Source organism: Sphaerodactylus townsendi, linkage group LG06, assembly GCF_021028975.2.
Source record: "Sphaerodactylus townsendi isolate TG3544 linkage group LG06, MPM_Stown_v2.3, whole genome shotgun sequence".
Lineage (NCBI taxonomy): Eukaryota > Metazoa > Chordata > Lepidosauria > Squamata > Sphaerodactylidae > Sphaerodactylus > Sphaerodactylus townsendi.
This window is the reverse complement of record NC_059430.1, coordinates 36,257,454-36,501,246: the sequence shown is the minus strand read 5'-3', so window position 1 is coordinate 36,501,246 and position 243,793 is coordinate 36,257,454. Positions and strand designations below refer to the sequence as shown.

The 243,793-nt window shown below is 42.0% G+C and overlaps 3 protein-coding genes across 4 annotated transcripts; 2 read left to right on the top strand and 1 right to left on the bottom strand.

Annotated features, from left to right (window-relative positions):
• Positions 1-19,090: 19,090 nt before the first annotated feature.
• Positions 19,091-113,697, top strand: LOC125435337 (RNA binding protein fox-1 homolog 2). The gene is made up of 12 exons (XM_048501527.1): positions 19,091-19,135; positions 55,036-55,182; positions 71,238-71,291; positions 78,454-78,546; positions 81,225-81,285; positions 88,508-88,561; positions 88,685-88,777; positions 89,907-90,039; positions 96,717-96,759; positions 103,727-103,815; positions 104,805-104,877; positions 109,068-113,697. Exons 1-12 carry the CDS (start codon positions 19,091-19,093, stop codon positions 109,110-109,112), a joined length of 930 nt encoding a protein of 309 aa, XP_048357484.1. The 3' UTR covers positions 109,113-113,697.
• Positions 113,698-141,547: 27,850 nt separating this feature from the next.
• MB (myoglobin) lies at positions 141,548-161,423 on the top strand. Of its 2 annotated transcripts, none has more exons than XM_048501981.1 (3): positions 141,548-141,677; positions 143,958-144,180; positions 161,272-161,423. In XM_048501981.1, the coding sequence occupies exons 1-3, from the start codon at positions 141,583-141,585 to the stop codon at positions 161,350-161,352; spliced, it is 399 nt and encodes a 132-aa protein (XP_048357938.1). In that variant the 5' UTR covers positions 141,548-141,582; the 3' UTR covers positions 161,353-161,423. The 2 variants fall into 2 exon arrangements, with proteins under 2 accessions (XP_048357938.1, XP_048357936.1); XM_048501979.1 differs by lacking the exon at positions 161,272-161,423 and adding an exon at positions 149,687-149,998.
• A 34,054-nt stretch (positions 161,424-195,477) lies between these two features.
• RASD2 (RASD family member 2) lies at positions 195,478-208,752 on the bottom strand. Its single transcript, XM_048502142.1, has 3 exons — positions 208,089-208,752; positions 201,466-201,745; positions 195,478-198,171 (listed from the first exon to the last, which is right to left on the bottom strand). Exons 2-3 carry the CDS (start codon positions 201,734-201,736, stop codon positions 197,642-197,644), a joined length of 801 nt encoding a protein of 266 aa, XP_048358099.1. The 5' UTR covers positions 201,737-201,745; positions 208,089-208,752; the 3' UTR covers positions 195,478-197,641.
• Positions 208,753-243,793: the final 35,041 nt, after the last annotated feature.

Genomic DNA, 243,793 nt, shown 5'->3' with positions numbered 1-243,793 from the left:
CACATGCGGAAGGAGAGGGATTGTGTTTACTTCTGACCCCACCCTGCCTTGTCTGTAGCAAGAATCTGAAGCAGGGATTGTGCTTTTGGAAGTAGAATGACACAGAGAAATTCCCTAGAGGCAAAGGCAGAGTGTGAGCTCTACACGCCAGTACAGACACACCGGGTTGGGAACTCCCAGAGAGGGATAGAGTGAGAAGAGCCAAGCAGAGCAGGAGGTGGAGCAGGGAGAACGCTCTGCTTAAATAGCAACAGAATCGACTTTGATCCAGAAGTGAGCCGTTTGGGTTTTTTTCCCCCTCCCAAAAACTCTGGTGTCCACATTTTTATTGAAATCCCATTTGCATTCTGGGATCAGCTGAACTGCTGGGTAGATATTGCCCAGCCTGACATGATGTACCTTTGGGTGAGTAGAGATCTGTGTGAGAGCTGACACGCTTTGCACATATAAGGAGTGGAAAGCTGAAAATCCTTTGCTAGTATGTTCAGCCTCCCTTTTTGGACTTCAGTCTTTGCAGTCTTTCCTCAAGCTGGGGATTAGTGTTCCCCTTTTAAAATGCTTCTTAATCTAGCTAGGTAACTGAATTTTAGGGGACTGCATTTCTTTTGCGATTTGAGTGCTTTTGATGTTGTTGGGAACTGCCAGAGAGAAAGAGAACTTGGTTGTGGAACTGTCATTTCCTGACACCTATAGGTAAGAAAAGTAGTTTTCTTGTCCTCACAGGTGTCAGGCAATAATACAGATTCTTCTAAGACGAGTTCTGGTGTGAATGAGGGATGTTGCTGGTGATGAAGGGGGTGACTTGACAGCTCATGTTATATGATGATTGAATGCCAGCCAAGGAGGAAATATTCAAAGATACTTTGTAATTGTAGCATGTGCGGCCAGAAACAGGGTGCAAGAACACCATGCCTGCTGTGCTTGTATTTCCAGAGTTGGGACTCGAAGTGTTGTGTAAACTTTCCCCCATGTTTATAAAGGCCAAGTTGTTTTGTAATGTGGAAGTTTTTAGCTGTTTGGTTACAATAGGTGAGTCATTTGCAAATAAATAATTTGATAGGCACTGTTCCCGCAACTCTGAGATAATATGCAATTTAGAGGCTTGATGATAAACCTCCAGATGATTTGTGTGCAGCAGTCGGTGCTTTGTTTCATGGAAATTATGCTGAAATTCTCATTATACCATTTCAGAAGAAATGATGGAAACTTAATAGTTTCTCCTTTGCCACACTTTAAACTTTGCCCAGTTGATTATGAAGAGAAAGAATTAAAAGAAACCTGTGTATTTTGCTGATCCTGAAGTAAACTATTCCGGATAGATATAACTGCACAAAGATATAGTACAATTCTAATATCAGTATTTCAGTGTGGTTGGATTTTGTTACAAAGGAGAATATATGGAAGGGCCTAGAGACCTGGAACAAGGGGAACATCTTGTAGTCAGCAAGGCAGTAAAACTCTTTTCCACTGGAGGTTTTTTTCTGATGGCCCTTGCGTCATTTGCCAGTGTTTTTTTAACTTATTTTGAGCTGGAGACTTGAACAGGTGATAATGTTTTCTCTCCATGCTGTGAAAAGCTTCTCTTGCTGATTTCTGCAGACAGAGCTGCTGTTTCTGCTAAAACCACAGAGACAGACGTGGGGTCATGCTTTCTCCCTGTTTATCCCCAGTGGGGACCCAAAGCAACTAACATCATTCTCTTCACTTTACATGTTATCCTCACAGGGTAGGCCAGGCTGTGAGCAACCCAGTGTCACCTAGCAAGCTTGCATGGCAAAGTAGGGATTCAAATCTGGGTCTCCCAGATTTCCACAGAACACTCCACTCGCTGCAGCATGATGACGTTCTTCTGGTTTGTTTGCAACTCTTCTGCCAGTATGTTTTCTGACAGGACTCTGTAACTACAAGGGCACAGATAATTGCTATTGTAAAAATAAATTGGAGATTCTCCACATTCTGCAATAAACAGTGTGAAATTCATTATTTGTATAAGTGCAGAAAGCTTCCAGCCCTGGACTTTATGGTGGTTCATTGTTGTTTGCTCACTGAGTAATATTACTGGCAGAAATGCCAGTTACTGTAGTGATGGCCACAAACATAGATGGATTTCACAGGTCACTAGACAGATTCACGGAGGAGATCTGTCCATGATGGCTAAGATAAGCATAAGCATAAGCATAAGCATTTTATTGTCATTGTGCACGCACAACGAAATTTACAGCAGCATTCCTCGATGCACACAATTTCAGACTCATACAATTTCAGACTCATGCAATTTCAGACTCATACATCATCATCCTCCACCCATCCCTACATAGCCCCAAATACATCAATATGAAGCAGCGGAGTTTAGCATAGCCACAGCTCTAGAGTAGAAGCTGTCTCTAAGCCTCTTTGTCCTAGTTCTGAGGGCCCTGTATCGTCTGCCAGATGGTAGCAGTTTAAAAAGAGAGTGTGCTTCCACATCTTCCACATCTAGAGTTGGTAAACTTCCAGGTTGCAGGACTAGGTGGACCACTAGTATGAGTTGACAGAATACCCTTGTGTTCTTCAGAAAGACAAAAAAGCCCTTGTGTTGTCCAAAAATACCCTTGTGTTCTTCAGAAAGACAAAAAAGTCTTCAGAAAGACAAAAAAGGAAAGTGTGAGGAAGACTACTTTTCTGCTGTATTAGACTTACTATGCCACTGTTCTGTATTTTTGTACACATGCATATACAACAGTGGCATAGCAAGTCTAATAATAATAAATAAAAATTAGTAATATTTTATAAATTAATATTGAGTTTTGCCTCCGCTGCCCACTGTTGAATTTTATAAGTGCCTTGGGAGATGGGACTGTCTCTTACACTTACTTTGCTCTGAAAAGTATCATGTACTTTAATGGCAAAATCTAAGTAATGATGAGTTAGACCAGTGGTCCATCTGGTGTAACATTCTGCTGTCAATTCTAGCCTCAGAACTTTTGCAAATTTCTTTGTCTGTAGCATCTGATTTTCATACATAGCTTCTCTTTAAGCATGATGGTTGATCTGCTTGTTTTTGTGACTAGTATGAACCTGCATGACAATTCTGATCCTCCCAGTAGGTATTTCTTTTTGCTCCTTTGGAGTTATGAGCACCTACTGCCTGGTCACAGGAGTTTATGGTAGTGGCCCCATCCCATGAGACAGTGCCAGAAAGTGGCAGAAGGGATGCTTCTCCTCTCATGTTATTGAGGAAAGTATGACAGTGAATTATTTATGAGAACGGTGGAAGGTGGTGAAGGGCAGCAATGGCAGTGAAACTGTCTTTACAGATCTGGCATATTTTTGTTATTATGTAAGATGTGGTTGGTAGCAGTTGTGTGGATTTAGTGTAATTTGTATGCTTTTTGCTACTTGCTCTGAGCCCCTTTTGGGAGCAGCAGTACTGGAATGAAGGGGTAAACATGTTTTAATGACTAAATGTAAACAAATAAGTAAGGGATGTAAGTTTGAATCCGTTCGAATACGTAGGTTCATACAAGAGTGTTATTCTAGCCCAGTGGAATGGTTGACTTTTTAACCTTTGGACAATAAACTTTTGTAGAAAATTGAAAACTGTTTCTGAAAAAGCAGTCTGCCATGTGGCACGCTTGAGAACAAAGTTTGAATCCCAACTGCTATCGCAGAAATCACTTTATGATCTATTTAGGTCCAGTCTTTTATGCACCTTCCTAGTCTTATGGGGCAAGAGCCATCCCACTCAATGGTCTTTGAATCATCGTTTTTCAGCATTGGGGAGAAGTGTCTTTGCCATCTTTTTAAAAGTCCTTTGGCCCTTCTTTCTCTAATTATAGTATACTTTTTTTCTTGTTAGTGCTTTCATTACTTTAATTTTGTCCATCCTCTCACCCTCCTATAGAGACACTGGACCTCTTAAAAAGTGCTTTGGCTGTGGTGGCAAATGGCCCTCTACTGATGAACACAATTGATGTCTTTTATATTTAGGAGAAGAACATGTGCGCCCCCAAAAAACTGACATTGTAAGAACAAGTCTCAAAATTAAATCCATGGGTCTTTGGTACCAGCTGGAAATGGACAAGGGAGAAATCATGCAGGTGATCTACATTCCTCTCATATACCATCTCCAATATTTGCTTCTGTGTTCACTCTTTGTGGCCACATTACCATCTGAGCAGAGTTCTACATTGTTGCATGTTCAATTCAGTGCCGGCTATTCCTATGTATATTTTTCAGACTATTTCTTTGGTTCCCAGCTCAGGCACAGCCATTTAACATGAGCTGATGCTTTGACGAGCTGCAGCGCCTTCTCATTGTCCAAAGGACAAAGGCAGAGTAGTTCATCCCGCTTTTGCAGAAGGAACATTGAAGACGTCACATCCTTGACTCCCCAGAACTGTTCTTCCTTTGCTTAACCTCAACCTTTGCACTGTTCTCGCCTTTGGCTGATGATCACCAGATCTCCCTGTGCTTGGGATCAACATATGTGAGAGGCTAATAGTCATCATTCTGCTTGGGATCACATGGAAGGATTGCAGGCTGTCTTCTTTGTCAAGAGCAGTGGTTCTCAACCTGGGGGTTGGGACCCCTTTGAGGGTCGAACTTCCCTTTCACAGGGGTCGCCTAAGACTCTCTGCATCAGTGTTCTCCATCTGTAAAATGGATAAATGTTAGGGTTGGGGGTCACCATAACATGAAGAACTGTATTAAAGGGTCGCGGCATTAGGAAGGTTGAGAACCACTGGTCAAGAGCTATAGGCCCTTCCACTTCTCGCTAACATCCTCCAGGAATTGGTGGGGTGACCACAAGCTATGGCCACGATTGTAACGGATATTTTAATGTGGCGAAGGATGATTTATCCATCCCATGAGAGGTATATGTTGTATAGGCTGCTGCTGCTTTCAGTATCTTACCAGCACTCTTTATTCTGACGGTTGCCAGATCTTGGCCTTCTTAGGCTATGTGGGTAAAACCTATGAGAATAAGGCCTGTGAATGTGATGCACTCCACAGGTTTAAAGAGGTGCAGGGAATCAAAGTGGCAAGGAAAAGGTTAACTCTTCCTACTCCTGTGTGGGGGTACCAGGACAGGAGAGACAAGTGTGGAAGAGACATTTATGTGGGGCCGGAGGCTGGTGATGTAGGACATTTCTTCTACCTTCTGTTAATGATAAAAGTTTTAAAACTGGTCCGCTCAGAGACTAGTATTCTTCTGGTTTTACTTGGATTTTCTTAAGATTCAATCAGTTCTTCTGGTTCAAAGGATGTTTATAGGGTACTAAAGGATGACTGCAGTTTTTTGTACCAGCGGCTTGTCCCAAATTCTGTTATGGAAGCCTCTCGGGTAACGACAGGTGGAAACCGCCTGCTGTCCATCAAGGAGAACAATGAATTAGACATTACAAGGGAAAGATTTTATTCTGTGGCTGGTCTTTTCATTTGGCAGACTGGTTCTAAGGCCATAGATGGGTCCATTTTCGTTGTGTTGTGCTTGGCATTGGTCAGCTGCCTTGTTTACAGAAAACAGCCATTATATAGATTTGCTGGTTTGATGGTGAAGGTTTTTAAAGCACCTGTGTCAGTGAACTTCTCACAGAGTAATTTGTGAACTTTGGGTTCTAATCACTTTGGCTGTGTGAGAAATTTTCATACTTTTACACCTCTAGGAGTTTACTATGGGATTCTGACTGCTGTTCCTATTGTAAGAGATAGCCAAAGATCAGTTGAAGAGGTTCTTGCATCACAGATTCTTTGAGGTTCATGCTGTTTTAATTGTATTGAAGAAATGTTCATGTCTCAATCGTATTCAATTGGGAGATCGCCAGTTATGTAATTTCCAAATTCAACACAGGATCCTTAGTCAGCTTCCTTTAAGGCATGGCTTTGGTTTGCATCTATAGATCTGATGGACCCTCACACAGTTTCATACATGTACATGACTGCGGTATTAAAAAAAAAACTTCTATGCAGACTGTCTGTCTCCAGAAGAGAATTCTACCTTTGGAGCTTTGTTAAAGCACTCCAAAAATGTTCATAGTGTGAAGGCTCATTGTGTCCAATTGTCTCCATTGTCTCAGCATGGCTGTCTTCCCATATAAAGATAATTGACTCCTACTTGGACTCTTGGTTTGTGAGTTCCCAACAATCTGAAAAGACCTTTGCCTGTTGCCATATTTAGATGTTTACAGCAGCCTAGTCGAATTGTGTTTCCATCCTCAAAGAGCTCAGTTCATTGTAGTGGTTTTCAGCTGTAGGCTCAAACCTTCCTGTCTTGTGACAGGGACTTTTGCCATCTGTATGATTTGTTTGTCTTCATTTCAGTGCAAATATCACATCAGATTCAGCATATTCCTGACCTCAGTAGCCACTGCGTCTCTTTCCTTGTGTTTAAACAAGATCCCTAGCTATTTCAGTTGAAGATCAAAACTGAATATTGTGAATATTCATACAATGGAGGTTTGTTAATATTATTCAAGAATTGCCAAGTAGATATGCAACTTGTTTTCATCACAAATTGCACCATCAAACTGCAGCAAGTTTGATGTACCTGAAGATACCAGGTATCAGTCGTTTTTAGTGTTACCTGAGCATAGTTGCTTTGCATTGCAACATCTGTGTTTCGTTGCAACATCATGAACTCTTCCTGTGGCTTGTGATGGAGCAGGCCTTGATGTGGATAGCCCAGCATAGCTGGTTTTCTTCAGATCTCAGAAACTAAGCAGGATCATCCCTGGTTGGTATTTGGATGGGAGACCACCAAGGAATACCAGGATTACTATGCAGAGGAATGGCAAATAACACAAGTACTACACAGTAAAGTTAGTCTCACAGACCAATTGAAGATTCCTTGTAGCAGCCATATAAGCCAAACATTGCTGCCTTGTGATGGTATGGCTCTTTTATTAAACAGTTGTTCCAGTGGTGGGATTCAGCAGGTTCGCACCATTTTGGCAGAACCGGTTGTTAAAATGGTGCTTATAAACAACCACTTGTTAAATTATTTGAATCCCACCACTGAGTTGTGCAACATGAAATACTATCCTTTGGCAAACATTCCATAGCAAATGTTCTTCCCTGTATTCATTCAAGGGGAATATTGTACAGTTATCAAGAATGCTGTAGCCCAGGGGTCTCAACAACTGCATCCTGCCTCCATCTTCAAATCAAATCAAAGACCTTTAATGGCATTTTACAAATAATATAAAAATCCATGTGTAGATTAAAAGATCGTTTGCAACAAGGGAGCAACTTATATCTTTGGCTTGATGGTAGAATAGGTGTAGTGGGATCTGTCAGCCATTATGGTAGATAGAAAATAAGCCACCGAAGAGGTTGTTTCCTTCCTGTCCATCAACAGAAGCTTCACTCGATCCTTGTCCAAGAGACCATTCTGATTTTCAAGCAGTTGTCCGAGGATAGATGTTCAGACTTCTTTATGAAAGGGGCAGTGAAGAATAATATAGATGAGAGTATATATAATACAAATATAGATGAGAGTATCCGGTTTGTTAGCCTCACAAGAACACAATCGGGCAGAATATGGAGTTTGTAAAAATCTCCCTACGGTGACTGCAGAAGGGAAGACATTTAGTCTTGCTCGGGAGAGCGCTCTGCGATGTATTGGATCGTTTAGTGTCGTCAGATATTTTGCACTTGCGTCTACCGGGGAAGCTGTTCCGAATATTCCTGGGGAGCTGCCTCCGTCTTTAAACTTATATTTTGAATTAAACATTTTTTCCACTGTATCAAAAATATACCAGGGCGTAGCAAGCCATTTCAAAACTTGTGAAAGAATAAACCTGTTTTCTTGAATTAAAAAAAATGGTATTATATGTTTATTTTGGAGCCGAGAGCTGGAGATGACCCAGGTTCAAATTGCTGTTCAGCCGTACAGTTTCCTGGCTGACGTTAAGCCAGTCACTTACCTCTCAGCTTTCCTTTCTTCTCAGGATTGCTGTGAGGTCTAGTAAGAGAAGTGGAAAACCATGGATGCTATTATGAGCTTCCTGAAAGAAGAGCGGGACGAAAATAATGGGGGATTTGAATTTTCACAATGCTGCAGCTTGAGGGAAAGAGACAGATGTAAAGAAAGCACTGAGGTGATAAGTGGAAACGGTGCAGTCATTTAACCAATGAAAATGTGACTCTGTTTCTTGTGTTTTGCTGCCGAACTTTACTGTTGCTTGAGTACAGTGAATGGGACAGTGTAATGGTCCTGAGCAGCTCAGCAGCTGGAATATAGCTGTATGGATTTTCTTCAGTCCTGCCGCAGTCTTGGATGCTGGAACGTGAAAGTGATTTCAGACTTCATGTTTTATTTACTTATTTATTGAATTTATATCCCTCTCTCCCTGATAGAGCAGGCTCAGCAGATTCACCTAGCGACTGATTTCTTATGAAAGTGGTGTGGGCTAGAGTGCTGAATTAAGACCAAGGAGACTTGGGAACAAATCCCCATTGTGCTGTACTGGTTACTGAGGGATGTTGGACCAGCTGTTGTCTTCTCGGCCTTACCTACTTCATTTGGGCCTCATGGGCACTGTGTGTCACCCAGAATTATTTTTATTATTATTATTTATTTAATTTGTATACCGCCCGATCCCCGAAGGGCTCCGGGCGGTGAACAACATTCACTACAACATCAACAGGAGCGGTCGTACAAATATAAACACATAGGCTCCATCCCATAAAATAGCTTAAAACTCATAAAACAGCAAAAAACCATAATACATAATAAAAGGCGTCCGACCCCAATTTAAAACCTACCCCCATGGGGGGGGATGGCAGGACCCCTCAATATGAGGGGACCCTGATGTAACTGCCCTAGGGGGTTCTGCCCTAGGAATCCTTTGGAGGAAGGGGGTGCATAAAAGAAAATCTGAAATCTGAAGTGAGGCGCTATCGCACCATTAGGATTTTTTGGCCACTAATTATTTTTGTAGTCTCAAAGAGCCATGACTAATGCTTCAAGATTTCCGCTTACAGACATTACAAAATGTGTGGTTTTTGAATTCTTTATTGCTGGATGGATGCTTGAAACGTTCCAGGATACCGCATCTGTACAGAAGTGTTTGGCAAGCTAGCATCATGTTAAAATAAATGGTATTATTGAAATATCACTGCTTTTCCTTGAGGGAAACGTGATGCCTGAAAACGGATAATTGGAATACCAAAGAGAATGGGCAAATGACCAAAAAAGGTTGGCATAGGAAACTGTGTTACCAATGGTTCATTGAAAAAGCACTGAACTTTCCCTTGTTTCAAGGATGTCCTTGCAAATGATAGAAATGCCGCCTCTTTCAGAGTTCTACTCAAGACACCTTACAATTAAAACAGTGGAACAATTAGAAAAATGCCACTGGGAATGAACAGCATAAAATCTAACCCATAATGCAGAAGATACCATTTTAAAAGCAGGTAAGGTAAAACCTCTAATTTTAGAAGCCTGAGTAAAAAAGATGTGATTGTCCTGGTGCCTAAAAGGAAGTGGAGTAGGCACCAGATGAGCCTTAAGGGGGAGGACATTCCGGAGGCAAGAGGCCACCACAAAAAATGTCCTGTCTGTAATTGCCACCTGCTTCACCTCTGAAGGCAGAATCACAGAGAACAGGGCTTGAGATCTTAACTTGCAGGCTGGATAATATAGGAGCAGACAGGCACCCTGGCTGGCCATAGGTTATTCACAGCATTACTGAACTAACACTTTGAATTTTGCCCAGAAAGGGATTGGTAACCAGTGCAGATTCTTTTGGTATAGGGGTAATTTCACTCAATAATAAATGCATAAATAAATGGGTTTTTAATGTTCACTCTGTACTTATGTTTCTAAATAGCCATTAAAACAAAAATCCATGTAATTTTCATTCCACTATGAGCTGCGATTTAAAAGTCTTAATGTGGAATATCTGCTAAATCTATTTCCTTATGGCCTAGGTCAGATAACAAAATGCAGAGAAATTAAGGGGTGGGGAGTATTCTTCCCACATCTTTTTTTGAACTGGACTCTATTTTTAAAACTATCGGTAAATATTGTTTGTACAACTTCTCAGCTTTTTGTCTCACCTGGATCTATACGGCTGGGTGTTCCTCGAGGAATTTGCTGCATGTCAGCTAAGACAACCACTTTCTCTCGGTCTCTGTGAAAACACAGCCTTAACTTCAACCTTCCGACTCGCGCTATAAGCACGGACGGTGTCAACCTTTCATGAAACGTCTGCTTTGCTCTACTGTAACCTTTTCATTTACAATATCTTGTACAAGAGGCAAGCTCAATTTCGAGCTGCTTTGGACGGAGTAGGGTATTTTCTGTCTCACTCCCTTCAGTCTCTGAGCTCATCAGCACTGCCACCCTGGGGACCGGGAAGTCAAGTCTGCTGCCAAACCTGGATCTTAGCAACATGTTCTTACTCATGATGCTTCTTCATTTGCCCTTCTGTGGAAGGTGCTGTTAGTAAAATGAATAATGATTACAGGGAGAGTTTTACAAAGTACAGCAAGTAGACACATCTGTGCCTTTGAACTTTGTACAGACTACTTAGGGGACGGTAGCTCTGAAAACAGGATGGATGTTAGAAGTGATGCTGTACCTTAGTTGGTCAGGCGATGAGACAGCTCCCCTGAATTGTCATTATTCACTGAAATGGTCATCAGAAGTCCTTGTTCGAAAGAGGCGTTTTAATTGGCCTTTCAAAACAAGGTTGGATAATAGTGTGCATGGTATAATTTTTTTTAAAAAATCAGATGAACAGTTGTATGCAACTAATGATGAGTTGAGAAAGGTTGCATCATGGGTTATGTGGATAAACTATGAAAGGTGTGGTGTATTAAACATTGAGCCCGGTTTTTCCTTGCAGCTATAATTCCCACGGGATCTTATTTGTATGCTGTGTTCAGTTCCAGTTTCTCTCCTTGCTTCCGTTTCTGCATGAGCTCTTAGAATGGGGTTCCCAAACCGTGGAAGTACATGTGGAATTCTGACAGAGCATGGCAAACTCAACAACAACATGGCTGCCTCGGGAGGCAGAACCAACCAGAAAAAGATTGCCACAACTTAACTGCAATAGCACAGTTTAGATCCCTGTGCTGTGGTGGCAGCTTCTACCAACATTTTTTTTTAAAAAAAAATCTGCACAATCAGAAGCCCTGCTGGGCAAAGGCCATACAAATCCTTACCCACTTCCCAAAAACACTTGGTGGGCACCAGGGAAGGTGTTGGAGGGTGCCATGCTGCCCATGGGTACCACATTGTAGACCCCTGAGCTAGAAGGGCATAGGCTGCTGGTCACTTTCATCTTGATTTTTTGCAAAGAATTAGGCTGGAGCCTTGCTTCTGTAGCCACCCTCTCCCTTTTGTGATCAGCCTGCATCCTGGGCTTGCATAGTTTTCACAGCCGTATGCCTGCATGACTGGAGTATTACTAAGTGTTGCCCCTGTAAATTTTGCTCTTGTCCCTGATATATGTTGACCTCTTCCTAATCAACAAATGCATCTTATGTTTTTCTTAAATCACTATATCTTGCTAACCCTCCTTTCCCCCTTTTGTTCTACCTCAACTTCCCTTGGTTCCAAGCATTGTGCTGGTAGTTGTAGAAGGTACCATCAAATCACAGCTGACTTATGGTGGACCTGTAGAGTTTTCAAGGCAAGAGGCGTTTGGAGGTGGTTTGCCATTGTTTGCCTCTGGGTATTCCTTGCAGGTCTCCCATCCAAATACTAGGCAGGACCACTCCTGCCTAGCTTCTGAGATCTGGTGAGATTGGGCTAGCCTGGACTATCCAGGTCAGGCTCCCAAATGCTGCATGCTTTTGTATTTCCTTTGACCTCCCAGACCACCTACTTGAAATAGATTTCCACCTGTCTCCTAGACCAAGAGTTTGCCATCTCCTTGTCAGCTTGACATTTTTTTTGCTGATGAAGCTGTTACAAATTGAAAACTTTTTTTCAAGGTTATCCAACTGAAAAGATTGAAAAGTATAAACCTCTTCTTTAGATGTTGTGTAGCTTTCCCACATTCAGAACTGCCCTGCATGTAGGTGTGTGTCATGTTAGTTCCCTGGATACAGCTAGTTTGTGCCCTTGGGTCTTCTGCTCTTAAAAAATGATTTTAAAAAATGCATATCAGTAAAAGGAGAAAATATTTGTGAGACTGATACAGATGCTTACTATCCTGCTCTATTATGCTGTCTTTGCTTTCCGTTCTTTAAAAACTAGCTCAGTTTAACTGCCACTCTGCAAAAAAGTCAAGCATAAAAGAAAACTGGCCAGGCTTTGTTAAGCTTGTTAACGGCACTTTTTAAATGTAAACTTAAAAAAAAGTGTTAGTGTATTAGTGAAATCTATGAGAATTTAGTGAAATCCATGAGAATTTGTTGGAAATATTCTGGTTATATACAAGATTTTTCTGTATATTGTTTCTAAGAATTCTGTGGTTCAGTAGCAGCTGCCACTAGCCAGTAGCCTTCACTTCCCATCATAGCTGTGAATGCTGTGTGTCCACTCCGTCCCATTTATTATAAAGAAAGTTTCTCAAACTTGCTGTAAGATAAATGTGTGACTTGCTAAGACTGGCTTTCTTAAAACCCTCCTTCTGTTTAGAAGTTTGGCCATCCTGTTATATGCCATGTCACACTTCAGTTACTCTCTGTGAATTTTGTTTTATAGTGTTTTCTACTGGAGCATGACTGTAGCGGGTTATGTTATGTCACAAATCTCATCCTGTTACTGTGGAACTCTGCAACTGCAGCGGTGGTAGTACAGATGCTATGGATTCAGATACAGAGACAAAGCTGCTCTAGATTTAATCCCATTACGTGATGTTGATCCTCGGGACCACTGCACTCTTAGTAGGAAACTGGCTTTAATCCTGTAAAGATCAATCTTGCCCGCTACTCTCTCTATCCTGATTTTAAATCCCCCTTTAATCTTGTTAATTGCAGCAAGCTGTTTTCGCTAGCCTAACTGTACTGTTCCTTCACGCTTTTGTCTCTGATTTGCTTTTGCACTTGCAGATGTGGGGAATTGGGGTTTTACTGAGGCTGCTTTTTAGGACAGTAGCATCCTAGTGAACAGCTCATGATTTCCTGTTTATTTCTAGTACATGCGCTATTGCAGTTAATTTAGGTACTAGAAGAATCCATTCATTCAAGAATCTACTCATTCACTTTGTTGAAAGATGGGTGTATTACCTGGATTGTTTATCTGATAGGAAAAGACAAGAATCTTATAATTTTGGCTCTGCTGAAGAAAACAGTGTCCAGAAAGAAGCACACTTCAGGTTGGTTAAGTTCAAGGAGAGATAATCACTCTGTTATCCGGTAGAACTGAGTTCCCATAAGGGTATTGCTGAAATGCCAGGATGTCACACCCCAAAAGTCAGGCAAAATTTCAGTTCTTAAACTCACATCTTTATCTGGTCCATTCAGCAACTTGAGGTAACACTGAGAAGAAGAACAGAATGATGTTCACCCAGATTTATGGTTCTTTATTTTTCCGTCTTGTCTTGGTCTTTGAGGCCAAGAAAGTTTGTGCTCCTTTCTATGTATTAATGCACAAGGCTACATTTTCACTAAGAGAGATGAGCTTCTGACACAAATTAAACCAAGATGAGATTTAACATATTCATTAGAATATTCCACAAACTGCTGCCTTATAAAATGTCATCTGTTTATAAGTATGTTGGTGGGTTTGTGCTACTGTGTGCATAAAGAGGACAGATGTAGATAAAACACCTTTTATCAAATTATACATGCTCTAGATAAGAAACAGTAGATGAGCTCGAAAACTGTTCTGTATTGGCACCTGTAATATCAAGCTCCATCCTCTATCTAGAAACCTACTTTCTTTATAGTTCTCTTTTCGTATTGCTACATGCCATATCAGAGGGATGTAATCCCCTACTACCGTAAGTAATACTGTCTGCAGTATTCGAGGACAGAGCAATATTGTGTTTAATTAAAGGGGAGAACATTTGGGGAGGATTGTAATATTTGTTGTTGCTTCGTCAGTGTTTCCTTTCATGCCACACCTTTCGAAAGTAGAAGCAGTTCTTTGGAGAAAGATTATCTGCATCTGCATTCCCTGGTCCCAGCAATTCTTGGGTTAAGGGAATTGGGGCAACATGGTGACTGTTGCCAGTAGCAAGAAGGGGGGAAACTTTGATTTCTAATCCGCTTTAGAGGAAGCTCCATATCAGGGCCTCACAGAAACACCCAGTCAAGCAGCTCCTTTATCATAAAGGGGATTTTAATTAAAACTGTTCTCGCATCATGAGCGGAGGGAACGTCAGCGCCAGCCAGCCCAGTATTGGCCATTTATCTCCTTCAAACCACATTACTAATAATTGCTACGTTAAATCAAAGTCAGGGAGATTAGAGGTCTGCATTGGGCAGTAGTCTGGTACCAGACCAGGGAGTTCCATATTGCTGAGTTGCTGATATGGAGGGTGGGGGGTGGGGTGGTCTTCTTCACTGGTGTGAAGATGACGATGCTGCAGATTCTTGGTGAATGTCTCGTTTGTAGGACACACAATTATACTACAACCCAGAAATTATGAATAGCCACGAGTCTGGAGGATCATAAATGTCTGGCTCTTCTTATTAGCTCCATCTTCTCTCATCTATTTTGCATATGCTTCAGTTGTACTGTTTTCTTGTCCCTGCTTCTGATAAGTAGTAATTTCCCCCTAGTTTTGCTTGTTAGAAGTGCACTCTAAAAGGTTGTTAGCAGCACTTCTAGCTCCTGGTTGTTAAATCTGTGAGGGGAGAATGGATAACACACATTCTGTGTTGTGCATAGTCTGTTATTTCACAGGGCACACTGTTAAGGGATATTTTGAACTGTTGATAACCTATTACAAGGCTGTTACATTTTCTAATAGTTCTTTAGTGCAAAGGGCAAGCACCCACTTGGATTTTAAGTGGGTGGAGTACACGCTGTTGCAAACACAAATGAAAACAGCAGTGTGTGTCCTAGTGGGGAGTTCTTTGGTGGGCAGACTTCAATCATATCCCCCCTCAGACGTCTCCTCTCCAAACTAAAGAGTCCCAAACGTTGCAGCCTCTCCTCATAAGGAAGGTGCTCCAATTCCTCAATCATCCTCGTTGCCCTTCTCTGCGCTTAGTTACATAGTTAACGAGTGACATTTTTTACTGCACCCCAATTACTCTTGCGTATGTTTCCCAAATTTCTAGAGTTGATAATATAATGCTTATATGAATAAAGATACTTATTGTGAGTTCCCCTTCATGCAATCAAGGTCTTAAGATGCAATGCAACCCTTATGCTCTAGGTTTCCACCCCACAAGTTACCTTGGCCAGCTTGGTGTCGTGGTTAAAAGTGGCAGACTCTAATCTGGAGAGCCCAGTTTGATTCCCTGCTGTTCCACAAGAAGCCTGCTTGGTGACCTTGGGCCAGTCAATTCTCTGAGAATTTTCTCAGCTTCACCTTCCTTTCAAGATGTTTGTTGTGGGAAGAGGAAGGGAAGGAGTTTGTAAGCAGCTGTGAGACTCCTTGTGGTTGGAAAAAGCAGGGTATAAATCCAAATGACTACTCTTCCTCATTCTGGAATCCTGGCCTCTATTTAGGTAAACTTCATTCCTAAGGTCTTAATGGTTGGGTGCAGGAATTACTAATTTTCTGATTTTCCTGTGACTTGCTAAGTCATAACAAGACGTGCCAAATTTTCAGCTTTCCAAGTGTCATGGGAGTTACTTTGGAAAATCAGGCCTTAGAGTCTTTTCCATCTTCTTCTTCCCTCATCAGTCTCCTGTGATCTCTGAAAAGCAGACATTGATGGTCAGGGAGCCTTGTGGATAATATGGGGCATGGAGCACTGAAGTATGGCTTGGTAATTGGCTGGAATTAGCCCCACCTCCTTTCTCAGCATCACTGGAGAATATTGGAAGAATGGATGATCTACTTGTATGAGCACGCTACCATTCATGGTTCCACTGAATGTGGCTTCCTTAGCTAACTATGTCTGTTCAGAGAGAAAAAAAGCTGTACTTTCTGAGTAGTATTTTTGTTGTTTTAGAACATTTTCCTTTGTTTATTTCTTAATATGTGATCCTTGCAATATGGCTGGTCATTTCAGAGCCCCTTTCTTGGAAAGGAGAACTCTGTTTTGAGTTGTTTTCCCATCGCACTGCAGAGAGTAAGTATGCACTAGTAAGCACCCTCTGAGATTTGATTTATACCTATAAATAAAAGCATGTAAGCTGGGGAGGAGGAACAACAATAGAAAAATTGTAAATATTGGGAAGCACTGAAACTAATGTGAATTTGTTTTTCTTTCTTAAGACAAGGTTTTCCTCAGAATTATCATGGACAGTTTTATGTAAGACAGTTTGTAGCATTAGATCATTCCTGTGTGTAGTGCAGACAAAAACATTATGTTTTCAAATATATTTATTCTTTACATGTGACTGATTTAGTCCACAATTAATCTATAATTGATGGCAACAGGTGTAAATAACTCATCAAAAAATAAAGCCAGGAGTCTCAACTTTGGCCACCAGCTTCAGAATGAGCATGGAACTCTAGTTCCTTTATTGCATAAGTTGTGTGTTTCTATTTTCAAATGAGCTGTAAACAATGCATTTTATGTTAAAGCAGCAAAACAAGTTTAGACTTGATAAAATCAGTATTAAGTGTATTCCGAAGTTATGGTTTTTTCATGGCTTCAAATTTTCTGGAAATTTTTTCCTTTCATATTATTTTAGTAATATCAACTTCCCCCTAAAGCATATGGGTATGAATTAGATTTATTAGATGTTCCTGGACAGATCAGTTTAGGGCATCTCTTCTGATACTGTGTGGTTGGTCCCAGTAGGATGACAAAAAAAACAGCACAATGGGGCCATACGCATACAAGTTAGGGGGCTCTGCCAGTCTGGCAGTGGAAGAGGGCATCCGTGTGTTCAGGAAGATGTGGTTTTGCAAAGGAAGCTAAGAACCTCTCCAGAACTGTTCAGTGAGAAGTAAAAATGCTTCAGGAGAGACAGAGCATCCAGAGCACTTGAAGGGAGGAGGAGAATGTAGCCTCCTCAAGCTCCAAAGAGAGAGTTGTAGAGGGGAAGAATTTTGGGGCTGGGATTTCCGGTCCCCCCTCCCCCTTCAATTCCTTGCAGTTCTCCTGTTCATAAATACTGTGGGTTCAGAACTCTTCTGATTGCTTTAGAGTCCTGAGAGAAGAGGTAAATGTGTTCCGTAAGAATCGAAGATTGAAATATAACTTTTTATTTGTTTTTAAAAAATTAAGGTTCCTTTCCGGAAATGTAAATATGTAAACAATTGCAAGATAAGTCAGAAAGTATTTATATGATGACTCACATACATCATTAGTATGAGCTGTTCTTCATGTGTGATGATATGGTATGAAGGCTACAACCTTTATGTAACAACATTTCATTAATTAGTCTGAATATACAAGATTCCTGAAAGCAACTTTATATATTAAACCGTTGCTTAACATTTCAGCATATAAACATATGTAGCAGAATACTGTGGTTTCAGATGAGCGCTAAACAAGGAAAGTAGCTTTGAAATAACCAAAAGTACAGTCGATTTAGCAGTGGGTATGGAATTTGTTGAAGGAGCATACAGGCAAATATGAGGTCAAGATAAAAGGTCACCTTATATTGTAATATCATCAATGGACAGTGAATGTTAGGTAACATAATCAAGGCTGTGTGTTTAGTGCTTTAAAAAAAGTTGAACGTTCTTCATAAATTGTGTAAAAGAAGCAAATAAGCAAATATTTGATTTTTGTGTAATTTATTATAACATGGGTTGCCATGAAGAGGGCAAAGGATCAGACTGGGATTGAAAAAGCTTGTCCTCTGATGACTGGGAATTTTATTTAGCTCTCCCATTTGGTTTCAGAGATTTTAGGAATCCTGGTCAACCAGGCGTTCGAACAATAGAAGCATTGAGTTGTTTTTGGAGACTGCAGTACTTTGCTGTTGAAGGTATACTGTCTGTATCCGGCTTTTCCCTTCAGGCCACTTTCAGCCTTCTAAGAATTACTGGTCCAGTCTCCGGTTACAAGTAACACACATGGCATTTGCGGCTCCAAAAGTAACTTCTGAACCTGCTGGTCTTTATCAGATTAGCTTAGCATCTGTCCCTGTCGGTTAGGTCTCCAACATCCTCTTGTAGGAATGTGTGCTTTCGGTAGGGGACAGGGAAGTTTTCTAAAACGGGAAGAGCAGCTGGTTTTTCCAAACCTAGCCCCCTTCCCTGCTCTCTTTTATCCCATTTGCTGACCGCCAGAATTAATCCTCACAAGTTTGACTGGAACAGCTGAGAGCAGGCAGCCTGCATAGCTCAAGGCCTCTCGGAGGCTTCAGATTGCTTTCTTCCTTTCTCCCTCCCTTCCCCACTTCAGTACTGATTCAAGCAGCTGTCTCTGTCTGGGTTAAATGCGGAGAGGGAGGTGTTAAATGATACGATCATATATTTGGTTATGTTTTTTTTAAAAAAAGAAACAACACCAAACCTCTTCATTGCAGATATCAGTGTGGCGTCTCTCTTTTCCCTCCCTCTGCATCGTCAAAAGGATTTGCTATGCTAATCCCAGCACCTGTCTCTGCTTGGGACAGTGAAAAAAAAAAAGGTCTAGGGGTGGAGGGTGAACCAGTCCCAAATGCTTTTTTACCGTCCTAGTTTGAGAGTGTTCCCTCTGACGCACCTAGAGCCCAGAACATTTATCCTTTTGGCTCTATGTGCTCGCTTGCTTCCTCTCTCCTTTGTCCACTGCTGCATTCCCTTCTTCCTGGCTGTCATTCTGTTTGCTTCTGGGAATTGCAGGGGGGTTGTTCGTTTTCAGTTTTGGGATTGTAATTGTGAGGCTTCTGGCACTCCCTTGCACACCTCAGTTTAGTGGTGCTGGATTCCACTGGGCAAGCTGGGGGGGGGGGGGGGATCTGAACCCAGTCAGGCAGTTCCTGTATTTTCAGCTGAGCTAATATCAACCTGAGTTGATATTCAGCTGAGCCAAGTATTGCACAGCACTGCCAGAGTCCTGTGCACAAGACTGCAAGAGGGGGAGACGCAGGCTCGGAGTTTCCAGTTCTTTGTCTGCTATATAGCTGGAGAATCCTTTGGCTATGTATGGTGTATATTGTATGGATTACCAGTACCCTGTTGTCCAGGTAAGTACAGGAAAGATCACACCAGGCGTCTTCTTCATGTTGTGCATGTTTCCCACTGTACAGTATCAGCGTACCAGGCTGCCTTTAGAAAGGGTGATATATATTATTTTTTTCCAAGCTCAGCTGTTTGGTGTGTTACAAACTGCACTTTCTTAAGAGATCTTTTACTGAAGTCAGATCTGAGCTGAAAGTTTGAGAATCAAGGCTGTTCTGGGGGAATATGCATTTCCTTAACAAAATTATTCCTGATGTAGATTCCAGAGGTTTTTTGTGCATTTTCTCGAATGAGAAATGTCTTTCTTACGTTAGAATCCAGCATATGGTATTTACTCGGAGCTCCTCATTGGTTGATGGGTGCTGCATCACTATAGGGCATGTGACTCTTCAATACCTCCTTTCTAGCTGTAGCAACCAGAAAACTACCATTTCCATATTGACTCCACTCCTGCCAATCTGATGCATCACAAATTTTGTAATCTGCTCTTGCCTTTCATGTGCAGGATTGGTGTCCTGATGGGAACACAGTAAAATGCTTGTGTTGTCTCTTGCAGTTGCTTCTGGCATTTCTAAGAATGAGTACTATCGTATTTATATAGAGTCCTGGGTAATGATGTTGTTCATTTCTTCTTTATGGCCTTGGTGCTTACTGAAGTGGGAATCCCATGTTCAAATCTTCTTTCTGTCAGAAGGGTCCTCCACTGTTATTTAGGAACATCTTGATTACAGGGCAAGTCTGAAGAACGGAAGCTTTTTGTGATTTATTTAACAGGGATGAATTTAGCGAAATGAGTTTTCTGGAAACAAGTTCTGATTGATATCTAATTCAGCATGTTGATCTTAACATATTTAGCAAACAAGACTTTAAAAACATGCAATTTGCAGTGTTATGAGTATATTAAAAGTTTTTTTTCCAGTAGCCCGAAGTAGAAAGTTGAATCAAACTACGTGATTTGTGATAAACTGAACAATGTCACTTAAATGTATTCAGACAAAGTTAGACCTTTACTTGAAAATTATTTTATTGCAATATTTGTAAATATATTGAAATGTAACTCAGTAGTGTACACTTTCTTTTCATAGCTTAAACATTAAGGATAAAAATTAAGACCCTGAGCTACCCTGTTTTCCCAAAAATAAGACAGTGTCTTATATTAATTTTTGCTCCCAAAGATGCGCTATGTCTTATTTTCAGGGGATGTCTTATTTTTCCGCTCCACAGCTGCATGCTCTGGTTGACGGGCATGCTTTCAAACAAAAACTTTGCTACGTCTTACTTTCGGGGGATGCTTTATATTTAGCACTTCAGCAAAACCTCTACTATGTCTTATTTTCAGGGGATGTCTTATTTTCTGAGAAACAGGGTATCAGCTTTAGCACACACACAAAAAATAGTAAATGGTATGCCACTGTTGTCCACCAATTAAGCTTAACTTTCTGTGAAGGACTTTAGTTTAATTGTCCATAGAAGAACTTGTACTACTAGTTAGTTGCAGTATAGGTTAAGGTAAAGCTGATTTCTAAGTTCTCTATGGCTGATTCCGCATGGGCCAAAAACAGCAGTGTGAAAACAGTGTGAAAATGGTGTAAAAGGGTTTAAAACGGTGTAAAAGGGTTTATACTGTTTTCATACCGTTTTCACACCACTGTTTTTGGCCCATGCAGAATCAGCCTAAGATTCTCTGATTCTCCTTGTAGTCTTTGAGCGACTAATGCATTATGTTCTTATATGGTAGTTGCACTTCATAATGATATTCTCCTGAAAAATAACTTTGCAACTTTAAATTTGCTTATTTTTCCTGTATAGTGCCATTTAATATATGAAAAAAGAAAATAAATCCAACAGAAAGTTGAAAAACATCTGGAAAATATTCCATTATAGAATACCCCCCCCCCCACACACTGCTGAAAACAGCATGTATATGGTCTCAAGTTTTGCTTCAAACTACTTGCAACTGTTGTAGCTCACATTAAAATGAGTGAGCTGTATGAATTATCTCAAATTTTTAAACATACTTTATTTGCAAGGCTAGAGTATGGCATTTAGGGTTTTTTTTAAAAAAAAGTTGCTTATTTCAATGTCACATGTGAAGGATATTATAATTACTATTATAGTTACTGTTTAATAATTTTGTAATGAATTAATATATTTGCGTGTCACTTTTTGGTCACAAAATACTGCCCGAGCGGCTTACAAAATAGTACATAATTAAATTTTATATGCGATCAAAATTAATAAACATTATAAAATATTAAAAGATGTAAAAACATTCAACACTAAAGCCAGCAAAATAAAACTTAGGAAGCACAAGGGAATGTAGTAAAGAAAAATAACAAAATATTTTATAGTGGTAGTGCTAAGAAAACAATAATCAGATTTAGTTAATTAAATTAAACACCTTCATGAATAAAGGAGTCTTTACAGGTGTTCGGAATTAATGGTGATTGTGCCAATTGTTCCCCATGGGAGAGGGAATTCCATAGCATCAACACTGCAGCTGAAAAGGCTTATCTTGAATAGCCATATGTTGTGATGAGACCTTACCATATGGATATGCTCATGTTGGGGAGGATGGCCTTTCAAATACCATGACCCAAACCATTTTGGACTTTTAAGAGTCACTGCCAGCACTTTGAGTTAAACCTGGAAATCAACTGAGAGCCACCAAGATTCAACAAAGTAAGTATAATATTATCAAGTCATCTAACCCCTGGTAACTGCTGGGCATTCTGAACGTGTTTGAAATTTCCAAGAACTGTTCCAAGACAGCCCATGTAGAGTGCATTACAAAAGCAAAGTCTGGAAATCCCCAGTGCATATAGAACTGGCCAAGTAAGGTTTCGCCAGGTATATCAGCCTGAGCAGGTAAAAACATCTCTTGTCCACAGCATTCACTCCTCATCCGAGATCAAAGCCAGGGGCAAGAGGACACCTACCTTTCACATCTTCGTCTTAAGGAGAGTGCAGTGTCATCTTAACAGAAGTTGTATACCACTTCCAGGATGGTCTTCAAAAATTGTTTTCCAGAATCATGACTGTCTGTTTAAAAAATTTTTTCCGGTTATAAAGTTATAGAGATCGCTTTATCGCAGTACAGGTTGTAATCATCATTCCCAAACACTGTGCTCATTTGACTGACTATGTCTGTACAAAGGAAGCAGTTCAGAACTTGTTAGCTGGTACTGCAGTTTTGACTGTGAATGATATTCGTAGTCCAGGTGAAAAGAAATTCTGTATTGAGCAACCTGCTATTACCCCTCCTGTTTCTGTCTTTACATCTTCTACAAATTGTCTCCATCTGCAGTCATAGGTTTTATTAGTTATTGGTTAGCCGTTACAATCCTAAATAGCAGTGACAAAACCTTTCATTTCTGTTTGAAGTCACCCTGCTCTTATCCACTTTGTAGATGAGACTGCATCCACATTTCGCCTGTCGAGGCTTTCTGGGTATTTCCCATACCGGGCTATGACTTTCCATGTTTCAATTCTTTCTTTGATTGATAGCGAAGGCTGGCTGGAATGATCTGTCACTGAGGTTTAGAGCAGTAAAGTTTTGATCAGCCTTAATCACTCCTTGAAGTGATCAGATATCCTGAAGTAGGTTCAGAGTTTTGAGGCTTGATTCCCTCTTACCCAAGAGCCTGTATTATTATTATTATTATTATTATTATTATTATTATTATTATTATTATTCTGACATGTTCCTGTCACCAATTCTCTGATATCCCTTTTCTGTTCCTCAAAATGTACTATCTGCTGAGACTCAGAAGAATTTCTGTCCTTCACAGTGGTTTGGTTGTGATTCCACTCATTCTTGGAAGGCTTGGTGGTTTCAGTTCAGTAGCATGCTTAGTGTAGTCATTGAGTTCCACCATTTTCAGGGATGCAAAGGGTTCATTGAGCTTTAGGGCTACAGCTCAGGTTGATGAGCTCTAGGGCTACAGTTCAGGAATTCGCATAGGGTTATGGAAAACATTTTCTTGGGTTTTTGTGGTGGGAGTATTGATTAGCCTATGTAACGAAGAAAAAAAGAGTAGAAGAAAAGTTTGGATTTATACCCCGCTCCTGTGAAGAGTCTCATGATGGCTTACAACATCCTTTTCCCTTCCTCTCCCCACAACAGACACCTTGAGAGAACTGTGACTTTCCCAAGATCATCTAGCAGGCTTCATGTGAATGAGTGGGGAAACAAATTCAGTTCACCAGATAAGAGTCCACCGTTCACGTAGAGGAGTGGGGAATCAGACCCTTTTCTCCAGATCAGAGTTCACCTGTGCTTAACCACTACATCATGCTGATGAGCACCAGTCATCCAAAAAAAATGGCCTGGGATTCTGTTCACTTTTTCAAGTGATAAACAAGTAGCTAGAATGTAGACTACTTTGTACTTCAGTTAATACGAGTCTACGTTTAAGTATCTCTGTGTTGTTAACATCTATCCTGACAAATGTGGTTCGTTACATTTGATTCTTATTTCCAGGCACGGATCCAGATTTCAGGTTTGTTTGATCTCTTCTTGAGCTAGTGCAGAAATGTAAATTAAAATGTAGGTCATGTCCTTTCTCTGAGGGTATAAAATAAAAACCTTTTTTGAATCTGGTAAGAAAATGGGGTGGTGTCAAGAATAGTACCCAAAATAGTAATAACATTCATTTAGTCAATCTGGAAACTCTGGCTGGCACAGGATGCTGCAGCTCAGATACTGCTCTTCAGAATATGCATATCAAACCCATTCTGCAGTCACTCTACTGGCTATCTGTCAGTTACCAGGTTTGAATGAAGGTACTGGTTATCACAACACCACCTTTCACGCTCAAACCCTCATATCTGGAGGGCTGCCTCTCCTCCTGTGCTCGCACATGACTACTTTGTTCCTCTGAGCAAAGCCTTCTGAAGATGCTGCCCTTCAGACGGGTGAGATCGATAGCTGCCTGTATACGTGCATTTTCTGTTGTGACCCCCATCTTGTGGAATGGCCTGCCTGAGGAGGTCAGGAAGGTTCCCCCCGGCTTCTGTCATTTCTCAAACAGTGTAAAAGAATTGTTCAGAAGGGCATTTTTATAAAGGTAACAGGACTGCAATATAACAGAATGGTTCAGGTAGGTATTTTATAAAGGGGACAGGAATGTAACCTGTGGCATGGTATAGGGTATGCATTATCTGTTTTTATTGTATTATCATTCTCTTAGTGCTTTGTTTTCTACTTTTGCAATTCCATTTTCTAATTTTTGTAATTTTAATCATATTCTGTGTGGGGTTTTTTTTTGCCACCTCAAGCTATTTGACTGTATTTTTATGCTGTGTAATTATTCTTGAGTCTTGAGAAAGGTGGCCTATAAATTAAGGAAATTATAATTAGTTACAACGCCTCCGGACAGTTGTACTATGTCTGTATGGATTAAAAAAAACTCAATTGAAGACTTCTCTGGTGGCTTTAGCTTCCCACAGTTATACAATAACCTCTATGACTACCCCCTTCTCTCAAGAGGGGATATTCATACAAGAACAGAAAGAAAAGCTTGGAAAGTGCACTGTGATCCCCCTTTGGGGGTGGGCGGTATATTAAATCTAATAAATTCATATAAATATAAACATATTATCAGCCAATTATTGTTTAAAAAAACCCTTCTGCCAAGACTTTTGCTTACTTTCAAGTAGATTTAGAAAAAGTTAGCAAATGGAGAATTTTTAGACACAATACACGAGGCAGCCTTATTGCTCAATTTATTACTGGGCTAGAATCTCTCTGTCCAAAAGCCCATCTAGATATAAAAATACTGTCCAGCCTTCTAGCCTATTTGTTTTTTTTATTCCACTTGTATTTGTTTTTTATTCCATTTTTATTCCGCCCTTCCTCCAGGGAGCTCAGAGCAGCATACATGGTTGTTCCAGGGCCTCCTGTATTTTATCCTCACAACAACCCTGTGAAGTAAATTAAGTGGAGACGGAATGACTGGCCCAGTCACCCAGTTATTTCCATGCATTTTCATGCATCTGAACCTCGGAGTCTGTTTTTCAAGTCAACATGCAAACCACTGCACTATACTTGGTTATAAAGGACCGTGTCATTAATTATACATCAGAGTCAGGTGGACTTTTTACGTCAACGGAAGGGAATGGGTCACATTTAGTTATGACTCAGATTTATTGCATTAGATGACACGGTCCCTGCTATCATAAACAGAGTACCATTCTTCTGCTGGCAGAACTTTTGAACGACACTAGTTCATTTAATAGAATAGTGACGGGTAAATCTCCTCTTTCTGTGCTGGTGTGCAAACTTTGTTATGAACCCCAGTTGCCTCCTTGGGGTATTTATTGGCCATAGGGGTCCACCAGAAACAGAGAAACAGATCCTCTGGGCTGTGCTGCTGCCAAAATGCAAAGTGTTGAGTGTTTAGAATGTTAGCCTTTCACCATCTCATATATACGGTGTTGTTTACAAAGTGCTGCATGGAGTTTTGAATATCCATTTCACAGTATTTCCCTCCCTAGCCCCCATATTTCAAGCTGTTATTAGAAAGCCATGTGGAGCCACTCAAAGCTTAGTTGTCAGGAAGGCCACAATATTTACAGATTGGATTAAAATAGCAAATAAGGTCCTATATGTAAGATTTGTTACCCATTGTTGATTGGACCTGTTCCATTTCATGTGGTACACTAGAAATTGGTGGTGTTCCCTCTTATCTCTGATCTTTTATATCTTTTAATATATATCTTTTGTATCTTTTAATTATTTATCTTTTATACCTTTTAATAAATATCTTTTATATTTTTAAAAGTAAGAGTTAATATCTAATTTTTTCTATATACCGGTAGGTTTTTATTGTATTGATGATTTTTTATTACATTATTGGATTTTTATTTTTCTAGGCTGCCAAGTCTTTGAGAAAGGTAGACTTCAAATGAAATTTGGAGACAGAAGCTTTTCCACCTTGATACTGTTGAAATGCAGTTAGAATTGGCATAAAGATAGAAGCTTCATGTTTGCTATCAGAGTCTGAAACTGCTGTTCAGACTGTTGTTCAGACTGGCAGAGTTTAGCACAGTGGTTCTCAACCGGGGGGTGGGGCCCCCTTTGGGGGTCGAATGACCCTTTCACAGGGGTCGCCTAAGACTCTCTGCATCAGTGTTCTCCATCTGTAAAATGGATAAATGTTAGGGTTGGGATTCACCACAACAGGAGGAACTGTATTAAAGGGTCGCGGAATTAGGAAGATTGAGAACCGCTGGTTTAGCAAATTCTTTTAGGACATTCTCAGCTCTTTTGTGTCAACTAGGATAAGTCTGATGCCGTGGATCTTTTTCAACAATGAAAATCTTAGTGAATGACTCTTTCATGGATGACCGAAACATATTAAACATTTTTTTAAATGTTCCCATAGAAATCAACATGAAATGGATGTATCTCAAATGACTTTAACAAATGGACTGCTTTTACTTTGAGCACGTAATGGGAAATCAAAATGTTTAATATTACTCCACAAATCATGCATACTGTAATGTATTGTCGAAGGCTTTCACGGCTGGAATCACTGGGGTGCTGTGTGGTTTCCGGGCCGTTCTAGAACACAGCCATACAGCCCGGAAACCACACAGCACCCCATGTATACTTTAGCTACAGTACCATTCCACATAATGTGCATTCATTTTAAAAAAACCCTCTCACCTTCATATATTTATATGTGGCCCAGCAAGAATTGCCCTTAAAAATTATTCAATGTAAGCTTTCCAGTGTACAAGTGTAAATATAGTTCACAGAATCATAAAATTGGAAGAGACCCCAAGGGCCATCAAGTTCAGCCCCCTGTAATGCAGGAAAACACATTCAAAGCACTCCTGTCAGATGGCCATCCAGCCTCTCTTTAAAAACCTCCAAAGAAGGAGACTCCACCACACTCAGAGGTGAAACCCCTTGCATGAAGAGGTGGCCATTCAGTCCCTGACATCACTAGTGTTAAACGCATCTCAGGTAAGAAATCTGGAGAAAGCCTGTATAGGAAACCCTGGGGATCCACACTGAAGTCAGTAGCTGCATTTGACCTAGATAAACCAGAAGTTTGATTCACTAAAAGGCAGCCTCACATGTTCAACCAAATTTTAATATGAAAAGCTATTTGTTATATATCAGCTATCAATTCTTCCAGGCAGTGCGGCACAGTTGACAACTTTGCTCTGATTTGACATGTTTTCTCATGAGATCGCAACACTTAGTTGATAAATAAATTCTATTACATCAATTATAAAACATTTTAATTGATTAGAAAGGTGCCCTTGTTGGATCAGGTAGCAGATTTTTTTAAAGGCAGCTTTAAAACAGGTACTTGTAAAACTGCAGATGGCAGTTATTGCGTTAGAAAAGACATTCCTCCTTCTGTCCCATACAGCAGGGCCTCCTCTGAGAATCTAGAAAAACCTACAAATGGAGCAGTCCTATATATTTTTCCCCTTTTAATTTAAGCATATTTAAAAGATTAATCAGTTTAATCAACTAAAATGCTCACAGTTAATCAAATAAGATGTCGTTAATTGGATGAAAGCCCTGTTTCTCACACTGTGGTTTTTCATTGGGGAAGCTGGTAAGCAAGGCTCTAATGTGGGCAGAGAAGGGTTTTAACTATTACAGCAAATTCTATCTAATGAATTGATCTGTGCCAAGCTACAAACTGAGCATCTTCGCATTACCCCATATGTCCCTTCCAGGCCTCTGCGTTCGGCAGAGGCCAATTTGCTGCTAGTCCCCGGCCCCTCTATGATGCGGCTGGCCTCCACCCGGGCCAGGGCTTTTACGGCCCTGGCCCCTGCCTGGTGGAACACTCTCCTTCCAGCTGTCCGGGCCCTGCGGGATCTTGGTGAGTTCCGCAGGGCCTGTAAGACAGAGTTGTTCTGCCGGGCTTTTGGAGTGTCCGGCCGCTGATGTGTGCCCCCCTCCCTCCCCCCTTCTACTCTAGTTCTTGTTCTAGGGTCCCTCCACCATCTATGGGACCCCTCCCCCCTCCTTTGCGGAGGTTTTAAAATTGGATTTTGTTGCTGACGCTGTTTTATATGTTTTATATGTTTAAACGCTGTATCTATTTTAAATCGACTTGATTGTATGTTTTAAACTGTTGTTCACCGCCCAGAGCCCTTCGGGGGTAGGGCGGTATAAAAAACTCAAAATAAATAAATAAATAAAAATAAATCGCTTGAAATTGCAGCTAGAAAAGTGGATACCTACAACCATGTGAGTGGTTAGGATCGAAGTTTGGGTTCCTCAACTTTTGGATCGATGCCTTGTGCAAATGTCCTATATGTTATCTAATGTACCCAAGCAAAGGTGAACCATATATATGCAGCAGAGAATACATTTTCAGTACTTTACTGGGGAAACAAGGCATTGTCCTCTAGTGAAATGTTACTTAGAACTTCATATACTGTGTGACTGAACAGAAAGCATTTTCTGGTTACCAGCCAAATTCTAGCAGTTGAGGTTTGTATTGCATTGCAAGATTTTTCCATTTGGTTATTCAACATTCTAATATATCCCCTCTTACAGCTTTTAATTTCACATGCACAGTTTAATTTTCAGTTGTGTTCTGATACTCTGGTTACTTTCAGAGCTTCAACAGCTTGGGTCTTTCTAGTTACCTTATTGAGAATTGCTTTCCAGCATGAAACAAAGATTGTAGATCAGTGAAGCCCAACTTAGGAGGCCAAGCTCCTAGTGAAATGTTTGCAGTAGGCTGATTGTGTCCCTGCCCCACACTAGATTTGGTCCTTGAGTTTTATCAGAAACCACCAATAAATTAAGAATAAGTATTCTGTTGATGGGGCGCTGTTGTGATACCCTTGGGTGGCAGTAGAGGTGATGAAGATGGCAGACAGTAACTTATGTAAAATATTCTTAATTACACTAATTGCAGTGTTGTGGAACTGGGGCGGGGGGCGGGAGCTGTGCTTGAAGGCCGGATATATTGGCACTATCCTCTTGTGTTACTAAAGTATTTTCTCTGAAAAAATCAAAAAGGAGAAGATCGAGAACATTTCAGAGCTGCTTGTTTAATAACATCTTCCGAGGGGAGGGCTATTACTCCATCCCACTGGTACATTTGGTAGACTCCCAGGAGAGACTCTTCTCGGTGGTGGCGCCTAGGCTTGGGAATGCTGTTCCTACAAAAGCCTGGTGCATTCCTTTCTTCCTATTCTTCTGTCACCAGATGAAGACATTTTTATTTGGGCAGTATTTAACATATAGACTTGAGCAAGCAGAAATTTAGGTTTTGTAGGTGGATTCTTAGTGTAGTCTTGATTTTTATGGTAGTATGTGATTTTATTGTATTGGGGATTTATTGTTATTGGATTAGACTGTATTTTGTGAGCTGTTTTGAATATGTACCATAAAAAGGTGAGGTATAAATACTTTTAATAAATAATAATAATAATTAATAACTAATACTAGCTAGCTTATTTTCCATATCTGGAAATGTTAGAATAATAATCTAATTTGAACTAAATGGGCACTATTGTGCAACATGGCCGTTGCTTTTTAAATTTGTTCTGCACGGCCTAGAAAATTGTATTAGAGGGTATGTGAGAAACTCTACAGTCTTGGCTGTTTTTCTTTCTGTCTTTGTGTTCTATTTGAGCAGATGCCTAATCTAAAACTAAGCAGTTAATGTAGTTGCACAATATGTACCAAGATGAAATGAAATAGAAGCTGGGGCACACAGCATTGTGAAGGTTCCATAGAATAATGAGGTATAACTGCCTGGCCTGCAATTCAACAATACATTTATTCTAAGATACTAACTACCATATAGACTGGTATGGGAGACTGGTACTTCAGTCCCCATTCAGACACATCCAGCCAGAAGTCTTTCCATTGTGATAGTCCTCTTCTAGCTCCTGGAGTAATTTCTTCACTCCTGTCTTCTTCCTTTGTTGTCTGTTGTTGCCCTTGTTACTCCACTAGCCTTCTCTCAGTCTTTTCACTTTCCTCTAATCTAAAGATGTAAAAGTTCTGGAAATGTTGATGCTAACCCCACCAGTTTTTTATCCTGAGAAAAAGTAGCGATTTGGGAAGAAGTGTGAAAGATATATATTATTACTTTCCTATCAAACCTAAGTTTATTTTGCTGCTTTAACTATGAAAATGCATCATTTGTAACTTGATTAACAAATACAAATGTGCTAATGGGAATATTTATGAAACATTAACTTATGAATGTCTTTGTTTTCTACAAGTAAATCTGTGACATACCCATTACTTGACAGAGAGAGGTTCAAACTACTGCCCCCTGTGCTGCTTTATTACATGTAATTTTTGCTGTCTGATTGGTAGGGTAAGATAAAGGTTCAAATTTGAAAACAAATTCTGTAATAAAGAAAAGAATGTTGTTTGGACAGAAGCAGCCTCGTGCAATTGTTGTAGGTAGGACTACCACCCTATTTGGATATCAAGTTAAGCTTTACAGCATTTCAAACACTGAATTCTGTAATAATTTATTGTCCAACACATTGTAACATATTAATTGGTGTCAAAATTGTTCATATTTACCAGTACATTTCCTTGAAAATATTTTATGTGTCTACAGAATACCTAGGATTTATCATTAGCTAAGGCTGTAGATTGGCGGCGCACATTTTTTTTATGCTATGCCTTTTGAGTGATATATTGTTTTAATAAGCTTTTCATTAATTCCAAATGGAAAATATATTGTCGAAGGCTTTCCTGGCCGAATTCAACTGGTTGTGGTGGGTTTTCCGGTCTGTGTGGCCGTGGTCTGGTAGATCTTGTTCCTACCGTTGCGCCTGCATCCGTGGCTGGCATCTTCAGAGGTGTATCACAGAGAAAAGACTTCCCTGTGTGATACACCTCTGAAGATGCCAGCCACAGATGCAGGTGAAATGTTAGGAACAAGATCTACCAGACCACGGCCACACAGACCGGAAAACCCACCAGAACCAGTCCAAATGGAAAATTTCACAGCACTTTTTCCACAGTACTCTCCCAGAGTTCCCAGTTTTTCCATGGAAAAATGGAAAGTCCCCACCCCCACCCCGGTCCCCTGTTTTTTCCTCCAGGTCCTCACATCTCTATTCTTGCCCTCTTTCTCTCCTCTTTCCACCCTTTCCTTGTTCTCAGCATTTGGGCTACTGTGCTCACCGTGCCCCTTCTCCCTCCCTCCCTCTCTTTGGACCAGCTGGCTGGTCAGTGGAGTGACAGCCAGTGCTGCCTAATTTTCAGGGCTTACACCTGCCTCTTTTCCCCCAGCAATTCCCTTCTGCTGTACCTGTGCAGGGCCTTCCAGTTCCCCTGTCCCCAGAGTGAAGTGCCTGCTCCCTCTACTGGGGACCATGAAACAGAACTTGGCTGGATCATCACTCACATCCAGAGGCCAGGACTTTGGGAGGCTCATGGTCAGGCCTTGCTCTTTGTGGTGGTGGTGGTGTTTTTTTTGCAGATTGAAAAAAGCATGGTCTTGGAAAAATCAACATTCCCACATTAGAGTGGGAAGTTAAAGTTCCTTTTTTAAAGCAGTGCATAATAAATGACACGGTACTGTGCCTGTGCTTATTTTGATGATGAGTATGTATGCTTGTGAACAGGACTCATCCTTTTAAAATATGCTTTTTGCACTAAAAATAATTTGTGGCTGTTGGTGTTTCACCCATGTTTAAATTGTGTGTATGTTTGTGACCTAGAATACAAAATCTGCTTCCATCTTCTTTGTTTTGTTCTTGTGAACTGTCTAGTTGACTGATAAAAGTTGCTGTAGATTTATGTGCCTTGACAGAATAAGCACACAAATCAAGATGATGTACTGCCTTTTCTTCAGGATGTGTATGCTGTTCATCTTTTGAACCAGGGAAGGGAGAGCTGTGAAGTGTAAATTTTTTCCATAGGAAGCAAGTATCTGTAGAGACAATGTGAATTTCAGTCCCCACTCTGTGATACATAAATGGCTTTACATGTGTTGGATGAGCTCTGTCATTCTCTCAAGGTGTTGTCTGTGATTAGCAATGGTGCAGCATGTTGCAGCACACTCTTATTACTGTAATTTTTGCTACAGTTATCTGTGATTTCAGAATGGAATAAAGTCTATGGACTTGCCTGTTAATATTATTGTCAAATTGGTATAGACCCGTGGTGGCGAACCTTTGGCACTCCAGATGTTATGGACTACAATTCCCATCAGCCCCTGCCAGCATGGCCAATTTCGCCACCACTGGTATAGACTCTGACTATGTGTCCTTGTTAGACAAGGCTGATTTGTATCTCTAGTGTTGCATTTGAACTTTAAATGTAGCACCTGGTTCCCTGGGTATTTTAGGAGCAATCTGAACTCAAGAAAACATCAGTGGTTTCATTTAAGCTAACAAAGAGATTATTTCTCTTCTCAAAGTTATTTTGAATGGCCAGAGATTTTTGTTCTAGGGTTACCTTGCTCTTGGCAATGTGGCTAGCAGTAGGATGTACACCGTAATAGACTCTTTTGAGCCTGGCATTCCTTCTCTAACACAGCACACTTAACTGTTCAAAGGGGAAACAATAAGTATGTTCATGCAGTTGCTCAGGGTGCATTTTGTATTGGTGTTAACTTGATTTGTTCTTGCTTTATAATCCCAGATAGGTAGATGTGTTAATCTCCAGCAGCAAAATAAAACAGGGTTTCAGTGCTACCTTAGAGACTGAAAAAATTTATTCCAGCATAAGCTTTCATGAGTCAGAGCTCACTTTATCAGATGCACTGGGAGGGTTGTTACAAAGTAAGGCTGGTTTAAAGCAAGGTGCAATAAAAAGAGTAGTAATCAGTTCATTCCTATCTGACTAGTTGGTAGTGGCCTTCACCCCCTCTGAGTTAACTACTCTCTTAATTGGATATGGTTCTAAACCTGCCTCTGCCTTTCTGTCATGGTTATAAAGCTTTGACCTAGTGCAGCGGTGGCGAACTATGGTACGGGTGCCAAAGGTGGCACTCAGAGCCCTTTCTGTGGGCACGCGTGCACAGAGTTCATCATATGGCAGGGGCATAAAATCACCCCCCCCCACACACACACACACACCCCTAGGCTGGCCTGGGCATGATCCTTTACCTGGGAGTAAGCTCGGTTGCTGGCAGTGGTGCTTGCTTCTGAGTAAACCCTCCTAGGGTTCTGATTCACCCATTCAAAGCGTTTCACGGTTGCTTCACCAAGCTTACTCCCGAGTAATATGAGCCTCAGAGCCAACTGTTTTTCCTAAACTAAAACCTCAGTATTCAGGTTAAATTGCTGTGTTGGCACTTTGCGATAAATAAGTGGGTTTTGGGTTGCAATTTGGGCACTCTGTCTCGAAAAGGTTCGCCATCACTGACCTAGTGGATGTACATTTCAGCGCATCTTATTAAGTGAGCTCTGACTCATGACAGCTTATGAATTTTGTAACTGTTTAAAGTGCCACTGGTCTCCTGTTCTGTCTTGCCTTGCAAGAAAGCACATTTCTGGTTCCCTGTAGCAAGTATGAGTTGTTTCTTGCTAACCAAGTGCATCTCTCATGTTCTTGGAGATACACAGTGGCAGGATTCAGCAGGTTCGCACCACTTCGGCAGAACCGGTGGTTAAAAATGGTGCTTGTAAACAACCAGTTGTTAAATTATTTGAATCCCACCACTGGAGATACAGCTACATATTCAGCCCCAATCGTACTCCTGGATATTTATGCAAACTGTGCTGCATTAGCTGCATATGTGGGAGTATTCCTCTCTTCTAGCTTAAAGAACTGTTGCTTCTCTAAGGTTAGAAAGGAATAGAGAGCAGCATCCACAGCACTGATTGATGCATACCGTTCTCTTGCCATCCTTTCCTGTTCTGTGAAATGTCTATGGAAGTTCTATGAAACTTTTTGTTTCTTTTGCAGTAAGCAAAATGATTTTAAGATATGGCTCATTATGGTTAGTAGTACTCACTCCACAGCTTATGGCGAGCCACTTTCACAATGGCCATCAACTAAAGGAGTCACGTGACTACTGCATGCCCACCAAACACACGCACACACCACAAATGACTTTTTAATTACCAGAGGAGCCTTGAGCACATAGTGCTGTCTGTCCCCAGTGCTGCTAAACCTTAGTCAGCCCTTGTGCACCTGGAGTGAGGGAAAGAGAGCAAGGAGGTAGAGGGGAAAGTAAAGGCCACTCAGATTTTTCCCTGCTGGGGCCTGCTTGGGTCAGGCCATGAGTGTTCCAAAGAGAGGCTTGAAGGCAGCACTTCAGGCTGGCCAAGCAAGGTTCTACAGTGTGAAGCCTATGAATCATTTACTTCCCTTTCCGTCTTCTGGCATGAGGGTCACAGATGCCTATGGCTAATGCCCAGGAGAGAACAAGAACGCAGTGAGGGAAGTAAAGGGTGCTCAGGCTTCCCACTGGAGAAGGCTACTCTGAACCAGGCAGCAACACTGTGAAGCCTCTCTTTGCAAGAAGCCTGGGCACACTTGCCTCCACTCTCTGCCTTCCTGCTCTCTCTTCATCACAAGGCACAGCAGTATAGGTAAGACGGTGAGATTGCCAAGAGCAGAGAAGGCTGGCTGTGGAGAAAAAGCCCTCCCCCCCCCACCTTGCTACAGCCAGCTTGCTCTCCTCCTGGCAGCCATGTATATGCTGGGATGAAAATACAAGGGCATGGAGAAGAATGGGTGTTGTTGGAGAAGAAGTGCCCTTTACTTCCATCCTTGGCACAAGGCCTGCCTCTTAGGGAGCATCGTAGCTTAGTCATTATTCAGACCCTCCATCAGTGAGTGGGAACCACCTGCCACCTGCAAACCTTGCCAGACCCTGGCCTTGACCAGTTTCTTGGATCACAGGGGACAGTGGTTCTCAGAAGAGCCACAGGTGGCTCCTGAGCTGCTGAGTGAATCTCACTGATCTGAGACAAAAAGAAGATTGAGTCAGGTGGGCATCTTTCCTAGTGCTACCCTGTCTTCAGCCAGACAAAGCTATTGAATCTTAGTCTAGAAAGCGGGATAAAAGAACCATGTGTGCGCATAACTGCTATAACCTTGCTTTGTGTTAAAACTGTGCTACATAAATACGGAGATGTGCCTGTTTTCTGTTCTGTTCTTCCTGCCAAGTATCAATAAGAGGTGGAGAGAGCCAGTCTGTCAGCTCAGACTTCTGTTTGTAAAATAATCTTAGTGTGTGACTTCAGATGTGAAGATCCTGCTGCAAGTTTCTGGTTTGTTTATTCTATTTAACAGGGTCATATAAATGATTTAATGCAAGAAATCCTACAGTATGTAATGATGATTCTTGTGTATGTTAGTAGACGTACACAGTATTTTCAAGACTATGTCATTCACATGTGACTAATTTTGTCCATAGTCAGTTTGTTATAATGAATATGAGTACCCATTAAAATTATCGATAATAAAACAATCCTAAAGCATAAATACCATACGATAATATTCAGCAGCCTATGATAAGAGCAGCTAAAATCTGGAACTGTTTTTAGTTAAGAGCTTGAGTAAACACAAATGTTTTGGCCTGATGTCTGAATTGGCACATTGGACTGTATAAGAGTTTAGGAGGAGACGGTCTTTCAAGAACTCTGCCCAAGCAATTGAGGGCCTTTAAGTTGAGAACCAGGACCTGGAATTGATCCTGGAAACAATGAACCATCATAGGAGGAGCTCCCTCAAAAACAGCGTTGTCCACTGGAAACAATTCACAACTCAAAACGTGAGTCATTAGTTGATAAGACAGTATGTGGAGTGATGGGACTATGCATGTTGTGAATCATTTCTTTATCAAATTGCAGAAGTTGGTTCTTCTGCAGCAGAGGTGTCTTCACATAGACAGGTATAATTCTTTTTTAAGTCCGCTGTACTTCAAAGGGTGTGAATGTGCTTAGGATTGCGCTGTAAGTGAGCACGTTCCTTTGCTTTCTTGCTGTTGCAATTCAGGACTCAGGGATGATGACCATCCTGATAAGCCTAACAGCTACATAACATGAACATGTTAGTGCGAAGGAGAGAAGGAATGGGTAGGATTACTACATGGTGAGTGTTATTGAGATATACAAAGCCACATTGTACCTTTGCAAGGGAGAAGGATTTTGAAGAGATTTGGTAGCTTTGACATTTCTCTTCTGGCAACAGAATTCTTCTAGTTTCCAGATGATATACCACTACATGTGATACTACACTTACCATTAATCTTTTCTACATGTAGCCCAATCGTCCTCTTTTGTTAGAAGAGCTCAATATGCTACGGGCAGAGCTCTGATAATAAACAGCTGTCTGATACACAGCACCTTGAATAGTTAGGTCTTGTTTGATCTGAGGAAGGAAAACTATTGAGGTGGTTGAACCTATCAACAGGGATACGTTCAGAAATTCTGCATTTACTAGTGGTCAGAGGTGATTTCAGGTGCACAGTGGTCGATTTTTCAGGGAATGCTTACCTCAGGACTCTTCCCTGCACAGTGGGCTTGCAGAGCTCTCCTTGCATTTCTCTGCTTACATGAGAGGAGCCAGCCTGATGCCTCCCATGCAGGTGCTTCCTGAAATATCAACCCTCTCCTTTTGCTGCTCTTCTTAATTCCACCCATAAACAGCCTTAAAGGCACAGATCTCACTAATATTCTCTTCCCCTCCCTTCCTTTACACATTAACACTCCCACTCATTCTCTCTTACTGCTGCTGCTGCTGCAAGAGAGGCTTGGTTTTAAAATAGAAGCTTGTCTGAAAGAAAGTTTTAAAAATGCCCACCTGGTCATCAGGGAAGAGAGAAGCAGAGTGGGGGGATGTGGGGTGAAGCCAGAAAGTTACCCTACTTGATATTGATGTATCAGTACACGCATTTAGAGAAGTGGGAAGGAGTCAGCAACAGGGAGGAGGGAGAGGGGGAAGTGTGCAGAGCACCATGAGGGAGGGGGTGGGTGAGACTAGGCGTGCTGGCTATGTGTGAAGAGAAGAGGTCCAGGACTGCAAAACAAAATTAAATTTATGCAGGAAGTGATCTTACTTGCCACAGGGAGAATGGAAAATGAAAGCAGAGCTTGAGTAAATATGTCCGTACAAAAAATCTTGCAGCAATGCACATTTGCCCCCATCGCACAACAGATGCCTTGTTCGTAATCAGCCAGTGTCTTCAGCCCTGTTCTGTGTATATTCTAATGGGTACCTGTGCTGCATGCCCTTAGTATTCTAAGGACATGTACCCCCCAATCTCAATTCATGTGCCAATTGTTTTCTTTCCATAAATTCTTGCTTAGTATTCCTCAGTTTTATGGAATGATCTGCTAGAGAGAGTTGGGGACTGCATAATAATCATAATTTTTTAAGGGTTTAAAGTTGTATTGTTGTAGTTGTACCATTTCAGCAGGATTTTAATCCTTGATGGAATATTTATGTATTTATGTTTTTAAAACATTTGCATGCTATCTTTTCTATCTGGTGTTGTGAGTCACCTTGTCTCTTTTTGGGAAAGACAGGATTTTTTTAAAAAATAGGTAAGAATTCTAGTGGATTCTATATTGTCTTGAATTAGGCAAACACCAATGGAATTAATGTTTGGTATATAGAAAAGAGTGAAACTATTGACTCCCCAACACTACATTCATGACTTCACACCTGTAAGGAATTCCATAGAAGCAGAAATAAAAGGCTCTTTGGTGTAAAAGACCGTTTATTCAGACATCTTAGAAAGCTCAAGTACACGCAGTGGCAGGAATAAGATCTCCCGCCAGAAACACAGGTTATAACTCTGTCCATCCCCATCCCCCTCCCGGATTCCCATGGGAACGGAGGTCTCATCTCCCTCGCAGAGATAAGGTCTCCGCCGGAGAAGCTGGCCCTTCGCCCGGGCTGTGGAATGTACTCAAGGCCAGGCGGCTGCCCTTCTCATCAACACCGTTGAATCCTTTACAACACCCCTCCCTCCGGACACTTTTAACATGAAATTGGGGTAAGCTCTGCTCATGGATCTGTTGAGTCATGTGTAAATTGGCTCTAAGGATTGGGTGTTATTGCATAGTTTTGATGATGTGCACTGTTATTTTTTATTTTTATTTATTTATCATTATACTTCATTAACCTCTCAACCCCCGGAGGGCTCTGAGCGGTGTACAGGGCCCATAAACAAGGCTGATAAAACAATATAAACATAAATATTAACATTAAAACCGTTAAATTTCCATAGCAGCATCTACATAAAATTGAATTGAAGGTACATTATTTACTTATACATGTAGATTATCTATGGTAATTGCAGCGCTTTGATTAGGGGAGAGGAGCTAGGCTTATGGGTAGAACTTTTCATTTACATGCAGAGGATTCCAGGTTCAGCCTTCAGTTATAGGGTCAGGCTGTAGGGGATATGAAAGACGTCTTCCTGAGAAGCTGCTGCCACTCTCAGTTGACAACAGTGACGTTGATTGATTGTTAGGTCTGAAACCTTGAATCAGTAAACAAACTCTGTATTGTTGATCATCAGCATTTATTATTAGGCAACGAAGCACCCAGCATCCTATCCCCTTTATCCAGAAATTGACCCCCCCCTTTTTCCCAAAGAATGTGAGAGTTATTTCAGAGCTTAGACATCCCAAAGTTAGCAACAGATAGAGATAAAGCCACATGGCCTCTTGCCCCCACAGAGCAATGGAAACATCCCGTTTCCTATGGGATTAGAAGTGTCAGGGGTAAGCCTAGTTATCTACTCAGCGTGTGAAGCCATAAAGTAAAGATCAAGGAAAGAATGTCCCATTAAAGCAGTGGTAACATATAATGGCAGGCTGGTTACATTTATTTTGTAGCGATTTCATTGAGGTAGGAAAGCATCTCAATCAACTAGATACAATCACGGCCAGTATATTTTGTAACAACTGCATTGAGCTAGGAATGCCTCTCAATCAACTAGGTGCAATCTCTGACATTGATTAAACTTCATTTGTCCCTATGTTCTCCGTGCTGTAGTAGTTAAAAGCATTGGACTCTAAACTGGAGAACCGGGTTTGATTCCCCAGTCCTCCACAAGAGTGGCAGACATTAAACTTGCTGGGTGATCTTGGGCTAGTCCAGGGGTAGGGAACCTGCAGCTCTCCAGATGTTCAGGAACTACAATTCCCATCAGCCCCTACCAGCATGGCCAATTGGCCATGCTGACAGAGGCTGATGGGAATTGTAGTTCCTGAACATCTGGAGAGCCGCAGGTTCCCTACCCCTGGGCTAGTCAGAGTTCTCTCAGAACCCTCTCAGCCCGACCTACCTCACAGGGTATCTGTTGTAGGTAGCGGAAGAGAAAGGAATTTGTAAGCTGCTTTGACTCTCCTTACAGGAGAGAAAGGCGGGGTATAAATCCAAACTCTCTTCTTCTTCCCACAGCAGACACCTTGTGAGGTAGGTGTGGCTGAGAGAGTTTTGAGGGAACTGTGACTAGGCAAGGGCACCCAGCAGGTTTCATATGCTGGAGTGAGCAAACAAATCTGATTCACCAGATAAGAGTCCACTGCTCATGCGGTAGACCGGGGAATCAAACCCTGTTCTTCAGATTAGAGTCCACCTGCTCTTAACCACTATGCATGCTGGCTCTTTTCATAGAGAGCAGTGTTGTCTGTATCGAACCAGCTAGTACAACACTGGGTGACATCTTTTCCATGGAAATGAATGAGGTCTGCATTGTCCAAATCATTTATTTACGGTCAACGACCAGAACAACAAAATGAAAATACACAATTCAGCAACAATAAAACACAGGTCAGAGAGAATACATATCTATATTGCTGACAGAGAGGATGTTCGTGGGAATTAAATAATTTATTGCATTGTGATAGTGGAAAAAATAAGTTTTGGGAATGAAATCTGGATCATCTTTATGGAAGCGCAGAACTGCCTGTGTGTGTGTTTATGTGGGCTTCATCTTTGTTCTGACATGTTATTTAATAAGCAGGGTCGGGGATGAATAACATGAGCTGTGACCGTAGTCACCAGCTGCTGCAGGCCTCCCATTCCTCTTCCATATTAGGAGCCTTCTCCACTGTACTGCAGAAGAGTACTGCATTTCCCCCGCTAATGCAATCGCGCAGAAAGCTGATGAGAACAGGAGCTTACGCATAGTAGCCAGTGAACTGAGGTTGTTAGATTAGTCCCCTAAAAAAGACATAACGATGCCATGTGTATTTTGGCAGACTACTGGCATGAGGTTTGTGAGAGCTTTGCAGTGTAAAAGCAAAATGCTGCTGGAGGGCTGGGGTTGTATCTCTGAGAGTAAAACTGGACAAGGATCTCCACACAAAAGAAAAAAAAGGATGCAATTTCTGTTCAAAGATCCTGTCAGATACAAAGATGCAGACATATCCGAGCCAGGCAAAAGTGGTGATAGTCTCCTGTTTTCTTCTCTTGCTTTTCAGGGCTTTCCCCCAGCTTTTCTTCTTCTACTCTATTCTCTTCTTTTTCCCTGTCTTTTGCATCCTTTTCTTTCCAATTCTTTTCAGGGCTTTCCCCCAGCTTTTCAGGGCTTTCCCCCAGCTTTTCTTCTTTTACTCTATTCTCTTCTTTTTCCCTGTCTTTTGCATCCTTTTCTTTCCAATTCTCTTTTTTTGGTGTATTTGGTTTTCCTTGCCTGAAAATCCAACAGCTGTTTCTTATTTTCTTTAAAAAGTTTTTGTACATATACATGATTTACAGGCCAATCCAACCTGTAAACCCAGCCCTGTCCAAAGGGCTTTCCTGTGGTTCAGGAAACCCAAAAAGTCAAACAAACAAATAAAAACATTCCCTGAAGTCTCCCATAAGGGAGAATAGAGATATGCTACAAAATCGTGGTGTATTTCCACCAGCGGCTTTGCTGGTGCATGGGTGCCGATTGGGCAGCAGGGACTGGGCTAAGGTTGGCCCCACCCTACCCCCAGAATGCACCCAGCCACACTGGTGCAGTGTTTTGCTCTGATGGGTCTGAGTGACAGAGGATGCTTCCAGGTTAGGCACTGTGGAGCCGCACGCCACCCAGCCAAGTTTCCCCTCCGCTGGTGCATTTGCTTCTTGCTCCAGTGGAATGGGTACTCATGCTGGCACAGGGGTATGCCAGTTCCAGGGCAGGGGATTCCCCCCACTTTGGATTGGGCTGCTGGTCTGTAATAAAATTCTATTCTTAGGTTGCATACAGTTACTTAAACAGATTAACCAGCAGGAACAAGTTTCACCAATTCTCCTTGCCTGCTGCAAACTAAAAAGAGGGGAGCAGCATTTTGGGCAGTTGCAGTGAGAGAGGGAGGTAGGAAAACTCCATTCCACTCATCGAAATGCTGTCCATTAGTATTTATTTATTTATTTATTTATTTATTTATTTATTTATTTTATTAGACTTTTATTAGACTTTTATACCGCCCCATCCCCGAAGGGCTCGATAGTAGAGATTATCATTGGGATCCCACCCTCTTACACCTATAAACATGGCTTTAAAGAGTTGGGGAAATCACCATTTTAACACTCTTTACTAATATGAAATTGTAAATTAGTTCCTTGGAACACTACTGCATTGAGCGATAATAAATATGCCTAACTTTAGAGGGTGGGTTTCTCACTCAGCCCTTGAAAGTGAAGAGGAGGTGCAACAAACATTTGCAGTTGCACAGTGCAGTTTCCAAAAAACATGCTAAATGGTATTATTTCTGTTATTTTATTTGTAGCCAGTGCAGTGCACTATGCGGACGGGCAAAGAATTGAAGTAGGGCTCTATTCAAAAGACCATTATACATGGTTGCATTGTTTATTACCTTTTAAGGGCTTTCCCACACACTGTTTCTCCTAAGTGTGGTTTAATCACTGGAACGGTAAACCAGGAGTAGAAACAAGCGGGTCACTTATTTGTAAGCAGCCTGTATTACTCATGCTGGTCCTACTTATCATCCTCTCAGAGATTAGTACAGATCCCCCATTTGTCTTGTGGCTGATATTCCTGATGCTTGGGGGGGAGGGGGGGGAACCCTGCTGGAAACACCATAACTGTTCCCAACAGTTAGCCAGATTGAATTTCTTGGCAGTTCCGTGTTTCATGATTCCATTGGCACTGCTCATATTTAAGGCATGTAGGGGAACCTATTCCTATTGGTCGAGGTTTTGAATAGCCACATCACAAATACTTTGTGGTGTCACAAACGTTTTTGTTGTGTGTCATATCTGTCCCAAGACTTGCCCTACATCTTTCCTCTTTAAAAAAAGGAAAAGATTTTTTAAAGTTTTTGTAGCACCACTGCAAGGCAGTATTGCATGCAGAACCTCAAATCCTTAAGAGAGTGTTTAAACATTTATTTATTTTATTTATTTTATTTTTTGAGCTTATATACCGCCCCATCCCCGGGGGGCTCTGGGCGGTGTACAACATAGAAGAAGGCAATATAAGCAATTAAAACATTTAAAAGCAGCGAGAACCATAAAAATTTCTAGTAATATAATAAGTTACAGTAAAAATAAGAATAGATGGCGTTCAGCAATCTGCTTATTATAATTCCATCCCTTCCCCTAAGGGGGGGGGGGGAGAAACAGCATCCCACGTTCTAATCTAAGAATTCCCTCCCCCTTCCAAAAGGGAGGAGTGGCGAGTCTGAGATGACAGCTGACCCCGGTATCAGGGCCGGGGAAGGGGGCACCATCAACGGCTGGTTCCACTCCAAAAGGCCGGGGTCGTTAGCTCCGTGCCAGGCCCTGCGGAACTCACCAAGGTCCCATAGGAACCGGATAGTTGGAGGGAGAGCGTTCCACCAGGCGAGGGCCAGAGCTGTAAGAGCTCTGGCCCGGTGTGGAAACCAACCCGTATCGGCGAGGGCAGAAGGGACCACCAGTAGGTTGGCTTCCACTGATCCGAGAGGCCGTGCAGGGACATATGGGGTGATCACGGTCCCGAAAGAATCTGACGGTCCCAAAGCAGCGTGGGCCTTAAAGGTCGAATACCAGCACCAGCGAAGATGATCCGGAATTCCACCGGGAGCCAATGCAGCTGGCGCAATATTGGCTGGATATTATTGCCCCGGAATTGGCGCTGCCTGTAAGCAGGCGCGCTGCTGCATCACTGGACCAGTTTTAATCTCCGGATCAAGCGCAAGGGAAGGCCAGCGTAGAAGCGAGTTACAATAGTCTAATCTGGAGGTGACCGTTGCATGGACCACAGTGGCTAAGTCCTAAGCTTGGGAGAGGAAGAGGAAGCCAGCCGTCGAGACTGACGAAGGTGGAAAAGCAGCCCGGGTTGTATGGGCCCACCTGGGCTCCGTTCCATTGATAGAGAACAAATCCAGGTGGACTCCCCAGGCTGGCGTAGGCGGAGGGGTCGGGCGCCAAAGTGACCCCCTCCCACACCGGCAGCTGGAAAGACCCTCCCCCCCCTTCACGGCCAAGCCAGAGGATCTCCGTCTTCGATGGATTCAGTTTTAACCTGCTCTGCTGCAACCAACCAGCGACCGCCTCCAAACAGTGCTGTAGAGCCACAGGGGCGGCGATTGCTCCCCCCTCCATCAACAGAACGAGCTGTGTGTCATCTGCATACTGATGACAAATCAGCCCGAAACTCCGTACCAGCTGAGCAAGAGGTCGCATATAGATATTAAATAGCAGCGGGGATAAAAGTGCCCCCTGGGGTACACCGCATTGAAGCGGGCACTTCCGGGAGGCTTGATCCCCGCACCTCACTTGCTGACTCTGGCCCCGGAGAAACGAGACAATCCATTGAAGGACAGTGCCTCGCACTCCAGAGGCAGCCAGGCGGTGGGTCAAAAGGTCGTGATCGACCACATCAAACGCTGCGGTGAGATCTAACAACATTATAGCGATCTGCTTGGGAAAATACATTTGACTTGAAACTTGTGCCACGTGAAAGCTTTTGTTATGTTCATGTAAATTCTGAGAACTCTTAGGATTACCTAAACAAAGCATAAACCATCAAGCCTTTTGTCTCCAATTAGAAATGTAAAGGGCTGTAGAGGGTGTGTGTGTTCGTGTTCGTGTTCAGGAGTCCCTTTTTTTCCTAATGTTTAGCAAAATTCCAATTTTGGGAGAGCACCAGGAAAAAAAACCTATGCAATATTTTCTCTCTTAGGCCCCTTCCACACATGCAAAATAATGCGTTTTCAATCCACTTTCACAACTGTTTGCAAGTGGATTTTGCTATTCCGCACAGCTTCAAAGAGCATTGAAAGCAGTTTGAAAGTGCATTATTCTGCATGTGCAGAAGGAGCCTTAGAGTCAATGAGATGGTTTTGAAGATAAGTTTTTACTCCCTCAGAATGTATAGCATGAAGATTTTATGTAACAAAATAGATAACGTATTGTCAAAGGCTTTCACGGCTGGAATCACTGGGGTGCTGTGTGGTTTCCGGGCTGTATGGCTGTGTTCTAGCAGCATTCTCTCCTGACGTTTCGCCTGCATCTGTGGCTGGCATCAGATCCTTTGAAGATGCCAGCCACAGATGCAGGCGAAACATCAGGAAAGAATGCTGCTAGAACACGGCCATACTGCCCGGAAAACACACAGCACCCCAAAATAGATAACATTTTTTGTGTATATTGTAGATATGTGTACTGTTTGGTTGTGACTATATGAAACTGTTTCTGTCCAAATACAATTCCTTTTGCTTACTGCAAAATTTGTGTTATCTATTTTTAACTTCTCCGGCTCCTTCTCAAATGGCAAAAATAAGGTAACTGGGGGCACTTTCGCACATGCAGAATAATGCACTTTCAATCCACTTTCAGCGCACTTTACAGCTGGATTTTACTGTGAGTAATACCAACGTCCACTTGCAAACAATCACTAAAGTACACTGAAAGTGCATTATTCTGTATGTGCAAAAGTGCCCTGAGGGTAGCTTGTAGAGCTGTTTATCTCTGTAGTATTTGGTAGATCACCAGTTTTTCTTATAGTAAACTGAAGAAGCTTTTATACCCTTTAGGTTTTACAAATATGCCAGCTAGTATAATTTTATGTTATAAAATGTGTTTTGTTTGGTTAAAGCAGTAAACAATTTTTTTTAGGTTCAATGAGAAAGTATTTTCCTCCAAAATTTTATTTGTTTCTGGAAAATTCATGGAAGGGCGTTTCTTCCTGCCCGTAACTTCAGACTTTCCAGAAGCTTGCCATCTTTATTCCTGATAGCTAAAGGACACTAAACAGAAAAAGTCTGCATGTTCCTTTTGTAACACTGTCACCATGCAACTGTAACTTCTGTATTTGTGCCAGTCGTTTGCTCTCTGTGTGGAACTACATGTTCAGCAGACACAGGAAACTTGGGTCTCTGATGAATATGTTGTTCTGCCTTCAGTTGTGCTATTTGTAAAGACTGGCACTAGCTGTAGAGTTTGACTCCAACATTTTAAAAAACCTGCCCAAACATTTACTAACCAGTAACTGTATCTTTTTTTTCATCACAAAAGGTATCGTTGGTATCCTTTTGCACCTGCTACTTGAAACTTGAAATCCTTGGATAAAATTTTAAATTCCTCATCAAGAAATCCTCTCAAAATGGTTTTCACATTCCCCATAACTTGGTATTACCACAAGTCATGTATCGGTGGTCTTAAAGCTTTCGCAAAGATATTCATCATGCCCCCCTGACAAGCATCCAGAAACACACATCGGCCCCAAACTGACATTGTTGCCGAGTTTTGTATATTTCAATAGAGAACACTCGATCCTTTCTTCTGTGTTTATACATCCTTGTAGTTCAGACATGGAATATATATTTTAATGGCAGTTCACATACCAGCAATATTGAAGAGCCAGGTGGTGCTACGGTGTTTTTCTGCATCACCTGTTTTAAGTGCAACACTCTTTCCCTTATACTTTCTCTGTCATCCTCACACATAACTAAAGGAAGTTCTGTCCATATTGGGGAATTGGGCAGAATGCAGTTTATCTTAATTCCTTTTTTTCCGCATACCATACCTGCCTTAATTTAGAATATTAGATGCATGTCTTATACAAAATCACCACGTACCATCATCTTTTTTACATACATCACCAATAGTATTCGTGTATCAATAGCCACCTTTTATGTCAAATTCCTATTTCATTATAAATCTACCAGTAATAGTTTGTTTCTGTATGTTCCTTGGATACGTAGAATTTAAAGGAGAGTCAGTCCTACTGTGCAAAACAAATATTTTAGCTTATCCAAGAATATCCTTTACTAGGGATTGATGACTTTCCCCAATGTTAGGTAAACACGGTGTTAATTATATTTAGCTTTGATTGGAACATCACAGCAAACTATGATACTGATTAACTATGGTTTTAACAAACAGCAGATAGGAATCAGGTCCATGCAAGCCCCAGGTACTTTTCCAGTCTCCAAACCATGATTCGAAGGTAGTTTTTTGTCACATCCGAATTGAGCTATTGACCTCAGAGAAGTTCAAGGAAATCTTGCCGCGGAAATCTCTTGTTTTCTGTTCTCAACTGTTTCAGTCTATTATGTGGATAATTTTCCCCTTAATAATTCTCCACCTTCAGCTGCCTGTGATTGAAACTCCTCAATTAGGCTGATTTATGTGTGTCCCTGTAATTTGACAGATATTATCTCAGGAGTACAGGAGCTGGCAAGGACTGAGGTGGATGACAGCGGTATTTGAAATAGACTCCTGTAGGTTTCTTAGGATTATGAATTGTGCGGGTGTCCTGAAAACACCTGATCCAACTCTGTCATCTGTGTTTCATTCTTTTTCTCCAAAGGCATCAATAGTGCTCTGCCATGTTGTTTTGCCTTCTAAAAGCAAAAGTTAGTAGTAGGCTAACATTTAATTTTTACTTACTCAGCTACATACCTTGTCTTGTCTTCAGACTGCCTATGTCATTCCTGACATGTACAGTTCTAGATTTCTAGAGATACATTCTGAGATACAAACTGAGATACATTCTAGATTTTTTTCACTTAATAGATTCACTAAATAGATTTCACTTAATTCTAGATTTATTTTTCAATTAAAAAATGCTGGTCAAACTGTGTGAGGGAGTTATGATATATGATAGAATCATTATCTAACAGGAATGTGCCAAGTTTACTGACTTTGCCTTTTTTGCCTTCCACTCATTTTAAATATGTCTGTTATGATGTGACTGTGCTGTAGAGGTGAAAATAAAGGTAACATGTGAAACAGCCTTCATATCAATAGCAGACTGAAATTTAGCTGTAGTGAAAGATTGTAGTGATAAATATGTGTGTGTGTGTGTGTGTGTGTTGCATTGTGTATGTTTAGAGTTGATTTGTCTTCCAATTCTTGGTTCCTGTGTTACCTGAATTAGTCTGTTCTGTTTCCCATTTGACTGGGTAATTAACTAGGGACAGACGTGTATTGCAAGAGGTCGGGTGGGATCTTCACCAGTTTTATACAGAAGTCGCTCCCTTTAGAAATCCACCCAAAAAGCAGAATTAAATAGAAGGTTTACACATTTATTAAAGGATTTAAAATAAAAGTAAATGTGCCAGTTGCAAAAACACACACAGAGTTTTGAGGAACCTAGAATGTAAAGAGGGGTGATCAACAGATGGAATAGAAGAAGGTGCTGGGGGTGGGGGTGTGATATTGACTGATCTAGAAGAAGTCCAAGTTAACCAGCTCTGTTCATAGGGAAACGATTTTGGGCACAATAGGACAAAATCCAAGGGCTATTTGCCCTTGTTTGGGAGATCTAGTTATAGGAAAAGTTAACTTTCTGGCTATAAGAGGGGTGATTTACCAGAAACAAAGCAAAGTTCTGTTCCCATGCCTGAACAATGCTATGCGAAAAGGCGTGATTAGAATAAGACCTGGGATTTCCCAATGAAATTAAGACCAGGGGCATTCCACATCTGGATGAGGCTGGACTATTGAAACAAAGAAACTTCAGAAAGTTGATGGCTCTTTAATATTTGGACAGAATGTTTGAGATTAAATTTATGTTTGGGAGAAAGGGTTCAGGCAATCTAGCTGGTTTGTTGATAGAGTGAGGGTGTGGGGCATTTACAAGTTCTTTGTGAGGGTAAAAACAGTTGTGCCTACTCAAGGCTGCGCTGCTGTTAACCAGATTTGAGGGGCTGAGCCTTCAGGTAAGGCATTGTTTGCTTTTACGCATCCTGAGTTGGGAGGGGGGAAGCATGTGTCAGGCACACCCCTCTTGGTATCAAAGTCCATGTACTAAGATTGGTATCCATCTTAAGTCTGGACTGTCTGTGATACCAGTACATAATTGGTAGGGCATTAGAAATGCCCCTGTACCCGTCTTGCTGTAGGCATCTTGCCAACACTTGCATTCATAATAACTTTTGGGTCATAAAGTATATCAGGCATCAGAAGGAAGTAGGAGATGAGGAAAGGTATAAATTCTGCACTCCTGCCTGATGGTGATGAATAAAAGCATAGTAAATGGTTCTGCTGGCGATGCAAGTATATTTCTAGAGCAATCAGCGCTCTAGAAATATGCTTGCGTTTCCAGAACAATCATGTGGTGTATTATTTTTCAGTGCTCTAAAGCAAGAATGCAGTTTTTCTTTTCTTGAGGAATTTAGAAGTCAATTAAATTATCAAAGATTCTGGTTGGAGGGGAGAGTTGGGAAACTAGTTTACCAGTGAGGAGCGCATCATGCCAACTGGGAAAAAGAATACAACTGTTCATTTCTGCTCTTTCGTCTGACTTGCAACTCTGATAGTGAAGATATCTCTGGAAAAAAAACTAACACATCCTTCAGGTACCCATGCTGGTCAATTGCAAGCCAGTCTAGTTGCATGGGTCACCATAGTGCTTCCATAGTGGCTTCCCCAGCTGGATGCCTCAGGCAATGGGGTGGTGGTGCTCCCTACTCCCTTGCCTGCCCACGACTCTGTCACAACAATTACAGAAGGCAACAGAGAGTGCTTTTGACCCTCATTCTCCTTACAAACGGGAGTGCCACTGCTACTACCTTGGCAGCTTCGGGTAGGGCGGTAGGCAATGGATCCTGCATCTCCACCCCCGCCTGCCTCTAGTGCCAGAGTCTTGGGGGGGGGGGGGCAGCAGTAATGCCTGCTGATCCTTCTCCTGCCTACCTCCAATGTGACTTACAGTGTAGTAACTTCATGAGACAGGGAGTGTATGGCTGGTCCTGCACCTCTTCCCCTACCCTCCTCCTCCTCCTTGTGCACCTGCCTGTTCCAGGAGAACCGTTCTCTTCACTTGTGCCATCAACAGTTCTCTGTTTGGGGCTTTTAAACACTCCTTTTTAGTTTCAGGATCTTTTGGCATATCTGAGTATTCCCCCACATTCTTAGAACAGTATATTTTGAGTTTGCATGATACTGGTCTACAAATTTAAGCATCAGAAGATTGGGGTGCTGAGAATTAGATCTATTTTATTGTTTTATTTATTGTTTGGGCTTCTATACCACCCCATCCCCGAAGGGGAAGATGGGAAGAAAGCTTTACTCAACCTTAGCCCTGATCATGCTGATTTCTAACTGTAAAGTGTGCATGGCTAGTTATCAATACTTTTAAAACTGATTTTTCTCTTTAGCATTAGCAGCAAACAAGAAAATTCTTGCCTGTGTGCTCCAGTAAAAAGCATTTCATCTTGTGAAGTAATAGTTAAATACTGCTTGTCATAGTGCAAACTTTGCTGTGGCTGACATGGTTTCTCTCAGACTACAGGCATGGGTCAAATCTACTCCACTGCTGCCAGAAGGTAAAGCTCTTATAGAGGATCTAACCTTTGATGATGAAGGCCTCTTCAGTTTGAAGACCCTCTGAATGTTTACAGAAAATAAAGACAATAGCACCAGCTTCGTATTTTAGCTTTCTTGACACTCCAAAAGTGGACTCTGGTTTTGTCCAAGCAGCATTTCTACTTACAAGTACATATCTGTTCACTTCCCTGCCAGCATTATAAGTGAAGCTTGTTTGCATAGGACAGTGGTGGCGAACCTATGGCTCTCCAGATGTTCACGGACATCTGGAGTGCCATAGGTTCGCCACCATGGGCATAGGAGATACAAAAACTTTTTTTTACTAAGAAGCAAAGAACTTCCAGGCTATATATAGCCCAATATGCCCATGAATTGAACAGACAGAATGTGGGCTGAATGCTGGGAAGGGGCAAATACAAATGTAAAAAGAAAGACAACATACAGTGATCAGTAGACCCAAATGTGTGCAGTGTATGCGCTATAAGCACATTGTTTGTGTTGATAGACCATTTTGGCATACTTTATGGAAGTTCTGTTGAGCCGGAGTTTTTGGGTGTAGTGCCCTAGGCAAAAAAAAAGTCAAAAACTGAGATCATGGAGAGGGTTTGTGTTAAATGCGCTGCAGAATTATTTGCTAGGAACCAGAATAGGAGTGGTTTGGGTTTTTTAATTATATTTTCAAAGAGAGGATTCCGTACAGGTTTTTCCTGTGTTGTCGCTTCTTATCTTGGTGAGGTGTCTGTTCTTTAGCTCCAACTTTTGAGTTGTGGTTTCTGTTTGCTCGGTAGGTTCAGACAGACTGTTTTCTGAATGCAAAATTGTCACTTTTCAGTGTGCATCTCTTTAATTTAAAAAAGTTGATTTGTAGTCGAAATAAATTTGTAGTCCAAGGGAAAAAAGTAAATTTGTTGCCGAGAAGATTTTGAAAATCTGCAGTTAACTTTCTTTGAAGGCTTAGAAACAGATGGACCTTGGGAGAATGTTCTGCAGGGGTCAGGTGCTGGGGATTCTGTGTCTTAGAGCCCTTGGATCATCCTTTCTTCCAGTAAAAATAACTGGCAGCTGGATTAGAACATGCAAAATGAACTTGTACATCCAGGGTCACTAACTTAGTATGCCTGGATTTTTGAATGGATTGGACAGATTGATGGAGGATAGAATTATAAGTTATAAAAAGATGGAATCTCAATGGTCAGAGGAAGTATGCTTCTAAATACCAGGTCCTGAAACAAGCTTTTAATGTTGGATACCACGTTCAAGTTGTATTTTTTTCCAGATTCATCTGATTGGCTGCTATAAGAACAATAGTACTCCTTCAGTGGCTCAAGAGCCAGATGTGGCTCTTTGACATGCCACCTGTGGTTCTACTGAGCACCATTCTCTAATATGGCATGTAAGTTGCCAAAACCCTTTCCCAGTAGGAGTTGTGATTGACACGTGGATTCCATTTTGGAATAACCATATCCAGAAGAATAGGCGAGCAGTTGGCCTCCATGAGGTGCAGTCCTCACAGAGAATGCAATTATTACAACCAGAGAAAATACTTGAAGTAAGCCGCTTTTCAGATTTATTCTGAGAACAATTTATCTCATTGCAAAGTATAGTATGACTAGTTTTATTCTGGGAGAAGAAAGAACAGCATCTCATAATGAGGCACTGACAGAAAGCTAGCCTGAAGAAGCTGAGATTCAGTAGGGGAAGATGAGTTGTTTTCTGAAATACACAAATTCATCAGTCACACTCAAGGTGGTTTTCTTCGGCCACCATGTAAACCATCTTCAAAGTAGATTGGATGACAGGGCCCATTATATTAATCTGTTACCTAGAGTATATTGCTAAAATGAAATTAAGATATAGAGGTAGAATTCTGTTTTGCAATAAGGCAGTTTTGTGATAGCTGATATTTTATAGTAGCATAGTGACCACTCAAAGTAAATTGCATCCTGGCAACTGCAATGTGATTTTTAATCTTTTGACTTCACCCTTAGGGCCTTAGAAGTCAGAAGTGAAAAGTACCTTTTAGAACCATTATTCTGTATTGGATTAATTCTTTAGAATATGTTCTGAGGAATGAATCTGAAAATATGTACTTCCATTTTCCCCATTTCAAAGCATCCATCCTTTAAATAAATGACATTTCAATGAAAATCCTGCTGTCAACATCACCACTGGTGGAAGCTTCATTTTCGTTAGACAGCCGTACTGTCTGTAAATAGCACAACGGTGTACGAATCACTGTAGAAACATTTCAGTTTTACTGAAGACAAATTTAAGGTTCTAAGATCTGTTCAGAAGCTTATGTTTCCATTGGATTAATGCTTCTAGAGCTACATTCCTGCAGAAGAGTTGTAACAAAGAAACTTTGACTGCAAGACAAGGAGGTCTGGCAGTGTGGACCCATGGGATTCTTTAGGTCCTGAAAAGTGAGTCTCGGAGAAGCAATTTTGTCTCAAAGGATAAAAGTTTTTTTCCAGTTCCTCCCAAGTTTTAGCCATCAGGATTGGTTAGTGGTAAAATGGTTCTCTGACACCTAATGCAATAAAAGGTGTTCATTGAAAAAAGTCTGAAAGTAGCTGGCATATTTCTGGCAACCCTAGAAAGGACTGTTACATTCTTTGAGTACCACCAGTTTAGACACGTTCCCATTTTCTCCACTCTGTCTGCACTGTTTGTGCCTGCACTGTTTGTGACCAAGAGTGAGAATGATGGGCAGAATGTCTGTGGCCATCTGGAGGGCTATGATGATTTGCCAATTTCACCATCTGTTCTAAGAAGCTCAGAATTTGGAAATTTGCATTAGCAGTGCTCCAGACTGTGAATAAAAAACAATTTGAAGAGCAGTCCCTTGGACCATGGGCGTTAAATGATATTTGAGAGTTGTTTGGGGAGAGGCTCTTCCCTAGTCATTGTCTACCGGGATGATGGATGAGATACATCATGGGTTCTGTCCTTCTCCTTGGACAGTTTAGCCCTGGGGAGTAGAGGGCTCTGACGAAGTCATAAAAATAAAACTGCCAAACAGCATGGTGTGATTTAATCACAAGCCAGCCACATTGATTCTCCCCTCAGGATGCGCCATCCATTTGTTTGGAGATAATTTTGTCAGTGTAGTGAGGAGTGAAGTGGAAGCAGCTGTAAATAGTATCTTTGTGATGCGATCAGGTGGACCTTTGTCATTCTGCTTGTGTGTGTCTGATATTTGGGGCTGGTTGAAATTGATTCTTGGTTGAATGAAATTAGTTTGTCCCAGCTGTTAGGGTGTCTTGTTTTGCATTCTGTGGCTAAAGATGCTCAGGCAGAGCTTGTGTCGCACTCATGGCTTGATTGAAGCAAAAGCTGAAAGCTGCACTTGCTTTGTTCAGCACATTGCTTTGCTAGCAGTTGCCTTTAATACGCTTTTGTTTGTTCTGTAGAACTATTGAAATCCAAGGTCATATCTGGAAGAGAGGGAGTGTCTGACAAGAGATCTTTTCTACTTCTTGAGACACCCTTCTTTCATTGCTTTTGGATAATCCCTAGTTCACCTCACCTGTCTCATGTGCTTAGCTAAATTACATTAAAAATACTCTCTTGCTGTTTCTGTGGACAGAATTTTTAATATGTGGACTTGATAAGAGATCAAGTCTTTTCTATAAGAGATCAAGTCTTATTGTGTCTGATCTGCACCCTTTCACCTATTTTTAAGTTAGGTACTGTCCAAATAAGAGATGGTAATAAACATGGACTTTTCATATTTCTTTAGTATGTCACTATCCCACCTTTTTTCCAAGGAGTTTAGGATGCCCTCCTGCCAGTAGCCTTGATAGGTAGACAAGGGTCTGGATCCAGACTAAAATAAGCAATATTTCACGGTAGGCCCCTGTCATGTCATCCCTCTGGCTACCCTATATATCCCCCACCCCTGCCCCCAAAACAGCTCTTTGTGGAGATCAGTGCAGGAGGGGAGGAGGCAGAAAAATTTCGTTTTGCTACTGGATCCAACAGTGGGCCTAAATTATCCAAAGATTTTCATGGTTGAGGCAAGGACATGAACTCTGCTTAAAATCCAGAACTGTTTCTATCCAGCACTTATCCAAGTGAGTAAACACTGCTTTCACCTTTCTAGTTACCAGTTAGCTAGCCAGCCTTTTCCTCAACAAGTTTGGACTTATTGTACCAGAACTGTATTTTCATCTGTTGACTTTCTCAAAGAAGTACCACTTCCACATCTATGCAGAGCAACCATTTGGGTTGCCACATCAGTTTTCATTTCCAATTATATTGTTGATGTTGGTTTGGATTGGATTTGATTTTTAATTTCTATACCACCCTCCCCCGAAGGAGCTGGTTCAGCATTTAGCCAGGCTGTTCGAAAATCCCTTTTCTCCTGGTGGAATGCACAACTGCCTTAGGTTAGGTCCTTAATCCTGGTCATTGCTCTATGTCACTGCGTGGAGACTGCAAAGTATTTAACCTTTTGCTGCTATTCTGTAAGTGGTCTTCTATGTCACCGCATAACCTCCCCCCCCCCCCCCCCTGCTGGATCTTGTCTTTAGGCACATGCAGGAGCAACTTATGGCATTCTTAAGGAACGGATTAAGAAGGCATGTGCCCATCTTCTCAGTACATATGGTGGGGCTCTCTTGTGGGAGGGGATTTGCATGTCAAGTCCTTGGCTAGACTTCGTGAACATTTCAGAGTTGCTTCTGTGGAGGGACATACCGGTTATCCACATATGAACATTTGGACAATAAAAATTACTGGTGGGAAACCTGTTCTGATGTGACAATGGTAACTTTTAATGTTGACATGTTTTAAGCTAAAAGACAGTAACCAGTGTCAGAATTTAAGAAACTGGGAAACGATTAATGACATGAATATATGTGAGCTGACACAGGCTGATGTAATGTCTCAACAAATGGTCAGTTTAGAAGTAAAAAATTAGCCACTTGTTTTGCAATAAATATTATTGGCACAGTCACATGCTTTCTTTTACCTGTATTAGTTTGATTCCGCACTTTACCTTACTCTGCGTGTAGTTGGTCGCCTAATACTGAGTTCTATAGAGATCTTGTTACTGTTTGTTCAGAAAAAAGATGGTGCTGGAGAGGGAAGGAAGAGAACAAAAGATTGTTGTTAGACTTGGCTGTTTTTTGTCAGCCTAACTCGAAAGTGCTCAGCCACCAGGTGAATAAGAATGGCACAGACACCTGAGGCATGGGCTGGTAGAGCTGAATATTAAATGGATTTGTTTCTGATCTTCTCTTTACCTTTTAAAAAATATTGCAGCAGACAGAAGGAGGAGCACAGACGGATGGCCAGCAGTCACAGACACAGAGCAGTGAGAATACTGAGAGCAAATCTACTCCAAAGCGGCTGCACGTCTCCAATATTCCCTTCCGCTTTCGGGATCCTGACCTCCGGCAGATGTTTGGGGTATGTTACCTGTGTCCTTTTTGTGTAGCATTGTAATACAGATCTGGGTATTTGTTTATGTTTATATCCCACCCAGTTGGGAGGGCTAAGAACGAGCAACGCTTCAAACCATAAAGCACAGAAACATTCACTATTCTTAGGCGTGTCCTACGGCAGGTGCATGACGGTCACAATCTCCAGGGCTGCTGATCTTTTGCTGAACTCTCTGTGGCCGAGATGAAATGAACCAAGTGCATCTGTGCCTCAGGTGTGTTCATTTGATAACTGGCAGTTACCTGGATGCACATGTACTTGCTCCAGCTCAGGGCTACAGATAATTTTCCCTAAGGCCAAACAAGGAGGAGGCAGATGCTGCTCATGTGTCAACAGGAGTTAGTCACTGCAATGTTTTCAGTACTTTCTGAAACTTAAGTTTCTCTTTAAGATCCCTTTCTTCAGTTCTACTTAAACGTGAGTGTGCTCCCTTCTTGTGTTTTCTGTCACCATGGCTTCAAGCATGTTCCAGTCATATTTGCTTTAAGTTGCCCTCTGAACTTGGTGGTTGTTGTCCCAGCCAAGTGGGTGGAAAACATGGCTAAGAATAGAACTGTTTGGCATTGTCACAGCCCTGGGCGCCCTAACCCTGGGGGAGAAGGGGTAGAGCAGGGACATAGCCCTAAGGAAGGCAGCAGTTCATTTGCAGAGCCAAGGAAAGCTAGTTGGGTCTGTAAGAGCAGGCAGGAGGAAGGCCAACTAGTATTTGGAGCAGAGGTCTCCTCTGGGGTAAAAGCCTTTTTGAGAGAAAGGGCCTGCTGAGGAGTAGGAGCAAGGAAGCAGGAACTAGGAGCGACAGGACAATAGAGGGAGAAATGAAGGGTATAAAAGCTGTAGGCAGCCAGGCAGGGTTATAGCCTTTGCATGCTACGGAGTGCTGAACTTCCTGGATATTCAGAAGGTGACATTTCTGGCCCAGAAGAAACTTTTCCCTTGTGAAACAGGCAGACTGACTTCCTCCTGGCTTAACTTTGAAGAAAAGGTGCAGCTGCCGGGAAAGGGGATTAAGGTACTAGGTTTGTAAAGGAGCAAAGTAATTTAAAGTGCCACTGCTACATTTCAGGCATGTTGATGTGTCTTTGGCACTGTGGGAAGAAGACAGCATCTCTGCAGGGGCATGCAGCCCTGGATCTGGGAGCTTCATGGGCATCTAAATGAGCATGCCATGAAGCATTCTTTGAGGGTACGGATCTGAAATGACAAACAAACATCAAGAATATCTGGATTATTCCTCCAATAGGGTAGAGCAAACAATGAGACCACAGAAAGATCAGTTTTGAGACTCCATAATGGGTGACTGGGTGAGAGAACAGTAAAATTCGGATTCGGCTTTATTCGGGTGTAAAATTATGTGTGTGCCCGAATAAGCTGAATTTCATATTCGGTATATGCAAATATATTTGGGTATCCGGAATAATTCGGGTCTGTTTGATTTTTTTGTATTTTTTTTGTATTTTTGGTTTTTAGCATGTAGGGGGCACATTTTTAAAGCTAGCGGCACCAAGATTTCAGGGTATCTTCAGGAGACTCTCCTGATGATACCACCCAGGTTTGGTGATGTTTAGTTTGGGGGGGGGAGCAAGGTTATGGACCCCTAAAGGGTGGGGTTCCTCCATCCCCCATTGTTTTCAATGAGAGCTTATACGAGATGGGAGCTACCCCTTTAAGGGTCCATAACATTGAACCTCCTGAACCAGACCTCACCAGATTTGGGAGGTGTCATCAGGGGTGTCTCCTGAAGGTAAGTATTAGGGGGATTGTCTGGGGGGTGGATTCTTTGTTTTTCTTTCTTTGTTCAAAATCTTGGGGAAGGGGGGAATGTCTAGTTCACTATTTTCTCACTCTTTAAGCATTGTTTCAAGGGATTTTTCACTCCCTTGAAAGAATGCTTAAAGAGTCAGAAAACAACAAACTACAGATTCAACCTTTTTTGTCCTAGTGTTGATCCAGAAGTCTGTCTGTCAGCAGTAGCCACCTCTGTGTCACAGAAGCTCATAAACAAAACAAGATGAGTAATACTCAGCCTCTTGTTCTTAATTCCCAACCCCTCATAGTGAGTGGTATACTTTCTCTGAATGTGAAAGTCACACTTTTGATTTTAACTAATGACCATGAATGAACCTAAAAATACTCTTCCTATGGTGGTGGTAATTATTGTGGCATTGAGTTTCATAGGTTAAATATGTCTCATAACTTTGATAAACTCAAGATGAAGTGTTGCCAGATCACATGATGAGATTCCTATGAAGTTGTGCCTTTTTTTGTGTAACCTTGTGTCACCACTTGAAGAATCTGTAAATTGATGGATTTATCAGTTGGGGGCAGAATGTAGCCTTCCTTTCATATGTCTGTTCTGCTTGCTTAATATGCTGACCTAAGAGTCACCCCAGAGGTTATTGCTCTCCCAAGTAGGAGGAACTGATTTCAGATCTGATTTCTCTGGCTCCTTCATGTGAGTCTATGCACCAAAAGTAAGGACTTTCACATATCGGTACAGAGGTTTGGAGGTATGCCCTTCTAAAATAAGGTGGTGGTGCTATCAACTTAGATAGGAAATGAGATTCTTGAAGGGGTGGTGGTGAGAGAGCAGGTCTACTCAGGTCTGCTTAGGTCTATAACTGAAATTGTACTGAATTGGTACAGTATATTTCTTTGTGCAAGTGTTTTTTCCCTGTGGATTTCTGCATTCCAGGATTCAGCGCAGTTAATCTTTTGTGAGATAATACAAACAAACGGTCAGGTGAAATGTTGAGGCAATAGTGGCACAGAATGTGAATTTCTGGAAACATCTGCTTCTAGTCTTCGTGATTATTGAGACTCAACTTAAAACATGTAAGCAATGCTTGTAGAGAGCATATATTGCATATGTCCCTTCTTGCTAGAGATGTAAAATTTCCAGAAAATTTGAATTGAAATATATGCAGTACTTGCTTTCCTGTCAAGCCTAAACTGCTTTCTAGCCTAAACAACTTGGTTTTACTGATTTAACATAAAATGGAATATTTATGGAATTAGAAAATATAAATTTCTTTGTTAAGCAAAGTTGCAAGCAGCAAATCTTTATTTTCTGAGAGGAGAAAAAAGCTGAAGGTAGAAATCATTTTGTAGTAAACAAAAGGTGCATTATTTAGACAGAAACTCTCTTGTGGAGTCTTAATTAGTAGACTCCAAGCATATTTGCCTATTGAACTAATTTGAGCTCTTTAATAATATATTATTTTCAAAATTATATTTAAACATGCTATATATTTTGAGTGTTCAAAAACGTTCCCTTAAGAAGTATTGTACTCATACTAAAAGACAAGAAATATTTTGTAGAGGTATTTTTCCAGTGCTCCCTCAATTTTTTTTGAAAAAAATATATTGGAATAAAGGAGGAGAAGTCCTCGGGCTGGGGGGAATGAGGTTTTTTCCTCTACAGGTTTTCCAATTTTTTTTATAGGCCTTCACAACTCTACTCCTGGTCTCAAGATTATATAGTATAATGTTTCCCAGACTCTTGACTGTAGGTGCATGCAATAAAATTTGAAATTGCATTTTATTCTTTCCCCCCAAAAGGTATGTATTTTTATCTCTGTCAGCTCCCAGGACAATGGGCTGGTGGCATCCTTGAAACTGTGGTAAAATTTCATCCCAATTGATGTTGTTTTCTGGCATCACACCCTCCTCTTCATTACAGTGTCCACTCTCAATATGATTCCATAGTTTGGCAATGGTGATGCTTCAGGGATTCTCCTGAATCCCTCATCTGTAGCTCAAATTATCCCAAGGAATCCCTATTTCTTTTCTTGGACTGCTGCCAGTGGACATGTATTGGTATATATTGGCAAAGGGTTCAAAGCTGCATGGGACGTCCAACAGGCGTGGAGTTTGTGATGCATCCAACTAACTTGGCTGCTTAGTTTTTCAAAGCAAGCCTTAGCATCTCTTGTGACATTGCAGTGCATACAGCACACGATTTGGAACGATTAATCTTGCATTTTCAATATTCAGGTCTTGTCTTGAAGCAGTTCTGATAAATATTTTGATGCTTTGTGGAGTTTCTCTTCAGTGGCACATTAACTATCTAATTCCCAGATCCGGAAAAATCAGCTCTAAACTAAAGTTCAAACCATGCTAGATTGCACAGAAATGGAACATTTTTTGTAATTTCCAGTCTCCACCAAATTACTGGTTACTTTACTGTCATTTTACTTAAAATAAATGTTATGTCTGGAGGATTCTTTTTAGTGGCTTAGATGGAAAATGGGAAGTACATGTGAACTCTGGGTTCTGTTGCCTCTGGGGTTTAGTCTTTTGCTTTTACTTAATGAGAAGTTCTGGCTTTCTTGGCTCCGACACAAGTCATAGGACTGAAGTCTGCCAGAAGTACTTTTACTTTTTGGGTGCGCATGCAAGAGCATGTGCCATTTTGCTGCTTGAGGTAGCTCTGCAATTGGAGCAGAAAAGCAGTCGATAATATAGTCCTTTTTCTTGCCTGTACAGCATTTCTGAACATCATAAATAGAGCCTGGAACTATAAAATCGGATACTGAAACATTTTTGCCCCACTCCCTGTAATTTTTTTTTTTTTTTTGCAGTAAGAAGGCTCTTGGGTGAATCATGCTGAAAGTCAACCCTTTTTCCTGCAGGGGACCGAGAGTTGTTAGCAGCTTCTGTTGTGCGTGGCTGAGTACCCTCTCTCCCCCTCTCCAGTGTCAGATATGATTGTTTCAGTGTCGTCTGTGAAAGACCTAAGGGGCTTTGCCTGGAGTGGATTTCCAAAAATACCATAAACAAGGGGAAATTGTATAGATTGCAGGAAAATGAGCCAGAAGAGAATGTTATGATGTGGGAGGATTGAAGGAACCCTGGAGTCAACTTGGAGGTCGGCTTTATCCTGGAACATAGAGCATCAATCCATATTATTGTTCAGTCTAGAAGAGTTTAGTGGCATGACCGAGCATTACCTCCTTCTGTTGTCATTAAGGAAACTGAGGAATGGAAGAATATGTTGGGCCCCAGCAAGCTTGAATATAAAGGGCTACTGTGTACCGCACACCTAAGAGACTGACCCATCCCTGCTGCTTGCTAAATCCTCAGGACTTGATGACTTTACAGGTCTTAATGTTTTGAGGTACCTTTCTGCCCAGTTCCCTAAAATAGATGGTCTAATTAAAAATCTGTGATATTTTTACTTGGGTTGCATCTTGGACTGAGTCTTTTCCAGTAGTTGAATATGGCCAAAAAATTATATTGTAATTATTCCATTCTTAAATAGAGGAATTGGAGACTTCCAGCCATACTATCTATCCTCAACAAGCTGGTTTTAGAAGGAGCCAAAGCACTATTGATCATTGTCAAACTTTATACCATCTTCTAGCATCTCAAAAATATCAGAGGCCCTTCTGGACAGTAATGTGCTACAATTCCCATCAGTCCTTGTGACTTGAAGAACCAAGGCTGCCAGTTCTGGCAGTTTGTTTACAAACAGGAGGGGGTGCCATTGCCAACAGATTTACAGTATTGCTATCCACAATTTGATTGAACTATGTCCCCTTTCTCCCCCCAAGTGATGCTATTATTATAGGCTACATTGCTCCAGAATCATCATTGAACTCCTGAAGGGCAAAGGGAGTAGACAAAGCCAGGTGAAGTCAGCTGGAGAAGCTTCTGCTTTGCCCCACCATGAGGGGAGTGGGAGAGGCCTGGGGACAGACCCACACTGAGGAGGGTTGTGTCACTGAATCTCTTGGTGTTGTCAGTTTCAATTTCACTACCTCCTGTCTGCAGGAAAAAATCAAATGGCTGAGCACTCTACCCTATCCTTGGTCTTTTGGTTATATCTTCCCTTTTTTAAAACAACCAGGGCCAATCCACATCAGCCCAGCAGAAAGAAGGCCACTTTGCCAAGTGCCACAAAAGCCTGTGACAATTGCCTCCTCCCCCTCCGTTCTGTTCCCTGGTTTAAAACCAATCCTTCAGGGGGGTTTCTGCTGCTATCTGGAAATTTTACATAAAACACACGCACACACAAAACACACACACATATATATATATGGTCCGGCTGTAGTGCTGTATGCGTCAGAATGCTGGCCCGCAACGAAAGTGGCTGAGAAACGACTTCATGTCATGGAAATGCGTATGACTTGCTGGACACTGGGTGTATCCCTTCTCAACCGCATCACCAACAACATGGTCTGAAAACAATTTGGCATCAAAATTGACATGGTCCAAAAACAATTTGACATTGAGACAAAAATGAGAGAGAGGCTCCTGTGCTGGTTTGGCCATGTCCAAAGAGCAGCCCTGGATACTGTCGCCAGCATCACCTATCACATTGATGTTATTGGTCAGTGTCTACATGGATGGCCAAAGCAACGATGACAAGATACCATCAATGTGTATCTGAAAGTTACATGCCTGCAACCAGACATTGCGCTCGATCGAGAGAAGTGGCATTTAAAAATCCGAGTAGCGGACCCTGCATTAGCGGGACAATGCTAGGAACAAGAAGATCCATCCATCCATCCATCCATCCATCCATCCATCCATCCATCCATCCATCCATCCATCCATCCATCCATCCATCCATCCATCCATCCATCCATCCATCCATCCATCCATCCATCCCATTGCTCCACATGTGTATTCCTGCCAACATTTCTGGCCCATTTAATAATGACAGACTTTACAACCTCATCTTCCGTATCCCATGTCAATAACATCTTATACATCTTGGCAGTCAGTTTCTCATCATTTGTACATACATTACTTGCAAATGTCATTTGTGTATCAAAATCCATATTCCTTTGGTCAGTTTTAAATGTCTTCAGTAATTGGTAATAATGGAACCAGAGCTTTTCCTTTTCCATGTCAATGCCAATGCATTATGGTCTGAAAACATTTTAGGACATGCATGCATCTTAGCCCCAAAGGATTACTAGTCCAGACCATATCTATTCTTGAATGTGATTTATGTTTTTCAGAATAGAAGGTACGTTCTTTACCGCTACCGTATTTAAGCCTTTCCATAAATCTTGCAACCAAATCAGAAAAGCTTTTAGAGAACTTGCCTTCCATAACTCTAGTAGTACTTTCTGATTTTCTATCCAAAAGGATAGAAGTTACTCCATTAAAATCTCCCATCAATATTATATTTTCACAACAGAGATTTAAAAGTCTTTGTTCTGCTTCTTTATAAAACAGTAATGTATTTTCATTTGGGACAGACATGCTAACTAAAACAGTTTTAAGTCCTGCAATTGTGAACTCCACCACCACCAACCTTCCTGTTTCATCTTTAAATATCAATTTTGGTTCAAATTTGTTTTTATGTAGAACATCACTCCTCTTAGCATCAGCAAAATTTGTTCATCAAATATTTTCTCTCTTCTTTTCTCATACGAGTTTCTTCTAAACATACTATATCTAATTTTTTTAAAAATGAGAAATCTTCCTTCTTTTGGCCAACCCATTGAGTCCATTAACATTCCAAGATAAAATTTTATAATCCATCATGATTATTTTCTTGATGTAGTCCTTTTTGTATTTGCGAAGAAATCCCTCTTCTTTCAAAATTTTCAAAATGCTGAATTTTTTTACCTTTAAAGGTAAAAGACACCCTTTCAGGAATTTCCCATCTAAATAGTATACCTCTTTTTTTCAGCCAGGATTCTGTAATCCCTTATTTTCTTTAGAAGTCTGGATGGGATTTCTTTTAATATTGTAATCTGTTTTCCTTCAATTGTCACGTTCTGCATAGTGGGCCTACAAGATGATCTTGAATAGATGTGGATTTAAACTGGACGAGACAATCTCTTGGAATTTTTTTTTGTCTGGCATATGCAGAATTTATGTGGAAGGTTTTATCAGTCTCACCCTCCATTATTTCTTTTTTAACTCTTTCTAGTTGAGCTAGCTCTGTACTGAAAAGTTGCTTGATATTTTCACCCTCACACTCAGGTATTGATCTAAAGCATAAGAAATCTTCCCTTTGACTGATCTTGATATTTCTCATTGTCTTCTTCAAGACATTGTACCTTGTAGCTTATTTTTCATCTCCTTAAAGACCTCAGTTAGCTTTTTTGTTGCAGCATCGATAGCACCAGTCTTATTAGTTTTCTTGTCTACTTTTTAAAAGATTGCTGTGTTGGTCTCTGTTATCTTTCTCTAATGCACCTCCTCTAAAGTAGATAGAAGTTTACTTCGCATCTGTACCAGGTGTGCTAGGGTAGGTCACCTCCTTTTTGAGCATTAGATGAGGAGGGTTGTGTCACTGAATCTCTTGGTGTTGTCAGTTTCAATTTCACTACCTCCTTTTTATTAACCATGATTTAAAACTGTCTCCAAATCTTCTTTAATCCACAAATACAACCCCCCCCCCCCACACACACACACAGATTTTCCCCCTCTCAATTTCGTAGATGTTGTACCTCTGGTCTGTGTTTCTTCAACTGACAACCCTTTCCTAAGGCTTTAACATAAATCAGTTCCCCAGTCTTTTTCTGTCTCTGCTTTGTATTTCCTTGTTGTCTCAGAGTTTTTATGTCATGGGGCCAAAGTTTTTCTTCCTTCCACTCTGTCTTTTTGAATCCCTTTCTTCTTGGAGCAACTCAGATTTCACAATGTACAGTTCTAAAGTTCCTCCTCTTTCTCAAGTCCTCTGTCTACCCATCTTATCTTCTCCAGCCTTGCTTTTTGCAAATATTTTGCCATAACAGTGAGTTAGATCTAGTTCCAGCACAAATTTATTTCTCTTTTATCTTCTCACAGAATAAATTCAGGAATAGATGTATAATTTTTAAATCCAATATTTCTTGCTAGAAGCCTTTTACTTTATTTTTAGAATTCTAAAATTATTCATTCACAGTTAAAGCATGGATCTTCTTACAACTCTGATTCCTCCAAACAGAGAACTGCTTGCACTTCTTGGCCACATTAAGTTATTAGATAGCTCCTTTTTAGATCTTTTAAAAGTCAGATAGTTCAAGGATATGAAATCTGACTTGGAGTAGCTTTAATATTCTTAAAGATTCCTCAGCACGGTTTAGCAAAGATGGCAATCCTGGGGCTTCAACCCTAGGACACGGAAAAGAGCACTCCAGCTCTTCTTCCTGAGGAAACCCCTCCTTTAGAAATGTAGGTGATCTTGAGTCCTCTCTTTAATCTGGAGGTGACAAGTCGGGCCTGAGGTAGCTACCAGACCTGAAAATCCCCTGCTGGGTTCCTCTGTTCTCACAGGGGACCTTCAGCTAGTCCAAAACCTAGACTGGAAGATCCAATAGAGTTTTTAAATGCACAAACACAACCAGGAATGCCTCTTTATCAATTAAACTTAAAGGTTGGAGCTTGGATCATGTTTCTGAGAAACTACAATACAGAACAAGGTCTGTGCAGTGGAACAAGGTTAAACCCAATTTGATTATCACGAAAGTATTAACCAGTTCATCAAGTTCCATGAACTGAGCTTGCGCCTACTAATACTGACCTTCCATTTACCTTTAAAAGACGACAGTTTCCTCTAAAGCTTGCCTTTGCTATGACCATTAATAAATCTCAAGGTCAAACACTGTAGAAAGTATCTACTTTCCTGAACCAGTCTTCAGCCATGGACAATTATATTTTGCATTGTCAGGAGTCTGATGCTTTGCAGATGTAAAAGTTCAAATTGTCTGTGGACCAGAACAAGGCAAATTACTTCCCAGTTCTGACAAATCTTTACCAAAAAACATAGTATACAATTTTTCCAACATGGATGACTGATTTGGAGAGATCCTGGCTTCCTACTGTGCATGCCACCAACAGTTTTCTAGAGTCTGTTGTATTGTTTTGCACAGTGTGCTTTATTGCTAGTTGACAAATATAACTCCTTCAAATTCCTGGGGAATGATCTTTAATTAAACCTTAAGCAGAGAAACACATTTGGCAGTCGCGAAATCTGTAGCCTTGAGAACATCTGAGGCAATCCTGAAATTTGATTACTCCAAAGGTGGATTTCTAGTAGACCCACCAGTGAAATTGTACTTGAGGAAGGCTGGCCCTTAACATCTATACAGAGTAGAAGCATGTTGTTAGGACGATAATTTGATTGTGAGCTTAGAATCCAATCAAAATATTTTTATTCAAAATGTCCTGTCCCTGTCCAAAGAGACTTCTGTTGCCCTGAGGTGGTCTGAAACGTTCTTCCAGAGAGAAAACCCTCTACTTCCTCATGTGAGAAAAAACTCTTTGGGTGCTGTTCTCTCTGAAATTTTCTCCATTTTGTCCTATGCATAAATTGCCTCCCTATAGAGGGCAGTGTTTTCCAACAGAACCCCACTGTGCAGGGAAAAACTAACAAACATTTTAATACTTAATAAAATATTAAAGCTTACACTTTCTAAAGGTCATGATACCAATTATTCTCTCCCCCTCCCCCCTCCAATTCAAAAGCCACATTATAGAGAACTATACCAAATGGGACAAATCGTATTTAACTCCCCTGTAGTCAATAAATTGTGAAGTTCTTGCTACTTGTGGGAGGATTTTTATTTTAAATAACACAGAGAGATGCTTAATTAAAATTTCAGATTCTTCTCTGTAATAAAAACAAGACCATAAAAATGTATGACAAGTAGTAAAAAAAGTTACTTAAGGTAAAAAATTGTAATTACATTGGATTTTATTTTTAAAGTTTGTTTTTCACTTGAAACAAGCAAATGTTGCCGTCAGTCCGTTTGTACAATATTTTTGAACAATCCATTACCCTCTGTCAGACTCTTTAATAACAAAAAAGCTAACGTGGCATTGTAGGTCAAAGTCTTCAAGTCCCTGTTCAGATATCACCTCTGCCATGAACGTACTAATTGGCCTTAGCTCTACATCCACAATATGGGGATGCCTACTTACAGAGCTGTCGTGTGGATTAAAAATGTGTGAGGTGTAAAATGCTTTGACTGTTTTAAAGTGCCAATCCGATTCTTCATGTGATGGTCAAGCATCAGCAAAAATATCTGATATGAAGATTGTGTTTATTATTGTGTAAATGTTGAATATTTTAGACTGTTGGCCACAGAAACACTGCAACGATTAACTACCAGCCCTTTTTTCTGAAAAGGTCTGATAATTTGAGACTTTTTAAAAAGCTGTTAATTAGTACCCTTGCATATCTACAGAGAAAATCAAGCATATTGTTATTTTCACAGTTGCCATCCTCTTTCTAATCAAATATAAACTCTAATACGTTAGGTAAGATGGATACATATAAGCTTTGTATTATAATTTTTGGTAGTACAAACACTCTATTTTTTTAAAAAAATCCATGTTATACCTTTTATTAAGACTGATCAAAATAAGGCAAGAATGTGCAAACTATCAAGTTCTGTAGAGCTCATTGTCAGGCTGAATGCTGCATAAAACGGGATGAGGACAGAAATACAGCTTTCCTGCTATGATTCTAAGGTCTCCGTAGCCAGGTGTTATCAGATTGTGCTGCTGTTATGCTGGGATAATGCAGCAAACAGCAGTTCATCAAATAACTCTCAGATACCAAATGGAATGAAGGTTGAGAACCAAAGAAAAATGTAGAGATACCTATGTTAGCAATGCTGAAGAAAGTTTTTAATTGGTGTATTAAAAACTGTCGCTAGAAGCTATATTGTGGTAGCATTATCCAGTGAAGTTTCCCAGATTTTCCCCCCTCTCCGGTTGAAATGTTTCTTTCCCTGAAGTCTAGTATTCGCAAAAAAGCTTGTAGCTATGTCCATAACAAAATCCAAAAACAAAACGTGTTTTGTTAACACCAACTTTATTAACCCAGCACATTGTACAAGCTTTTGAATTCTTCCGGACTCTAGGTATTAAATGTATTTTGGTTTTTGACCATCTTTGTGTGTGTGTGCGCGCACGCGCGTGTGTTCTGTCAGCTGACTTATGTGATCCTGAGAAGATTTAAAGGCAAGAGACATTGGACAGTGGTTTGGTGTTGGCTGCCTCTGAGTGGGTGAAGAGGGTTCTGAGAGAACTGTGGCTGATCCAAGGTCACCCAGCAAATTTCATGTGCAGGACTGAGGAATCACATCCAGTTCTCCAGATTAGAGCCCACCATTCTTAACAACACTCTTGCTTCCTTTAACAAGCTCTGTTTAGTTATAGAGGAATAGATTTGTAATTTTACAGTACCCAGTTAGAATGTTCTTTTGTTCATGGAATATGTGAATTACAAAATGGATAAACTCTTTTATTACTACTTTTTCTTATTTGTATTTTAAATACAATATTTTAAAATATGTTGTAAAATGTAAATATGTTCAATATTTAAATAAATATATTGTAAATTTTAAATATGTTCAATATTTAAATATTTTATTTAATATTTTAAACAAAATGTTAAATAATATGTTATTTGTATTTTAAATACAGTATTTAAAATATATTGTACATTTTAAATATGCCCAATATTTAAATATTTTATTTAATATTTTAAATAAAATATTAAATAATATTTTATTTGTATTTTAAAACAATTATTTGTATTTTTAAAACAGTTAATTACATTGTTTTGATTTTACTGTTATCATTCTTGAGAGGCTTTTGACTTCGGAGATACAAAAGTTCTGACAAAATGTGCTGACCTAAAGAAAAGCGCTCTGTCACTTCGCGCCTCTGCTGCCAGACGTGTCACGTGATCGCCTTGGTGCCATCGCTTCCGCAGAGAGCCCTGGTCACGTGCTGAGATGAGGGTGGAAGCTCGTTGCTCTTAAAGCGACAGCCCTCCAACCCTTCTTTGGCACACATGAAAGCTCCAAATAGGGGAGCGTGTTGTGGCACCTCTAAGAATTGGTAGTTGCGGTGACTGTACGGGGTTCACTTAATCTGATGCATGAAGTGCATTGACAGCTGGAATCTGGGCATAGAGAAGAAAGTGGTGTACCATAGGCTCAGTAGGGATTTAAATGGAAGAGGTGCAGACTTTGACGTTTATATGCCAGACCTTTAAAAGCATACAGATCGTTCACCACGGGAAGTGACGATAACACAATTGATCAAGCGTACATGAATGGGATCAAAGTTGCTTATGAACCCCAGTACAACTGTTTTAACACTTACGTTACTATTTCACGTCGAGAGTGTGTGTGTGTCTTGAGGTCTGCAGCACAGTGCTAGTTTATTTATATTCTATTGGATACCCCGCCCTCCCTAGCCAAAGCATGGTTCACGGTGGCTAACATACAAAATTTTACAACACATAAACAAACAAACAAACAAACAAACAAACAAAGGATGGATGCATACATACATACATACATACATACATACATACATACATACATACATACATACATACATACATACATACATACAAACAAACGCATTAGGAAGATGAACATGGAGCCCCCAATGGGACAAATAATGTGCCACCCACTGCACTGGGATCCTGATCTGTGAGTCCCCCTCGTGGACTTGCATATGCTGTAATTTATAATTTGGCTGTCAGTGTTGGAACCTACCTGTGGAGTCCTAATCCCCATGAAGTTTGCTTTCTTTTAGGTGCCAGGCCAAAATATTTAACATTTAATCAGGCTTTTAACTGTGAGGTTCCATCTGTGCCAGTTTTTATGGCCTGCTTCTAGCCTGAGGACTATGTTACAAATAGCTTTTTAGGCGCCTGAGTGGAAATTCTATGGTTTGCTTCTTTGGCTTCATTTTCTTCTTTTGGTCTTTTGATTTTATTGGACGTGTGTTTGTAACCTTGTGAACCACTAAGGGCAGGTCTCTGAAAAAAGGACACAAGTTTTCCAAACACGGTAAATAAATCAGTATTCTGAATAAATTGTACAAATCAAAGGAAATGAAAATGATTTTAGTTTGTTGTAGAAAGTTCTTGCCTGAAAGTAACAGGGAAAAGAATATTTATTACCCAGCTCCTCAGTGAGACCATGCCGGAAATATACTTGACAGGACATACTCAAAAGTTGTTTTCTGCTCAGGGCAGGAAACTCTGATTGTGAAGAACTCACTGTAGTTCTTTTGTCCTTGAGAAAACACAGATAAAGAGTTTAGAATTGCGGATAGTCTAATAGAGCAAGAGACCAATTTGAATGGTCCTTAGGAAATATTGATGGTTCTCAGAGATTTTCTGGCTGAAGTAGTTGATAATTCTGTTGAACCCTTTTTTGATCTCTGGAGTGGAGTGGCAGCCTGTGACATTGACGTGATCACCCTTAAGTGTCCTCTTATTTTAGTTAGAACCTGATGAGCATCTTGGTTTCACCAAGAACCTGCAGCAATGAAATGGAAGGAACAGTGGCTAGACAACAATAGTAGAAGATTTGGTATTAATCTTCATAACCATGGGATAATGATGAATTTTTGGAGCAGTATTGTGGTGGAAATAGCATCAAAGAGAACGATTTGTTTCTCTTACCATTGCATTGGTAATTATGCAACCCAGCCAAGTATTTCTGAGTGATGGCTAGACCTGCTACATACAGAAGAAGATGCAGGAACCCAGTAGCACAGCAATTTGCTGACAAGGAGGGGATCTGTCCAAATCTATACAAGTGATTTTATGATAGCTATACATTTTGCTCTCCCTTGGACTTCTTCCACATGTTTTCTTCTGTTGGATACTTTTTACAGGCTGATAATGGGGGCAAGAACTTTGGACAAGCTTACTGTTTGCATGCTAAAACCTTGGCATTACTAACTAATTAGATTTGTCAGGAAGCAGGTGCCTTTTTGGGTAGGAGTTGTAAATTTTTTGAGGGGAAAGATGGTGTTTTTAGCCTTGAAAACTGTGGCTGAAGCTGCCCCTGTAAGCAGGGAACATATGATCCCACCAACTTCGATAAATTCACCAATTTGACAAATTTCTCCAATGTCAGTCACCAGTTTTATATTCTTGAGCAAGATGCATGCACATGCAGTGGTGGCACAATTTCTGAGATTCTTGAGTAACATCTTCAGTTCATTTTTACTTCAGCCTGAACTGCCTTAGTTACTGTTATGTATAATCCTCATTAAGAGATGACCAAGGAAGTACATCCCTGTTTCCCCTTTTTGGGTTTTGTACCCTTGCCCATGATCTCCTTCTAAACCACTTTACTGGATTGGGTCCAGGGCATATTGTTTGTTCAGGTCCTTTTGGAAATTTCAGATTTGGCACAAGAGAGCTGCTCTTTTGCTGCATGCTTTTGTATTGCATTCTATCAAGTTCATTCTTGTTTCCCAAGTTATTTACTTGGGTGAGATCTGAGCCATTAATATAGGGGCATCACTGTCTCTTCTCTATCACATCCTGGGAAAGCAGTGTAAATTCTGGACCAATATCTTACATCAGTGATTGGATGGGGTTGAGCAAACGTAAGCTTCGTCTCAATGAGATGGAAGTGCTGTTGTCTGAAAATATGACTGATCCAACTATAGACATTTTACATGGATGTATTTGCATGCATCCTTAGCAGCCGGGCGACGTCTGCCACTTCACTCCTGCCTCAGATTCCTTGCCTCTCTTCAGTCCCCTTTCTCCTTCTTGTTCCATTTTTCTTTCCTTCTTCTCACCAACCCCCGCTTTCCTCCTTGCCTTGCCTGTCTTCCTTTCCCCAACATACCTGCAATGTCAAAGTGAAACTGCTGCAGCAGCCATTTTGATTACCAGAATTGTCTAGGCAATCTGAAATGGCTGCTGAGATCTTTACATAGTGGTTTTTTTAAAAAAAATTCTCCCTCCCCCATAATCGTTTTACAATTGTAAGATATATATTTTTTACAACATGGGGGTCTTATCAAGTTTTGAAGAGACCCTTCTGCTGTCTGTGCTTGGCCCCATTGTGTGGACTTTTGTGATCCTCATTCTGGAGCCATGGTTCAGAATACTGATAGTTTCTTTTACAACTTGGAAACTTCACCAGCTCTATTCATGTGTTCTGGATTGGGAGGGTGGGAATGGAAACCTCGGTTTGAGAGATGGGGAATGTGATGTTTAAACCAGTGGATTACATATTTTAAAGGATAAATAAAAAGACGAGGGGTAACTTTTTTCTTCTGTTTTGGCTTTACAGCAATTTGGCAAAATCCTTGATGTAGAGATAATCTTTAATGAACGTGGCTCCAAGGTAAGCTTTTTATTTCTATGTCTAGTTTCTCACTCCCCCCTCCCCCTGCCCCTTCATTTGGCATGACAAGGCAACATTTTGCCCAGAGAATATATTTTCCAGTAAGATCTGGAACCAGGCAACATATATGACAACGTTATCTGTTCATGTTGCCTTTCCCTATAATTATGAGTGCTGTGTGCTCTAATGCTCCCATAATGTTCCCTTTGAAAAATCAGGATCCTAAAAGATTAAGATCATTTAAGAGTGAAAGGGAATATCAAAGTTATTGGGGAATTTTTTCTCTCCAGAATTTGGAGTAATGCTTGGGAAAGATGATTCTTACAGTGAGTTTCCCATTAAGGAACCTTTTAAAAAGTTGAATGGGATCGTGTAAAAGAAAGTTCTTCACCCCCTTGATAGCATAATGGGCCCTTCAGCATTGCCAAAAGCTTGGTCTTTCAAAAGCAATCTGTATAAACTTCTAGATTTCTAGAATAGCTCTGTGTAGCTGCTCGTGATATGATAGAAAGGTAGTTTTGTTGAAGGTTAATGCCAGTTGAACTCTCTGAAGAAAAGATTTCAGTCTTTGGGGTCACGAGTAAAGTGATTTTGAGTGATACTTTCCTAACTGGTTCTCATCACAAAATCGATGTCCCTTCACTGAAGTATTGATGTGATTCTCTCTCTGCCCAGTAGGTCCAGCACTGGAATAGCAGGGAGTGTTGCAGGTCAGGAGCAAGGTGCATTGGCAGAGCTCTGTGGGGGAAGCTTGCACAGTGCATGTCTATTACTATGCTTGACTTAATCAATGCTGAGTTTTCCACTTTTAATTAAAAATGAACATCTGTCCCCCCCACCCCATCACATGACAGTTTAAAAGTGCAACTTGGCTTGTACTTTATTTTTTTTAACCTCTCTCATCACAGTCTTGAGGTTCGTAGCCCTGCATAGTACAACCCCTGCTGGATTTCTGTCTTCGAGTTTAAGTTCCCGTCCATATTTAGCATGTTGAAATTCCTCTGCCTGTGTTATCTGAAAACCAGAAAAGGGACAATTTCATACACGAAACTGCCTATCTTATATCTCCAGTAAATTCTGAAATGGGCTTTTTTGTTGTTGTTACTGTTGTTCTTTCAGGACAAGTGAGTCTCTCTATGGGATTATGATATGAAATAGACACAATGCTGCCTCTGCTAAGAATGCTGTTCTTTTAGAGAGCAGCAGGATGGCAGTGGGCTGCAGCTGGGGAACAGAAGGGATGCTGTGCTTGACGACCATCGTTCAGCCAGTTTGTAGGTGCTGTGTGGGAGGAAGCCAGCAGGTCATATGAAAGGCTGCTGAGGAAAGTAGCGGACTGGGCAGAGTCCCAAAGGCAGGCCATCTGAGTTATGCAGCCCTCGTCAAACTGAGTGTCTCTTCTTTGTAACCTATCAGAAGCAAGCCACTTTATCTGGAGACCCAGGTTTGATATTAGCGGACCAACACTTTATGTGGATTAGATTTGCTACAATCATTGCTGTCACGGTTGAGGAAACGTATATGCAGTCCCTTCTCTTTAGAGTGTGCCATAAGGATGCAAAAATAACAGACCTGTCAAAAACCATGATGTACTTAAATCAAGTCTTTACCATTATGTACTTTTGGTCCTTCACATCACATGCCCCGTCTCCCCAATTTTATGCACAAATACACCTACCTTTTTTTGTTCAGAATCTTCCATAAATTGCAAAATTTTGACTCAGGCTAAACAAACCCAAGACTTCTGGTTTTCAGTTAAAACAAGACCTATTTTCTGTGAATTATGTTACAGGCATCTACCCCCACTTGTTTCATTGAGTCAATATTTAGTCCAAATAGTTGTTCATCAGGTATCAGAATTTCTAACTCCCGCCTGTCAAATTCACAGCAGTTTATCGCTGGCTTCGAAACTGAGGCTTGCTGTTTCAGAGATGATAAACAACATCAGTGGGGCTTAAGATGCTCCCCAAAATCTGTGTGGGTTACATCATGGAATATCAAGCAGGACATCTGGGATTTGTAGTTCTTTGTAAAGCGATAGTTTAACCATCTCGATGAAGAAACACAAATCATTTTAGGAACCCCTTCACTTGTCACCCCCCCTTTCTTTTGCAAAAGAGTATGCCAAAACTTGAATGCCTTTCTCCTACCCTGTGGTCTCTGTTCTAACCTAACGATATGGAACCTCTTTTCTCCTCTCTCTTGGGAATTGGAAAGCAGATGCTCCTGCTGCCTGCCTTGTGCTGTGTTCTCAATATTACCCCTTCCCTCCCTGGGTTTCTAAAGGGTGTATTCTTGGATGTATATTTGATAAATGAATGTTTAAAAGGTGAAAATGTAATACACAAAAAACAAATAGTCCTGGATTTGTCCCCTACTGGTATTTGGGAAGCTCCCCCATAGACTGAGTTAATCTGCAACCCTTCATATCTGGCAAAGGCCCTCATAATTGTTTTCCCACGTTAAGAAATCTGGGAATTCCTGAAAACTTTTGCATCTTAACCCATTCTTCCATCTGAGATGAAATGGTAACTGAAATTAGAGGGAAAATTAAGTGTTTTTCATGTTTGCCACATTTTAAAATGTTGATACTTCATAAGAGCACCACAGCTTTTAAGGGGGGGTGTTGTAATTTTCCTAGAAAACGTGAAGGAGAATTGATTGAATGGGAACTAAGACGAAACTTCAGTTTATACCTATTTTAATGCAAGCCTCCTTTCTATTTGGCCCCAAAAGGTACCTTGTATGCTAAGTACTTTTCATATATCCTTTTTAGTCTTCCACGGGCAATGTCCTGATGGAATGCCTAATGAAAGCAAAGGGGTTTTTTTAAGCTGTAAGTTCTTCCAGTTTCCCTGTGGAATGACTTAATTTGCCCATTGGTTTCCATGGAAACTAGTTTGAGTCTCTTCCATGTACTCTAGGGTTTTGATTAATGCAAATTTCTTTAGATTAGGGGCACTCAGGGTTTACCACAGTGGGCCTACCTGAATCAAGGAAGCAATTATTTGAACCAGACATTCACTATATAGCCCACCTGTATTTGATTGAATGGGAAGAAGTGTGTTGATGATATTCTGTTTGGCCCAGTGAAGATGGAAGCTGGCGTTGTTCAGTAAGGGCTTGCACCTCCAGATAAGCAGCACATAGAATAAATGTCCTGCCTTTGGAGAATTTCCCCTGTAGCTCAACTGGTTCTTGTGCTATATGTTGCTTAAAATGTGCATTACAAATGCAAAAGTCAGTCTTAGCACCTGAGAAGCATACATTGTAAACTATTTATGACTTGGATATAGGTTGGACCAAACCAAAACTTTAATTATAAATGTAAGGTGTATGACAAATTTGATTGTAATCAGATTTGAACTGCTCTGAATAGTCATGATGCAGCCAGCCATTGTAGCATATGCAGTATAGGCATAATAAAAATTATGCTAAATTAAAATACAACAAATTTGTTCTTTGTTTCTTGTATAACTGCAATGAATAAAAGTCCATACCTCTTTTACATTGCATTTTAATTTAGTCAGTTAGAGTTCTGAACTCAGTCCAAATAACAAAAATACCTTTATTCAATTTTGAGCTGTTCATAAATTATCTTCTTTCTTAAACTACAGCTATCACCTTTTTTTTATCATTTTTAACTTGACACAAGAACTCTGAAGAAGCTAAGCAGCTCCTAGTTTGGTCAATACCTGGAAAGGAGACCACCTGGGGACAAATCCAATATATGCTGCCTTGAGTTCTGTGGAATAAAGGCAGAATATAAGCAGAACAACAATACAGTTCCTCCAACAATACAGTTCCACACATTAACACCTTGAAACAATCCCTATTGCTCATCTCAGATGGGTTATGAAGGATGGCAAAAGATGCATATAAGCTTTTGAAGCAAGTAACCCCAACCCTGGGATTTATTTATCATTAATGCAGGTTTCTGGATGTTGATTGAGTCTTTAAAGTTTGTATGTGTGTATATATATAGATATATTTTAAAAAGAGAAATTATTTAAAAAAATCTTCCAGCACCGTAAGATAAAGATGCTGCTTCTGAAGTGAATGTTCTAAACACAGTGGAAAAAAAATCAAGGGTTAACAATGCATGGATCTCAAGGGGCTCTGTTTTAGTTTCCTTTGGTTTTTGTTGGTTTTTTCCTTTTTTTTCTTGATTTCTGTGTTCTGGCCACACCCAGGAGAATCGTCTGCTTTTGATTTCTCCCTTTACGGTCACATGGTAAATTTTCTTTCTCAATCTTCAGAGATGGAAACATTTTATAAACTCTGTATAATTTATTATTTTTACACTGCTCATCCTGTTGCTTGTCATTTATTGCAGAATCTGAGGCCAGACTAAAAGGGTGATGGTTATTCGGTCTCTTCGGGGCCCTTGAATAGCTCCTGAAAGAAAAAAATGGGGTGCCGTTGGGCTGCAGATTGCTTTCAATTATAGCCAAATCAACCCTGGCAGTCAGTGGGGTGACAGAAGTCTCAGCCAGATTGCATTCACATCCATTTCCGATTATAGGAGAAGTGCCTTTAAGAGTCAGTGGGTTATATAGGCAGATCAGCTCATGTTCTCAACTTGAAGGCTCCTATTGGAAGATCAGACAGCTTAATGTCACAATCAGCAAAAAGGCCTCTCTTCATCGGGCCCTTTTCATAATATGGACAATTTTTCCAGCAGTGTAAATTCAGGAATGGCAAACGTCACTTGGATATAATAAGGGTAATTTAGAACAGCTAGATGTGAGTCCAGTAGGACCTTAGAGACCAACAAAAAATGTTGGGTTAAGCTTTCAGAAGTCAAAGCTCCCTTTGCCAGATTCAAAGAGAGATTTGATTCTTAAAAGCTTATACCTTGAAAATCTCACTGATCTCTATGCTGCCACTGAACTTGAATCTAGCTGTTCTTCTGCAGACCAACACGGCTACCCTCTGAAACTAGCCATAAATTAGGAGTGCCAAAAGATTGTATATGTTATTTATAATTCTTGCTGCTTTTTGCAAGTTTTACACGTTTCCTTCGGTTTGTATGAATTTTTAAGGAGGCACACAAAACTTAAAATGAGTGCAGCGAAATAATTTTGCGACTGTACACACTTGTCTATCATCTTTGCATCTTGCCCCTGTTTCAAGAAGCTCAGGCAAATGTGCTTATTATATCCTACAAGCAAACCTCTGGCGAAGACTAGGCTGAGGATTAGTGACTGGTCCAAACAGGAACAGTTGCCCTACATTTCTTTTTTCTTGTTTGACTTTTGGTTGCAATGGTGACATCAGAATCAAGATCCATGAAGACGCATCTTCATAGCTTACTCCAGTTTGAAGCCAGTCTTTCTACTGCAGGACGTAATGTGCTTTAACTGTGTAGAAGCAAGCGATGCTGGACTGCTTTACATGAAAAGATGCTTTGAAAGGCTTGCATGCCTGACAAAAAGAATCCTTTTGGAAAAACAAACTTAAATTCTTGGAGGCACAGTATTTTAAGGGCTGTAGAATTTGTTATCTGCATTTTTAAAAGTGCTTTATCTGTTCTTTCGAGTACTCTTTCCCTTGAGCTGTATATGGCAGCTTATGACTGGAAACCCAACTATGAAGTAGAAAATCCAGGTAGCAAAATTATGAGCCAAGCAGGTTTTCATAACACCTATGAGAATATTTTAAAATGCTGATTTTTCCTGATGGAAAATGAAGAATGTGAGGATGTCTCCATAGCTGAGTTTTCCATAAATTACAACCATAGACTTATAATGCCATCCTAAAAAGAATGCCCCCCCCCCCCCCCCGCTCTAAGCCCACTGAAAGTCAGTGGCCTTAGAATAGTCCAACTCTGCTTAGAATTCAACTTAGAACTTCACCTTTATGCCATTGTAAGCCACCCTGAGCCCTTTGGGGATAGGGTGGAGTTTAAATATAAAAATAAAAAAAATAAACTCCACTGTTAGTGACCAAGTTTAATGTCAGTAGTTTAGTATTAGTTGTTTAATATTAATAGTTTCCATAACACAAAACTTCGTTTCCCCTCCTGGAAAAGAAGCTAGTAAAACCCCAGGCTTAGCCAGCGCATGAATGGGAGACCATTCCTAGTCTTCATGTTCATATAAGTTGGTTGGGCTTCCTAAAGAAAGATAATAAAATAAATAAAATAATAAAATAAATACATTTTACAGTCATGTTAGAATGCATTTTTTTACAGTTCCAATTTTAATTGATTAGGCTGTCAAAGCCTGCCTCCTAAGAAAGTGAAGCCTATTTTTATAGATCCTAACATGTTTATAGAGCATGGTAAACAGCAGCAGACTGTAATCTGGAGAACTGAGTTTGATTCCCTCCTTTATCACATGAAGTCTGCTGCGTGACCTTGGGCTCCCATCATACTTCTTTCAGAACTCTGTCTGCCCATGTGGATAGAGGCAATAGCAAACCACCTCTAAACATCTCTGTCCTTGAAAACTGTATGGGGTCGCTATAAGTAAGATGTGACTTGACGGCACACACAACATATTTATAGGTGTACTGTACGAAGCATTGTACAAACCAAGAGATGTTTATGAATATAGAGTAGTATTTTTGCATAAACCTCACACATTTCTCTAAGTTGTGTAGACAATAGGTGATCAAATATAAAAGGTGATAAAAATGAGCCAGAATATTGATGTTCTCAGAGCTGAAGGAGGGGGGCTCTGTTATCTAGGATTAAAATGTGGGCATTTTTGGAGTGCCGCTCCCCCTTTCTTGGCACAACTTGTTCAAAAGACTTGTCTGTTTCTGGCCTTGTTATCTTTTGACAGTATTGTAAAAGTAGACATGGAATGGCTCTGTATGTAAAAAGGATTTCTATCCAGGGTTTAACAAATTGCTGACCAACAAGCAAGGAGCCAGATTACTTTCCAAAAATTTGTCTCGAATAACTTTGTACTACTTTTGGCCTGGCCTCAATTGCTTTATGTTTTATTATTATTTTAATTTGATTACTTCTCCTTTTTTTAAATTGAATTTCTTTCATGAAACATGCATGAACCAAAAATGTGACTCTAGGAGAGTATTGCTAAGTTGTGCTGATGTTAATTTCATACTGTGATATTTTTTTTCTCTATCTAGATTATCAGTATTTCAATATATAACGATGTGCATGTTTTCCCCCTTCTCCCGCTGCATGCAGGGATTCGGGTTCGTAACTTTCGAGAATAGTGCTGATGCAGACAGGGCCAGGGAGAAATTACACGGCACCGTGGTAGAGGGCCGTAAAATCGAGGTGCATGTCTTCAGTAATTCAATTTCTTCTTTATATTTATTCTTTTGTTTTCTTTTTTTGTGTCTTGCCTCACTTATTTCACATTTGGATTCCTGTCTTGTGTGCGTGTGCGTGTGTATGGCGTGTGTTTGTATCTCTGTTTTTTCACTTCCTCCCCCTGCACTGATGTATATAAAATAACACCCCCACTCAAATATCTATATCTATATATGTTTTGTTACTTTATAGGTATTTTTCTTTTCCCCCCCCCCTTTCTGTTGAGTTTGTTTCCAACCCACTCCAAATTTTTGCCCTTCTGCTGTCTTGATTTTCCTTTGTTTCGAATTGAGGCTCCAGCTTCTCTTGCCAAGCCTTATCAGAACTAACTAAAAGAAAACACTGTCCAATTTCTAACTTGGTGTCTTAACAAAAAGGGGGCAGCCCTTTCCTCAGAGGCCAGTTCTCTTCCATATGAGTGTGAAATTATGCTAAAGGTGAACAGGGATGGAAAGAGCAGTAGGAAGCTTACTGGGGTCATTAGAGTAATTCAGTTGATATGATTTCAGTAAAGCAGTATACCCTCAAAATTAACTCTTGCAGTGAACACTGTTGACTGATAATTGAGGTTAGGCAATGTCACCTATATAGGAGGAAATTACTTAGTGGCTAATTTTATGTTCCCTCATATTGAAGGGTAACTGGCCCCTCTTCTCCCGTTCTCTTTTTAAGGAAAAAAAAGTACTAAATGTAGGAGGAAAAAAACATAAAAGTAGCCATTTTGAGTAAGATGTTTGCATATTTTGCTTTTTTTGTTTTTTGTTTTTGTTTTGTTGTTTTATTTCCCTTTTTCAATGGTTTAGTGTTTAGGGCCCTTCACTTGACTCACTCTTTCCATGGTAACTATACACAATGCTGGCGATGGTACGAGTTGGCGGTAAGTGAAACCAAAGCGCTAGAGGAGAATCTTATTTCTTTTCTTTTCTTTTTTTTAAAATGCAAAACAAAGTTAAGAAAGAAAAAAAATCCATCTGCCATTTCACATTAACACTACAGAATGTGATTTGACTTGTTGTCCCACCCTTTCCTATTTCTCCACCCCCCTCCCCTTTTATTTTCAATGCTGTTGAGTAATGCCCGCCTGGACTTTGGATGTACATCTACTGTTTTGTATCAGTCTGAGCTGTTTGATTACTGACTTCCTGGTGACTTCCCTTGCACATCTTACTCAGAGTTACTGAGCTCCAGTTTGGCTGTGTTTATTAATGCACCCATACCCTTCCTCTATTTCTCTCTTTTCTCTTCACCCACCTACCCACCCCCTTTTTCTTTCTTGCTCTGCCTCTTCTCTGAGCCTCCATTATGCTCCCTTTCCCAATTTTGGTTCCTTTTCACTCAGTTAAATGCAGCTGTTGGTCTCTCTTTGCTGACTGGTGGTTTTTGATTGGTTTTGGCCATTTTTTTTCCTTTCAGTTCTTGTGTTGCACTCTGCTGTAGCGGTTGATTTTAGGCACTTGCTCCATCTTAATGACTGTCTGTGAAACCTTCTCCCTCTTCCCCCTCCCTCTAGCCCCATTAATCAATTGTTGTTGTTGTTGTTGTTGTTGTTGTTGTTGTTGTTGTTGTTGTTGTTGTTTTCTTTTTTATGTGTATTGTAACAGCATGCCCTCCGTCTCATCATTGTTGTTTCCCATTCTTTCTTTTTAAATGTGTAATGTTTTATATTGTATGAGGGCCAAAAACCAGAGTAATGAGATTCCAGGCTCCCTTCTCTCCTGCCAGAGCTTACTTTTCCATTAAGCAAAGGGCATTGGAATCTTCTCTCTTTGGAAAACTTTTTGTGAAATTGGCATTGTGGCATGTTCCTTCTGTTAGGATTTTGGAAAGTCACTGATTCTAGCTTTTTACCCTCCTTGCAAGAGCTCAACGGCTATGTCTGGCACAGGGCTGCATTAATTTGGCTTTGCCCACTCCCTGCCCCCCACCAATATTTTACCAGCAATATCCCTTTTCTAACTCTCACTTGCTGTACTGTTCGGAATGCTTGGAGCTTTAAAGAGCTTCTGTAATGAGGGTGGAAGACACTAGGAAATCAGGAGATGCCTTGTTAAGTTTCCAGAGGGTAGCATTAGAGCCCCCCCCCCCCCAATAGCATTTGGGATTAGATCCTTCAATAAGTCAAGATCCCCTGAAACTGAGATGCAGGCCAGCCAGCCTTGCCTAGAAATCCAAAGCTCCTTAGGAGCAGAGGGAATGAATCCAAGGCACCTGGGTTCCATGCTATTCTCCTCCTGCCCAAATACCTGTTCCCTCGGTAATATTAGGAGGCCACTGCAGGTTAGTGAAAATCAACTAAAATGTGATAACAGAGTTGTCTTTGTTCACCACTTTATACCTGTCAAGCTGGGCAAGAAGGGAGCAACAAGGGAGGCTTTGCCCTTTGGATCAGTGAGCTGCAGATATTCAAGTCAAAGGTAGCAGGGATGCCTGAGAAGATCTGCTCTTTTTTGCCTTCATTACATAATTAAAAATGCCGCAATTAGACCTGTTACAATTTTAATATTTTTAATGATAACTTATAAAAGTAAATTTAAATGTTTCCTTTTGAAACGTACTTTTTTTGTTCTCAAAAAACAGAAACCATTTCCTCTAAAATGCTGTGCTTCCTTCCCTCTCCTCCATATCCCGTTTTTCACTTGTAGGTTAATAATGCTACAGCACGAGTGATGACTAATAAGAAGATGGTTACACCGTATGCAAATGGTAAGAGGAATGCCAGTGCTAATAATGAATGAGAGAGATTTTGGGGGAGAAATTATAATTGTATGGGTTACGTTCTCACTTTCCCCTGGATTTTCAGTATAACGAGAAGCTTCACAGAGAATGGGCTTCAAAGCTTTTTGAGCATAGGAACCTTAAAGTAAGTTGGTTGATTCCAAGTAGCCCCTGTTTAGCTGTATTGGAAGTTGCTAGAAAAAACATAAGCCTATCTCAGAGGTTAAATAGACTAATAAGTTTGTCTTTACATTGTTAAATTAGTGAGAATTAATCCATATAGAAGCTTCCACTTCTGATGGGCAGAGACTACTGGGTGCTGTGTAGACACACATTATTAAGAAGAGGAGGAAAAGTTGATTTTTAAACCCTACCTTTCTCCCCTAAGGAGTCTCAAAGTGGCTTTGCCATCACAATCCCTTCCTGTCTCCACAACAGGCACCTTTTGAGGTAGGTGGAGTAGAGAGAGTTCTGAGAAAACTGAGTGGCCCAGAAGGCTTTGTGTGGAGAAGTGGGATATTAAACCTGGTTCTTCAGATGGGAGTTCATTGCTCTTAAACACCGCGCTAGCTCTCTTACGGGTGTGCATGAAGTTTATTGTATAATTTTCTGTTCACAGACTTTCTTCCCCAGATTTCCAAACAGCTTAAATGTGAAAGGGCTTAAAAAGTAGCCCAAAGGTTCAATGTAGGAAGATTCAGAAGTAATAGTAGTAGACCATGGTACTGTCTAGTTGCTGTGCTGAATCAGTCTCCCTTTTTAAAAAATGTTTTCCATAAGGCTTTGGCAAAATCACAGTAATCAAAGCTGGAAGTCAAAAAAGCCAGTTACCATAAGGTTTATGGCGCTTAATAATGAGTGAGGAATTCTCTTCACTGGCTGCCATTCTTTGTCATGGCTCACATGTAAGGGCAAGCCAAAGTTCGCTGCTACAGTGGTAAGCCTGGGGGGCGGGGAGTCTTCAGGCTTGCACATTCCCGCTTCTGCTCCCCTTCTGTTGGGCAAACAATATTTTTCTGTAATAGCCATATCATCACAAAAATAACTGACAGGTGAGTAAGCGTGAGTGGGAAAGCATACGCCAGAAGATCCTTTAGGCTTGTTCACAGAACAGTAAACAATATTTTGCTGTTGTGTCTGAATGTGTTATTGTTAGCCTTACAGCCTAGGATGAATGCTCTTGTTTGGTGGCATGTGTGCTATGTTGCCCGTGTTGCATCTGAGCATGTAATGACGGCAGCCCTCATATTTCAGTATTTGTCATTTAGCTATACTGGGTTCTTGAACAGTTTGACTTTTGATCTCACTTAAAATACAGTAAAAGGAGTGGTGTTGACTTGAAAGCCCACCATACCCCTGCTAGTGCAAAAATACTATTGTGGACCTAAATAATGCTGGAGACATAAGGTATGAGTTTTGAGTCCTGCTTTGTGTCCTGAGAGTATTGCTTGTTACCATGGACAAATCACGTAATCTGATGTGTTTGTCATTCAGTTTATTAAACTAAGCAAGATCAAGACTTTTCTCTAACAAATGAAAAAAAAATGGAAAATTTTTGAAATAGTTTAAAAATCTAAAATGCAAAGCAGGATACAAGTGGAAGGTGAAAGATGCTGTTTACCAGTTTGGATTTAAAATTGTAGTATCTTTTAAACCAAGTTAATTGAAAAGGGTATATGTTTGCTGAAGTCATATGCTGTTTGCTTGGATGGGAGCAGGATGTGGAGAGTAGCTATATTTTATTCAGGATTGTAAAAACTTGCAGAGGAATTGTATCATTGTCTGTCCAGTTTCTTGTGCTGAATCTTCTCGGTTTTCTGTGCTCAAAACACATAACCATTGTTCCAAATGTGTGCTTATATATGATATATTATATCCATCAAAAATATTAAAGATGTATAACTTTACACCACTGCTGCTAATAAATGTCCTGAGTCTCCAAGGCTCAAGTAAGAAAGTATAAAGTAACGTTATTAAGCAATGCAACAAAATTGGATGTTTGTAAAAACTGCAATGCAGTGAAAAATCTGAAGGTTTGACCTTGTTACTAAAAGAAAAGACATTTGGGAATATATGTAACAGATAAATAACTGTTTCTTCAAAGATAATTATCAAACAGTTTGACCAAATTTCAACGATGGGAAAAATTAAGTATTTCCTTGTTAGGAAGCATTTCGGCATTCAAAATGAATATACCTTACCTATTATCAAATTTGATTTTTGTTCCAAATGTTGCAATTTATATAGATGAAATGACTTTTTAAAATGGCAGAAAACAATAAGCAAATTTAATATGGTGTGAAAAGAAGCCAAGAATAAGTTTTAAAATATTACAAGATGAAAAAAGGGAAAGTTTAGCAGTCCCAAAATAGTACCGTCAAGCTGCCGCACTAGTCTGGGTATCAGACTGGATTATCAGTCCAAATCAAAGGAATGTGAAGCTGGACATAGTTGACACTAAAGTAGGAACATGTAACTATCTATGGATTAAGAAGTAATTAAGAGCAATTCAAACTCAAGATGGAAGAAAAATGGTTTCAATGCAGAAGTCGAATAAGCCTGCCCGCTTTATTATCAACATCTCCAGCTGATAACAGCACAAAGAAGAAAATTGATTATACAACTAAAAGAATATGATGGACAAACTAGGAAAAATAATACTCTATCAATCCGTCAAAGATGAAGGAAAGAATATTCTACAGTTATTATAGCATCAAATGGTATCAAAATTGAGAGAACGAATAGCCAAAGAATGTATTTAGTTAAGAAGAAAGATGACTTTCATACAATCACTGGAAACTCAAGATGTTTATTAGGAAAAAAATGTAAAATGTTATTGCAGTATGATACTGAAACAGCAAGTAAAAGATGCATGCTAAAATGGATGCAAAATTTTGGAGAAAATATACACGAGTCTGTGGGGAAATCTTTGGACTAAAGAAATTAAGTTTACAGAATGTCAAGTATTAAGAGAGAATTAGTATAAAATGTTCTTCAGATGGTATGTCACACCTAAAGATACAGCTAAAACTGAGACAAATTATAATGGGAGGTGTTGGGAATGTCAGAACACAAATGCAGAATTCTATCATATGTGGTGGGCATGTAAGAAAACAAGAAAATACTGGCTAGAGGTTCATGATGAAATGCCAAAGATGTTAAAACTTAAGTTTGAGATTAATCTGAAAAATATGCTATTAAATATTGTCTCAAGTAACATTCCAAAGTATATAGTGAAATATTCAAGTTCATGGTGAAGCAGCAAGAGTAACTTTTGCAGCAAAATGGAATGCAGAGAAATATCAAAATTTGACAGATTGTGTGAGTAAATTAACTGAATATGCAGTTATGGCAAAACTAACATCTTAGTACCTAATAGATCAATTTCAGAATTTCAAGAAAAATTGAATATCTTTTTAATTATAAATTTGAAAATTAAGAATAATGTTAAATCAAGTTAAACCAAAATAGAAGAAACATTTAGGCAATATGTGTTTTACAATAAATATGTTATTAGCTATGAAGATACATTGAAAATATTGAGATGCAATTCAAAAAAATGTAAATTTAGATAGCAAGGTCCATCCAAATTGAATGAATATGAATGTCTATGTCATGTCTGTGTTTGTTTTGGGTATTGAAAAATGTTTAAAATTGAAAAAAGAGAAATGGTACAACATATATCTGTGTATGAAGCTCCAATGGCACACTGTAGGTGTAAGAATATATAGGCCTTCTATGTGCCACTTTTTATAAAGACTGCCATTTCTACTACAATAACAAAAGTGTTTGCAGTGCTTGCACTGAGAGCCAGCGTGGTGTAATGGTTGAGACTGGTGAACTCTAATCTGGAAAACTGAGTTTGACAGCCCCACTTCTTCACATGAGCGGTGGACTCTTATCTAGTGAGCTGAATTTGTTTCCTTGCTCCTCCAAATGAAGCCTGTTGGATGACCTTGGGCTAGTCACAGTTGTATCAGAACTCTCCCAGGCCCACCTACCTCACAAGGTGTCTGTTGTGAGAAGAGGAAGGGAAGGAGTTTGCAAACCACTTTGAGACTCCTTATGGTAGAGGAAAGTGGGATATAAATCCAAACTCCTCTTCTCATTCTTTATCTAATACCCAGGTATGTCTGGAGGTGTAGTCATATTAGTCCAGGTTACTGTACACACAGAGGGGACTTGGCTTTCTTGCCCCCTGAACCCTCCAAAAGGCCAATCTTGAATTGCAGAGAGCGGTGTTGGGAAAGACAAGGAAAGTGATACACAGTGGAAAGTGAGATCGTTGGTGAAAATTGTCCCCTCGCCTGACTTATGTGCATATGGAGCAGGAGTTCATGCAGCCGTGAGGGGGAGGGAGTGTACCCCCTCCTTCTCACTGCATTCTTCCTGTGGTGCAACCAGGGGCAGCTATTTGGAGGTCTCAGTATCTTTTCAGTTTTCAGTGCTTAATTTCAATGATACATCTTTGAAAATAAAATTTTCCAGTTACACAGTTAGGTGAAGCCATTTTTATCCCAAAATTACAGAAATCTGTATAGAATTCTTTAAGAAATACAATTCTATCAGCATTATATATACTGAAATGAATTATTTGCATGATGTGTGGAATTTAATTTTTTCATTCGCTTTATTTAATCAAAGTATAATACATCTTTTTTTACATATTCTTTGGACTGTATGCTCCCAGTAATGAGGAGAGCTGTGTTAGGCCTAGAGGTAGAACACACCTAATGTAGATGTATGTTCAAAACATAATGGATTACAAAATCGGCTTTTGAGATTCACAATGAGACCTTAATGATTCTTGTAGGCAGAGTGCATCTTGCTTTATAGCAACAAGAATAAACTTACGTTTTACAAGAAATGGGATTTTTGAACACGTTTTCCAGAGGGATATGGGATGGCCCTACCCACATGGCAGATTTTTAAAATAATTGACAGTAGACAGATTTCAGCACATACAGGGACTGAAAAATTCCAACAGAATATATGTTTTCTTGATTTTGAAAAAAAAGTGCCACACTTACAACTTGAGCTAGTATAGTTCCTTCGGCTTCCTTAGGAAGACTGCCTCAAACTTTATGACTCTCAAGCAGTACTTTTGTCCACTCTGCATTAAAACCTATAATAATTATACTTAACATTTTTGTGTTTAAAGCACACATTATCTTGCGATCCTTACAACAGTGGTGGGAGGTAGGCCAGTGCCGTTCCCTTAATATTGCATATGGGCTGAAGCTGGGAGAGGGCCTGCCCCGTGATTTAATTGCAGAGGTTAAATTTGAACCCAGATCACAGGACTTTTTTTAGATTTCAGTAATTTTTTTGCTTAAAGTAATAGTATTGGAAGGAGCCAAATGTTGTTTTGTCGGGCTATTTTATACTGAACCGAACTCTTTGTCTAGCTTCATCAAGTAGCTTCTCTCCGAAGTTCTTAATACAAGTTTGTTCCAATTGTGCTAGCTGATATCCTTTAATTGGAGATGCCAAGAACGGGTCATAAAGTCATGCCCTCTTGAAACTAAGGTATGGCTCTTCCTCACAAGGATGTACAAGGATTCACTTTATTCAGAGTTATTCCTTAGTCATCTAGCGTAGCACTATCCATTCGGGTTGGCATCAGGTTTCCAGGATCTTTGGCAAAGGTGTCTGCTATGACTTGGATATGATAGGGGATTGAGGCTTGGCCATAAATGCTCCCTAGCAATTAGTTTCTGCTTCTCATTGGGAGCAGCCAGTGGCAACGTAAAATATGGGAGCTGCCTTCCTGACCTCTGGAAATCCTGCATAATCCCTTCTAATTTAGCATTTTGTCTCCAACCAGTTGTCAGCCACATCCCCATTTTTGTTCGTATTCTGCCCATGAGACTCTCCGGTCTCAGCTAAATTTAGATTTGCTAGGGATGTACCCATGACCAGACCACCAACTCAACTGTGCCACATTTTGTAGCATTTTTGTTTGATTTTCTGTTTCCTGTGGGATACATATTTTAAAATGATATTGCAAAGAACTTTTTTCAGGCAAGAGTGCCTTTTCCCCACAAGAGTGCAAGAAACATTTCCACCCTTTCAAGATGAAGGATATCTAATAGTTTCTTAGAAGTGTGTTTCTGCATTCTGGGCTTTGTAACAGTCTTATCAGCACACTTGCATTCCAGCTTTCTGTAAATTCTCAGTCAGCTGGTTTCTTTGAGCGGTAAAAGACAGGAGCTCTTATGAGCCCATTTGGGCCTTTTCACAACTCCTGTTACTGTGTTAGGGAAGTTATTTTGAAACAGGGTTTTTCTTGTTTAGCAAAAGGAAATGCACTAGACCAGTTCAGAAACCTAGATTATCCAAGGAGTATTTGCAAGATAATATGTGGAATGCACTGTTCAGAGTGTATTTGACTGGTTGTTTGGGAAGACACTCTCATTCCTATTGCCAAATGCTATCAGTACTGGGGCAACACATCCCTATGATGTGCTCTGAAGATCTCAAGCACCAATTTCATTACTTTCAAGTTCTTACTGTAATACATATCACAGGGCTAGTTTTTATCATGACGTGACAAACTGTTGATTTGTTTCCTTATTCCCACTGTAGCTTTCTTAAATAATAATGATGATAAAACCAAGGCGATGTAGTGATTAGAATATTGGACTAGGCTCTGGAAAACCCAGGTTCAAAACCCCCCTCTGCTGTGGAAGCTTGCTGGGTGACCTCGGGCCGCAAACACTTAGCCCAGCACACCTCACACGCAGTGGTGGGATTCAAATAATTTAACAACCAGTTCTGGTGGTTGGATTCAAATAATTTAACAACTGGTTGTGTACAAGCACCATTTTAACAACCTGTTCTGCCAAAGTGGTGCGAACCTTCTGAATCCCACCACTGCTCACACGGTTGTTGTTGTGAGAATAAAATTGTGGGTGGAAGAGTGGTGTTGCAGGGCATTTCGAGTGCCTGTTGGGAAGAAAAGCAGGGTTGGAAGTAACAGTAATTTGTCCTTTTTAAATCAGGAAGTAATTTGTCCTTTTTAAATCAGGAAAATAATCAGGTACTTCTTTGTTTCCTTTGTCCCTCCATGCTGTGAACATGAGAGATCAGGAGAACACAGATCTTATAACCAGGAGCATCCTGCCTGGATGCAAGACAAAGAGAGGCTGCACATTTGTCTCTCCCCTGATACTGACCTTGGCACTCACCCTTGTCTTTGTTGTTTTAGGATGGAAGCTAAGCCCTGTGGTTGGAGCAGTGTACGGTCCTGAATTATACGCAGGTAGACCCTAATGCGGATTCTTCCGTTTCTGCCATTTAACTGCAGTGGTGTTTGTTTGTGTTCTCAACCTGCTGTTTCTTTATAACCTTTTTACATTTTTTATTCTTTTTAAAACTAAATTAGCATCCAGTTTTCAAGCAGATGTCTCGCTGGGCAATGACGCTGCAGTGCCCCTGTCAGGAAGGGGGGGTATTAACACTTACATTCCTTTAATCAGTAAGTAGCCCCTATTGGCCCCTGTATTGTTACTGTGCTTGAGTAAACAGTGATCTGTTAGCCCTCTTCTTTTCAGTCTGTATAATATGTACTTGAAAGGATGGGCCTGGGTAGAATAACATGCCCACGTCTCTGGGCAGTGGCTAACCCTTTCCAAATGTGAAGAGTATTTGCATGCTTGCTTGCAGCTGGGGCTTGCCCACCTGATGAGAATGTAGCATAAATCCATAAGGGCGCAAGTGCATGGAAGGCCCAATTGCCTTAGCTTCAGAAGTAAGAACATGGAACAGGCTGCACTCCAAAGTACATATTATTCAAGCTACTAAACTGAGAGTCCACTGGAGGCTCCCTTGCGGCATGCGCCTGGAAGCACCTTGGGTTGGAGGTTGAGCCTTGTGAGTGACTGGCGCCTTCTGGGTACGTTATTGCATTGTGTTGCCAGCTGCCTTCTGAGATTTGGACATGGTTTTGCCCTGAGCCAGTTTACTCCAGCATGAACTGTAATAAAACAGGGCCCAATATACAGTGGAACCACTTAATGGTCACCTAATGCCAGAAGGTGGGCTCTTGGTAAACTGGCACTTTATGATTAATTTTAGCTGCCTTCATAGCGGGTTTCTGTATCTCTTCTGAGTTAACAGTAAAGATTGGTGGGCAGGAGTAGGTGGTGAGGAGAAGGGAGACCAAAAAAAAAGTCTTACCTGTTGCCAGCTGACCAGCATAAGGGCCTCATGACAAAGTCCCCCCTCCCCCACCCAATATGGAAGAGTCACCTGCCTTTATTAGTAGCAACTCTCTGTGCTTCTCGGAGTCTTTCTAACCAGACTGCATGGCATTATCAAACTGGGGTGGAGGAAGAAGGGAGGACTGTTTGCAGTTTGTGATGAATGAGGCATGACACAGCATTTAACCCCTTGCATGCCAGGCCTCTCTGCAACCCTACCTCCCCTCAGGGCTCCTCAGTGTAGCAAGAGGTATGCGATGTCATCAAAGCTCTAAGCATGCTCCTTTGCAGGACTGATGCGGCACATTCCACAGCTCTGGAGCTGCGTATCGTTCTAGGTAACATTTTGTGAACTGGACAGATGCTGTGATCCCTCTCATATTTCTCCTTGTCTTTTCTTCACAGTTCCTGGCTTCCCTTATCCAACTGCAGCGACCACGGCCGCCGCTTTCAGGGGAGCCCATCTGAGAGGTCGAGGGCGAACAGTGTATGGTGCAGTGCGGGCAGTACCTCCAACAGCTATCCCAGCCTACCCAGGGTAAGGGTCCAAAACCAATATGGCAGGCTGTGCCCTGCCTGGCAGTTGACTAATTGGCATAAAGATAAAAGATGGAGATGTGATGGATAGAGAGAGTCAGGATATGCCAACACCAGAACACTCTGCACCCAGTCGCATCTGAAAGAGCCAATCTAAAAATCTGACTTAGAATTCAAAAATCTTTTTTTACCCATCAATTTGTGGGCACGTTAACTTAAAAAGGCAGCTGAAATCTCTGTGCCCGTTTTTCTTCACATATGGTAGCAGTTTTGCTACACAGATATCATCTGGCATTGGTGTAGTAGCAAGTAGTACTACTGAGAGAGGGTGTAGAGTCTGCGGAGTGAGGCGGCTTCTGCTCTCTTTTAAGTCCAGGATAATTCCATAATGCAGAAGTGGCAAGTATTGCTTGATGCCCTGCCTTGGGAGTAGGACACAGGAGAGTCAGTTACCCACAATGGATTTGCTTTCTTGGTTGCAGATGTTTTGAAAAGGGTTAAAACAAAGATTAACCAAATCTGTTTTTTTTTTAGTAAAGAGAGATATAATAAAGTAATGTTTGGCCTTGCTTAGATTTAGATTATTTCCACTACGTTGGAACTCAGTTCACAGCAATCAGCTTTTCTATTGTTATTTCAAAGGTGCAGGTTGTGTTGTTTTTTTGCTTTAAATAAGGCTACCTTTGAAAGGCTACCAATAGCACAAGAGTTTTTGTCCTCGCTTTGAGGATACTGCCTAACTTTTCTTCATGCCCCCCCCCCCCCTTAAATCCAAATCCTTCTCAGAGGAAACTTAAACAAGAGCTCTTAGAAGAAGGCAAATTGAATCTTGATTCTCATTTTTCTTTCTGACCAGCATTGTTCAGAAATATGCCGTGGTGTTTAAAATGCCACAGTGATATACTCGAAACGTCCCGGGAGATGATATCTCAGTTTGGAACACCTGATTTAGGATGGGATCTCAGTGCCCAGAATTTAAAACAAGAATTAGGCAAAATAATGTTTAGTTACCTGCTTGGAATGTCCTCATTGATCCATCCTGGGTCCCTACATGGATGTAAACATCCACCTAAGTTTCTCACATTTGTAAGGCATCCGTGTTCACTGATTCATGTCTGAGTGTTAATACTGGAAAAAATAAAAAGATGTGTTAAGAACATTTGTGTTGTTATCCCTGATAGTAACGGCTAGAGTATTCCTAGAAAAGAGAGTGCCACTAATAGTACACTGGAAGAACACATCGGTGACTTCCTTAAAATTACAATTTGGGTACTAAAATCCAGCTCAGCTGTATGAAGGTAAAGGTTTCACACAGAAACATCTCATAAGATAACTTTATATGTTTATGAGACTTTAACATTGCCCTGAAGTAGAGAAAAAATAGCAAGAGAGTATTTGCTCTGCTTTAGATTAGCCGGAACTGTACCAGTTCATTGTGTACATTTACAAGTTGTATTATTTTGTAGCTGAAGCCAAGAGACTGTGTATCGCTGAATTCAGAGGGATATTGTGTTCCTAGTCATTAAATAGCTCAGATTATTTATTGTTGTTTAATGTAGCTCTGTTTATAGCAAGGTTTGCAAGTAAAACAAGACTCACATTTCTAGAGAGGTATAAACATTTGTCACTGGGAAGTGCATTCCCCTTAGACTTTTGATATAAATCTCACAAACATTGGATTTTTTAATTGAAAAGTAAATTGTTGAAAATGATATGTTTGTGCAGGCTTGAAACATCCTTGTTGGGCATTGATCAGAATACTGTAGTCTGTGGAACTCACTGTTGCAATATGTCATTAACATAAAGGATCTCAGGGAGATATTTTATTTAAGGCAAAATGAGTTTCCACTGATATGGTCAGAGAGGGATGTGTGAGAGAAATTCAGTTAAATTACAAATTGTTCCTGTTTATATGAAGGCTTGTCATATTGTCAAACACATACTGTGTTCATAGTTTGGACCTAATAAATCCAAGCCAGCAATAAAAGATAAACCTCTGGGTTGTTGTTGTTTTTTTAAATGACTCCCTTCAATTAGCATGGGGCCTACCTCTCTGTTAGAAAGGGGTATTGAACTGAATTGTCTGTATCAGCTTTTACTCACAGGCTGTGGAAATTTGAGTGTGGCTCTGTGGATTGTGACCATTTGGAGCCTGATTACCGTCTTCGCACTTAATACCTGCGCTAGTTTGCATCATTGTAGAACCTTGATAAGGCAGACTTACAGCCGAGATATCGAGGCCTTGTTGTTTGTAACTTCCCATAGGTGGGTGTGTTCTGATCAGAGTGGGAGAATCTTGGCATCATTTTGCTCTCCAGTTGGCATATGGAAAAAATTAGACGTAATACTGCCTCCTTCCTCCTAGCTTGTGATAAAGCTAACTGGTAAGCCAGATACCATGCATAGAAGGGACTCAAGTATGGGGAACTAATGCTTTTTAACATGAGTGGTTTTAGCATATAGCTATAGAGGGAAATAAAACCAGGGACAAAGCTGTGTAATGCTCAAGCATGTGTTCATAACCAGGGCTGTGGAAAACCCTCTCTTCCTTCCTTATTCTTCCCTGGTGCTCTGCCAAAGCAAACTGCTTCACACTATGAAATGTTCTCATAAGTGCTGGATTTTCCAAATCTGAAGGGGTTTTTTTGCTTCTGGAAGTGCTTGGAGATACTAATGATTGGCTGTTGGATTCAAAAGAGAACCCAAGCCCACCTAAACATTGCTGCTCTCTGCTGTGGAATGTGTCGTTACTATCAGGGATCTCTTCCCCCCACCCCACCCCCACCCCAGCTTCACCTTTAAATACTTGGGATCTTGGATCAATCCCCTAACTCTATTTTTAGCTCATGATCTCTGCTTGTGAAAGCAATGCATTGTGGGTATTTCTTTTTCATTACATTTCTTTGTGTTTATCAGAGTTGATTGTCTTGGGGTGTTTTTTTCCCCTCCTAAGGTGTTGCATAAGATGATGAATAATAATACTTTTGCATGCGTGTGTGATCAGCCGAATCTTATCGCATGTCTAATGTACAGGGTTAAAAAGCAGGTGATGTATGGATATCAGAAACGATCGCACAAGGCTGCAAGATGCGTAATTATATACAACTCTTGGTATGTTTCTGACCTAGGTGGATTCCAGTCCTTGATGAACTCCTAAAGAACTTGTTTTGTTCTGCTTGAAGCCCATTACATGAAGCCAGTCTGTCCATGTGTTTAGTGGGTTAACTAAAGATTTTCCAGGTTAACAACTAGCATTGAGGTTTCTCAAGTCATGTTTTTCTTCTTCAGGGCACTGGGTCCTTTACTATTTTGTTTTCCTCTACTGTATGATATAAAGGTTGTTCTCTTCCCCAACCTCCCCCCACCCCTTTGCATACTGTCTTCCCTTCTGCCCTGCCCGCCTGCATGCCATGGAAGATGACATGGAGCTGTTTAGCGTGCGTGCGCTCACACAATCTCTTGCTGATTTTGCTCCTGCCCGAAAGCCCAGGTTATGGGATTCATACATCACCTGCCTGTGTAAAATGCATGTGCATGCTGCCGTCCTCAATAACCGGAATGTGTTTTCTGTTCTTTTTGTTTTGTTTTGTTGTTTTTTTGTTTTTTGTGTGGATTTTCTGCAGTGTGGTTTACCAGGACGGATTTTACGGTGCTGACCTCTATGTAAGTACACACACCGGAGCCTTCTCATCCCCAACCCCCAACAAGCCAGCCTTTTTTTTTAATTGATGTTTTTGATTTGGTTTTGGTTTGTAATTATAATTTACTTTTTATTTTCTTCATCCTTGTGGATATATACATTCATATATATATTTAAGAATGCAAGCATGTTTCTCTGTCACTGCACTTGCCCCTGGGTGCAAGACTCCTGGATTTCCTGACCATTGCCAGGGTCAGTTTGCTAGGTGTTCTTTTTGTACATGCACAATGTACTACTAATCAACTTGGGAGATGATTAGCAAATTAAAAATTTCTGTCCATGCTTTTTTCATTTGCATAATTGGTTCCAAAAATGACAAGATTGGTTTACCCTCAGATCTTTTCTTTCCTTCACCTCTTTCCCACTCCCTGTCTTGGGGTTTTTTGCAGACTTGAGTTTATGTAGGAAGATGTATGCTCAGAGAATTTAGGGTTCTCAAAAGGTCATACAACATAGAAGTGTGAATGCCAGTCATTTTCATTTGATTTCTAACAGTACCGAGGTAGTGAGCTTTATGTGTGTAAAGTACTTTCAAGTCACAGCTGACTTATGACCACCTTAGAAAGGGGCCTTCAAGGCGAGAGAGAAGCAGAGATGGTTTGCCATTGCCTTCATCTGCAGAGACTTCCTTGGTGGTCTCCCTTTCAAGTACTGACCCTGCTTAACTTACAAGATCTGATGAGATTGGGCTACACCATGTATTGCTGTTTTATTCCCTAAGTACAACAGTACATTCATTTTGTTCCTTGGTTTGTTCTCCTGGAAGTAGAAGTATTGGGTAAGAAATCCTCCTCCTCTACCTTTTGAAACTTCTTGCTAACTGAATGGAATAGTGCATTTTGGATTGTAGTGACTTTAGCAGACAGCTGGGCCCAGAATTCCTTAAATTTTGAATCTGGTGCCCATACATGTGCCTCTAAGAGAGCGTAACTGTCTCATAAGAAGTGGCATAGTCTTTCCATCTCTGCTTTGAAAGAAATAATTTAAACCTCTTCCACATATGTCAGCTGGCTACATAAATTTTCAGCAGACTGACAGCCCCATTCAAAGGGGGGAAGCCGAATCTGCTTGTGGGAGCAGGTCACGGTCGTGCCGCTGGATTGGTCTTTCCCATGGCACTTGACCTGGCAGAGGGACGATTCCGCCAGCCTGCAGCCACCATGGCCCTCCCAGCACCAGGATGCCACACCAGCATCCGAAGGCCCCTGCTGCCACCGGCGCAGCAGAGGTTGTATGGGGAGGGGAATGGCCAGGGTAGGAGCTGAAGTTAGTGAGTTCTCTCGCTGCCTTTGCCAGCATTACACCAGCAACCTGGGCCTCGGACTTCCACTGCCAAAAAGGCATCATACCTCCATCATAACTGCCAAAAAGGCATTATAACTGCCCAAAAGGCATCATAACTCCAGTGGGGGTTTCTCTATGGCAGGGAGGCTTTTTAACGTTCCCCACGCTGCTAGGAAGCCCCCATGGGAGTAGCGGGGTGGTACTATGGGGTAGTACTATGGCCCACCACCACTGAGTTTGGATGGGCTGTGATACTCCTGAGTGGGCAGTCTTGGTTGTGTGCAGGAGTACAGCCTTCTGGCCATATCATAGTTAGGAAAGTTGAATTTAGTGCTGTTGTTGCTGCTTAACAAAATCAGTTCCCTTTTTTTAAAGAGCATGTCCTTTGTTGATATTCATTCCTAGATAACGGATGAGGTTGCCTGGGCTTGCCTCTGCTCTCTACAAATAAATCCTCATGCTTCAGAAAAAGCCCTTCAGGCTTGCTGCAGCTAGTGGGGAGTTATTTCTGGGTCTTTGTGTACAACATTTTTCTACCTGGGCCAGATTCCGTTATGCAATTTGTGTAAGAATGCAAAAGAATGATGCTGAGTTTCCCCAGCACTCCTGAATTGCTCTCACATGCAGAGGACACAGTTGGGTACCAATCATGCAGTGAGGAGACAACTAAAGGAAGAACATACTTTTCTGAGAACACCCCTGTTACAGAGACATGAGAGATATCAGGTGAGGTAATATCCTCACTCTGTTTTGCTCCTGTGCTGAAGGCAGCTGTCTGTGACAGAAAGCAGTTTTAGTATTGTGTTAGGAACTTCACACCTTCTTGTACTGCATAAAAACCCTTGGTGTTTTAAATGTGCCTAAGACCTGAAATGGCTGACCAAACACTGTTGGGCCATTTAACTGTGAACAATTTAGGTTGCCATCTTTAGGGATTGTGAGGTGGTGAGGAGAACAGAACGGTAAACAGTAAACAGAAGTCTCTCAAGGTAGATTACCGAAGCTTTTACCCCATTGCTTTTCATGAACTGAAATGTGTGTCTGCATCTCAGTTGCGCCTTCTAAGCACGCTGCTTTGTGCTGTCTTTAACCGGCATGAATGGGATCTGTCTTTTTGTCACAAATTATCAAATACATTTGTGAGAGAATCGCTCTCCTTAAGTGAATGAAAAGAGTGTCAGGCTAGTATAACTGTGTCAGAAGATTAATAGAGGAAACTTTCCTAGACTCTGGGAGACAGGAAGCTAGGTTCAAGATCTCCATATTGGCAGGAATGAAGTGAAATGAAGAGGGGAGTAATCTGAGTCCAGGAGAGAGCAACTAGGGGGTCTAGCAGTGGGTTCAGGCTTTATTTCAGTGAGTGTTTTGCTTTCCTCTTTCCTGTCCTTATCTCACCCCTACTCACCTGCTTTATTTTCATAATAAAGGCAGTCCTGGCAAGATGTATTGCTATCTGGCATTAAAAATTCAGGTAGCTAGCCCCAGGGCGCGGGAGGTACAGGGAAGAAACAGCTTCTGTTAGTATGGATTTACTATGAGAGAACAGCCATCTTAAAAGATCAGACTTCAGCTATGAAAAGCGTGCTTGCATCCTCTGGAAAGAAAAGGCTGGTATGCCCTTTGGTGGGCTCTTTGTGTGATTGTTTCCTTCCACAGCTGTGTTTTTGAACTGCTCTTCCTGTGTTCTGTTATAGAATAGTCTTACAGGAACCAATCATTAGCGCTAAAATACCTCAGGTAGGAGTGCCAGTGTGACCTGCCAACCAATCAGATTGTGGATTGCAGTGAAAAAAGAAACCCTTGAATTAATACTAACCATTCCAGCGCCAAATTAGAGATGGGAACAGAGTCTTTTTTTAAAAAATAAAAAGGATAGTGTACATTTGTGAGCACATGATTGAAACTGTATATCTCAGTGTTGCACAAATCCTGCTTTCTTAGCAAGTAGGTGGCTTTCCTAAACTTAAGTAGAAGGGCTAGCAGTCAGCCAGATGCGTTGCACTGCCACATAAAGGCAACCAGTGCAGCAGAAGCACATGCCCTTTCCTCTTTTTTCTATTCTGTTTCCATGCTTCTACAAGGCACACCTCCTGACCATCCTGCAAGGACACGGGGGAATGGCTACAGCCCAGTATGCCTTCTTTTCTCACCTACTGTGCAGATGTTGGAGAACAGATACTGTCTCTCAAAGTTACCACAAAAATGGACGGACACATTTCAACCCAAGCTGTGTCCTGATTGTGTCATGGAGACAAGAGTCAGAATTTCAGCAACCTCTGTGCCTTAATGCCTCCTTCTGGGGTTGCCTTTGGTCACTTAGTTTCATATATTTGGATTGTATTACAAAGCAGTATTGCCAAGTTACTGACATGAGGGCTCTTGATTTTTGTCCAGATTCAAGTCCAGATTCAATCACCTTAAAGACCAACAAGATTTCCAGGGTATAAGCCTTCAAGAGTCAAAGCTCTCTTCATCTGAAACAAGTAGGAATGGAAATCCCTGAACCATTGTATATATACAGTAAGAAGTGGTGTTGTAAAGAAGCTACCCCTTCTTACTCTTTATTGATAAAGGCTCAGAGTTTCCATTCCTACTTGTATGTGACAAAGGGAGTTCTGACTCTCTTATACCCTAGAAATCTTGTTGGTTTTGATGTTACTGGATTTGAATCTAGATCTTCCACTGTAGACCAACACAGATAACTTACCTAAAACTTTTTTTCCATGAAAGGCTCAAGACTGTTTCTTGATTTCTGTGCAATCTTGCTAACAAAATGACTCCCAAGAGAGTTAACATGCTGCACCTGTGCATTTTTTTGATCAGTTCACAAGACATTTATCTCCCTGTGAGCACTTCTGACGTTTGCTGGTTAAATACTGGCAAACCACATATGTGTTCATGTAATTGCAGTGGCAATGTTCCCAGCTACAAACACCGTAGCAATTGCTGCTAACAAAGACAAATATGGAGGACCTCAAGTTCACACTGTACATTTTTCCATCTGGGCTAATATTCAGGAAAGGTTATGACTCCATGAGCTAGGCCTCTGACATTGCAGTGAGCCTGTAGCCAATATTAGGTTGCTGAAGGAAACCTTCCAACTGATAGTTCTCTGGCCATCCAGATCCTTGGAACAGCTGTTGAAAAGAGATAGGAAATGAGGGCAGGTGTTGAAATTCCTTTGTTCATTTGGTGTAGTTGGAAAGGTGTGCTTTGGACACTGCAGACTGATACTAGATGGGGGGTGTCAGGTGGATGGATATATAAGCAGCTCTGGAGCCAGGTGGCTGTAATAGTTATGAGGTTGGGAGCTGCACAAAAGGTCACAGATTCATTATAAGTTTTTGAAAGAATAATTTGAATCGCATCTGTAATTTAGCCTTGATTCTCACATCAGCAATAGATGGTTTAAAACCTGCTGTAAACAGTAGACTTTTCATAACTGTAGAAATGAAGGTAACACAGAAGACTTAAAAGAAAAAAGCACAACAAAATCCTAACTTACTCAGAAGCATCTTTTTAATGGCTTCTGTATGTGTTAAAAACCTGCAAGTGTCATAGTTTTGTTAGGTCTATACGTCACTAAAAGAAGTGTTGAAAGCCCAGTCTGTTTGTTGAAGATATCTTTAAAAACATCCAGAGAACATTTTGCCATGTGTGCCCTTGGTTGCTGAGCCTGCAGCTTATGTCAACTCTTGTGGCCCTATGTAAAACCTTGGGGTTGAGCTGAGTGTGTGTCTGCCATATAACTCAGGCTAGTTAATCTGATGGCCAAATGATAACCTGGTGGCAGGTCTGAAGGCTCTCTGTGTATACAGATGTATGATAGGAAACAATCATTAAAGGCAGCTGCTAGCAGTACTTGAGAAATGCCAAATCTCAACTCCAGACTGCATGAAACCAATGTCTACCCCCCCCCTTTCCTAAAGCAGCACTTTGGGGCTGTGTTTGAGATTTTCATATCCCTACACCCTCCCCCCACCCACACACACGTGGGCGGGCATGCAGGGATCAGTACTTCCTGTGCTATGCAATGCCCATTAAGTGCTCTTTATCTCTCATACGCACACTGCTGCTCTGTTCCCATCTTGTGTAAGACATCTGGGGCTGTCCTGCTTGTTAGGGAGAAGCATCACATGCTCACAGTTGCCCAGTTGGGTGTTCAAAAGGAAAATAAAAATGGGCAATGCCTCTAATTGAAATTGGGATGATTTGGCACAGGTCTTCTAGGAATTGCATCATTTCAAATGCATGCCCGTTACTATCTAGCTGCAGAGAACTACAGAACAAGTCGGGCATGGTTTCTCCCTTCCGCTGGCTGCCAAGAATACTCTAAATTCTTCTAAAATGCCTTGAAGTAGTTAGAATTAATTTTTCCAAAGGACAATGTGAGCCCAAGAGAGAAGCCCAAGTGAGCCCATATGGGGGAAGGGAGGGATATAATGTGAGTGGAAGGAAATCCCTTTTCTAGAAAAACTGCGGGAAAAACAAGAGTTATTAAATATTTAATTAAATATTAAATTTAATACATAATAATTATTATTATAATTATAGGGTTAGATATTTAAAATGTTCTGAACAACTCTGTGAAAATTTGGTAATTTGGCAGAGCTGTGCCTGAATTCCCTGAGACTTAGAATATCAGAAATTACTACTGAGTAAAGAATCTCGCCCCACTGTTTGTGTATACACCTGTCAATATCCTTCAGATTTGGAAAGAAATAAGAAATCCAATTCAACTTTTCTGATTTGTGTTGCATTACAACCTGCTAAATTTCAAGCAAGCATCATCTTCCCAAATGGTTACCTATTCATATGGAGCGCGTCAGATATGTGATGAATCGTGGCTTACAGTTTTATTTAATGTATATGTAATAAGAATATTCAGGCTTTCACATCACGTGGATGTGATCATACATACATACACATTCTTTATTTTATATTAACAGTTTTCACATCTGCATCAGTGCATGCTTACCAGAAATACACATCAGCTATTTTTAACTTCGTTTTTCCAATGAATTATTTTTCCTTTTTTTTTTCGTTTTGTTGTGCAGTCAGCTGAAGAAATGTTAACATCTCGCTCTAAATCTCTCAGTGGAGTCTCTGTTCCCTTCTCTGATATAACAGATGGGTTATTGCTTGTTATAATTATTAACATTTTGTGGTGTGGGACAGGGTTAGGGTGGGAGCTTCCCCCCCCTTCTTTACTTTTGGGGTTATATGGGACTTGTTTAAGATTTGGAATGTTAACTCCAGTGGTGACTGACTGTTTCCGTAATAGCAGGTCGTTGTGGCTGCACGCTCTAGTAATTGAGGCTGTGTACTTCACCGAGCTTGTGGTAGAGCCTAGGGCAAACTGCTGTCCCAAGAGAATGCTGGGATAGATAGAACTAGCCAATATGAGTCTGAACGTGGTGATTTTGCTGGTTGTTTTTTTTTAGTTCCAAATGTCAGCATGCTTAGTTTTTAATTTGATTAATAAATGTTACACCGTTCCCCTTCTCCCAACCTGATTCCAGTCCCCTCTTTCCTTTACAAGAAATGCAAGTTAAAGAGATTAAATGTGGGGAGGGGGGGACTTTCTAAAGTTTCAAACTGCATCTTGTCCTCATGTTCACAATCGTACTGAAAACCAATTTTCTCAAATGTCAGTAGGAAATATCTTGGGGAAGGGAGTGCTCAGAACAGGCGACAAGCTGGTCGCAGCCAGTGTTGCCAAGGACAGAAGATGCGCAGCACATTTGCTCCTGCTTAATATCACGTTTATCTGTAGTTCTGTGGCCTGATTTTTTAAAAATGTTGACAATTACAGCAAATATATGTATCTAAAGTTAGGTAGAGTCTCATTTTTTACTGTAAAATTCTCCTTGAAGCCCTTTAATCTTAAAGGAAGTTGTTTAATCTTAAAGGTCCAATATTGAATTACATCACGGTAGGTGGGAGGGTCAGAAGAGTACGCTTCTTTCACTATTTGGTGGGGAAAGCAATGGGTCAGTTCTCCATTCCACTGTGGTAAGAGGCTTGAAGTGATGCCTGTTCGGGATCATATTAACACACCATTGAACCACTGCCAATGTAAATAGGGGAACTCCCCCAGTGTCTACCTTCCCAAGCTCCAGTTGTCAGTCATTTTAAAAATTGTTTCCTATGGCCTCGTTGTACTATTTAAACAGGCCAACTGAAAGTTCTTCCGTATTACGGTAAACCTTTCCATTGTAGAAGATTTCATTTCTGTATGTATCTTGGATTGTTCCTTGTATAAGGATCTCCAAAAATGTCTTGCATTTCTGGATGTCTGCCTTTAAGCTGCCAGCGGAGTGACAGAGTTTATGCACCAACACATGTTTTTATCCATGACCAAGTTGTTTTAGACCTTGAACACTTCTGCCCTCTTTGTCTGCAGCTGTCCCTACCCAGAATACAGTAGCTTACTATCGGTACTAATCAGTGGAGGAGGCAAGGCATGTTTTTCTGTCTTGTGGCATCATTCAGTAAACAGGAATTGCCATGTTGGTCCCAAAGAACAGGAGATGAAGAGAAGATCAAAAAGACCAACCTAAGTTGTTGGCAAGCCTATGTAACTTTTTGAGTTTAGAGATATCTTCATCAAACATCACTCAGATGTCATTTTACCTATTTCTGTCTTGCTGTTGCTTGGTGGCACAGTGCAAATATAAGAATGTGCACCTGTTCTTATCCCCCCTGTTTAGCACAGCGAGTTATTTTTACTTGGCATTAGCATACTTTCAAAAATTCTTAGCATTTATTAACATGGCTTATCTGTATAAACCTTTTGGAAAGCTGTATTTTTTTGAGATTATTTGTTTTCAGCATGTCCTCAGAGGAGCATGGAAATTAGAGGAGGCTGATAATGCCAACCCGCATCCTGTTGGTAATGATTACATTTTAATGCCTTTAAAAGGGTAATTTTTATTCCCAAAGGAATAATAATATCATGGTCCATCAATAAAAAAATATTGTTTGAAAAACCAGAATACTGTTCCCCATGTATTGTCGAAGGCTTTCACAGCTGGATTCAACTGGTTGCGGTGGGTTTTCCGGGCTGCGTGGCTGTGGTCTGGTGGATCTTGTTCCTAACATTTCACCCAAACACTTACTGATTGGTTCCCCACCTGGGGACTTGACAATTTCTACCCCACTAAAACATTCCCTTCTCTCTGGACACAGTGTGTAACAGACTTCCCTCTGTGATGCACCTCTGAAGATGCCAGCCAAACATTAATGCAGGCAAAACGTTAGTAACAAGATCCACCAGACCTCGGCCACACAGCCCGGAAAACCCACCACAACCAACTGTTCCCCATGTTACTCTTCCCAATTTTCCCGTACGAAATGTTAATTTTTCAAGTGCCTCCCTCTCGTTGCAGATAGGAAGAGAAAAGAACGGCCCCTGACTCCCGGATGGTCCACAGTGCACCAGCCCTTTAATATTAGAGGGACTTTTTTTCAATGGCCAGGGTGGCAGCCAGCTCAGCTGCAGTTTTCACTGTCCCTTGGAAGTAGCAAGGGTGACCCTTCCTCTCTCTCCCCGCTCTCTCGTGGCTCCTGCTGCCTGCAAGGGAGGGGGAAGGCTGTGGCAGAGCAACTGCCTCTCTGGACATTGAAAAGTACAGTAAATTGCCAGGAAAACGAAGCTGTAGGCCAGCTGTGAACAACGAAAGGCTTCCCAACCTGATTCCATATATTCCTGGTATTACTGGGAGACAAATATCAGAAAAGCCTTTCACAGCAACAGATATTTCCAGTCTGATCCAATACAAGAAATAGCGGACGTTTTATTAGGTCAGCTGTTGCACACCCCCAAGCCAAATGTTACCAGTATAAAGATTTACAGAAAGTGAGAAACAGCATTTGGAAGCCAAAAGACCCTCTGGCTGGGTTAAGGGCAGGGGAAGCAAAGAGGTGGATAAGAATGAACAAGAATGGCATTTTTGTATCAAGACCACCATGATGCTGGCCCTTGACAAATGCACTTGAACATCCCTTCCACTTAGAGAATTCTTCTCTTCAGGATTGCATTCAGCCTGCACAGTTCTCTGTCACTGAACATCAGGGCTCAGAAGCCTTAGAAAACCTACTGGGTATTGCTCTTGCCTTCATTGCAGCTGTGATGAATCCAGCCAGTATTCTGCATTAGGCACACTGTCGTTGGTTGCTTTTTGAATTAAATTCCTCCCTCCCTGCTCCGGTTCTGTCTAATTCAAAAGAATAACAAGCCAACAACCTCAAACCCAGGTCAGCAATTGTGACTGTGTCTCTTCTAAGGATCCGAATTTGAACATTTGAATTTCCCTCCCTCAAGAACAGCAGTGCGGCAGGAAATCTCTGGAGTGGTGCTTCAGTCACCTGGATTACTTTATCTTTTTTTAAAAAAAAATGTGTAGTAGATAGCTCTCTCCCTCCCTCCCTATTTTTGGGGGCAGGATCTCCCTCTTTTTTTTTCTTTTGATCTCTTTCAGAGAACACCACGGCCATATCATTTTCCCATTTAACTACCTAATAGACACGTTGATGCCAAAGCCATTTGGACGGGGAATGGGTTTTGGAAGACTTTTCCTGATCATTATGACATGGGAATCGATGCAGTTTGAAACATTTCTTCTCTCTGTGTTTGTATGTGTGACTCCACTTTGGGTGCGGGGACAGGTATCTATAAAGTCAGTTCTCTTCTTTCCTGCAGGGCGGATATGCAGCCTACAGATATGCACAGCCTGCTACCGCAACAGCAGCCACTGCTGCTGCAGCCGCTGCAGCGGCTTACAGCGATGGGTATGTAAGCAGGGGTCGATCCAGAGAAGCTGGGGGCGAAGAGAGTACTGTTCCATTTAGTACTCCATCAATCCATGTTTCTCTAACACACTCCAGATCATAATCTCCAATCTTTTTATCTAGATATAGTTGCTAGGTGTACACATAACAGGAGACTAGAAGTGCATGGTTTGGTGTTGTCATTTGCATTGTCTGCTTATTTGAGGGGCGGGGGGGGGGGTTGTTGGCCATTTTCCAAAACTGAAGGGCCAACTCTACCCTTTGACCATGGGCACGGTTCTGGTCTTCATGGTTGCCGCTTTTTGAAGGTAGGGAAGAACATTGTAAATCTGGGTGTTTTAGTTTGTGTATCTTAGAATTGCCTGCCACCTGTGCGCAAGGAATGATGTATGTGCTTTACTTAGAGCAAAGTAGCGCCACAGTTGTCTGGGAGCACAGGTTTTGCATCCTTTCCTCTCTTTTGTGCCTTTTGCCTGGAGCACCTTCTCCTGCTGCTCCGCTTGGCAGTCTGGTGATGCTTGCCCTGTTGCCAGCAGGTTCCTCTTCCTCTGCCGTGGGATTCAGATGCTGGCAGTTCACTCCTCACCTGTCCCTGCTGAAACAAAATGGTCATGACTGTAATGGGTTTTCAGGGCATCCTTAAAATTTAAAGCCCCTGGACCTTTCACGATCAATCTTTTATCAAAAGAAAAAGCAGATTTTTCTTTCCAGTAAAGCTTGTGTCGTGCTTGCAGTGGGCCGAGAAAAATGTCCTGTTTTTATTCATCATTTTAAAAACAGTTCATTAACTTTTGTCCGGGGTGGGGGTGGGGGGCTGAAATTTTGAGGGTGTCACCTTTCCATTATGAATATCCAGAGATTCCCTTTTTGCACAGACTGCCTTTTTGGGTGTGGAGAAGAATGGAGGGTTCCCTTTTCTTTTGGTGCCTCAGCTGTCTTTCTGTGGAATGACTTCTTCTTTTTTCTTCCCCCCCCCCCCCTTTCCTCAGCTATGGCAGGGTGTACACAGCAGACCCTTACCATGCCCTTGCCCCTGCCGCTAGCTATGGAGTTGGCGCTGTGGTGAGTATGGCCCTCCTTCTTTCCTCTGTAACTTTGTGTTTTCACCCAGAGGCCTTTGCCTGTGGTATTTTGTGTGGATAATTCCATGTGTTTTAAAGGAGTGTACCTGTTACTGCTATGGAAGTAGAATGAGGTGGAGTTTAGTCTTACCCTTTATACCATCTGAGAGTTGTAAAATGAGGATAATTTTTTAAAAGTGAAGAGAATAATACTGCTCAGAATGAGTGCTCAGAGCACGCTCGCACCAATGTAATACAGTCCTGCCACGTTTTACAAACATACTAAATCACTTTTTAAAAGGGAGAGAAGGGAAATGAAAAAATAAACACTGAGCAGAACCAGAAGTGGATCTTGTGAAAGCGTAATAGATAATTAAGCCATTCTGAGGCGTCGTATATTTACCGTTCTAGTATATTGCCTTTCATCAACTGTTTGCACAGCAGTTTGCAACATAAGAAATCAGTCGATACCTGCTACGAATAATCAAAACTGAAAAGAAAAAAAGCAAATCAAACAGCATCAAGGAACAGATGCTCTGATTCTGGGCAAGGGATATTCTCAAAACCCTGGCAGATCCAGAAAATGTTATCCTGCCAGCGGAAAGAGGCAGGGGATACAGGCCTAGGGTAGAGGGCATTCTGTTACTCTGGAAATACTTCTTTAAACAATGATTGTGCTCCTGCTGACTGTTGATTTTGCATCCACAAAACACGGGGCTGCTAAGCGGGTTTGTTTTTTAAATATGGGTGTAGGTTTAAAGGATAACAAACAGAGAGATCCAGTGTGTTGCAAGTACCACCCAGGCAGTGCAATCCGGGGGGGGGGGAGGTAGCTGTGCCAGGAGCAGCATAGCTGAGCTGCATCCTAAGTGGTGCGGTGCACTGCAGCCAGCCCCAAGAAAGCACAGAAAAAAAGCCAACACTGTGGAAAAGAGGTGGTGGTGTTGGCGTGTCAGTGTGGAAGGGCTGCAGCCGTGATCGGTAGGTTGGCCAAGAGTGAGCAGGACGATGGAGGAACTGGGGAGGTGCAAGATGGCAAAGCCAGCCCAGAGGCAGGGTCAGGCACAGGTGGTGCATGAGAGGGGCCGGCCCAATTACATCACCAAAGGGGGACTGCACAGTGTGGGGTGGGGCACTCTCCTGGGTGCAGGTGAGCCCCAGCAAAGCTCCAGGGAGTCACACAGGTGCCACGGGAACAACAACATCAATGGTAATTCTGGCAGCCCAATGGATGGCCATACGGGTGAAGGCAACCCCTCTTAAATTAAGTTTTGACTTAAAAGAAGCTCATTGAGGGTCTATACAAGCTATGTACAATTGCAATGATTATTTAAAAATATTGAGAGCTGTTGGTAGCCTGTTTAAGATCAGGGTTTTTGATTTCTTCTTTTCAAACATCTTTTTTTTTTTGGCTTTTTATGTTGAACAGAAATACAGTGCTAGCCACCTAATGTGGAACGGCAAAGTTATGTTTGCACACCTAACGTTGGGCAGGTTTATTTACTGCCATTTAAAATATTCTTTAAAATAAAAGAAACACCATCTGTTTTACTGTTACACAGTAGCACACTTGTGGAACTGAAGACTGCAAATTAACCCTTGGTAGACTGAGAAAATCTTGGAGTGTGTAGCATTAAAGTGGAATGGAGTGGGGAAAGAAGCACTCTCTAGAATCTGCTGAATTCAAAGCAAAAGAATACATTGCTTGCTTGGAAATAAGCAGAAGGGAGGAAGGGGAGGGAGTTTCAAACTAGCCACTGTGATCAACTCTCCTTTCTTTTTAATTTCATTCGAGTGGTGGTGGGTGCCCTGACCTGTATTGCCCAGGCTAGTCTAATCTCCTCAGAACTCAGCTGCTAAGTGGAGTTAGCCCTGGTTAGTATTTGCACGGGAGACCACCAAGAAATACCAGGGTTGTTATGCAGGGGAAGGCAATGGCAAACCACCTCTGTTATAACCTGTTCCACATAAAGACCTAAGTAAAATTCTAACTTCACCCACCATTTCCTTCTGCCCCCACAACGTGCTCCCCCCCCACTCCCCCCCGCACTCATCTCTAGGGGGTGTGGAGAACATGGGGGTGGGCAGGAGGAAATGGCAGATGAAATAACAATTTTACTTAGCTCTTTATGTGGAACAGGGTATAATATGTTGCCTTGAAACCCCTGCTGGATTTGTCTTAAGCCAGCTGTGACTTGCCAGCACTTTTTACACACAGGAGTGTGTGCAAGGGAGTGGATGGGGAATTAAAAAGTTACAGCCATGGCACAATGTCTATGTATTATGACCACATATAGCCAGCAGTAATTTTTCTAGCTTCTGTCAGTATCCGATGACGTTTAAGTGAGTTAACTTAGCTGAAGTGAGTTAACTTGCCCCGACTCCTCCGCTTGTAATGCTCCATATGAAACAATGGGACTGCAAGGTCAAGTTAGTAATTAAGGGATCTGTTGTCATATTGCCATTGGCCAGAAGGAACCAGGTCAGTCTCATGACAGTGAATGAATGGCGCTTCCTCCAGAGCTTGTGGTTGTGGATGGCACGCTGCTGGATTTTAGTGGGGAATACAGCACTGTGTTACATGCCATGTAGAACCCCAGTTTTGTTATGAGTGGATTGTAAAAGGGTAATCATTTTAGCAGCACTAGCCAGTCTTGGTGCTGGTAATCACAGAGTCTGCCTGAGCTGGATGGCTGCTGCAGCACTCTGTTCTCTAAAGATTTACTTGGGAAATGAGCCATGGTGCCCAACTCCCTCCCTTTCTGCTCTCAAGCGTTCCTGATTTGTTTTTCCCCTGAAATGCGCACAATGAATCTCTGAAGACATTAAATTTTTTAATAAGGCAGTTAATGGGCTCTCTCAGAGCTCCTTGTAACACAGCTATACTGAACTATTAAAGTATACAGTTGAAAACACCAACTTTTCTGCACTACTTTGTTGAAGGACCAAAATTAAAGCAGTACATTTTTTATTTCCCCTTTTAAGTCTATTTGCAGAAAAGTTAAGGGCCTCCAAACAGAGGTGTCAGAAATGTACGCATAAAATTAAAAGCTGGACTTATGTATTCACAAAGTTAAAAGGTAGAAAGAAAATGAGAGTTTATTTCAGCTGCTGCCTGGATTCAGTTCTTGCCCACCGTCACCCAAGCTGAGCCAGCAGAGGTCCATGAAGGCAACTGCTCAGCCAGTGCCTGCACTCAACTCTCCCGCACTGCCTCCAAAAATTGGCCAGTGCCTGCACTCAACTCTCCCGCACCGCCTCCAAAAATTGGCTACAAAAATGCTGCCTAAATGTCTCCTGCTGTGCATGTGCTTGCCTGTGGCCACACTTTGCTAGGGACCTTGGGCACCTCTACCTCCAACTTCTATGCTCAAGCTTCCCCTTCCGGCCTCCCTGCACCCTAGCAAAGCACGGCAGCACCGCTAGAGGCAAGCATGTGCACAGCAGAAAAGAGGGAGATCCACTCCACCTCCAGCCTGTCCAGCCACAAACTGCACAATATGTGCCGGAGAGCTGCATGTGGCTCGCGAGCCGCAGTTTGACCACCCCTGTTCGAGGGAATGAAGCAGCTGGTAGAACACAAAACAAATTTTTGTAGACCTACCCCTATTGCATTGTTCAGTGAATGTCTCATGCAGTCTCACAGCGTCATTTTGCACTGTGTAGCCTGCCTTGAGTCTCAGTGAGAAAGACAGGCTGTAAAGTAAGGAAATAAATAATGTAAACAAATAAAAATAAACATCAGCTTTTAGGTAAGAACAAGATTAAAGGTCTGGGCTAGGGTCAAAATGTATCAAGTGGTGGGTGGGATCAAACCATCGTTTCTGCTGATGAAAAGGAAGGGCCCCCACTTTGGTTACTAGAAAAGGCTGTGCAGGGTGTATTGAACTGCATGCACAAAGGTCATGTGGGACTGGACTTTAGAAAGGAGAGAAATTGGGTGAGAAAATGGCTGGATCCATCCCATTGTCCCCAGAATGTGAAGGACTCCTTAGTCTAGAAAGCAAATGTAGGGCTGACTTGAAGGGTGGTTGGCGCTTCAGAAAATGCTGGCCTGGGAGTACAAGGTTTTATGGCTTCTTTAATCCTTGGGTTGTTCTGGGAATTAAAGCTTTCTTGAAAACGTGAGATTTGGCATACTTTTGCAGAGTCTTTTAACTTCTGCTCTCTTCTCTCCATTAACTCCAACAGGCAAGTTTATATCGAGGCGGCTACAGCCGATTCGCCCCCTACTGAAGTGACGTGACCCCCCCTGCAAGTGGGACAGCCCCCCAGTTCATGAGGCCTGGCTATTGCAATATTTACTAGTAGAGGAACTCTATAGCAAGAAGAGGAGGAAAACAAAAGAAAAAAAACAAGAGAAATACTTTTTTATACCTCACTATGTTCTTTGAATATGTATTTTTCCTTTAAATTTCTGCCTTTAATTCTTTTGTTCCAAAGATTGTGCATTTTGGGGTTTTTGGTTGTTTTTTAACTGTGGTAAACATAATGCATTTCCATGTCTGTATATGCGTAGCTTATCCAACCAATCACAAAAGAGACAAATAGTGCTAAGGAGCACCATTAGGAACCAATATCATGGAACTAAATCAGGAACATGCAGGCGTTTGTTTTACCAGGGTCTGGTGCCTGAGGCATTTATTTTACCGGGGTCTAGAACCTGAGGCCCATGATGAATGAGGAAGAGCCTCTCTACCTGCGGATGGCAGTGCTGATTGGCTGCAGCTGGAACCTGCACGCTGGTTGGAATTGCAAACCCCTCCCCCCATTTTATTACCATCTGGCATATGTGGGCTTGGAGCAGTTCCGGAAGATTCTACAGATTCTGAGATGAGGCTTCCCAAAGCTGCCCAAAGACTGTCTATGAACAGTTTGAGGGAACAAGACTTGAAATAAATTTGTGATCCTGTTGTTTCTATACGTGCACCTAACTTTAGTGATTGATGTCCACTACCAAGACTGTAGTTCTTAGTTTCTTTCACTTGCTATGGTCTTCCTCTCTTTCCATCTTCTTCCCTCTTTTTCTTTTCCTGGAGGAGCGGCAGATGTGGAGAACTTAAAGCCATGGTCTGTCTTCGCTAACAAGGAGCGTGATGGCAAAGTGCACAACAGCCTAAAGTTTAGAGGAAAGGTGGCCGGAAAAGCTCGCCCAACTGCCACCCTGGGCTTCCCAGTGTCCGAGATCCCCTTCTTCCCCTTCCCAAAATGCTTACCTTGCTGCAAGTTTGCCATCCAACAATTGCATGAAGAGAGAGAAACGCATCATGGATCATGGCCTCAGAAACAGGGCTTGGGGGAATTTTGTGTGTGTGTTGTAACACTATTCCGGAAGTAGTCGTATAATTTCATCATCAGGGCAGGCAGAAGCAGATTTCAAATGATGTTTGAAAACACAGGAAGCTCCTGCCTTGGCATTTGTGTGGTCACTTTCACGTTCCAATGGGTCGTGGTGTCTGTTCCAAAGAGAAATACGCATCCACGCTTGGTTTGGAGACATACTGCAGAATGCAAATGAAGAGACTTATCAGGAAGACCCTTTCCATAATCTTACGAAAGAACAGCCTTTATTTTTACACGGCGGACATTTTTGCAAGTTGCTCTGGAAGCGTGAGGACAAGCCAAGCCATTGCCCTGAAACATATGGCCTGAAGTTTGGAAATCAGAGGGGAAGAAGAAATACCGCTCTGCCCTCTTGGGCCATCATAATTTTCTTGGCACCGGTTGCAGGTTCTCTGCAACACTATCTTTAAAACCCTGAATATTAGAGAAGCACAATTCCTTTTGACTCCTTGGCCTGCCTAAATTGGTACTGGGTGGCCTCTCACCCTTGGAAGGGCAGGCAGGGGGTGGACTTGTAGCTGAAGCCTATTCACCTCCTGTCGCCATATACCCGCCGGTGATGTCAGCATAGGAACAGAGAGGCCCTGAAGTTCTCCAGCAAGCAGGGCTTATCAAGGAGGGTCACTTGCGCCTTTGCTCCAGCTCCCTTGCAGTGCTTGCCAGAGACGGGGATGCCTGAAGCAAGAAGGGCTGGGGAGGCACGGGGGGGGGGGGGGGAGATTTCAACGAAGCTAGAAACTCTTAACAATATTGATTCTCTGAAATGAGGTGACACCAAACTGCCAGCCTCTTGGTCACTTTTTGTTTGTTTTTATTGTCTTGGTTTTTTTCCCCCTCCCCCCAAGCCAAAGTTTGGTTTGTTGCTGTTATGACAATTTCTGTTTTTTTGTATATAAATATTTTAGTTAGGTTTAAAATGGATTGGGGAGAGGGAAGCGGGGCACCGGTCTTTTACAAAAATTGAGGAAACAGGGAGGAAGGTGGGATTTTCTTCTGACTTCTTGAAATCGCTTCGTGTCATGTTCGCCGATCAGCCTGTTTCTATCAAAAGGCAGATGAGGGTTGGAAAAGGGGGGAATGAGACGCAGCAAATAACCAGTTGCCTGAGCTGAGAGGAATTGACTCTGTTGGCAGAGCTCCTGCATACACCTTGGGTCAACTGACTCTCTTACATCTGGAAATTTGTGTACTCTTGATTTGGGTTCCATTTGGATTTTCTGTGCTCTGTGATTCCTATATTAGCGAAGAGGGTTGACCCTCAGAACTGGGCATAAAAGACCAAGCCGAGTATGTGATGCATCCTATTAGAAACAGCTTGAGAAACATATAACTTGAGCGACCATCTAAGGTGCATCATTGCAGTACCAGTTGACTGTGCCCAAGGTGGTTCTGTTATCTTTTACTTCCCCATCTGTAGATGGAAGAACAATATGACCCTTCTTTTGTGAAACACAGTGAGGTCCATGGTGGAAGGAAGAACACTATTACTAATGAGATATTGTTGCTTCCCAGCCTCTTTAAAAGCCTACAACTACCAATGCGTATTTTGTTGCATAGCAGCTTTCTAGTGAGATGTTACACAGTTCACTATTTGATTTCTAGAACAGCCACAACACCTTAATAGGTGGATATAGTTGGGACTTTCTACATACTCCTACATCTCCTCCTCTTTATAGATGTTTAGTAAATTGGTGGGTGGGTGCGGGGAGCAATCCAGAACTCAGCTGTGGAAACCGAATTTGGGAAATGTACAGTTTGCTGCGTCCCACTCCTGAAGGGAAATTTGCGGCCATCCTGGGAAACAGAACGCATCTCCTGCATGCCAACATTTGAACGATCCTTAATGCTGGGGTAGGGGAGATTTAAAGAGTGTGTTTGCCTGTTTGCACTGGTTTTAAAATAGGAAAATGAAAATCCTTGTGAACAAAGCAAAGAGCCAGTGTGAAGTTCTATGTGTGTGTGTGTTCTTAATTTTGTCATGCTCTTGGGAATGTCAAACGTAGTACAACACAGCGTGACTTGATTTTTTTGTTGCATAAAACACTATTTTTGTGATGTAACTGTCCGAACAACCCATCCTTTCTTATCCCACTCCCTGTCCTCCTCTCTCTCTTTTTTTGAAGTTGCTTTTATTCTGTAATGAAACAAAACCTCCCCTCAGTGAGGCAAGCTGTCTTCTGATAGTCCAAGTGAAATTGTTCTTTTCCCGGGTACTTATTCTGGCTAATTTGACAAGGTGGTGCAATGTTGCCTCTGCTCTTTCCCTGTGAAGTGAAATACAGAAAGATGTCCATTTTTAGAGTGGGCTGCCATAACTAAGGGTGGGGTACAGGAATATACCAGGGAATATCTGTGGCAAGGTTGTCCAGTTGACACTTCTGTTACCGCCAAGTAGGGATTACTTGGGATGACTTCTAGTTAAATTAAGCCCAAGGACTTCCAGATGATGAGGGTAAAAAAACTTCCTCATTAGCAAAAAATAAAAATAAAAATCTGTCCTGCCAACTTTTCCCCCCCTCAAGCCGTCCACTGGAGTATTCATTTGGCTGGCAGTCTTGCATCATGACACCGCTTATTTAACGGTTGGCTTAAAAAGCAAATTGGAAACCTCTTGTTGAGCGCTCTCTCTCTTTTAGGGGTGAAACATTTGTTGAAGTGCATTTGTTGCTGCTTTGAGAAATAACTGTCAAAGGAACCTAAGTCATTTAGGAATTCTCTTCCCAGTATTAAGTACACATTGCAGTTCTGGCAGTTTGTTTATAGTAAGTGAAAAAGTAACCATCCAGATTTGTTTTGGGTTTTTTAATTATTATTATTATGAAATCCTTTTTTTGGGGGGGGGAATAACGGGGGCAAAATGCTGGTCCGATGGCTGTTGCCAGCCAGGACTGCAAGGCAACATCAAGATGATGCTTCACTGACCTTCAAGGCTTAGCTAACGCTTCAGTTCAAGGCCTAGAATGCCCCAGACTCTGATGGTGGTAATGACTGACATGCCTCTTCACGCAGTGTCTCCCGCACCTTTCCCTTGCCAGGTTCCCTTGGGGCCATAGGACGCATTGTAGTTAGCTGTTCTCCCTTCCTCTGGATCATTTCCCAGTATGCTCGGGCTACTTGCCCAGAGTCCCAGGTCCCCGTTGACTTTGGAGAAGCAGCGCTTGCATCCTAGGGCTTTGTGGCCTCTTCTTAACATCCGTCTCCCTCCCCACTCTCCCTGGTTAAGTATCATATTGTACAGTAGCTTTCAAACCATACAGTATTCATTGGGTTACTCTTATTATTATCAAGTAGCTGGAATTGTGAAGGTCGGAGTAGTTAGATCTTTAGCTTTTATTCCTTTTTTTGTATTACTATCCATGTGTATAAATTATTGTTCATGTTGCTGGCTTTTATAAACTCTAAGCAAGGGAGGGGCCCTTCCTCACCCTTTGCAAATGGTAATGAAGCACTGTTTTTAAATAAAAAGAGAGAAACACCACTCGTGGACTTCTGGATGTTTGTTTTCCGAACAACTGAATAAGTTTCAAAGAGAAATTCCCACTGCTGCCCCCTCCCTGTTTTGTATTTTGTCTTGGGAGGACAAACCTGACCCATTTAAGAAACAAATGTGACGGTCAGAGAAAACAGACTTGATTTCAGTAAGTTTACTATACACAGGAAATCTAGATAAAATATCCTTTTTTTACAGTCAGAATTAATTGGGGCATAATTCTTGCTAGCCAAATCTTTGAAGGACTGAAGCATTTGATGTACCTCAAGGAATTGGGCAAGTGGAAAGGGGGGGGGGGTCCTGGAGGGTATGTGAGAATAGGGGTGAGGTCAAACATGGTATTGTAGAAGTTGTTTGGAGAGGCAGTGCTTGGCCCCTACCTTTTGGAAACTACCCCCCTGCTCAACTGCTTCTTTCTGAGCCTTCAGACAGCAGCATAAAAAGTGATCAGCAGGAAAAGAGAAGACCAACATGAAATGGATTGACTATAAGGAAGCCAGGGCCCTCAGTCTCCAAGGCAGTTAACGATAGGACATTTTGCAGGACATTAATTCATAGAGTTGCCATGAGTCAGAAGCAGTTTGACAGCACTGAACACACACAAACTGACCATTATTGATTCTCCCAGCCTATGAGCAAGACTGTTTTAGAATGATTTCTGAAGGAGCCTTGCTGGATTTTCCCATCATTGGTGCACTACACTTCTGCCACTCCAGCCCGGGGATCCGCAGTTCTCACCGTATTCTTCTAGAATTGTACTAAAGTCCTGAAAAGGTTTAGAGAGCCAACTTCTGCTTTTGAAAGAGGTTAACCTATTTGTATGTACAAGATGAGCAGGTTGCCAGTGCTTTCAGTTACCTAATAGAAGTCACTGACGAATTAGCATTTTTCAAGCGAATTATAGCTGTCGAGCAACAACAAATTCTGCTACTGGTTGGGGTGGGGGTTCTTGTACTGATCAAAGGTAGCTCTGGCCTTTTGGTGTGCCATGCACACTCTGAGCTTTGTGGCACTGCCATCTGGTGGCTGACTGGATATAGAGTCTCTTAGTTACAGTAACTGGTATGAGTAAATAGTAATAGTTCCTTAGGGGAACCACGGCCTCTTCCCAGTCTAAGAAACTTCCATGTGATGGCACTTTCTCTGTCTTTATTCAGCAAATGCGTTGGTGCATTGGAGAGGCTAGAAACTTAGGCTTGGATGTAGGAAAGCCAGGCTCAAATCTCAGCTGAGACTTCTCAGGGCTAGTGTCCTAGGAGTCTAAGATGCTTCAGTGGGTGACTGCGAGGCTTAAAACGATACTCCTTCAAAGTGCAAATGGCGAACTATGTATGACCTGTGTTTGCCTTCATCCTCTTGTGACCCAAAGGCAAGAAACTCACTGAGACGCTGGAGTACCAATGGATTCCAGATTCTCATCAATAGGCAAATGCCAAGTGAATAATTTCCTCATGTTTCAGGAAACCAAAAATCCATATCTGCAGCCACATTGTGATATTCCCTGGGCACTCTTGAGTTGTCTTGTTGATGAGAATGAACAACCTCTGTTATTTTTTACTTGCATCTATATTCTACAGAAAGATGTTAGTTCAGTCAGTTGAGGTGTATTGGGCCACATGATGGAGGAAATAGTGTGTTTTTACTTTAAACAACACTATAGAAATGCAACTGTTTGGTAAGAGTGATCTGTTTGGGTGCCCACTTTCTGCCTGTAAACAGACAGTGCTTAAAATGATATTTTAGTTAAAGCTCTCCCTTCTCTTTGAGAGTCATAATGCTGATACTCTTGCATTCAAAAATGGTAGGAGCCCCCAAAAATCCATGTGTTCCTTGCGTTACGTACTAAAGTCAGCTCACAACATTGCATGCTGATTTCTCCCAAGTTAGGTGCGCTGTTGTATTCAGGACTCAGCATCTGTCATCAATCCCGCTGGGTTTTGGCTTTCCATCCATTAGACACCCATTAACAGTAATGCTTGCTGCCTTTTACTGTACTGCCCTGGGGGCTTCGATCAAGCTGCATCCTTCACTGTATTGAGTGGCTGTATAGATAAAGGGAAATGAATCAAGCTGTTCCATTGCTAAGTCTAGTAATGGAGCTTTTTGGCAAAAACTGATGGAGAAAAATAAGCTTCTTTCCACCCAAGCAGCGCTGCCAATTTCTCAATATGTGCAATGCCAGAAGGCAGAATTCAACCTTTTCCTCGGAGAGCCCAAGTGACAGTTGGCTCCCTTGTTGCTGTGAGCAAATCAGGCTTGGAATCATCTGGAGACTCTGTGAAGCTCGTCTCCTTTCCTGTGTGAGCTGAGACCAGCTGTCTCACTTAGTGCCCCTCATTTCCCCTCTTCATTTTGCTTTCTTAAGGGCACGCAGAGTGCTGTGCTCCAGCATGCCAGCTTAGTCTGTATCGACCTGTTTTATTTATGGACGGGTATGAATTCTTCAAATGCATTTTGTGCCTTTGTCTAGAAATAGCCTCCTAAAGCTGGCTGCTTTTTTGATGCATGACTCTGCCTAAACTTTCTGCATGGACACGAATGTCAATTTCTGCCTCTTTGTCACAAACTTCAGACAACTCCCAAGATATGCATGGATCAGCATGGGGGACATTTTAGGCTCCAATGAAAGTGGCAAGTTGGGGAAATCCATCCATGGAAAATGTAAGTGGAACCCAAGCCAATCTTTGTATAGTACTTTCCTAAGTACCTTGCATATAGTATAGTACTTTCCTAAGTACATTGCGTACATGAAGTCACCAATCCTTACCACAAGCCTACTGGTCAAGTTAACAGCACTATTCTTTAATACATTTCTGGCTCACAGTTTTAACTAAAATTTGCAAGAATTCTTCACAGTGGAGAAAACTGTTGAAGAAGAAGAACTACATCCAAAAGAAAAAAAAACCCTAATAAAATGAACAGTGAAAAACTGCAGTGTCAGATCATTACAAGTACATTATAATTGCTCCTGGCGATAAATGCACAATAAGCTACTGCAGAATGTAAAAAAAAAAAAGGCACAACAGCATAGAGTAATAAAATTGAGCAAAGAGAAAAGTTGGCAAATGCCTAGGGAAAATTATGTCTTCGTTTTGGCACCTCCAAACTCAGCAAATTTGATGCCAACTGCATAGGTTTGGCAGGGCTGATAGGACACCCTCTATGGCAGTGGTTCTCAACCTGGGGGTCGGGACCCCTTTGGGGGTCGAACAACCCTTTCACAGGGGTCGCCTAAGACTCTCTGCATCAGTGTTCTCCATCTGTAAAATGGATAAATGTTAGGGTTGGGGGGTCACCACAACATGAGGAACTGTATTAAAGGGTTGCGGCATTAGGAAGGTTGAGAACCACTGCTCTATAGCAACACCTCACCTATGTTACAGGTGAAGCTGAGAGTGATGAACTTGCATAAAATCACACAATACACGAATGGCTGGACTGAGCTTTGAGCCATAGACTCCCCATGTGTAGTTTTAAGACCTATGCCAAGTCCTTTGTTTCAGTTCTGTAATTTCCCAGTTCTCTCTCACCCCACATAGATGACCTGCCTGCCCCTTCTTTCTATTTGTAGCAATGCAGCCAAGCTGCCCAGAAATGGCTACTGGATTACTTTTGCCCTCCCCCTCCCCCCTGAAGCTCAGATCTCCTTTCCACAAACATAACTTTCAGAAGCAAATAGTCCCTTACGCCCAGGGTCCCAATTCAGTATACAATTCAGGCTTAAAGAACACTGCATGTTTAGGTATAATGCTAATAGCTTCTGTGCTCTTCGGTTTCCCCATCTCCTGGTTCATCTGCATTTGCATGGAAGGAATACAGTCTCCATAAATATCTCATGGAATTGATCAAGTGCGTGTCATGTGCTTTAACTGGTTGACAGCTGTCCCAGGGGATAGCATCTTTTTGAGCAGAAAGTCACATCAGCCCTCTTGTTCCCCTGATAGAAACGATGTGGAGGGAGCACTCTTCAATGACCCGTGAATATGTGACAGACTTCAAAAACTGCTACATCTAGCTTTCTTTTGCCTATGCCAACTATTCAGCAATTAGAATTTAGAGAAAAGCTTCCATGTTAAGATTATCACCAAGCACTGATCTTTGAACAACTCTGACATAGCTTAAAATGACTCAGCGCTGGATTTCCACCTGTCCAGACCATGCAGCCTTCCTTAGGGGAGGGGCTCTGATTTGTATACTGTGCCTTTCATTCCACAGCTGTTGCAATTCGCGCTCTGCTTCTTGTGGGTTTATTGCAAACGGCACCATATAAAATAGACACTGACTTTATAGTCCTGCCCCTTAACATTACCAATGGCCACTGAACTAGGTGGCCCCCCCTTGAGTGTTCCCACAGCCCACATAATAATGCATGAGAGTGGCCAATTGAGCTGTATGTATTACTGTGTGAGTTATGGGACATCAAATTGCTTCTGACTTATGGCAGCTCTGAATTAATGACCTCCAAAATGTCCTATCCTTAATAGCTTTGCTCATGTCTTGTAAACTGAAGGCCATGACTTCCTTTATTGGGTCAATCGATTTCATGTTGGGTTTTTCTTCTTCCCCCAATAGTTTTCCTAGTGTTACTGTATTTTCCAGTACGTTTTCTCATATTGTGACCAAAGTGTGATAGTATCAGTTTAATCATTTTTGCTTCTAGGGAGAATCCAGGCTTACTAGCTAGTGGGAAACATCAGCAAGACAACACTATGTGGGTCTTTCATCTGAGTTACCCAAGTGATCCTTAAGGTTGTGTAAGTGGGCAGAAAACATACAGTGGAATCTCCCAGATATTTCATTATTATTCCTACAGAAATAATAATTCCTCGTAGGAACAGTATAATGGACAAAATACTTCTCTAGGGCCAAACAGGTTGGATTTCTAGAGAGGGTTTCTGTTGGCCACCCCTATAACTTCCTGTAACCCATCTTGCTTCATCCTGAATACAGCAGTGCTTGTGCTAATGTGTAAAATGCTTATTGCATGTGACAGAACAGAAATTTGGCTTTCCACTGTGTTATAAATATGCAAGGAAAAGAACTAGCCAGTTACAAAAGGCATATAATTGTTTTAATAAAGGCAGTATTGAAAGCCCTGCTTTGGAAATTGCTCCAAAGACTTGTTGCATTCGCCTTGCATTCACCTTGTTGACATGGAACACAAAAAATCCGAACTTTGAATATACACTCATGGAGTTTGAACTGGCTGAAACTGAGCGGAGACATTACTGAGGTTTATTAAACAGTGTATGGGTGGGGAAAGTTTTTTCTCCCTCTCCCATAATACTAGAGTTCAGCGGCACCCAATGCAATGGATTGGCAATAGGTTCAGGATAGACTAAAAGGATTTTTTCTTTATTCAATGTGTAATTAAATTGGGCAATTCACTGCCAGGGTATGTGATGATGGCTGCAAATATAAATGGCTTTAAAATAGGTTTAGACAGATTCACGGAGGAGAGTTTTATCTGGCTGCTAGTCACAGTGAATTAAAGGAACCTTCGTGTACAAAGACACGAAATATCAGTGCCGGGAAGCAATATCAGGAGAATACCTTGGCCTTTATACCCCATTTGCCTGGCTCTTTAGATTAACTGGTTGGCTGCTGTGTGGACTAGGTGGACTGTTGGTCTGATCCAGCAGAAGTCTTCTTCAATTCTTACATATATATAGTCATTGAAATAGATATCCTCCTTCAAGATTTGCCACAGACACACACAAACTGCTTCCAATTTATAGGTGTTGATGTCAACTGAAGAATCGTTTGATTCCAAAGAAGGGTGAAACAGAACAGAATCTTTTTCTATGCCCTCCTGAAAAGTTGCTTCTAAAGGCTTGGGGGCAGGGCCAGAGCAAGGGGGAACTGCACCTGGGGCATGCATGTGCTCTGCGTCCCTGCCACGCCCCTGCCCTGGAACGCCCCTGCACCAGCATGCGCCCAGTGCATCACACACACCCCACCCCCTTGGCACTACGCCACTGCTTGGGGGACCCTCATACAAAGAGTGAAATGCAGCTCAAAGGGAAATCAAAGAAATTACCTCTTTTTTGCTCATATTCTTCTATGAACACAACCCATGTTGATAGTATTACATCAGTGGATGGCCTTACTTGTATCTTGTATAGTTGTTCTGGGGAAAGGTGATGTTGTGACTTGTTTTGGGGCATTTAGAGCAGAGGCACTTTCACAATCTGCATCTCTTCTTGACCTCAAATGTCAAGTCATACGCCATAGTCAAAGTAATGTTTGCTGAGGGCTGCAGTAAAACTTAGATTTTAGAATGTAATCAAGGCATTGCAAGAGCCTTTCTATGTGTGTGATTATGCAAAAATATACAATTGTTACTTGGCTGCTGTGGGAGATGGAAATATCAAGATAGTTGCATAGAAATTGCATGTTTCCCAGGATATGAGTTATGATGCAATATTCCTCAGAACATGAATATTTGGCCCCATCTAGTATATCAAAATTATTGTTTGCAGTGTGTAATTCTGCAAGTAAATGTGAAGTCATCAACAACATAAATGCTGCTTCATTTTGCATACCCTTTGTATGTACTTACATGGATTTTGAAAGAGGAAAAAGGACTTCTTCCTCCCTAGCAATACTTTGCTATTTCTTGACCTTTCCCCCTCCTTTAAAATAATTTATCTGACTCCTGAGCTTTCCCAGTGCCCACTACTGTAGCCCACAAAAATAGTGGGGTACCTTTCCAGCACATCTGCTTTCTTTGTGATGTGGGTGGGAAAGACATTGCACTACTGGAGTTAAATCCAATGGAGCCGTGGTAGTGCAGCACTAAATAAACTGAAGACAAGGAATTATTGGTAATTCAGAAAGACTTTGCAAATTTGGATCTTGAACAGAGTCTGGTCATGTTATATTTTTCCCACCCCCACTAAGTCACACTGCTTAATTTGAAGGCCGAGGACATTAAGGAGTATGCATAACTTTGTTGTAATTTTTTTCCCTGGTAATAAGCAATAGCCCAGGGTAACCTGATCTCATCAGATCTCAGAAACCAAGCAGGGTTAATCGTGGCAAGCATTTGGATGGGAGACTCCAATGAACACCAGGGGTGTGATGCAGAGGCAGGCAATGGCAGACCCCCACTGAACATCACTTGCCTTGGAAACCCCACCAGAGATCACTGCAAAGCAGAAGCGACTTGAGAGCAAACAATAAAAAGCAATATAAGTGACAAGAGGAAAAGAAAGTATCTTTATTGAGACTCACTGAATTACACAATTGAGTTAGCAACTAAAAAGGATGCTTGATAGACCTTCAGCAGGTAACAGCCAATCCTGTCAAATTCCATTTCCCTTGAAGATATATATTCTCGTGGAGGGGCCATGGCTCAGGCATACAGCACTTGCTTTGCATGTTGGAGGTCTCGGGTTCAATCACTGGAATCTCCAGCGAAAAAGCCGAGATGGTAGGTGATGTGCAGGACCACTGCCTCCTTAGCACGGTTTCGGGCCACTTACTAACACGGTTTCATCGACGTCCTCCCCATGACTTCTGTGGCAGCAACCGTTTCTGACGCTCGTTCGCCCTGTTAATCCGCATTCTGGCAGAACCTGGATGCAAGTGGTTCAGGCCCCGTTATCACAGTTTACGGCTGTTCCAAGGGGAGGGACAAGGTTTGGAACCTGGAGTCGTTCCCCACCCCAGAGTGTGACGTGCATTTCGGGCAGCCAATCAGTGCTCCCGGCGCTGTTGCTGTGCACACGCATCGTTTGGTCACTAAGGGGACTGTGGGAAACAACGGTGGAAAGTTGACCATTTAAACGGTCGCCCGTTCACTGATTTAACGGTAAAACTTTCAGAAAATAGTTGTTATACAGTAAATAACAAGTATTCATAGAGGTTGCACTTTATCGTTCGCACAGGTTTTTTAATGGGTAAAAATGGGTAGTGTTTCTGAAGTGGCTAACAGGTCCCGCCCAACTGAACACCGACCAACCAGGTTAGGGCAATGAAGCGCGATCACATGGCTGTGGGGATTGCAACGATGCCTGCACCCAGGAATGTCTCCTGCCTGTTCACTGTGGTGGGGAGGGAGAAACTGCGATGAGGAGGACACGGATTCGCAAGGAACAGGTTTGGATCCGCTTGCAATTTTCAAGTGGGAATTCGCCCGAAGTAACAGCCTCTGTCCGTCAGAATGAACAGTACAGACACGGTAGAGTAGTGGTCTGATTCGGTAAAGACAGCTTCATGTGTACATCTGCATTGGAGAACTATCCTTTGTTCACCTGATGCTTGCAGTAATGCAGAATGATTGTGTGATGATTAATCAGTGACTACTTTTGATAGGCAGAAATTTATCTTCAAGCACGGAATGAAATAGCCATTAGTTTTCTGGAAAATGATCCCTTCCAGCTAGTGGTTAAGGGAATTCGGGAAGAATTTTTTTTTTGGGGGGGGGAGGTGGAATTGGGAGCTCTGGATGGCTGAAGTCTTGGGATGCTTTAGGCATCTGATGTAGGATTAGCAGTTATGCTGTCCGCTTGTAGGAGTGCATTTGCTTCCTTTATATGTATTTTTTGTAAATAAAGCAAACATTACACAGAAAAAATTGGTTCTCAGTGCACTCAGATGCAGAGGAGCCAGATGTTCTCTTAAAATTGTGTACCCTAGCACATTACCACATTTTAAATCATTAAAATACAAGAATAAATAAAACATCAAAGTCAGCACAATAGAAAGAAAGCCAGGAATATGAAATATCTGGAATCTAATCAAAGGTATACCATTCCAGAAGTTAGGTACTGTGATTCTTGGTAGCAAAGTCATGAGCCTTTTATATTGGGGCTGCCAAAAGGATGCCATGAGGCATACACAGGAAAAAGTCTTCAAGATGTATCAAGAGCCTTCTCAAGAGCCTCTTCAAGAAACTCCAGTGGGGTAACTGTGCTGGCTAGTTGCAGCAGAAAGGGGCAAGTGTGTTGTGACATCTTAAAGACTACAAGATTTCTTGAAACACACATCAGATGCATCGAGTGAATTCTCAATCAGCAAATATATATGACCTTTCAAGGGAAAGCAATGTGAGCAATAGGGTTAATATGCTTCCAAGAAATGTCGTTTATTAAAATTTATAGGAAAAACTCAGATAAAACTATTCACTATTGGTCATAACACCCTCGCCCTAGTTCTGTTAAGCTGATTTAATTTCTGTAATGGGTGAGAAATGATTCATCTATAATTATTGCATTCAATTCAATTGATACATTTTAAATTGAGCAATTTCATTCTGCAACCAGTTTGTTTGTTGAAGAATGACTATTTTTGAGTCAACCATTGATTGTCCTACAAGTAGACTGAAATGGTCTCCCACTGTCTTCTGAATGTTGCCATTAAAAAGAAATATTTTATTGGGTATATAAAGAAGAGGAGGAGGAGGAGTTTGGATTTTTATCCCCCCTTTCCTGTAAGGAGACTCAAAAGGGCTTTCAATTTCCTTTCCCTTCCACCCCGCACCCCCCACAACAACAAACACCCTGTGAGGTGGGTGGGGCTGAGAGAGCTCTGAAGAACTGTGACTAGTCCAAGGTCATCCAGCTGGCATGGGTTGGAGTGCCCAAGCTAATCTAGTTCACCAGGTAAGCCTCTACAGCTCAACTGGCAGAGCGGGGAATCAAACCCAGTCCTCCAGATTATAGTGCACCTGCTCTTAACTACTACACCACTACACAAAAAACCCTCCAAAACTGAATAGTTAAAGCAGCTTTTCACAAATAATATTCATATAAACCAATAAACAAGAGTTTTAAAGCACTTCTAACTAAATCATACAAAAGATAACACCAAGTATACATATATCATCTGAATTTAAAATAAGAAAGTTCGTTTCCATGTAACTGGTGACAGTAACCCCCCCCCCCCCCCCCAATTAACCTTTGATGTGATTCTTAATGTCAGGACATTCAATAACATGGAACAACAATATTGACCATTTGCTTTTAATTTATCAGGTTGAGTAACTTTTCATACATCATAAATGAAAAGTTAATGTCCTCATCAATGCTCCATCTCTAATTTCATGGTACTAGAATTAAGACAAAGATTTGTGACTACCTACTGTTCATCATTTCTAAATATAAGAGGTAAGTAAGTGTATAAGATTTTTATGCAACAACTTTTAAGTTTGCCTTTGAAAAATCCCCAGCGATAACTGACCTGGATCTGAGATTTTCATTTATTCTTCTGTGTAGTGACTGTCCTGTTTGTCCTATGTAGATAATGGGAGAGCATTGCTGACAGATGTCTGTGTGTATTATGTTGGGGGATGAGCAAATGAATGAAACCCAGTTGGCATAACTGACGTTATTAGGTCCTGACATAGCAGTGCCTGGTAGATGTGAGACGAAGCAGGCATTTGGGTTTGCTGCAAGATCAGTTCCCTGAGTTAATGTCATGGTTAGAGTCCATTGCTGCTGGCGACTGCTTTAGATTAGCAGGTGGTCTGTTAGCAACTATAAAGGCTGCCATCCAAAGAAATAATGGTTCAGAATGGGTTATAACTGCCTGATTATATGCTCAGGCAGGAGTCCCCACATGGTGCCCATGGGTGCCATGGTACCCACCAGCAACTTTTCTGGAACTCACCAAGAGTTTGAGGAAATGAGCGGGGCCTTTTACCCAGCAAGGCTTCTGATTAGCTACTGGAGATTTTATTGGCTGTTTTAAAATGTCGCTTTGACAGCAGCTGCCTTCATAGCAGAAGGATCTGCATTGCGTTATGGAAGTTAAGCTGTGACAATTATTTTCGGGGAGGGTGGAAAAAGTTATCTTTGTCAATTATTTTGTGGCTAGCTCCACCTGCTACAGCAACCATTTTGTGGTAGCCATTTTGTTTCTGTGCTGTTTATACTGTGTCAGAATGCCAAATATACCCACAAACTCAAAAGTAAGATTAGGAACCCCTGTGTTAAGGTTAGTAGGGGCTGTGGCATAGTTGTAGAGCAGTTGTTTTGCATACAGATGGTCCCAAATTCAACCCACAGCATCTCTAATTAAGAGATTCACTTATTCAGTAATGAGAAATGGCTCTGCTTGAAACCGTGGAGAGATGCTGCCAGTCAGAGCAGACAATACTGACTGTATAAACCAATAAGTCTTAGTATAAAGCCGTTCCGTATATTCCACCAGGAGCTGATGGTTACTGTGTTGTGTTCAGACACTTTCTCCTTTAGGCCTATCTGTCCATTTCTCTTAAAGAAATGGGAGCTCCATTCAAGCTAGGTTGTGGTGACATGAGAAACAAGGCTTGTACCTCAGATGAATGATTAACTTCTGTGTCAATGAAGCAAAATCAGCTCCTTTGGAAATGTTTTGGCAGCTCTGAATTGTGTCTGCATTGTTGGCATGATTTAACATTGGCCATAGACCAATGCGCTATTGAATTATGGCACAAATGCTGTTTTGGCTTTTGCACAGCTTCAGAAACAATGCTAGTGACATTGGACTCATTAGACTACTGTCCACCAATGTCACAGCTGCAGGCCTAACTGAGGAACTTAGTTCTGTTTCTGACACCGTCCATTTCTTATTTGCAAAGCCCATCTACATAGAAAAACTTTAAGCACATCACATTGTGCCAATGGCACACACTTGGACATTTTGTTAGTATACCCAGACTATGCATGCGCAGAGAAACCATAGCCAATTGCAACTTTTTCAGAGTGTGTGCACACCAAGAACATAAGAAGAGCCCTGCTGGACCGGTATCCTGTCTCACACAGTGGCCAGACAGTTCTTCTACAGATTCAGCAGCAATACACAGAGACCACGGCCTTCCCCTGATATTGCCTCCTCCTGGCACTGGTTCTTTGATGTTTACTACCTCTGAAAAGGGAAGCTTCTTTTAGACACCATGTGGCCATCACCAAATCCTCTGGCAGCGAATTGCACATATTCACTTATTGTGTAAAGAAGTATTTCCTTTTGTTTATCCTGAGTCTACTGCTCATCAACCTCATTGGATATACTCAAGATCTAGTATTTTCAGGGAGGGTGGAAAAAGTTATCTTTGTCAATTCTCTCCAGCCCAATCCCCTGTAATTGCCTCTTTTCTAAACTAAAAATTCCCAGACTTTTCTTTATAGGAGAGGTACTCTAACCCCCTAAATTATCTTGGCTGCCCTCTTCTGTACTTCAGCTCTGTGAAGTTCTTTTTGCGATACGGTGACACAGTATTCCAAATGAGGCTGTGTCATTGATCTATACAGGGGCATTATAAAAATGGTTGTTTTATTTTTCGATCCTTTTCCTAATAATCCCCAACATAGGGTTTTGTTTTTCACTGCTGCAGCAGCCTGGATAGACTAGGCTGACCAGATGTCCCGCTTTTGGCGGGACAGTCCTGCCTTCAAACAATTTGTCCCGCGGGTTATTTCCAGTGTCCCGATTTTGGGAGGCTGCAGCACTGCCTTCTGGGGCGCAAGGCAGTGCAGCAGCCTCCCCGCGGTGCACGCTGAATCCGCGAGGGAACCTCCACGGCCTTGTGGGGCCAAGCAAGCGGCCTCGGCTGTAATGTATCGTGCGACAAAGACAGGCGTCGTCAGCCCCATCCCGGTTCACAAAGGTGACCATCTGGCCACCTTAGGATAGACACTTACATTGAGCTGTCTATTATGACCCCAGGATCTCTTTCCCTATCAGTCTCAGCAAGTTCAGGTTCTTTAGCATACCATTCCAATGCACATTGCCTTACACTCACTAACGCTGAGCTTCATTTGCCATACTGTCACCCACTCACCCAATTTGTAGAGACCTTTTTGGAGAACTTCACATTTAGCCTTAGTTTTCAGTGTCCTGAATAATTTGTTGTCATTTGAAAACTTGGCTAGTACTCTGTGCTCACCACCAGTTCCAGATTATTTATGAACAAATTAAATAGTACCAGTCCTAATATCAATCCTTGTGGGACCCCAATGCTTATTTCCCTCCACTACGAGAACAGTATTTTATTCCTACTTTCTGCTTCCTGTCATTTAACCAATTTTTAATCCATAAGAGAAATCATCCTCTTCTCCCATTACTGCTTCAGACCAAGAGCAATGGCTTCTTAGCTTGTATTTTCATCCCAAGGCCCATTCTTCAAGATTAGGGCCTAGAGCATAGCACAGGGAGATTTGGCTAAGCACACAGTAAATCAGATCTTTTCGTGTAGCAACTAAAATGCTGAATTCAACCAGGTCTAGATCCCTCATCAAAATAATGAAGCTCAGAAAGAGGCCTCGGGAACAGCTGCAGGGCTTTTTCACAAAAAGCAACTGTTAGCCACTCTAGTGCTATTTATATGTGCACAAATGTGCAGTTAATGTGAGCCAGAGTATTGCAAGGAATATTTTACATTGTAGCCGAATGTACATTCTAGGCCAGGCAAATATTGCACTCAACTGACAGATGTAGGAAATGCACAACACAGTTTGTGCACAAACTGTGTGTGGGAATGGGTTTAGGGCACAATGTACAAATGACACCCCTTTCTCCCCCTTCCCCTCCATGAATTGTTCCCATGTGCTTTATAAATTTAGTTGAAGTGATACAAAGTTCGGAGAAGTATATAAGATCAGCATATGCTTTCATTTGCCATTTGAACTCACCTTTGAAGCAAGTCCTTTCAGCACTTAAAAAAAAGTGGGGGAATACTTTTACAAGTGCAAAATTGTTAGAATTTGTATTCAAACCTTGTAAGTGTGATACAAGGAAATTAGGGAAACCTTGCACATTTTAATGAGAAATGGTCTTTTTAATTGTGCATTTTGCACCAGCCAGACTATGTAGGCAAACTAGGCAATCACCTAATCCTGCTCTAGGCCCTGACAGCTTTATGCCTTGGCAGTCAGAGCAGAAAACACCATAACTTTCCAAGGGCTGCATAATGTGGAAGGTGCCAATGGCTCTCTCTCGATTTGTATGGATGTTTTGTTGGCACAGATTAATTCTGTAAAATTGGCTGGCATTATTTCTATTTCTTTATTCACTTTTATTTGCTATCAGAGAGTACTTTTAAATCTGCTGTTACCTCTCCTCTTTGCAATATGCTGGGACTACTCAGTAGAAATTTTCTCCTCGCCCTCCTGGGGACAACCAAGGGGCACCAGTGAAAATTGTAACTCTGGCAGATACCTATTCTGAAGGCAGCTATTGCTAGTTGTTTGTTTGCTAGATGTGGGGTGTCTATGACCTGGAGTCATGTGGAGAGGCTTTCCAAGCTACTGCCATAGTAACTGCTGTAAATATAATAATTGCAGAAAGTCAATACAGTGATGTCCTAAGCAGAGTTACACTTTTCTAAACTCCCTGATACCAGTGGATTTAGAAGAGTGTAATCCTACCCAGGACTGCACTGTTAGGATGCTGCAGCAAAAATAAACCAGAGTCTAGTGGTACTGAACTCTAGTGGTACTGAACTCATGAGCTGAACTCATTCTTGTCTATTCCCACGGGCCCTGGTGGATGTGCATACTTTCCTTGACTTGACACGGGCTCTACATCAACAACAGGGGTGGCAAGAATACCAGAGAGCTGAGTACAAGCTACCATCATAAGAACATAAGAACAAGCCTGCTGGATCAGACCAGAGTCCATCTAGTCCAGCACTCTGCTACTCGCAGTGGCCCACCAGGTGCCTTTGGGAGCTCACATGCAGCATGTGAAAGCAATGGCCTTCTGCTGCTGCTGCTCCTGAGCACCTGGTCTGCTAAGGCATTTGCAATCTGAGATCAAGGAAGATCAAGATTAGTAGCCATAGATCAACTTCTCATCCATAAATCTGTCCAAGCCCTTTTTAAAGCTATCCAGGTTAGTGGCCATCACCACCTCCTGTGGCAGCATATTCCAAACACCAATCACACGTTGCGTGAAGAAGTGTTTCCTTTTATTAGTCCTAATTCTCCCCCCACAGCATTTTCAATGAATGCCCCCTGGTTCTAGTATTGTGAGAAAGAGAGAAAATTTTATCTTTGTCAACATTTTCTACCCCATGCATAATTTTATAGATTTCAATCATATCCCCCCTCAGATGTCTCCTCTCCAAATTAAAGAGTCCCAAACGCTGCCACCTCTCCTCATAAGGAAGGTGCGCCAATCCTTCAATCATCCTCGTTGCCTTTCTCTGCACTTTTTCTATCTCTTCGATATTCTTTTTGAGATGTGGTGACCAGAACTGAACACAGTACTCCAAGTGCGGTCGCACCACGGCTTTATATAAGGGTATGACAATCCTTGCAGTTTTATTATCAACTCCTTTCCTAATTATCCCCAGCATAGAGTTTGCCTTTTTCACAGCTGTCATGCATTGAGTTGACATTCCCATGGAACTATCAACTAAGATGCCCAAATCCCTTTCCTGGTCTGTGACTGATAGTACTGACCCTTGTAGCGTGTATGTGAAGTTTGGATTTTTTGCCCCTATGTGCATCACTTTGCATTTTGCTACATTGAACTGGATTTGCCATTTCTTAGCCCACTCACCTAATTTATCAAGGTCCGCTTGGAGCTCTTGGCAATCCTTTGTGGTTCTCACCCCCTACATAATTTGGTATCATCTGCAAACTTGGCCACCACACTACCCACCCGTACTTCCAAGTCATTTATGAATAGGTTAAAGAGCACTGGTCCCAGAACGGATCCATTTATACCCACCCTTTGTTTCCTGTTCCTCAACCAGTTTTTAATCCATAGGAGGACCTCCCCTCTTATTCCTTCATTGCTGAGTTTTCTTAACAGTCTCTGGTGAGGAACTTTGTCAAAAGCCTTTTGGAAATCCAACTAGACAATGTCCATTGATTCCCCCTTATCCACATGCCTGTTTACACCCTCAAAGAACTCTAGTAAGTTTGTAAGACAGGATTTGCCTCTTCAAAAGCCATGCTGACTCTCCCTCAGCAGGTCTTGCTTTTCTACATGTTTAATAATTTTATCTTTAATGATAGATTCTACTAATTTACCAGGAACAGATGTCAAACTGACTGGCCTGTAATTTCCTGGGTCCCCCCTTGACCCTTTCTTAAAGATTGGTGTGACATTGGCTATCTTCCAGTCTTTCAGGGATGGAGGCAGATTTCAGGGATAAGTTGCATATTAAAGTGAGAACATCAGCAATTTCATGCTTGAGCTCTTTAAGAACTCTTGGATGAATGCAATCTGGGCCAGATTTTGGTAGCATTTAGTTTCATCAATGGCTGCCAGAACTTCTTCCTCTTATCTACCACTCATCTCTTTGCTAGTTCCTCGGATTCGCCTCCTAAGAAGTGCATGGTTTCAGGTGCAGGAATTTTCCTCACCTCCTCTTGGGTGAAGACAGATGCAAAAAAAATTCATTCAGCTTCTCTGCAATCTCCCTGTCATCTCTTTAGCACACTCCTTTGTTCCTTCGGCCATCTAACAGGCCCTATCAGCTTCCTTAGCAGGCTTCCCTGCTTTTGAGATGTACTTGAAGAACTGTTTGTTGCTTGGTCTTGATGTTCGCAGCCATGCGTTCCTCATAATCCCTGCACTCCCTTTACAGCTAACTTGCTTCTCTTTTGCCACCATTTGTGTTCTCTCTGGTATTCTTCATCAGTTAAGTTGCACTTCCGTTTTCTAAACGACATCTTTTTTTTTCCTAATAATTTTTCTCTCCAACCTCCCTTTGTTAAACCACATGGTGGCTTTCTTTTTTGGACTGGGCGCTGCCTTTCCTAACCTATGGAACACATTCCAGCTGGAACGCTTATAACTGTAGTGTTTTAAATAACCTCCAAGCATCTTTTAGACAGTTTTGACGCTCTTGATTTTCCCTTTCAGCTTCCTGTGCACTATCCCCCTCATCTTTGAGAAATTTCCCTTTCTGAAGGCAAATCCCTTAACTACATTAGTAGTTGTCACTTTGTTCAAGACATGCAGAGATACTGAATCTGACAGAATTGTTGTCACTGGTTCCTATTGGCTTAAACAACACTGGACTTCCCCGCATCTCAGGTCCTGGGTCCCACATAAAATTAGATCTTAGGATCATCACTCCTCTCCCCTGGTTGGTTCTTACAACCATCTGCTCCTAAACCACAGTCATTTAGCATATCCAGGAATGTTTTCTCCTTACTATGACCTGAACATGCATTTTCCCAGTTTATATGGGGATAGTTAAAATCGCCCCATTACCAATGATATTTTTGCTTCTTTGTTGGCCTCTCTAATTTCATTTTTCCATCTCAGAACCCTCTAGTGCGCTTTGGACAGGGGGTCCATAATATAATCCTAATGTTACACGGTTCTTCCTCCCTGGTATCGACATCCACAGTGCTGCTGTAGAGGAATCAGCTCCCCACTGCATTGTCTATTTTATATGACACTATGCTCTCTTTGGATGTAGAGGGGCCACCCCATCCCCAATACGCCCTATCCTATCCCTTCCCTGTAGAGTCTGTAACCTGGGATAAACAGCATTCCCTACTGGGTTCTCCTCATTCCAACCATGTCTCTGTGATACCTACTATATCAATGTCCTCCCTTCAAAACCTTCTGTACTCCAGCTCCCATTTTAGGCTCCATAGCGCTTCTACTATTAGCATAGAGACACTTGTATACTCTGTCTCTGTCCCTAACCTGGGATTTATGTGTTTTGCCCTCTAGCCTTTTGTAGACACTATCACTTATCACATTGCTATGCTCCTCGCTTGTATGTGGTTGATTTAGAAAAACCTCCCTCTCTGTCTGCAACCCCATGGACACTGTATTCCGAACCGAAGTCACCTCAGCTCCTGTCGGCTTTCCCCCAAGGATCAGTTTAAAAGCTGTCCTGCCACCTTTTTAATGTTGATCGCCAGCAGCCTGGTTCCTCTTTGGTTAAGATGAAGCCCATCCCTTTTGTACAGGCCTGCCTTATCCCAAAAGGTTCCCCAGTTCCTGACAAATCTGAAACCCTCTGCCTTACACCACCTTCTCATCCACGCATTGAGACCCTGTATCTCATTGTCTAGCTTTGTCTGTGCGTGGAACAGGTAGCATTTCGGAGAATGCCGCGTTTGGGGAGCTGGAATGTAATCTGTTTCCGAGCAGGCTAAAGTTAGCTTCCAGAACCTCCTGGCTACATTTCCCAATGTCGTTGGTGCCAATGTGGACCACAATCAAGGATTCCATTCCAGCACTGGACTAACAGCTCATTCATAGATGAAGCGTGCATATCTGCAACTCCTCGCATCTGTAGGCAGGTAAGCCACCATGCGGTCATCGCTACTCTCACAAACTCCAACTCTCTATATTCCTAATGATTGAATCACACCCACTACAAGGAGCCCCCCACCACCCCAAGGGGTATCCTCAGAGCAAGAGGATATCTGACCACCAGCTAAGGAAGGGGTCCCATCTAAGGGAGCATCTTCCACCACCTCAGACTGGCACCCTCCGTCCCCCAGACTCTCATTCTCCATGACATCTGCTGAAGATGTCACCTTAGAGTAAATCGGCTGTTAGGTCCCTGAAAGCCTTGTTTGTCGCCCATCACCCCCCTCTCTCTTGGAATTTTTGTAACCTCTCCAATCAAGTGCTGTTTTGTGTCCAGGTGAGAAGCTTGACCTGCCTAGAAACATATCCAGAGCAGCTTTGCAGCATACTCTCTCTCTCTCTGTGTGTATTTTCCCTGGGTTTCCATGCATTACATATTTCATCATTTTAGTTTGTTATAAAAAAAACCCTGGAGATTACTGAGGAAGGATGGAGATTCTAATATTTTCACACAGGATGCCTGAATGGGTTCTAATTGTTGCTGCCTCCCCTCAGTCAATCCTGCCTGCTATCAGGCCTCAGCCTCCCTTTGCTGCCAAGGCAGTTAAAATCAATTGCATCCCTGCCACTTCTGTTCCTTGAGGTGATTGTGGAGGCGGACAAGGCTTATCAGAGTGCATTCTGGGATAGTGAGGGATTATACGCCAGCAGAATCCTTATCGTTAACAAGCCCACCATCTTAATCAGCTCGTAGGAATGTCAAAGTAATGAGGCTGACGTGAATGGGACGCACACCGTAAGACACCTGACTCTGCTGTCTAAAGAGAAAGTTCACTGCAACATGTACTCTGTATTTTTTTCTCTTCTATATATCCTTCCCAAAATCATGTAAAGTTAGCAGCTAACAGATTATTTTAAATGTCTGTTTACCAGCAGCCACACTTCTTCCATGCTCCTCTTTCTTTTGACTGCTCTGCATAAATCTGGCTCATAAGAGATTAATTGGTCTGAAATTAATCCTCTAATCCTCCCGGGGGGGAGGTTTATAAACTGGTTCAAGACATAAATAGGAAGGAATAATCAAAAGGTAAAAAGCATGAGCCCACAAGAAGCTTATTACTCATTTGGTGCCTTGAAGAGTTAACAGCCTACTCTCCAAAGTTCACCTGGAGGGTATTTGCTGGATTTTCTTTTTGAAAAAGGGGTTGACCCATTTAATTCATTGTTGATTCATTTTTTCCTTCCCTGTCTGGTCCAATCTGCCATGACAAGCAAAGCTAGCTATAGGGAATGTTCCTGAATGTGCAGCTTCGGACAAGGCTTTTAGATACGTACATGTCGTGAAGTTTCAACTGACTAATGGCATCCCGAGCAATGGGCTTTCAAGGCAAGTGTAACACTGAAATCGAGGACAGAATGGGAAGGCAATCAGATAGCATGCAGAAGCTGGGCGGCAAGGCAGATGTAAGGGCAGGTGTTCAAGTTGTTAAACACAATGTGGAAGTTCCTTGGACTAGATCTGGGCAACCATTTCCTATGATTAAGAAGTCAAACCTCTCTGAGACTATATAGAGCCATATGGAATGCTGTTGGTTCTCTGTGTTCTGTGATAACTGCTGAACTACTGGTGAAGCTGAAATGTGTTGAAGAAGATATTAGCAGACAAGCTGCCATGATGGTGCATGACGTGAAACATGCATTTGTGTCTGGTTGCTACTCTCTTTGGTTTGAAACCCCTGGTACTTTAAGGAATCCCCCAGCCTGAGGTTTGAAACATTACTGTCTGTAACTGTAAGTTGTAAAGGGGTAGCTTTGGGTAATCTGTTATGTATCTACATGTGTATGTGTTAAGTGCTATCACGTCATTTCCAACTCATGGAGACCCTATTAATACATATCCTCCAAAACGGCCTATCATTAGCAGTCTGTTATAGCAAAATAAAATTAAATTCCAGTGGCACCTTAAAGACTAACAACATTTATTTCAATTTGAGCTTTCATGGTGCTCAGCTCACGCCCTCAGACATATCTGAGGAAGTGAACTGTGACTCATGAAAGCTCATATTGAAATAAATGTTAGTCTTCAAGGTACCACCGGGATTTGGTATAGCTCTCAGTGTGGTGAAGTGGTTAACATATTAAATCGTAGAAATTGCATATAATACACTTTGTATCTGAATGGCCCCTCTCACAGGCAAATTTGCATGTAGATATTTTAACTGCTGATGTAGATCTTCAATCATGGGACCATTTCTAAATCAGGTGGGTACCCTTGTCTCAATTCATAGATAAGTTTTCTATAAATGCAGAAATTTTGCTAAAGATCTTTACTTTGGAATTTGCAGACGCTACTCTCCTTGGATTTTATGCTGTATTTTCTGCCAGCAGAGCAGACAGTAACTTTGAATTCTCAACCAAAGCAGTTGCGATTGACTGTATGTCTTATAGAGCCACCATGGACATAACCTACCTTCCTATTATATGCACTAGGCTCTTTTTATGCCACTGAGTGCAATTCAGTGTTCTCTTTATTAATAAAACCACATTCTAGGTTTAGCAAACTCATTTGTTATTGCCAGATTGTAATTAAATCTTATTTCATCCCAGGTTAATGCCTCCTCAGTGTTTTTGACTACAAGTTATTGAAAATTGTTCATGAACCCTCTAAGGGAACTGGTTGGGTTTTTTTGGAAGGTGGCACCACAGTTAGATCTTCTCCTCATAATACATAAAATTCAAATGCTCTGAGGGGTGCCAACTTCCAGATGGCCTTGAAGATCTTCCAGAATAACAAGTGATCTCCAGATGGTAAAGACCAGCTCCCCTGAAAAAAAGGATAGTTTAGGACAATGGACTTTATGGCAGTATACCTGAACCTGTCCGGCCCCCAACTCTTTCCCAGGTTCCATCCCAACATTTCTGGGAATATCCTACCCCAGAGTTGGCAACTCTGTTAGCCCAGAGGTGGTATAAGCTCCTGGGGCGCGTGGATTGCAGGGCAGATTTAGTACCAGCCATGAGAGTCAGCATGGTTGGGCATCTGTTGAGTCTGGCAGAAAATCTATTCCTGACTGCCAATGCCAGATTGATTGATCTCCCATTCCCCACTGGGAGAAGTGGCTGAAGACAGCAGAATCATATTCTGTTGCCTCCTTCATACTCCCTTCCCAGAAAGCCTTGCATTGCTGTAGAAACTCTTCTTTGTTCCTTGTTCCCTTCTCCCACAGATGAGGTGTATAAGAAAGCCACCACTTCCCAGAGCATAGCTACAATTTGTGTCACTGGGATGAAGGCAGAGGTGGGATCCAGCAGGTTCTCACAGGTTCCCGAGAGTAGGTTACTAATTATTTGTGTGTGCCGAGAGGGGGTTACTAATTGGTGATTTTGCCACATGATTTTTGCCTTATTAACCCCCTCCTCTCAGCAGTAGCGTGCAGAACTTGAAGCAGTCTAGCAGGAGGTGCACCGGCGTGTGTGGCAGCCTGCGCCTGCGTGCATTCGTTTCTCGCCCAAGGACCAGTGCAATGGCTGCGTCCTTGCCACAGCCCTGCCCAGGAATGCCCCACCCCCAGAATGCCCGGCCACGCCCCCATCGTGCCCCACCCAGCCCCATTGGTGCTATGCCACAGTTTGAATCTCACCACCATGGGAACCTGTTACTAAAATTTTTGGATCCCACCACTGGATGAAGAGAACTGTGATGGGTGCAGGTGGTGGGTGGGGGTGGACAGGTAAAATTGACTGATGCAGTGAGGTACTGGGAAGTTGCAGTGGAAAGGGTGCCATGGATAAACAGGGCAAATCTGCAGGTGTGGGGAACCTTCCACAAACACATAATGCTCTGTGGTTATCAACAGATAAAATGGCATTATTAGAACAGCATTCTAGGATCCAACCCTCCGCCTCCAGTGGTCCATAAAGTCTACTGCTGGCCCTGTTCAATAGTCACCTGCCAGTTCAACCCTTTAGCACATGTCAAGATTTAAGGGACTTTCCTAAGAAAAAACAAGAAGATAGACCAAATCTTAGCTGATCAATAGAAGTACAACAGCACCACCTATTGTTTGGAGGCATATCATAATTGTAGTTTTCTTGTTCTTGATTACAGGTTTAAACAAATATTTAAGAAATTGCATAGTAACCTACAAACAGGAAATATTTTTGTGTTTTCTGCCCACATAAGCTCTATTTTTAGAGAATGTATCAATGTAAGGGCTTGGCAAAGCAGAACTCTCTGATGGACCTGCTGTCTTTTGCTAAAATCAAAACAATTCTAGATTGTATCTCTCCTGGGATCAATCCATTCCTTGCTGGGATCAATCCATTCCTTGCACATGTCCTGCAAATGCTTTATTTCTGCATTATTTGTGCCCCACTTTTCTAAGAATGTACATTTAGGGTAACTTCCAGCACAATTTGTTCAAAACAACATAATCAGTAAAAGTCAACCAATAGTATTGATTCAGTTGACTATATGGTGCCACAAATAAAACTACACAAAATACAAACAACTCTAACAAGTAAAACAAGTAAAAACAGACATGAAGACCCACAAATATAAAGCCAAACAGCTAGTACAGCTATTTATATCAGGGAAGCAGAGAAACTTGGAAACTGAAGACGTTTTCCAAATGTTTCAGCCACAGAATCTTTCAAAAGGGGATTCATTTAAAATGTTTTTAGGTTGGAAATAAAATGTTTGGGGACAAAAACAATGTGGAACTCCATGGAGGAAATGTTTGGAGGTACTGACTTCTAAGGTCTGGATTTTCTTTTCTTTTTTAAAATCTCTTTTAGTTATTTTATCATTTAGGAATACATTTTAATTGGCAGACAATCTGACTTAAAGTGGTTCCAGTAATAACAGAATATGATCTGCCACATGAATTACAATGTATGCAACATTTGCAAGTGATTTAAGATTCTAGTACATAAATACAGTATGAAATATATACATACACACACTCACCCACACACCTACATGGATACAAAATAATAATAAGTAAGTTAATAATAATAGTCTGGATTTTCTAATATTCAGTAAGGACAAGGGTGCTTTATTTTACACTCCAGGTATCCTTTTGATGTATTTAAATGAAATCTATTCCAAGAACAAATCAACCAGATTGCTTGTGTGTGTGTGTGTGTGTGTGTGTGTGTGTGTGTGTGTGTGTGTGTGGTTTCTCCAATATAGTACACAAAGTTTCCATTCCCCCCCACCAGAATCAATTATTCTGTCTGCTCTCAATGGCTGGTTACTAATGGTTACTAGTTTCACCTCAGCTGCTGCATCTGTTGTCTTTTCTTTTAAAGAACCAGTGTTTCTGTTTCCATAACAGCAGGTGCCTGGGTAACTCTTCCTATGTGAGCTCTTCTTATTGTGGTTCATGATAGCCCTTCTACATTAGAAACTTTTAGTTTACCTGGTTTACCTTTCCTCCACATAGACAATTCCTCTTTCAGTCGTATTCATCTGCATTACCATCAAAGCTTTTTGGATTTGGCAGTACCTTGGGAAACTACTTCTGTTTATTTTCCCCGCCCCCAACAATTCTTGTGAGTTGCTTGCACCTGGACCTTCTCCAACTACTTTGCCATCTGTTCCTGGAAGGCTATTCGTGTTATGAAAGTCACATTTTAGAGTACAGACATTTTAGATGTTTTTGCCCTCCATCTCAGCCAAAGAGGCTCTTGGGGCAGTTTACAATAGGCAAATAAAACATAGTAAAAAATAATAGACTAAAATAATCATAAACAATAGACTGAAACAAGAAAACTGGCTTAAAAATCCAGAGCAGGTAGATGTTAAATAGCATGTGGAATGGAATGGAACTGTGGAGAGTGCCTCGGCACAAGTATCAGCTATGTATAATACTCTTGGACTTCAGAGCAGCCATTTTCTCCAGGGATATCTCTAGTCAGGGGATGAGTTGTAATTCTGGGAGATCTCCAGGGCCAGCCTAAAGGATGGCAACCCTAGTAAATTTACTCATCTAATCCTGGACCTGAAAAATATCTTCTCCGCCATTTTAGTTTTGGAATATGGCATGGGGGGTTGGGTGGGGGGGAGGGAGGCTTCTTCTTTAGTGCTGAGGTCTCAATTCAAATTTGGCCTTGCAATGTTTGAGGAACTTCCCTTCAGCAGCTATGTGACTGTGGGGATAGTAAATTGGGTCACAGGGACTTTGACCTGATTGGTTGAAAGAGTGTTACATAGTCTGAGCCTTGTGCACACAGTGAAAGACTACAACCAGCAGCAAGCACACAACCGAAGTGTTCACCCTCCCAATACTGAGTGACCGTGAGGGGGAAAGAGTAAGTAGTGCTTGAGGTCTTTACATCGCATGCACCATATAAATAATATCCCTCTTTTTAGCTGTATTTTCTTCAAACCAAAAATGCTCTTTGATCTCTTTAGGTCTTTCCTTCTAACCTCCCAGTTATTTTAGTCGCCTTTTTTTGTACTGTTTTCATCTTTACAGCATCAAGGGAAAAGCCCCATCTGCTCACTTGATATTACATTGGTTAGACCAAAAGGCCAAATAAAATCCTATTAGGTTTACCTTTCAGACTTCTGTTTCACATCTGGTCTGAAAGCGTAAGCCTGTCTTGGGGTAGATGTAGCAGAATTCCTTTTTAAGGCATAGATGAGAAAATAAGGCACACAGAAATCAAAACCAATCTCATAAAAGAACTTTCAGAACCCCGAACTAGAAATGACAACCCAATACTTTTAATTTGTCTGATTTGAACAGGATTGAAAGGAGGAAAGAGAAAGTTGTAAAATATTTGTCAGGGAGGCAGTCTGAGGAGCACCCAGAACAGTTTGTGGTCAGGCACTAATGAGAAATCACTGCAGTGCTTGCCCTGCAATAAAATTTAAAAACAATGAGAGAGAGAGAGAATCTTGGGACATGTTCAGAGATAACGGAGTTATTGAAGCCCCGCTCTGGTGGTCTACAGCTTCAATAAATGTGTTACAGATTTTTGGAGACGCATCAGTCTGCTAAGAGTCTAGTTAATATAAATACAACAGAACACGTCGATTAGTCCACTTTTACCCAAGGGGAGCTGTGGGGCATTCTCAAGGTTTATTAAATATTTTCTCTTGCTGTTCACCTTGTCTCTGGTTGTTTTTCTGTCTCTGCTGTATGTGTGTGCTAGAACTTGTACTCTGAAGTAGAGTTGCCAGCTCCCGATTGGGAAATACCTGGTGATTTGGGGTGGAGCTTGAGGAGGGCAGGTTTTGGGGAGGGGAGGGACTTCAATGTAGTATAATGCCCTAGAGCAGTGGTGGCGAACCTTTGGGATTCCAGATGTTATGGACTACAATTCCCATCAGGCCCTGCCAGCATGGCCAATTGACCATGATGGCAGGGGCTGATGGGAATTGTAGTCCATAACATCTGGAGTGCCAAAGGTTCACCACCACGGCCCTAGAGTCCACTGTCCAAACAGCCATTTCCTCCAGGTGAACTGGTCTCTGTTGCCTGGAGATCCAATTTAAGAGGAGGAGCTTCCCAGCCAATACCTAGAGCAGTGGTGGCGAACCTTTGGCACTCCAGATGTTATGGACTACAACTCCCATCAGCCCCTGCCAGCATGACCAATTGGCCATGCTGGCAGGGGCTGTTGGGAATTGTAGTCCATAACATCTGGAGTGCCAAAGGTTCGCCACCATGGACCTAGAGGTTCCACCATATTCAGAAATACAGGAAAGGTGCACTATTGGATATGAACAAAGAAAATCGGTGCACCAAATGCTTAAAGTACCTCTGCACCTATTATTTATAGTAAATAAAGTTTCTTAACACTGAACCTAAATTTCCAGCTGTTTTAGTATATTACAATATATGTTTGGCGAAACTCAAAATGGATGTATCGTTTCCCCTATAATGCAACCAAAATGCTTTTCAGTATATAATATCACATCCAAATACATTGCAATACAAAGACATCATTTTATATCTTTGTCAATCCCATAATGTTAGAAAGCTGATGGGATTTACAAAGATCATATATGCTGCAATATGATGTCTTTGTATTGTGATGTATTTGAATGTTTCGAATATTAATAACAATTTAAATTAAAAATACAAGAAAAAATATATTGCATCCAAAAATCAAAACCAAAACTGAGTTGTGGTTTGATTCCAAGTATTGCATATTGTATTGTGTTCTGGGCCCAGCCTGGGTGTTGGGGATGGGAGGGGGAGGCAAGAAGGCTTTGCTGGGCTATGGATCAGCTGTTCTGCAGCCCAGGCTGGCTGTTAGGGGTGGCGGAGGTGGTGGTGGGGGGTTCTATTATTATTTTATCTTGTATTTATTGTTTATGTTAAGTTATGTTAAATTTATTATATTGTAAACTGTCTTGAGAACTACAGGCTGAGAGCCTGTAAATAGGCCCATCTTCCTATACTGACTCTCCATTTACACTTTTGGTCCTCCTAGTTCAGAGGCAGAGGCAGCAGGACTGTTTGACGCCAATGCTGTTTATCTGCTTTTGTATTAGCTGCACATCATGTACAACTTCTGTTTCATCGCATTGCACAGCTGGGTCTTGACAATTGTTCTTGCCTCATTGGCCAGTGCCATACATTTATTTTCAAGCGGTTCACAATGAACATGAAACGACTTTTCACATATTACACTTTTCATCCAGAGCCACCAGGTGACAGTAGATCTTGTACAAAATCTGCAGGACTGAGTTTCGTGGCAATAAGGCAGTGTTGTAATATTCAGCTTCAAGGCTTTTATAGCACATCTAAATCAATCTGGATCAACCCAGATCTGAAGCCAAAGCAAACTTAATTATCTTCCCACCGCTATATTTTTTTCCACCACCTTGCCTTGTACGTTCTCTTTATGTGCCCCAAATTTTTACCAAGAAGCTTGAACTGGCATATATATATATATGTCTGATTTTATTCATTTGGGTACATATACTCTTCTCCCCATGAGGACTCCAAGTTGGCTTGCAACTTTCTCCTTCCTCCATTTTTATCCCCAGAGCAGCTCTACTGTGTGAGACATTATGTTGAGAGAGAGTGATTTGTCTAAAGTCACCCAGCAGGCTTCCATGGCAGAGTGGAAATCTGAGCCATGAAATGGCTGCATCCACACATTGCTGGTTATCACACTATAGTAATCATTGAGTCATTTTGTCTACATAGGAAAATTCAGCGATTTTCCTATATGGACAAAGCAATCTAGTTGCAAATGATTGCTATGGCTCCATGGCAGTGTACATTATCCAAACATACGTGCATGCAGCCAATGTGACTTTGTGTCCTGTGTTCTCAGGATAGAGCTGAGTAAATAGTTCCTGGCACAGATTTGGGGAAGTGCCCTTTCTATTCACCACGGGAATGCCAAACACAGCAATTATTTCATGTGGGCCTGCCACAATAGCGCCTGACTTAAAATAGCTTTCCACAGACAGCAGAGAAGGAGGGAAGGTTTGACAAGAGTGACCGAGACTCGAGCTGTTGACGGACAGGTGTTCCTCTGTAAGTCAAATATATTATAAACCCTCAAGGTGTCTCTCTGCCCACACTGCACTCAAGAAAGAACACACACACACACACAAATAAACTCTTAGCCTGTTTTCTGCCAAACAGCTCGTTTTCCATTGTTTCTTGAGCAACTGACATTATGGAGATCAGTGATCAGGAATGGCAGAGGGTCTTGGACATATGGGGACAAGTGGAAACAGATCTCCCTACGCATGGACAGGAAGTTATCATCAGGTAAGCAGAAGCTGCTTATGGAAATCTGAGAGGCGTTGTGCCTGAAATAAGAAGAGAGTTTTGTGCCACTTTAAAGGCTTACTGGTTTATTATAGCATATGTTTTCATGGGCCAAACCCAACTTCACTATATGCACAGGTGGTTATGCTTGAATGGTGTATGTGTGCGCGCGCACACACACACACACAAGTGTAAAAAACAAAATTGTAAACAGGGTAGTCAGAAAGCTGAGACATGTAAGGCATGGTAGGAGATTAATTTGAACTGCAGGAAACAAAGCTCAGAAGTTGTCAAAATGGAGTTTAAGAACCTCCTGGCCTATTACTAACATTTAACAATTATATGAACAGAAGAGAAAGGAAGATAAACTAGCAAGTAACTCAGAGGTCTTCAGTTCTTTGAACTGACTTTATTAGATAATTGTTGATGCAAGGAAATCCTGATTCATTGTTCAAATTCTATGTTTAAGGTGTTTTAATCCATTGTTGTTTTAACTGACATTAATGAATAAATCATTAGCAAAGATAACAAAGAAGAAACAAGAAGGTTAGAGCGGCAGTCTTCCCATATTTGCATTTCATTACAAACCAGCACAGTTTATAGGTTTCCATTCGATCTAGGAGACCAGCTGTCATGGACAGGTGGCTGTCCTGCCTCTGACTAGAAAACCAGCCACTCAGATGAGCTGGTAGGGAGTGCTGCTCCAGCATCCAATCCACCTTTGAGAAGGGGGATGAGCGGTTGGAGGGAACACAGGAGATGAGTTGAGTTCTGCCTGAGGGAGACAGCGAGAGATAGTTCAGGTTTGGCTCAGGATAAAGAACAAAGTAGAATGAAGGGTAGCTCTGCCTAGTAGTGTGGCAGAGCGGAAATCTCAGGGAGAGAAGAGAATGTTTCATTGTTAGGCCTGATGCTGGTGATGAGCAGACCTTGTCCTATTTAGCTGCCTGCCCCAACCTTCTCTCAGAGCAGGATTTAACACCCCCTCCCCTCCTACCATGGTGTTAAAGGGGGTTTAGGACTGCCTTCTGCTCCCAAACTTGAGTACCATAGATTGGTGGGGAGGATGGCTTTATGTATGCACTGTCAAGTCACAATTGACTTATGGCAACTCCAGGAGGGGGCTTTCAAGACAAGTGGGAAGCAGAAGTAGATTACCATTGCCTTCCTTTGCAGAGCCTTTCTTGGTAGTCTCCAGTCAAAGTACCAACTCTGCTTTGTTTCCAAGATTTATTGAGAACAGGCTATAGCTCCCAGGAAGGTTTTTTTCGGGGGGGGGCTGTATGTTTCCACCTCCCCACTTTTTTTGTCTGTTGTGTGCACGCGTGTAGAAGCATGCCAATTTACTAGAATGGATGTCAAGTGAGAATTAACTCCCTGTCACTGCTAAAGGAAAGTCAGGGGACAACGAGCCCCAAAATAAATTGGTGCAGTCTGAGGTATTTGATGGGAAATTACTAGAAGACACTGGATACCTTGTCTGATTCTAATTCAGCTTACTGTTCCAGGAACCTTTGAACTGTAAGGTGATGGTGAAAGGGGAAGGGCACCAAGATTAATTTGGATTTGAGAAAATAATTATTCCTCAAATCTCAATTATCCTCCTCCCAAGGGACCCATTAGGCTGCAAATGCAGCATAGCCTTGACAGTATAATGGGTCCTTGGGGAAAAATTTGGGGTCAGGGAACATGGACATACACCAGACGTTATAGCCAGAGGGAGATTTCTCTCCACCTTGGCTTCCAAACTGGAGCGCCTTTTTTTTTGAGCATCCACATGACGTCATCCTGTCAGCAGCCGCTGCCCAAGATTTCCCCATTCTTGATAAGCTCTTCCCCATTTCAGAATGAATACAGTCAAGCTTGTAAGCAAGCCATTACAATGGGAAGCTGCACCTTGTCCAAAGTCTAGCTCAATCAGCGCCATTTTCTTTCTAACAGCCCCTCACAACTGCCTATTTCCCCACCCTGCCTCCTGATGGCTTTTGGAAGGTTTTTAAGATAATCACTAATTGCTATTGTACTCCAGCATAATTATAACAATCTCGTGCCATGCACTACCAGTTCTTCTGAATCCCTAATTTTCATTATTTAAAAAGTTAGTCTTCCTTTTATATATCTGCAGCAGAAAAGGGTCCTGGAGAGAGTTGTCAGCTGTGACATGGGAAATTCTTGAAGAATAGAAAAATAGTGGGCCAGATGGGCCAGTGGTCTGATTTGTTATAACTCAGCTTCATGCATGTGCCCACTTCCCACTGAGATCTTCCATTCCATTGGTAGGATGTTTCAGAGCCATCCTGAGACCACGGTACACTTCCCCAAGTTCAAACACCTGAAGACGCTTGATGAAATGAAGAGCTCAGAAGAACTGAAGAAGCATGGAACGACTGTCCTCAAAGCCCTGGGCAGGATCCTGAAGCAGAAGGGGCAACACGAAGCAGAACTCAAACCACTGGCACAGAGCCATGCCACCAAGCATAAAATTCCGATCAGGCACCTTGAGGTAAGGGTGGGCAGTGGTGTGGAATTCACCTGAATGACTAGAAGGTAGAGAGCAGATCCCAGGCTTGTGTTCCTTTCTGCAGTTTGGCTGGCCCAGACTTTGAAAAGTGGTATGTTTGGTATAATAATGTAATAGGCAACGGGGCATTATGTGAACAGTCACCTGATCTATGTATTGTCGAAGGCTTTCATGGCCGGATTCAACTGGTTCTGGTGGGTTTTCCGGGCTGTGTGGCCGGCCTGGAAAACCCACCAGAACCAGTCACCTGATCATCCCCTAGGAGCATCTAGCCATTTTTTATTATTGTAGAACATTACATTGTCCTATATTACTAAGATCAGAAACCAATCAAAGCAAAATACTCTTTAGACAAATAATATATGACCCAGAATATCCACAATTAGGATTTCTCATAGTTTTAAAAAGATAAAAGCAGCTAAATGGACAGAGATCTGGATTGGGGCTGTGATGATGGGGTAGGAGTTTATTTCTAACCATTGACCCAATTTTCTGATGCATTTTGCTCCCTCCTCCCCAAACAAACATCCTTTCCTCGTTAGGGGAAAAAAAAAATAAAGTCATCTCTATGGTACTGGTTTGTTTTTTTACAACCAAGGCAAACAGCAACAACACCCAGCTCTGACAAAGGAGTGAACTGAATCTGGGAAACAGGAGGCGAGGGTAAAAATACCCCCTACTACTGTCATGCCCCCACATCCAAATCTCATGTGTCTGCTTTTAGCATTAGAAAAACCATAAGGAATCTTAATGAGGCATCACTCAGTACACTTCATTTGCCTCTTAAGTAGTATTGATTGCAAAGACAGAGTTCAATAAATAATAATGCCTAGCACTTATATGGTGCTTGCAGTGCTCAATACTCTTCACAGATAGTGTCTTGCTGTAACCAGTACAACCACCCTAGGCCACTACAAATATCTTTGTGCTGCAGATGGAAGACAGGGTGCAAGAGAGAGAGGCTTGCCTAGAACCACAGTGGAACAGAGGAAAGGGTCCTTTTAGCCACACACCACACCAGCACTGTGCTAAAGCATGTGTATACTTCCCTCCTAGTTCAAGGGAACTGATGCTTGTCCCCCCAACCCAAAGGTTGTTAAAGGTGTTTTCTGCATGGGGATGATTTCCTGTGGTTTCCTCATTGCTGCAGTTGCTGCCAATTCAGCACAGGGCTTCCACATGGCGGGTTTCCATACATTTTTGCTGGCCTAGCCCTCATGGCCACCACTGCATCCCACTTACCAAATGGGGTTTTAAAAAAACCCTGGTTATTGCTAGAATGCTGTAGTGTTATAATGGCCTATTGTCATGGTTGCCTAGTTTCTCTTTCTTTCTTTCTTTCTTTCTTTCTTTCTTTCTTTCTTTCTTTCTTTCTTTCTTTCTTTCTTTCTTTCTTTCTTTCTTTCTTTCTTTCTTTCTTTCTTTCTTTCTTTCTTTCTTTCTTTCTTTCTTTCTTTCTTTCTTTCTTTCTTTCTGCCTTGCCTTGCCTTGCCTTGCCTTGCCTTGCCTTGCCTTGCCTTATTATCTTGCAGGCTGCACAGTTCTGCAATGAAAAGGGTTAGACACTTGCTTCTTAAAAATGGAAACTGGGAACCAGTACATTGTAACAGTAGATTATTATAATGTTATAATACTGTAGAGATTGAGTAATGTTTATGTGTGTAAAGCGCTGTCAAATCACAGCTGAGGTTTTCAGGGGGCTTTCAAGGCAAATGAGTAGCAGAGGCAGCTTACCATTGCTTTCCTCTGCAGTCTCTACATTCTACATTCCAAGCACTAACCCTGCTTATTTTATTTATTATTATTTTTTATTTTATTGTTGTATTTATAAACCGCCCTCCCCCGAGGGGCTTAGATTTTGAGATCTGACACGATCAGGCTATAAACTTGCTGCCTTTCCTCCTGATCTACCAATACTAGATTTTTCAAAAAGGTTTCTGTTATGGTGAATGTATGTGTGTGGGTGAGGGGGGAAGGGGGAAGAGGAGGTATGGGAGCCACAGGGATAGGGAAAATAGAGTTTGAGCGGATAGGGCTGGGAAAGGGTCACACTTTGCTACCCACACAGCAGCCACCCCGGATTTGCTTTGGTTCTGTTTCTGCTAAATCCTAGCCCCTGTTTTGTCTTTGAGAGAAAGTCTGGGCTGCTACTAAAACTCAGATTGCCAGGTCAGGATTCAGTGTATCTTGACACTAATTCATGTGTATCTTGAAAGGATATGCATTGCTTGTTCCTGACTTTTCTAAATCATTTCCCCTGTTCCCTACCCACATAGGAAGAGAATAATTGTTGCTGAATGTGTTTGGAGTTGCAGCTATTCTAGGCATAACATCAGATCCATTGTGAAAGTAAACATGCTACTGACACATTCTTTAAAAAGTAAACTGTTATGGTCAACTCGACCTGCAGTTGACAACTTCAGATACTTCAGTGGTATGTGTGAGTGTATGTGTGTGTGTATGAGAGAGAAGCAGGGAGGGGTATGGGAGGAGAGAGAAATAAGAAGCAGTGGTCATATCTAGGACAATGGGATCACCCTGCAGACACTCACCTGTTTTTATCTGTGAGATATTGAAAGGTCTATAATTGTGCCTCTGAGGAGTGCCCAGTTTTAGAGTTCCCATTCAGAAGGAATTTTCTTGAAGAGGAATTTATTTTAGTCAAATTTCTAGTTGCTCCTTCCCTTTCTTAAAGCTTATGGAGAAGAACGGGGCTGTACACATAGGTAGTTTCTTCATGGACCAAATATCACAGGTTGAGCAAGAGAAATAGCCCGGTTTTGCCAAGAAGTTTGCATAGTTCCCAGTCCTAAAGCATCACTCCACAGAGCGACAAGTGCCACGTGTATGCACAGGGGCTCTGAGGAGGAACAGACATGAACTCATACACGAGATTAGTGACACCAAGAACATAGTGAGAAGTAGCAGATAATGGCTCTTGTGAAACGGATAATGACTCTCATGGCCAGGCAGAATTCATACACAGCTTCTGCTGCAGTTGCCAGGCTGACACCAAACTGCTGTTTTACCTCACAGAAACTATTCCGGCTGGCCAGATACCAGATAGCCTGCATGTTCATGACCTGGCACTGCAGATAGGGTCTAAGGTTGTCCACGAGCCTCATGAAGGTCTTAAGAACATAAGAACAAGCCAGCTGGATCAGACCAGAGTCCATCTAGTCCCACTCTCTGCTATTCACAGTGGCCCACCAGGTGCCTTTGGGATCTCACATGCAGTATGTGAAAGCAATGGCCTTCTGCGGCTGTTGCTCCTGAGCACCTGGTCTGTTAAGGCATTTGCTCCTGGTCATGTGGAAGTTTCTCAGCCATTCCTTGTTGTCCAAATAAGCCATGACAAAACTGTGCCACCAATCCCTGCTCCTGTGTGGATAAACCCAGTAACGATGGTGCTGGGGGCGGTCACCAGGGCAAACCATGCCCACCTGCAATGTCTGCTCTGCACAGAAGACTGAAGAGATGCCCAGCCCGTCTCTTCCTGGTTGAGGGCACACACAGCAAGGGCACCATCATGAGGCTGAGGAGGTGTGCAACCAGCACCATAAACACACCCAGCAGCTGCGCCACCTCTGGACTCAGATCCATGGTCAATAGGTTCAGATCTCCTGACTCACAAAACATGTTCCTACTCGAAAACCACAGAGCAAGTGTAAAGGCAGGTGCCAGCAATTCAAAAGGCAGGGCAGGGATGTTCATTCAAACTGCTGCCCCAAAACAACAGCCAATCAGAATGTGGGACACTGGGAATGTTTGCGCATGCATGGATATGCTTGCAGTGTAAATACAAAAGACCCAGGCTTGTGCGAAACAAACTGGAGTATTACTTCCCAGTCTTCACTTGATTCCTGCACAGAAGTGGGCAGCCATGCAAAGGGAGAAACCAGGATAAAATAGACCTGGATTGTAAGATATCAATTGTAACCCGGTATAATTGTGTCGTGTGGAAACAGCCATAACATTCTTAATTAAAACCAGCTTAAGCTAGATAAAATATATTGAAAACTACCCCCTCACTCAGACTCACTTAATCCTAGCCACTAATAATCAATCCTATTAAAAAAGAATTACCACTTTTCTGAAAGAAGTTCCAGTTTGAGATTTGGCAATTCTGAAGATTCCAAAATTGCTGAGTAGGCCATACAATTACCAGTACCACACAGATGAAAGAAACAGAGGGCAGGAAAACAGAATGGGGTTATCTTCTCCTACGCCGTTAATGAGAACTTGCATTTTCTTTTCATGAAGATAACTTTAGCTGAATGTTTATTTCTTTTCCTGATGGCTGATTGTGTCCACGGCGTACACATAATGCAGCTTCTTCTCATCTACCTGGTGATCATTCCAGAATACACAAACCTGAGAGAGGTGGAAACGGTTGTGTTGACATCAAAAAATGTTTGGACCTGGGCCTGAATAATTCAACATTTAATGGCTTCCTGTTATTTTGGTTTATATTTTTATGGCACTCTTTCTCCAAGGAGTTTGGGACAATGTCCTTTTATAAGAACGTAAGAAGAACCCTGCTGAATCCATCTGGTCCAGCATCCTGTCTCATACAGTGGTCAGCCAGTTCCTCTGGGGCACCAACAACTAGGCATTGATACCAATGCTGCCTCCTGTCACTGGCGTTTGGAAGTTTACTGCCTACGTATGTGGAGATTCCCTTTAGTCACCATGGCTAGCAGCCACTGAAAGACCTCTCCTCCACAAATCTGACTAATCCCCTTCCTAAAACTGCCTGTGCTTGTGGCCATTACTACATTCTTTCCCATTCCCATTTTATCCTAACAACAACCTTTCAAGGCTATAATATGTTAAGAGGCAGTAAGTATCCGGCCCAACATCACCTAGTTAAATTCATGACGCAATGGGAATTTGAGCTTAGATCTTTCCATTCCAAGTTAGAGGCTTGAACTGCTACATCACGTTGGCTTTCATGCCCAAAAGCCCATAGGAGAATGATTCTCACTTAGTGACTTAAGAGCCACATGTGGCTCCTCTGAGCCCTGTTTCTCATGGCACCTGCTCCATGTTCCAGGAAACAGGGAAATGTCTTTAGAAACGGGAATACTTTTATGATTCCTATGGGCATGCAGCAGTCATGTTCTTTTTGGGTTGATGGGAATTGTGAAGCAAAAGTGAATTAAAACAGTGGGGCAGGCCTGGTGCTGATGATGCCTGCATTGGCAGATGAGGCTAAAACAGAGTTTGTATCTTCCATTAATTTAAACATCTCACTGAGATACGCTAGAATCAGTTTACATAGTCTGCTAGTTATCAAAATCAAAGACGAGGCAATCTATACACATGTAATGGCGGGCAAGTGTTAGCGGTTATTACCAGAGCAAACATTTATTTTTTTATAACTGACTCTTTCCTTTATAAGTGACACGACGCCTTCCCTGCCTTGACCATGCCTTATGCACAACCTATAGCATTGAATAACTGCCCTTTTCTTCTTCCTATGCAGTTCATTTCTGAAGTAATTGTCGCCTTCTTTGCTGATAAATACTCTGCGGATTTTGGGGCTGATTCCCAAGCGGCAATGAGGAAGGCCTTGGACATGTTCCGGAATGACATGGCTAGCAAGTACAAGGAGTTTGGGTTCCAGGGCTAGCAAGGACACAGAGGGAGAAAGGCCTCCTTGGAGTAGTGTTGACATATGTAGCAGCACAGGTGTTCCTTAAAGAAAACAATGTTCTCATTTCATCACGTAGGATTGGTGCAGAGCTGAAAAATTCACTCCAAACTGCAGCTCAGACTATATGTGATGGTAGCAGATCCACATTTTTAAAAACTAAATTTAAGTGCAAAGTAGCAAATTGGATTTGTGATTTATTTAAAGGGTTACAGGGATGCAGCAGCCTAGCCTCTATGCATATACATTCCACTTTTATTCCTTTAGTCTGTTTCTTCTTTCCTGCCTCTGGCCCATTATACTTGGAATGCTTATCTTGGGGTTCTTCAATACACAGTGGACTTGTAGTGGGGTCTCCTCACATTTCTCTGTTTACACATGAGGGGGCAGCCCACAGTTTGTCTGCTGAACTCTGCTGGGCCTTTGCATCTCTCGGTTTACTCTCTTGGTAACTCTCTCTGGGCCTCTGCATCTTTCTCTGGGCCTCTCTGGGCCTCTGCATCTCTTGGTCCACCCGTCAACTTAGCCTTAAAGGCATAGATCTCACCACACCCAGACTAGAGCTGATATTCTCTCTCCCTCCCTTTCCCCAACACACACACTCTCTTTCTTCCTGTTGCTGCTGCTGCAAGAGAAGAGAGACTTATTTGAAATAAAGTTCTAAAAAGCCCTCCTAATCACTGAAGAGGGCAGAAGCAAAGTGGGGGAGATGGGATGGAGCCAAAAGGAGACTCTGCTTGTACTGTTCCTTGCAAAAGTCAGCTCTCTGTTATTACTAGATTGATATATTGATATGAGCATTTAGAGAAGCAGGAAGGAGATGGCAAAATGGAAGGGCTGGCAAGGGGCAAGGCATGGATGGCAGTACATGGGAATGGGAAGGCTGGCTGTGGGTAGAGGGAGGATGCTGTGCTCACTGGCACATCTCCCCACTCTGGCAGCAAAGCAAATTAAAAGTTGTGCTAGAAGTGGTGTCACTTGATGCTGAGAGAATGGAAATTGGGTTCCATGGAATGTGATGGATGTTCACCCCCATTGCTCAGAAGATACCTTGTGCATAATCAACCTCTGAGTGTTTTCTTCTCTGGGTCTGTTCTCATACCAGAAGTAAGTCCAGATTTTATGAAAATGCAGGTACTGAAGGCAGATAAGCTCTGACAGAGAAAATGGAGAATTCATGTCCTCCTTTGGCCCCAATCTTCAGGTGGGGCTGGGAGATCTATTGATCTCCAGACTACAAAGATCAACTCACCTGGAGAAAATGGCTGCTTTGGGGGATGGTGTGTATGGTGGAGTCTTTCCCTTTCCCAAACCCCACCTTCCTCAGGCTCCATCCCCCAAATCTTCTGGAATTTCCTAGCCCAGAGCTGACAACCCTACATGTAGATGTGGAATACACACATTCAATGCATCTCTTTCCTGTCTTGTGAAATTCATGCTATCAATTGGGACTGTCATCTGGACCTAATCTAGACAGTAAGAAGAAGAAGAAATTGGATTTATATCCCCCCCCTTTCTCTCCTATAGGAGACTCAAAGGGGCTTACAAACTCCTTTCCCTTTTCCCCTCACAACAAACACCCTGTGAGGTAGGTGAGGCTGAGAGAGCTCAGAAGAACTGTGACTAGCCCAAGGTCACCAGCTGGCATGTGTTGGAGTGCACAGGCTAAACTGAATTCCCCAGATAAGCCTAATGTAAGGAACCACAAAGGACTCGAAATATAGCAACTGGTTTCAGTTCTTTTATTTCATAAACTTCAATGATCACAATACACGCAATGCGGATTCTGACTTTCCCGGGCTTGAGGTGTCACTTATACGGACAATCCAGCCCCTCCCCGAACTCCCAAAGGCATAGATTTTACCGCGGCAGAGCGAAAAACAAGCTTCAAGCGCATAATAAGATAAAGTGCAGCAAGGTTAAAAGACCGAAAAAAAAGCAACCATCCCGGCGCACTTGCCAGCCCAGAAGCGATGGAGATTAAGCCAAGGTCCAGAGGCCAAGCAGACCAGAAACTAACCCCCAACCTTACACTCCGCCTCTCCCACGAAAGCTCCCTCCCCACCTGGCTTATGAGGAAAAGCTTTATGGAAGGCAGAAATCTGGGGGGGGGGGGGCGTCAATATTTTCCACATACATCCATTGATTGCATGGCCAGAGGATATCCCACCCAGGAAACCAAATATTGCAAGCGTTCAGAAACATAGCGAGAGTCCAGAATAGCATCGAATTTTACAATAGCGTTTGCCCAGGCCATCAACGATCACGAAGCGGGGGGTGCCTCCGTTAGGAGTTGTGCCGAGAGCATCCTGAATCCTGGAGCCCGCTTGGAAGGTAAGCCCAGCTTGAGTAAAGCTAGAATGGAAATACAAGGATGAATGACGCACTGAAGCGAATTTGAAGTAATTCCTAAAAGCGAGAGCAGTTACACCATTGATCCACCTGGGTGATCCGAAAGCGGACCTATAGATTTCTTGCCTAAGCTTAGAGTAGCTTGTGCACATCTCTAAAGAGTTTCTGGTGGACCAAATAAACCCATACCCTACTTGCAGGGAAATCGAATTCCTAAGTTTGTCAGCCTGAGATTTTTTTTTAAGCTTCCTAAGCTAAACTGCAGCGAGGAAGAAGCGGTTTTCCAGCCTTCCAGCCATGGGGCCGGATCCAATTAAGCCACAGTCGGGGGGGGTTGAAGAAGGCGCATGATCTGGGGAGTTGGGGCCCGACACCACCTCAAATGGTGTTTTGTTGGTGCTACTATGAACAGCGTTGTTATAAAGCGTGCTCAGCGAAGGGAAGAAGTTCAACCCAGTTATCTTGATGATAGTTGGGTGTAACAAGCGTAAGAGTACTGCTCAAAGCGTTCTGTTGAAAGTCCGTTCGGTCTGGCCCGTCACTTTGCCGCGATGAAATTATGGAGCAAGCGACGCCGATCTCACGGTTCCCAGAATCTCAGGGGAATGCTTTCCAAAACTTGGAGGAGATATAAACTGGGGGCCGGTAGGAGATCACTCTCTCATCCGGCTGACGAGGTGCAAAAGCTTAGCGATAGACATGTTGGAATAAACAATTTACTTGGCTAGATTTAAGTGGCGAGGGATGGTAAATGAGCGCGGGACAAGAAATGCGCCTGTTTGGAGAACAGATCCACCACACCACCCATAAGCAGCGGTATTCCCGTGGCTGCCGGGGTTAAGGGAGATCCGTGATGAAGTCCATGGATATCACTTGCCAGGGTCTGCAGCGGCTAGGGGATAAGGGTGTAACAATCCATTAGGGCTTACGAGGGGATGTCCCTTAGCAGCATCAGCATCGTCGGGCACCCTTGATGCTCGCCTCAATGTCCATGCGCATGGTGCGCCGCAAAAGCCTACCGCCTGAGCAAGTGGAGTGTTTTTAAAATCAAAGTGTCCGCTTGGCGAGCGTCATGGCCCGCCAGGAGGAACCTGCTTCACGTAGAGGTCGGATTGGGATGTACCAACAGTCACCCGCCTCCAAGACTCCCCTTGCGAATTGCAAGAGGGGGTCAGATTCCTCCTTCGCAGACGCTCTTGAAGCTCCCCGCCTCCCACCAAGTGACGTAGAGAAATGGGGATACAACGTCCGGAACTACTCAAATGGGGTGCCGGAAGCGGCTGCCTGGGATCGGGTCACCGCCAATCCCAACTGGGCGGGCGAAAGGATTGGTGCGAGGAATTGTGCGTAAGGAGGTATCCGCCTCTTTAGGCAGGCAAATTTGGGACAAAGCATCAGCTAACTTGTTGCTATTGCCAGGGAAGGAAATGGACTGTGAAGGTGTGAACCTGGAGAAGAAGCTTCAGACCATCTCAACTGTTTAAATGGCCGACATTTTGAGCCCGGAGATAGACAAAGGCAGGCTTCCGGTTTTTTTATGGTCCGACCAAACTTGGAAAGGACGGGCAGCACCTTCCAGCCAATGTCGCCAAGTACTAAGGGCCTCCTTGATGGCAGCTGTTTCCTTGTCCCCAACAGTCCAGTTAAGTTCAGGACCCGACAGTTTTTTCGATAAATAAGCACACGGCACAAGTTTATTATTTTTATTTTTCTGCAAGAGAGCTGCTCCTAAGACTTTGTCCGAAGCATCGACATGTACGATGAAGGGCAAGGCGGGATCCGGATGTTTCAATATGGGCTCTGTAGTGAAGGCAGTCTTTAAAGCTTGAAATGATTCTTGGCAATCTGGGGACCAGGAAAGGGAAGCCCCGGGCTTAGATGCCTGAGGTCCTTTTCCTTTGGTGCGTAGCAAAATCTGTAAGCGGTAGGGCAATTTTGGCAAATTGGGGGATGAAATCCTGATAGAAATTGGCAAACCCCAAAAAGGATTGGAGTTCCTTGCGGGTGGTGGGGACAGGCCAATTTACAACCGCTGCTACTTTGGCAGGATCCATTTCCAGGCCCTCTGGAGAGATCCGATAGCCCAGGTAGTCTAGAGAGGTCTGGTGGAAGGCACATTTGGACAGTTTTACAAAGAGGGAATTGTCGAGCAGACGTTGCAACACTGCCCTGACCAGTCGTTCATGCTCTTCCACTGTTTGGGAATAAATGAGGACGTCGTCTAAATACACCACCACCCCTTTGAACAGAAAATCCTGTAAGACATCATTGATAAGCGACATGAAAGCCCCTGGGGCTCCGGATAACCCGAAGGGCATTACACAGTATTCATATTGACCAAATTTCGTATTGAACACTGTTAAGTGTTCAAATCCTTCAGCGATTCGTACTCGGTAATATGCTTCTCTCAGATCCAGCTTGGTGAAGATACGCCCCTTCCCCAATGCATCGAGTAAGTCCTTGATCAGGGGCAAGGGGTACTTATTCGAAAGAGAGACAGCATTTAAACCACGATAATCAGTACAAAGTCGCAGGGTCCCATCCTTCTTTTTCACAAACAGAACGGGGGCTGCGTGGGTGCTCTTGGTGGCCCGTCGAATAAACCCGCGAGCCAGGTTCTTATCGAGAAAGGCACGAAGCTCCTTCTCCTCGGTGGGGCTCATCCGGTATATTCTACCCTTCGGAAGTTGCGCCCCTGGGACCAAGAGGATTTTACAGTCTGTGTCCCGATGGGGGGGGGGAGTTGATCGCACTCTTGTTCTTCAAAGACTTTGGCTAAATCCCAGTACTGTTTGGGAACTGCGGTCAACTCCGGGCAAGGGGCAATGTCGAGGGCCATTGGCTGGGGTTCATCAGGGGTTTCTTTGGGCTCCGCCGGTGGCTCTCCCTCGTGCATGTGATCCCCACACGGAGGATCGATGAACCTGACTATCCGTTGCCCCCAGAAGATGGTGGGTTCATGGGAGAGAAGCCAGGGCATTCCCAACACTATGGGATGTTTGGTGACTGGAGCCAGGATGAAGCTACGCCTTTCCCAGTGTTCAGCGCATTGTAGGAGCACTGGTTGGGTTTTGAAACGGGCCGGGCCGTCGGTGCCTAACGGGCTGCCATCCATTTGGGTGAAGGGGATGGGTTTGGCCAATGCTATAAGTTCAAGCCCTAATTGCTCTGCCACCTGAGGCCTCATAAGGCAGTGGGAGCAACCTGAATCCACGAGTGCTCATGCTAGTATACGAGTGATCTTGGACGTATTGGTTAGAGTGGTCATAATAGTAATGGGAACTCCCCCTTCACTCACCACATCTGGCGCTGGGATCTCCTCCGCGGGGCCAGAGGAAAGGCTCACTCCTTCAGGTTCGGTGTCCTCGACATCTCCGGATTCGTCCTCACAGGCGGTTTGCGCAGCTCCCTGGGATCCCCGAGGTCCCGGTTTACGTGGGGTTCGTGCCGTTGACTTGCGAGGAGCGGGAACGGGCGCCTTTTGTTTCTTTGGGCAGTTGGCTGCCATGTGGCCCGGTCCCCCGCAATATAAGCATAATCCGAGGCGGCGACGATGCTCGGAGGTGGACTCAGTTGCAGGAGGTCCTGCACCTGCCTTCTTTGGCGGGGCGGCGGCAGCCGCTGCAGGCTTGGGAGGAGGCTTGCTGGTGGCAGTTTTCCCAGTCTTGGATCGGGTAAGTCGGGCCGCAATAAGGTTACCAGTTGTAATCCACTCAGCAATGGTTTGTGGTTCACGCACCATATCTGCCCAGGTGCAGATTTCCGAGGCGATAGCATCGTGGAAGTATTCGCGCTTCATGCGTTCCGAGGCCAATCTGGGAGTTTGCTCGCGGCTAAAGCCGGAATTCTCGCGAGCAAATTTCTCGCGAAGATTTTGTTACCCTGCTTGAGAGGTTTTAATAGTCTTAATGGCCTTGTTCACCTCCTCTCCAGATCCTGAAAGCGTAATCCGGAGGGCCTTGTAGAAATCAAAAGAGCCGCCATGCGCTTTTCAAGATTCAGGGCCCTCCCAGTCCATGTAATTCCAACAAACCATTCCAGCGGCATCCCCATCCAACACGGATCCGGATGTCTCGCACTTTCACCGGCTTCGGATCGATAGAGATCATCAAATTCGAGCATGTGTCGTCCAGTTGTAGGATAAAAAATAAGGCAATCTGGAAGCGGTTCCATTATTGAACCAAGCGCGGGGATGTCGCGAGACGATTATAAAGCCCCTACCGGCTATTGAAGCCACTTTCATGGAGCCAGGGCAGGAACCTGTCCCGGTGAGTAGTTCTGATGCCATAGGTGGCGGAGGCTTGCACCGGGTGGGAGAGGAGGTGGTTGCACCGGGAGTAGTGACTCTACGTTGCTGCAAGGGGAGGCCTCCATTCGCGGAGCGGCATGTCGGTAATAGGGAGCGAACGGGCGTAGCGCTGGGCGGAGCTGCTGCCGCCCGGTAGTCTTCAGTAGGGTCGCCCGAGGTTCTTCGACCTCCCTCCGGAGCAACGCTTCTCTTGCCGCCAATTCTCTCTCCCAGCGTGTGAGAGCTTCCCGCTGCAGTCTATCGCATTCCCTGCGTTGCATTGCTGCTTCAATCTCTCCTTTTTTGATTTTTCCAGGGCAAAGCTTTCCAGGCACTTTCAGCGTTAGACGCTGGAAGCTCGAGCCTGGAGTGTTCCAAAACATGATCACAGGAAGTAGAGATCTTTGAGAAATTGGTCTCCTAAGAACACCCACGCCTTCTCCACGGGACAACTCTGCTTCCATGGCTTGGCTGCTGCTGTTCCGCGTTCCCGCTTAAAGCTTAGTCGCATCTCTTTCGAGGACTTCTCGCTCCTGCTCCTGTTCCAGTTCTAGGGCTTCGCGCTCTCTTTCGAGGGCTTCTCGCTCCTTCTCCCGTTCCAGTTCTAGGGCTTCACGCTCTCTTTCGAGGGCTTCCCGCTCCTGTTCCCAGTCACGTTTGGCCCTCTCTCAAAGGGATTCGAAGTTGTTTCCCCAAAGATCCGGCTCCAGGTAGAAATGGGGGGGCACCGGCTCATCCATGGCGAGCCGCACGGCAGTCGCCCCTCAAGTCCATGCAGGTCTGGAGAATCCGGCCACCCTCAATGGGCCAGAGGCAGTCACTTCTCCCCTCGAAGTTCCTCTTAAGTCTGGAGGTGCGTTAAGTAGCGCGGGCATCTTCCGCTGCTGTAAGAGTAAAGCCCTGACTCCTGGAACCTTTAGAGTAAATCCAAGAACATTCTCCCCGGAGATCTCGAGGGTGGTGGAGGAGGGGCGAAGCCGCTTCGGCGGCAGCTCCGGTGCTCTGCCAGTGAAGTCTTCGGGGAGGAGGGTCCCTCGAGATAAAGTGGTCCAGAAATCTTTCCAGGATTCCTGGGTATCCCCATGGATGAAATTGCGATACCCCGCATTTCTTCCCCTTGCCATCCTTCGCATCTCCACCCGGGTTTTTACTGTAATCCACAGCATGTTGGCGGGTGGTAGGAAATGCCGCTCCTGGGGAGCACGGGTCCATCGACTGTACTCTGCCACCAGGATGCGTAACTATTCCTGGGCGACTTCCACACGTCGAGCCGGGTCGAAACTGAGCATCGAGCCATCAAGGGGGCTTCTTCCACTTGCTCATGCAGTTGGAGGAAGGCTAAGCTCCGGCTGAGCCGGGGCCTGGAGAGGGTCACCAGGGAGATTGATTCCGCTGGCACCTCCACAGAAGCCGTCGTGTGGAAGGAAGAGAGGGAACCCTCTTTGGGGGCTACCACAGTCTCTTCAGCCTCTCCAAAGGCAACGCAGCTCTCAGTAGTCAATCTCTGCATGTTGAGTATTAGACATCAAGGGGATCCACAAAACGGATGGAAAGGATGGTACTTTTGACCCAGCCGATCAAACCCGAGAAGATAGAATAAGCGAGAATCCGCATAATGTAAAAGGAACCTCAAAGGACTCGAAATGCATAGCAACTGGTTTCCAGTTCTTTTTTATTTCCATAAACTTCTAATGATGAAGTCACAATACCACTAATCGCGGATTCCTGACTTTCCCGGGCTTGAGGTGTCGCTTATACGGACAATCCAGCCCCTCCCCGAACTCCCAAGCGCAATTCCCACGGCAGAGCGAAAAACAAGCTTCAAATGCATAAGATAAGTGCAGCAAGGTTAAAGACAGCAACCATCCCGGGCACGCAGCCCAGAACGTGGAATTCGCCAAGGTCAGGGAAGCGGAGCAGAAACTAACCCCGAACCTTACACCTTCACAGGATCTGAAACAGCTGTGGGTGAACCACTATTTTCTCCAGAGGAGTAAACAAACAATACCTGTGTGTTCACTCCAACTAATCAAATTGTGGCTCTCTGGGGACAACATACCAGTTATATATTGAGCACTTGCATGCTTGTCACACTGGGGCAGATACCAGCTTCCTGGGGCTATTTTAAAAGGGGGGGGGAGGGCTTAACTTCACACTCTTGTGCTGCTGTTTTATTTAGAATCAGGCTCCTGTGTATATACTTTCTTATAAAAAATAACATTTGGATCTTTGTTCACAGAACTCCCTAAAAATTACATATTGAGGAGTCTGATCCCAGATCCCCAATGTTTCATATAGTTTATCATTTACTGTAGTCATCTCCTTTTAAAGAGAGAGACATAAAAACCATAGGCCTTGGGATAGAGAAGTAATTGCATTCTTAGCACTAAAAAGTGTTCTGTGTTCCGTTCTGTTCTTCAAGATCTACCCAATAAGCTCGATATTTACAAATGGCATCAAAGCATGGCTCCTGTCCAGCTACAAAGTCCTGTACTAGTTCTAAGTAGAGCAGCATGAGTAGGCAGAGAGCCAGACCTGAGATTTTTCCTAATAGCATAAAGATAGCAACAAAATAATAAGGCTCTCTTCAGCACTTTATCTGTTTGTTTTTGGTTCACCTATACTTTGTGCAACTATGGATCCATGAAAAAGTGTGGTACACAATGCCACTAGATCAGACTAACTGCCTTTTATTTATACCCCTGAAAACAGTGAAGAGTATATATGCAGTTCATGAGGGTGAGGACTCAAGTCCGTTGGCACAGCTGTGTGTGAATACCAAGGTCTGAAATGTCAAGTGAAAATACAATCCTCCTTCAGGCTGCTTAAGTAAGGCTTAAAGTTCTCACATTACTCTGTGCTGTAAGAGTCTCAAAGTGGCTTAAAAAACTCCATCCTTTCCTCTCCCCACAACAAGCACCTTGGGAAGTAGATGGGACTGAGAGAGTTCTCAGAGAACCATGACTAGCCCAAGGTCACCCAGCAGGCTTCATGCAGAGGAGCAGAGAAACAAACCTGGTTCACCAGATTAGAGTCCACTGCTCTTAACCACTACACCACACTGGCACCATTTCTGCATATTTAAATGTGGTATTACACTGACTGGTCCAAGTTTTAAAACTCAAGAGTGCTTCAGGACCAGTTCCTGTTTGATTGTACCTGATGGAGCATATAGGGTGGGCTCTAAAACAAAAGCCCTGAAGAAGATGTATGAACCACTGACTCTTCCTCTCCTCTCTTCCTTTGCTGCTTCATAATAAAAAATGGACTCCCTCTTTCTCCACCCCAGATACTTCTTGTAGAAGATCCGTGGGTGCTACTCTCTGTAAACTGCCTAGCATCAATATCTCATCTTTTGGAGGTTACCCAGTCTTTCACAACTCAACACAATTCTGCGGAACAAAATATATCACTGTTTCATAAAAGAGAATGCCAGGTAGTTTCTCCTTTGTATAGCTCTTCATCTTTTTCATATTCTTGTTTAGGGTGCAGAATCTTGGATCTCACAATTCTACAAGCCATCCTAAAACATGGCTTGTAATCCTTTCTCTCTGGGTGTGCACCCCCCCCCCCCCCAAAAGAAAAAATCTAAATGTGTAAGTATCAGGAACTTTCATCAGCTTTCTGAGTAAATCAATGGTCCTGTGGGAATGCTTATTTACAAACATGTATATAAGCCGCAGGTTCAGGAAGGAAACATAAACCATAAGCAACAACAAAACTGAACCCAATAGGAAATACAGATATGCAAAATTTAATGTGAAAGAGTAAAGCTGTACCCTAGAAAGTAGGGCATCGCAAAACTGTCTGCTCTCTTGCAAACATACAAGGCTTGTTTCATTCATATAGTTAGAGATACGTAACAATAAAGAACATGGTATACTAAACTCCAAGTACATCCAGATAACACAGTATAATTCCCTGGGATATATTGTGCCAGAGGTGGAATTCAAATAATTTAACAGCTGGTTCCTGTGGTGGGATTCAAATAATTTAACAACGTTGTTTACCAACACCATTTTAACAACTGGTTCTGCCGAAGTGTTGTGAACCTGCTGAATCCCACCACTGTATAGTGCCTGCTAGAAGTGAGCAGAATGAGATCACCTATCATTTTCCCCAAAATCCTAATTTCCTTCGGCCAATGCCCCTTCGTCAGCTTTCTTGTCAAATATCAATGCAGAGTGTATTACTTCTGAAGCTTCAATCATGCATGAAAGCCATTTGTTACAATACATTCATTTATACATAGACATCTTCATTAAATTCATTTCATCACATACGAAAGTGTCGCATATTTTTATGATGATAATTTATTAAATATTGTATTAAATAACATTTGAATGAATCTACTGTTTTTGATAAATATTTTTTAATTCCAAAAGTGTAATGTTAAAAACACTGATGTTAATTTTATACACAACATTAAAATGCATCTTAAAATTAGTTCCAAAACAAACTTACAATTTTTCAGCTGTACAATGCATGCAAAAAACTCCATTGGGCTAAGCTGCGCTTGGACGATTCTCTGGTGTTATGTGAACTTTCCCACTTAACATCCGTATAAAGCCGTGGTGGCGAACTTTTGGCACTCCAAATGTTATGGACTACAATTCCCATCAGCCCTTGCCAGCATGGCCAATTGGCCATGCTGGCAGGGGCTGATGGGAATTGTAGTCCATAACATCTGGAGTGCCAAAGGTTCGCCACCACTGGTATAAAGCATAAATTAGTTACAACTGTATATCTAAACATTCTCTTTTGTCTTTTTTTATAGATCCTGGCAAGACTTATCCAAGGAGCTATTTACAAGGGAATATTTAATACAATATTTAATACACACTCATCACAGAAGTAGATCTCATCCTCAGCTCATTCCTGTATCATTGTGGGTGACTTGTAAGGGAAAATTAGTTTCTTTTTTAGTAATTGGGATGCCTGACCACAGTTTAGTCCCAGTTGAGAACCCCTTGCAGCAGCTCTCTAGGGTTTTGAGTAAAGTTTTATTAAAACCCCTTGGCTTCTTCTAGAGGGAAAAAAATCAGAAGGAGTTGATTTGGAGCAAAGAAATTATGTGTATGTGTGTCTGTGTGTTTGAGAGAGGTGCTTAATCCTTTCCCTGCTCATGACTTTTTGCCACAACTCACCCCTTAAATTGTTTTCCTTTCAAGCAGTTTTTGTGAAGGTAAAGATTGGCATAGGAGAGGTGCCAGCACCCTTCTTTGTGTGCTGTTTCTTATCTTTAAATGAACCCTTGCTAAAACTGTTTCCCTTGGAAAACACAGCTCTCTGGGTTTTTGGAATGTACTGTGTCTGTGTAGTGTGTCACATTGGAATGTAATATGTAGTGTGTTGCTTACGGAGCCCCTAAAGGGGAAGGAATTTTGTTGGGAAAAGGTGGCATATCATGGGTGGAGGGAAGGGGTGGCGGTAGAAGGTGAAGAAGTTGTGTTCTTGCTCCACCATCTGTTCAGATTTCAACTACATCTCAGCTCAGATTTGCTGTAGAGCTTGAGCTGAGCTGTCATCAGCCGCAGAGCGAATAAGTCAACCGTTTCCCCCACGTGCTCAACTTGGCACTCATTCAGTCAGCCCCATGTTCCGTGCCAGTTTGGCTATTAATATTGCCACTTTGCAGGCCCTGTTGTGTCTCTTGAGCAGCAGCAACCTGCTTGCTGCACATAAATTAAGCGAGCACTTGCTTCTTCAACAGGAACCCTCCCCCCCATTTCTAGTTCCTAAGTTGCTGCTCAAAGTACAGGAGCAGAGCAAGTTTTTTTAAAATTAAGTGGCAGTTTGGTCATGTGATTTGGACCTGAGTGGCAAAAACTGTGGGAGTTTTTCCCAGGGTTTTGTAAACTGAAAAGCAGAAACTGTGCTTGGGAGCAGAAAAGTGGTGTGAGGAGGCGGAGGGGTCCTTAATGATTCCCTCTCAAAATGGCCTCTCTCTCAAAGGAAGAGATATGAGCACCGGATGTCTTTCTCCTGTGGGGAGAAAAATGACTTGGGAGGGCAATATTAAACAGACATACGGTAGAAGGCAAAAAGGGTTAAACTGTGAAAGATGCCTTCGTTGCCATTCCTCAGCTGAAACTGGCAGGCTTTTGCAACTAACTTTCACTATACATCTATATCCAAGACTATTCTCAGTGTAGAGCATCTGCTGTGCATACTGGAAGGTCCCTGACATGTTCTTGAGACCCTGGTCTGGAGAGCCAGTCCTAGACTGAACAGACAATATTAACCTTGTTGTGGTGGGTTTTCCGGGCTGTGTGGCTGTGGTCTGGTGGATCTTGTTCCTAACGTTTTGCCTGCATCTGTGGCTGGCATCTTCACAGGTGTATCACAGAGAGAAAAGTCTGTTTCACACTGTGTCTAGTAGGGAAGCCGGCCGTGAAAGCCTTCGACAATACAATGTTAACCTTGATATGCCAATAGTCTGATTCAGAATACGGCAACTTGCATTTGTTCATGTGATAAAATGATATGGCTATTTTCATTTTTTTAAAGTCTATGTTTTGTTATCTATTTAAATCAGCTGCATTTCTATGGTTTTCACACATCACATTCACACTTTTAAAAAACATTGTCTTTCCTCCAAAAAAGCTCGAGGCAGAATACAACTCCCCCCATCCCCTGCCTACATCCGCTGCTGACTCCATTTTATCCTCACAACCATTGTCTTGAGAGGCGGATAGAGAATGGCTGGTCCAAGGTCACCTCCTGAGCTTTGTGGCTGAGAGTGGGGATTTGAGCAAAACCAAAGCCTAGTCTGGCATACTAACCACTCGCACACAATTGACGTGCCAGCAACATTGAAAAAGATCTATATATTGGTACCGGAAAAATGTGGTGCCAGGAAACAGAAAATGATTTGAATAAAGTCCGGTTGTTTCTTACGACCAAGAAGGAGAATCAAAATAATAGGAAGCTCAAGTAGAACAAGCAGCTTCGTGAAATTTGGCCTCACATCTTTCTTGTATTATCTAGTTTGACTCTGAGCTTCTCCTGCCTTCGGGTCATCAGCATTTAGATGGTGCAGAAGAGAATACAGAGAATAGCAGAATGACAAAGGAAAACGAGTCCCAAGCTCGTTTGGTGCGTGGTGGGCAGTCATTTGAGCTGTGCGGAGTCTTTTGTTTGAGGATGTGGCTTTTTGGCTTTTGATGTGAGCTGGGAGAAACAAGGAGCAGGGGAAAGTGTGTGCTGCGTTGTGTATTTTCTGCTTTTCTTGTCTTGCTTGCTTTTGTTTAGTTCTCCTGCCCACCCCTGGCAGGCATTTAAAAAGGAGATGTTGCTCTCCCACTGTCTAAATCAATCTCTGCTTCTGAGGCATCATGTCTAAATGCAGGAGGCATGTCTGCCAGCCCCAAGTTCTGATTTAAGAATGGTCCCAGAGGCCTTATTTTGAAATCCACAATTGGTCCCCAAATCAGAACTGCGGTCTGCGTGCGGGCGTGTATCTTTGCACGCACAAGAAAGTCACTGCTTTGATATGTGGTCGCTGTGAGTCTTCACAAAACCTCGTTTTAACTTTGGATGTTTCTGTGATTAATCTAAAACTGTGCGCAGCGTCAAAGGCCCTGCTGAGTCATACCAGGTGCCTCATTGCTTCTTTCCAGGCATTAGCATTTACAGTCAGATTGTTGTGTGGGGGGCAGGGGGGAAGCAGGAGCAGTTTTTGCTCCCTCCACCTGAAGCCTGTATTGCGACTCCCTACTGGAAGCAAAAAAATCCACTTATTCCCAGCAGCCAGGTTGCTGCACTGCTACAAAAAGCACAGAAAAGGTGGGTCAGTTTGTAGGATCCCAGCCTTTTTAATAGTTACATAACAGTACAGGAGCTGAATTGGGAGACATGTTCCCCACTGCTTCATGTTTCTATGTAGCAGGGAACCACACCTGTTGAATTCCTGTCAGGCTATTAAAAGCCTTGCCAGGTGGACTCCCTTCTTAGGCCCTCCACCCTCTCCCCAACCCAGGGAGGAAGGGGGGGGGAGCAATTCTATGTCTGTCTGTCTGTCTGTCTGTCTGTCTGTCTGTCTGTCTGTCTGTCTGTCTTTCTTTCTTTCTTTCTTTCTTTCTTTCTTTCTTTCTTTCTTTCTTTCTTTCTTTCTTTCTTTCTTTCTTTCTTTCTTTCTTTCTTTCTCCTGTTTTCCTCCCCAACAGGGACACAAAGCTTCCCTCTGTGAATTATATTTTGGACAGTAACATACAATATGCTCCAATGTTTCCATTGTCCTACCGCGGTGGAAACATTGGAGCATATTGTATGTTATCGTCCAAAATATAATTCACAGAGGGAAGCTCTATTATCTTCAGTTATGGGTAAAGCCTCTCCCAAAGTTTGCAAGGTAAAACTATTTGATAGTAATGATCCTCTGATTTTAGGAAAAACAGCTCACTACTTGTTGCAGGTCATGTCGCTAAGAGTGAATTAACAGCATACGTTATTCCTTTTCTTCTTGTAATTTTATGTAGCACAAATATGCCTAATAAAAGTCTTTGTATTTGACAAAGTGGCAAACATTGTTCTTTTCCTCTCCATTTTATCCTCACAACAATCCTGTGAGAGAGATGAGGCTGAAAGAAAGTGCCAAACTAGCCTAAGGCCACCCAAAAAGCTTCCACGGGGAAGCTCCCAGTTCCTAATTTGACAGTCTAACCACTAGACCAGGGGTAGGGAACCTTTAACACTCAAAGAGCCATTTGGACCCGTTTTCCACGGGAAAAGAAAACACTTGGAGCCGCAAATAATTTTTGACATTTAAAATAAAGATGACACTATATATATAGGGTTTTTTTACTGGCTACCTATTAGGATGTCACTGCTCATTCTGAGAAGCGCGTGACAAAGCGCCCGCCCTGCTACTTGCAGGGCGAGGCAAGGATGAAGCCAGTAAGCTCGGCCTCACGAGGCGAGGAAAGCCCCTCGCCCCGCTCCAACGGGGCGGGCAAGAGGGGAAGCCCGCGGCATGGCCCAGCCGACCGTGGGCAGTTGGTGCGCCCGCCCTGCTGCCTGCAGGGCGGGCAAGGATGGGGCTTGAGGCAGGCTCAGCTTGGCCAGACCACAGTGCAGCAGAAGAGCTCGCATGCGGCCTCGGAGGTCAAAGAGTTCCCTCACACCCCTGCACTAGACCATAGTGGCTCAACTTTGAACCAACTTTCCCATGCATTTAGAAGCAGGGCTGGCACAGCCATGCAGGCAGAAAAGAAGAAGGCTCCTGCTTAGCCAGCCAAAGACTGGGGAGGGGAAGAACATGAGGGGCCCTTTTGTATCAATGGCAAAACATCATTTCCAGGCCAAACCTGGAAGTGATGCCATGCTGTTGACACAATAGCATGTTTTTTTCATCACTCCCCCATCTACCTACCAAGTAGCAGTGGGCATCAGAGAATTGCACATGGGAGGTCTTCCACTATAGCTGTTGCCAGAGACCTAAGCTACCCTGGGTGATGGAATGGTGGTGGTAAATATTCTTTAATCCCATCCTGGACTTTTCCCCAGGGCCCCAGAAACACTAAGATTGCCCCATCACCTTAGCATAAAGAATCTTCTGGTTGGCTCCATTCAACACTGGTCCCAATCCAGAGAAAGTTGGTTTTGTTGCAATCATCCAATAATGGATAAGTAAGGAAAAAAAGACACTTCCTTTAAACCACAAAAACAGGGGAGACCACAGTTTTGATTGATGACTTTGAGTGGAGATTGAAGGGTTAAATTCACCTGCCTTTTTCATGAAGTCCTAATCCAAACCGTGGCTGCTCACACGTTTTGTGGAGGCATGGAGATTTGTAAGCGCATCTGTTTGTGCCTGCATTGGAGGTCAGAATTTGCAGCCGAAGTGGCTGCTAGGCATGAAAGATCTGCTGGGTGAAACTCATTGTAAACAACTTCTTTGGGAGGATGACTCATCAGCTCTTGGTGCCCTGTGGAGTTAGGAATGCCAGCCTCCAGGTGGGACCTGGGGATCCCCTGGATCCCAGACTATAGAGATCAGTTCCCCTGGAGTAAATGGATGCATTGGAGGGAGAACTCTATGTCATTGTACCCCACTAAGGACCCTATTCTTCTCAAGCTCCACCACCCAATCTCCAGAAGTTCCCCAACCTGGAACTGTTAATCTACCCCTACCCTCCTCTGGTGGCAATCCTAAATGGGATCTTCCACGGAATAGGGATGTCTCTTCACCCAATAGCAGAGTTCATTTAGGGAGCTTTATAGTGATGGGAAATTCATTAAAAATAATTTATGGAGATTGAATATAAGAAAATGGCACACTCTCTGGAACCTGCTGCCTGTAGCAGCTGTTCAGTGTGGCTTCATTATGGGAAGGTTGGCCCAAAGCCCCGTTGCTACCCACACACTGGCAATGCACTATAGATGTATTAGTTTAATGTATTTTTGCCTGTTTTTCTCTGCTATGGGGACCAAAGTGGTTTACATCAGTATTCTGTTCCATGTTATCCTCCGAACAACAACCCTAAGGAGTGGGTTAGGTTGAGAAAGTGTGACTGGTCCACGATTATCCAGATAGCTTCAGTGGCAGAGTGGGGATATGATTCTGGGTTTCCCAGATCCTCATCCTACCATTCTGGCTCACTAGGTTCCTGTGTAGCTTGAGATGCTAAGTGATTTATCTTCATCTGAAGTCTCTCCCTGCCATGTCAAAATAAGAGCCCCACACTTCTTTCTAAAAACACTATCTTTAAAAATCTGAATGAGGAATGTCTACTTAAAACTGAAAGGAAGAAAAAATAATTAGTCTCCAGTGCGTGGAAAACGTTGACATCTGTGCCTTCCAGTGAGTTCAGGATTTTTCTCTTGCACGATATGGCTTTCCTTTGGGTGAGTAGCAGTGAAATTAGAGCCATCTTTTGTGGCAGTCCCATCTTGTTTCTTCAGTAATTTTGCCTTTATTCCAGACAAATTAGTGAGGAATTGCAGAAAGGTGGGATAAACAATTGGGATTTGGGAAGCCACTTGTCCCTTTCACAGTACAGTAGTACTAGACCGCACTGGGCTCTGGCTCTAAACCAGACCTGGGCATTATATGGCCCGGGGGTCACATCCGGCCTGCCGGATGACCCTGACTGGCACCCCTGCTGTGTGGGAGCGAGGCGTCTTTGAAAGCCCCGCAGAAGCCTGTTGCCTTGGCTGCCGGCTTCTGCGGGGCTTTCAAAAGTGCCTCGCCTCCCTGCCTTTTGGCCTGGCCCTCCACAATATTTTCTGTTTCTTATGCGGCCCCATGGAAAAAATAATTGCCCACCCCTGCTCTAAACGCATAGCTTCCTACTTGCTTTGTTAGTGGTACAGTTTCCCTGACTGCTGAATTGTATGGCAGGGAAGCAGGGAAGTGGTCATCTCAGCTTGGAACCTAAGCACTGCAAAGCAGGAAGAATGGCGCTTTAGCCTCTGTAGTGCTAAGAGGAACAGGCAGGACTAGGGAGGGAAATGGGTGGCACAGAGAATGCATCCTTTAGTCCACCTATTCCAGAAACCTTTAAGCCAGTGGCTATCAAACTGTTAGAAGTGAGACAAATTGTCCAATTATGCACAAGGTGACTGTTGCATGATGGTGACTGTACGTTGTGGCAAGATTTCTTGAATGGACATATTTCCCCAAGCTCCACTTTCACTTTCCATTCTCTCCATGGCAAGTGACACCAATTCGAGCACAACTTTTAAATTGCTTCTCTACCAAAGTGGACAGATTTGCCAGTAAGCACGGCTTTGCCCCAGACATCTTCCCTCCACCCATGGTTAGCCTACCTAGCTCCAACTTTTCCACTTCTCACATTACCATCCACACCCACACATTGCCATCCACATCCCTTATCACCCTTCCATGTTGCCGGCTCCTTCCTGATTCTCCAAATGCTCATATCAAGATATCAATGTCGCGATATTTATTTATTTATTTATTTATTTATTTATTGTATTTGTATTTGTATACCGCCCTCCCCGAAGGCTCAGGGCGGTTTCCAACAAAATAAAAAGTTAAAACATCATATATATAAATTAATTAAAATACATAAAATTAGACTAAAGATGGCTTCAGCTATTCTATTCCCCCTTTTATGAACCCACGGAAGGCCAGATGTTTGCTTTTTGTTGCAGTTGATATCATCCCGGCTGGCCAAATGCCTGGTGGAACAGGTCTGTTTTACATGGGCCCTCGCGGAAAACTTTGTAAAATCCCGCAGGGCCCTGATCTCACCCGGAAGCCTGTTCCACCAGGTAGGGGCCAGAGCCGTAAAAGCCCTGGCCCTTGTAGAGGCCAGCCAGATCATCTTGGGGCCAGGGATCACCAGTAGGTTCGCCTCCGATGAGCGGAGGGGCCTAGAGAAAGAAGGCTGCATATAAGGGAGAGGCGGTCTCTTAGATATGGCAGGGAACCAAGGTCACGAATGGCTTTAAAGGTCAAAACCAAAACTTTAAACCATATGACCCAGTACTTTCGATCGGCAGCCAGTGCAGTTGGTATAGGACCCGGGAAGTAATCCGGTCCCTTGCTATTATGCTCCGAGAAAGGAGTCCTGGCTGCCGCATTTGCAATGTCACAGTTTCCAGCTTTCCGGATCATGGCCCAAGGTAAGCCCAGCGTAGAAGCGGGGATTACACAGTAGTCTAATCTAGAGGTGACCGTGGCATGGATCACAGTGGCCAGATCAGAACGGGAGAGATACGGGGCCAGTTGCCGTGCCTGCCGCAGATGGTAAAAAGCTGCCTGGGCTGTCTGGGTGACCTGGACCACCAATGATAAAGATGATAATAATAACAGAGAGTTGGCTTTTCCAAGGAACTTTACAAGCAGAGTCTACTTTTTGCACCACACCTCCCCTGCTGCACTTTCGCCCTTCCTGATGACTGGGAGGACTTTTAAAAACTTTATTTCAAACAAGTTTGTATTTTAAAACAAGCCTCTCTGTTCTCCTGCAGCAGCAGCAGAGGCAGGAAGTGTGTGTGTGTGTGGGGGGGAAGTGAGGGGAAGAAAATATCAGCTCTAGGACATGGTCCCTTTTTCAGCAGCATATGGTCCAGGATATTGCTTTCATATGGAGAGAGGGATTATTTTGGGAAGGGCTACAATATCCATATAACTGTAATAATAGAAATATTGATATCACAGTAATTTAAAAGCTTTTACAAAGCCAGCAATATTGGCACTACTGTGTGTGATGAGATCTGGACATTTGAGGCTGAGTTGTCTTGTTAAGTGAACCAGGGGAAGCAGAGGCCCCGGAGAGTTCAGCAGACAAACTGCATGGCAAGTAGACTGCTTCCTTTCGTATAAACAGAGAAATATGAGGAAACCCCACTACAAGCCCACTGTGTTGTGAAGAGCCCCGAGGTAAGAGTTCCATGCATAATGAGCCATTTATAAACTTCATCCCCTTTTAGGATCCATTTCCTAAACAACCTCCACACTACTTTCCCTTCCCAGCAAAAGACACAGAACTCTCACATCAGCCCATATTGAATAAGTTCATGTATTTTATTTTATACTTTTCATATTTATAGCATCCTTCCATGTACTTTACATGGAAATTTGCCACTCTACATGGAAAGCAGGAAGGCTACAGATTGAAGGAGAATGTCACATGATGTGTTCATTCAGAGAACAACTTTTGGTGGAGTTCCTGGGGCTGTCTCCGTGGAGCTGGAGATAAACAATATCTACTTTTCTCTTAGGGAACCCTCAGACTTAGTCTCCTCCCATTGCAAACTCCTTGTGTTTTTTGGAGAACAACATGAGGACTTCATATCAGGGTTGGAGCAAGAGGGAACTGAGCCCGGGGTATGCACGCACCCTGCGCCCCTGTCATAGCACTGCCCGCCCCATCCCAGAATGCCCTCACCCTGCCCCCCAAACACCCCAGCCACACCCCCACACCAGTGCACACCCAGGGCGTCACCCCCCGCCCTGTTGGCACTATGCCACTGCTTCATATCACATATGCAATGGGAGCTTTGTGCCTGTTTTTTCCAGTCTGACATCAACACCCAGGAAAAAGTGTCTTTATTCCCCCCCACCTTGCCCCACACTATTTCTGTGTTCTAAAACCATCTCACTAGAAGCCACTGCATTCAGGTATTAGGACTTTTATTCTTTGCAGCTGAAAATGTGTTGTCTGTGTGTAATTAATTTGTCATTAATACCAGGAGTAATTTCAGACAGAAATAGGAGGTAATAAAGTCAACAAAAATGTTTTTAATTTATTTTATAAGCTTATGATAAAACGGTGAGTAATACTCACGGTCATATTGAGATTACAGTTTTTTAATTACCAATAGATGATTATATACATTCTGTATACATACTATGCATGTTCAGAAATTATGTACTTATGTAATTCAAACACAAATGGGAAATAAAACAATGGCCCACAGACTGGAAACACTCAATTTATGTCCCAGTTCTGAATAAAGGAAATGTCAAAGACTGCAGCAACTACATTAATTTCTCTTGTAATAAATTGATACTCAAAATTTTACAGCAAAGAACATTACCATATATGGAACAAAAAATGCCAGATATGCAAGCTGATTCAGAAAAGGAAGTGGTACCAGAGATCATACTGCAAATTGGTTACTAGAGCCTACTAGATAATTTCAGAAGAAAAGCAACTTGTGCTTAACAGATTACAGCAAAGCTTTTGACTGTGTGGATCATGAAAAGTTATAGATGTGCCCAGCATCTGATTGTTTTGATCTACAACCTGTATTCTGGACAAGAGGCTACTATTTGAACAGAATATGGAGAAACAGAATGGTTTCCAATTGACAAAGCTGTCAGACAAGGGCATTTTTTATTTTCCTGTCTATTTAATCTATATGCAGAAAGTATCATAAGAAAAGTTGAATTAGATTTAGATAAAGGTGGAGTGGAACTGTGACTGGCCCAAGATATTCCTAGACATTAAAATGGCTAAACTGAAGCTATTGTGATTTGGTCACATTCTCTAAAATAAGCCCTCAGTTTGCAATACCTAACATAATAGGATGTTATGAAGATCATTAATTCATAGCGTTGTCATAAGTCAAAAGTGATTTGACATCACTTACCCACACACATACATTTATTTAAAGAATGATAAACAGGTGAGTTTGGTGTTTGGGGCACTTCTCTGGGTCCTATGACCTATCTGGATGGTCCAGACTAGTGTGATCTCATCAGATTACAGAAACTAAGCAGGGCCAAGGATAGGAGACCACCACAAAAGTCCATGGTTGCTATGGTTGCCTGTTCATTTTTTGCCCTAAAAGCTTAAGCAGGCACTGTAAATTGACTGAGACTTGACTGCACCTTTTACCACCGAACAGAGTACTTTGGTGTTTGGAGCACTTCACTGGGTCCTACTGGTGGACTTTTAGTTAAAGCATTCGGCTGAATTTCTGCTGGTGAAGCCGGATCCCTTGAAGGATCACATGAACCCAGCTATGCAATTATGCAAACACATATATTCACCCTCTTTATTTAATAAAATGAAGTACATTTTAAAAAATATTTTGGAAAGGCTCTGGAGAAGAGGTAATAGTTTGGTGATATCACTGGTTTCCAGACTGTTACTGCTGTACATAACTGTTAACCTTCAGGAGAGAAGACTGTAAGTCTAAAAAATGTGGAGAGTGTGCTCTTTGATGAGCTCACCCCACAAATTATGTAGGTCTGTGTTGACCCCAAGTGGAAGATTTCAGCTTCTACTGATGCATTTTTGGAATATTGAACAAGCCATTTTTTAAAAGACTGACCACAAGATGGTACCATTGTACTTCCTGTATAGAATGTCTAGAGCAGCGCTTTGAAATGTAAGGGATATCTCAGTTCTATTGTATCTAGCAAATAGTATTGTGAATGCTAGACTGGAGTCATTGGTCTGAAATAATAAGCATCATTTAGGTTCTAGAGTTGTAATGGAACAAGGGGCGTTTCCTCAAAGAAAGTGGCAAGAGGTGATCATATTAACATATTACTACTTTGAAAGTGAATGTGAGGCCTGCAATTCTTGCAGGGTTTTCTTTAACGCCTTCGACAAGGTCCCAATTTTTGCCTTGAGAACAGCTCCAAAGAAAGGGACACGCCTCGAGACCATAAGAAATACTACTTTGTAAGAGTAAACAGTATGTGTTGAAGTTGCTCTTTGTGACTATGAATATCTCTTCTTTTTCTAGAAGTATCTCTATTAAGACTAAATAAGGAGCCATTCCTTGAAGCTAAAACAAACCTGGTGGAAATATTTCCCAGAGTAAACAACCAAAAGACTCAGCTTTCAAATGGGAGTATAAGGGTGGGGTGCCTTTAATGCAGGTTCAATACATTGGATATGTGTGCACAGTTTCACCACCACCGCAGCACAGGAACCAAACCAGCTAATCCATTTTGTCTTTTCACTCTCTTTAAAAACAGCATGGCAAGCCACTCAACCCATGTAGGCCTTCCCAAACTCTTACAAGATCCCTCCCTTTTGAAAGAGTTTGGTTATTGCTTTGGTTGCCCTGGCAACCCTGATGCTTACCCTGTACACCAGCATTTAAAGAAGTCTGTGCATGTTGTTCACTTCTATATGTTTTGCTATGGGAACAATGGTATATTTGCAGCAATTATATTTGTTACATAAGGTGTAGAACCATGTTAAGTTTAAAAACAGCTTTCTTTTGTCAAAGAGAAGCAAAGTTCTAGGGTGTATAATTTTGTACTATTTTAAATGTCATCAAGTGAAAAATCACTTAATGCAAAGTGTGACTGAGGACATGGCCCGTGTGGAAACGGCCTAGGTGTGCCCTGTCCACATATCTTCTTTCAAGGCTGTGTGCCTTTTTGCAGCCCTCAAAGTGTCCTGTTTTATATGTTAGAAAACGAGACACACCTCCCTGGCAGAGTGTTTGTTGCTACTTGCTATTGTGAATACTGCATGGAAAGGGACTGTGAGAGAAATGCAAGGACTTACTGGCTGTTTCTTGGGTTACAATTGCTGAAGAATAGCTCCATGCCTACTCCATTCTGTGATGCCTCTTTGATCTGAGTTACAGATTTAGTGTTGGAGTGCTCATCTAATTTATAAAATGGAGACAGCATCAAGGCCAACTCCCACACACTGCCTTGTCTTTTTATGAATGTTTAGTTGAATTAACTTCTTTTTATAGTTTATTGAAAGGGTGAACTCCTACTCTCCTTCTGGGAGTGCATAGTCAACTGGGTTTAAGGATGGAGGAATAACCTCTCCTTCACTGTCCTTCTGGATCACTGCAGATGATGTACAAAATGTCCCTCTTCCCAAGGTATGAACCTTTCAGGATGGTGAGGACCAGTGTGGAACACAGTGATTAATTGAAGTCCATCTTCACATTTTATGAGGCTCTCTACTTTTCCTAGAATATGAAACATGTGCTTTGATGGTTATCACATTGCTCTGCACATGGCATCTATTAGTCATGAGAAGTCTACAGAACTTGCAACTCCTGTTACAGTGGAGCTTTTTAATTCCAACTCCTGGCTTGGATGAGATAAGGATGGAGGAAATTATATGTGTACCCTGCTAGTGAAGGAAGGTAGAACATACATGTATTGCAAGTTCAAATTTCTAAGTCCGTGGGCACCAAAAACAAACAAACAAACAAATAAACAAATCAGCCTCAGTTTAAAAACACCTCTTTGGCTTTAGATGCCAATAAGTCCCAAGCTATTCATTCATTTGTTTGTTTGTTTGGATTGTACCTCATTTTTCTTTCCAGTGAGGATGCAAAGCAGCTTATAACATTGTCCTTTCCTCTGCTTTATCTCTACAACAACCTGTAGATGATGATGAGATGATGATGAGAGTCTATGAATGGTCCAAGGTCACTCAGTGAATTTCCATGTCAGAAGAGGATTGGACCTGAGTCTCCCAGATCCTGATACAATATTTTAACCTTTAAACCACACATTGGCTCTCTGAGTGCAACATTTGTCTACACTTGGTAATCAATGGAGAAAATAATTTGTGGTAATTTATGGCCTCAGAGATCCCATTTGTTAGCACGGTCTTCATCCCCTGCCTTATGAATTATTGGATTTTCATATTATTTCTTATACTGTGTGCTGCAAAATGCCAGTTTCCATGTTTGTGTGGGTAGATAGCAGAGTGTTCAAGCTGAGAGCAAGACTAAGGTAAAACAGTCTGTTTGCAGATATTAAATCTATGAGTTACTCCAGGCAATACTATCTGGATGTCTCATAATAAGGACATGAATCTTTGATTATCCCACCCTGCCAGAATACTCCTTTAACATAATGGAATCTGTAGAACTCCTGAACACCACACCTCGCTAAGCTGTTTTTGGAAACTCCCTGATGCTGTTCTTTTGGGAAAACACTTCTCCAAACAATTGCTTCTTCCATGCATTTCCTCAACCTCCAGATATGATCTCCCTAACAACAAGATCCCTTCCTGATTCACTCAATCCTCAGCCAAATTTGAATACTTAAGGCAGAGATTTTAGGAAGCACCTCTGCATAAAGGTTTTACTGATATAATCTAGGACCAATTGACCCCATTGTCCCGGGGAGTAGAGAGAATAGTTAGAGCTGCTAATTAGCTCGACCCCGCAAGTCCAGCAAGGAAACCCCAAGCAGTTGCAAAGAAACGAAACCTAAGCTTGAATTTCCCGCCTTACCTGCACAAAGGGGTATAAAAGTCCTGCTCACCTTTAAGCTCATTGCTCATTTCTAACCTGAACCTCCCTTGGTCAAGTTGGTGCGAGACACGATATATCGTCCTTCGCTTGGGTCCCTATGCTGGCATAGAGATCGTTGCCTTCTTCTGGAACTTCTCTGCAGATCTTTGGTAACGTATAAGTCCCCTGCTTCCCCAACTCCCATTCTATCATCCCACCTATCTTTCCCTCCCTATCTATATACTTAAGAACTGTGTGTATGTGCCTTAACATCTCACTGTGTGATTGTTTGCAACCAAAAACTTATATAAAAATATATAAACTGCAATTTGGTCTCTTTTGTGAATTCTCTGCAGATACATTTTAAGCCGTTTCTGGTATACATAGTCTAAAAAGATCCCCTCCCAGCCTGCCTCTCACATTGCCAAGCCGAGTAATTCCCCATTGCTCTATAAAAATAAGTTTGTATACTGTTAAGCTGGGTAACAGATTAGTTCAAATACCTGCCCCAAATAAAACCTGTGGGATCAACTTGGCATTAAAAGCCTCAATAGCTGCTGGTACATACTGCCCACCTTTAGAAGGGGGTGGTGAAAGGTAAGAGTGGGTTTGTATTTACTCTTTGGATTGTTATGGCTTTGTGAACATGAGTTTTCCAAGCAAGATCATAATTAACAATTTTCCCCAATTTTCCCCAAAGCAAAATTGGTTTGTCAACAGAAGGTGCACAAAATGTGCTTCAAATATAAGAAATTATATCATTCTCATAAAGATTAAAGAGGAGCTTTAAGGTGTTCTTGTTCAACACCTCAGAAGAGAGGGGGAAAAACCAGACAGCTGCCTTTAGGGACCACAAAGAATGTATGTGTTTGAATTCTCTTCAAAACTGGTCAGAGATGCCTTTTATCTCTTGATGTTTTAGCACAATTTGGACCAGAAGCAACATGTATGAATGTTGCCCAAAGGTCTATAAATACTGCATAAAGATAGCTTCTTGGAAGAGAATAATATTTATTTGCTAGATGGTATAATATAAGACAGTGTGCAAGGGCTGAAATATCTGAGGTTGAATTAGGCAAGCTATTCTCCCTCAGTTTCAGTATGCCATCCTTTTGCTAAGGGTTTTGGACAATGAACGCCCAGCCAATGGAAGTGAGTCCTGTGCATCTATTGGTTCTATATATTGTGTGCTTTAAATTATTATGCAAGACAGGTAGATTCCTCTATGCTATGCAAAAGGGGAAGGTACACAACCAAAGTGAAAAGAAGAAAACTTGTACCAACCAGGCTACAATAATTACTTCAGAAATTTGTTCTCCCACTGGAGTAGCAATTTACTTATAAGTAACCAAAATAATTTTACAACACAATCTTGTTATTGTGTTGTAAAATTATTTTGGTTACTTATAAGTAAATTGCTACTCCAGTGGGAGAACAAATTTCTGAAGTAATTATTGTAGCCTGGTTGGTACAAGTTTTCTTCTTTTCACAGGCAGGTAGATTCTGCATCAACCTGTATACGTTCTGGAAATCAGTCTAATTTGCCTAATTGCTCTTATGCAAAAATTAGTTTTGTGATCCCCTCCATCCCTGTAATTTATTTCTGTTTTGCTTGCCTTGGTCTCTGACCTTTTAAATCCTGCTCCTTTTAGTAAAAGAAAAGCTTATTCAATAATCTCCTGGCTGATGGGATTTTATCAGATACTATCCATGTACTATTTTATCAGATACTATCCATTACTATTACTATTTATCAGATACTATCCATGTACTATCTTGTGTTTTAAAAAATCTATTCCCCAGGAATTTTGTTTCTATTATGAGTACCGTTTTCTGTGCTTATGTAATTGTTTATACACAATTGTCTCCTGTTGATAATGAATTGTATTACATTAAATTGAAATTACTTCCTTAAAGGTAAATAAATACTGCCGTGTTATAGCAACAGGTACCATATTATGGAAATAGCAATATTTCAGTAATATGGTATCCCGTGAGGTGTAGTGCTAACTAATGCTTTTGTGCTGGCTTTACCAAGAAGGACAGGAGTCCCTAATTTTTTTGAGCCTTTGGGCCCTTTGGAATTCTCAATCACCAAGTCGCTGCTTCAGAAGGCAGAGCCAATCACAAAATGTCATGGGCGAGACATAACTTTAATAGTAACTTTTCAACATTTAAAGCGAAAGCTCTATTTAACAGCATGCCTTCAAAATCTGCGCAATCAATCAGAAGCCCTGCTGGGCAAATGTGTTTTCTAGGGTGGATTCCGCAAAGGGCAAATATAATGGGTGTAGAGCACAAATCAAACTGTTTTTTGTGGGTGCGTGGGGGGGGAGGGGGGACACTTTGCACAAGTCCCGTCCCCAAAATGAGTTTGCCCCGTTTTATTTCCCTTAACCCAGGATTTTCGAAAATCGCTAAACCAGTGATCCGTTTGCAAAATCCTGGCTTGTAGCCTGTCCTATGCAAACGGCCAGGCAGGAGGCGTTTTATTTCCCTCCCTTTCACCCGTTCACTGTAAGTTCCGTGGTGTCCCCTGTCAGGGAGCATCTGTCCGCCTGCCATTCTGTGCAGGTCATCCAGCAGGTTGTGGGCAGATGCTCCGAGGGCCCACAGGGTACAAAGTGCCTCAAGCACGTTTTCTCCCTGTGGCAGTGCGTATGACCAATCTACCGCAACACGTTGATTATTGCCCTGCTGTTGCAGGGTCCCTTTTTCTTTAATTTTGCGTGTTGCACATGCGCAGCTGTGCAGGTGCAGCCACTCATATTGTGGGACGGTCAACATGGCTGTGGGGGTTCATTTCTGTATTCCTGCACAGCTATGCATGAAAGTGCCCTGGCTTGTTTCCATGAGCTCCAATTGCTGCCTGAATGGCGCACATGTGAATGGGAAAAAGGAAAACGGGTTCTTTATAACAACTGCAACCCATTGTACATTTGCTGTGCAGAATCAACCTGGGACTTCCTATGTTCTACAAGAACTTGGTGTGTACCAGGAAAGGTATCAGAAGCGCCATGGTGCCCACGGGTAGTAATTTGGGAATTGCTGCAGTAGAATATTTACCCACAGCTCCTATGCTACCTGATAATGAACCTTCACGCACAGATCTCCTAAAACATTTGTGAAACATTTTCAGCCCCCCCCCCCCCCAATGATTCCTAGCAGCCATTACGTGATTTCCACCCCCCGGCCTTTTAGTTCTGTGTTGAATAGATGCTTCAGTTTTTCACAGCCTCATGCAGCATTCTCTAGTATATTCAATGATGGCTCCCCCAAAATAAAAGAACAGACAGAGGAATGCAGCAAATAAAGAAGTGAGGAGGAACTGAGTGACCTCAGAAAATGGCGCCAAGGAGTAAGTTCAAGTAGGCAGAGAAGCTTGTGAAATGTAGTCAATAGATTGCGCAGCAACTGAAGATGTTTTCAAAACATTTCAGCCAGAGGATTGTTTTAAAAGGGGATTCCTTTAAAACATTTTGAGGCTGGAAATAAAACGTTTGGAGGTAAAAACTCCACGAAGAAAAGGTTTTCATTTCCTGCCTCAAAATGCCTTAAATGAATTGTGCAGAAAGCTTCAGCAATAAGTGAAGCCAACATGGACATGGTTACTGATACTTTCTTTTACTGCCTTGCTATTCTGAGTTAAGTCTACTGTGTGGGAAGGGCCTGTTTTGCTGCCTCAGGATGTTGCTGACTCTGGAGTGAGTAACAAGTGCAGGCATTTACTGCTGGGAGGCCAAGCCTCTGTTCTGCCGGTATAATAGAGTCTTTTACCAGCAGTGGGAGTTTGAGCCTGTGGGAAGCTGTCCGCTGACCAGCAGTTGACAGAACACAGTATCATTGTACTCGGACTTACTCAGTGGCCTTTTTATTGAACATTCCCTCAGCAAAAAGGGCTGCTGAGAACCAAAGATGTCATGTAGCCTTTCCATGGTGATGTCACATCAATGTTTAGATGATAAGACAAATACCTGTGGAAGGAAGCGGCACTGATTTTAATGAGGACAAACTCCATGTCATGGATTTGGGACTGAGATGGTCGTCACACCAGAGAGAACTGCATTGATGAAAATATAGAAACACACAGCATCAAGCAATGTAAATGTGAAAACAGCTGCAGTTAACTCACCGTATAACTTTCATATCACAAAAATGATAACGTTTTGATGGAGTCAGCTCATATGTTAGTTGGAGTCATTTAAATAAGTCATTGGCATACATGTGTGAACTGTCTATCTTCCCATCCATAATGACCTTTTAATGGCCATGATTCACCATGAGATGTTGAGAAAGAAGGGTCTGAGCATGATGTCCTCCAGTATCCTCCTTTCATTAAGCATGCTGACCCCTCTTGTCTACAGGCACACATACACAAACCCTCCTGTAAGAGGTGCCATTGTAGGGATGCTCAAAAGTAACTTTCCTCTCCTCCAGGTGCCTCTATAGTGGCAAATTAGAAATAGCTCATGAGGATCCTTCAGCAATGCAGGGGACTTTAGACTATTCCCATTTCTGGTGGAAACAGATGGGCCAAAGTTCTTCCACTGGCAGAATGCTCTTTGCTGAGCTGCAGGCCTTGCAACCTTAGATGCCAGCACTGAGCCAGCATGGTGTAGTGGTTAAGAGCAGGTGCACTCTAACCTGGAGAACTGGATTTGATTCTCTGATCTGCCACTTGAGCTGTGGAGGCTTATCTGGTGAACTAGATTCGCTTGTACACTCCAACACATGCCAGCTGGGTGACCTTGGACTAGTCAAAGTTCTTTGGTGCTATCTCAGCCCCACCTACCTCAAAGGGTGTTTGTTGTGAGGGGGAAGGGAAAGGAGTTTGTAAGCCCCTTTGAGTCTCTTTACAGGCAAGCCAGAACCCCTCACCCCTGAGCCCCACACCCTGCTCTGCATGGAGGTCAGGGACATGGCCCCATTCTGAGTCCAATTCTGCCTTGGAATGTCTTTCCAGTTATGGTGATCATTTCAACAACATACCCATGATCACTTCAACCCATGGCGATCATTTCGTGATCATTTCAACCCATTTCAACCCATGGTTATCATCAAATGATAATCATTTCAACAAGATACCCATGATCATTTCAACAAATTACCACATTTCAACAAATTAGCAAATACTTATGGGTACGTTATTGAAATGATCACCATAACTGGAAAAGATAGCCCAAGGCAGGTCTGGGCCTGCTAAAAGAAGGACCTCCTTGCAGACCAGAGGGCGGGGCTCAGGGACAGGGGCGTACCCCAAGCCCCACCTCCCGCCTCCATGCAGGCAAGTCAGAGCTTTTGAAAGTGGGGGGGGGGGAGCAGGAGTTGTCTCCAGGCGCCATTTCCTACCCATACACCTGTGCACACAATGCCTTCCTTCTGCATTTATAAAACTGGGGAAAATATGCAAAAACGAGCAAGATTGAAGAAGTAGAGAAGAGCTGCTGCAAGTCTTGCAGCTTATTGGAACTGTTAAGAACTACAGATTTTTGGGCTCATTCCAGTTAAAATATGGGAATTAGGACAAAGATCTGTTGTTTTCTTCTATTGCTAGCTAAATATGAGAACTGGCTGTATTCAAGTGTATTGTGTTCAAGGTGACCGTTGCGTAGGAGGTGTTTGATCTGCAATGGCTCATTCAGGTGCTACTGGATTCTTGTTATTTTGCATGCAGGTCACTTATCCTATGATGCTGCAGTTATGAAGTGACAGAAACATAGCCCCTAGTTTTCCACATTCATTCCTTTATGAAGTTCTTTGTTAGTGCAAGTGCGGGGGAGACAACACATCTCCAGTTCATCCAAACACTTAAATGCCATCCAAAGAATTTTGGGCATTTGTAGGTATGACATATCTAGTCTTTGGATTCCTGGGAAACAATCCAACCCAAATCACCATCATCAGATATAATGTCAACCACATGTAATCTCATAACATCCAAGTTCAGCCATATTTTTTCCACTCATTTGTTTTTGCAAAGTAGCTATTTTTCTGACAACAATAGAAGCGGCAGCACCTTCATGGAAAACTGTTCTCCCTACCTCCTCTCTCTTTCTCATCCACCTACGAAGTGTTTCTCAGGTTCTAATGTACAGATTTTTATTCCCTCCCTTCCTGCAAACAATGCTTAGTGCTTACACAGCCTGCCTCCGTTTATGCCTTGAGTGACACTAATCAGTTGTGTGGGATGGAGAATATGAACAGCGCAGAGACCGTCAAATCTTGCTCAAGATTGAGAAGAGACTTTTGCAGATAACTAAGGTTTTTTGTTCTGTTTATTGATATTAGGCCTGTTTTGGTAGTGTTCACAACCAAACACAACTCACTCCATGAAGAGGGACAACACTCCAAGGTTCTTGAATGACGTTTTTTTAAGTGCGTTCAATCCACCCATGTATGAGCAATAACATGAATGGAAATCTCTTGCAGAAAAGATGGAAGGCTCTTGTAGAAGTGCCAATTATTGTAGAGCTGGCACCTATTGATTTTTCCCCTATGGTGTTTCTTTAAAGGTGTAAATGAAATGGATCAGAATGTTTGGGTGCTAATTCATTTTGGTTTAAGAAAAGCTAGGTCATAAGATGTCTACCTTGTCATATGGAGGTTTTCTTGATTTGTAAATGATTTTCCTCTCGTTCTCTTGTTTAAGTAAAAATCTAAACAGACCTGATAGATCTTTATTCATAGTGTTTGATAAGTGCAGTTAGATAAGTATTTTCTCTTGCTGAGCTGCCCTTGCTGTAGGTGACATCCAAGCCTATGCCTTGGGGTTTCATAGTTCTTGGCTGCCTTAGATCAAAAAGCATCCCAGATCATGCAAGGTGTATACATTGCATTCAATTTCTCTGGACTGAATAGTCTAGCAAGGCATCATCTTGGGCAGAGAGATTACTTCAAGTCAATCACTCTAGGAAAACTGTGCATTACCTATCCATTGTTGCTCCAGGTTAGAATTTGGTGCCATAGTTCTTGTCCTTAAACTGCATCTCAAGTGTACCACCAGAGGCAGCATTTTTAAGTTACTCATGATTGGGCCCATTTTGAATCATGCCAATTATTATTAACATCCTTTATTGCTCAAGGGATATGTAATGTCCTCTTTTCATGCTACCTTCAACCTTTCCTAGCATTATTGTCTTTTGCAGTGACTCTTGTCTTCTCATAATACGACCAAAATATGGTAGCCTTGGTCTATGAGGAGTGACTTAGGGAGCTAGGTATGTTTAGTCTGGAGGAAAGAAGGTTAAGGGGTGACATGATAGCCATGTTTAAATATCTGAAGGGATGTCATGTTGAAGAGGGAGCATTGTTTTCTGCTGCTCTGGAGACTAGAACAGGGAGTAATGGATTCAAGGTACAGGAAAAAAATATTCCACCTAAATGTTAAAAATAATTTCCTAACAAGTAAGGATTGTTTGACAGTGGAATATACTTCCTTGGTGGTGGTGGTGGTGGTGGTGGTGGTGTCTCCTTCTTTGGAGGTTTTTAAACAAAGGCTGGATGGTCCCCTGTCAAGGGTGCTTTTATTGTATATTCCTGCATGGCAGGGGGTTGGATTTCATGGCCCAGGTGGTCTCTTCCAGCTCTATGATTCTATGAAAGTATGATAGTTGGAGACAGTAATTTATTTCCCCACTGAGATGAAGAGATGGATTGCTGCCTTCAGATGTCCATCACATTTCCAGTAATTGATTTGTGGTGTTTCTAAAACCAGTATCTAATTTGTGGTGTTTCTAAAACCTGCGAAACCTATTTGACCAGAAAGAACAATGAGACAAAGAAGCATATATGTGCCAGTTTTGAAAGCCATCATCATCACCATCTTTGTTGCCATCATCATAAATAACCGCACTGTCTCCTTCCTTGCTATCTAACCTGCTCCTCCTACGCCTTAGGCAAACATCCACATGCTTTGTGAATCCCTTCCCCCTTTCCCCGGACTCAGTGTTTATTGTTCTTTTTTATTGCTTTAAAATAAAATTCTGGGTTTATTTGTGTGGAATGCTGCTGCCAAAGCTAGAACAAACTGTTCTTTTGTATATGTGACAGAATAGCTCTGGAACTCCATCTGCACTAGCCAACTGTAGAGTAGATTCTCTTGACCCTCTCCCCTCCATACCACTGCCTCTTTATCAACACTCATCTCATTGCTTCTTAATCGTCTCATGTTTTCATTACATGCTCAGATTTTGAAGCAGGCTGACTATTGCAAAGAAGAAATTCAAGCTGCTCAGCAATGCAAAACTTTCTGGAGTGCCAACCTATTTGCAACCTGTGCCAACAGTACCCCATTAGCATTTACCAAAGTGGGTGCAGAACATTTGATATTGTTCCCATCTTTAAATTGCCCGTATTTTCTACTCTGTCTGGTGAGCAAATATTCTAGGAGGCTGCTACACACACGCATGCACTCACACAATCTATAGGGCTGTTATTTTCTTAAAGACTGCTGCGGAGGAAACTCAACCAACCTGTTCCCTGTGGCTTTACTTTTCTACAGATTGTTCTACTAACAGGCACAAAACAGGGTATTTCTGTATTCAATGGGTATTGTTGGTTTCTATTTTTTTATTTAGATACTTACAACATTGTTCTCTCCTCAATTTACTTTCACAACAACCCTGTAAAGTTGGTTAAACTGATAGGATGTACTTTTGGGATTCATTTTTCCTTAGATGCATAAAAGTAAGTACAAGAGTGCTACTCTTTCTCTTTCTGTGTTTGTGTGTTGGGGGGCAGAATATACTGCTACCCAACTTAAACCTCTTCCTTTCATGGTTAGCATGTTTTAGGATTAATGCAATAAGTGCATTATTGGCATTTGTTGCTTATGGAAATTGAACCAGTGTAGTGGTTATTAGAGTCACCTTACATGAACAAAAACAGGCAGAAACATACTTTGGAAGTATGCACCTTAGTAGGGAAGAATAAATTTTGTTGAAGAAAGTTCCAAGTTCATTTCCTGGCACCTCTTCTTAAAGCATCCCAGGTAACAGATCTCTCTCTGTCAGAGACTCTGGATAGCTTCCCCCAGTCATAAAAGAGAATGAAAAGCAGGATGAATCAACAGTCTGACGCATTATAAGGAAGCTTCATATATGTGTTGTGTAACAGTGAAGCATCTTTCTTCAAGCTATACGGCTATTACATCTCTGCAACGTTCAAACTGCTGTTTTTCTCTCTCAGAAAAATGTGATTCTCTTCCTTAGCTAGTACATCCATTGTGATGGTTAACACTCAATTGAATGAGGCTACCGGTGTGTCATGTGTAGTTACTGGATAATGCCTTTGACATCACCAGTGATCGATGACATATGTCTACCCTCCACCATGCGCAACAATATTTTTGTGGATATGCAGAATTTTTTTTAAAAAAATGGATTCTTATATACTCTATAAGCAGACTGTTCCTCTCTGGCACAATTCAAATGTGGTGATGTTCATGTAACCTTAAAAAAAATGGCAAACAACAGCACGGATCACATTTGCTAAAATTATACTCTGCCTTTTTAGTAAGGCTTTCTCTCTCTCTCTCCCCACCCCTCAAAGATTATAGAAGTGAAATCTTTCTCTCTGACTTTTTTTAAAGTTGTGAACTGAGCACAATCTTAACTGACTGCAGTACCAAGTTCCCCTCCCCATCACATAGGTACTGAATACCCCACTAGTATTATTGCGTTGTCCTGACTTAGGTGGCCCAGACTAGCTTGATGTCATTAGATCTCAGATGCTAATAGTGTAGCCTCAGCCCTTGTTGGGACTTGGATGGGAGACCATCAAAGAAGTCTAGGGTTGCCATGCAGGAGCAGTCAATGGCAAACCATCTCTGTTTGTCTCTTGCCTTGAAAACCCCATGAGGGGTCACCAGAAGCCTGCTGCGACTTGGGCGTACTTTCCACCACTGCATTTGGGCTGCAGTGAGTTTAGCCCCACATGAAAAATCTCAGTGGTCTTTTGCACACATTTGGTCTCTTCAGGTCAAGTGTACATTACCTTTGGGTCAGATTCTCAATTGTGCATGTGTTTCCCGCTCTTCAGAACTCACCACACTGCACATAATAGAACCCCCTCAGTCTCCAAGAGCAAGCGAAGTATGATTTTTCCCCAGCCTTTGCAGGGAAAGCAGAGTAGAGTAGTATGCATTTTGCTTCCTTCAGCTTTTCCACTCCTCCTTGCCTTCCCCCACCGACATAGGAGCAGTTCCACCATCATTTCCAGGGGATCAATAGGGTCCCTTTTTGTTTTTGTTTTAATTTAAGCACTTTCAATCTGTTCCAGGAGTGATAAATTGAAGGGACAGCTGATTTTTTTAAAAAATAAAGTAGCAAAATGTAAAGTGATGCACATAGGGGCAAAAAATCCAAACTTCACATACAGGCTACAGGGGTCAGTGCTATCAGTCACAGACCAGGAAAGGGATTTGGGTGTCTTAGTTGATAGTTCCATGGGAATGTCAACTCAATGCATGGCAGCTGTGAAAAAGGCAAACTCTATGCTGGGGATGATTAGGAAAGGAATTGATAATAAAACTGCAAAGATTGTCATGCCCTTATATAAAGCAGTGGTGTGACCGCACTTGGAGTACAGTGTTCAGTTCTGGTTGCCACATCTCAAAAAGGATATCAAAGAGATAGAAAAAGTGCAGAGAAGGGCAGTGAGGATGATTGAGGGACTGGAGCACCTTCCTTATGAGGAGAGGCTGCAGCGTTTGTGACTCTTTAGTTTGGAGAGGAGACGTCTGAGGGGCAGAAGTACCAGGGGTAAATGGCGCCCGGAGACAAATTGTCTCCAGGATGCCCCCCAGGCTCTGCCCCCCCAGCTCCACCCCCTGATGCCCCAGGCTCCACCCCCACTGCCCTCGACCCCGCCCATGTCACCTTGGACAAGGTCTAGCGTGCCGACCTCCCCCCCACTCCCCCTGCCAGCTGGGCTCCCCGCCGGCAACCTGCAGTCTCTTCTGACCTCCCCTCCAGGCAGGCCAAAACAGACTGCAATCCCGGCCTCGGAGACCTTCTTTTATAAGCACTGAGGTCAGGGGGTGGGGCTTGGGAGCAGGAAGGGGTGGGACTTCCTGCTCCCCAAGCCCCACCCCCAGCCTCAGTGCTTATAAAAGAAAGTTTCTGAAGCCGGGACTGCAGTCTTTTCTGGCCTGCCCTGAGGGGAGGTCTGAAGAGACTGCCGGCTGCCGGCTGGGAGCCCGGCCAGCAGGGGAGGGGGCAGTCCAGGGTGGGGTTGAGGGTGCTTGGAGGCAGCAGGAAGACCCTCCTTGAGCTGAGGTTGCAAATGTCTTAGCAGACCAGGTGCTCGGGAGCAACAGCACCAGAAGGCCATTGCGTTCACATGCTGCATGTGAGCTCCCAAAGGCACCTGGTGGGCCACTGCAAGTAGTAGAGTGCTGGACTAGATGGACTCTGGTCTGATCCAGCAGGCTAGTTCTTATGTTCTTATGTTCTTAAGTAACAGGCAGCGAACAACAACCCGGAAGCAGAAGAAGCAGGGGGCAGGCAAAATGGTGTCTAGGCACAGGGAAGCAGCAGGGCGTCTCCTCACAGTTAAATGAGGAAATGCAGAGAGACCCCACTGTGAAGTACACAACTGTGGGGAAAACTGTTCTTTCCAGTGTTATATTCAATAGCTCTTATCCCTCAAATATTTTCCCAAACTCTTCACTTTCTATCTTTCTACCTCTTCCACCTCTTTCCTCTCTTAAACACAAACGTCTTTCTTCCTAATTTGGTAGCTTGTTACTTTGTTATGGACTCCTGAAATCTCTCTCTCTCTTTATTTTAACATAATTATGGCTTTCATTCCTTCATTCTCTTCTCACTTTCCTATCATTCTTTCTGAGATGCTTCTATTGTTTGGGACACATCAGCATCAATCATTCATTGCAGGCTGTTGAATAATGAACAAAGTATACATCTAAGCCTTGCTTGTTGAATAATTAATCCATGAGGCTGCCAATGACTTGCTAAGCTTCACATGAGATGCTTTCAGGTGGTAACTAGAAAAAGTCTACACAGGTTTCATTTCTCAGTCTGAAAGTCAAACAGTGAAGTGCCTTTTCAAATGATTTAATGGGAGAGGAAAGGAGGGCACAGCGAGGCCATGTTGGGAGGGGAAGAAAGTATGGAGGGAGGAAGAAAAGCACAAAGTGGAAAGATGAACTTATATGAAATAAAGGGCAACTCGAGAGGGGTCCTTTGAGATGCCATCGTCTTTTATCACGTCCCACATATCTGTCACTCCATGTCTTCCTTTTTCCTTTTGACTGGTATAGAGGAATGTCATTGCTTTGTGTTTTTTTAGAGAGTCATTTGTATTTTTGTGATATCAGCAGCTACTAGACCAGAATCATCTTAGACCTATCTGCTTGCCTTGCAACCAGTGGGCATCTCCTGAAGAAATGGGATCAAGACTGCCTTGCCTAACAGGACCGGAGAGAATTATTCAAGAAAGAACATGGTCATACAGAGTTAGAGCAACAACCAGTACAGCCATTGGGGCAACATTTTCCAAGATTAGGGACAAACAGGATAATGGAATCTGTTCAAAAATTCATCTATCTCTAGGTTGTGATTGGTCAGTGATGCTGTACCCCCCCTTTTCATCCCACTGCCAAATTGATCAGCAGTAAACAGCTGGCAAGAGATTGCATGCCACCTGGTAGCTAGCAACCCTAGCCCTTCCAGGCAATTGTATTTCAGAGAGCACAACCCTTTTCAAAACACTGCTCTTCCTTAAGTACTGGCTAGATCCACCACTTGTGAAATGCCAGTCACTTTATAACATACATTTTTCACTTCTACCGATTCTTGAAAATCCAGGAATGATAATGCTGAGTTTTGCTTGCTTCAAATGATACGATACCTTGCCAAACACTTTCTTTAATTTACGAATATGTGAGAAGAGCAGAATGGAACAGCACAATCATTACTCATGCTTTCGTTCCTTAAAGAAACACTGTGGACTCATCTTTCCTGCCAGGTTGTGTCCAACCCAGCTAAACACATGCTCTAACTGTTTCTCTCTGACCATATCCACTATCAAACTCACTCTGAATGGTTTCTCTGTCCAGTCTGCCAGCTGGAGCATGTTACCTTCCAAAGACTTGAGAGACATTCTGGATTATTAAGGAAGGCTATCTTCAGTTATTGAGGGAAATCAATGTTCTTTTGTTGAGTCCCTCACTATTTATCAGTTGCCTAAGATCAGCCCGTTTACCCATAATTGAGGCAATCAAACCCATAATAGTACCACTGGATTATTTCCTAGTGCTGTGAGCAAGATTTTATAGAATACCAGCATGGAGATGTGGGGACACAAAAGCTGAGGTATTACTGTGGAGGGACTGTTTCTTTGTGAGAAGGTGCTAAAAGAGCTAAATTTGTACAACTCACTGAGGGTAGAAGAAACCAAATGACATGACAGATCTGAAGTGCCTGAAAATACCAAACAAGGAGAGGAGGGAGACCGATTACAACGTTGTGTTCAGCATGATGAGATTATATAAATTTAAAAGATGGGGGAAAGGAATTATAAAACCAGTTAGAATTCCCCCATCACACACCCCAAAATGTGTTTCATTAAAGTTAGATTATGATATAAAAGGAAATAAATGCTGAATCTATAAATTAGTCATTTTTTTCTTTTAAATGTTCTTTTAAAGATTTTTCTTTTAAATGTTCTTTTAAAGATTTTTTGTAACTTTATTAGATTGCAAGCCTGCAGGCAGAGAACATTCTGATGTGTTTCTTTGTGTAACATGCTTATCACATGGTAAACGGAATAAAAATAATTAACGACAATTAGTGGTGATTCAGTTTACTAATTTCCAGGAAGTCTTCCATCCTCTCAATGACCCAGACCCCATCCTGCGCAGTTTTAGCAAGTTGCTATGTCATTTGCTTGCTAACTGGCCAATGCCTATGAGTGTTCATCTGGCTTGTGATATAAACCTGGAAGCCCAGTGTCAGATGTGTATGGTCCCCAGATGAATCAGAGTGAAAGACATTTTGGAATCAGGATTGTAAAGGGAAACTGTGTGTGCTTTTCCCATTTTCCGAATTTAACAGAGGCCATTTCCCCACTCCCCATTTGATGCGGGCTACTTACGGCAAGTAACCTGCGGTCCAGCGGCACTCCCCAAGGTGGCAGCGGTGGCTGCGCAGCCACCTCGATTCTGGAGCTCTTCAACCCTGTTAGCGCACGTCATTTCCACTCCTGTTTGCAAGAGCGTCTTTTAGAAAAACCCTCGTAGAGCACGGGCCGCCGATCCTAGTGACGTGGACGCTACTGTCCAATCAGGCCACAGTGGGGCTCCAGCCAATCAGAAAAGAGACCCGCATTTCTGATGCTGCAGAAGACAGTGAAGCTTTCAGAAGGCACAAGCTGCGGTGGGGTGTATGAACTCACGCTGAAAAACAGCGGGTCAAGCAAGACTGGTTTGCCTTAGCTTTTTTTTTTGTAGTGGGGAAACGGCCAGAACCTCCTTAATCTTTGCTATTTGTAAACCCCATAAATTTAAACAGGGATTCATTTCAATCTACTATAAAATCTTTACTTGATGAAACAAAACTCTAACTTTGGCAGTCCTAATTTGCAGCTTTCCAGAGCTGTCTTCAGGTATTGCAACCTGAGGGTGGTAAAGGCATACAAATGATTCATGCTTCTTGTTTTCCTTTCAGGATTTAAACATATGAAGTCACCCTCAGGCAGAAGTCTTCGACTGGTGAATTGAAACACAACTTGTTTTTGTTTTGGAGAAATTTAGGACACAAACCAACAAGCTTGCATGATTCTGCAGGACCATATTTTTGAGTACTCATTGCTAGGACTTGGTGAACATCAAGATAGGGTTGTCGCTATCATGTCCTGATTTTGAGCTTCCCAGAAGCCACTGTAGGAAACAAGATGGTAGACTAGACAGACCTTTGGTCTGATTTAGCAGGGTTCTTCTTATGGTTTCTTGGGAGTACAGGACATGACAAAATCAACAGATCTAAATCCAGTGGGAATTGATCATTACCTGTAACCTTCCTGGACATTGGTGACTTCGAAAGTTATCTTAACTACTAGACATGCAAGCCCAGCTTTAGGCTATAAACCTTTGAATACCAGTTGCTGAGTGGTGTTTCAAATAACATGGGAGAGTTATTGCTGTCATGGTTGTGCATATAGCAGTTCCTGGAAATATGCAACTGGGTTTTTGGAAAATGGGCTGCTGGGCTGGATGGACACATTTAATCCAATGCAGCCTGTTTCCTCTTACGTCTCTGCAGTAAAAAGGGGCAAAAATTCAGCTAACCTAAAAGATTGTTAAAAGTTATAACACTCTAATGATATACCAACTGCTGATATTTTTAATTGGGAGCAGCAGTAGCGTAGTGGCTAAGAGCAGGTGCACTCTGATCTGAAGGAACTGGATTTGATTCCCCGCTCTGCCGCTTGAGTTGTGGAGGTTTATCTGGGGAATTCAGATTAGCCTGTGCACTCCCACACACGCCAGCTGGGTGACCTTGGGCTAGTTACAGCTTCTCGGAGCTCTCTCAGCCCCGCCCACCTCACAGGGTGTTTGTTGTGAGGGGGGAAGGGCAAGGAGATTGTAAGCCCCTTTGAGTATCCTATAGGAGAGAAAGGGGGGATATAAATCCAAACTCCTCCTCCTCCTCCTCCTCCTCCTCCTCCTCTTCTTCTTCTTCTTCTTCTTCTTCTTCTTCTTCTTCTTCTTCTTCTTCTTCTTCTTCTTCTTCTTCTTCTTCTTCTTCTTCTTCTTCTTCTTCTTCTTCTTCTTCTTCTTCTTCTTCTTCTTCTTAAGGAAAAGTCCCCTGATGGCTGGCAACCTTCCCCTCAGCCTGTGTAGTTGTTTGTTTTTTTGTCCACATGGATCCTGTAACTCAATAATCATCTTTCCAGTGGTGAGAAGGCTGCTGGGCAGAAAAGAACACCAGAAAGATCCACATCCTTCAGGATCTTCCAGCTGTATTCATGAACAAATATATCAGTTGATATTTAAATATACACCCATATTAGAAATGTACATTGAGTAGCCACATATTTTTAAGATCAGAGAGTATAACTTTTTTATAATGAATTACTTCATTAATTAACTCATCATTTCTGCAAGCCCCCTATGAGGCTCTGACTCAAAGCAGTGAGAGGGCTATTTTAGGATCGCTTCAACATAGACTCCCAGATCCCTCTCGCATGCAGTGTTGTCAAGCCAGGAGTCACCCATCCAAAATGCACAGATATAGGATGGGTGACACCTGGCTTGACAACACTACATGCAAAAGGGAATCTGGGAATCTTAGGCGTTTTCCGCACGGACCATATATCCTGGGATAAAGAGGTGAAACATCCCAGTTCAGCCATGACTTCCACATGGCTTCTGGGTCTAACTTGAGCCCGCCTCGTGAGATTTCCCTTATCTCGTGGCTTGCAAAAACTGCTAAATTGGCAGTTCTTAAAAAAAACAACTGTGCCGATCCTGCTCCCATGCAAACACTGCAAGAGAAGGACCAGTTTATTTTTCCTGCCTTTCTGCCTACAGCCAATCAGAATGTCAGAAAAATGGGACAGTTTGTGCATGTGCGGCAATGTTGTTGAGAAAATGAAACTAAACCAGGGGGCCATGTATAATCACCTGGAGTTCTTCCTCCTAGCCTGAAAGTGCTGATGGGCTGCCGAGCGGAGGGAGAAACAGAGATACATCCTGGTATGTATGATCCCGGTTTTCCCCCGGGATATTATATCTGTCTGGAAAACAATTTAGTAGACCACAAACTGAACATGAGTCATCAGTATGATGCGGCAGCCAAGAAAGCCAATGCGATTCTGGCCTGTATCAATAGCAGTATAGTGTCGATCAAGGGATGTAATTGTACCTCTCTATTCTGCATTGGTTAGGCCTCACCTGGAATATTGTGTACAGTTCTGGGCACTGCAATTCAAGAAGGATATTGACAAGCTGGAATGGGTCCAGAGGAGAGCAACCAAAATGGTAAAAGGTCTGGAATCCATGCCCTATGAGGAGAGACTTAGGGAGCTAGGGATGTCTAGTTTGGTGAAAAGAAGGTTAAGAGGAAACATGATAGCCATGTTTAGATATTTGAAGGGATATCATGTTGGTAAGGGAGCAAGCTTGTTTTCTGATGCCCCAGAAACTAGGACCAGGAGTAATGGGTTCAAGGTGAAGGAAAAGAGATTCCACCTAAACATCAGGAAAAACTTCCTGACAGAAAGGGCTGTTCGACAGTGGGCTGTACTTCCTCGGAGTGTGGTTGAGTGTCCTTTGAAGGTTTTTAAGAGGCTGGATGGCTATCCATCAGGAGTACTTTGATTATGTGTTCCTGAATTGCAGGGGGTTGTACTTGATTGCCCTTGTGGTCTCTTCCAACTCTATGATTCTATGATTCTAATGTTAAGAATGATCGTGAAATACCCACCTTGACCTGATTTGGGGTACAACTACAGTTGGACAGTACCTGATTTCACCTAGACCCCTATTCCTATTCAGTATCAAACTGTATTATTTAAATGGAAACTTCCATGTGTAAATATTAAACATATATTTGGGGAAGTTAGTGCTCAAGGTATGTATGGAGGGGGTATACCTGTTAGCTCCAGTCAAATTACAGAACTGTCTAAAAGGACATAAAGAAATCCACTAGGCAGGAAGGAACGATAATGCTGCTTCTCACTTGTTGCAAACTGCACTGCTGATATAGTCATCACTGTCTACTCAGATATGTGATGGTCTCTATGGAAACCAATGGAAAATATCTGTTGTGCGTATCTTAATCCCATTTAATCACAGCTTCAAGAGAATGTGTTCATCCTCTTTAGCTGATAGATGTATCCCTCCTTCCAGATCCTAAGGATCTTTTTAGATAATCACTTTCAAGTGTAACAAATATATAATTGTTATTCATTTGCATGGAATCCAGGCTCCCCCTCACCTAGGAAGTGCTTCTGTTTGGGGGATATTGCATTTTCCTAAACATTCAAACAGCAGTATACTATTGGTAGGGAAATGCAATTCACCTAGCAGGGCTATGGCCCTTGGAACACTACGTGAAGTGTGGTTGTATGAATATCATTGGTGCCTATTTGATAAACTGTGATGTTGCCGATGTCATGACGACTAACACCTGAGAGCTAGAGCCATCACAAGCATCTTTTTGTAACATTAGTACTTTTCAGGACCTTTTGTTCCAGGTTGAATCCAGTTTGTCCTGTAGTCCTTTCAGTGGCGATGTGAGTGAGTTACATTTCCCTCCTGGAACTACCATAAGGTTTTACAGTAACATAGGTATAGATTTTTTTATTGGGGGGGGTTCGGGGGTGGGGCAAGGCCTCACCCATCCCTGGGGGTGGGTGGCCATGCCTTTCCAAGCCTCACCCCGGCCTCAGTGCTTAATAAAAGCAGCTTTCCAAAGCCAGGGACAGCAGACTGCCTCGCCCCCCCCCGCCCCCGCCCCACCGGCTGGGCTCCCAGCCGAGAGGCGGCAGTTCCTTCTGCCCTTCCTTCTGGGTAGAGACATAGCTAGGGAAAATGGAGTCTGGTGCAAAATCTGAGTTTTGCGCCCCCGCCCCCATGGGTGGCTACTGTGATGCTGGAATCCCCTCCTAAACTGCATCACTTGGCTCCCAGCCGAGAGGCGGCAGTTCCTTCTGCCCTTCCCTCTGGGTAGAGACATAGCTAGGGAAAATGGAGTCTGGTGCAAAATCTGAGTTTTGCGCCCCCGCCCCCATGGGTGGCTACTGTGATGCTGGAATCCCCTCCTAAACTGCATCACTTTCAATGGTGTTTAAACTAGGGAGCCCAGTTTCTCCTTTTAAATCCACCTTAAAGGGAGAATCTGGGGTCCCCAGTTAAAACAAAATTGAAAGTGATGCTGTTTTGGGGTGGATTCTCCCCCAGCCTGAAACAGCATCACTTTTAATGTTTAAACTGGGGACCTCAGATTCTCTCTTTAAATCCATGCCAAAGGGGGTGGATTGAAAAGGAGAATCTTGGGGAAAATTTGGGGGCTGCCTGCTGTCAGGGGTGCAATTGTTAAGCTAGCAGCACCAAACTTTTATGGTATCTTTAGGAGACTGTCCTGATGATGCCACCCAGGTTTGGTGAAGTTTGGTTATGGGGGTCCAAAGTTATGGACCCTCATCTTCTATTAGCTCCCATTGAAACCAATGGGGGATGGGGCACCCCCTATGGGAGTCCATAACTTTGGACCCCCTGAACCAAATTTCACCAAACCTGGGTGGAATTATCAGGAGAGTCTCCCAACAAATACCAGAAATTTTGGTGCTGCTAGCTTTAAAACTGCGCCCCCTGCAGGCCAAAAACTGAACAAACACTTAAAATACAAAAAACCCACAAACGGGGGATGGAGCTTCGGACATGTAATGGCGGGGGTTGAACCTGAGAACCCCTCCTTACCTGCGTCCTTGAGGTTTTATTAGTATTTTCAGCTTACAGTGAATATGCTCCTTTCTCAAAGAAAGAAGCAGAAGTTCTGGGGAGACACCCTCTTTTACAACCTTGTCATTTTTCTCAAAATTGCCAGGGGGAGCTGGAGAAATGACTCTTTTTGTGTTAGGTAGACTTGATGCATAGTGGCTAGTCAGTCTGTACTGAGTTGGAAAAAACCACTTTTCTCTACTGAAGATCCCTTCCAGTTACTTCATGGAAGGGAAATTGTTAGATTGTGTGCCAGTCTCATGTTTTAATATCTGCTATTCACCTGAAGCCTTCATGTTAAACTGTATTATTTTGCTGGTAAAACAACCAGAATGCTGAATGTCTTAAAACAACTTTTAATATGAATGGCATCTAAATCATCTTGTGCAGCTGTAGTAGAACTACGGTCATGGGATCTTAGGGTTTGACTATAAATTACTATTAAATAGAAAGGGATGTCTAAAAATTATAAATACTATCACTACATACCTAAGTTCCTCTAGTCTGCATTCAAAACCAGGAGCCAGTATAGTATAGTGGGTTAGAGAGCTGGATTTTGACCAGAGTTTGAATCCCCATGTAGCCTACTAAGTTCATTTGATGACCTTTGTCAGTTACTATTTTTTAACCTAACCTATCTCAAAAGCTTGTTATGAAAGGATAAATAAGGTAAACCATCTTGAACTTCTGGGAGAAAGAGTGAAATGTAAATGCATAACACCCTGAGCTCCTTGGATGAAGGAACAAATGTCAACTTGATTTCTGACTCCATTGGATGATCTAGTTTCAGAAGATCACTCATCACCAATAGTTTATCTAATTATACTTAGAGAAAATATACAACAGACAGGACACAGCTAATAAATAAATCAGTTTTATTCAGAAACAGTATAATATTTATACAAAGTCTGAGTCACTTGAAAATAATATAGAAGGTTGCCATGGCACTGGAAATTTTATACTGAAAGTAAGGGAGGCTGTGTAGGAAGATGAAGGAGGGAGAGAATTCTGTCTATCATAGAATTTTTCATAGACATAAAGTTACCACTAATCTTTTGTCACCTGTCAGATTGCAGGTTAAACATTCATTCAGTACCAGTCTGTCTTGCAACTTCAACCAGTGCACAAGCTGATATTTATACATATATATACAGACTATGAGGTATAATATAACATAGAGTTGTAATATATTCAAGAACTGGTATGAAATATCTTTAACACACATTATGTACAGTGTCAGCAGAACTACCGAGTCTGAAAACTTTCCCTCTCAGCTATACACACAGATGCATACATACCCACACAAAACAATACACATTCATGTCTGAGGTAATTTTTAATGTCTATTTTCAGTGCACAAAGTTGCCCCAGCACACCACGGTGGTTTTTTTTTTTAAGTATAGAGTTTCAGGCAGGGGACTTCTAGTTGAGCATAAGAAATCGGTAAGCTAGTTCATGCGGTTCAATCCCACTTCCTACTTGAAATGGCTCTCTGTTCTAGTGCATAGGCACAATCCCTCGCAGTGTAGCTCAGGCATATGAAACCACTTAATCCACTCAGATGATTATCTGTTATGAGCAGAGAGCTATCCCAGGCTCAAGGGGGAAAGTAGCTGTTGTAAAGGAGGGAGGACGGGGAAATACCACAGATCTCAAGAACTATGTCAGGCCACACATAAAATCTCAAATTGGATTTTAATGATGAATTGGGTCTCTTTCTGTTTTTCTTCTTCTCAGTAGGAATGCTGCTGCGAAGAAATGAATCAGATTGACAGGGCAACTAAGTCTAGATCTTTTACATTCATAAAATGAAACTCTCACCATTAGACCCTGGAAGACAGCAACATCTAAACAAAACTTGGTGCCTTACTATTTGAGTAGTTGAGAGAGCCCCCAGTGCCAGAGGTTCCTCGGCTATTTGAAAATATTTATGTTGGATCTACTCACAGTCTAGTCGCATATGTGTTTACTCAGTAATAAGTCCCAACAGGACTTACCCTCAGGTAAGTTCCATTTCCAAATAAATCTGTTCTGGATTGGAATCAGTGTGAAAGTTGGTGTGGGATGCTGGAGACAGTGTGAGAACTGGTGTTGTATATCCGCTGTGGATACTCAACATAATACAGAGCATAATACAGAGTGTAGTATGGTTGTTGGAGGCATGAGAATTTGGAGTGTATATATAATAAAATATCCCAAGGCTAGATAACAGAAAATCATATGAAACAAAATCACATGATACCATAAGGTGTGCCTTTTTTTTTCAGTAAGACAATTTCAATTACTCATAATCAAAAGGGAAAACAGTTGGTGTTTCCAGATTCCACTAGCAAATTAACTCAGATTTCAGTTAAAACAGACAATTTGCCATCTGGTTTTGCTTGGAAAACAAAAGCAGAATGAAAGCTATGATACCAAGCGACATCTGCACTGAGGCTATGAAAAATTGCCACTGCCACAAAAAAGTGCATTTTTCCCGACTACTTAACAAACTATTTCAAAAAAGGACAGACAGATCCACTTATTGACAAATCAGATCCATACCACTTGTTACAGAATTGTCCTGGGAGTTGCCCCAAGATAATTGCCCCAAGATAAGAAGCTGAACTGTGAGTCTTATGTCTGAAGAGTACTGGAGGAAAATGATACAGATATTTCTCCTTGTCGGCAAAGAGCATTCTATATGATGGGAACTTAGCCAACAGATGCAGGCCAGATCCTGAGCTTTGGCCTTCTTTGTACAACAAGACTCTCCAGAAGAGAGATGAACCAAAGATGAAGGATCTAGTCACAGGGCAGGTACTCTTACCTGGAATCTTCAAGTATTTACAGTGCTACCCTTTAAATTACTTCTTTATATTAGCAGTGTGGCATTGTTTGCCAAGTAAGTTGAAGCCTGAGCCTCATGACTGTGATACATTGTCACCACTTGGGTTCTGTGAATCCATTAAGAACTTTGCCCAACTGCCCATTTTCTTTAAGGCACTGCACATGCACTCCATAAACACACTGTCTAAACCATTTTTCATTGGATTGTGCATTTTTCTCTTTCCCTTGTTTGTCCTTCTCTGAGAACTTTGGATTTGATGTATTTCAAGTCGCTATTGACACTGGGTCTGCGAGCAAACGGGGAGATCATGCCATAGGCATCAGTCTCTTTGACCCTGTTCATCTTAAAGGACTTTTGGTGGAAGGCATCACTATACTGGACAGAGATCTTTCTGTGGAGGGCAGGACTCATCTCATGAGGCAGCTTGGCCATGCTGAAGAGGACGTAGAACATCTCATTCACATTAGTGTTCTTTTTGGCTGAAACTTCAAAGTAAGCACAGTTCTCATCGCTAGAAACAAGTTTCTCAGCTTCATCAGAATGCACCTGGCGATACAGTTCACTGTGATCGTTCTTGTTGCCACAGATCACCATGGGAAGATCAGCTGTTTCCTTGGTCTTGTTTTTCAGGCAAGATTTAACTTCAAGGATCTGCTTCCGGAGTCTCTTGACCTCATCGAAGGATTCTCTGTTGTCCAAACTGAAGACTAGGATGAAAACATCTCCTGCAATGTACCCACAACAGAAAAAAATGAAGTTTTGTTACAGTTTGATTTAGAAAAGACAATTTAACAGCAACAGCTATTGTATCCTGAATATTGAATGGTATAATCAAAGCATTCAAATAAGGACCTGGGTAGTAAAAGTTCCATTTGCAGATGTTTTGGGAGTCATCAGCATATATAAGAATGACCGTGTAGTTTTTTCTAAGTAATTTAGTAAAATAGTGTTCTATGAAATGGCAAGGCTGCAACAGTTTTTTTTGTACCAAACCCATCCTCTGCTATTTTTATTTTTGGAGAGGGATAGAAGGAGTTGTTATCCCCTTTCCTCTGTAATAACTTTCACTTCAATTGAAAAATCTTTGCTGGTACAACATATCTTCTGCTTTTCCCAGTAAAGTTGACTTGCCTTTTTTCCCGAGTTCAGCCACCCTTGCCTGTTATACTTCCTTTAACATCATCTGCCCATTTCCTCTGATCAAGCTCAGATTCACCTTTCACAGCCTTTCCTCCGTATATCAGTCCTGATTCATTACTTCCAAGCTTCCAAATACGTCTTTATTGCTGTGTGCTCAATTCTATACCTTATTTTACAGCCTCTGGACACACCATCCTTTCTCCTAGTTTCTATCTTCCAGCCCCATTCAATTACCTATCTTCCATCTGTCCAAACCCAGCTCCGCTGCTCTGCAGCTTTTTGATATCATATTCCCTAGCCCCTAATCTTGGAATGCAGGGAGGGGGTTCATATGCCTTTAGTTGTTAAGAAAAAAAATTGAGTTGGTGAAACTTGTCTCCACTATACATCAAGATTTGGTGGATGCATTTTATTTAACACCTTCTTTTCTTTTAACAACAGCTTCCAGATTTATTATAACTGAAGTAACTTGTGTATTGCATAATTTTCTGCCTCCCCCTTTCACTTAAACATTTGGCTTACAATACACAAAGGGACTCCCACTAGCAAAAAAACTTATTACTGGGAAGCCTTGAACATCTGAAAAAGAAGCTAGTATGTTTGGACTTTGATGCTGCTCACAATCTCCTCCTCCAATTATTTCCCAATAGAAAGATGCTAGGTCATGTTGCAGAGAAATACTGAATCACGAGAAAATTTTTGTGCATGAAAACAGCAATCCACTAACCAATCTCTTATGAATTATGGACATGGGAGCAATTGTTGCCTAGAGATTTATCCTCAAAATATGCTGGTAGGAATCATCCTAGAACATTTGTGCACAGATATAGTCATTACTGTACAGCAGAACTAAAACAACTTGAAGATGTTTAAAAACTGTTTTGGGGAAGAAGTTCACACAACTCTCCTCCCCCCCCCCCGCCCCAAACATCTTCGTAACGCTTTATTTCTCTCAACCCAGGTTTTTCAAAAATTGCTGAACTAGAGATCTTCCCTCCCAACCTGGGTTGAAGACGTTTCCTGCCTGCTGAGTGAACAAAAGCAGGCAAAAAATGATTTATTTTTCCCACCCAAACTTCTTACTTTCATTTTTGCTGATTGCACCCACCATTTTGTGTGTGGCAGCAGATTCTCTGTGAAGGTTTTCCACGGAAATTTTCTCTATTTGCAACTCATTCACACAGGATTTCCATGTAAAAAGTAGATGAATAAAGTTTGTTCTGCCTAGCAATCCCATGCAGGTGTCATTTTTCCTTTTTTGTTTTGTTTTGAGGGGAATGTCTATGAAGCTACGACATCATGATTAGAGAAGTTGCTATATGTGCGTATTTGTGTCATTGTAGCTTTGCAGACATTCCCCTCAAAACAAACAAACAAAAAAAGGGAAAAACAACACATGCACAGGATTGCCAGGCGAAACACACTTTATTCATGTTCTTTTTACAGTGAAATGATGCACAGGTGAGTTGCAAGCAGAGGAAGCCTTCATGGAAAACCTTCACCAAATGGTGAAGTAGGAGAACCTCTGCAGCAGCATACAAAATGGCGGGCACATCTCTGAAACTGACCAGAGCTCTGTTGGCCAGAAAGTGGGAAAAAATAACTGTTTGGCTGGCAACTCTTGCGCTCTTTGCACAAATGTAACACAAAATGTTTGCAAGATGTTTTATTTCTGCTGTGCGGAAAGGACCAGTGTTGTGTAATGATTAACAGCTGTGGACTATAATCCGGAGAACCGGATTTGATTCCCCACTTCTTCACATGAAACCTGCTGTTCTCCCAGAACTCTCCCAGAACTCTCTCAGCCCATGCAGAAATAGGCAGTGGCAAACCACCTCTGAATGCCTCTGCTTTGAAAACCCAACAGGGTTGCCATAAATCATCTGTGACTTGACAGCACCCACACAAGATGAAAACACAGCTGTTAAAGGTTTTCGGGATGAGATATAGAATGCAAATATACCAGATATGTGCAGAGTTTTCAATGGGATCAGTAGTTCTGTCTTGAATAACTCTGTACTCTGATTGCTAATTCCTAACCATTTGTAGTTTAGCACAATGCTTTGAATTGCCCCTCCTTATCCTGATCAGCCAAGTCCCTAATAATTTGAACATCTTAACTTTACTGATGGTCTCAGTGCATTATTAAGATGCACCCAGTAGATCTATTCTGGGCCGCTTTGTTGTTCCATGCCTCATGTAAAAAAGTCTGATGCAAAGGGTTGCTCAACGAAAATGATCCACAAATATTGCTAATACGATTACAATAAATCTGCAGCAGGTATGGTAAACCCAAACACAGTACTTCCACAAAAATGGAAGACCTATTCTCATTATATTAAAGACTGGTCCAATTGATTTTAATTTTGCATTTTTTGACTCTCAGTTTCAGCTGACAAACAGTTGAAAATCCATAGCGGGATCCCAAGAGTTACTTCAAGTGCATCTGAGACCTTGTCAGCACTCATTGGGATTCTTGTATTTATTTCCACTGCTTTCATCAATTAAATCCTTTATCTTATTAGAAAAAAACTGCTCCAGAAATCTCCCTTGGTTTTAATAGCTGCTCACTATGCAGGTTCGGGCCTTGTCATTCAGGATACACAACACCTTTCTGGGTGCATGGAGATAGCTGAGACCTAGTTTGGATCCTGGCCTCTCTACCTTGGTTGGTCACTTACTGGAGACTAAATACAGAATTGTTTTGAGCAAAACTTTGCCTGTTGTTTTCAGACTTACATAAATGGCTATCCCAAGCATCTTTAGCCTGGTTTTAGGACTCTCTCTTTCCTTTCCTAATTAGGATTGTAGCATGTTTGGCAAACTTGTACAGCTGATGACAACCCTAACACTGACACATTCTTATATAGTCTTCTAACCTGTGAGTATGGAAAGTCTTCTCATGGCAGGGAAAGGATGATTCCCAGAAGTATCCAGGATGTCTAGCTGATACATGTCACCACGAATGTTGTAGACCTTGCGGTGAAAATCCTCAATGGTAGGCGTGTACTGGTCCTCAAAGCGGCCATTGAGAAACCGTGAGACGATGGAGCTTTTGCCTACCTTGGAGGCTCCAAGAACAACCATGCGGTAAGAGTTCTTGGCTGGAACATCCAAGGTGCAGTTCCCACTGGACATAGTCTTCATCATTGCTTTGACCTGAATGGACACACACACACAAACAAAAAAGAAGAGCTTTATCATCAGCATCAAAAACAGTATTCGTGTAACCACACATGGAGAATAGGAGAGAGATCCAAGAAGTGACAGAACAACACAAACAGAAGAGAAACTGATAGCAACAAAAACATCAAGAAATACTGGAACGTTTCCTCTGGCTCAGATTAGCAGAACAAAACTCACTAAGAGCCCAACGCATTTCATTCTGAAATCTTCTGGAGTAATGAGATCTGATATTTTCTCACACGTATTATTCCTTTAGGCATCTTATTCTGAGGAATAACTTGTGGGCCAAGATTCTGTGTATGAGAGGGGTGAGTGGGCTGCCATAAGGAAAGTGAATATTGATCTCCTCTCCTGATTAATAGCTGGTAGAGGGAACAAATTGTCCAATGCTGAGCCATACCACCCACAGGAAGTAGTTGTAGTTGTGTGAACTGTGACTATAATAAGGTTTTTACAAGTAACTTCTCCAGAATAGTCTTACTTTGGTTTAAGAATGGAGATAAAGGACGTAAGTCGTTGCAACTAAAGGACTCGAAATATAAGTAGTACCGGTAGTAGTACTATCTACAGCACCAGAGGTGAGTTTTAAAATCTTTGATCTATTTATTTTCTGTAAGATGAGAAAGATGGGGTAAAAAAACAGCTCCACTACAAAAAAAATCTGCTGCAATTGTGAACAGGAGGTGGACTGCATCCTTTTGGCATCCTTTAAGGGATTTTACTTTGCTAAGCAAAAATAGTACACAGGTAGCTGTTTTAGTCAATGGAAAATTCCAAAAATAGCAGCAGCATAACACCAGAAATATTTGGGTCCTAATAAAAAGTTGTTTTGCTGAAGGTAGCTGGTCTGGGAATGACATTCATTGCAGGATGATGGTGATGAGTGAAACACCGATCGTTCATATACACAAGCTATTTATTTCCTTTGCCTGGCTCTTGCAATTCCTGTGCAGAGAATCTTGGGTGAAGTATGACTGAGAGAGTTGCACTTTCTTACATAAACAAAGTGTAAGCAAGCCAGTTGCTTATAAGGAACCTAGAGGTTGTAACCATATTTCTCACCCACTAAATACTTGGTAGTGACTAAAGGAGAGAAGCATAGGCAGATGCCCTGCAAAGAAATATGATACTGGGGTAGATTGGCTGGGTCCTCCTTTGTTCTGCATAAAATCATATGAAAGACAAGTGAGGTACCTAGTGAATTCTTTATTTAGAAACTGTTTATGTAATATGGGTGTGCATATTCTCAGAGGCCAGCGTTACGTATCTGGACCTGGTCATCCTCCCTTGAGTTTTCTTTCTAAAGATTTTTTTTTGAAGAAAGGAAAACTTTAAGACAATCTGATTCATTTTCTAATTTTGGAAGTATTAATAGAAAAACAGTCACTGTGAGGAAAAGAAGCCCCTGTTTCCTCCCTTGAGAAACATATGAACTGACACTCTTGATGAGCTTCGTTCTGTAAGCCTGAGCAAGAACAGAACATTTAGTCGTGCTTAATATAGAGCCGAACAAAAATATAGGGGAGAAGAAGCCCTGAGGTGATTGGCTGACAGGCTATTCAGGGGTAAATTAGTTTCAAGCAGCATAGTCCGAATTGATCTAAAGGACCCTAATATGAAAGTAATTTCCACTGAAATCAATGGGAGCATTTTCATGTGACGTGAGTGTGTGCGTGCATGTCATATAATCATGGATCTGGGGAAAAAAAAGCTGCCCAGCATGAACAAGGTGAGGTGGCCATTTCAACTGGAAATTTTGAGCATGATTAACAGTAAGAGAAAGTCGGTTCTCTATCTTTAACTGGTAAGTTCCCCACTGCAAATCCCATTGAAATGCATGGAAACTGAGTAAAAACAACACACCTTATTTCTGTGCAGAATCTCCCACTGGGGGGTTTCCCTTTATTCACCAATGAGACCAGCATGTTCTGTCTATTGCACCAAAACATCTTGGGGCAGCCCTGATTTGGAAGGGATCAACAAGGCATCTAGCCTACCCACTTGTTGCCAAACAGCCAGTGTCCCAAGTACACGAGCCAGTGGTCCCAATTTAGACCACACTGATCCACAAGCAGGAAATTGATGTGTGGTACCAACACACTAGATTGTGTGATACTAACACACCAGACTAATGTGTGGGTACCAACACAGAAGACTTTCATGAGTTAAAGAATCCAGGCAGCCAAAAATACGGTGTGCAACTGCCCCAGGGCTCAAACTGGATTCAACACAGTAATGAACTTTGTTTTCTAAGCCTGAACTGGAACAAAACATTTAGTGTAGTGCTGTATAAAAAATATAGGGTAAAGAAGTCCTGAGGTAACTGACTGAGAGGCTATTCAGGAATAAATTTGATTCCATGTAGTGTAGTCCAAACTCTAGACTTCCTGAAAAGCACTCTCTTCCTTGTTAGGAAACCCACGCCCCCAAATTCCTTCTAGATACTAATTTGTACCTGAGGTAATATTAGAAGACTTTCTTTCTGAACCACACATTATGGATCCCACATCTTGTGTCTGACATAACAATCAGACGTAACTTACAAGTTCTCCTCAACCCCTGTATATATGGTACCTGATTTGAATTGAAATATGGTGTGAATGGAGAGGGGTTTCAAGTTTTCCCCGGCCTGGTGTCATTTTCCAAGCTTGCCATGTTCCTGGAGGTATTCTATTTCACACGATGGGGAAATCTATGTATATTCCATGGAACACCTGGGTCTTTTTCAGTGGGCCAAACAGTGCCTCTCAGGGTTGACTAAAGCTAGAAGAATTGTGAAATGGTGAAGTCCCACTCTGTGAGCACCATGATGACCCCAATCCAAATTGAGCACAGCTCATGTGGGAATTGGGAAATTTTGCAACTCATGTCTGACTGTCACATCTGACACAAGATGAGGACCCAACCTTGTACACGGTGATGTGTGTGAATTAGTTAAACGCTCTCTGAAAAAAGAAAAATCCCTTTTGTTTGGGACACTTTCCCATGTATTTAGTAAAGAGCTGGAAACCCAATTGTTTTTATAATTTGTTCTTTACCGACTATTTTCAAAACATGAGCTGAGTAATTCATTTCCCACCCTCTTGTTTTCTAAATGCTTACAGCACAATAAATGCATAGTCATTACAAACCAGTCAGGGACACATCATGAGAAAGTGACCTTCCACGCAGGTAGCCAGTGTGGAGACAGATGCATATCTGCCTTTGCATTGTGATGTTTATTTGGACAGTAAGGAGCCAACATGTGGTTTCATGCAAATGGAGATGTGCATGTCTGCGGAGGGCCACTAGCTGTACGCAGTTGGAAATGGATTAGGCCCAAGGCATGCACTTAGGGAAAAGTCAAGTGATGCTTGGTAGCTTGTTCCTACAATGTTTTCTTGGAAATGGATCCAAGTGAGTTCAGTGGGCTTATGACGAACCCTACTGGATCAGCCTATAATGACCAGGCTGACATCCTAGTCAATAAGCTTTAGATTACAGCTGACAAGTGATTAACCGAGAGCTTTAGTACTCTCCAGACTGCAACCACTTATTACCCACAAACAAGAGCTACAATCGTTCAAGCTTTCAAAAGCAGATAAATCAATTAAGTCATCTGAAATGTCAATGTTATGTAACATTAGGATACCGAGAATCTTCCTGTCTGTTCCTCTGATCTGCTGTGCAAAAGGAACCCACAGCAAGCAAACAGGAAGACTGCCACACCTGTTCTCTCATTCACTACTCTGTCTGCCTCCAGGATCTCATTAGCCTAGTGTGGAGGCAGTAAATATAGCTACACTTTCGGCAAGAATCTGCGGTCATAAAGACAGGTGGAAAAATAGTAAAAGCTGGAAATAGGAGACTTTATTATCTTTTTGGTATATCTCAGAACTTCCTTCAGCATCTCTGGTTTGTATTGACTTCCTTGAAAGTGTGACCATAGCAAACTCTCATTCGCCAACATGTGTGTTATATCCATACACTCCTAAGGGAGCCATTGTTGGCAGAATTTCCTTTTGCGGAATATGATGTGCTGCAAACCCATATTTGCCTCTGCAGTATGTGTGAAATTGCTCTATAGCTATTCTATAAACTCCCTCCAAGTGCAATTTCCCATCTAAGACTATGCAAACTTACTTGGGAGTGTACCATTAAATCCAACAGTTCTTAGTAAAAGTGCTTAGGATCAGTATGTGATAGTCTAATCCTTCTATGACTTCACTGACTCAATGACTTCAATGGACTCAGAAGGATATAACTCTGTTTAGGACGGCACTGCAACGAAGACCCAAAACTAGTCTAGTGAATTTGCTTCACTGCATTTTTGTAGGAAGTTTGGCCTCGCTTTTGTCAAAGTATTTTATCCCTGATTTGTCTTCATGCAGAAGGTTTTTGTACACATATTAGTAGCCAGTGGATGGCTCGTTTGACCTGAATGGCAGACTCTAATGAGCCAAAGGTCCATTTAAAAACTGTTATCCCAAAAAGAAATCATCTCAATTGTAGCAATTAATTGATTGATGCTTTGTGTATTATTGAAAAGGCACCTTTATTCGCCCAGTGTTTCTGGCCTAAAATCTTGCTCTGCGCATAATACAAAATGTACCCAGTGTAAATATAGATGTCCCCTATATAGTCATGTTCTTACTAATTTCATATCCCACTTGTCCAGGTGGGTTTGCTCTAATGTTACACACACTTCAGGTCATTAATAGCATATCATAGCCTTATGAATTATTATTGCCACTTAGCAGTCCCACACAATTTGTTATGTTTCCAAGTAGCTTGTGCTACCTTTTTGGCACTCCCTGCAAATATGTCTTACAGGAGTATAGTTAAGTTGAGTGCTGAATCCAGGGTCAAGCATGTTAATAGACTGACGTTGGTAATCAAATTCAGGTTTTTGGATTGCTTGCAATCTTCAAACTCTATCCACTGAAGTGCTCTGCCTATTAGATTAATAGCTATGCGCACATCCCTTCAACAAATGTAGACACTGTGGTAAGAGGCAGTCAGAGACACAACTTCTCTAGGCTATTGAGATTTCTGTTTTATCATCATTCACTTGAAGATGACCTTGAGAATCTCATTCTGTTTGCCTGGTTATTGATCCTGAAAAGGCTCCTGCCCACTCCATTTGGTTTTATTTTGGGGGGCTGTGCATAGCAGATACAGATCCTTTAGCACTTTGGTTTCTGCTGCCAATACTGTTTTAATTGCCTTCATTGCAATTCTGGAGCAACATGTGGCGCACGCGTCAGAGCATTTATCTTTCACGCGACATGCAGACTCTGCCCTTTCTCAGTGCCCCCCAATTTGCAACAGTTTTTCTCTGACTCATAAAAATCACCTTTATTGTCACACCACACACACCCTTTTATGTGTGAGATATGTATGTGTGGTGCATTGTGAAGATGGGATGACAAAGCCTTGACTATTGATTTTAAGAAAATTAACAAGAAGAGAGTGAGGCGTGCAGACAAACAGGTATCACTCAAACTGAATTTATATCTCTGCTTTCACAACAACAGAAGTTTTAATGTTCGGTGTACAGATTGTCTCTTGCAATCTTTAAGTCCTTGAACTAATTTAAAGCAATATATTGGCCCACACATAACAGTGTCTAGATCACCAATACTTTGTTGCAAGCAAATATTTGGGAAGCTTTTATTATTGCCATCTGTTTGACTGGGAAAACTGAGGCACGTTGCGACTGGGATAATCGTACCGTCAGTGACTGGTTTAATTGCTGACATGATTCGTACTTGCCAATTTCCCCTCTCCCTTTCCTGGAGCTTCTCAGCTTCATATTTCATAATCCATCAGAAGATCATTGGGTCCTGAAACGTCCTGTTTTCTGGACTTGATTATTTACATTTATGAGTCAACACAAATTTCAAATTCCATGCCAAGTGCCTTGAAATGCACCCTGCCTTCTTAGTTCTAGAAAGGTAAAGGAAGAAGTAGTTCCTGCGCTAAGAACAAACCCAATCCAGGTACAGAGAACTGAGAAAGAGACAGATAAACTGTGCAGATAGCCCTGCCTCTCTGGAGCTGTTTAATCTCTTTCTTCCCTATGCCCAAATGTTGGATTTCATCTCCTCTCCCTTTGGTCATCTTCCCTGAGCCCTTGAAACCAACAAACTGCGGTCCCACTGCCTCTAAACCAAAGCTCAATCACTTTATTTACAAGGTTTAGACGGACAGGATAGAAAGACAGAGAAAGATTACCCAAGCATGTGGAACAGGCTGTTCTTAGGATATCCTGTCCTTGAATCCCATACCTTTTGCAATTAATTCAGGCGATTTGGGGTTGGAGCCCTTCACTTACCTGTCTTTTCTGTGGAAGGCAAGTCCTGGATCCTCGTGCGCTCAGCAAGACTGACTTTGTGGACTGAATCAGCTGCAGCAACTGCTGCTGCTGCTGCTGCTTAGAGCTCCGGCTTTTCTGCCCAACTCATTGGTTTCCTCTCCCTGGACCCGGGGCAGCAAGGCTAGCGGTGGCTGCTTTTGCCTTGGAGAGCTTCTGCCAGATCAGAAGCAGCGCATGACTCCAAGCTGCGTTGTGCTTCTGGCACCTGCAGAGGTGTGTGAGATCTCTTCCCAGCGCTTTCAGTGACTCCAAAACAGAGCGGAGAGTCTCCCCCTCAGGCGCCTATCGTGGTTTTCATTGCAATGTGCGTTTCAGAAAACTCGCTTGGGTGGAAGAAAGGGGCTCTGTTGCGACATCTATCCATATAACCGGTGGGTGCATCTCCTTAACCTATGCCCTTTCCTGCACCAGTGCCCAGGAGGTAATGGCAAGGGGCTAAAGAGGGCTGGAAGGGTCTCTCTCTCTCTCTCTCTTAAAGAATACAAATAAGACCAGAAACTTGAAAGCCCCTCTTTGACGCTCCTTGAAACCAAAAACAGACACGGAAGATAAATCAAGACTTTGTTTCAATGTGAGCACAAGAAGGACAGCTCTGCATCTTTTATACAACCCCTCCCCTCTCTCACTGGCTGCCTCTCTGCCTCTCTCCCAGCAACTGGTCAATTCCAGTTTCCTTTTGTAGGACTCACAGATAATTGTCTCCCTGTCAAGTATCTGTAGCTGGCAATTGTCCTTCAGCAAGGGTGGGGGGGGGGTGGATCTTGTGGAAGCGGAGGAGAGGGCTCAAAACAAAGTCTGAACTGATTGGGACTGTAATGTTTTCTGCATAAGAAAAAAGAAGAGTTGGTTTTTTATATCCTCCTTTTTCTCCACCTCCTGAAGTGGCTTACAATCACCTTCCCCTCCCCAAAACAGACACCTTGTGAGGTAGGAGGGGCTGAGATACTTCTGTGAGAACTGTGACTAGCCGAAGGTCACCCAGCAGGCTTCATGTGGAGGAGCAGGGAAATAAACCCAGTTCTCCAGATTAGAGTCTGCTGCTCTTAACTACTAGCCCACCCTGCTATGAACTGGATTCGGAGTTTGTTGTATTCAAGGCTGCAAACATATATGCAATGAGGAAAACGATAAGAGAGTTTACACCCTGAACATTTACAAACCTATCAAAAAAAGGAATATAACCTTTTCTTCCAATAGTTTCCATTCTCAAGACAGGCAAACAGACTAGAAAAACTGAATAGGAACATTCTGCCTTGCTGCAGTTTTCTGGGATGTCTCTTTTGAGACAGAATATCTCTGGTTGCTGTATTTTGCAATTGTTGGGATTTTCACTGCAGGTGGGTTCACTCTCATAAAGAGCTAAACTAGATGGAGGATGGAAAATGGCTTGGGACTTAATTTCCTGTGCTAGCATCCCTGTGAGAAATCCACCCTTACCCGGCTATTTAAAGACCGGATATGGATCTCATAATGCAAGAAAACCCTGCCAGCATTTTATCTCTAACTGTGCTGTCCCTGACTCTGTCCATTAGCCACTCAGATTACTTATCAGCCACCTTCTCAGCACTTCTACCTGTCATCCTGCAACATGTGCCACTTTTTAGCAGCGCATCTCATCATTTTATGCTCACTGGGTGGCTCCAACTCACAGGAGGCCCCTGTGATGTGCCAGGGTGAAGATATGAGTCACTGGTTTCCTCTCTTAAGGCTGCTTCACTTCTTTATTTATATTTATTTTATTAAATTTATATCCCATCCCCCAGCTCAGAGCAGTGTACATTCACATTTAAAACATTCAATGAATAATAATGTGCAAAACTAGTGAACAATTTTACAATAGAAAACTCAGGTGGCATCAGCAGCATAACCTATGGAAAAACCACCCATCTCACCTCAATACAGTCTCCTATTCAAAGGGCTGTCTGAGAATGGGGAAAGTTTTTTTGGCAAGAGGCGGGATGCAGACTTGATGGTTAGTAGTCAAGAGGCCGGCAGATGGAGTCAGCGAGTGGTCTCAACCAATTGGAGTCAGCGAGTGGTCTCAACCAAAAGCCCGGTGGAAGAACTCTGTCTTACAGGCCCTGTGGAACTGTTTAAGGTCCAAAAGGCTCTGGTGTCAGCTTTCAAGAGAGTTCCACCAGGATGGAGCCAGGGCAGGAAAAGGTCCAGGTCAATCAAACATCCTAGGCGCCACTTAATAAGTGGGAGTAGCATAGAAGGGCTTTCTTATATCATTTGCTTGCCTACCGTCTTGGGGAAAGTTAATATATGTGTACATGTGTAATGCATGAATACATCTCTGGGAAAGACATGTACCGCTCAGCTGTTTCTGGCATCTCCTTATATTTGAAATTCCAAGGAGGTGAACGTATGTATTATCTGTGTATATCCCAGATTTCCACCATCTAGATGTTCAAGGCAGCTTGTGGATGAGTTTGGGAGAAGTTTTGTCTGCCTCAGTACAGGTAGGTTTCAGCATATAGCTCTTGTACCAGACACAAATCAGCAGGCTTGATTCCATGTCAGAAGGCTCATAACTTGGCTGTGGGAGTAGGCTAAGGTCTCTGAGCCAGCCTTGTCCAGCTTCATCTGGGTTGAAGGGCTGGTAGTCAGGAGAACCTCTCCTGTACTAAAGTTTTCACTACAGATTATTGTTGTGATGGCAGTTAGAATTCATAGAGAATGGACAGTTGATAGAAGGCCCTTGTCAACAGGTGTTTCTGGCTGATCTGTCCTCCATTATGATTTATAAAGATGTGAGAAGCCTTCAATTCTCCTCCTTCTTCCGGCAGCATAATGTGAGAAGCCCAAGATTCAACTGGAAGAAAATAGAGCCGGTTGGGCAAGATGGTTAGGATGGCCCGAAGTCACTCAGTGAACTTCATGGACCAAGTGGTGACTTGAACCTATGTCTCCTCAGTCTCAGCCTGAAATCCTAACCACAGGCTGAGACCGAGGAGACATAGGTTCAAGTCACCACTTGGTCCATGAAGCTCACTGAGTGATTTTGGGCCATTCCATTCATTATCAGCCTAATCATGGGTGGATCTGAGGATAAAATGGCATAAGAGAAAACTAGGGATTGCACCTTGAACTCCATGAGGAATGGTGGGAGTTTTAAACGTTTCATACTAAATAAGTTGCCCAGAACTTTAGGTTTTCCCCAATTTCCCAGAAAGCTGATGCTGGGGAGGAACCATAATGTGGACTTGTTCAATGTTCTCTGGGCTCCTCACATCATCCCAGTAATGAGTGAGAAAGAAGAATAGTAATACCAGTATAAAATTATTCAGAATTCTACTTATTGAGCTGTCTGCTAACCTTCTACAGATCAGCCAAAACAATGCAGACCACAGTGTGCCAAACAGAGAGGGAACTAGTTCACTTCAAAAAGGTATTAATAGTTCCAGATTACTCACTCAAGGATGCCTATTCATCCAGAATGGGGAATGCAAAATAACCTCTCGTATCTTTGGCTGTCTAGGTAACTGTGTATATCTACCCCCAGAGAGACTGTTTTAAACTGGGACAGCCTGGGGTCTACTCAGAAGTAAGGTCATTGTTATTCAATGGGGCTTACAGCTTAATTGTCATAAAATGAACTAATTGGATTAAGATTTCAATGTGAGCTCTAAATGAGAATTTTATTCCACAAGAGGCAGTCGATAAAGATAATCAAGTTTATTATTTAAAGTTAAACCACTTCATTTCTTTAACCACTTCCTGTTCTGTGTTGTTCGTGGATTCTTTGCACTGAGTTTTTATCCCTAAACACTTAGAATACTTATGATAGTTAGCGTTGTCAAGTTCCAGGTAGCACCTCAAAATCTCCCACTATTTCAGTTGACCCCCCCCCCCCCAGATTATCAAGATTAGTTCCCCTGGAGAAAATAGCTGCTTTGGAGGCAAGGTACTCTGCTGAGGTCGTTCCCATCCCCAAACTCTGCCCTCCACTTCCAAATCTCTAGGAATTCCTAATCCAGAGATGGCAACATTGATTTAATCCCATACATTATATACAAATGTGGAAATGGGTCAAATTAAGGTTGCTTCTCTGGGCTGGACCCTAACTAGTATTGGATGGGAGACATCCAAGGCATGCAATGGCAACCTTCCAATGCATTTTGTTTTGGAAACCCTAAGGCAGTGGTGGCAAACCTATGGCACTCCAGATGTTCATGGACTACAATTCCCATCAGCCCCTGCCACCACGGCCCTAAGGGGTTGCCATGAGTCAGCTGTGACTTGATAGCAACAAAAAGTTACTGTTACTTGGTCTGGATGGCCCAGACTAGTCTGAACTCATTAATTCTTGGTTGATAAACAGGATTAGCCGTGGTTAGACTTTATATAGCATATCACCAAGGAATACCAGAGTCCTAATGCAGAGGCAGGCAATGCCAAACCACCCCTGTTTGTATCTTGCCTTGTGGACCCTGTGGGATCATCATAAGTCAGACGCAACTTGATGACATTTTCCACCACAACCACTGTGCTAAGAAAGGGCTCTGTTTGTATTCAATGTGAGTCTGATTTTTGATTGGGTATCTTTTCTGTGCAGAACCCAACTAATTAGTGCTGTAAAGAAATCATTTGTACATCTGAAGCATGGCTTCCAGTTGTAAGTCCTGGTCTTGGGACAGCTAGAAAGACTGGGCAACAATGTCTCTTCGTTCAAGAATTCTTTGTTCAAGACTTCGTTCAAGACTTCAGAGGGGGCAACAGAGCTAGAAAGAGAAGTCAGTACTACACTTCTTTGGTTTGATCTGCTTTGGCTGTGTCCCTTTGACCCTAGACGACTAATCTCAGGGATACTTCCTTCCCACTGATGCTCTTCTTTGCAAACCTCACCCCTTTTCTTTGTCTAACCCAGGGGTAGGGAACCTGCGGCTCTCCAGATGTTCAGGAACTACAATTCCCATCAGCCTCTGTCAGCATGGCCAATTGGCCATGCTGGTAGGGGCTGATGGGAATTGTAGTTCCTGAACATCTGGAGAGCCGCAGGTTCCCTACCCCTGGTCTAACCTCTATAAGAGCAAGATGTGCTTTTCTCTGTCTTAATCCATCCTAGCAAAGACAGTTTACTCCTAGCAAACAAAGACTCTATCCAACAGGTATGTGGTATCAGAATGAACTGAGAACTGTGGATCTTTTAAGGCACTGCCCAGACTCAATACAATCTTTGGCCCTGTTCAAAAGCATCTGAGAAAGCAGGTGCTACTATTACCCACTGCTGTAGCTGAGCATGGCATGTGACCCTGGTTCTCACCTTAGTGGGTGAATGTGCTGCCCTGTTTTTGATTGCAGGCATGGGGTCCATTTTGAGGACCTTATTCAGCTGTTCATCAACCATCTTAAACAACAGTAAAGCAGCAGTGAAGTATCTCAGAGCTTAAAGATTAACAAATTTATTATAGGATCCACTTTCTAGGCCTAGAAGCCATTTCCTCAGAAGTGTGTATGAAAGCTTATGCGACAATTTTGAGGTGCCACGAGACTCCTCATTTATTTTTGCTGCAACAGTTACTCCTCTGGAGTCTAGTGTCTTGAAAACACACACAGCATAGTGGTTGGAGTTGTAGACTAAAATCTGGGAGACAAGGTTTGAACCCCAATTCTTTTCATGCAATTCACTGGGTGGCTTTGAGAAGAAGAAGAGTTGGATTTATATCCCCCTTTCTCTCCTGTAAGGAGATTCAAGGGGGCTTACAGACTCCTTTCCCTTCCCCCCTCACAACAAACACCCTGTGAGGTAGGTGGGGCTGAGAGAGCTCAGAAGAACTGTGACTAGCCCAAGGTCACCCAGATGGTGTGTGTTGGAGTACGCAGGCTCTGAATTCCCCAGATAAGACTCCACAGCTCAAGTGGCAGAGTGGGGAATCAAATCTGGTTCCTGCAGATTAGAGCACATCTGCTCTTAACCGCTATGCCACTGCTGCTCCTAATCACTCTTTCAGCCCAACTTTTCTCACAACTATTACAGTTGTGAGCGTTAAATGTAGAACAATATTATAAGTCGCTTTGGATTCTGACTGGGGAAAAAAGTGGGGTATAACTATATAAATAGATAATTGTTTCAAACTGACATTTTGTACTGGTTGCAAGAGTAGCTGATTAACACAATGCATTTTTAATACACATAAGAGGACCTGACCTTTCTTGGCTACACAGCCAAACTTTTTCTGTGATAGCTCAAGCAGTAATAAAAGTTGCTGTTCATCATATCTGCCTTGTTTATACATTAGATTTGTCCATATAATATCTGATGAAGGTAGAGATTGCTGGACAAAATGTATACTGATCATCCTCCAGTTTGTCTTGTATCTTGCTGGCTGGTTATCAGATAGCATATTGTTCAAAAAACAGTTTCCATGTATGTGCATGAATCTGACAGTTTTCTTGCAATTGCCACTCCTCCCTTTCTGCTTCCTCGGCTCTCAATAGTTAAAAGGAAAACTTTTGAGATTTTTGTAGTTGAGACTTACTATTTAAATGCATTTGGGTACTTTTAGTCTCTGCCCATGAACCAAAGTAACTCTGTGGTCAGTTCAGTTCAACCACTTCATGAATAGCTGCCATTGACTGTGCAGATAAAGAAGGGATGAATTGCCAGCAAGTGAGGTCAAATAGGTCATTTTAATTACCCAAACATGACTTGGGACCAAGAAATTTTACTTTGTAAAGTGCCTCAAAGATTGATAGCACAAAGGACTTAGACTAGAGTAACTTTGTATAGGATTGCATTGTCAGTCTATTGTTGTTGGATTCAGAGGCTGGTCTTGATCTTGTGGCTGTATCAAGACATATAAATGTTGTTCAACCAATGAAAGATTAATTTAAAACAAAAAACAGAAAAAGGAAGAATGAAAGAAATGCAAATATCTGCTCCCTGAACCCTGTAGGTCGATGACCACGGGGATGACGCAGAAGATCTGGATGTTCACACAAACACAGCTCTGACAGGGAAACAGGAAAGAAGGAAGCCAAGGAAGAAAAATGCTAAGCAGATCTGTTCAGAAGTAATCCCCATTTTATTCAGAGGGGCTTACTATCCGGAAAGCTTACCACAAAGCTTACAGAACATTATTTGAAAACATCTCAACACAGGCAAAATGGAGGAAGCTGAGGTCTGAGAAAGCAGAGGCAAAACTGCCTAGAAATGAGCTGAGACGCATGAAAAATGTATGACCCCAAAGTCCATAATAATGCAGCTCTCTGTAGTGCATGTGATGTTGTCTCTGGCAGGTAGTTCTATTTTGGTTTTGATTACAATAAACGTCTTCTTACAGCCTAGGCACTTCCAGCTGCTGATGGATCAGCTGGGACAACGTAAACACATCTGTATGCCAGAGCTCCATTTGCCTTATCAAATGGACCAAGTGGGGAAGCAACAGACAGTCTACAAAATGCTATCTTGGGATCTCATTAAAAAAACTATTGCTGCACCACTCCCAATTGTGCCTCTAAGACAGGGAAGAGAAATAGTTTAACTGTCTGTTCCTTTCACAGACATCACAGTGTGGTTTGTGGTCAGACAGAGATTCAGAGTTGCCACATCCATACTTGAAGGTGATGTTTCAGTAGTTATTAGCGTACTCCTAAGAAATATTCCTTTAATTACCATCTTCAGTTTCCTCACTGCAACCACCATTTTAAGCTACCATTTAAATGAGACGTTGTGTGTGGCAAAAGTATTTCCCTGTGGGATTTCACAGCCGCATGGTATATTTTATAAACTGGCCTGCCGGCCTATGCAAAGCACCTATGTGAGCTGAGTAGCTGCTTTGTAAAGGTAGCGTCACAGCTCAATTCAAATGAGAAGCTATGCAAATGAATACTCCCATGGGTGAGTTCTTTTGCTTCAGCCATTGTCTCATTTGAAACTTAGACTTGTTCCAGGGTTTTTTTTGAATACAGTGATGAATGCAAATAACACAAGCCACCACCTCATTGCCAGGCCACCCACCGTCACAACATTTCTACCCCTCCTTGTTTTCCAGAAGTCTTTACAAACACATGCCCACCAGGGCCTCCTGAAGTCTGAGGTGCAAAATTTCTGGAAATCCTATACAGCATTCATGGGTTACTGCAGTGTGTTTTAAAATGCCTCGGGTAGGAGAAGGGAAGCAGCACTAACTGTTCTGGCTTCTGAGTGGTGCCTGTAGCGCAAAGAGAAGATGGGCGGCAGAAGAAAGAAGAAGAGTTGGATTTATACCCCACTTTTCTCAAATGTAGAGAATCTCAAAGGGGCTTACAAACTCCTTCCCTTCCTCTCCCCACAAGAGACACCTGGTGAGGTAGTTGGAGCTGAGAGAGTTCTGAGAGAACTGTCACTAGCCCAAAATCACCCAGCGGGCTTCATGTGTAGGAATGGGGAATCAAACTCGCTTCTCCAGGTTAGAGTCCACCGCTTTTAACAGTTACACCACTCTGTAACCTAATATTTTTGAAAACACACTTGTGCAGAAAGGATAATAGAATGTTGTATTGCTATAATGTCAAGTGGCCACTTTCCTATACTATAGTGGCTAAGAGCAGTGACTTAGAGCAGGTGCACTCTGATCTGGAGGAACCAGGTTTGATTCCCAGCTCTGCTGCTTGAGCTGTGGAGGCTTATCTGGGGAATTCAGATTAGCCTGTGCACTCCCACACACGCCAGCTGAGTGACCTTGGGCCAGTCACAGCTTCTCAGAGCTCTCTCAGCCCCACCTACCTCACAAGGTGTTTGTTGTGAGGGGGGAAGGGCAAGGAAATTGTAAGCCCCTTTGAGTCTCCTACAGGAGAGAAAGGGGGGATATAAATCCAAACTCTTCTTCTCTTCTTCTTCTTCTATATCCATGTGCTTTCTACGAGAAGAACCCCCCCCCCCAAAGCTAAGTTCTTTAGGATAGTCCTTTCAGAATTATAGCTTCAGCATGCATCATTTACAGACAGACAGACAGAAGCCTTTATTGGCATTATAAATTGCAGCATTAAAAAACATTTATCCATGAACCTGTTAAGCACATTAAAAATACACTGAGTATCCACATACAAACCCCCATATATAAAATTTATTTATTTATTTATTTATTATTTCAATTTGATATACTGCCCCATCCCATATACCACCCCACTGATATACTTATTTTATTGTAGGAACTCCATTTCTGGATAGGACAGAGTAAATATAGTTTTGTAAGCTAAACCTTGTTCCACATAAAGATGATAGTAGACTTATATTCCTCCGCCACGGAACAAAGCATGCCACACCGTCTTTGTTGTAGAATGCTCCACCTGGGTCCTACTGCCTACCTAGCTCTGTTCTCCCCATCTGTTTGAAAGTAAAAATACATTTTGGCATAAATGTTCTTGCGTCAAAGTACCATGTTCAATAATGCACAAAATAATGGATTTGACAAAGGCTGTGCCTGAAAATGAATGATAATTCTCATATTCATTTGGAAGCATACCACTCTCTCAGCTGCTGCACCTCAACTGACTGAACCATTATCATTATGTGGAACAGTCCACAGTCAAGTAACTAGGATGGAGGGAGATGCAGGACTTGTCTCCTGTCCTCATGGTTGCAAGATGGAGTAGAAGTGGCATGGAGAGAAGGCGTAAAAGGTGGAAGGATGTTTCCCTGAGAGTAGCAATTTACATATCAAAGGGATGGTGTCAAAGCAGCAGAGAAAGGATGTCCAGTGCCTTGACCCCTCTATCTCCTTGGCTCTCAAGTCCCCCTCTGGAGTCTGAGGTTAAGAGACAGGACAAAGTTCTTCACTTCCAAGGACCTCAGTGATTTTGGGCAATGCATGGAAGCTGCAACAGTAGGTCCATGAGTGAGTCACAATATCTGCTTTTCATGGGTAAATATACAAGCTGCATCTGGAGCTGCGCATTTCTCCATAGGGGAGAGGTGCCAGATCCCCACTTTGGATGTTTTGCCAGAAGCACACAGAGCAGATGAATGAATGACTTGTTCATTTTTATGCGTCTCTTTGAGTGCTGGAAAATGAGACTCATGAGTGAACATATTCTGCTAGAACTGCTCCTGTATGATGGCTAAAGCAGCATGAAGGCAGTGATGAGACAGGGACAGGTTCAGACACAGGATGATTTTGAAGGCTGGACTGCATTTGTACGTCACTGGATATTGTATAATCGTTGAACAAGAGCAATAATTCACAGCTGGATTGGCTTATGTGGACAAGGTAATCCAATTGCAAATGACTTGTCTAGTGCAGCAAGAGTGAAATAGCCAATGAGGTGTGAGTGCAGCTCCGGTCTCCCAGCTGTCTTCACCAAGGGTACTATTCCATTTACTTTGGGCTCTTTTACCATATTCTGCTACAAGTGAAATTAAAACTAGAGTTGCAACCAACAATTAAATAAGGTAGTATAAATCATAAATATCTGTCTCTCTGAGCCCAGTCCTTTTAAGAGTCTTATTGGAGGTAAATTCTCTTCAGTAAAAGTCCTACTTCTCTCTGCAATTTATCTTTTGTTCCACTATTTTCATGCTAATTAATTGATAATTAGCTCCCAGCACTCACGAATCAGAAGATAATTATCAGCTTTTGTTCCCTTGCTTGTGGGGAAGGGGGTGGTGGGGGTGGACTTTAAGTACTGATTTTTTTCCTTTACAATATGTTTGAAGTTTAAAAAAAAACCCTCCCCACAAATGATGCTTGAAAAAAAGGTGCAAAATCAGGATGGACAATATTAGGATGCAAAGGGTTGACTACAACATTGTCTAGAAAAGGGTTAATAAAATTTACTAATCGACTCATGGCAACAGCAGACTAACTAGCTATTGTGGAACCAGCCTCAAAAAGTTGGAGCTGTTAGGATGATGCAAGGAGGTGCAAAACATTTATGGTTAAACATTTTTTAGATCACTTTTGACCACTGAATAAAATAGATGAGAAAAGCTGAGTTTGGATTTATACCCCACTTTCCTCAGCTGTAAGGAGTCTCAAAGTGACTTACAAACTCCTTCCCTTCCTCTCCCTACAACAGACACCTTATGAGTTAGGTGGGGCTGAGAAAGGTCTGAGAGATCTATGACTAGCCTAAGGTCACCCAGCAGACTTCATGTGGAGGAGTGGGGAAATCAAACCTGGTTCACCAGATTAGAGTCCACTGCTGAAGTGGAGGAGTGGGAAACCAAACCTTATGTCTTGCTGGCTAGGAGTTGTGGGTCTATAAAGAATTGTCTAGAAAGAGTTGTAGGCTGGCAAGTAGAACTTACCCAGGTGACACTGCAGGTGCCCAGCATTTGTTTCAAACTGGACCTTTAGTCAGTTATCAGAAAGTGAGAGTTCCACAGCTGGGACCAGCAGTGCAGTGGTGTGCTGATGTTGAATATCCAGCAGTTTTATATCCATAGCAGCTACTTGATATGAGAAGATGTGGGCACGCACTTTCACATGACTAAGATTGCACTGCCTATCAATATCACATAGAATGATAGAATTATAGAGATGGAAGAGACCACAAGGACCATCAAGTCCAACCCCTAGCCAGGCAGGAATACACAATCAAAGCACCTGAGACAAATGGCCATTCAACCTCTGTTTAAAAACCTCCAAAGAAAGAGACTCCACCACCCCCACCCCAAGGCAGTGTATTCCACTGTCAAACAGCCCTTACTGTCAGGAAGTTTTTTCCTAATGTTTTGGTGGAATCTCTTTTCCTGTACTTTGAATCCATTACTCCTTGTCCTAGTCTCTGGAGCAGCAGAAAACAAGCTTGCTCCATCTTCAACATGATATCCCTTTAAATATTTAAACATGGCTATCATGTCACCTCTTAACATTTTCTCCTCCAGACTAAACATACCTATTTCCCTAAGCTGCTCCTAATAGGGCATGGAATCCAGACCGTTTACCATTTTAGTTGCTCTCTTCTGGACCTGTTCCAGCTTGTGAATATTTTTCTTGAATTGTGGTGCCCAGAACTGGACACAATATTCCATGTGAGGTCTCACCAATGCAGAATACAGTGGTACTATTACATCCATCGATCTAGACACTATATACTCCAATTGTATTGGCTTTCTTGGGTGCCACATCACACTGCTGACTCATGTTCAGTTTGTGGTCTACTTAAACTCCCAGATCCCTTTTACATATGTTGTTGTCAAGTCAGATGTTCCTCATCCTATATGTGTTAATTTCACTTTTTCTGCCTTAGTGTAGTATCTTACATTGCCCCAAGTGTTAACCTTGCCTGTTAGCCAAGCTCCTGCTCACTGAGTTCTAGGGACTGAAGTTCCCAATCAAGACTCCAATTCACCCTCTACTCTCTCTGGAAGGACTGGTTATGACTGATTTAAGGACAACCTCCCAAAAAACAGAGCTAATCTTTTGCTCTCTGTTCTGTTCTCTTCTGCTGCCCCTCAGAGATTATGGCGTGCACCACTGCCTCTCAAAGATTGTTCAAAAGAGCTGGATGGCAGTTAACTAGAGCTGGTGATTCACCAGGAGCCCTGCCTGTTGAGGCCTGTGGCAGCCACAAGGCCAAAAACAAATTACCCCCCCCCAAACAAACAAAAGCTCTCTCAAGCCCTCAAAAATGTAAATTTGACCTCATTTAAAGTATTTGAGATAGGGTTGCCAACTTTACCTTAGGAAATTCCTAGAGATTTGGGGGTAGAACCTGGGAAAAATAGAGGCTGATTCCGCATGGGCCAAAAACAGCAGTGTGAAAACAGTGTGTAAATGGTGTAAAAGGGTTTAAAACGGTGTAAAAGGGTTTATACTGTTTTCACACCATTTTCACACTGCTGTTTTTGGCCCATGCAGAATCAGCCAGAGTTTAGGAGCTTTAGAGGAGTATAATGCTGTTGACACAACCCTCCAAAGCAGCCATTTCCCCCAGAGCAACTGATCTCTGACATCTGGAAATCAACTGTTTTCTGGAAGATCTCCAAGCTCCACCTAGAGGCTGTAGAAAATACCACTCTGCACCAAATAGCAGGTCAGTGAAGACCAATACATTTCAGCAACTTAAATCTGCTTGCTAAGTAATTCCTCTAATTCTATCCTTTCCAAAGATATTCAAATACTCACGTGCAAAATCAATTATTATACATTCAAACAAATGTTCAATATATTCATATTCATATTGCTAAAATTATTTGTCATTAATTTTTCATTAAGAAGAGAACTTATGTAATATATTTGTCATGGGCAATTGTACTACTGGTTTCCGTATCAATGTAGTGGAACGTTTTCTCAGCCCATATATGAAGCATACAAAAGAGAACTGTACATAATTTAGAACAGAGAATCCATATCAAGAAACACATAACAGCGATCCAGTAATCAACAGTCTTTCATACAATAGTAATAATTCTACTTACTTAGTACTAGCTGTGACCATGCGCCAGTGCATAAACCACACAGTGCTTTTAGTCGATGGCTCCCCTCTATACAAAAACTTAATGCAACAAACATTATCAATATGTTAACATACATCAAAAGTAAACATAAATATGCCATAGCAAATTTTCTGCCTTCCTACCGGTACTGCGGTTCTGCTGGAGTTCTCATGCTGTGCAATTGCCCTCCATGGGAAGCAACAAGAGCTCCATCGGAATAAAAAAAAAAAAAAACAGACCTGAAACTGACAATACCTACACTGCTCATACAAATGCTGATAAATACAGCGATTAATTAAGGCCAGAGGGATAATTGTGTTCAGTAAAAATACATACTTAAATTCAATTTGTTTTAGCTTCCTTTATATGTCCGGTTCTTATCCATGTGAATCTATGACCTCCAATACTGTAAACTTGAATGAGTCGGGTCATGGGTGCATTAAATACATCTGATTTTCTGGCTGTGGTCTATGAAAAACCTATTTGGAAGGAATAAAAGAATAGTGCAGCAGAGTCTTTTTTCATTATACCTGTTGATTTCAACCTTCCTTTGCTTTATGTGTTGAAATAGCAGCAATAAAAACACTTCAGGTGCTCTGTGAAAATCTAAAAGTATATAATAATGGTAATATATCATATCCCTCTTTAATTTTCTTCAGAGAAGTCACAATATGTTACAAATAATCATAGTTTTTAACCACCAAAATGCTTTTTTAAAAGAAGGATATGACTGTTATTTTTATGCATGGGGAAACTGAAATGCATCTGAAAAGATGAAAAACTTTTGCCCATTTAAAATGTCTTTTAAAATATTAGAAACTGAACTTGAAGGAGCTGGTTAAAAAATTGAGGGAAGTGGAGTCTGTCATAAAACGGGAATACTGGGATATATTAAATGAATATGTAAATCTAGTCAGCAAGGTAATAAGGGCTCCTCATCTGATAATGCCTTCAAATTCGAGATATGTTTGTTATAATTCTGGACAAGATAGGGATACAAAGGGGGAATAATTAGGACAAAATATTATAATAAAGAAATAATAACAGGTTTATTAGTTGTAGGAATTATATTTTTGTTTCACACAATTCAGGGTATTTTATTACAGAATTTGTTGGGGAAAAGTCAGTGAAAAACAAGACTGGTTTTGTTGCCCCAAGCAAAGCTTACCCATTGCCTCTAACTGGCAGGAGCAAGTCAAGCACTGATTTGTGCTGATGCCCTCCGCAAAGCAATTGTTGGGGTAGCTTGGACAGAGAATTAACCCTGTTAACAGATTTGATGTCAGAGCAAGAGCCCAGCAAAACATTCTTAAAAGAATATTGCACATGTACTCGCAGTGGTAGTTTCCAATAAACCACGAGCAGAGACTGTGCTGTCTTCAAATGTTCCTTTTCCCCATCTATCTTTTTGTATGTTTTATTTATTTCCTTTATGTGTAGCCTGCCTTTCTCACTGAGTCTCAAGATGGATTACAGAATTAAAAAAACAACAGCAATGCAATCCTAGGACATCCAATGAAGCATGCAGTTGGATTATAGAGCAAGCTGAAAATGTGAACTACAAGTGCTTAGGCAAGGCAGAGTGGAATTAAACAGGGAGAAAACAATGCAGTAAAGGCAAGATGACAAGGACTCAGTGGTGTAGTGTCAACGGGATGGGGGGGGGGGTGCGATGCCCGAGGCGAAATCACAGCAAGGGCATGGCCGGGGTGAAGAGGGGGCATTCCAGGGTGGGGTGGGGGTGGGCGACAGTTCCCCCTCACTCTGCCCCTGCCTAGACTAGTCATTGCACTGGTATTATTGCAGTGGACTTCAGTTCTGACCCATTCTACCTTTCTGGACTTGGATGCTTTTATAAAGACACTCTCCTGAAATTTTCTGTTTAGCAGATGAATTGGAATGAGGCAAGTGTGGAATGACAGGAGTCCTGACCTCCTCAGGCAGACTGTTGCATAATTTGGGAGCCACCCCATAGAGAATGTGCATAAATGGCCATTGATGATCTTACCCATTTGCAGAGTGCTGCTTTCAGAAGGCTTTGCTGTCACCAAGGTGCATAGCAGTACAGGGAGACCAAGGCCATGAAAGATGATAACCAGTACCTTGACCTGTACCAGGTAGCTGATTGGTAACCAATGGAGTGACTGCAGTACCTTCTCCATATATCCCCACCTCTATGGAAGGCTTTCTGCTGCTAACAAGACTGTCCTTCCATCAAGGGTGTACGATGGCCACTAAAAAGGGATTTTCAGGAATGTCATGCAAAGGCTAAAATGGGAGACAGAGCAATGTGCAGTTTACAGAGTTGAACTTGGCTAGGGTTCAAAACCTCACCCACCTATTAAGCTCTCTGTGCAACCTTTAACTACCGTGTTTCTCTGAAAATAAGACAGTGTCTTATATTAATTTTTGCTCCCAAAGATGCGCTATGTCTTATTTTCAGGGGATGTCTTATTTTTCTGCTCCACAGCTGCATGTTTTGGTGTTCTGTTCGACGGGCATGCTTCCAAACAAAAACTTTGCTACGTCTTACTTTCAGGGGATGTTTTATATTTAGCACTTCAGCAAAACCTCCACTACGTCTTATTCTCAGGGGATGTCGTATTTTCTAAGAAACAGGGTAGTTGCTATCACACAGTATTTCATGTAAATACTGAGAGTGAGAAATGAGACAAGCCTCAAGTATGCTGGTCTGAAAACTGGAATGCCAAAAGCTAGGTCTGCCAAGCCTCTGGTTGGGGCAGAGGCTTTCCCAACCTGAGTTCCTGTTCCATGCCATTGCTCCAAGTACCAGTGGCATATTTTTTTTAAAAAAATCCCAGCATGACAAGTGTAACAACATGAATTCTGGGGGGAACACAGTGATAGCTCCAGGACTCACAACAGGTTCCTAGAGGTACCACTGTTGCTTCTAACTTTTGCTCAGAAGTAATGTCATCATGCTTGTACCACTGCCCCAGCATGTCCCCACACCCAACCCTCCCATCAGACTAAACTCTCACACAACTATCAGAGGGGGAAACAAATTGTTCCATGGTAACAAAAATAATAAATATACCACAACATGTTGAGAGTTCCAGGGGCAGGGCTCCAGTGTCATATGTAGCTTGATCCTTGTTTACCTGTTAATTTCTCATATTTTTGTATTCCTCTGTTTGCAGCTCATTCCCATACGGTTTCACTGTAAAAAGTAGATGAAAAAAGTTTGTTTTGCCTGGCAATCCCAAGTACATGTTGTCTTTCCTTTTTTGTTGTTTTGAGGAGGATATCTGTGAAGCTACAATGACAAAACACGAGAATCTGCAATATGCGCTTATTTGTGTCATTATAACTTTGCAGACATTGTCAGGCAAAACTGACTTTGTTCATGTACTTTTTATAGTGAAATCACACACAGATGAGCTGCGAGCAGGAAAAAACCCTCAGTAGGAAACCTTCATCAAATGATGGAGGCAAGAGAATCTCTGCAGCAGCCCATGAAATGGCAGCCACAACTGCAGCAAAAATGAAAGTACGAGCTGGGGAGAGGGAGAAACAAAGTTTCTCCTGACTGGACTTCCGGTTAGGGAAATGGCCGTCTTGAACGCCTCTATCCTTGCAGGGAGAGGCATCTGCTAGAAATCCTCTCAATCCCCGAGAGATACGGGGAAATCCCACTCTTATCGGAAAGAGGGGAGCCTAGAGAGAAAGAACGATCAGGTCTGAAGAGGCTGCAGAGACACATCGAGCAGCACGGAGACAGTTCGTCCTTCACAGCGAGGAAAACGCAGAGGGTAAACGAAGAACCCAGGAAGAGACGGCCACCCCTAACAGCTGTAAAATTACGTGAGAAAATAAGAGACTAAATACTGACCCCAGTGTTGAATAAGAGTGAAACAGTAACGACGTCGGCACGTGGAGAGAGGAAGACAAAAGAGAACGGAGAAACGAACGGAGGAAAGACGAAAGGAGGCGCTTGATCGCCCCGACAGCCCCGCGCTCCAGAAAACAACGCGGAGGACCGAAGCCGAGGTATCCACAGGCTTGTATAAAGTAAGTGCGAAAAAAGTTGTTTTCAAAACTCTCCACTGAATAGATAGTCATTTGGCAACATGCCAGATAGACGAGGACTTTAAGAATACGCTGCCAGAAAGCGGAACAGGAAATAAGGCTGTAGTAAACAAACAAAGGAAAGCTTCCGGTACAAAGAGCAAGGTGACGCGAAACGACCCATAACTCTGTGAGACCGGAAGCCTACTAACGAGTGATAACAGGAAGATAAAAGGAGAGGAGCGAACAGAAACGGGGGCTTAACAGCCTGCTAAAGTGAAAGCTTTCATTAAAGTCTGTAACAGCATACCCGAGACTGGGAGATAAACGGACAGCAGGCAAGCGCAGGCAGACGCCGCTAAAGTTTAAAGTGCAGACAGACGCTGTGCAGACGGATGCTGCCTAAAGAGGTAATAACGCTGAATCCTGAATCCTAGTTAAAGAGCTACTAACACAAAACTAAAATGGCGACCAGGAGAGGCCCATATGTGACTGAAAAAATAGTAAAAGGACTTAATCACGATATGGCCACACCAGAAAGAAACCCAGAATATGGGGCAAGACTGGAGCACCTGATTGACATCACAACAAATTATCTTAAAGACACAGCAATATTCCAGCAGGAATCTAAAGAGAGAATGGCCAGACTGGAACTGGAATTACTTAATATTAAGAAAGGGATGGGCAACTTCAAAAAAATTGATGAAACATTAAATATAATTAAAGATGGATTAAAAGACCACGAGAGCCGAATCACAGACATTGAGGATTCAATGGAAAACTTGAAAGATAACTATCTGAGGCAAGAAGACGCAGTGGCACTACTGGAATACGCCCAGAAGGAGAACACATTGAGAATAAGAGGACTAGCAGAGACTGATGGTGAAATATTATCCAAGCGACTTATGCCATTACTTCAAGAGGTTTGGGACCTTGAAGAAGAAGACGCCATAAGGGAAATTGACCAACTGTACCGGGTAAATTCAAGAGCGGCCCATGATAGGAAACTACCAAGGGACATAATAATGCACTGTGTGAGAAAAAGCTTGAAGGACGAAATCCTAAGATATCATTCGAGGCAACCCCTCAAAATAGATGGAAAAACATTGATTATAATGAAAGAAATCCCACAATCAATCCAGAGGCGGAGAAAGGATTATAAATGTTTGACGGACACACTTAGAAGGAACAACGTCATATACCGCTGGATCATCCCTGAAGGGGTCTCCTTCGTTTGGAATGGGAAGAGATTAAACATTGCTACGGTACAAAGAGCGCAAGAGATTTCCCAAAAGCTGAAAAAAACCATCCAAGAAAAAGGAAAGTAAGAACAAAGGGTAAAGGGATTCAAGGGGAGGAGGAGGATGGATAGGAATAAATTTGTAACTTGCAACATAAATGGGTTAAATAACCCTAGAAAAAGGAGACATGTCTTCTCTCACCTTATTAAAGAGAATCTTGCAGTAACTTGTCTGCAAGAGACACACATTAAAAAAGGGGATGAAAAGTATATTAACTGTCCTAAATTGGGGGCTCTCTTTCATGCAGGCTGTAAAAAGAAAAAAAGGGGGGTAGCACTGTACATCAAGAAACAACTACAACCCAAAGAGATACTAGTAGATAAAGAAGGGAGATATCTGGGGGTGGAAGTAATGGTAAATAATATTAAAATACTGGTAATAGGGATCTATGGTCCTAATGAGAAAAAAACAGTTTTTTACAGCCTGTTAAGAGAGAAATTAGCTGATTTTTTAAATGAGAATTGGATTATAATGGGGGACTTTAACGGGGTGATAGAACCAACTCTAGACAAACTAGATTTACAAAACAGGAAAAAAAATAAGCTGAGAAAAGACAATAAACTGCCTAAAGTGTTTTTCGAGCTTGCAACAGAACTATGTATACAAGATGTATGGCGACTGAAAAAAGGTAATGGAAAAAATTTCACACATCACTCACATAGTCATAACACATTATCAAGAATTGATATGGTCTGGGCCTCGAAAGGCCTCTGCACAGAAATTAAAAAAATAGAAACAAAACCGAGAATTTTATCAGATCACAATCCAATATATGTAGACTTAATAACAACACCAAAACAACAAAATTGGAAAATCAAAGATTGGGTTTTAAATAACAAAAAAGTCATAGAGAATATTAAGAAAGGTTTATTAGAATACTGGGAATTGAATACAGGATCGGTGAAGGAGGAGGCAACACTGTGGGATGCCCATAAGGCAGTAATGCGTGGACAACTGAAGATGGCAGAAATAAACCTGAAAAAAAATAAAAAAGAAAAGTTTAAAGAATTAGAGACACAGATAAAAAATCTAGAACGGAAATTACAAGATAAATGCAATTGTAAACAGGTAAATAATCAAATTAAGATATTAAAAGAACAGATTAGGGCACTACAAACAGATGAGATAGCCAGAAATATACTATACATGAAACAAAAATACTACACTCTAGATAACAAAACAGGAAAGTGGTTGGCAAACAAATTAAGGAAACAACAAAATTTAAATAAAATTAATAAAATTAAGATGGGACCAAAAATAATTACAGATAAGAATAAAATTAAACAAGCGTTCCAAGAATTTTATAGCCATCTATATGAAAAAGACCCATTAACAACAGAAAACATACAGGGTTATCTGAATAATCAGAAAATACCAAAAATAAGTAAGAAAGAAAAAGAGGAACTGAACAAACCTGTAGAGGTGGAGGAGGTTGATAGAGTAATTAGGGGACTAAAAAACAAAACACCAGGGGCGGACAATATACCAGCAGCATACTACAAGATTTTTAAGGAAGAAATAATCAAACAATTAGTATCACTAATAAACAAAGTATTTACAGATGGAAACCTACCAGAATCCTGGAAACAGGCCACAATTTCGTTAATACCTAAGACAAAAACAGAAACACCAGAAGTAAGTGAATTTCGGCCCATATCCCTACTTAACGTAGATTATAAGATATTTACCACAATATTAGCACAAAGGCTTAAGAAAATCTTAACTAGATACATTCAAGAAGAACAATCTGGTTTTCTCCCGGGAAGGCAATTAAAACGAAATATCAGAATAGTCACAAACATAATTGAATACATTAATGATAAACCCGACCTACCGTTAGCAGCTATCTTTCTGGACGCAGACAAGGAGTTTGATAGGGTGAATTGGGAGTTCATGTTAGCAATACTACAAAGGATGGACATAAACGGAAACTTTTATACTGCAATTAAAAAAACCTATACGGAACAAAACGCAAAAATTAAAATAAATAATGAACATTCAGAACAATTTACAATAGCCAAAGGAACCAGGCAGGGATGCCCCCTATCCCCGCTTCTTTTTATCCTAGTTATTGAAATATTATTAAAAAACATAACAGAGGAACACAGAATTAAAGGGGTTAAAGTGAAAGGAATTCAGTATAAGCTTTTGGCGTACGCCGACGATGTAGTAATTTTTTTGGATGAACCACAAACAAAATTTAAACAATTACAAGAAATAATAGCTAACTATGGAAGAGTAGCAGGACTAAAAATAAACTACAATAAAACCAAAATGTTTTTGTGGAATATGACAAAACAAGAAAAAAGAATAATCATAGAAAGCTCTAATATTAAAAATGAGAAGAGAATAAAATACCTGGGTATAATATTGGAAGACAATAATAAAAATTTAATAAAGAATAATTATGAAAAAATGGGGATAAAAATGCAGGAAGATTTTAAGAACTGGTCCAATAAAAATCTATCATTACTAGGAAGACTAAGCGCAATAAAAATGACAACATTACCAAAATTCATGCATCTCTTTCAAACCATCCCAATAGTAACCTCTAATAAAATATTTAATGAATGGAAAAAAATAATAACCAAGTTTATATGGGAAGGAAAAAAGCCCAGAGTAAGATATAAATATTTAATACAAAACAAAAGAGAAGGGGGTCTGGCGTTACCAGACTTACAAATATACCATGACTCGGGAGCTCTAACATGGATAAAAGAATGGGTCACTTTAAGTGATAAGAAGCTATTGAACATAGAAGGATACAATTTACATAAAGGGTGGCATGCCTATTTATGGCCTACTTCGGAGAAAAAGCAATATATAGATAAAACCTTTAAAAACCATCTGATAAGGAATAACCTACTAAAGATTTGGTTGAAATATAAAAGAATATTTTACACTAAAATCCCAATTTGGATCTCAAGGATGGAGGCACAGCAAATTATAGACATTAATGAAAAAGATAATTGGCCGAGATATAAAGATATGTTACTCTGGAATCAAGACACACCAATTATGAAACAAAAAATGAAATAAAATGGGAAGAAAGGAACTGCCATTGGTTTACGTACACTCAATTATACAGTAATTTCAAAATGGATAATAAAACCTGGGGGATACAAAAAAAATTAAATGAACTGGATAAAATATTGATCAATCCAGATGCAAAGAACATTAGTGAATTTTATAAGCTTTTGGTACAACAAAAAACAGAAGATGAGATAGTAAAAAATAATATGATTAAATGGGCAAAGAACCATAGAAAGGCAATACCCCTAGACAAATGGGAGAAATTTTACAAGGAAATATACAAATTCACCCCTTGTGCAGACCTTTGGGAGAACTCGATAAAAATGTATTATAGGACTTACCTTACACCATCTATGTTAGCGAAAATGAATAAGCACCAGTCATCCAGATGCTGGAAATGTAAAAAAGAAATTGGTACATTTTTCCACACCTGGTGGACCTGCAAAAAAATTAAAAATTTTTGGAATGCTATACATATACAAATAGGGAAAATATTGAAGATGAATATTAAAAAAAATGCAATTACTTACCTGTTAGGCCCAGCCTTTATGAATGAAAAAATTGCTGTTAAAAACAAACACCTGTTATTCCGCTTACTTACACGCTAGCTTTCAGGATTGTGATAACACGGCACTGGAAATCAGACCAGTTACCCAAGATCGAGGAGTGGAGGGAGAAGGTGCAAACCTTATATGTAATGGACAGACTCTCATTTCAGATCAAAGAGCTACCATTGGAGGAATATCAACAAACCTGGATACCATGGACACTGTATCAGTCAAATAACTATAACATCAAGATCTCTCCAATAGAATACTGAATATACCAGAACTTTGATCTCTTTTGTGTTAGAAGGACTTTAGGTTAAAATGAAGAAATATTGGTGAAGTTTCCTTTCTCTTCGGAGTTGTGATTAAGTTTTGTTTTTTCTTCATAAACAGATGGGATTTAGAGTCGTGAAGACACTGAATTAGACTGAAGTAACTGGGGGGAAGTCAAGGGGGTAATACGGGGGAGGGAAGGGAAGAATGGGAGGGATAAGGGGAATGAAGGAGTATGGGGATATTAAGAAATTGACAAGCTGAACTAACATCAATAACTGCTCCTTTTTTAGTTATACATGAATTTAACGATTGACAATGTTTGACTGTACCTGATCAACTGATGAACGTAAATGTATAACTGATTCTTTTATATTGTTTAATAAAGATTATTATTAAAAAAAAAAATTCTCCTGCCTGCGTTTGTTCACAAAGGCAAGCAAGAGATGTCTTCAGCCTGTCTTCTGGAAAAAAGATCACTAGTCTGAGAAAATGAAATGTTCTGAAGACATTTAAACTTCTCCCCAAAAACAATTTTTTATAACATCCTTAAGACGTCATATTTCTGCTGTGCGGAAAAGACCTTTGTTAAGCTCATTTTCACCTGTACTTCTGCCCATGACTGCACTATTATTTAGACTTAGCAGAAAACTAAGGCAAGCAGAATGCTCTGAAAGCAAGGGGGGGGGGGTCTTTTCAAGTGGGGAAACAGAATGTGGGAGAGAACTTCTGCTTCCCCAGGATACACTCACCACCATAGCTGATTTGCAGACTAAAAACACAATGGGAAACTCAGTCATAAACTCCAGTTGGTGCCATATGTGGTTTAGACAACACTCTTACTGACAGTGCAGAAGGTCTGGAAGCTCATCCTTTTATGTTATTTCTGCTTGTATATGAACTACGGCCACATCTATGATGCCTGTCTATTTAACTCATATATAGTCTCTCCTGAACACTTTTTTTTTGCCGTCAAGTCACAGCTGACTTACGATGATCCCATAGGGATTTCAAGGCAAGAGCCGTTCAGAGGCGGTTTATGATTGCCAGCATTCGTGTCATGACCCTGGTATTCCTTGGAGGCCTCCCATCCAAATGCTTTCCTGGGTGAACCATGCTGAGCTTCTGTGATCTGATGAAGTCAGGCTAGCCTGGGCTATTTGGATCAGGGCTATGTGCTATTTCATTTGAATCGAGATGGCTAGATATGTGGAGTGGTGATTTATATTTTTCCTGCTCATTTCAAAAACAATACATTATATAAGAATCATTGACCAATCTTGTTTCCTGTCTCAAATTATTGGAGGGCTTTTCTTCTAGCTAGATTAAGTGCTTTCTCCTCTGCTATTTCAGAGGATAGATTCAGAAGAGTATCCTACTCAGGTAGATTATGTGCAATTAAAACTTTATTCTGTATTTTATCCTATATAGGGTCTGGGACAATTGAAACTTTGTCATGTATTTTCTTTGATTGTTTGTTGCCTGCTCCTTTAAGAGATCTGTAGATATAGCCAGTGATAGTTTCCAAGGTTTTCCTTTTTCCCCCCATGCCTTTTTGCTCACTGATACCAATCCTCGTATTATTCCGGCCAGAGTTAAATTTCTGACAGCGCTGGTTTCTATGCCAGGACGGAAATAAGGGGTGGAGTTTGTAAGCTTGCTTTTGCCCAAGACCGCTGGGTCATTGGATACTTAAATAAATAAATAAACAGATTATATAAGAATCTGATTTCCAAGTTGCATAATCTGACAGAAATAACTGCCCAGAAAAGGGAGTAATTATCCTTTGCTTATCATCATTCAGCAGCTTCCAACAATTCACACATAATTGTGCACCTGGATGTGCATGAGAGTTCAAGTGTGAAACACAGCCCTGAGTTGCATGTTCACTGAAACTCACTGCAAGAAACAACAGGGCATGAATTGAAAATAAGAGGGCCAATGTTGCATTACCTTGTATAGATCTTTGGTGGGGCCTCACCTCAATGCATTTACTGTGTATGATTCTGATTGCTGCACATCTCAAACAAGATATGGAAAACTGGGGAAAGTCCAGAAGAGGGCACCAAGGTTATTAAAGGGTAGAAGTACTTTTCCTAAGAGGAAAGTCTAAAGAAAAATGTTCTGCCTCTTTAATGTCCTTTTAATTGAGGCTTAATGTGTGGAGATGGTCAGCTAAAGCTTTCTTTGGCCTGCAGGTAGATAATATCACTGGGTAAATAATGGCATCCAAGTGTCCTGTCCCTTTTATAGACACTTTCCTCCAAATCTGTGGGCAATCCTAGGCCACAAGTGACTCAGGGCTCTTCTGAGATGTTAAACCCTCCTCACACCCTTCAGTCGGAATACTTTCTTCTTCTGTCTAGTTTGTCATGAGACTCCAGGACTATTAAAAGGAGTGTTTTAGATTGCAATGTCAGCCTTTGAATTAAGTGAGCTGAATGCGGGAGTATACTTAGCAAAAGCACACAAACAAAGCACTTACTGCCTTGAAGTAAGTAGAAGAGATTACTGTTTACAAAAGGATTAAACAGAGAGGGGGAACAGGGGAAAGGATAGAGGAATGTGAGGGCAGGCCATTTTCACAACTCCTTAGGACCTGAGAAAGCTCTGAACTATTTAAAGACACCATGCGCAGGAGCTATTCCTGAATCGCTTCCAGCCAGATAGGAACCACTGATGCATCTTCTTTCCTGCAGAAAAATATAAAAAAATTGCTCTTTTGGATGTTCCTTCAAAGAACTGGCAAAGTTAGTATTACTTATTTTTCTGGAGTATCCAGGTTGATCATATCATTAGCTTCTTTGGCTAGCAAAATGTCCTCCCATTTTAAAAAATCTACAGAAAGCAAGAGGCAAGGAAAGACACTGTCTGAATGGCAATTTGACAGGCTGTTGATAGCAGCAGCCACCATCTCAGGCTTGTGATTAAAGACCAGCATCTGTTAGGTCAGGCTGTTTCTAATGGTTTGATAGAGTGGATGCTCATTAACGAGTAAAAGCAAACAGTCCACTCCAAATGGAAGGACTCTGAAAAACCATAATATGGAAAAACTGTATTCAGTGAGCTTCGATCTCATCTATTGTATCTTCTGTTGCCCTATTCCCAGGACCCTTTCCCATGATCAAAGATGTGATAATTATACTTAAAATTGCAGCTGCATGGGGCCCCATTTAAAATTGGAGGTATGTAACTCTTCCCTCCCCTGGTTTTTATGATTTGAATTCCTTACTGAAGAAAATGGATTATGCACGGAACACATTTCCTAGTGCAACCTCTCTCTCTCTCTCTCTCTCTCTCTGACCACCAAGCAGAATATCCCACAATGTCAGTACTCTCAAATTCCTGAATAAATCAGGCCCTGTCATGGAATAGTTCTTTCTTTCTTTCTTTCTTTCTTTCTTTCTTTCTTTCTTTCTTTCTTTCTTTCTTTCTTTCTTTCTTTCGGAATAGATGAAGCCAAAAACTTACATTGTTGCTGTTCAGAAAATATAAGTAAATAAGACAATTATTTTATCATCACGGCTGTATTGGCATTCTCCCTTTTGCACATACTATAGTGTGGGAGAGTGGCAGAAAAACTAAGGATGGGAGTTGTCATAGCAACCTCGGTCTCTGTGGGCCCAATTTTCTTTCTCTATAATTAAGCAGGAAAGGTGCAATGGGGCACTTTCCTTATCACTGAAGAACTGTTGGGAGAAGAGACAAGAAGGAGTTATTTCTGCCTGAGAAAGGAATGCACCTACTCACTGTATTCTTATGTAATGTCCATTGCCAACACCTAAAGGCATTCATATTCATATTGGCCCACATATTAAAACAAAGTTACCCATTTGTGGCATGTGTCAGTTATTATGGCTCACAGACCAGTCAGAAGCACAGCAAAAACAGATAAAAATCACTAATATAAAATGAATTATTTACATAAAATCTCTTCATAAATGGCTCGTCCAAATATATTGAACTATAAAAGGCTAGAGTCTGAGTAAATTATGTACTGATGTTATCCCAGACTGCATTTTCATTGTAGAATGCAGAATCTTCACCACAGCTAGAGTAGTTCTTTGGTCAACTCCTGCTAATAACATCTTGAGGGTATTCCACTCAGAGAATAGTCTCTTATAGGGTTCCAACACAGGTTCCAATAAATCCAAGTGTGCTCATAAATAGAATCTACAGTGGAAAAAACACACAAACCAATATCCTAATCAGGGTAACACAGCAAAAACAAATTCTACAATCAGATGGAATGTTTTGGGTATCTTCCTGACATGCGTACTGATGTTAGCTCATTAAATCTAGCCAGTAGGGGAGAGCACACTCAATAAGTTTTAGCCAATGTTTCCTGGACAATCAATATCCTTTATATGGTCATTAATTGCTAAACTGGCTTTATTTAACCCCATGGATTTTTGAAAGGAGGGTGGGGCAAAGGAAGACCAAAAGTGACCAGTTTCTCATATATTGGGTTGAACCAAGTTGCAGTATAAGGATTAGTCATTAGGCTTTAAAGGAAAATGTTTTATCCCTGATGAACAAAAGTCAGATTCTAGGATTAAAACCTGCTAGCCAGGCCAAACTTATAAGGGATGTAAGACCATTTCCTAATTTGAGGGCCATAGAGAGTGCACACCTAGGCACCATTAAGAATTGTTCTCAGGAATTTCAATTGAATTAATTTGATAGATAGTCACTTGTACCCAAACTGAAATTGCTTCTATGAACTGATTAGTACTCTTAGTGGTAAATGGAGTGCCAGTGGAATATGCTGCACTCCCATAATAAAAGAGGATCTTATAATTGCTTCAGCTTTCCTTTTACCCTTAACTAGTAAAGATTCAATGTGCAATAACACCTAAATATTTATATGATGAACCTGATAAATTTTATATTCTCCTATCACCCAGGGCGTTTTCGCACACACTTTTTATTCTAGAATAAAAGCAAACCGCATTGATTCCTGACCTTTTTGATGCAGTTTCGTTGCTCGATGGCATTCACACATGGCCAGGTAGTCACGCATCTTCTGCCTGCTTCGCAACTCCCGGGTTTCTGCATCGCCCAGGAATGCGGTGCAAATGACCGCTCTGATTGGCTGTCGCGCCATCATGGGGCCGTCCGGGGGCGGGCTTCCAAATTGCTTCCCATCCCGTTTCCGTGGACGGGCTGTTGAGCTACCGTGTTAACGGAGGCGAAACGACTGAATGAGTCACCGTGCTGCAAATGTATCAAAGCAACGGTGCCACGGGGACTTGGTAGCTTGAGCTATCAGGCGCACACAACCGAACGCGAGGAGGGGAGGGAGTCGAGTGAGACTCAAGTGGAACAATGGGATGTGAGCGCGCAACCGGCAAGGCCAATCGCGTTCCCATTGGCTGGATCAAATCACGTCACACTGTGGGCGTCACCCCTGACTGTCGCTTACTCCAGATTTGTTTCGCACCTAGCCACCAGACTGTGGGGGGAAACCAGTTTTTCCAAGAAAGTTGCAGAAGTATCGAGTGACAGGAAAAATGTGGAACAACGACTGGAATGTGGCACAGAAGGGGGGTCGGGACACATTTCGGCTTAAGTGTGTGCGAAAAAATGTGGGAAACAGCAACGAACTCACATGCTGGATCTGCAACAAACAGTGTGTGCGAAAACGCCCCCAGTTATTTAGTGGGTGAGAGGCAGTCTTAAAGGAGATTATTTTGGTTTCATTGATATTCAGTTATTTCATTTTCAGAACAATATCTAAATAATGACCACAAGCTATCTTCAATCCCACCTTTGTTAATGAAGCAGTTATCATATCATCTGTATTTAATAATCTAGAAATTCTTTCATTGCCCTGTTCAGGAGCATGTGCATTGTGGCATATGAATCCAAACTTGTTGGGCATTACAAAACACCAATTAAGAAAGATTGACTCCAATAATGGAGCACTCTAAGCCAAGCACCCGTCCAACATTCTGTGAACGCCCTTCTCCCATGGTCATTTTGTATGTCATCCTGTTTTCCATGGCAGCCATTTTTGTGGTTGCACTCACTGCCCTTTGCATAACTTCCACAAATTTCAGAATCCTGTTTTAATTATCTCTTCTTAATATTACCTCAGCTACCCATAGAGGCAGTTGGCAGATGTCATTGAAGAGACTTCAGAACATATAATCTCTTATCAAAGATCATGCCATTTAAGCATCCCTAGTTTTAGTTTTAATGCTATACTCAGAATTGCAAATGGTTCTGACATTCATTTCAACATACTGACAGAAATCCGAAACAAAGATTTTTTCACTGAGAGTTGACACATGCACACATGACAACTGAGCAACATTTCCACATGAACCTGTAAGAATGTTTATGGTACTGAGAGTAACTTTGTTCCCTACTCCTTGGCAATACACTCTGATAAGAAGTAATGATGGATCGGTGTTGGGAGGTTCAGACAAGGTTATTTATGAAGACCTAAATCCACATGCTCAACAAACGAGTGCAAAGTTAAAACAGACTGTCTCAAAAGTGTCAAGCAACAGCTAGCAAAAAAGGCCTTTTGCAAACACTAGTTGAAGAGGCAGGGAAGGGCAACGAATCCTGATAAAATGACTTCACATTCCAACCTCATGATGCTGGAGTGAGGAAAATTAAGGGAATATCCAAATGGCAGCATTTTGGAAGCTGCCATTCCAGTCATTACAATAACTGTTTGTTTCTTCTCCCTGTACAGTGACTGCCTGAACAGCAGCTGCCTGAACAGGAAGTTCAGTTGAGATAAAGAAAACCCATTTTCCTTCTATCACTTCCCTTCAACACTACAGAACCATGGAAGGCCCTTCGGCAGCTATGACTATGAACAGTTGTTGGGTATATATATTAGCAGAGTAGAACAAATGAGACAGATTCTCAGTTGCTTTTTAATATATGAGCTTACTAGTTATAAAGGGAGGGCTACATGGAGATAAAATAGGAAATCCTTTCTTTCCTGTTACACATCTACATTACTGTATGTTTGGTTACATCTTGGTACCTATCTGCTTCTCATGATCATGGTGGTGGTGTCGTACCTGCTCCAACAAAGAAACAGAGTTAACTTTATAACTTCAGATGTACATGCTCACTAACATGTAAGCAATGGCTATCTCACTGACCAATAGCTAATCAATAGATTAGGTCATAAACAGTGACTTCAGCAACTTGTTTATATACAAACAGTTAACCCTTTTATAACTGAGTTGTGGCAGACACTAGCAAAATCCCAACAACAGTAAGAAGAAAGATGAACAGTCCTCAACCTTTCACTTTATAACCTTATAGACCAATCCAGAGAGAAGAACTATGCTAGCCTAAAGCTGTAGGCCGGGGGTGGGCTGGAGGATTCCTGAGGATGGGGTCAACTTTAGGTGTCTTCCATTGGACTTTGGGGTCAGGGATGCCTCTGGCACAGGTCTCAGACTTACACCACCCAAGGGCTTTCAGGAGGCTGGGGAGTTTCTGGAGCTTGCGGCCTTCCTGCACCTCTTGAAGCCCTATAAATTGGACTGTAAAGTAGCTTGTGAAGTTATGTTGATGTGTGTGTGTGTGTTCTTGTGTGTGTGAGATAGGGTTGCCAGGTCCCCCTGATTACTGGCAGAGGATTAGCGTGGAGGGTAGGATTGCTAGATCCAGGTTAAGAAACTCCTGAAGATCTGGGGATTCAGGTTGGGAAGCACAGTGACCTTAGAAGAGTAGAATGTCATAGAGTTTACCCTTCAAAGCAGCCATTTTCTCCAGGGTAACTGATCTTCATAGTCTGGACATGAGCTGTAGTTCCAGGAGATCCCCAGGCCCCCACCTGGAGGCTGGCTGTTGGTATTTGCAAGTGTCTGTCACAACCAGTCATGAAAAGGTTAATATTTGTTTGTATGTAAACAAGTTGCTAAAGTCACCATTTGTGACCAGCTATTGATTAGCAATTGGTCAGTCAGATCGCCATTGCTTACATGTTAGTGAGGACATAGATCAGATGTTATAAAGTTAACTTGTTTTCTTTGTTCTAGCAGAGAATAGCACACGACAACATGTGAGATAGACTAGAGCAAGATGTAGCCTTATGTGTATAGTTAGTACTGTAAATATGTAACAGAGCAGTACAGCATTTATTTATTTTATTCCATGTAACCCTACCCTTTAAGTTAGTAAATTTTTATATAAAGCAACTTGAAGTATCTCTGGCTCTCTTCTTCATACTGGATGATGCTTCTGTAACTCTGATAATTAAGTACCTACACTAGCATCTCTAGTGTGTATGGGAGAGTATTGTTCACCAAATATTTTACATAGGCATTAATCATATCTTTCACCGTTTCTTGTCCTCTTATGTAGACCAATTGGGAATTAGCTAGTGTACTAATAATTAAATTTTGTGCTTTCTCATCTGAATTTTCCCATCTTGTGCTCTCATTTTCAGTACCCAAAGGTCGTGGAACAATTAATGAAAAATTAGCTCTTTCCTCTTTTGAGCTGATGCTCAATTCTAAAAAGTCATGCATTAAATTTATCGCTGATTAGATTCTCAAGAATGGCCTTTCTCTGTGCCATATTTGCATTTCAAAAGAAGAAGAAAACAGAGGGAAAAAACTTTTTACACTCAGCTTTGGAGTAGCTGTTACACAAATCCCCAGCTTTTCCTTGGTAAACCTTGTCTTACCCAAAGATGGAATTGACAATTTGGTCAATTGTGACCAAATACTGCTCTTCTTCCTGTGGTGTGCTCCTGAAGAGCCAAACCCACAGTGGAGCATTCCACAGGAAGAAGAAGGGTCTTTGGTCACAGTTGAGCTTCTATCTTTTGGTAAGACAAGATTTAGCAGGCTGCAAAGCCTTGTAGTTGCTCAAGCAAGAGAAAAAGGCAAACAGAAAAAAAATCAATTTTAACTTTAAAATACACTTTGGGCCACCATAATCCTGTTGGGTATATTGGTTAAAATAGCAATGTTTTGCCCAGTTGTGGAAGTGTGATGCCATGTGGTAGCCGGAAATCTCATGGGTTTACAACTGATTTCCAGTTCACCTAGGTCCCTTCCATTCAGGCCAATAAACCTGGGCTGGGGATGGGAAAAAACCTGTTCCATGGTGGGAGGTGAACTTTGCATGGCTCCCAACCCTAAAGCGAGGCTGCCCCATGCTATCTCCCCCGAAACGGGCTATTCGAGAATCACGCTATCTACGATTCTTTGGTTTTAATGAAGGTTGCAGCCACTCACGAGCGAACAGCTGCCCTGGGAAGCACTTTACTCAGTCACGCTTCCCATTTTTTAAAGGTCCCTACCTCTCTGCTGCATAGCCACAAGGGGTCACAGGGACGGCAGCAGGGCTGTGAGGGTCTATGCGAGCCTGCTAGCGTAGCCATGCAGTGAGGGAGGAAAGGAACAAAAAAAACCCTGCACCTCTGTGCGAAGGCACAAAAGCAACCCACATTGTTTCCGCAGGCTTCGTCACTGCCTGCACAAAGGTATGCGGACAGGAAAACAGGAGAGTGGGTTACTTTATCCAGCCTGCAACCCTCTCTCCCTGTGCTGTGCAGAAGGTGCCCTAGAGAAAACAGATGCTTTGGAAAAGTGGATTCTCTGGCATTATACCCCATTGAAGTCCCTCCTTTCCCAAATCCTTGCCCTTCTCAGGCTCCATTCCCAAAACTCTTGTTGTGGTAGCAGCCCAGACTTGGGGCAGATTGGAGCAAATCAGGGCAAAATGTGGAAAGTGGACAGTTTAGACAATCTTGCTTTGTCTGGAGCATGTTCAGTTCCCAGTCCGTAGCTAAACAGACTAATAGAGTATAGGACTGGACCTATGGTGGAGAATATGAATGGTGCTGGTTTTTTGCATTTGCATTTTTTTAAAAAAAACAACAACAAATGCTCAGGAGCTGTGCATCAGGCTGTTGCTGGCCACCGAGGCTGAAAACTCAGTTTTACCCATGTTGTGTCTTTAACAGCTAAAACAAAGAAAGTGAACCCTTGCTGTTGACAGCTGTTGAGACTCAATAATCACTTACAGATGGGAAATGTCTTAGTTGCCATAGCACTGCAGCCAGCCACTTAGACAAGGAAAGATGAAAGAACATTGTCTGCTTTGCAGAAAGAAATGGAAAGAACGCTGCAGATCCCTTTGTCAGCTGCTGGGCTAGCTCAGAGTCCTGCCTGACTGGACTGGGATCATTCATCTTGTGTGCAATTCAACTGCAACATACACATTCTCTCAGAGAACTGATGCTGCCACCATTGACTCTTTGGAAAATATAAAGACTGTATCCAAATGTGGATCAACATCCTGAATCAGTCTGTCATTATATCCTTGGCTCTCATCAGGGCTCACTTAGGATTTTTTTTTAAACGTTGACCTTGGGCCCTGGAATATATGCTATAATAATGATCATGGATATGCAATGAGCATATGTGGAGTGCATTCCACTCACCATGGGTTAAACACCGCCATCTCCTGCACATCTGGGAAAAGAAAGCTGGGCTTATATGTCAGAAGGCGAGCTAGGCCGTTTTTCCATGGCGAAATTGCAACATTGTTAGCACAAGGAAAAACCCGGTGCATTCGAGAGTTCCCCATGGCTCCAGGTGCTGCAGTGTGTCTGTAATGCTGTTGCCCCGGCACCACCCTGGAGCATTGGCTTTGCTCCGCAAATTTCAAAAACCACCAAAATGGAGGTTCTTTTCAAATGCCTCTGAGTTGCTCCAGTGGCTTCTGCTGCCATGAAAAACTCCATGGCTGCAGAACTGGGGCCATTTTTCCTGCCTCGCCGCTCTGGCCCACCCCACCAATCAAGAGGCGCCTGGTTTTCAGATGGAAAAGTGGGGTGTGCAGGTGCCGTTGGGCAGCGATTATCTCACATGCACAAGGATGTGGGGGAAGGTGGCAATTCTCTCACATGAGCAAGAGTTTAGACAGAGAGGGCGATTCTCTCCCACGCATGAGGATTGGGGGGAAGATTCTCTCCCATGCACAAGGATTTAGATGGGGCAGGAGGGAGGTGGCAATTCTCAGTGCCTGTTTTGTGCGTAAATTTAAAAATAAAAATAAACTAGTGAAAGTGAGGGGGGGAGTGGGGTGAGATTCAGCCAATCAGAACGCAGGAAACAGACGCTGTCTGCGCATGTGTGTAAGAGATTGTCGGAGAGCATGCGGTGCTGTTGGAAAAGCCCTGAGCTCATGGGGGAACAGCTGGGGCATAATACACCGGCTCTGACTCAAGCCCAGGAAAGAACTGGGAGCTGTGGGAGGCTAGAAGTGTGAAGAAATGCGCCATGGCAGGTATGCTCCCGGAACTACCACGGGGCATTTTGACGGTGGAAAAAAGACACTTCTTTGGCCTTAGTACCTCCCACTTCAGAAATTTAGCACCAGCGCTCATAAAACATCCTCATATCCAGTGGTTCAATTTCATAATGACTATGTTCTGCTGTGTAAATGGTCCTGCTATTTCATCATTAAGGACCTGTTCTCATTTTCCCTTTGAAATATAATAACTGTAGTAATTAGCTTAACTAGCTAGGATCGGAGAAACCCAGGTTTAAACCTTCATTCTTCCATGGGCCGGTCATTCTATTTCTCTGCTAATCAACATCACTGGGTTGTTATGAAGGTAAAATATAGGACAGGGAAATGAGGTAAGCTGCTTTTCTTCCCATTTGGGAGAAAAGTATGGTAGAAATATCTAAATGAATAAATAAAAGTCAACTTTTAATTATTTAACCGGTAGGAGTTTTTAGGCTGATTTGAGATTCATTACAAGAGAGAAAAGTGGAGTACAAATACTAACTTCTTTGCTTTGTATGCAGAAACTTCTAGGTTTAATTCCTGGCATCTCCAATTAGAAGAGGACCAAACTGTAGGTGATGTAAAAAGCCCTCTGCCTGAGATCCTGCAGGGCTGCTGCCAAAAAAGACAATACTGGTCTTGATGGACCAATGGTCTGATTCAGTGCAAGACAACCTCATCTATTTGACTCTGTGTTTTTTTTTAATGTAGCACAGTTTTTACACTGCAGATAAAAGGCTTCCCACACAAAAGTTGAAATGGTGCATTTCCATATGTGGATGGGATAATTTTTCCAAGATTTGAATGATTATACAATGATTATCCTGATTTTTATACTACACTAAAGACAGTGGCATAGCGCCAAGGGGGGTGCGCAATGCACCAAGTGCATGCCGGTGCGGGGGCGTGGCAGAGGCGTTCCAGGGCATGGTGGGGGCAAGGCGGAGGCAGACAGGTGGGGGTGTGGCAGGGGTGCAGGGCAGACACATGCCCTGGGCTCAGCTCCCCCTCGCTCCGGCCCTGACTAAAGATAACAACTCCTTGGGACTCGGATACAAAAGAAGATACTATATATTTTTATAGCTGTGTCTTTAAAAAATAGAAATTATCTAGGAAACTCTGAAATGATTTTATACATTATCTTCCTCCATGGAAACCAGAAACATCAATACCTTTATGATAAGCTCAGCAGCGATGACATATGGAACCAGTTCAAGGATCTCCTAATGACAGTTCTTGCTGTGGAATGACAAAGAGATGTTGTCATAGTTATTCCGGTGAAATTGTCATTTCCTATTCTGAAATCTACAAGCACTTAAACATGCATTCTTTTAAAATGTGGTCTGACGACAGAATCCTCCTTAAGGAAGAAGACCAGCAAAGCTGTTTATTGTCAGCCATTTGACCCGGGAAGAAAGCTGCATCAATAAATGTTCTCAAAAACGTTTAGCACCGGAAATCAATGGCCAGTATTACAATGAATGGCTCAAGATAATTTCAAGGACTAGTTCACAGGCAATAATATCTAAATGCAGGGTCTGATCAGCTCCTACAATGTTGAGGGCAGGACGTAGGATTCAAACAATTTAACATCCGGTTCTGGTGATGGGATTCAAATAATTTAACAACTGGCTGTTTACATGCACCATTTTAACAACCGGTTAAATAAATATAACAAAATGGATGATAAGTATATAAAACTGTAAAAATAACACATTAATAGAGGTGGTAAAGGAAATACTAAAGTATTATTTATTATTGTTACATAAGAGTTAGATATATACTTTGATACGATGCATTATAGTGATATAAATGAATGAA

Coding starts and splice junctions, on each gene's coding strand:
- LOC125435337 (XM_048501527.1), top strand. CDS start 19,091: ATGTATGGTGTATATTGTATGGATTACCAGTACCCTGTTGTCCAG. Junction 19,136..55,035: donor ACCAGTACCCTGTTGTCCAG/GTAAGTACAGGA, acceptor AAAATATTGCAG/CAGACAGAAGGAGGAGCACA. Junction 88,778..89,906: donor CACTTACATTCCTTTAATCA/GTAAGTAGCCCC, acceptor TTTTCTTCACAG/TTCCTGGCTTCCCTTATCCA.
- MB (XM_048501979.1), top strand. CDS start 141,583: ATGGAGATCAGTGATCAGGAATGGCAGAGGGTCTTGGACATATGGGGA. Junction 141,678..143,957: donor GGACAGGAAGTTATCATCAG/GTAAGCAGAAGC, acceptor TTCCATTGGTAG/GATGTTTCAGAGCCATCCTG. Junction 144,181..149,686: donor TTCCGATCAGGCACCTTGAG/GTAAGGGTGGGC, acceptor CTTCCTATGCAG/TTCATTTCTGAAGTAATTGT.
- RASD2 (XM_048502142.1), bottom strand. CDS start 201,736: ATGATGAAGACTATGTCCAGTGGGAACTGCACCTTGGATGTTCCAGCC. Junction 198,172..201,465: donor AAGACTTTCCATACTCACAG/GTTAGAAGACTA, acceptor GGTACATTGCAG/GAGATGTTTTCATCCTAGTC.